The 288358-nt window shown below is 39.8% G+C and overlaps 1 protein-coding gene across 1 annotated transcript; it reads right to left on the bottom strand.

The window, feature by feature from the left end:
* Positions 1–106846: 106846 nt before the first annotated feature.
* PREX1 (phosphatidylinositol-3,4,5-trisphosphate dependent Rac exchange factor 1) lies at positions 106847–258764 on the bottom strand. Its single transcript, XM_034067000.1, has 40 exons — positions 258498–258764; positions 196356–196427; positions 192417–192539; positions 186617–186721; positions 183591–183692; positions 172857–173018; positions 168921–169054; positions 165543–165658; positions 164497–164646; positions 161104–161251; positions 156942–157042; positions 155036–155139; positions 154279–154328; positions 149893–149968; positions 145147–145219; positions 143975–144117; positions 137865–137957; positions 136474–136622; positions 135505–135590; positions 133667–133803; positions 133052–133223; positions 131624–131811; positions 130753–130914; positions 129997–130207; positions 128582–128840; positions 127379–127585; positions 124982–125070; positions 124518–124600; positions 124041–124131; positions 122269–122397; positions 121540–121581; positions 119483–119700; positions 118513–118612; positions 117763–117906; positions 117038–117152; positions 116524–116590; positions 115643–115830; positions 114873–114975; positions 114253–114320; positions 106847–112494 (listed from the first exon to the last, which is right to left on the bottom strand). The coding sequence occupies exons 1-40, from the start codon at positions 258762–258764 to the stop codon at positions 112452–112454; spliced, it is 5070 nt and encodes a 1689-aa protein (XP_033922891.1). The 3' UTR covers positions 106847–112451.
* Positions 258765–288358: the final 29594 nt, after the last annotated feature.

The following is a 288358-nucleotide window of genomic DNA, read 5'->3' as shown; positions in this document are numbered from 1 at the left end:
AACAAACCACCCCAAAATAAACTGGTTTGTGAGAATCCGAAAAAGTACCTTGCCTAAAAATGCACATCAAGTCTTGGTGGGTACTGAGGAGGTTGGGCTCCTTAGAGAATATGCAGAACAACAAATATTACAATTTCATGACTAAGAAAATGGCCTACAAAAGATGCAGTAATTGGGTTGTGAATTAACTGCAGTAGCAGAGCTATGCATTGTTCTCATATTCCTGAAGTGTTTAGTTAATTATGTGACGGATGGGTTTTCATTACACAATAAACTAAATGGATGTAAAATATATTTATGTATGCAACTGAATATCTGAATTAATTATGTATACAAAAGGCAAAAATTGGTTATTTGTTCATAGTAATTGTATGTTGCATTTCATTGCATACACTCTGTGTCATGTTCATCATCAAGACCTAGATTTTATATAAACTAGACGTGTACTGGCCAGATCTACTAATCTAACTCACAGTTCTGATTTACAGTAATGGAACATATGGTTTCATTGCCCTGACTTCTGTTCCAAGCAGTGCAGCCATACCCAACTGATTTATGAGTGAAGCTCAGCACAGGCCTGTTACAGAAAAAAATTGCTTGAACCTTTTCTCCAGAGGTTTGGAGATCCACGTTTTTAAAATTAATGATACTACAGTGACGGCTTTGAATTCCAAGAGAAAACTGTCTCAGAGAAGGAGCTGACGACAATATAGTGCTGACTGCCAGATGGGTACCAAATTGCAAAGTGCTTGCTAGAAAGTCACTTTGGGAAGGTTTCATCCAGACAGCAGCTGGTGCGATGCAGCTGTGCAAGCAACTCTGCAGAAGAGTACACAGAGTGTTCAGCTCTCAGTGCAAAATTAACTTCTATCCCTCATGAATCGGAAATATTTACTACATTTTATTATTAACTGGATGCTGACTTTGTGCAGGACTTATTTGGAAGAAAAGGGAAGTCTTGCTTTTAAAACAAAATATTCACCAACAGTAATTATCAATTGTGTAATTATAACATGTGCTTTTTTGTGGCAGAGGATAGCCTACTTTGGAGAGATGACAGGTCATTTTGAGTATCGCTGGAAGTAACAAGATAAGATACATTTCTATAAACATCACAAGATGACAAAAATTGTCTTAAATAAGGTGTTGTATGTTTTATGAAACTCTGTAATAGATATCCACTTACCATACAGGTAACATTTAGAAAGACTTTGGTATATATATCAGTTGCCATTAATGTCCTTAGGATTTGATGCACACTCTATTGCAATGACAAGATAATTTGAAATAGAAATGCTTTGGCATGGCTCTAACGGAAATCAACTATAGTGGGACACCGTGTTGTGTCTAAAACTTACTGCTTTTCACACTTGAATCTCAGCGATGTCCAGTAAATAACTTTTGTTCTACACTCTCTGGTATGGCTTTTCAACAAGGTTGAGAAGTCCAGTGTGCTGTTGAGCCTCCAGTTCTGAGCATGGAATTTGTGGCTTCCATCTTCAGGGACAGAGGCAGCCATCAGCTGCACTCTCTGTCAGCCCTCAGCCAGACCTCCAGGAGGGGCAGGATGTGTTCAGGGCTCCATTCTTGTCCATGATGGTGTCTCAGAGCATTGTCTCTTTTGCTCTGTGGCTGGGGACAGCCATTGGTAATTCTTGGTTAATTTTATCTCTGTCTCACTATTTTCCTGCATTCTGCTGCCTGTCTTCTGTGGTGGGTCAAGAGAAAACTAACTTCCCAAATATGTGCTCATCCCACATGAAAGAGGGTGATGAAAAATGTGGGGTTAGTCTGTATTTCTGTATGGGAGAATAGCTGTTGTGACAAATGTCTGTTAGAAAATCCTGAATTTCACACTTCACATATTCATGTCATCATTTTTCACTGTGATTAGAAAAGCAATTCAAAATACCAGTCAATTCTTACACAGAAAGACTCCTTAGATTATTACCAATGTCATACCTGATTGCCCACGAAAAGCACTCCTTTAGCAAATGAGATGCCCAGTTGGAATTTTCCATCCTTTGTGTCTGAAATTCATGAGCAGCAGCATCACTTGGGTAATGGATTTGAACTAGAATGCTAAGAATTTTGAATTCTTTTTCTAGACCTACTGTATTGTTTCCAGCTCCTATGTCAATTTTCATACTTATAAATGCAAATATATTAATACTTTGCCTGGGTAGGTAGGAAGGAGAGTGAAGTCTTGTGTTCTGGTATGCTTGTTTGCTGTTTTAAAAATCTCTGAATAGCAAACATATTAGTTCTTTCCATATGAAAACTGGGGAATGAGGTGAGAAAAAGGAAGAAACCACCCTGCCCAAAAGTTTTCTTAGTCCTTTTGCCTCCTTTTTAATTCTATATTTGACTCCAAATTAATATTATTTTGACCTTTTGAAGGAGTGAGATAAAAACACTGGCATGTTGAAATGTTTTGAATATATCAAGAAAACATGCATTTTATATTCTTATTTATTGATAGTTGGAAGCCATTTTTTTTGTGGATATACTTTTGGAAAACCTGTGTAATAAATTCAACAAGAGTTACAATTTATTGTAATTAAATACCACTCCCGCATCAATGAAACTTCCCATGAGAATGCCAGACCTCTGTGAACATGGACTTTCTTCCCAAGGGAAGTACATATTTATACAGTAGATCAGTTCATCCCCAAGATCTGTGCTGGTGCTTTGCCAGCAAAGTTGAGAATGGGACACGAGCTCCAGAGCTGCCTGAGCAGGGCTCCTTCAGACCTGCCTGGGCACTGCTGCTGAGCAGGGGTATGGTCAGTAAACACTGACTTCTGCCCTGCAGTGACAGCCCATGGGCTGCCTCTCGCCCACAGCAAACATGTGGTTTGTTGAAATCCACACCTTTTTTATCTCAGGCAGTTTGGCTTCTGTCTCACCACAAAATCTTCAAATTCACATCACCTCAAAGGATAATTTTGCGGTTTTGTCAAACAAAACCTGAGAAGTTCCTTTAATTATAAATTATGCCATCAAAAATTTTAATTGTAAAATCAAATCCCATTCACGCTTTGAACTCATTACAGTGCCCTTTTCACTTGCATTGCCATATCATGGAATTCCTCAGCTGAGGATACTGGAACACAGAAACCATCACAGCCAGCCCTAACAAGCCACGCAAAGCTTAACGGCTTCGGCTGTGATCAGTTGCCTAGGCCCTTGTGAGACCACGGCTTGGTGTGCATCTTTCCTGTGACACATCTCTGCATGTTTATGAGCCACTGTGCATCTCTAGTGAGCAGTTAAGCAGTTAAAGTTGCAGCATGGAGGCTACCACCTCTTCCAGCCTGGGCCAATGCCTACTGCGAGGGAGCTGACACCTTTCCACAGTAACTGCGGTGAGCTGCGGTGTTTAACGCGCACAAACATGGCGCCTTTCACGTAAGGAGAAAGCCCGTGGCGCTCGGAGCTCCTCGCGGCGGGGCCGAGCACACACCGGGCGTTCCGAGAGCCCCCGCCGAGGCCTGGGCGTTGCCAGGTCAACCTCGACCACGCCCCCCCCCGCCCGCCTATGAAGCTCCGCCCGCCGAGCGCGTGCCGGCAGCTGGTGTGTGGCGGTTTGGTTGACGTCGTTGGCCGTTAGCGCCTGTGGTGAGTCCTGCAGCTGAGGAGAGCTGAGCTGAGCTGAGCTGAGCTGAGCTGAGCTGAGCTGAGCTGAGCTGAGCTGAGCTGAGCTGAGCTGAGCTGAGCTGAGCTGAGCTGAGGTGGCCGCGTCCTCTGCGCTCGCTGAAATGGCCGTGGTAACCCGGACAGAGCTCCCAGGGAAGCGTGCAGCTCCAGCCTGCAGGATGTGCCAGAGCCCGTCACCGGTAAGATGGTGGTAGTGAGAGCAGTCGTGCGAGGTGTGACCAGTTGGTAGAGCTACAGGAGGAAGTAGGGAGGTAAAGGGGTACCAGGGAGTCTGAAAAAGGAATGCACTGGTGGAACCATGATCCCATCTCTCTGAGGCAGCAGCAGGAACAGCTATTAGGAGAAAAGAACTGAGGACAAGGGGATCCTGTAGCCTCCTTCTGTCAGGTGGAAGCTAGTAGCTTAAAGGAAAAGACTGAGCAGAAGCAAGGCTGTGTTTTGGTGGTAGGCAAACTATTTCCCTGCTTTCTTAGGTGCCTCTGTACAGCATATATGAGGGTCTGGATGTGGAAGCCATTTAGTGAATGATGGTCTATGTACACCAGGGTTGTTGCCATGGTCAGAAAGGTTATCCCCTGTATCACCACCACAGAGAAAAAAAGTTGGAGTTTGTAATTTCCCTCTTGAGGTGAACAGAGGATTCACTATGGCAGACACATCCTTCTGTTAGAGAAGCTTGCTACTTCCCTGGGGCCTGGGTTAAGTCCATCACTATTCAAATTCCAGGCCTGGTACAGCCCTTGAACTGTTACCCATTACTGCTCTAATGTGTGTGGTCATGAGGCTGCAACATGTAGTCCAAGTATGAGCAAAAGACTTAATGGGCTTAATGTGATTGGTAAGGGAATCTGGAGCATAGGTTATTGTTTTTGTTGTCCTTCCAGTTGTGGGCAGTGACATTGGAAGAAATACATGGGCCAAGTCTTCTAGCATATGGCTCTGGCTGGTGTCACTGCCACAGTTTTGGTTTTTTTGATGATGTGATGGCTTACACAACACCAGGTCTGCTGGTGTCAGATAGGATTTGGCTTTCTCCAAGGGGGAAGAGGGTCTTTGCCCATTAATTAATGGGGCTCACTGACAGAGCTTTAAAACTAGACTTAAAAGGGGAAGGGGATAATATCAGGCTTGCCTGTGGGAAGACATGCAAAGGTTAGAGGGGTGAGTGGTAGTGGAGGCCCTCAGCCTGTTGTGAGACATGCTGGCACTCAGCAGCACACTGGATGTGTCATTGAGATAAGCCAAGGACTCCTGAGGTAGAAGCTGGATGCTCTTCAGGCTTCTACTCCTTGCAGAAATTGTTTCCAAATCTTTGTAATACAATTTAAAATCCTTCCTTTAAACAAATTGAAAACAAATTGAAGCAATAGTTTATTCTTAGAAACCTGTCTGAATACTAGAAAAGTAGCAAGCAATGAACCTGATATTTTCTTCTGTGAATAGAAGGGGTTCTCCTCATTAGCCTCAGTGCTGTCCAATTCTAGACACTTGATTTTCTAGTTGCCTGCTCCTGGGTTTAAGGTATGTATTCTGCTTCCACATCACTTGCATGCTTGGCTTAGAGTTTGAAGATTCACAAAGTCCACTGATGTCAGACTTTTTTGTGTTAATTGCAGTAGGTTTTGCATAAAGCTGCAATGTAAGGTGCTGTTCATTAAAAACATAAATTGGCATGTGAGTAGTTCTGCCTTGAGAGTAGCATGTGAGTAGTTGTACCTTCAGAGTAGTAAGATGGGGTGGATGTATTCTATCTGTGACTTGTAAAAGATAATAAGGTTTAGGTGAGTCTGATTTATGAGTAGGGCAGAGGTAGAGAGGCATTTATGCTGGAACCAAGAATAGTTACAAGGATGTTTATTTGTCAGTTTCTTTATATTACTGCTTCCTGCCTTGTCTTCATTTGTGACTCTCATCAAAATGGCTCCAAGTCACCTGTTTTAAATCACTTTATTTTATTATTGTCTTAAAGTTTAAGTTTCTTTGATTCTTCCTCATGAGTTTAGTAGCTCTTTTGCCAGGAAGGCATAATCCTCCCCACCAATGCCTGCTTGTCCAGTCTTAGTTGTGTGTGGAGGTCATGCGAATGTTGTGCCCAGGCCCTGATCTTGTGTGAGTTTCTGGACCATTTGAAGTATTGAGATTGAAAGGGAGAAAACCGAAGTTTGAGCTTTTATCTGCAATTACCTCTGCCAGATGAATTTAAATCCTTGAAGGTGACATCTCAGAAGTAAACATGTATTTATTTTTTAGAGAGCTGGCTATAGAGTTTATTGAATGAAGCATGTAACAAGTGTAGTAGGAAATGGAGCTAGATATAAATCAGAATACATCATTTAATAAACACTGTCACTAAGGGTAAAACAAACATTATGAAATGAACACCGCTGAACAGAATTGTGAATAAAAAAGAGTTGCAGTAATCTGTGTGTAGGAGATTATAATCATTAAAACTTAAAATGCAAAACAAGGAGGATCTGATTATTGGGTTTGCCAGTGTTTGTGCTTATGGTTCAAGGTCTGAGTTAGTATCTCTCCAAGGTAATGAATTTTTCATTTTCATTAGTTTTTGGAAATATTTTGCATACCTACAGTTTTTTGAGTTTGTTTTGTTTTTGGTTTTTTTTCCTAAAGAAGATACAAGATAAATTCCAAGAATTAGGTGTATTGTTCCAATTAAGTCAGTAGAGATGTTGTCTGTTTCATGTAGGAGCGGAACAGGTTTGCAGCCTGTTGTCCTGCTCAACTAGAGGATGTTGTTCAAGTATGCTTTCCTACACTCAGGTTCTTTGCAGTTACTTTCCTTGATAAATCATGGTGTGGAACATGTTATTTAAAACTTATGTGAACGTAACAATACATGTGCCCTGAGAACAGCAAGGACTTAAGATGCAGGTGGAAGCCCACTAAGGAAGTGACTTTTGTACTGTAGATAACTAAGCTAAAGTAGCTACTGAGCTCTGTTCTCTAGATTTGTTACTACTTTATCATCCTCTCTGTTCTGTCATATGTGATGTTGTATCGTGCCCATTTGATATGAACAGAAAGAAGTTTAGGGTGGAGAAAAGGGGGATAAGGCTCTGAAGGTTTGAATGATTTATTCCCTTTTGCATGTTGAACTTCGCCACTTGTCTTGCGAAGCAATGATACTTCCATGGTACAGGAATTATTTTTGTCATTTCAGTGCTACACAAGTAATTTTGCATATTTTTATCTTAATTTGTGACTTCAGTAGGGAAGAAAATAACAACCAAACTGTTAAACATTGCAAAACGGTCAGGTAGTGTAATTCATTTAAAGAATTTGACAGTGTAGGTGGTTGTCTGCTCTTATTTTTTTGTGCTTATCTGAGAAGTATTTAGACAAATGAATGTGATTTATGTAAATATACTTCTGCTTTTACTGAAAGGGTCTAGAGCTTTCACATGTGAATGCATGTACTTTTATATGCAGGGGCTGCAGATACATAATTCTTTCAGTCCCAAAAGTCTGGGAAATGGCAGTTAATAGCACAAAGCAAAGGTATCAAAAATCCCGTCTTCAGTTAGTGCTTTGGAAAAGCCCAAGGCAGGCTGTAGCTACCAGAATCCGGAGCTCTGAATACTATATCATGAGTGTTAAAGGATAACTTTATATTGTTTATTGCGTAGTGTTGTCAAGGGCCTTTGAAGTGATAAGCTATTAAATATACAAGTTAGTTACTTTCCATATTCTTAAGACTTTCCCCCTATAAAGCATATGCATTAACTGTTTTTTTAAAAGCAAAGTGCTAGTAGTACTTGTCCATAACAAAAAGGGTTTGGTATTTGCAGTTTCCAATCTGTGTTTAAAACATTTCTGTTTCTTTAATGTTGTGAGGACTTTGTGTGGCAGATTGATTCCTGCTGCTTGAGAAGGGATATTACAGAATGAGCTTCTCATTTTTAGCCTGCGGTCACAGCCAACGACTGGTCAGTGCATCTTGGGACTGTTTCCTATTGAAGCCTAATGATTTCACAAGCATGAATGATTAATAAAATGCTGGAATATTAGCAATGCATATTGAACATTGTGTGGTTGTGGTAGTGGTGTATTTTCTAAAATCAGTGGTTTAATTTTTAAAAACAATAGTTTTGGTAGGATATCTTTATTTCCTATTTGCTTCTTTTGCAGACAGTCATATTTGAGAGTTGCATACTCTGTTAAGTTTGTGTATTAACAAGGAACATGGGGCATTCTTATGACTAGTAAAAACCAGCTTAACATGCTTTGGGCGCTTGAATTAGCATGCAGCTGTTGAAACAATGAATGCTGGTTTAAAGTTTTCGTTTCCTTTGCCAGTTCTGGAGTTGAAATTTGTTCAATGCAATGAAGAAACACCTTTGACACAGTTGTAGTGTAATGGGCTTTCTTCTTTCATTAAGTGACAATGAAAAAATCTTGGGAGAAATGTAAAATGAAGTTGCAAATAATGTATGTATGAAATAGTTTTAACAATGAAGCTTTGTTGTCATGTCCTGGGAATTATCCATTTGTAGTGGATACACAAAGAGACAATAATGTATAACAGCTGTGGCAGCTCTGGAATATCATATTGACATTTCAGTATTCTGGAATGTTGCATTTCACATATGGCCTTGAATATCCTGCATTTATATCTTTTCTCCCCTTGCAAGATTAGCTTAATATCTATTACTTTCCTAAATACTAAGTTCAGATATCAAGAGACACAAGCGCTGAGCTTTAAGCTATGACTTTATGCTCACTGGTCTTTTCTTCTGGTGATGGCGATGCTGATTGTTGATGGAAATGAGCTAAATCAGGTTGGCTTTGGTGACTGTGCTAAAGAGCTCTCCCTCTTTCTGCCCTAAGATAATATTGTCATTCCCTGTGATGATGAATGCTGTGTAGAATGCCTCCATCACAAGCGCAAAAAGAAAACATATGTGTTTACATTGTCTCCATGGAGACACAAAGACACAAGCTAAATTCACACTAGCATCAGGGAGAAGATCCCCCTTCCTTTGTCTTCCAGAGATGCAGAATTTCAGGGAGAATATTTGAAGCAAACCAGACAGAGTTCTCTAGAGACTGTTTTTCTAGTCAGCAAAGGAGTCTTTGTGTGATCTGTCAGTGAAGATTCCACAATGCTGTGATGCATGTTTGTAGTTCCACTAAGAATTCAGTAAGAATTTAAGATATTCCATTTTGCATTAACATTTTAAGTAATGATAAATAGGTAATTCAGTACGACTACTTTTTGCACGGTTTCAAACATACCGGTTACTCCAATTTATTTAGTGAGCATTTGTTTACTAGTTGGGAATATCCAGGAGATGCAATGGAATTATATGACATTCCTTCTGCTCCTTGTTTGGAGGATCACTGACTAGGTTTCCATAGACATTAATTGGAAAACAGCTTTCTATCATATTTTTGTCCCTTTGCACTTGTCTGTTTCATGAATCTTTACAATCCACTGCTGTGTTTCTCAGAGCAACCACAGTTTGGCCATATGATGCATGTGATGAGTTCAGTGTGAATGTTTTGAGGCTCATAGTGACTGGGAAAGAGAGAAGCCTTTTCCCTTTTCTGCTCTTTGTCTGGAGACCATGATTTGTTTACAAGTGACACAGAGCTGGATATAGCCTTATAAAGTGATGCAGTTTTCAAATAAATAATGTGAAACAAAAGAGCAAAGTGTGAGCATGCTCATGCCAAGCCGAGTAAGATTTTTTTCAGTTCATGTGTGCGTTCAGCTGTTATTTAGGAAAATATTCCCTGAACTAGAGCTAGTTTCAAAAGCATTTAGCTAAGGGACAGAGACATGGTTTGTTGGGTTTTTGGTTTGTTTTTATTTATTTTTTTCCCCAGTAGTTTTGGGAATTACAATTTAAAGAAAATTAAACTCCACAGATTGAAAAACTGTTGTGATGTCTTCAAATTGTTTTGGGAAAATTATTTTAAGAAAACATTTATTCTCAGTTTTCAGGTTGAGTGTGCCTTCCAAACATGCATGTCAATGTATTCTATTCAGAAACAGTGCACAGCCATCTTGAAATGTCTTTTCAAAGTTTGTTCTTGTTGTAAAAGCCTGGTCATTCAACCAAACAGCAAAAATAAGTGACTTGGATGACCAGTCCCATAGTGCAAGTGAATAGCAGAGAACAGAGCAGATGGTGGGGGAAGAATCAAGAAGCAGGCGTGAGTTCAACAGATCATGTATTTTCAAGAATTCTTCACAGAACATGTGATTTATTTTTTTTAATGAGAAAAAGCTAGCATGTTTAACTTGTTAAATACATGCTGTTCCTTGAGGTCTCTATTATTCTATTGTAGTTTTAGTTTAGCTTTAGTTACAATATTAGAGTTAAATGAGTAAACTTATGCAAATGATCATCCCATTAAACAAGAAACCACCATTTGTATACATGAAATAGTTCTTGTGTGTAAGTATTTACATAATCAAAGCCATAAGCACCATATATGTGTTCTGGTTTTGGCTGAGATGGAGTTAGTTTTCTTCCTAGTAGTTGATACAATGCTGCGTTTGAGTTTTAAGACGAGAATAATGTGGATAAAGCACTGATGTACTTAGTTGCTGAGCAGTGATTACCCTAAGTCAAGAACTTTTCTGCTTCTCATGGTTTCCTGCCAGTGAGGAGGCTGAGTGGGGGGTGGTAGGTGGGTCCAAGATGCTGGGAGGGGACACAGCAAAATAGCTGACCTTGACTGACCCCATTCAGAACACTCCAGGCCATAGGATGTCAAGCTGAACGGTAAAATGGGGAGAGTTGGCCAGGGTGTGGCAGCTGCTCCTCAGGGGCTGTCTGAGTATTGGTTAATGGATGGTGAGCAATTGCATTGTGCATTTCTTGGTTTGTTGATTCTTTTACTGTTATTATTGTTTTCTCTCCTTTTCTGTCCTATTAAATGATCTCTTTCTCAACCCACAAGTTTTACCTTTTTTTCCGTTATGTCCCGCATCCCACTGGGGGGAGTGGCTGAATGGGTGTGTGGTGTTTAGCTGCCTACTGAGTTCAACAACAATATGTTAAGTCTCTCTTTGAGGAATACTCAGCAGAGAAAATACTTCTTAATTTTGGTTTCAGGCACTTTTATAAGGCTTCTTCCTCAAAATTTGCTGTTGGCAGCCACAGAATTGTTTTTCTGACTGATCAGAGGATCCACCTTCTGCATACACTCTTGGCCTTCATGTCAAAGATCACCAAATATGCCCCTAACCCTAGGTTTGCATTTCACTGTGGTTTCTCCCACAAATCTAAATTAAAATGTTAGACATTCCAGTCATCTCTGTGAGCCAGTGAACTGTAACTGGACTTAGTTTTCCATGATCTGTGATTTCCTGGGTTTCCTGTGGTGCACGTGAAGCTCAGTCAGAGGGATGACACATGCAGTGTAGTAAAGGGTCTGAGCTAAACTCAGATCCACAGAGAATAATGAAGCCATATGGAGGTTGTTTTTCTTTTTTCCTTCCTCAAGTGGAGGAAAAGAAGAAGAGCAGTTTTATAGAACTTTTTTTTTTCCATCTTTCTGTCGGTGATAAGAAATTGTTGTTTATCAGTCCCCTACCACAATATCTTGGATTTAAAATGGTAGGTTTATGTTGAGGATCACACTGAAATTTAATAGTGGAACAGTTATTTTTAATCTTTTGCTAAACTAAATTAAATCTTACTGGAGTTGATATTACAGTCATGAAAGATATCTTGGTACTTTTGCCCCTGTGAAAAAATGGAAATCCTGTGTGGGTGGTATGATTTCTTCTGCCAGTTTCTGGTGTCTCCACAGACAAGAAAAAGGTGAAACTCAGACCTCTAAAATAAAATAAGACCTAACAATGGCTTTGTTACCTACGATGCTTAGAGCTATCTCTGCATTCATTGTCACACCTCTTTTTCCCCATTATTCCCTGTACTTCAAAAGCCTCTTCATGCTATTGCAACCTAACTTTCACAGTTGTACCTCAAGGATTGAAGCCTTGTTTGATTTTTTGCCTAAGCTCAGATGGTTCACAAGCTGGTTTCAACTCATGCTAGCTTCATTTTCAAGGCAGTTCTACATGCTTCAGGGTGGCTGAACACAAGTCTGTACAGGGGTAACATACCTACCTATGCAGTTCTGCAGTGTGGAGCTCCAGGATGGACCACATTTGTCTAGCATGAAAGAAGCAAAGCCTTGTGCTGTGAAATCAATCTCTTTTGTGGTTTTGTGCTATTGTGTAACTTGTATATTTTCAAAATTTTGTTTGTTGCATCACAAGGCATAAACTAAAGCTTTGGATGGTTTTTTATTCATGTGGTCTGCACTAAGCTGCCAGGGAAGCTGGAAAAGAATATATCTCAATCATTTTTCACTCATTTAGATCTACCACTTGAAAGCTTTTTGTATGAAAACCCATGGCAGATGTAATAAATAGCAGATTCAGGATGCCTTACATCCTAGATCTGTCATTGCAGCAACTAGTTACAGACTTCTTCCTGTGTGATACCCCAGTGGTCTTGTTATCATAAGCAGGTTTTGGTCTTTGATTCCTCATACTTCTGCTGTGTATATTAATGAAAATGTGAAATAGCTGGTCCAAAACTGGAGCTTTTGTGAACACAAATCAAGCTTTAGGTTGTTCCTTGCCAGTCTGATCTCCATCTTTGCTATCTTTATTATTATGATATTTCTGATCTGGCTTTTTAACAAATGATTCCTTGAAATTTTGCTAGATTGCTATTTTTTCCTGCTGTTTCCTTAGACCATCAGTAACTTTAGGAAAAAGATACTGGGTTAGTCTGGTGTGATCAACTGTTGCTAAATCTGTGTTGTATCTACCTCTTTATTTCAACCTTCTGTTCTAAAGCTCAGTTTAGTGATTTTTCAGGGCAGCCATTCATGGCCACGTGGGTACCACCTTGTCTTCCCCTGTAGCAATTGTGCAGAGTCATGGTTTTGTTTCTGTACAGTCAGGTCTCTGAAGTGAGAAAATAAATGGTATGAGTTTTTGTCCTCCATTTATTTCACTTTATTCTCTCTGTTCTTTGCCCTGATGATTGGCCAGTTGGCTTTCTTGTTTCTTTCTCCTCTTGAAAGCTGTTGCTGCTTATTTATGGCTGCCAGCTTCAGGCCTTAAGTTGATGCATATTTGATTTACTTTAATTTCTTGCTTAATCTTTAGAGGAAGCTTCCAGCTGGCCAATCTCCTCATTTTACTGTGTTGCAAGAGCTAAGCTGGTGTGTATTCTTTCTTTCCAAGGGCTTCTGTGGAAATGAGGAGGGCAAGGCAGCTCCCTGTAAACAAGAACTTGGGGGTTGAATTGCTGTTACGGAAGTTTCTCAGGCTTGCATAGAGCTAGAAGATAAAGAAAACAGGAGAATCCTGAGACAGCACCATTGTGATGTTCTGCAGTTTAAGTGTTTAGAGTTTCATGTGCTGTGTTGTACTGAAGGGCAGTGACAGTGCCAGAAAAGTGAACAATACAACCTGTGCTGGTTTTCTTTAGAACAGATATCCTGATTTTTATTTATTTTTTTGCTGTGCTAAACTCAGACAGTCTGTCTTTGCATTGAAAAAAGGGCGCATTTCAGACAGAAAAATCCCATTGGCATATTCAGAGCTGTTCTATATTTTACACTGATTCCAGTGAGAATGGTGCTAGAGAGAGAGATGGAAACAAGGGTTCCAAAATCAGACCTAATCCAGAATCCTGCATGATTTAGTCGCTGATCCAAGTTTTATCTTCTGTCATTTACTCATGCTAATGTATTAAGGAGTATTGTTTAGTCCAGTGATTTTTGGGTTGGAGTATAATCCACATATATTCTTATATGAAAGATATATTTCAATGTCTATGATTTCAGCTGCAGTTCTTGGAGTATATGCATGCAGTGTCATTGCAGCTTTAAGAACACGAGTTACACACATGAAGTAGTAAAAAGATCAGTTGCCAAAAACCAGAAGGATAGTGACAGAGTATTAATGGAGCTTCTGAGTATTCTCGGGCAATGCAGAAATACTTGGAATTCACTGTTGCTCCAAGGCAACCATATCATTGCATTGGTTTGATATGTGCTTGCATTTGTAGGTCTCCGCTGGATGAAAGGTATAAGACCTCTGCATGTTTGTCTAAATTCTCTCTGCTGACTGAGATAATTAGGACTTCACTGAGCCAAAAGATCACTTGTGTGTCACATTCTGCCCCATGATGTAGTTTATTGCCAGCTCTGTTGTGTACATCTACACTGTAACTGAGTGCTTCCCTTTGGAGAGGAAGTGGTTGAAGGACATCCAATAGAAAGATAAAAGCCAAAGTTAGAGGCACTGCAGGTCTCTGAAGATGTGTGGTTGCCATGTTCAGACTGTTTTTCCAGATCTCTTGTTTGAACAAGCAGGAGATTGGGGACCTACCGTGAGCAATCAAGTTGGTACATGTGCCCATGTTTTGGAGGAGGCTTTTGCATAGGTAACAGGCAAGTCACCTGAAGAGTTTAATCTATATGTTTGATAAAATAATTTTTAAATAGTGTCGTGATCAAAACGCAATTATACATAGAAAGGTGTTGATGTGAGAATAGGACTTTTTATTATGGGACTCCTGGAACAGGGAACAGAGATAATTCCATCAGAATCTCTTAATTCTGTAGTTATGGTAAATGAAGCTCAGTGGCAATAAGTGCATATGTTCAGCATATTCAGAGAGGACATCTTTCTTAGGCAGCAGTTATCAAACTAGAGATGAACTTTAGGTAGGATTATTTCTTCTTTCCTTGTCTGGTATTGATAATGTGCTTCTGTTGAAGGCTGGTCATCTTGGCTGAATCCATGCCTCAGAAACACTGAGCCTTATTCTGATCCCCTTATTAGAATATAATGCCATTAATTTTGAAGAAATCATGCCTGGTCTGTGTGTTCATACATGAGTCTGCAGAAAGGTATGGGTTTTTCAGTCTGGTGACAGACATGTGATAGTCATCTAGATCTCACATCCCGTTGCTGTCTTTTACAAGCTGTTACACGACTTAGTATTGTGAGCACAAGGAGGTGTTTTTGGCTCTGTTTCTTTGACTCTTCTCCCCTAGTAGCATCCAGGTAGCATCCCTCAAGTGGAATCATTTTCAGCCTCTGACTTTCCCTCAGGTCAGAGTGATGCAGACTCTGGGATGAATCTGAGTCTCCTTCCATAGCCCCTTGGGTCCTAATTATAGTTCCTTAACATGTGGCCTCCAGCCAGGCAGCTATTGGCCCTGAGGTATGCCAGCTAGAGTTTGCCTTCTGCTGTAGACTCTGACTCACAGCTGCCTGCTGTGCCTGGCTTAGAAATTGGGCCTCCTCCTTAGAGTGGGCCATGATCCTAAGGATCTGCTAATCCTTAAATTAGTCATGGATGCTGGAAAATGTGAGTATCCTGAGAGGTAAGTGGGAATCTATTTGGATTTAATTTGGGTGCTCCTGTGGCATGGTAATTCCAGTTTCACAGTGGTGTAGACAAGCAAAGAAAACTAAGTTTGGATTTCAGCAAGTATTTGCAGACCTACTTTTGCAAGCTTAGAAATTAGTTCCACACTTAATAAGTAAATAAAAAGTCTATATTGAAATTAAGCACTTTCCACACAGATGTCAGGGGTCAGAGCTCATCTTGATCTCCCAGAGGAGGGCCATGAAAGCATATGTGGGGAGTGCAAAGAATTGAATGAGGCAGAAAATGTATATATTTTTTTTTTTGTGGTTCTGTTTGCTTTCAGAACCATGCAGATGACTTATGTGGCCAAGTTATAAGTGTTGTTAAAGCAATGAGAAGGCACATGGGGGCTGAAGCAAGAGATTGGAGAGAACAGAAGTTAGGAGTCTGCAGACCTCCCACAAAGGTTAATGCAAATAACCTTAGACCTAGATGTTCAATGCCCCTGACTAACATGGCTCTGATTTCAGCAGGAGCCAGACATGTAAGCAGTTTTGTTTTGTCTGGGCTGAACACAAATCTCTGGGCTATATTTCTCTTCTTGTAAAATGGACATGGAAGCACTGTTTTGCCACACTGAGGCATTGAGGATAATGGTAATGAAGGTAGCTGGGATTCTCTACACTGGCCATGTTCATGTTTTTTAAGACCTGAAGTGTGAGTACCAAAACTTTGGGGAATGGAGAAATGCAAGACAGTCTCTACAGTATGTGGTACTGCAGTCTGACAGTTTTGCACACAGTGTTATGCTCAGGTGTCAAGACTACTTCAGCCATAGTTAAGTTCTCTTTTGCTTCCTCTGCTGTGTGCCAGTATGGGAAAGTGCACAGTGGCAATGCTGCTAGTAGTGGTGCAATGACATCGGGAGAAGCTTCTGGAGCAATCTTGAGCTGAACCAGACCCTTCTGTGTTTGTGAAGTTCTCTTGGCCTTCGTTCTCAAGAGACTGACATCTCTGTAAACTGAGAAGAGGACAGACTGGAACTTTTTTGCACCTCCTTTATTTCCAGAATGGGCTTTTTCCCCTTCTGTAACTTTCTTAAAGGATATAACAATGTAGCCCCAGTAAGGAGTCGGAGTGGGGGGGGGAAACTATTTCAATTGATTTCATCTGTATGTGCTGCACAGCTTTGTGCATGTGCATTGTGTCAAAGCTAGGTGGTAAAAGGCTGGATAGCATGAGGTAAGTGTTTGGAGAGCTAGCTGACATCCTGAAAATTACCAGAGACCCTCTCTTGAAACCACTTACACCCTTGTGCAGGGCTGATCCTCGTGTCGGTTGCCCAGAAGCCCCTCGCAGAGCTAGGGAACATAGCTCTCCCACACCTCACATGAGCACCGTCAGCTCTGCTGTGGGTTACAGAGACAAGACCCTCATTCTTCACCTCTGAGCTGATGCTTGCAGCCATGTGGGACAGGGCAAGTGAAAGTGTGCTAAAGGTGTGGGGTGGATAAATGAGGAAATGGAAGAGGCTTGTTTTTCAGCAGGAATACTATTTGGAACACCTAGATGATGAAAGAACTTAAAATTACAGGAGTTTTAGTGCCCTTTTAGAAAATGCTGTAGAATTGAACATAACAATTTATTTTTTTTTTGAGAATAAGGTGAAGTTTTGTTCTTAAAAAAAACAAACCAAAGCTAATACAGAATAATCTCACTCCCCATCAAACTTCTGTATTTTCTTGGGGTTGCATGTGTATTACTTAACTTTCAGTAAAGCTTGGTTTGCTTAGATTTTTCCTTAAGTCTTGCCTAAAGTTCATAGGGTGGGAAATATGTATGCATCAAAGTTAAATAATTTCTAGATGGAAAAACACAACAGATTAGCAGAGGTAATTTTTATGTTGACATACTTGAATGCCTTATTTCATATATTTCCTTCAAGAAGATAAATTTAGTGTGGCCAATACTTTTCAATAGGTATGTGGCAGCAGGGCTGTAAGGTGCCCCTCTCACTGCTGAGGAACTTTTTGGTGCTTTTGCTGGCCCTTTGCACTGGAATGGTCCTGACCAAAGGTTTCAGGGATGACTTCTCACTGCCATGCTGTACATACAAATAAATGCAGACTTAAGAGGTGGGGTATTACCTTTCCTTAAAGGTCAGGGCTTTCTCAGGGTTGTTGACACTTCTAGTAGATTTTGTAAGGTAACATAATAAAGTCTGCAAAGCCAGTTGGTATAGTTAGCTACAGCTGTGGCTGGAGTCAGTTACAAATCCTCTTTCCAACTTGTAGCAAAAAGTGTTGCAATTAAATCTGCACCACCATAAGTGACAATAGTTTGGGGAAGGAGAAATAAGCTGCTAACATTTGACTGTAATTGGCAGCTTCAGCAGTGAGGCCAAGGGGTAAATGGAGCTACCCAGAGTAAATTCCCTTTTCACCTAGAAAAGCTCTTCTTCCAATGAGTGATTGGGGCCTCCTGTCAGGGGACTTGGTGTGGGTTAAGATCCCATGCTCCTGCCTCTGCTGTGCTTGTTATGTGGGATAAACAGAATTTATGGTCTCCAGGGCTGCCAATCTGGCCTCTTTCAGAAACACATAAATGCCTGATCCCAGTCCCAGGGAACCTGATAGGAATCATTCAATTGACTTGGGGTCAGATTAATTTTCCACAGCCTGCATGTTGTATACCTCACTCAGAAATCTACCATGTTGGTCTGTTGATTTGGAAAGCAAATGATTCTGTTCATAAATGCAATGCAACATGCATTTTATTCTGCAAGATGGTAAAAGCCAGCAAGTGTCCTGTACTTTTCTGAGCTGTGCTTGCTCTTTGTTCTGGAGGGCTGAGCCCTGACAGAATACAAGACATAAATAGAGTTTGTTTTGGAAAGAATTATGCAATTTGAAGATACTTTTACTCTCCACACTCCCCGCCTCTCCTTTGTATTAGCTGGTATGTATTGGAATGTGTCTCTTCCAGTCACTTCATTTTTGCATTGCTTGAATTGTAAGTTGGCTCTGATGCAAGATTTTATTTATTGCCTGTATGTAAACTTTTACGATGGCTATGTAAACTTTTATGATGAGGTTTGCTCTAGTATGGAGCTGCATTCTGTTTTTCTACTCTATTCGCCTTTGCTTAGACTCACTCTGTTTCTGGAAAAGCAAAGCCAATGAAGGTTGTGGTGCTCTCAAAAGGATTCCCTAACTATGGGTTTTGAAACTTTTCTGCACTCCAAACTTTGTCTCTGCCCTTAAAAAAGAAACCGCAAAATCCACTTGAAAGCTTATATCCTTAACTAACATCAGGTTGGGGAAAATTTGCAAGAGGTAAATCCTTAACTGTGTGCATCTTCATATTCTGTCCAGGCCAGCCATTTCATGTTTTAACAGTCAATTGCAACATGTAAAATATTTCCACCTTGTGAAAGCCATTACTTTACCTGGTTTTGGTCAAGAGAACTGGCAGAAATAAACTGTGTCAACAGTTCAGCAAAGGCAGCAGCAGTCTGTGTGGTCAGAGGTCAGCTGTTCCAGGTATTCATTGCTCCTCTAAGTCTCAAATGGCTCCATGGTTAGTGACCTCCCTAATTCTTTTTCCTTCATTTGTTTTCTCAGCTTCTTCATAATGAGCAATTGCTGGAGGTGTCAGTGAACACATTTTGCCTAATTATGAACCATTCCAGACACTGTGGATTGGAAAGTTCTGCTCTTGCCTTCAGTGTTTTTGGGAAAGACTGGGTGGAAAGAAAAGCAGAGCCAAGAGTGGGATATTTTTATGAAGAAAGGCACAGTATTACTTGAAAAGAGGGATGAGAAAAGGGGAGGAATGTAAAGAGAACTCCTGAAATGCTTTGGAAGTTTAAATATATTGAACCTAAAAGCCATGTCTGTAGGAGGTAAATATTCTCATTGTATCTGCACTGATGGGCACACAGGAGATAAGGGAAAATGATGAAGTGATGTTAAGTGCTAGAACTCCAAGCTTTGTAGCAGGACCACCTTTGATGTCTGTCTGCCTGCCCAGTGTAGCTGTGTACATACTTAGCGTATGTCTGTGCACACTTGCAAACAGATGCAAGTTTACTCTAACTGATGTAAGCTGTCCGGCTTAGAGTTAGCTCTATCCATCAGCTCCACAGTCATGGTGCTTTAATGAATGAGCTTGGCCTCTCTTAGCTATGTCTACCTGACTTCTTTTTTCAGAGTCAGTTCATATTTAGTTGGTCTCTACTACAGTAGGATATGTGCTCATGTCTGCAAAAGGTTCTGTAAATGTATCTTTAGGCTCCCATAAGCATCTGCCTAGCAGCCAAATTAATACAAAAATCCAGTTAGTATCAGGTGCCAGAAGGGTTACATGTGCTTCTGGATCAGGCCTTGTGTACTCTTTTGGACCATACGGGAGGCTTCTTTTTGTGAATGAGGGTCACAGTTCTGAAGTCTGTTCTAAGCTGTATGATCTGAAAATGGGAATAGGTCAACTTCTCTAAGTTTCTCCAAAGGAGGTGGTATGATTGGCAATTCTACCTTAGCTCCTGCAACCCATCCTTTGAGTTAGTGTGGTTACTAACTGAAAGTTACAGAAGTTACAAAAGCTATGCTGCCTTATATACCAAACAGGAGCTCATATTAATGCTTCCCTCACACTCAGGCCAGAAAACTATTATAGGTTCCTTTTTAGCTTCCCTTTTACAGAAGTTGGTTACACTGTTAGTGCTGTTTGATCTGTTCCTCTTTGCAAGAAGATGATCATTACTTGCATATGTAACAGGATGTCATGCTGGTAGGCCTAGAACTCCAGTGGTTGTGGCATTGTGTTTTCATGCTGTCATGAAAGACTGGTTGTTCAAGTCAAATCTAGCAGTTGCCTAATATGTCATTTTTTTTTTTGCCAACCATAAGAATTTAACTTATATTGACCCGGTGATTTACTTTGTTACATGTTCATAGCTAAGTTAGGCTGTTGTCTCTCCACTGCTCTTTGCTGACAGATGGGGAAAAAAATACGCTGAATTGATAGAGTAAAAGATGCTGCTGACAGTTCTGTATCAGTTGCTAAGATTAGCAGGTAAGAACATGCTGGTTTATGTTAACCCATAACTCACAGGGAAGCCACATGAGTAGAAACCTTGGCATGAAGTTATTCTTTGTAGGTTAATTCCTAAAATATTTTTGTATAGTTCTTGGTTTGGAACAATCTCCTTCTATATAACCTGTTAGTAAGTGTTGCAAATGCCATTCCAGATGTCTTGCTTCATTTTCCTTTACCATCCGGAATGAATCAATATTTGGAATTTATAAGACTGCTCTAATGGACTCAGATTTTGAAGCATGTCAAGAAGAATTTTTGTAGTAGAAAGCTATTAAAATGGCACAAAACCTTTGGAAAGCAAGACATGATATCCTGTGTCATTAGGGTTTGTGCACTCTTCCTCTCTAGGTGATTTTTTTAGTTCTGTTGTGGCAAGATTGCAGATTCAGTCCTTTAGAATCTGGTCAGTTAATGAGGACAAACTTGATTTACAAGTGCAGCTCTTGCAGTGCTTAGGAACTCCCCACTTGCAGACTGGAGGCAGTTACGTGTTTCAGTGGGGAATCTCAGGTACAAGGTTGTGTGTGAGTACAGTTGTTCTAATTCTAGGGGGAGGAGAAAAAAAAGAATTGTAAGTTAGCTATTTTAATTATTGAAGGAAGAAAAGACCCTACCTTGAGAGAGGAAAATAGGTTAAGATGTATGTTGTGTCAAATGGATCCTTGTGCAGCTCTGTATTCCACTCACCTGACAGTGCTTGGCTGTCTAATAGATCAGTGGAATTATAAATCCACTGAATATATTTTATTTTTGCTGCAATCGCTGGATGGACATGACTGCTGTTAATGACAAGCTTCTTAGTACATTAGCTGCCCCTTTTCATTTTTCTTCTGACCATTAACTAATGAGCTTGCTGCTGCTTGCTGTTAAAGGGTGATTTTGGTTGGGATGGGGTGGTGGGGTTTGGGGCATTTCTGAGGTACAGGGTAATGTGGTTTTAATTAATAGAGAACAAAAAGAAAATAATTCTTTTAACCAATTCACTCACCTTTGAAATTCACCAACCACTGTTAGGTTTATTTTTGCTTCATGTGTTCACACTTCCCAAGAAGCAAATGATATACATGTGTTTTGAACAGCTGACTTACAGAGTGGCCATTACTTTTGCAGACACTGTCAGCTTGTCTTATTTGTGTGGCTATAAAGACCCAGGGAAAACACAGATGACAATTCGTTGGTTCAAACAATCTGTGGCATCTTGGTTCTAAGACAATGGTGGGACCAAGTCTTGAGGTTAAGCAAGAGAAAACAAAAGCCATATGCATTCTCTGCTGGTAAAAGGAGAGTAGCTCTTTGAAAAATTAATAGAACTCCAAACTGACTTATGGTCAAGCTTGGCTTGTCATCATTAACTTCTCTTGCCACCTACTGTTCACTTGAACTTGGCTGTATCTCATGCTAATACAGTATGATGAGATGTTTGTTGTTGCAGTAGTCTGGGATTCTTTTCAAGCTTTAGCCAATTGTTTAACAAAATTAACATTTTTGAAGTCACACTTCGCTTGTCTCAATCAAAACATTTCAATCAAGCATAAATAGATTTTTAAATGCTGAACTGGTTTGCTCATTACACTGAAAGGATGGAGCTGGATGCAGCTGGTACTTTAATTAACAGTTTGTTCTCAGAGTTTATTAAATCTATGCTGATATCTTTTGTTCTGATGTTGTACGGCAAAACCAGAAAAACATTATTCATTAAGTGTACTTCTGAAAGAAAAAACGACAAACACTTCAATCTCTGCGTAATCTAATTAATAATGGGGAAGCATTTAACCAAGAAAGTAACTCATTATGTTTGGAGGAGACCTTGTGTAGGTAGCAAGTTTTCATACTGTTTATAAAGATGAGCAGCTTTATATTCAGAATATTGAAGCACAAGAAGCGATCTGTACTTTTTACTATCAATTCACTGTTAGTTGAAATTTTTCTTTCAACCTGTTCAGTTTAAAATGTACTATTTAAAAGTTACTCTTCCTGAAAGGGATGGAAAAAGAAGATTGCTTTTTTTCTTTTTTTTTTTTTTTGGTGTTAGGTTTCCTGTTTTACTTTTTCTTAACATATTTACTTCATGTCACTTCAGACACACATGTAATTGCCTTTCACTTTTCTTAGTATCTTTATTTTCCATTCTGTCATTTCAAACATTTTGTGAGGACCTTCTCTGTGATTCGTATAGGCTTCATCGTACTGTCCATTTTCTAGATCTGCCCAAATTCAAATTTGAGCTCATATTCTATTGTGATTGCACTAGTTTCTTGCTGCTGTGTAATTCAGAGACACTATCAGGCCACATTTCACTCCACAAATGGTCTAATTCTTTTACTTGAGACTACCTACAGAATAAGGTACTCCTCAGTGTGATTGAAGTCAATAAGTATGCCTGTGCAGTAGCCAAAATGTAATTGCAGCTCTCAAGGGGTTACTTTCAAAGTGGCCACACAATGACTGCTAAGAAGTTATCCAGCATCTCAGCTGACTTTTGCTGATTGTGCAACAATTGGTACAATGCATGTAGCCCCTGAACTACTTGCAGTGCTAAAAGCTAGGTACAGTATGTGTAACAAAATCCTTGTCATGTTAGTGGTGCCTGATCTGCACCAGAAGTTGTTTTAAAGTCTGTCGAATACAAATCTGTGCTGGGATAAAATCTGCCTGAATTTTAAAGGTGCACCATTCCACATTGGTCTTTAATACAGCAGGTCTTTAAAGTTTAACAACTGAATTTCTGAATACACATCACTGCATTTGTCTGAGATACAGTGTAGGGTTACTTGACTGGGAATGTTTTCTATACAATAATTATTCCACTTACTCTACTGTTGGTTCTCCAGAGTATTTCCCCTGCAGTATGAAAAATCAGTCAGAGCTCTTCTAAATAACTGATCTCCAATCTTAGAATCATAGAATAGTTAGGGTTGGAAAGGACCTTAAGATCATCTAGTTCCAACCCCCCTGCCATGGACGGGGACACCTCACACTAAACCATATCACCCAAGGCTTCATCCAACCTGGCCTTGAACACTGCCAGGGATGGAGCATTCACAACCTCCCTGGGCAACCCATTCCAGTACCTCACCACCCTAACAGTAAAGAATTTCTTCCTTATATCCAGTCTAAACCTCTGCTGTTTAAGTTTCAACTCATTACCCATTGTCCTATCACTACAGTCCCTCACCAGCATCCCTGTAGGCCCCCTTCAGATACTGGAAGGCTGCTATGAGGTCTCCACGCAGCCTTCTCTTCTCCAGGCTGAACAGCCCCAACTTTTTCAGCCCGTCTTCATACGGGAGGTGCTCCAGTCCCCTGATGATCCTCGTGGCCTCCTCTGGACTTGTTCTAACAGTTCCATGTCCTTTTTATGTTGAGGACACCAGAACTGCACACAATACTCCAAGTGAGGTCTCACAAGAGTAGAGTAGAGGGGCAGGATGATCGATCCACAAAGAGATATGCATGTGTATATGTACATATACACATATATATGCATAAGATATGGGCCTGCATTGCACAATCACAGCTGTTTGATATCCAAAAGCCAAGTCCATCCACAAAAGCATATTCTGATTTATATCTAAGCCCTGAATGTGACAGTAATGAAATCTTTCTATTTGTTGTAAAATTCACTATTAAAATGGACATCCTATTTTGTTTTTAAACTTCACACATTATTCTCTTCACTCACACATTGTTTTGCTGATAATTAAATGAACTGAAAAGGGACTGTGCATGGAAATGTAACTCACCACAACAGTGGACCCACACGTGGACCTAAAGCTATTTTCAGTCCTTGTTTCAGAGCTTCATGATGCATAAGCATTCTTTAGGCTCTCTGTACTGGGATGATTTCCACTTGGCATCATTGTAAGGAACACAAAGCTTGGGCTTTGGCCTGGTAGTCTCATATCTGAGATGCCACAAACCTGGCTGCTGTCTGTAAGGCAGAGTTTGGACTGGTGCAGCCCCACATTGAAACTCAGCTGCGCATCCTACAGCAGGTTCATTTCAGACTAAGCACCAGTCATTGAGATTATTCTGTTCTTTCAACTTCTGAAGAATGATTTTGGAGGATGTACAAGCTCTAAATATAATTATTCCTGCATTTCATGTAGTCTGCTACTAACTGTATGTATTTTGGGTTACTTGGGAATGTTGTTATAATTTTGTAAAATGATACATACCAAGGAGATTTTGATTTTCATAGAAAATGTTTTAACAATGAAATACAGAAAAAGAAAATTCCTGTGAATTCCATACCCAAAGGCAGGCTTTTTGAAACAAATCCTGGGCAGTTATGTTGTCCTGTAAACATCACTTTCTAAGTTTTGAACTCTAGTGAAGTTACAGAAACAGAAGCAGCCACCAAACAGACCAGTAACTTTTCACACTGTGCCAGGCTCTTCATGCAGCAATGCTGAACTTGTTTCTTCCCCTATTCTGCCTCATACTGTCATGAAACATTTTCCACTCCCATTGCATACTACTCTAGTATCTATCCTGCCATGGAGTGTTACCTGGAGCTGGCTTGTTTCCAGTGGGGTGGCTAGCTGGGCAGTTGGATTGCAGCTACAAGCTGATTCACTGCTCAGTGTAACTTACCAGTCCCTTACTCTACCTCTGCTGTTATTTATCTCTTTCTACTGAGCTCTCATGGTCTTTCACAGTGTCGTGTTGTTCCCCGAGTGTCTCCCATCACATTCATTGGTATTCTTGTTAAACTGGGAGGACATTAGTTGAATGAATACCTTTCTTCCCTCACTAGCTCATTTAAGTTGTTTTATGTGTATTGGCAGGGTTCCAAATGACTCTGTAGGTGCTGAACTCTAGTTATGACATATTTCTTGTGCATGATAGCACACAGGTTATGAATACATAAGAGCATTCTACATAAGCAAGTGTTCTGGACAGGTGAAAATATAGAGAAAAAGCTCTTGTTAATAGAAGTGGTTCTCATAGAGATGGAACTCAGATGGCTGTGGTAATACTTTTAAATGAACTGGATATGTGGATGTTAGTCCATTTCAGTTTAGCTCTTTAGATCTAGCTGTTGCCTAAATCTACTTCTAACAGGTATACCTCTCACAGGTATAGCCAGAGGAATTCTAGTCCATGAGATTAGAAGGGAATTACTGCAATCCCGTTATAGCCATTATTAAACTGTTAGACTGTTATAAAAGCTGTCACAGTGGAGTAGTTGTTAGCTGGTAAGATACTTGTGTTGCCTGATGAAATGCAAGCATGTAAGAATGCAAGGGAAGTTGACCTTAACATTTAGATGTACAGTGTTGTGAATTATTATGACATTGGTAATTTTACAGTATGCTTTTCCTTAAATATGTAGCCTCTGGAGTCAGTCATAAGATCATGTAAGAGCTACAGGTGGCTTTAAATGAAAAAAGATATGGTTTTGAATTCATGGATTAAATCTTGAAAATGAGATGGAGAGCCCTGAAACACATCATAATTTAGTCATAAATCTCACGCATTTAACAATTGCAGAAAGTTTGGATTAGTAGCAATGGTTATTGCTCATAGAGGTCTTCAGAGAGAGCTATAATCCTCATTCAGTTAAGACCCAACAGCCTTCTTACAGTCTGGAAGGCTGAAGCCCTCAAGCCCTTGCAATTTGCTTTATTTTTGCTGAGCCTGATAGGAAATAAATACAGATGGGCTATGGGCCAGCAGCAGGATTGCCAAAACGAGAGGCCAGACAAAAGCTATTGCTGTTAATGGCCTTTGTGCAGGAGTAACCTGGGCTGGAGTTGAGCCCTTAAGAGAAAAGGGAGTTTTCTGATCTCCCATCTTTGCAACATTCCAAGCTTTTATGAGACTCTTCTGCATCTCTGATTAGTGAAGCAAATATGTTAATTTTAAAATTGAAAAGATAATAGATTATACACACGTACATCTTGCTGGGCATTATGAATATGGCTTTATCATAGATACAGACTACTTAAAACATGGGGAAAAAAAACCCAAAGCCCAGGAAAATCCACTAGAAATTGGAGAGGTTAGGAAATTTATTTTAAAGGTAAAAACCAAACTGCAGATGATAAGAGCAATTAAGAACAACATGAAAATAAGCCTGTGGTGTTGCAGACTCCTGAAATGCATGTCCTGTGCTCTCAGCTGTAGTAGTTAGGGTGCCTGGTGTGTGTAGTTCAGCAATGTGACACCTGGAGCATAGGAAGTTCAGTATCTGCAGCTGTACTGCCTTGCTTTGTAACAAATACAGTGGTGTAACTTACTGTTGGGTGTCATATCTTACCCTGAAAGTTCCTTCAATACCTACTTGGAATTATAAAAAGTATGTCTTCCGAAAGCGAGATTTATATTGCCAATTGCCACATAGGGATGCTGGTGCCATCCTTATGTCTGCTTACAAATGAGAGGGTGTTACTGGAGTGTTACTAATGTAATTTTTTGAATGTAAAAAAGAGAGAACTATTCAAAGACAAGCTTTGGGCTGTGTAAATCATAACTAGTATGTGCGTCATTCAACACATCCAATAGGACTTAGACATCTCAAATACAGGATTATAATCTTCTAACAGTCTGTGTAGTATTTTGGAGAGAAAATGAAAGACAATTGTGTGTTTAAATGATCTTGGATGAAGAATTTACTGAGATGAATCTAATTCCCTGAAGTACACTATGTCCAGACTGTTAGTCTCTACAACAGTCTAGTCCCTGATTGTGCCCTGGTGTGCATCCAGTCTTTTGCTGTTGCTATAAAGATCAGCTAAAGCTAAAAGACTGAGTGGGGTTGATTATGAACATTTGCTTTTGGTGTCATTCAAAAGTGTAACTCTAGTACCATGAGTTCATGGTACTAGGAAGGTGACAACAAAGTTGCATCAGCCTTCCAGTTTTCTTGCTGACGTTATCCGTATATTGGTTATATACCATTTTGTTTGAAGATAAGTTGCTGATGAGGGCAACTGAGCAGTTGCGTTAGTATGTAGGGGAAAAAAAGCAGAGAATATAATAGAAATTATCTTAATTTCTTTCAAAATATTATTCATTTAATTAAATATTTAGGGTACAGAATTAATTGCTTCAGACCTTGTTTTTGATTAATTCCTGGGTACACAAGCGAAAGAGGTTCATTGCTCAATTCTTTCCAGAACTTTAATGATGGGACACTTTGGGTACTCATGGAAAGCTGAGTATTGTGTTAAAGCATTGCACGACAGTGCTTGGCACTCATTAGGTGACAACTCTAATACTGTATGCAACCACATATGGCTTTAAAAAGCCTGACTCCAACTTGTTGGTAACTTCCTCACAGACGAGCTCCTACTCAATATGAGAGGAATTGAAGGTCCTGACTCTTGACCTACACTATGTGCTTGACTGCAGAGGCACTTGGACAAGGCTGCAGGATTCTAACCAGAAACCTCAAAGTCAGAATCTTCCCTAAGTGCAGTGATAGTTGCTGCAATAGTAATCTTAAAACCATTAATGGTTCCAACTCATCATATGGGCCCAGACCTCAGGGTCAAGTTGGCATGTGGCCCAGTGTAACTGTTTCCAAAAATGATTGTTCAAAGCCTCTCCAAAGTCAAGTAATACCCTTTTTGATATGGCTGAAGTTAATCACTGCTTTGCTTAAGAGATCTGTAGAGACATGAGCAGGTCAGTAGTGTGGTAAAGAACTGTCACTACTGCCCAAATAAAGGGTAGTTCAGATAATTAAATCTCTGCAGCACATCAGAGCAGGATTAGTAAGGAGCAAGTGAGAAGGGGAGGTGGTTTGTGCAGGCAGGAAGAGGTAATGGGATTCATGCTCATGGCAGTCACTGATCCCCCAGCAAAATGCGTTGCCACTAATTGGCACCTGTGATGACAGTGTCAGTGTACAGGTCAAGGGCTGAGTGGGAATTGAAGGCTGAACTAACCACCTCTAGGTCAGACATGAGGCATGCTGGTAAGGACCAGAGAATGTTTAAACCTCAGGCTACTGATGTGATGCCTCTTTTATGGTAGGATCTGTTTATTTAGCATGTTCATGAGTACCAAATATGATTACTCACACGAGGGGTAACAGGCTAGAGACAATTGTTGGGTTTAATCCTGTGTAATAGCACACTATTGCAGGGTATGCTATATAAGTGCTAGTTGTATTACATGTCAGCAAGTGCAAACTCTAGATTATGCTTGAAAATAAAGTGTAAAACCAACATAGTGTATCAAAATGATTTTGAAACATTTTGAAAAGGAAGGAAACAATGGCATAACCAGTCTTTTTATGTACTCTATTGGTTGCTATATGGTATAAGTTACGTAGCTTGTATTCAGAAACAATTTGAGAAAATCAGATACTGAAAGGTCACAGCAAGTGACCAGTATGTGCAGGGGCATCTAACAAGGTCATTTTAAAGAACCTACAGTGACCATTGAAGTTACATATGCAAACTTAATGTGAATTCTCCCTCTCCCCGTTTTGAGCTAAAAGAAATTAACTTAGTGCCTCCAAGTGAGTCTTGTGTGTGTGCATTGTTTACTTGTGTGTGTTTCAATACAGCCACAGTGGTGCAGCTTGCATCCAAGTTATCTTTCAGTCTACTTCAAATTTCAGACTAATTGAAGCCTTACCTTTCACTCACAATAGCAGTTTTCCTTTGTGGAATGGTGGTAAACATCTCTGGGACTGTCTAGGTTGGCTTCCCAGTGGAGGAGCAATCAGTGATATAGTGTGGATGTATTCTAAACATACCTTTTGTTGCATACATGTGTTGGGAAAGCAGTCACAAAGAGGAGACGGATTCCCTCTTCTTGTGTCACACTGCCCGGAAGTGACATTGCCTTAAAGGATTGATTTCCATCGAAGAGCAAAATATCTTGCCTTTGATACAACCATACTTAAGCTAACAAATGTAATCAGCAATTCTATTACCACCATGTCTTCCAAAGAATGGACGTTTGCTCACACACTGGGAAAAGTGCTTGGCAGACAGTGCAGTAGTGCCACCTGGTGATAACTGCCATGGAGAGTGTTTGTCAGCAGAATGAGAGGTCCAAACAGCACATTAGAGGTAGTGTTTCAAGTGTTACGGAGCCTTGTGCCCACTGAGAAGTCTACAATTATGTGATGGTTGATACATGACAAGAGCAGTGGTCATTACCATGATGGATGTGTGCAAAAATCCCCAGGTCTTCATTGTATCTTTCAAGAATAGGTTGGTACCCATTTGCACCATTTCTTTTACAATTGCCATTAATGAAGGTGGACCTAACTTACTGCTGTTTACACACCCATAAGTGATTTTCCAGACTTTCCCACTAGCACATTTATCATAGCATTGTGAGAATGCTGTGTTACTGCATACAATTGCCCTCATTAGGATCTACCATTAAGTCAAAGCAGCAGTCAAAACTTTCAGCAGTAGGAAATAGAAGCACGATGGCAACCAGATGGAGTCATGATGCTTTTGTGGAGATAAGATTTCAGGTGCTGATTGTAGCCTTACCTTGCCATATGTATGTCACTTGGCTGGCAAGCTATTAACCTCTTCTATGTATTCTGTACTTCTTGTGACGGTAAATTACTCTCTTTCCCGGGAAGGTGCATGTTAAGGTTAGCTGTGCATTTACCTTCCTGACAGAAGGAAGAATGGGCAGAGAAAACAATTGAGCTATTTAAGAGCAAATATTTTGGGGAAGAAATTGCACAAAGGAGGAACCATGTGACAGTCCTCTCATGAAAAGTTAGTGTGGTTCAGTAATGTCTAAACAGATCAGTTTAGACTGGTGAATGGAAAAGATCTTTTTAATGGCACTGGGTTTTCAAATTATTTGAATAATTTGTTTATAGCCCTGTCAGAGTAAGTTAAAGTCAGTGAGGAAATGTCATGGTTGAGGGAGAGGAGGGGAGCTTGTATGAAAAACACCCAAGCAGCTGAGTTCATCTTAAACTGAAGTCAGTGTTGTAGCTATGAAGGGGGGGATGAATTCAATACAGGGTTTGGCAAGGCAGAAGTTCAATCTTTCTGAGGAATGGGAACTTTGTGCCTACCTTTCAGATAAGCAGGCAAAATCAAGCCAGTTGAGAGAATCCAGTAATGAGGCTGTGGAGTGAGAATCAATTAAAATGACCCAAGTATAAAAGGTTATAAAAAGCCTCTTGTTTGTTTTTTGCCATGTTTGGCTCTTGCACAGAATGCTGAACTGAAACGGGGCCTTTATTACTAGCTTGAGAGAGATCTTGAATTCCTTAAGATTTATGTTATGGAGTGCCTTTATTTTATGGGCTTGACAAAGACATGAAAGGCCTTTGTAAGCTGGACTTTGTGCAGAGTCTTTTCTCGCTGAAGTGGAGCTCGCTTGTTTTGACACTGTCTGTGCAGCCGTTCACACTGCTGAGCATATATTTAATCCTTACTTTGACATGTCCCCTAGTTATTAAAAGGTGCCAGTCTTTGCTCAAACTTTTTGTCACTGATGTATGCAGGGGACTCAAGCATTTGTCTGGGCACTTTTCAGAAAGCAAGGAAGGTCCTTGATGGCTTGAACCACTTCAGATAGGCTGTGATTCAGTTATGAAGAATGAGAATTCAACTGTGCAGGAAGAAACAGCAACAGGTTTGCAAAGCAGTCATTCTTCTTCTGGGGCTTGGGAGACATGGGATACATCCCAGAAACAAGATGTAGGGAATGCTGGAAAGCACTTCCACTGCAGAGGTGATTTCAATTTTCCCAAAGCTGAAAGGTGGTAGTGATTAAAGATGGGTTGAGTGGGGCGATAAATGGAAGCAGAATTACTGATGAAATACCCTTGCTTCAGTTAGTTAGTACCTAGATGAACGATTCCCTTAACTGTATATCTTCTTCCTCCTGCTGTTGCTTCTTTTGCAGCTGACCACAGAAGCATCTTGTTGGTGAAGGGATTTAGGGTGGTATCAAAGCCAGGGAATGAACAATGGGATCATTGAGGAAAGAGTTAAAAAAAAACAAGGGGGGAAACCCATAGAGATTAAGAATACATGGAGAAGAGAAATAAAAGATTCAGAAGGGAAGGAAAGAAAAAGATTGAGGTTCTAGTGATAGCTATAGGGTTATGAAAGAGAATGGACAGGAAAACGCAAGAATTGGTATTGGTATGGGAAGGGAGAAAGGCATTCTGTTCCTAAGAGGGGAAAATCTATTCAAGCTGGAAATGTGTGAGTTGATTAGAACTTCCCTGGTAAAGTGTAGGTTTGGACTGATCATAGATTAGTTAGAATAGTTAGGGCTGGAAAGGACCTTAAGATCATCTAGTTCCACCCCTCCTGCCATGGGCAGGGATACCCCACACTAATTACAATCAAATAATTTAATTGCTTCTTGCAGAATTGCTTTGGTTAGAAGAAAGTCGTACAATTATTCTGAAAACAAGGCATTTCAGTGTTTTAAATGAGAAATAATTTAAACTGATGTTTTATTTGAGTGACCAAAAAAAATTTAAGTCTGAAGTCAGTGAAAATACTAGTTCACTGGAGGAAAAAAGGGGAGAAGCTTTGAGAAATGAGTGTGAAACTAATTTCTTGAATAATTGTTTTCCATGTCAGTAGTGAAACAAAGTCAGCTGTTCACATGTATTCAAACCACCTTCATTTAATAATGTTATACATGGTTCTGGGATTTCTGGATGCAGTGTAGCACATGGGATCACTGATCCATCTGGAGCATTTTCTGTCTCAAGCTATGCCCAGTTCCTGACATTTTAATGGAAGCCAAACAATCTAAAAGGATAATCAGTTACTGATCTCCCCTCTGTTTGTGCTGAGCTACTAATTTAGATAAGGGAATCTGTAGGTAAGCTCTGAGCCATGATGCTGATTTTTGTGATCAGAATCTTCCATGACTCTGCAGTTACCTTTTGTTCAGAACATTATCCAGCACTTTTCTCAACCCTGCCTGAAATGTTTGAATGAATGGGATTTTGATGACAGCACCTGTCGTACTATCCATCATGTGGCTAAATAATGAGGTGCCCAGATACTAAGCAAAATAAAGGGTAATATATGACTGCAGGTCTAACTCTGACTAGTGATTCATGAGAGTGACAGAGCACAGCAAGGAGAATTCCTACTCAGATAATTTACTGTGGGTGAACGCAAGCACGTAAGGTGGTTGTTCTCGCACAGCTTAATATTAGACATCTGGTGTAAAAACCTGTTAAGGGACTAATCTGCCTTGGATTCTTACATATTCAGAAGAGAGAGTTCCTCTACTATGATGTACAGGTGCAGTACAGAATAGGAGCCTAATCTAACTCGTTCTTGATTCTAAAGTGGTTGAGAGATTCTTCAGGTAACATGAGTGAGCATAATGCTGTTGTTAGTAAATGAGATCCATGTATTTGCTGTAGCTAACAGAGCATAGTAGTCATTCCTAAGTGGAGTTACAAGGTGTATGAGAATGTTCTTGAGAATTTGTATAAAAGTGGTCTGAAATACAAGATTTATAGAATGGTAGAACAGTCTTGTGCTGTAGCTGATACCCCAAGTGCTAGAGACTACCTTCTTAGAGAAGGTAATGGCTGTGCATGTAAATCACAAAGGAATGTCCTCACACCCAGTATTTCCTATGTGATAGGGTTTTACATGTGTTAATCAGCTGGTAGATGGATGCATTTTCTTATGTCTGTTTTGCTTGGGAGGGACCTGTTTTGGGGACTTCCCATTGTCTTATTTGACAAGTTTTTGAGAACTTCCAGGTCACGCTGGAACCCAACCTGGCTAGCAGAAATGAAATACGTTTTCCAGGCCCACTTTACCAGGATGCATAGGAGCAGAAGTTGGTTTACTGATGGTGCTTTTGGAAGGTGAGGCTTGCATGACAATACCTGTGGATTTCAGACTTCAGTAGCAGCTAACTTCACTCACTAAGCGCTTCCTACAGTCTAGTAATACTTGAATTTAAAAAGGCTTTTGAAGCATGCACTATTAAGAATAAAGTTTTATCTGAATAATATAAATTACTGAAACAACTCTTTTAAAAACAGACTAGGTTTGACTTTTTTTATTTCAGTCTATGTTCCTCCAGAAGAAAATATGTAGAAGCTCAGGAGGTCATAGTAACTTTCAGAAGCATCCACTGGGTTTATATACTGATGTTATTTGTCCATCAAAGCAGATGATTTTAATCAGCAGAGGATAAATGGAACCTGACTTTCAATTAGTACAAATAAATATGGTGCAATTTGCATAACCTGCAAGTAGTGTCCATATGAGGGAGTAGACAGATACATGCAGCTACAGCTGTAAGATTTCTTCAACCAGCAGTAGAGGATGAGTCCTGGAAGAGGCAGCCCCAAGAGAGAGACAAGGTTGGTTCTTACACAGTTGGTATTTAATTTATACTCTCTTCTTATTAAGAATCAGTTATCATATACTGCAAAAACTGATTTGTCAGTGCTGTCTTTGTCAGGAAAGCCACTTATGGTGCCTCTAAAAGTCTAGTCACTTGTAAAAGTAATATTAATGTGACTGGTATGCAGATATGACCTTAGGTATCTAGATTTGAACATTTTGGCTTAAGCCAGCTTGCTTTGTTCTCCTCAGCTTTCCCTACTCTTTCAAAATAAATGTTGTAAGGTTGTATTATATAGGAGTACTTATAAAACCAGACCTGTTGATATACTGTATGAATCTGAAAGCAAATTGCAGTTATGTACTGAAGGGTTGTGGAGTTTTCCCCTGAACATTTTACATAAACAGTTATTTGTTCATTCAATAACTTGGAGCACTTCAAAGCAACTGTTGACATTAAGGATGAAACAGAAAATTTTGGTTGGCAGAATTCCATTGCCAGGGCTAGGGAGTTGTCAAGCAGATAAACAAACATTAGGGAGCTAATATGTTTATACTGAATGGGCAGCTCAAGCCAAAAGACTAATTTTTTTGATGGAACATCCCGATGTGTTAGCGTATACACACCTCTTGGTGGGAACAGAACAGCCAGTGTTGGCTGGCAAGTCTGCTTTTGGAGGCCAAAGTTCAAGTACAGGTTCCACTTGAAATGATTGCAAGCAGAAGCTTTTATGCCTCTTACTCTCATTCTACTTTTAGAGCTATGGTGAGACATTTTGGATCATAGTATCTGAAATGGTTATGAAGGCTAAGTTGGGAGGAGGAGGTAATTTCTGGAAGGGGGCAGGACTGATGTCCCTTGTATTATATTGAAGGAACACATGCCTTTTGTTAGTCCTTGGAAAATAAATAAGCTAAGGGGTGAGGCTAAGTAAATACTGTAAAGCTGTAGCATGGATAGTTATTCAGCTGGATAAAGCCTTGGGTGCTATGGTTTAGTGTGAGGTGTCCCTGTCCATGGCAGGGGGGTTGGAACTAGATGATCTTAAGGTCCTTTCCAACCCTAACTATTCTATGATTCTATGCACTCAATTCAACAACACTCAGTTTTTTTTCCTTTTTAATTGTACTCATTTGCTCTCATGTATATGGGCCTTTGTTTATCCCAGTTCCTGGGAAAGGCTGCATATATACAGGCAGTTAAGAAAAAGATGCTAGTTAGTTGTTTACAACTTGGAGGAAATCATAACTGACCATGTACCTCACAAGTGCTTCACCAAATACCAAACAAAATAAATTAAAAAGCAAAAACTGCCAGGCTGTGATATATATATGATTGAAGATATCAATAACCAGCAGTTTCAGATACCAATTTCTGTTTGTGGAAAATTATGAAGAAATGTTTTTGTCATGCTATACATAGTTTATTCCAGATAAGACCCCCTGCATACCTATCTGCAAGATTTGCTCTGTGCTCGTTTCTTGTGTGTCTAAGAAAGTGAGAGATGTAATTATGGAGCCCTGTGCTTGCCAGCAAAATATTAATCCTCTGAAGAAGAGTGGGCTAATTGTATGAAAGCCCTTTACTAGTAGTAGAACTGTTCCTGTGAAGCTATTTAACAGAGTTGTTTTCACAGAGCCCCTCTTTGAGGGATGGGCTCTACATTGTAGAGAAATATCTACAAGAAAGAAACTACACTGAAATTCTGGATTGTACTCTGTTTATTTCAGAAGTTCTCTAGAGGATGTGCAGACTTGTCATCTGAATTCTAATAAACTGGGTTTTTTTTCAGCGATGATTCTGTGATATCAGAGAGACCAGCTTCCCAAGATGCCCAGATACTACATTGTACCTAATTTCAGCCAGTTGTGAATGCTTTTGAAGGATGGGGAAAAAAAAGAAATACAGAATTCTGGTCTTGTCTTTTTCTTTAAATAAATTTGAAAATCATCAGTTTATTACCAGGTAGTATCTGTAACTTTTGCCCTCTAGAGGATTTGAGGTACAGAAGGTGAATCTTGTTGTACCTGCTCTATCAGGATGAATCATGTCTAATTTTAGGTTTAAGAGAAGCCACTTTTAGACACTGTGGTTGCTTCATGAGGTAGGCTGAAGGAAGAACATAAAGTTGTATTTCTAACCTAGTGACAAATACATCATGATGTTTCAGTTACATTCATTACTGTATAGCTTTTACATAAATGTTTCTTATCTTGGAACCGAAGTACTCAGGTAGTAAAGTGATGGTACAGGGGATGTTACAGCTGAGCTTACAAAAAAGGCTAACAAATGTTGTAAGGGTTACTATTGTGGATGGAAAACATCAATACCAAATAAGAGCATCAGTGCATAGACTAGGCCATGGAAAAGTTGAGTTTCTTGTCAAAAGCTATGTTGAGAACAATTTATTTACATCATCATCCTGTGCTTCCAAGTTCCATTTGTCCAGCTGGAGCAGAGCGAAAACATAAAATGGCAAAAAATGACACCAAACTGAAACAAGCCTGTCAAGACTTTGGTGATGGAGATGTTTCTCAGCTCTTATGAAGTCAGCTAAGTTGAAGTCTCACTTCCTACTTTCTTCCCAACACAAGAGAGATACTACAGGGACATGAAGGGCAGACCAAACCTTCAACTGCCAGAAATTAGAGCAACCAGTAAACTTTATTAGGTTATGGTGATGGCCAGCACATCCCCTATGGACCCAGGGTAGCAGGAGGATGGTGTGGAGCTTGGCTCTGCTTAGAGTCTGGGTTTTGTGCTGTCTGTCTCAGCTCTTGTTCATTTAAGCAATGAAAGAAAACAAATGAGTCCCTGTTCAATACAGGTAATGAGTCCTGGATTGGGGTAGAGTAATGAACTAATAATCTTTTGACACATCTTCTACCTCTGTATTCTTGAGAACAGTCTTCCAGTGACTACATTTTCCAAATGTGGACCAGAACTTTCAAATCAGATATGTTTACCTTTCAGTTCATGATGCTTCCAGGTACTGAAAGGCAGTGGCTCATTCTGAGTTAATGAGGAAATAAACCTCCCCTCGTTTTGATTTCTGATAATTCAGATCACTACAAAACAAGAATTATTTTTGCACACCTTTATTTAAAAAAAGAAAAATAGATAAAAAGAGAATGAGGTGACTTGAAGCTATTTTTTTACTCAAGAGCCCCAAGGGCAGATGTACTGGCTGGTTCCTCACAGGATTGCATCAACCAAAGAGACATCCAAGAGAATGTGAGCATCATTCTTTCCACTTTTCTTATATTCTGTTATGATGCCAAGCTTTTGAGAGGACACTAAGAAAAAGTTAGCAATTTAAGGCAGGAGGGGAAAGAAAAAGATCATAATTCAAGCCTTCAGCCTGGCTCTTTTCCTGTAGCTGTGGTGCAGTGCCAGAACTGCTTGCGTGCAGACTTGAAGTGCAGTTCTGCTCCCTCTCACCCCCGATAAATTTCAAGCCAAGAGATGGAGATGCTGGAACATCTATGCTGTCAGGAATGCTGGCTTCCTCCCTGATTTTGTAAGCATGATCCACCTGCTAGGTGCTGATTGATGGAACCATCTGGCTTTGCATTATAACTGTAAGAATGCAAAACCTCTTTACAAAACAAAATCAGATGGGCAGCATTGGTGCAAGGCACTTGTTGGATTTAAAGTCACTATGTTAACATAGAAAATGGCATGGCAAAAATGACTGGTTTATGTCTCATCATCCAAATAATTGTCTTCAGCAAAACGTACAGCAGGAATGCATGTCTGATTAGAAAATGAACCTTAGTCATTAGTAGATAGAGAAAAGCTCTGCCCCATAAATAATAAACACTATATTGATCTGTAATTGCTGGTGCATATCAATTCTTTCTTTTAAGTGAGAAGATTCTAGAGAAGACATGTAGATTTAAGATGTAGTGGTTCTACAGTGGTGTAACTTACATAAAGATGAAAAGGGTAAAAAAGCCCCAGGACTAAACCAGTTGAATTTTCTCTGTGCCTGTTGAGGCTTGTCACAGGTGGGGCCAGGGATTGCTTTGACACCAACAGTGTTTATTTCCAAATGAGGAACTTAATACACCCTATTCTTTGCCAGGTGACCCCAGTAGCAGTATTATTGTTTTGTCAGATAAAATTAATAATGTTATTTTCACATCCTAAAGCAAAAGATGGGTGAGGTGTGAAATAGGCAGTTCTGACTCATTGTTCCTCTTTCAGCAAAAATTTCTCTGTAAGACTTCTTCCCTTACAACCAGCATATATTTCCTTTGAATCAGCTGACTTGTCCAAGCGTTGAAAGATACCTGTGGCTGATGTAAAGATCTTATTAGTGTTTTCAGGAGTTGAAAGCAAAGCAGAAACTGAGCAGAAATATTTTACAGTGAAAATAGTGGGTTCTTCAGTGATTATTTGTAGTGTTCTACTAGAGGAATATAAGGTGTGATGTAAGGTTTGATTAGGGTTTTTTTACTTAATACATTGTGTATCATATGATTAATAATCCAGACCATGTTACTAAATGTGAGTTAGATTGAAATACTTGTGTTTCTTAAAGATGTGTAGATGTGCACACATCTACACATTAGGACATTAAGGACATGATTTAGTGGTGGGGTTGGCAGTGCTGAGTTAGCAATTAGACTTCATGAGCTTAAAGGTCTTTTTCAACTAAAACAGTTCTGTGAAATCTGGATTGTACTTACCCTGTCCTACACCAATAGCAGGGTTATGTCTGGAAAACCCATATGTATGGAATAGACGTCTTCCATCTGAGATGCAGAAGAACATTGTTTTTGCAGAGCAGAAGGGTCAGTCTTGATTCTCAAGGTGTATTGTGAAAAGTTCAGCCTCATGTTTTTCTCTATTTAGTCTCTGAGGACAGAAGACTCTGCCTGAAGGATGGCAATATAAGCTTCTGGTACCATGTATTGTACCAGTGAATGGAACTGAAAACCTGGTGGGAGAGGCCCAGAGAAAATAAAATTTGGCTGGATGAATGACAGGGAAGACAAAACATAGAGCAGCAGCAGGTCAGGGGGGTGGGATAGCAGTGATCTCCATTTCTCCCCACATCTGGTTTTCCTCTCTTGGTTGTCAAGAGATTTGTTACGCAGATACATGCCATTAGAGTGAGTTCTGAACCTAGTGTATCCTTGCTATATTGATTCTTTAATCTCTGTGGTTATCCCAGCAGGGTCCATATCCACAATGAAATTAATCTAGAAGTAGTTTCTGAAAGCTCAAGAAATTGTTCAGTTTATTTTAATAACAGCATAAGGCCTATTGCTTGCTTTTACTGGACCCATTATATGTGTTATTTGCCCTAGTAAAATTGTCATATACACCTACAAAGTGATTTTGGTACACCAAGTTTACTTCTCTGGATAGAAAATAAGACACTCCCACCAAAAGTCACCACTCAGTTTGCATGTCAGATCTTTAGTATTATTCTCTCTGTCTTATGGGAGAGAATTATAAGCAAGATTCACAAGGAAGTTAATGGCAAGAGTAATTTTATAGTGAAGAAATTTTATTTATTACTTGCTGACCACTGAAGCCTCGCACGGATGCATTTGAGGGAGCTCTGGTCTGCGTCTGGCATTTGAAAGGGGCAGTTGTGGTCCTGTATGTGAGGATATAAATATATGAAAGAGAAAAATATATTGAAAAAGAAAAGGGAGTACGTATCTTTATCCTGTATGCTTCCGTATGGAAGTAATTGAAGAATAGTAGAAACCGTAGCTCCTTTGATTCAGTACTTATCTGTAATACTGAAAATAAGCTTTTGAGTCAGGCATTTGCTGCAGAATTAAATGTTGTCTTTTGCAACTAACGGGTGGTCACTGAACAGGCCTTCTGGTATCTTAGTCGAAATGTCCCTCAAAATGACTCAGTGAAGATGTGGAGAGGCTCTATGCCTTTTGTCTACCCTCTAGCAGAACTGGTTAGGACTCTGTTTCATTTTCAGTACCATTGCCAGCAGCATCTGGTAAATATTACTTCCTCATTTTCCAAATGCAGTCAGATGGGACAACATTTACAGTTACAGGACATGGTTTTCTGTAGCTCTGTCTTTGTTTGCTAGTGGTGCAGTTGAGAAGAACCCTGCCCAAAGCAAGTGAAATCATCTGAAGCGGGGCTCAGAGAATGAGTAGGGGGTAGAAAGTATTTTTGAGACAGAAATTTGATTTTCTTCAGCCTCAATTCTTATTCCAGCACCAGATTACTACAGAGAACATGGGCCTTTTGTTGAACAGCATCATTTGAGAAGGTGAAGCAGGGATCCCTGAGAAGTAACAGACTTATGAAGGTGGTAGTAAACAGAGGTGCTCTCACAGGCCTGTAATACATGTATCTCCTCTTCATGTTACTAGAAAATGAGATTTATATTGCTCAGGATAAATAAGGAGTATAATTAACAAATAGAGACTTGGCTCTCAGGCTGTCAGTAAGAGTAGAGCAATACAAGGAAACAAAGTAAAAGAATCTCTTTTGCTGGTACTTAGTGCTTTTTGAATGCAGGTGTATTTGTGTGTGATTTCCATGAAGTCTGCATGAACACTGTTTAGGGAAAGGAAGAGAGAGTCTTCCTTCAGCTGGTGATCAGTTTGTAGTCACCAGCCTTCCTAATTTGTACTGATTTCTGATTATCCAGAGGCTCTGCTTACTCATTAAAATGTGATTCAAACACACTGAAACCTAACAAAAGGTTTGCAATGATTATCATGAACCTCATGTTTCATAGTCTTTTGAAGCTTTGTTAAAGTTAATTCTGAGTTTTACAGGTCATTTTACACATTCTTGCAAGGAATTTGGATGACCAGGAGGAGTGACCAGAATTCCCTATCACAGTGTTGATAATTAAATAAGGGAATTAATGAGGAGTTGGAACTGTGTTCCAAAGTGCTCTTGGCTCGTTCTCCAGAAAAAAAGATAGTTGCTGGACATTACTAGACCACATACCTGTTTGTCCTTTTCCACTTACATCCACAGAAAGTTTTATACAATTTTGAGAATACAGGGTGCACTTTCAAGTGTGTGTAGGAAAAATTGGCTGTGTCTTTCTGAAGGTGCCTGTTTCAAAAATGACACTGAATGTGCAGAAATTAGTGATGCTTCATATAATGAACTGTCTGAAGTACCTGCACCAAGTCATGGCAACAGCACTCAGAAGCTAATAAAAGTTGTGTTTGCTTGGCTCTGGCTTTCTGACACTCATTATAGTGACAAGTGTCAGTCACACTACTAGTACTGTAGTATGCAATGAGAGCAGCAGGTCAGACAGTGAGAGTGCAGATTTCAGCACCATTCAAAGCACGTTCTCACTGAGCTGGAGCTGTATGAACTCATTGAAGTGCCTTCCTGACAAAGTCAGCCTTTTGCCTCTCTTCTAAACACATAATCTGTTTGTGACTCATTCCTATGTAGTTTACTTCAACAAATTTTGTCTTTCAGTTACACAGTTTGCTTATACAATTTAAACTGGTCCACTAAATGCAAGTTAGTCTTTGAACTCTGAAGTTTAATAAACAGCTTTTGCTGTTTGCTGAATATTTGTGAACATTCAGAACTGTTGTGTTATGTGACTAATAAAATCTTTTCAGAATGTATGTGAGAAGTTAAACTGCTTGCAGCTTTATTCTTGAAAGCAGCAGAGGATGTGTTCACAAATGCATTAGTGTTTCATTTTCTCGAATCCAGACTGAATCATATTTACATGACACAGTCGATCTTTCGTTATTTACCAGAATTTTCTAAAACTTTGTGAGAGGGAAAGCATGTAAATTGGTAGATCAGCCATTAAAAAAATTGGGCAGTTCATACAAAAAGGATTGAACCGCAGTGAGTGTTACCTTTAAATTAATGGTTTCGTATGGCAGCTTCTGCCATATAGAAAAATTCTTCTTTCTCTACTGTAGTTTGCCTATTGATTTTTATACAGTCAGTTCCCTCCTGGGTCCCCATTACAATAGCTAGATAAGGATTTCTTGAAGGCTTTTAAAAATACTTTAAATTTATATTATAAAGTTAGTAAACTAATTTAACTGAAGTATTCATGAAGAAGTCATTAAACCTCTTAATGTCATATTAGACGTTTAATCCCTGAAAGAACATGGTGGGCTCTTAATCATTAGGACAGTTTTTATTAGTGCTTTTATAAGCCATTTAGTTTCATCAGGGCCAGTTTCTAATAATGTCAATTTAATGTGTCATTCTTGAGAAAATTCCAAAGCACTGCCAGCTTGCCTTGAAATGATAACAGCATTAGCTCCCCTTTCTGTATTTAGATTCTCTGCCATAACTTCATTCCTGACTTTTCCTAGGTTCTACAGCATTTAAACTCTTAAGTAGGATCATGGAAACATATTGCATGCACTGTTGGGTTTTAGCTCTACCAGTCAACACACAATCTGATGAACAGGTTTTCAGGATTGCACAGATGAGGTCTAAGCGATGATGTGACAGATTATTCAGATAAAGCAAAGAAAGTTTTCTCTTTGTGGTTTGGTGAACACATCTTTATCTTTTAAAATAAGAATGCCCACTGATTCTACTTCAAAGTCAAAAAAACTCTGTATAAAATATATGTAAATGGGTGTGAAAGAGAAAATTCTTAATATGAATATGCCTTAGTGCTTCACAGCTGCTTGTGTATATCCATGTATCACTGAAAAAGAGATGTTATATTTGAAGGAAGAAAGTGCAGCAACTACTCAGAACTTTTCCTGGTTGAATTTATATATTTCTGGTCCATTTGAGACTATAGTGTCTTTGGTTTAAAAACTCTTTTGTAATTTCTCCTCAGCACTGCTCAATAAGCAGTTATTCTCTCTAAGTATGTGTATTTGTGCATTTTTGTGTGACAGTAGCGTATGATGGAGAAAATCTGCCCCATCATACTATTCTGTAAGATCACAGAGTGCTTTCATTGTAACAAGGTGCTACACAGCATCACTGAAGAGTTGTTCAAAATTGATCATAAGAAAGAGACAAAAATGGGCATCACAAATTCTGCTGAGGAGAGATAACATCCCCTTTTCCCACCATCCTGGTTTTCTGTGAAAAGTAGTGCATGCAGATTAGGGTTTCAGGCCTTATTCCTCCACTGTCATGTCCCATTCCACCCCAATCCCTAGCTGAAGCTCTGGAGACAGAATCAAAGACACATAAAAATACTTCCATGAATTAGCATATCAGAGTCTGAGGTTGGTAATTTTTTCCCTTTGTCTTTTAAAGCAGGTGAGAAGAACAATGTTTATGTAGTGCTGTTCTTAGTTTGTAGGGGATTATTCAAGATGTTTATTGCATCTGGGAAGGCATAATTTTCTTTCTGTTCCACAGAGAACTGTTTGCAAAGAATTCCAACCAGTAGGCTTATTCTATAGGCAGAATATTCCACAAGCAGAAACATTCCAAAATCCGATTTAGCCAATAATTAAGCAAAAGCAATGTGGTTTACTCAAAAAGAGAGGCATATTATGAATAAAGTCAGTACAGAGGAAAATACAGAAGCTTTTTAAGGGCACAGGGCAGCACCTTCATATTTTATCTTCAAAGCTGTGGAGACCACAACAAATACTGAAAAAATGGGTGCAGCTTCTTTCAGCTTCATTAACTCCGGTCACATCTGAATTTATTCTGAAGCTTTTAAAAGCTCTTCAGTATTGATCTCGTTCTGTAGGTTCTTGTGGGTTTTTTGGTTTTGTTTTTTTTTTTTTCACATTATCTTGTACTAAGGAGTAGGTAGAGAAGCTTATGCCCTAAGTTCTAGTCTTGAATTTGCCGTATGCTGCCAGTGGCATTTGACATACTAAGGTGAGTAGACACGTTATATTCTAGTATAAAAATCAGATATTTATCTACCTTATCTCACATGTTTCAAAATAAATTAATTAGTGTTTACTCTCTGCTTTGTTGAGTGCTACAGAAAATACCAATAACTTTAGAGTTTGCAACAGCAACAAATAATAATGCCACATTTTAAAACTTTTTGTGGAAGTTCATGCTTTTTTACACAGAGGGAAATCTCATTTGTGTATGCAATGTAATCTGCCCTCCTTGCTAGAAGACACTTGGAGGCAAAGTAATTGCAGGTTTGAAAATGAGTGAAAAAATTACTGAAAAAAAAAACACTGAGCGCTATTAAATACCAAAATACATTCAAGAAATCTAAATATGGTAAACTGGTACTTTGAGAAGGTATCCCTGTAATAGCCTGTGCTTTTGCCCACACTCTGAGGCAGGGTGCTGGTGTACCTGTGTTCTGAGCCTTGCTGTCATTCTTAGTCATTTAGCTTTTAAATCATAGCTTTGATGTTTTTCTCTTTGTGTCCAAGCACAGATCAGCTTTATTGCCTTGTTTTGTGTATGTGCAGGTATCCAAAGCACTATCTTTTTCTTAGTATCTTAGTGTCATGTTTATAGCATAATATGACCAGACTGACATGTCAAGGCCAAGTCTTCCTGAAAAATGATGCACTTAGACTTCACAAGTATTACTCACTGCTTCTGGTGTGACATGGTTTCATCTTGGAAGACTGAATCACTGGCATTTTGAAAGAAAACCTGTGGAATAATAATGCACCAACCTTGTCAGCTGTTCCTGTGAACAGGGACCTTTACAAAGAATTAAAAATGGAAAAGAATCCGTAGTATGAAAACACTGTCTCTAATGTGCTCTCTCAATCTGTTCTGTTGTAGAAATTTGTGAAGAGTGCTTTACACACTGGTAGAGCTAATAGAGTAGGAGGTGGAACACTAATTACAGCACAAAGCAGTAACTAAAAGCCCTTGGCAATACTTAGCTACAATAATATACCCTATAGACTTTTTCTAAGCTTCAGCATTTCAACCTGGGATTCAGTCTCTCAGTTTTTACTGAGAACAGCTTCAAGCAAAGAACCCATTGACGTCAGTGGGAGTTATGCCTAAATAAGAACAGCAGTTTCTGGCCCCTGAATTGTAACTCTTTGTATAACGTAGTTTTCCTGCTAGTTAGGACACACATTTATACAGCTCTTTGTGGAAGATTTTCATTTCTGAAGCTTGCAGTAGGACAATGAAAACTGGATAATCTTACCCATAAACTTAATGGAGCCCTGGGGGCACCTGGCAGGGGGAGCTGTAAGGGCACTCACTGCTTTCCATTTGAATGTTATGCTATTTCTTGAATTTAACTGAACTCAAGACCCTGTCTCTTCACTTTCATAATAATTGGAGGGACATAAAATCAGCAACATGTGCTTGGTCAGCTGTCCTGCTTTCTCTTAAGCACTGAATTTACAGCACAGACATGCTCTGAGGCTAGTCTTATCTTTTATGTTATCTAAACTTATTCCTGATAAATCTAATTCATATAGATTGACAGTTCAAACAATGTGCTTCCCAAGTCTCAGGAGGAAACGTATGGCTCACTTTTGGTTTAGTAACTTACGGAGATTAGGTTTTGCATAATGTAAATGTGAGGCGGGTGATACTTTGTAATGCTCTGAATGCAATTAGTGAGATAAATACAGAGCTATATTCATTTTCTCTGGAAAGTGGCAATCTTATTGCTATGCAGAAAGCACCTTTATTTGCAGTACTGGTGGTTCATAATGTGGTTAGCAATGCAGAGTGGCATTTTGATTTGCAGTTTTAAAGAATTCTGGGATGAATAAAACATGGCATTAATTGCCAGAGAAGAACCTTTGCCAGACTAGATGAGATCTACTGTGCTGAATGAAAGCTATAACCTATGACAGGCTCTGTTCTGCTCCCAAAGGAAATGATGTCAATACCAGAAAAGGTTAAATAGCACTTCAGATAATTTGTAGCACCAGAAGTCCTTCCTCTTTAGATGCAGGTTGGGGGTAAACACATATTCGTGTGTCCTGTAGCCCTGCAGCATATATGATTAGAGCAGAGCTGTGAAAAATATCAAACACCAGGCTTTGTATTAATAAACTTGGATCCTTGTCACAGTTGATTTTGAAGTAGGAAAAGCCACTAGGTTGGAAGAGAGAGAGAATTGGGATGTTTCGATATTTGGGGGATCCTAATTCTATACATGGAGTTGTGTATGAAATGTTCTAAATGACTGCAGAATCCTGCTGAAATTAGGAAACACTGAACATGGCCAGGAGAAACACTTCAGGGGCATTTTGGGAATTTTGGCTTTTGTGTTTGCAGAGGCTGGAAGACTCCATTGAAGTACCTGTTGTTGAAGTGAGCTTCCTCCATCAATAGATGGATTTATGGCAGAAACGGAATGAATTAGTTCTGTGTCTCAGTGGAAGCTCAGAGGAACAAATAGAAGATGCGAGTATAATTTTAAGAAACATAGAGTAGTGAATATTATTTGGGTTCCATTTTGTTTTACAGAGCTAATAAATTCAGCTGAGGTTTGTCATGGATTTTCCTAGAGCTGGCACATATGGATGGATACAGACTAACAGTTTTGGGGTTGTTTTTAATTGTTAGCAAGTAAAGAATGGTGATTTTAATTCATGCTGGAGTAATTTAAATGTAATTTAATTAATTAATTTAATGTAATTTAATTAATTATACTTGGAGTCCATTTGAACACCCTGTAAACGGGCAGTGTAAGTTCTCGCTTGGTCCAGCCACACTGGAAGCCTACATTGGGTTTCAGAAAGGTAAAAAAGACCCTAAAGCTGCACAGTGTTGTCCTTTGAAAGTTCTATCTTAGTGATCATTTCTTGACAAATGCAACTGTCCTGAGGAGGATTAATGAAGAAAAATAAGAAAATGCCAATCCCCCCCGTTTACTCTTGGTTTTCCAGTGGGATGTTTGTGTTGACTGGTGGTCTGTTGTTCAGGACATTAGAGGAAGGAAAGAAAATAGAAATTTGTGGTGGTTCTCACAGATTTTGTTGGCTGCAACAGGTAGCTGGGGTAGGGAACCTAAGGGAGTATCCAGTATCAGTGCTCAGGGTTGTTGTGTTTGTAAAGAATGGCAGCTGGGCAGGCACTACAGCAGAACCATGATGGATTTAAGGGGCTTAAGGGGCTTTTTTACAGGGGAAATTAACATTTAGTCAAAGGAAGAGGAACAGTAGCTTTCCTCTTTTTACAGGTTTTACACACAAACACACACTTCTACAAATCTAGATTTGTACAATTTAATATCCCAACATGCTTTTTACAATCCCATAAAAGCAACTGTGTGTATGTGTCGAGTAGAGTATGGTATAGAGGAGGAGAAAGAAAAGGTTTTAAACCACGTGCTCTATTGATTCCAGAGAATGTGCTGTAGTGTGATGGAAAGGCTTTTAAAGAAAGGAGGGAATGACCCAAGATATTATTGCAAAATGTGTTTATTTCTTGAATTCCTATGCATTTCTATGTAAATGATGAATTAAAGGTAGAAAGCTTGGGCAGAAAATGAGAACATCTACCAGAAGAAAAGATAAGCAGAGTATTTAGCTAAAAAATCCTGGAATGAATAAAACGTTGATACAAAAGCAGTTTTGATATCAGTATTTGTCACACTTGTATTGGTGTACTTTAGCTGGCTGGTTTTCTGCAGATCTGTGGACACCAGTAAGATGAAGAATCTTTAAAGAGAATTGAGAGAGAAGCTGGAGTTTTCTAATGAGAAATTAATATCCATACTCTGGATATCCAGGGTTGTGTCTGCAGTGTAATTAACTAGAATTTGAGCTCTTTCACATGTAAATGAAGTAATTGAGAGCACTGCCAGCCGTAATCCTTCTCCTCTTTATTTATGGGACTTTTCAGGTCTATAGGCTACCTTTTTAATTGAAAATTCTTGAAATTGATTTTTTGTCTTTTGTGTCATTTCAGGGTTTCACTACTGTCACATTATGTTGTATGATGCAAGTCGTACCATGATCAGTTCAATTTGAGTGTGATGAATATGCTTTCTTAAGCATCTCTAAGGAGAGCAGTTAATAAAAGGACATTTCATATAAGTATCTTATTTTGGAATTTCTAGCCTCTGGAGTATTTCCCCAGTCTCGGGGTATTGATTCTCTGCTTCTGACCTATTACGGTTGTAAAAAAGAAATGAAATCTATTTGTTTATGAAAACCCTCAGCTGCCAACCAGAGCAGTCATGTATTAAAAATCTTACAGAGTTGTGAAACCTAAAAATGAGCCTATTGCTACCTTTTAGCTCAGTGTGGTGGATCACATTTTCAGCAGTGGCTACCACACATGATTATTTGTGGAAGTACTCAGTTTATAGGTCTAAAGACTATTTTATGGCATGTATAGCTATGGTCTGTTTTAATTTTCATTGTTTCTCTTAATTAATTCTCTAGTTTTTCCAAGATTGTTTTGCATTATAATCCTGTCTGTGATGAGTATATGAAGATACTTGCTGATGGTTCATCATAAATGATCCATATACCCACCTTCCTGTATCGGGTGACGGGCAAGGAGGCAGACTAATCTGCATTCCACCTGTGCATTTGTTGGTACTTGTGGGAAGTATGGGCATGTATGTGTGTGTGTTCTGATATTTATGATGGAGGATATGAGAGCTTGTCTCCTGGAAGGTGGGAATTTCAGAGGGCATCATCTGTGTAGTGTAGCCCTGTTGTGTACTGTGCATGTTGGTGTACTCTGTTGTAGAGTCACTGGACTTGTGCTTATCTGAACTCATAAGCTGTGTAACACATTTTCAGCTCATCTTATACCTGCTCTAGCTAGAGGACCTTATGGCCAGGCACCCATTCTCTTCCTTAAGTTTGTTTTGATAGTTTTATTGAAAGGTTAGTTCTGAAAAGCTGAAGAGTGAACATTTTCTAGTCTTCAGGATTTGCAGGATGTATCAATACACAGCTTAATACTATCATCTGAAGAATGCCAGAGTGAATAACAATTGATGTTTCTATAAGCTGAGTATGTGATATTGCTAGTGCTATGTATATTAAACTGTCAGAGGGAATTTTTTCTTTAGGTCTCACAATTGAACAAGACTGTTCAGAGTAAGTCAGAAGCTATTTTGTTTTCAGCCATTCAAACCTGCCCAGTTTAGACACATTCCTTGTTTGCTTTGTGCCTGTTTGAAATTGCTTTGTTCTACATCTGTACGGTCATCTCGATTAAATTTGAATGTGAAAGCCTGCTGGATGTGGCCTGGTAACTGATAGTCAGGGATAAGGTCACCATCTGCTCATAGAGTCAAAGCGTTGAGCTTAGAATTGATTTTTACATGGACAAGGACAGGTTCTGAATGGCTCTTATAAAGTATCAAATGAAAGCAGGAAACCGACAGAAGGCAGCTTTCAATGCTACAGAAACCTGTTGCCTCACTTCTTAGTTCTTGGTTTGGGCAACCCAGTATTTGTATAATGTAGAACATCTTCAGCTATCTGTAAATTGTTTCTAACTCTCTAATTTCTCCTTGTTGTGTCAGTCCATTAACCTGCCTTAAATGACATCAGGGATGCTTTTGACTTTTAGTTGGACTTCAGTGTTTTATCAGCTTATTTGTTACATCTCGCTCTTCTTCTATATTGTTCTTTTGCTCAGCTCAACACTGTTCTCTGGTACTGAAACAGATGGGGTTAACTGATCTTGATGGTAACCCAGACCTTCCTAAGATGGGAGGAGGGACTGTACAAAAATGTAGCACTAATAATCTTGAGTGAAACTTCAGACTTGTTGCACCTTTCTCATGAGGTTTATTCAAGTTAGTTTCTTGAATTAAAATGGTGGGAAAGAACCATAACTCATTTAAAATTCTCATCCAGTGTTTCCAGGTTCTTTTGGAGAAGAAACACGGCTGAATTCCTTAAACATATGTGGCATTGTGGATTGAATAACTGGACACAGAAAGCCAAGATACAACTCATGATCAAAGCCATAGTAAGTTTCAATCTTTATCTTTAGGAGAAAGTTCACCTACAATCTCACAGCTTTTCAGCAGTAAATGTTAGTTAGATCAGTGGTATGTGTGAAGCAGCAGAACACCATCTGGAACCAGAATGGAATGGATCCTGTCCCGTCTCTCTCTCACACAGACACAGAAAATTCCCCTTCCCTCCCCACTTTTTTCATTGAAATCAGTGTTAGGTTTGGGGATTATTCTTCAGTTCCTAATGCTTTTCTAAACACCTTTGATCTTTCTGATGGATTGTCTGCAAGAAACATAAGTTTTTCATTGCACGGTCCACAGTGATGTATGGGACTTAGTCCTGAGTGGTAAAAGCTAATTTAGTGCTCTCAAGTGTGCAACAGTTGTTTACATGTAAACACTTTCTGCAAAGAAACTGATTTGGAATGCAGGAAGAATGTTTTTTTTTTGGTTTTGAGCTTGTTACTCTATGAACTACCCCAAAAAGTTATTTGAATAATTTAAATAATTTGTTGCCATATTATCCATGAGCCCTTTCCAATAATAGACAGTGTCCCAAAATTAACTTTAAATTTGTATAATGTACTTTTCCAGCCAGAGATTCCATTAATCTCTGGAAGAAGTAGAATAGGAGTCTTGTTCCTGTACTTGATGATACAATTAAAAATGTTAGGGTGAGATCTTACCTTGGGAGGTGTTTTCTTTGTCTATATAGGCATGTACGTATGCATATACAAATGTTTTAAACAGAAGACTAAGCTGGAGCCCAGTCTGTAATTGCTGTAGAATGTTGGGTGGTTTCAAACTAGCCAGCCAGTTCTGTCCTTGCCATTGTCCCCTGCCTGGCTTATGAAGAGTGACAGTGTCATACAGTTTTGCCAGTAGAGGTAACCAGTTAGGGCTGTATTCTCTCTTCTGTACCCAGTCTTCACCAGTGAATGCTGCAAGTATCCTTATTAAAGACCAAATGTTTTCCTGTCCTGTATGGACTTAGCATCTTCTGAAAATATTTATGTCAAAAGCATGAAGTTCAGAAATTGAAGCCAAGAGAGCTCAGATTTATAGTTGGGGCACTGAAGCCCACATCGGTTTAAGCAACTGCATTATTATTTTATTAGTATATGCTTTTCCTATTTTTTTCCTCTACTCTTTCATTTGATACACTTTCTCTATTGCAGCCCAGCAATATAATTATATTTCAATTCTAGATTAAGTGCCTTTCACAATATGAGCTTCTTAGTAGTCTTCTGATACATTGCTTAACTTTTGTATCTCTGAATAGCACAAGGACTGCTTTGCAGCTGACATTATGAATCTATTGTACCTAGACACTGAGAGCTTCTTCCAGTAAATTGTCTAGGGAGGCCTGAGTCACTGGTTAGGCTTCATTTTTAAAGATGGAAGTTACTCAGCAGGTCTCCAATGACATTTTTAATTAAATGCCAAGGAGCATGGCTGTGTCCCCTGGTGCCAAGTTGAGATTTTTCTCTCATCAGAGGGTCCTTCCCACTGTTCTACCCCACAGATCATGAGAATGCTAACACTGTTGGTTAATACATCTTCATTTGAATATAATGTATTTAATCTTTTCATACATTAGTTCTTAATTAAAGTAGAATTCAAAGTAGTAAGATGAGGAAAACAGAAGTTGTTTTTCTCCTAATTAAAAACTTCCAAGTGAGATAAGTGCTCAATAAATTCCATCTGGACTCAAAGACAGAGGGAAATATGCCAGGAAAAATATTTTTGAAGGAAGCTCAATTATAAACACTAGAAACATGGAATGCAGAGCACTAAGTTAATGTGGATGAGAGGAAGGAAAGCTAGGAAATATAAACCAGCAAAGGATCCAGAATGACAAATGTCATGGAAATTAAGGCATACACAGCTATTGAGAAAGAAGCCATCTGATACAGTACAAGTAGACCCATTATCTACCCCAGTAAGGGTTTTCCAGCATTACTCTAGTGGAGACTCAAGTGGCTGTATAGTAGAGCATTCGCAGAAAAAGGAGAATCAAGAATCCAACCAAATCTAAGCCCCATCATCTGTGGCTAGTTAATCTCTCTGGAATATTTGTCACAAAGATAGTTTCTTACAAGAAAACCAGTTTAAGAAAGGTAGACTCAAAATGCCAAACATAATCTGCAAATTAAGTGTTGTCACTGTATGTATTAAATAGCTCTCTGTGTTTGCAGTGAAGAAAACTTAGTATTATCAGTTAGTAAAATCACTACTTGGGATTAACCATGACAGAACGTGGCATTTTGCAGGTAGGCACCATTAGATTATGTTTGTGTATGTGTGTGTGCAGGTAGAACTAGTTTCCAAGTAGTCAGTGCTGTGCTACAGCTGCTCAGAAAAAGCACATAGTTAAAAAGAGTGTGCCATAGGCACAGCATGTGTAATATGGCTTTTTCTCCTGCAGTGTTTACACTGGCATTGAGCTTCATTGGGCATTTGATTCTGTTACAGACACAGTATGTAACTCACTTGAGTAGTGGCACAGGCATCTAAAAGGAGCTCTAGGCTTACAGACACACTAATTTTATCTAAATACCATATTAAATAATCATATGGTGGAAGATAGAATCTTTTCAGTGTACTCAATCCTCTAGTAAAATGTCTGCAGATGAAACTGTAAAAGAAGACTCAAGAGCCTTCTGTGTTCTCTGTAGAGCTGTTCAATTTGCTTTAACCAGCCTTGTAAGAGAGAGGAGCAGCCATACTCTTCCATAGAATTGTGACTCTTGGCCTTGCCTGTGAGTGTGGTAGGTGTGTAATACTTGGTATCAAAAACCTGACATGTGAGCCAGGTAGGGATGTGAGTCATCGCATTCTGTGTTCTACTGCACAATGTGTATCTTATCTATACACAAGCCCATAATTGCATTCTTAGTCAAAAAGTCTGTTAACCTGTTGCAGTGCTACAGGATTTCAGTCTTTTCACATTCTTCTTAGTTTCAAAACCACCAAATTACATATTAGCACAGTATTTTGCTATTGTAGATTTCATTATGTATACAGGTTTTTTGTGGTAACAATATAATTGAATACCATGTCAGTATGTCATGTAGTAAATGGAAACAGGAAGGCAGATCTCCTAGATTTTTTATTAGTTGTCTACAAATATATGTGAAATCTGGTGGATAAGGAAATTATTACTTAGTCCAATCACGGAAAGCTCTTTGTTTTGTCTCCTAATAAAAAGCCAGTGCAGCTTTGGAGTACAGTTAAGCTATTGGTACGGTAATGACTTCAAATGTATATATTGCTATGACATGAAGTCATAACTGTCATGAGCTCCCCGGGGCTCCAGATGCACAAATACATTGCCTGCATATTGCCTTTCAAATTTCCTTGGTTAAGTTGGTAAATGACATTAAAAGGACTAAGAAAACATCATAGAACAATTTGCTTTACGCATTAGGTATAGAAGTTTTAAATAATTTAGTTTTTATTTGTGTTTCTTTGGCTATTTGTGTATCAGAGTAGTTTCCTTTTCTCTAGTAAGGAGTTTAAATACAGTCAGTGAAGAATATCTACAAACCAAGATGAAAATTATGCGAGTGTGTCTCACTGATGATAATGTGTTTTGAGGGTTCCTAGTCTAGGAAATGTTTAGTGTTGCCAGAATGTTTCAGTTGGAGACAGGATTATTGACCTGACTATCAATCCTTGTGGCTTTGAGTAACTACTTTATGCCTACAAGACCCTTCTTTCACCTATGTGAAACGTTTCGAAAGACAGGATAATCCTATTCCTTTGTCTCCTGTGAAAGTATTCTGCTTATCCATCTCATCCTGTTGTGTCTTGAAAAATTCCTATTTGTAGAGATTTGGTATTGCTTCCAGCTCCTTCATGCTCAAGCTCCACAGAAAATTATGGTATACATTTTGGAAACACTTGGTACAAGTGTGTAGCACAGTAGGTAAATATATCACAACACATTGAAAAATGGTAAAAGCTCCATAGTTACAAGCCTGTGCTAAATTGTATCACATTAATTTCTTCATTTCTGGATATTTCCTGCATTTGTGCTATGAGCTGTAGAACTGAGAACTGTTTTTAAATGCAACTTTTATTTTTCAGAGGCAGCATTTCGGAAGTTTTTATGTATTATTGCACATAAGGATGTTTTGTGTGCCTGCTTTTGCAATTCTGGCTCTCATTCTTTTCTGAAGAGTTTTTTTTTTTGATGCTGCTTTATTATTTTGTTACTCGCCATATTGTTTTAATGAAACTCTTTGTTTGCAATGAGTCATCATGAAACCAGGGTGAATATTTTGGCAGTTACCCATCAAATGCTAAAAGATATGGAATTCAGTGTTCTTTTGTAAGATTTTAATCAACACCAAAGAAAATCTGGAAATCACACTGCCTTTAGGGTGCTTTTCATTGCATGCTTTAAGAATGCCATATTTCATTACAGCAGTGGTGAATCTGGTTATGAATTTACAGTAACTTATTGAAAAGAGTACATTTTTGGCATCATAAAAATTTGAGATCATGAAAATATTTCTCTTAAATTATATGACTAATGGACACATAGACATGCGCAGTATTAATGTTACTTCAGGCTTAGAATCCTGTTTGTTGTCCTATAAGCATTATAATCAGAAGTTCCTAAATGCAAAAGCATCTGCAGAATAGATTTTCACATCTCTCAACAAAAGAAACGATGGGATTTTCTGCCCCTGCTGGTGAAGTGTACCATTAAACTGCAGTCTTGTCAGTCATATGTCAGGTTTTTGAAAAGCATGACTTCATCTTCTTATTTACAAGAGTTACAATGAAATCACCACAGGTAAGGAAGACTCTTACCTATCTGCTGGTACATCTCTTTTTTCACTATCAATTAAATACAGAAGTAACTTATTTTGCTGAAACTGTACTGGTAGCAACATGAGTATAGAGCAGTGTTTTGAATTATTTACTCTGGCAGCATGTCAGACTGATGGTGTAATTCCTCCAACTGATATATTTTTTAAGCTGAAGAAATACATAAACTCCAGGTCATTTTTTCCAGTAACTCTTTCACTTCTTAAGTGTTTCTTCAGGTCAGTGTTAATTTGACATTTCACTTTCCAGGAAGTTCGGTCATGCCACTGTTCCAGTGAGACCCATTACGATAGTAAAAACAAAACCAAACCAGGCTTTGATCATGCAGACCCTGAGAGTTATTTGTACCATGGGGTTGTGGTGGTGGCTGCGAGGATTACAGCAATAAACCATTAAAGACCTTTTTCTTCAAAAAGCAAGAACGGTCATGTATTCTTTACTCCATAGCAAAGCTGAGATTTTAGTTTCTTCTATTCAGTATGATAGTTTAAAAGCAGATTTTTCCAAAATAATTTTCATTATAAAATGGCAGCTACTGCTGTTGATTATCCTGAGCATGTCTGCTCATGGCAAAAGAAATGTGTTATGGCTTTCCTCCTTTTTTCACTTCAATAAGCATTTGTCTGGGTGAAGATAAAGGGACAAGGTAGCCTTAACAAATTCCATATTTGTTAGCTGTTTGCATTGTTTTGTTGTCTCTGTAGCACTAGACATTCTTTCTGTGAGTAGCATTTGAAACAGCTCATGAATGATTATTAAAATATAACATATGTTTGTCATAGAAACATTATCAAGTGAAATTCCCAATGAAGTAGCACAGATGTTATCCATGTACATCATGTAAGACCTTAGTGTATGCAGAGATTCTTTAGAAGCACTCCAATATGTGCTTCACTCATAACACTGCTTCCATGCATTTTGGAGACCTCTGTTTGGTATTCTGTGTACACAGTGTCAGCATTTCAGTGTGCTCTGCTCTATATGTAGAGAGCTGTATTGTATTTTCCTTAGAGCAAAAGGTCTCTCTCTGGCAATACAAAGCACCCACACAGGAATGTATGTATTGGGAAATGCCCAGTACAGGTCTAATGTAGAACTGGATTTTCAACTCAGGAATAAAATACAAAGGAATGAAAGCTCTGAAGAGTTTGTCCTGAAGTCAGATCAGAGCAGTGTGTCATCTGTACAATGTCAAGTTGCATCATACCAAGTTGCTATGCTATGCTCTGACCTGTGCAAAAACACTGTTGGAGTAATATTACCTTGCAGATTTCTGCTTTCCATCTAGTAATTTCTATCTTACACATTACAGATATGGCTCATTATGTGTATTTCCACCACTGTGCAAAGCATAGCAGAGGAAGGACAGAATTAACACATAATTTACATCTCTAAGTCCACAATCTGCCAGAACACTCCTTAGTCTGTTTTAACAGCAAAGGATGTGATATGATATGAATTGTCAAAGTATTTAAATATTTATCTCTTAGCAGAGTTGTCTGGCGATTTGTTACTATAATTGATTTCCTGTAAATGTGAGTCTGTAAGATGAAACAACCCATGGCTGCCTTACTTTAATACTGGTAGGGACTTGAATTACTTGTGTTGCTCCTGCTATAAGAGTATACACATAGAATCTGTGCATGTGTTTATGTATGTGTTTATCAGTGGATAAACCAGTGGAAGTAGGCTGTTTCTCACAGATTAATCAAATTGTTTCAAACTTCTTTATCTGCTTTGAGGTGGAGTTGTAGGACAAAGGCTGCCTACTTAAAAAACACTTTGCATTCCCTCTTCAGACAGGATAGCTGGCTGCTTAGGAGTAAGATTAATGACATAAAACTTTTGCATTGGTAGTGATACATTTTGAATACTCTATTACTGTCCTGTTCCATATTCATGTGTTTTTTTTGCAGTAATGTCTGTTGTTGGCTGAAAACAACAGCAAAACAATTTTTTCATCAGCATTGGAATTAAGGAAGCCTTGTTTGCAATGACATTGTGTCCCAACTCACCCCAGTGCAGCGGCACACATCTCTCCTCAATGCTTTCAGTTCTGACCCACATTTCTCTGCTCCTCAGCTTGTATGTACCTTGTGGTCCTTTCCATTTTCTTGTCTATATTGTGAGACACACCATGTGCTGTGGCTGGTGCTAAATAACATGTGCTGGTTTTCACATGATGACTGGGAAACCACAGACCGAACTAAGGGGCCTGAAGTGGAGAGGAAGGAGCAGAGGTGGTTTCACCCCTTCAGACAGACTTAGTTTTGGTTTTTCTCCTTTAATGAGATCTTTAAATTTGTGAAAGTTGTAGGAACTTACTCTTAAGGAATCTTTGAGTGTCAGATATAACTGAAAATAGTGAAAAATGTATTAAATTAGATTGAACCAGGTTTAAACACTGTGAGATCCCAGATGTGCTGGATCTGCAGAAAGCATGGCCTTGCATGTCCAGGGTCACAGTGTATTCAGTTTTTCATGGAGTATGTGTTTGTTTTGTTATTAAATCATGTTACAGACACATTGGTCTGATGGCAAGTTTAGTGCTCAGATTTCAACTTTTGTGTCTGGTCTGGTGTTGAAATGGATTCTGAGGAAAACTTTTATTCCTTGTGGTGGGAGAAGAGGGAGAATTAGAATTTGTTGTTTCCTCTGGTCCAGGGTGGGACACTGCCCAGCTTTAGATGCAGATCCACTGTTGCTGTTCAGATACATTTTTCTTCTTTGCAGTTGAAATTAACAGCTTCCAGGCTATTGTAAATTTTCTTTTGTGTATTTTTTTTTCTTTCCTGTGAATATTTAAGTATATAAGCCAAGACACAGTCCCTATTCATGTGCTGTTCTGTTGCCTGAGATATGTTATATGCTTTACATTGTGCCCAGTGGATATGCTCATACACATTTACTGAAAAATATGTAAACTGCTTTTTTTCCTAATTTTGTCATTTACCTTGAAACAGTCTTCCTTATCTAAAGCAAAATCATCCATAGAAAAGTGTGGGTTTTGTGTTCATTTCTATGGGATGATTGAAGGAGACTGATATCCCCAGGAAAACATTTTTCTGTCATGTTTCCATATGAGTGAGAACCTCAGCTTCTGTGTTGTGGATACTCTGAAATCTTTTGATCATTTATCAGACTGCTCGCTTTGTCACTTTCATAAATATTTCTTTTCCGTTGCATTTGTAGGCAATCCTACTTATATGAGAAATCCCTACCTTCTGGGGAGATGGAATTTCTTAGGTGAAAAGTTGATTTCCATTACTTCGCTACATGAATGTGACAGTTTAAATACTCACTAGCTGTAGACATAAAGTAGATTTTAGCAGTTACTTTAAAAGTACGAACTGTGGGGAAAAAATGGAAATAGTGCCTGGTAAGTGAAAATTTTTGCACATGCAATGTAATTGTTTGACTTTTTGCTTTAGTTTTCCTTTTGGGTTTAGGAAGAAGTGGATGGAGGAAAAGATTCTGTACAGCTGCTTTCTACTCCTGCCCTATTCCTTGGTTTTGGGGTGACTGTGTATTTTGATTGCAAAACCAAATCTTAAATCCTCTTATTTCAACCACATGAAGTAAGGAGGGAGTGAGACATCATGAGGGAAATGGACAAAACAGGTTGTAGAATCACAGGGTAGTTTGGATTGGAAGGGACCTGAAAGATGATCTAGTTCCAAACCCCTGCCACAGGTACAGTGTTTTGTCTTTGACATCTTGTCTTTGTTTTGTAATTAAAATGTCCTTTAAATTATCAGCTCTCTGAAAGCTTAGAGACTTGGTGAGTGATCTTGTGATGCCAGTTGTAGTTACTAGCATTTACTTTTTATTTTAGAATTATGATCCTGTTCCTTTTCTAGTAAGTCCTACTTATTTACAAGGAGCTGAATCTGACCTTTCACTGAACAGCAGATTCCAGCACTTTCAGCTCCACTCTAGGTATCTGTGGCATTGTTCAAGCGTATTTCTTCACCTTTTTTCCTTTCAAAATCTTATCTCTGATAATCATGGTCTTTTAATAGTACCAAGCTTACAAATCTGGAAAGTGTTTGTTACTATGGGTCCATTTATTTCCTGTGTTTCATTACTGCTCCTGCTATAACCTTTTCTTTGGGAATCAAACCTGAAAAACCCATTTGTGATAATACATCTTTAAAGTTCCCTACAGCTCCTGCTGTGTGACAGGCTCTCTATCAGCCTTAGGGACTGCAGTTATGTAGAGCAGTGGTCTCCTGTCAGCATTTGGTTGGCCTTAGTGATTCCACTGCCCTTTCCAGCACGGCTCCTGCTCAAGAAGAGCAGTTAAAGCTCTAGACACTTGGTAGAGTATTCCTTTGATAAGTACTTGCTTTACAAGGACTTGTTGCATAAAAGAACATGTAGTCTGTTTGAAGTGGAGATTTTAATCATTTACCAAGATTTTGTTCTCTCATTCTAGATTCTTATTCCTTCACTATTGCTACATTCATGGCTATTTTTCCAACCATGCCGTGCAGTTTTATTTAACTTTCTGTAAAGCATGTTTTATTTACATTAGCAGATTTGTTTAAGTCAACTTTCATCTGTATTTTTGTGTTAACATTTCTTCATAGCATAATCTTACTCCTATGTTGATGCATACAATTCTTTTAACCATCTGAATGTGGGCTCATCATAATTTTCATTACTATAAAAATGTGCTGGGATCTGATGGAAGTCTGCAGATATTACTGCCATTTGTGCAGGCAGAGAAACTAAGCATCGTGCTTTTATAGTCACATCCCAACAGAGCAACAACTGCCATCACTAGATCCTTCTAGATCCCTCCTTTGTAATAGGCCTGTCAGTCAGCACACTGTTGTCATCTATTACAACTTGAAACAGTTTATTTTCTTGTTTAAATAAAATTATTTTGGAATTATTTTGAACAGGGCTCTCTAAAAAGGAAACAGTTTAACTCAATTAGAAGCACACATATGTTCTGGAGCATTGCAAGGATCCTGTTTAGAATTCTTAAACAAAGTTAGGGCAAGTACATTTTTAAAAATAAAATGTAGCATGTTACATATCATCGTGACAGAAGGGGAGTTGGACTGTAATAATGTTATGAACACCATGGATAAGGCTGTCTAAAAACCTAAAATATTGATACGTCACCTAGTTCACTGAGAGACTTGTGCAGCATGTGCCTTGCAGGACAGTTTCTTTGGTGTATCACTATTCAAGAGGCAGTTTGCATGATTCGTATCTCCTGAGGACTGACAGTCAGCACCAGAGCTAAATGTCTGACTGAACAGCACATCAGTTCAGGCTGGTTGGCCAAATAGCCAAGGTGCAAATCCACTCAAGCAGAGCAGCTTGCCCTATGGAGATGAGGAACTCTGAATGAGCCACACAGCCAGTACTAGCTCTTGAGGCGCACTGCGTGTGTTAAAGCATGTGGAGTCACCTAGTATATGACAGGTCTTGCTGCATATTGGGATGCTGAGCAGCAAAATGTAGTTGAAAAGAGGGGGCAGATGGAAAAGGTTGACAGGGAGGTACTGCAAAAGAGGGAGAAGACAGAACAGCTCGGTCTTTGCTATTGCAAAAGGCAGAGGATAGGAATATGAGTGTGTGGTTGGACATTTCAGTATTTGTTGGGAGTGTCTGGGGACAAGAGAAGAGGGGAGACATTGTGGGAGAGGAGGGAGGGAATACGGGGGAGAGTTGGAAGATGGCAGAGGTGGGAAGTTTTCTTGGAACATACCGGAAGTAAGGAATATAAGATGCTTGGCAGCAACTGTGAACTGTGAGTATGGAGCCAGGGTCTGTGATCATAAATCATGGATGGAATATTGCTGCTCTAAACCTTATATTGGATTTCTGAAGAAAAAAGCCTGGGAGGTAAAAATGACTGGGACTAGGAAGCAGGACTTTTTAAGGATGTAAAATAATTAGTGGTTTTAAGAAGAAAAACTGTTGTCAAACACCAGGAGTTGCCATGGGCATCACTCGGAGAGTAGACTCATGGAAGATAGTCTGTGAAGTTTCTATAGGAATTAGTTAGCCCAGTATGTTGGCACTGGTAAGTGTATGAGGTGTGTCAAGCATTTTCACTGTTTGTGAGACAGGTTTGCTTTCTACTAATTAAGGCTTTGTTTCTTGAAAGAAGGGCTATTTTACCATCCGGATCATTGCAGAGGAAAGGGCAGGTGTGTATCAGGAGGACTGATACAACATGTTTCATACACCGGGACCCACAGCTCAACCTAAGATGAGGAAAATGTCAAAGCATAACATGCAGTTAAAGAAACTTGGGGTTAAGTTCCTGAGTAATTATAATGGTCTTTAGCTGAGAGATGAATTGGCTCTTTCAATCATCATGAAAGCACTGTTTTCACCATCTTGTAGTTCTCAGCAGATGGAGATGTATTTCAAACTGTGCATACAGTATAGAGATTTGAAGGCAAACATACAGATAAGTAAAAATAGGCTAGGACCCAAAGCACATTTGCTTTTTCTCTTTAAAACTGAAATACCATGTGACAACTCCCAAACATCTTGTCCTCTTTGATGTGTGTTTTCTCTTCCATAAAGCTAACTTGGTCCGTTTCAAGAATGTTACTTTGTTGTGATTGCAGTAATTGTTTAATGCATAAAGCTTACCCACAGGGTCACTGAGCACAGAAATTAGAGTTATGAACTATAAAGGTGTAGAGATTCTGTGGAAGTGCAACCATTAAAGAGGTTTAATTATTATTTCCATAATGTAGGCAAGAGAGGCTCATGCTGGGGAGAGGAAAGGCAGCCAGAGGGAAGATCATGAGGAGATAGGTGGGACAGTTAAAAGGGGAGATTATGAGGGGATAGGAGACGTGGCCATGAGGGGTGAGAGAAGATTGTGAGGGGAAGGGTGAGATGGCCAGGAAGAGTGAGGGGAGATTGTGAGGGAAGAGCTGGGCTGGCCATGAGAGCAGAATATGAGGGGAGACTTGGGGTGGTTGCAAGTAGAGATTGTGAGGGGACGGGAGGGTTAACCATGAGGGGGGAGCAGGGGGGTGGCCATGAGGGAAGATCATGAGGGAGCATTTGTGCGGGGAGATAATGAGGTGAGATCAGGGGCAGCCATGGGCCATGAAGGGTAGGGATGGCAGCTGTACAGTGTGGGCCACTGTAGGGGGCATGAGGGGTGGCTGTAACTGGAGATCATGAAGGGGGATCTGTTTGCCCTTATAGTGACATGGTTTAGTGGTGGGCTTGACAATTCTGGGGTAATGGTTGGGCTTGATGATCTTAAAGGTCTTTTCCGACCTAGTTGATTCTATGGTTCTGTTTTGTTTTCTTACCTGGTGCCAAGGAATGACCATCTGGGGATGGACATCTCAATGTTAGCTGACTTCCATAAACCTCCTCCAGGAATATCAATGCATCGTGCATTACACTTAACAGTTCTGAAACACAGTTTTCACCATTTTTTCCAGTCCTCAGGAAAACAAATCCTAAGGAGTGTAACAAGCCTATAGTAGGTTTATTTATTTTTAAACTGAGATCTCTCTAATATAATCATATGTGGCTAGTGCACACAAAAATATGGATACACATGTATAGACATTATTTTCACTTGCTGCAACTAAAGATTGCAAGAGACTTCCTTTGTAAAGCACCTTAAGGTCTACTAGTGAAAACACTGTGTATGAGCTAGGTATTATCATCTTTTACTACTTTCTTAAAGGCAGCCAAGGGCATGTAGGGTGTTAAATGGTGTTCTTGTATTAGAGACTAGTGAAAATGCATATAAATAACTAAAACACTTTATATGGGTTTAATTACTTTTAGACATTTGAACAATGTAATTCCTAATGGAAATGTTGATGAACTTCTATTTTAACACGATTTGTTACTCTATAGAGAGCCTTAAATAGTGGGGGATTTAAGTATTTTCAATTAGATTTTGATAATTCACCTTGGGGTTTGTGTATGTTCAGGAAATCTGACACTTGTAAGAGCATCACTAAACAGGTAATGCTCAGCATTCCTCAACTTCAGCTGCATGCTGAGCAGGCAGTTTCATTGATGTTTGATTGTGGTACTTGCTGTTCAACAAGTATTGGTTCAGTTTTTAAGTATGCTCATGTTTGAGGTTATGCTAGATTGCACATTGTTTGCTATGTTTTTTAAAACTTGGTAAATAGACACAGGAAAGTATGATTTGAAGTTGTATGTACATTCCCCATGACTCGGTGCAGCTAAATTTGGTAATGCAAATGTACTTGCTTTAGTTGATTGTTGTTGTTTAGTTAATAAGTTACAACAAGGTATCTGTGCACTGTTATTGAAAGCATTTGTATAACAGACATTCAGTAGTAAAGTTTAGTTACTAAAATGGAAACTCATCAGCTAATAGACCCATACAGGTTAGGAATACAAAGAGAGGACAGTTTTGGAATCGTAGTCTTCTAAACTATGTTTCTTGATTATGCAATTTATCATGTAGAAGGGCCTTCCATCACCAGTTGTTTTGGCACAGAGGTAATTATGTTGTGTATTCTGAAAGCATAGCAATGAATTGTTCTGCAGTTGTTGTGGAAATAGCTCTTTACTTAGCTTGAATGAAGGGACAATACAGGCTAGAATGGTGTAAAATTGTAAGGAAGCCTATCTAGTATCAATCTATCTTCATGACAACAGATGCTATCTTTGCAATACTTGAGATGGCATATAATGAATATGTTTATCTCAGTGCTAACAAGCTTCTTCAGTGTTTCTGTGGATTTCAAAAACACTGGTGAGGGCATGGAAGCTTTTTTTTCCTTTATATCCAAGTGGGAATGAGAATAAAACTAAATATGACTGAAATCCCATGCAATAATAAGTTCGGTTTAGATTTGTATAATGTTAGATTGCTTCTTTGAGAACTATTTTCCATTCTGAAGTAGGTGATAATTAATGACATAACTGGAAACATCAGCCAACATCAAGTTTTTAAATTCATATGAATAGCACAGTATTGACTATTTTAGAATTAACTAGCTATGGACCATGTGTTCTTCACTCCAAATTATGAAGGTTTTAAAATGAGCAGTCCACTTACTGTAACAGGGCCAATTTTATCCCTCATGTAACACCCAACAGAAGCCTGTTGGATTTACATCATACCCTGATTTTAAGTTGTGGGCTTTTTGTTTTGAAAAAGAGTTTTATATTGCATTATCCTTCCTGGAGACGGCTGTATAATTTTGGAGTATTATACAACTTCAGTAAAGCCTTGAAAGCCAATGTCTGATCCCATTCCAGAGATTCAGGCTTGCCAGCCTAGTAAGAACATGGTCAATTATTTTCCTTTTAATCCCACTGGATTTCCCCAAGAGGCAAGGAAAAGAGTTACTTCATTGCCTGGCATGTCAGGATTTTGTAAATCCACTGCTGTTGTTTCAGTCCTGGTGTTCAAATAGAGTGGCAGAGCAAGTCTTGAAAGCCTTGTTTCCAGAGCTGCAGAGTGTATATGTCAGTCCTTAAAAAATAAATTCTAACATTCAACTGCACCTAGTGAATTAGTTCTATTAAAGAATTAAGAGAAGTCTAGCCAAAAATACACTTTTTAATTAAATTTCATAAATTTATGACATGCTTTTCCTGGATTCTAATCTCTAGGTTTCAAATATGTCATCACAAGGGCAAATCTTATATGGTACATATAACATACTTTGTGTATCTATATGAACACAGCTGCTCAAAAAAAAATACATTATTCATTATCTAAGCTTGGCTGCAGTTTAGTTATAGAAGAGAAGTTTTAAAACCTTTTTGAAAAAAAGAGATTCTGTGTCAGTGAAAGGTTGCTCAGTGGCCCTTTTCTTTTGAGCTTTTGAGCAAAACTGTCACCACACTTCCTTTGCACCATTAGAAGTACTTTTCCTGAAATCTGGCTTCTGAAGTGCAGCCTAGAACATCAGCTTTGGTGAAGGCTGGTGAAAATCCTGATACTTTGATACCTAAATAAATCAGACTGCTGTATGCATGAGCCCAGGGCACCCACAGCTCTGTTAAGAGTAGATTCAGATAATGCATTCCCTCTTTGGATATTCTGATAAAATCGTAGCAAGACTAACTCCAGTTTCTTACTGAATTCAAAGCAGAAGAGTATGTTGGTGAAAGTTACAGGTAGGAGTCTGTATGGTATTTTAGTACTTCTGCCTCTAACAACAAAGGAAAGGATGCTCTGAGAAAAAGTCCCTGTAGTTACTGCAGATGGGTGTGCATGCTGTGAAAGTCTTGCTGCTGCAGCCTCAGTTCCTGGAGAGCAGTGACTCACTGAAACTGATGGCTGTAGTTTAGAATTTAGGGAACAGCAGCTCTGTTTTCTTTTTTAAAGTGCTGAAAAAAAAACCCAAAAAACCTTAGATCCCAAATTTTGTCATGACTTGCCCCTATGAATAAATAAATGTACGATGTGAATGTTAGCACATCATCTTCCTTTTTCTGCTGTTAAAGTCCTCTTCAAGCTGTTCAGAATCCAAGCTGTAAATATGCTTATTAGAACTCGAGAAACAAGAATGGTAAAACATGACTTACCTGAGTAGGTAAGATTACATTGACTAGGGAAGATTTCCTGCTGACATGAATTAAACTTCAGGATTTTCAAGGGTCATAGAAACTTCCTTGCTGTTGGGAGATGTGGTTTGATAAGAAGCTTCCAAACCCCTTTGGTCCCTCAGTAGGAATGCTGGTGGACTGTGCCTGGTACTCCAATTTGCTTAGTTGCCTCAGGGAAGAATTTTTTACTTGAGGTTTTTCACACCACTATAGAAAAGAAAGCTGCTGTTTGGCAGATAATAGCTGGAACCCTGGCCTGTGTCTATTGCTATAGCCCCATTACAATGAAATAAGCTATTTAAGTTAACATGATAAGTATGTTGCCCAATAATAATAATGAAGCAGCAAGGTAGTTAAAAAAAATGTAAGAGCCTTAGCCCATTAACTGCAACTGTTAATGACAGACAGCAGGGAGGTTGTACCTCCATTGTATCTACTCTATACCAAATATTACATATAGCTTCACTGTGCATTTGTCAGCCTAGTTTTTCACTATGAAGTTGTAATGCAGCTCTTTGATTGAGTTTCTTCTCAAATGCATTATGGTTGCAGCATGGTCAAATGTCAACTAAGAAATAGCAGTTGTAGGTAGTTATAAACTTGTATTTCATAGATTTTTGCATAGAAAACATTCAGTCAGAAGGCTTTTTTTTTTTCATTTAGATTGATTTCCTAAATCCAAGATTTTCTGTCCAAACCAGTCCATTCTTCCATAAACCCTGTGTTGCTTTATTAAATGGAATCATACCCCTTTGTATGTATGAGACTTTGGCATGTGAGGTAATGCCCAGACCCCAAACAGGCTTTAAACTATTAATGATCTGCCATCTGCTGGCCTGACTTGTTTGAGCTGTTGCATTTCTACTTTACACAGCTGTAATTCTGCTGAAGTAAAAGGCTTTAATATTCTCCTTGTGGTTAATGAGGTTGGTGTGGGTATAGCATCTGGTCCACTTCTGTCCCAGCTGTTATCATGGTGATCCAGGCTAGACCTGTGATCAGTCAGGCCACTTGAAAATCAACAGGGAACTTTCTTTTGCTGAAGGAGCAAAAACTGCACTAACCTTGTTGTGGATGAAATTTCCCTTTAGCCACCCTCATTTTTAATAAATGATGGTCAGAGATTGTGTTGCCTCTTGGGCATTACTGAGATGGCTAGTAATCCACTTCTTCCCAAAGCTGTCATGTATTATTCCTATTTATAGCTAAAAAGCATTGCAGTAAGTGCTGAATAATTGAGATTTGTTTATATTGCTCTCCTGTCCCTTTCAGTTCTTCCTAACAGCCCAAAGGCATGGCAGATTTGCAGACTGATTCAGGTCTTCATTTCTGCAAGATACATTGCACAGCACCTGATCATGTGTTAGTCCAGAGTGACATCTTATCTAAGACTGGGATCATTTAAACCAGAAGGAAGGAGATCTATATGATAGAATGTCTGTACTTTTAATCAAATATTTTGGGAGCATGGGTTGTATACCAGTGGCATAAGTAAAAGTGTAGATTAGGTGTGGGAACTGTGGCAGAACTGATGGACTGTCCTTGAATATACATGCTCACATTTGAAAGATTAAAAGAAAAAATTTCTGCAATGATTTCTTTGTTTTCTAAGACTGAACTGCAGCAGGAGCAACAGAACTCGGCATTCATGCTGGATACTGTGTTCTGTTGTCAGAAGTGCCTTACAAATGTAGACCAGCTAATTCCTATAACACCTTTTGAGGTAAGTAAGTACTGCCATGGATAGACTTGGGTAAAAATGGGTGGAAAATTATGTCAGCATTTCCACCTATGTAACTCAGCTGTGTGACCAACTCACATCAAATGGGAAGACATTTTGTGATACGTATACGATTATTTCATTATACCTGGAATGACATTCAGCCCTGGAAATTTGAGTCACCTGGATGGCTCTGGAACTGGGAATACAACTAGTCTGCTACAGCAGAGATGTATTTTTATTTGTCCACACTGGCACTTTCTCTCCCTCAGAGAAAGAAGATTAATATGTGAACACTTGAAAATCAATACCTCCTGCTCCTGCAACTTCCTTTAGAATTAGGACTTGGATACAGAATTCTAATAATTTAACAAACTGGCAGTTAGTATCTGATGAAGCTGCCTGCACTTTCTTTTCCTGGCCAGTGGTGAATTCCACTGGCATACAGAAATAGCAGATGAGGTAAGAAGGAATGATAAGAAATCAATTGCATTAATTTTATCTGCCAAGGAAGTAGAAAGAGGGAAGAGGTACAAATAGAACATGCTGTACTCTTACATTCTGTTGTCATAATGACTTTTTCACTTCTCCTAGAAGCTGTTACAAATATTGCTGCCCAGAAGCCATGTTATTTTACATGGAGGGGGCTATAATAAGTTTGCAGCAGCAAAGGACAAAGCCCACCTCTGCTTGGCACATGAAGCTTTTTACTGTATGCATTGCAGCGAATGTGAATACTGTGATCTGTCTGTCTTGATAATCTTCTTTATAATTCAGTTTCGTTTCTTTGGGAGAGATATCTATTTGGCAATTTTCAACAAATCATTTTTTGCAAGCATAGATAAAAATTATTATAGATTACATAGATAAAAAAGTAATTATTTTAGCAGAATCATCCTGTACTCTCGATAAATTACTTAGACTGTCTCCTAAGAGTCAGTTTTCTCTTTTACTGACATCTTGTTCTTTATATGCCAGGAAAATATCCTACTCATTTTCTTAACAGTGTGTAATTATCCTTTAATTTCTACCTTAGCCTTTCCTATCATGAGTGTGTCTTCATCTTCCTTTTGTTGTCCTTTCAGGCTTTTCACTGTTGAATGTTTTATTGCTCCCAAAGCCTCTTTCAAAAGCTTGGTTAGTCTTTGCAAATAGCCCTCATAAATGTTGACCCTTTTAATGTTAATGTATTTATTGTTGGTTGTGGAATGTATGAGCCTAGGGCTCTCAATTTTTCCCCTACTTCTCCTGCTTTATTTAATTACTTCCAACATAATTTTGACTTTTTTGGGGGGAAAATTGCTGTGTGACCCTTGCAGTGCTTCTCCTGCAGTCCTCGCTTTTCTCTGAGGGTTGATTTTCAGAATGTAATCTCCAATTAGTGCTCAGATCCATTTCACTGAGATGTGATGCAAGTCATTTTGCTTAGTCCATTGTTCGTTGATTTAAAGCGTGTGACTCTTATTTCCACAAACTCTGTTTTAGAAGGACCGGGCAATATGAGGGAGATTTATGTTACTATTCAAATTGTTCTCATCATAGACTGTTGCTAAATATAGAAAATTGACCCTGGAAGTTTTAGGTTGTGTCCAGACAGTTACAATATTCCTGTTCATAGCAGTTTGTTCAACTTTGAGATTTTCAGTTAATCGTCTCAGCATGGGGGTTCTTCTTCTGCAGTGTGCATGAAATAAATGTTATGGCTCATTTGGACTCTTTGCATCCCTTAAATTTCAAATTATTCATACCAGTTGTATTAGCCTTTAAGGACCTTTAATGTCAGCAGTCCTGAAATCCTGTACTGCTTTTGTTCTCTGATTAGAGTTCAATATTCCTACTGCTCAGTTTAGCTATTGTTTCATCTAAACTTACTTGGTTTCTCTGTGAAATCAATGTTCATTTTTTTTTAACCCCAGAGGTATGAATCTCCTAAGACTGGTCCTTCATTGCATCTGCTTTGTGCATTTATTTCTAGAGGTTAGTTATGCTACAAAAGTGGAAATTCCGGAGGAAAGTCTGGCTTCCATCACCAGGCATTCTGTAGTTTCTCTCTTGTGGTCATGGGTCATCATTTATTTGGCATAACTTCCTCATTTTTTGACATAGAAAGCAATTAGCACTAGTCAATCAAAATTCTGTCAGTGTGGCTGCGTATACATACTTCTGGCTTCTGCTTTTAGTCCATCCTGTCACATATTTCATATTCTCTTGCTCTCATAATCACTTCTCAAAATCTCAGCTAAGAAGTCTCTGTTCAACTGAATAATAGTGACACCTTAGAGTGTCCTTCTCAGATTGTTAAATGAACAGAGATTTTTACCTAGTAGCTTCACTGGCCTCATAGCTAAACATAAAAGCTCACTTGACAAATGAGTTTTTTCCTCTATTTCTTATCTTTAATACTCAGCCTATTCAACAAAAATGATTCGATTATATCTACAGATGTTGCATTCAAGCCTTTGCCAGTCATAATCTAGTTAAATCCAGTGTTCTCTGCTTTCAGATTGCTAATTTAAGATTTCTTTTGAAAATACTTTCCATCTCCCTATTTATCTTTAATTTTTGAGCCTGCTTTAATAAAGTCAAGCACCAAAGATGGGATAAAGCCCCGAGTAATCTGTTCTAACCTCAACTTGCTCAGATAGGAGGTTGAATGAGATGAAGTCTTTTCCAACCTAAATTATCCTATGATTCTATGACTACAAAGTGGGTTTAATAAAAGAGATATCATGTCTTAACTCTTCTACAGCATGAGTGACCTACAATGAGGGAAGTATTCAGAATAAGCAAATACTAGAGGCAGGTTGTTAGGAGAAGGAACGTGCCTTTCCATTGATGAGGCACAGCAGTTCTGGTTGAGCTCAGCATTAATAGGCAGGTTTTTCTGTATACAGAATTGTGTGTTCCTGTTTTAAATTCACAAACAACTGCATAGGGCAGAGAAACCTTTATTGTGAGCATTGTCCTTTTCTTGCCTTTCTGTGTGCCTTGATACATCAAATGGTGAAGTATTTATGGCGCAGCACACAAGCAGCAATCTGGGGAGGTTGAAGTAGCTTTTGTCTCATCACGGTCCTGAATTGACACATAGCAAGAATGTTCAAAAATTACAGCAGTTGACCAGTGACCTTTCCTAAATTATATCTGTACATACAATTTTTCAGTGATACCCACTTTGCCCTCAAGATGTCTGAGCTCATGCATATTTTGGTCTTAGAGATGCATCCTCCAGAGATACAGGTGTGGCATCTTAAGTGTCTGCACTGAGAAGATCCTTCCTTACTTTCATCAAACACTTTTAGAGCTTTTTCTTCACTTCTAAGAAAGCGTATACCTCACTGTGCTTTCAGTCAAACATATGGCTGCCAGTTTTAAGCTCTCTGTGGAAATACGATCTTGTTACTCCTTTGTGCATGTTTGAAAATATTCTTCTAAATAGCTGTTATTTGGTGTGCTACAACATTTTTCCATTTCCCTTGTAATTTATTTATTTTTTAAGCATAACTATAGAGTAAGGGTTTCTTTAAGAAATGTGTTTTAAGCCTGGTTCTGTCGCTCTAAGGCCTGGTAGACTTGCTCTTAGGCTCCACAGCAAACACCCTTCATCTCTGGTTCTATTTGTATTTGCATACTCCCTGCCTGACCTCACTTCCTTTAAACTCCAGCTGAAAGTTCTTCTTTGTATAATGGCCACATTTTGAATTCTGATATGTGTCTATTTATAAAGAATCAATTAAAAATATACACATGACAATAACTATGAACCTATAAAGGATCATTCTTTTATGCACATATTTTGAAGTTCCCAGTATGTTATCTTGAGATGTTTTCCACAGTTAAGTTTGAGGCTGAAGTAAAATCTCCACTGCATTTAAAATACATCTAGAGTAACAGTTGATAAAACTGATGTCCCAGCTGTGCAGCATCTTACATTATTTCCCTAGTGAAGTTAATACTTTCTACTGGTAGTAACACATAGGAATATTTTGTGCCTTGTGTATTTTGTGCCTTTTTTTTTCTTCAGGCTACAGTGAAAATCCTTTTTTAGCACTGAATATCTCTACTGAGATTCAAGAGATATTTCTGGAAGAATTGTATTGCTCTTCTTCAGGATTGAGGAACCTCAAAGTAAAAACCCTACACATATATTTGTGACTGAAACAATAACTTATTGACTTACTAACATCCTGGACATTCGTATGGAACCATGACAAAGTCTTTTGCTTTATTAGGACCCTATTATGGTGTTAAGTACAATGGCCCCTTTTATGAAAGCAAATTTAGTACTGTGTTGTCCCTGATTTAATGAATTGCTGCCTTTGAACTTGTTTTATGTGTGTTAATTTAATGGTTTTTAATTTCTTTTCTACCAGACCCATGAAAGTTAGAAATCCAGTCACAAGAAACTTAGCAGATGTATTTTATTTCTTCCACTTAAAAGAACGCTTGTGACCACATCCTGAGGGATGTACCATTTGATTAAAATCTGTCATCTTCTCAGGAATTCCAGAAAATTTACTCTGCCTTTGAGATGTACACATTCTGTATTTAGTAAAATAGGCTAGGACTAGTCCTTTTAAAATGGGTTTAAAGGCTTGAAAGATAGCTCCTGAATCAAGGGGAGATAGGGCAGAGATCATGATCTAAGTTGGCTTCATTTGCAGAATTGCATAGTGCATAAAACCTGTACCTTTTGTTCAGCTGTTGGGTAACAGTTCAAGAGAATGTATTAAGGTATAAATCTCACAAAGCACGGATTAGTACATCTTTATTTTCTTTGAAATGCCTTTCAGATTGCAAGTGATGAAGTAAATTTGCAGACATAATTGGTCTTACTTAGCAAGATACTTACGTATATGCTTACTTTTAAGTCTCTCAAAAAATTGTATTCAGGGGTGTGTATAAGAATGGGATTTTCAATCCCAGCCAAGCTGACCTAATTTTGGAAACCAGTGGAAGCTTCAGCATCAGTTCTAAAGCAAATGTTAAGGATTCAGTACTAGTTGTATAGTTCCTCAGTTAAAAAGGAATTTGGGCATACAGTTGCATTGTTTGCTGAAGTGGATTTATTTTGTTATGGTTATTGCTACTATTTATAAAGCTTTAGCAGCTCAGCTGGGAACAGGCCCTAGTGCAGACTCCTCCAGTCTATTGATTGGTAACCAGATTCTTTCTCAGAATCATTCTGCTGAAACTACATAATTATGAGAGTCATAAGGGAAGTAACCCTAATTTTTGTGCCAATAATCATAAATGCTAGCATATTTGGATAGCTGAGGGAAAAGTTTGCTAACCCTATTTTTAACCATGCACATTACAGCATCTCCTGATGACAACTGAGTGTTCTTATACTGAGTCAAGCAGCTTGTTTCAATTTTAGTTTTCTTTAAGTTTTGAGTATTGTACGTTGGAATCCTGGAGAGCGCCTGTGTGTGATTCTTGTATTCTTTGTATCCATATGTAGCAACAATATGATAGGCAATCCTTTCAGAATAGTATAAGAAATAATGATGATAAACTATATAATAATTTAAGCCAAGTAGAAAATTCTTTAGCTAAATAATCTGTGCAATAAATTAAGACGTTAAGGCCCATTATATTGTGATCTTTGGGGTGCTTCTGCAATGTAAATAACAAGAGGAAATGGGGAGGAAAAGTTTCTGTGATCTGGGAATCTGAAAATTTTGTGTCATTGACATAAATGTGACTATTTGCATACCTCAGGCTGTGCTGGAAAGAGCATGAGGAAGGTGAATACTAGATATGGTAGGAAACATAGACCATTAAAAGTTTGGGACAGCCTATTCAAAGTAAATCACCTTGTGGAGTTCCTTTACCCAGGCAATTAACAAGAGGGTACTAACTGCTCTTATCTCAAGGAGAAAGGGGGAAATATAAAAAGTTTATAATGGCAGTGTATAGGGGTAACAGCAAGGAAAGTTTCTTTGAAATGGAAACATCAGATGCAGTGTTCCACTGTCAAGTGATTCTGAACCGGAAGCCTATTTAAATTGGCATATTCCCCTGAGACTTGGCTTTGACCAGGTGTGTAATGACACTGACCTCCCCTGTAAAGCAATTTGAAATCTACTGATGAAAAGTTCTGTACAAGTGGTATATGCTGTTAAAGAAATCTGAGAAAAAAAATCATAAGACTGAGATTATACAGAGAATTTATTTACGTGAAAGAAAATTGTATTCCCCTGCTTTTCTAGTTTGCTATATGCATAATGTGTGTTTCATTTTGAGTCTCTGTCACTTTGGATCTCATTTGAGCCTTGGCAAGAAAATGAGGCATTGATGGGTAATAGCGCAGAACGTTAGTAGGTTACTAAATGACTCTGTTGAAGGAGGTGCAGTTCTTGACAGGATGCTGTGCTTGGGCTAGTCTAACAACATAGGAAATGAGAGGTTTACCTGGGAAGAGCTGTCTGGCAACTGTAAACTACTTAAGTATTGTCTGCAAAACTCTCTCAAGTCCCCTGCCGTATGTGGGGAAGGCAGAAAATCAGAAAGGCTTTGTATTCTTGTGCCACATACTTGTACAAAGTAGGGAGTTTGTCTTCACTTGATGAGGACGGTTTGGGATAGGCCTATAGTTTGTATGAATCAGTCTCATTATTGACTTCAGCATTTTCTTCCTGACAGTCAAGTCTGCAAGTATTCTGATTTCCAGTTTTGTTACAATGTAACTGTGCTGCCAACTTCATTGGGGTTTCTCCTGATTAGCTCTGGTGTTCAGTGATTCAGAGGTCTCATGCAGGAAGTAGACCTGAGTTCTGTCAGTTTTGTTTCATAAGTCTATGACAAAATAATGTTCAGTTACTGCTCATCCTTATTATCTCTGTTAAAATTCAACCCAACATAGTAGCACACAATGGGTTTACTGTCCCTTTGCAATTTGCTGCAGTCACTCTTGTAACCATGCCTGGTTTTAATTCCAGATGTCAGGAATATGTACACACATACCCTTTTTTAACCAAAGAAGTTAAATAAAAACTGGGTTGGTTTTTGTTTTTTTTTTGTTTTTTTTTTTTTCTTCTCAAACCAATTTATATAATAGTTTGGAAGGATTGTAGTGTTAGAAAAAAAAAATCATGCTTTCCTTGGTAAACATAAGCATATTTTCTGTCCTAGCAGTAGAAATAAACTGGTGGGAATAAATTCCATAACTCATGGACTATCAATATTCAACATGATCGCCTCCAAACCATCAGATTTATTTGCCGCACATGTATCCCTTTTCCCTTTTTCAGGCATGAAGCTTTCTTACCCATGCATCTCTTCTACGTTAACAGAGAGCCAAAAGTAAGATCATGATAGGTTTTAATAGACTGCATTCTCTCGGACGAATTATTGCTGGACCTGGATATAAAGTTGAAGCAGGTGCTTTAAGGAATTCTTCCCATGCTCCTAAATAATACTAATGTCCAAGCTTTCCAGAATACTCAGATTTTCCACCTGTGTAAATTCATTTGCTGTTTGGCACTTCCACCAATCATGTACGTAAGAGGGTACACTTTTTAGGACTCAATTATTTTGGCTGAAGGCTCAGAACCATCCATGTGTTTCCACTTGTGAAAAGTACATATGCTCCTGTGTATCAGTGTTTCTAGGTAAGTCTATGAATACACATGGAATCTGACATATTGACTTGAATTTTTACAAATGCACAATTGTGAGAATGTAAAATCAGAATATTTTTCCTAATTCTGTGATTGAGTTGGGCCACTTTGTATTCTGTCTCTTTAATTCCTTTTCTAATTGCACCTATTTAATGGGTTTTGTCTATCCATTCGCTTCCAGTATGACTGTCGAGAAGAAGTGGAATCTCATGGCTTTATTTAGATTTTATTTACCTTTCTACCTGTTAGGGGATCTACCTCAACTGCATAATTATCTGGTTTTGCACCTTTCTATACGTCAAAATTGGAAGTATGTTCTTTCCACTTAGTAACTTTACGTGACAGTTCGATTTAGACTTCGTTTATACCACAGTTCATCAAAGCTGTGAGATTCTAAAGGCTTCTGAAGAATTGCTTGGGATGTAGGTAGTTTGATGGTACACACTATGAAACATATCTTCCACTTTGTAGTGATAAGACATGTTGCTAATATGGGGAGAAAATTGTGAGGAAGTTATGCTGGGGAACTGGCTCACTCCTGCTGTCACATACTGAATTATCTATCCCTTCTGAAAGCAATGTCAGTTATTACAGTTGGTTTCTCCACCCTGGAATCTAGGTTAGCCATTATGAGAAGAGATGAAAAGTGACAAATTTATTGGCAACTTAGCTGCTTTCTAGGATCTGGACTGAGACCACCAACTCATTTACAGTATGCCTCCAACGAGCTATAAAATGAAAATGAGTTTTGGTCAGTGTTGACCTGAGGCTAAGTTTTACTGTTGCTCTGTAGCTAAACTGAAAAATTCCCTGTTCTCATCCCAACAGTCAGAACAAACCCTCCTCTAGAAATAATTGTAGATACAGGTAATTTTTTTCCTCACTTCAGAAAGTTGAAAAAGCAGTCATGTATCCAGGTATGTCACAAGAAGGCTATAGCCTACCTTTATTTATTTATTTTTTAAGTCCAATACTCCAAAAGTAATCAGATAAATGAGACTCTTTAATGGCTGATGATTGGATGAAAGCTTCACTGATTAAAGACCAAAACTGACAGAGTATCAATCACTGCTGGTTTTGATTAAGTACCTCACTAATCTCTGTCACTGTATAATGACTATCCTGGCAAACAGAGTCTGATTGCTGCAGGCAAATCATTTACATTAATCAGGTAAAGTAAGAAAGGTACTGATGTACTTTGCTGCTCAAGAAAAAATGCTGGATGTCTCTTGCTGGAAGAGCTTGATGGACAGCACACCTTTAGAGGACAGCTCTAACTGAACTAGATTTAATGCTCTGTATTCTAAAAGCTGATATTAAAAGCAGAAACTTTTGCTCTCAGTGACCCAGGTTTCTACGCTTGCCATAAGCAATTCATCAGCTAGTCAAATTTACTAGGTAAGAAATACCTAATCTTACGCAGCAATTAACCTGAAATAACCACAAACTAACAGGTATTAGACTTAAGGAAAGGACCTTTGTTCTTCTGACCAGACCAAAGAAACACCAGATCTTGTCTCCTAAATAAATGTCTTTGTTGTTTAATATTTGGAGATTGCTTGTTATTTGAGGATGGGAAAGTAAGAGTCTTTGTAGTGAGTTGTTAAAATAAAGCCAAGACTCCAGCCTACAGCTACTGTTGCTCTTCAGGGAAGTCTTCTGGATTTCTTTGAAAGCATCTAGGTATCACTTAGCACTGGTAGCATCCCCAAACACATGCTTCTCTGCAGCAAAAACCTCTTGGAGCTTAGATGCAAGTAAGGAAGCCTGTGTCTTGTAACTGCTGAAATGGTCAACCTTGCTAAAGAAATAATTCACAAATAATTCCCATGGGACTTTCAAAGCAGTGTTTCTTTTAGTCAGTTTCATAGCTTTTTGCAGGGCTTTGTCTTGGAGCTTTGCAGAGGAAGCAGCTGCAGATAATATCTGGGGAATGTACAACCTCATCAAGCCCAGGAGCCTATTGTAATGCATTCACTCTTCTGTGATGTGAAACTCAACCAGATTTGTGGCAGGGTCTTGAACGCAGATCTCCCAGGTGGCAGGAGAGTGCCCTGCTGGCAGGCTTTTGGGTACTCTAGGAGTAAGGGCATCCTTTTGAGGCTGTTTCATCTAATGGAAGTAGCTACAATAGATGCAGAGTATAAGTGGGGCTTTTAGCCTGTTGACTTTGAGGCTGAAGTCTGAAAGGGTTGGCTGAGGAAATTCAGTACCAAGTGAAATGAACTGAGGTCTTCCATTCCTTAAATAAGGCACCCTAAAAATTGGGCTGTCCATCTACAGGTCATGGAAGAGATAAGCTGTCGTGGTTAACTGTGAAAGGGCAGAGAAATAAATGAGATGTGAGCATGTAATTCATTGCTGTTGAAGTGCCATTGAAATCAGTGTTACCTGGGAATGAATTCAGCCCGATGCTAATAAAGCTATCAGCAGAGGTGGGAAAATAACATTTTTCTTCTTGCTTATGATTGACTGAAATCTTTCTGCTGTCATATAATGGGTAATTGTAAGAAGCTGTGTATAGCAGTGGTGCAGTAGAAATAATAAATAACTTCTGCACAAAGGATATATGGTCAAAGACTCGGAGTACACAGCAGCTTATTTGAAAGAGCAATATATTACTAGTCTTTAAATTAACAGCGTAAGAAAAATGAACTCTATTTATCATGTAACTTACCTATCTCAAGTATAATATGTATCAGGCTTTTGTATTACTCAGTGAACGTTATAAACAAAGCAGAGATGGTTTGTCAATGATATTAAAGCAAGGCAAAAAAGATTTTGGAGAAACTGAAATTTACAATGCAAAGCCTTGGTTTCCATCACTGCAGAAGCCTGCCTGAATGGAATTAAGTGCCCAATATTCAGGCACAGTTGCTGTAATTTTATGTGCCTGTTAGACACTTACTCATGTAAATGGATGGGCAGTGTCCAATTAGTCTGTGCAAATCAATAGTCTATTTCTGTGTCCAATTACAGTAATGTAACCTTCTGCTTTCAGAAATATCAAAATCATTTTTAAAGGCAGAGAAAGTTTGGAAGAATGAGAAGCCAGAAATGTGGAACTGATCTCTAAATGTCAGCTTTTCAATTATGTCAGCTATAATAATGTTTGGGTTTATTTGGGGTATGCTGTGGCAGGCATACGCAGATGTGAGCAAAGCACAGATTTGGTCTTTTTGAAGAATAAGAACACGTCTTCATCCTCTCCCCACCCCACCATGTTCTCCTTCCAAAATATATAAATAAATTCAGAACATGCAGATTTCCAGTTAGCATGGGAAAGACCCAGTAACAAAAACGAAACATTCAGGAAATACTCATGAAACACTCAAAACCATTATTTTTGAGTATTTTGGTAAATCTTTTTTACCTTATCTTGCAGTTCCTGAAATATATTGTGACTTTAAAGGAATATGATAGTAAGACTGGGAAATTAATTAAGTGTAGCCTAAAAGCTGTGCAACACACAGGCAGTTTTTCTTCTGCTTTGAAAAGATGTTTATCCAGCTATTCATGGCAGGTAGAGCACAGGGCATGAGGTGAGTCTAGATGGGCACTAAAGGCTGATGAAAACTCAGAGGTATGAGCCAAGCCTTTAGTAGTCCATATTCATTTTGTTCCATTTCCATTCAGTGTTTTTCAGTGTGCCAAGGAAACAGGATGTTGTTGACACTGTTGATCCACTTGTAATAATATGTCACAAGAGCAGGGAAATACCAGTGATTATATAGTCACAAGGTAAAATACTGTTACACAAGTGATTCTAGCAGGAATAGAAAATGCAGCAGACATCCATTGTTCTGACAGTCTCCTTTTTGATAAGAAAGATTCAGTAAAAATAAGAAAATACATTAAAAGAATGTTGATGAGATTTTAATGGTTTTCCCTTACTGGAGATTGCTGAAAGATTTAAGGGAAAATGGTAGGGTATGTTGATATGTGTGAAACTAAATCAGAAGCAACAATCCAATTCTTTAAAGACAAGATGGGCCAGAATTGTTATTTAAGATTGTGCCTTCCTTGGGCAATGAACGGCAAAGATATATTTAAAAAAATACTAGAATATGAATGTGAAATGATGACTCTACAAAGCCCACAGCTGTGTAACTCTGCCTATTCCAGGCATTTCCCTAACATTTTGTGTGTCCCACGTTTCCCTTTGGTGTTTTCTCTTTGAACTGCTGAAGTCCCCCTAATCTCTTAGGCAATAGACACATGGAACATGGGAATTTCGAGGCTGGCTGAAAGTGGAGGTGTATCTAACCAGAAATAGCATCTTGAGCAATACCCAGATCCTGTTGGCCCTTAGCTCTCAGCACTAAGCATAAGAGGAACTGGTTTGCAAAACTTCTCTGGGAAAAGGAATCTAAATTAAAACTGTACGGAAATATTTCATTTTTAAAACCACAGATACAGATGGAATGGGACATACTGAAGTGAATTCTTATTTCTTACTGAAATCCTGCACCTAAATTAGAAAAGCCTTAGAAGCATAAAGGGTTTGTATTTTTTCCTGTGCCCTTAGGTCCACTAGAGATACATAATCTAACCTTTAAACATGTTACACAGAATAGGATTAATTTTAATCTGGAAGTCCTTTAATACTGTGATAGTCTTATTTTACATCCCTGGCATTACTCTCTGAACATGCACTAGCCACATGACAGTAGGTTTTCAACCTGCCAGCTTTGACTTGTTAAGCAAATATCCAGCAGAGTATAAATAGGACCAGTGTTCAGTAGTGGGGGCATCCAAGTTCTTCACACACTCAGGACACATTCTGGCTTTCTGCTTTTGTAAAAAAAAGTCTATAAATCAGTGTCTTACATGCATATTCTTCTACACCAGGGGTGTTTCTCACTTGTTGTTACAGCTCCATTGCCTTGAGCTTTTTGCCACCTCCTGTCTCCAGTTATATCCCTATACTGCTTGATAAATTAAAAGAGTTTTCAGATGATGTCCTGTATTATGGATGAATATTCATGGCCACTTGAAGTTTAATTCTCAGTTCTAAAGAGGAAAGAACTTGTGTGGATTTTGTCCAAACCCTCCAACCATGAGAAATGTTTCAGGGGATCTGCATGTAAAAAAGCAGGACCAATGTAACCCAAGGAAATAATTATCTCTGGCCATAATAGTTAACTCATTTTATCCACCTTCAAGGGTCCCAAAATAACGCTCTGCAGAGAAACTGCACAGTGGTCTGTACACTGACTCCTCTGCTTGGTGCAAGCCAAGACAGTACCTATGTTTGTACAAAACTGTTTGTTGTAGTGGTTTTGGTTTATTTCTTCATGAGAGAGAGGGTTACTGAAAGTAAAAAGGATAAAGACCTTCCTTTCTTGAAGGTGTTCATAGCCAGAGTCCTTACATGCAGTGATGGTACCTACTGTACTTTTAAAATAAAATAATAAGCAAAGTTCATTTTCTGAGCTAGGCAGGTCATTGCTGCAATAAAATGTCATTGATTTTTTTTTTAATACAGGTGAATGTCAATTCTAATATCTGTTTGTTTATTCTTATTATTTAGTCTTGGATTAAGTACTTCAAGGAGACAAAGCCCTTAGATCATGCTATCACTACACATTTTGCAGAGCTTTTGAAGCTGCAGAAGAATTTTAGAGAAAACTTTCCAGAAAACTGATGTTGATTTGGTTTTGCTGATAACCATGAAATTATTTACCCATCTTCTGCATAGTGTTACTCAGTTGGTTTCTCAGTTCTCTGTTTCTGGTTTAATGGTACATAAGCAAAAGGAAGACGAATAAGAAAAACCTGCAGGGCATCAGCAAATCTCCAGTAATTTTCCATATGTGTGTTCTTGTCTATCACCATTCTGTAGTGAATTTAGTGCAGTTTATTCTTCAAAGTACTTTGCAACTAATATAATGAACACTTCCATATGGGCAATTTCTACAGAGAAATTCAGGTCTTGTCAGTTCATGCCATTGGTAATCTCATGATAATGTTAGTGCTCTCTTGTGTCTTGCGTGTTTCTGTCTCCCTGCTCAGCGCTGTCATTTTGTAAAGACTCAGGATTTTGCAATTCTGACTTGGGTAAGAATAACCTGAATTACTTGTCTAAAACCAAGTAGTAGCAAGAGATTTCTTGAATGCATCATTTCAGCTTTGGGGATTTCTGTTGTTGAATCTGAAGTAACTCTTTCTGTCACCTACTGTCATCTATATGGTAGAAAGTAACCCTTTCTGTCACCATTACATTGAGATGTAATTGGAATCAGTAGCCATCCATTAAAGGTGTGTGTATTTGTGACATTAGTACAGTAGGTTTGAAATGTTATGTCAGTTGATTATCTCTGCAGCTTCCCCTTTCCAGGCCAAACAGCATGTTTTGGAAGCCAAACAGCATGTATCTTGGAAGTGCATTTTTTAGCTGGATGGAATGTACATTGTTTGCTTCTTTAACTTTACTTTTCACTTAGTCAAATAACTGGTTTGAAAATCCCCTCAATCTTCTGCTGTACAGAACTCTGACAGCAGTCTTATTCTCTCTTTTACTGGTCACACCTATCCCCTGGCATCTATGAATTATTGGCTCTTTGTGGAATCTTGTTCCTCATGTAACAGGAGAAGGGAAGTAATATTTGTGGTGCCTTTGGTTTGTTGGGTTGTCTTGGGTTTTGGTGATTTTCTGGATTTTACTCAGTGTCACTCCTATTTTTACAGACCTTGAGATTGGTAGTGAATTTTTTTTTGCAATTACAGAAGTAATAAGGAGTTTTTAAATGTGTATTAGCTCTTAGGGAAAAGATGGTTTGGGGATTGGTGAATGGAGACAAAATTTCATTGAAATACAAAACCTCCAGAAAATTGGGGTTGTGGTTCTGGAAATGCATAGAATTCTGTGCTTGTCAGTACAAGTGAGTGTCTAACTTAAGCTCTGAAGTTTCAGTGTGGCAGCCTGCTTTGTGAAGATAGAAAAAATGCATTTAGATGTTAAAGTTCTCAGAATTCAGAGATTTCCATTCGATCACTTGAGCTTTCTGGACCTGGTAATGAATTTCACAGGCAGATCCTGTTGGGGGCCCTGAAATCCCTCTACAGGTGCAAGGCTTATTCAGTTTGGTATGGGACCAGTGATGGTGCCTGGATTGGGATTGAAGGAAGTTCTTGCAATCATTCTCATTGCAGTGCAACATTTCTTGAGTCGCCAGTTCTAGAAATTAATCTCTTAATTTATTTGCATTGGATAACTAAGGTGTCTGTTAAGTGCCTGGGGTGAGTATCTGACTTCTGGTATTTTTGTGAATTTCAAAGATACAAACTTCAATGACTTGGTTATATCTCCACTAATTAGTTGAAGTTCAGTTATTATATGTTTTCCTCTAGCAGTTAGGAGACGCACATCGGTGCCAGTGTCAAAAACTGGATAGAAGCCAGTCCAGGGCTCATTATCTCACCAGAAATCCTTGGTTGTTAATCAGCATTCGATAAAGATTAGACGGTTCCCTGCGGGCAGTTGGCTATTAAATTCCATTTATACTGTTGCCCCATAAATACTATAAATTCTCTTTCATTAGCAGACTGTTCACAAAAACCTTTGAAAACAGAAGTTTCATTTGAGGATGACTGAACAAAATAGAATCTAATTAGGCTAGAAGACCCCAAACCACCATAATTTCTCACAGTGTAATAATGCCAGAGTAATGCTTTTGAAGCTGTTCTGCTACAGTATTTCCAAATAAATGTGTGTCATTAAATTAGGAGGGCTTAGCAGGCTGGGATGCATGATAGTTCTGATCTAAAGGGCAAAGATTTATAGATCTCTATGAAGAGAGCTGGGATTTTGGAAGTTAAGTTAAATTGCATCCATGGTGCACTGCTGCATTTGAAACACCCATTGCACTTTACAGCCGTTTTAGAAGAAAATCAGTTTTCCAGCAATGCAGCTACTTGGAAGCTTTCACACAGAGGAACTGGAGGGACATGGTCCGTTTATGAAGGTTCTGTAGGGTTCATTGGTACTGTATTGTATATAGGCAGTTAAGAACACCTGATACTTCTCTTCTAGTTACACTATAAGCTTGGGAAGGATAAAAAGTTTTTAACTTCTGTTATATATGTATGTAAGAATAAGCTTGGAGAAAAAGGTGGTCATGTTTCTAAACAAGGGGTGTGTATTTCTGAAGTAGTTAGACCGGGGTTACGTCAAATGTCATGCCTCCTCTGTTGGTCTTCAACATTTATCTGTAACCATAGTTTTCTGTAGCGTTTGAAACAATTTTTGGAGATCACAGGTAACTGAGTGCATTTCCGTGGTATTCACAGCAGTGGCAGTGCTGAATCTCTGTGTCAATGATAGTCAGACATGTGGTGTTGGTATCTTAAAATCTTCTGCAAAACAAATAGATTTGTGCTAATGCCATTAATATTTATTTTCTTCTTTTGCTCCTCTCTTCTCTGCTTACTCTCCAGTCCATCCTTGGGTCCCCTTTCTACAGTTTGACCCTCTGGAGCTTTATGGCTTGAAAAAGTCTCTGACTCTTGATCTCAGCTTAGACACTTTTTGAATGCAGATGAACATTTGGTAGCCACATCACTGATACTTGATTTCACTGAGGGAAATATTTGCTTGTTCTTCATAAAGGCATTTGTTAATGTGCTGATAAATCTTTCTGTTTGCAGCCACTGGGTGATGTGTAATGGCAGATCTATCTTGGGAAATTATACACTGCCACAGAGAATGACTAGCCTGGTAGCATAAATGCTGTGAACTCCACCCTGTATCCAGGTGCTGCGTTCCCCCAGTAGTTCCTAACGCTGACCCACAGGATTGATTTTGTTCCTTCTTAATAGCAACCTTGAAACAAACAGTCACTGTGCTCCCATCCATCTTCAGGAAGGCGAAGCAGTACGGCTCTGAAAGTAATTTGAGTACAGAACCACAAGGGTATTTACGGACAGGATTTCTTTACTGAGATGTACAATTCTCATTTAAACTATTTGTATTTGTACAAGAAAAATACAAGAAAACTAAGATACAATCTAGCTTCTTCCATAAATATGCTGTAATTTTATATCACTTGGCTATTGAAAAAGAAAAAGGACTGTTAATTTAAATGTTGGGTGCTTGCAACATACAAAGAGTGATAATTATGCTTTTAAACTTGTTTACATAATTAGATGAGCCACTGAAGATCTGATACACAATTGAATTACTGTGGCTCATTGAGTTACCACATGACAGCTGAATAATAGTAAACCTACATGCTTTCTTGTAGCCTGTTCTAAATATGGACTCAAAAGCATTAACTTAAATCTCTTTCACCAAGATTTACTCCAAGTGATTTATCTCTCATTTGTTGTTGGCTCAAAGTATGCATTTGATAATTATAGTGTAGATGTGCATAGTCTAGTATATATTTGATGCATAGTGAATAACTAAATCGCAGAAAATTGATTCTGTGTCTGAGTTCTGAGCAGTGTTTTATCTCCAACATTTTGGAGAGCAGTGATTCAATCAGAATGACTTTGTATGACAAGGTTTTCAAAATCCATGGGGATGTCATTCGGTTTCAATAACTAAAACTATGTCCCTGAAACTTTCTGAATATATAGCTTTGTTCTGCTGTGTTTGGGTTTTTTTCTTTTTTCCCAGTTGCCACCCACCTGCCTTGCTCCCTTGTGTTTATGCTCATTTCTACACTAGAGACCAATGGAGAGTTTTCAGATTCAGACCACCAGCAGCTATAGGAGCAGGACAGAGAAAATTGTGTGCTTTCATTATTCCGATTTCAGTAAGTCTCATCCTTATAAGGAATCCCATTTGTTGGGATCCCTGCATCAGTTGATGCTGCTGTCTTCATTTGCAAGGAAGGAAGCAAAGAAAAGGTAATGTCATGGTAATTTTTTGGGGGGGTACATAATGACTTCCCACCTGTCTGAAATGAGCTCTGAGCAAGCAGTTCAGCTAGAGGAGCTGTTTTGCTAGTGACATCTCAAATATTTTTTACACCATAAACTCCTAGCAATATCTTTTGGAGGAAGAAACTGATCATTCACAGAAACTCGAATGAATTAAAGCTTTTAAATCTAAACAGTTTCTTAGAATTGAACAATGTCAAATTCCCAGCAATGCAACTGAATTATTTAAGATCAGAGTGTTCTGCAACACTGAAGGATGCTAGTCTGGTATAGTTGATGTAATTCACAGGTTTTCTATAAGGCTTAGAAGTAAAGGATACTGCCATAAGGAATGGTAAAAGCAATTGTAATCAGTTCCTGAGCACTTCAAATGCAGTTTTCCTTTTTGCCTGGGTTACGTGACAAGCTGGCAGCTGTGCTTGTATAAGATCTTATAGGTATCACAAATCCTTGCTGCTAGAGAAGATGAGCTGGCAGAAGCTGCTGAAACTGATGTTACTCTGAGACCGAACTGCAGGTACCCCAAATCCCTTCTGCCATTTCAGTTCTGCCTGTGAACTTCTGTTGAAGGTCCATCTGCTCCCTGGCCCTGGTGTGGACCGTTATATGCAGCTTATTGCATGTAGAAGACTGATCACTCTGTTCTTTTGGGTTGTTCTTTCTTGTTTGCAGAGAGTTCAGGCTTGATCTCAGCAACATATTTCTATGGTAAGGGGTATTCCATAAGCAGGAAACCAGACTGGAATATTTCATTAATACTTTTATAATAAAAATTTTGCTGCCTCCAATAACAGACTTAACTTTAGTGATCAAAGGGGCAAAAATGTTCCATTAGCAATGGAAGATCTCAGATGTCCCCTTGAACAGTTATGAGCACACTTCTTATTTCATTTAATTATGTTAAAGTTCTCATGAGGTGTCCATGAATTCTGCTGTGATAGTAAGAAAACACAGTCCCTGCTTATTTAGTGTGTGGAAACATCTTCAACTACCTACACAGCAGTTCCTGACTGCATTGAAGGAGTTAGTATTGCTTTAGTTCACAGACACACATCAAAAATGTATTTCTTGATCTGCAGTTAGACTGTGGAACTGGTCAGCCTGAGGAAAGAAAGAGCAAAAGCAAAGCTGTGGGTGATCCAGATCTTGGGTACTTTGCAGGGGTGTCTGCACAGTACAAAGCAGCCACCTGATTTACCACCAGGGAGCTGCTGGGCTTGACTTGAGCAGCCCTGCTCAGCAGAGTCCTTCTCAACAAGGCTATTTAGTCCCTGTGGAGAGCTGCACTAATACGATTATGTGACTTCTGCTGTGCAGGATTTCTTGCTCAAAGGTACCTAAAATCTTTACATGGGATTAGATCATACACCATAGAAATACTGTTAAGGAATTGCTTGACTGTATCCAAGGATATGAAAAGCAGGTCAGTGTCCTTGAGTGTTTTGTAGTGCTCAGACAAGAGCAGTCAAGCAGAAGCAAAGGAGTGTATGCAGGATAGGCATTCGGCTTGGGTTTGGACTCGACCAGTGAAAGAAATAAGGATTTTTGATACTGAATTTGCTAGCAGACACCACGAAGGAGAGACTCTTTTGCTCTGTATATTATGGTATATCACATAAAACTGAAGTGTTTTTATTATTGGAACTGGCCATGGTAATACCTTAACTGCTTTCAGAATCTTCAGTGCTGTTTAGTTTTGTAGCCTTGTGCCCACCTGGAAGTGGGATTTTATACCAAAGCACCTTCTGCCTTTCCCTTATCAGCTTGTGTGGTTTTACAAAAACGATTTATCATTCTGCCCTATACAAAACCCTTACTCTGTAATGGTAGTGTCAGACATGACTGGCAGTGTGTGAACAGTAGAACGTGCTGAAGAAATGTCTCTGTTTCTTATTTATGATGAAATATGTGGAGGGAGGTAAAGGTGGATCAGCATGTTCCTGTGCATAGTGATAGATAATTGACATATATAGAACAATCAACTACCAGGCCTAGAAATAAGCCTATGTCTTCTCTGTAATCAGGCAAAGCCTGATATCACTCCCTTCAAATTCTGTTGTGAGACTCTGTCATTCTGTGGGGACAAAGGCCACTCTGTTTCAGTGGAATCCTTGGAAATCCAAAGAGACTTCTCTCATTAGGAACACCACAATTTTGTTGCATAGCTGAATTTCCCTACCTTTCTATGTAGAGATGTTCTCTGTTGAGTAATAACCAGTGTTCTGGTAATGACAAATAAGGATTTGGATTCCATGCAAGAGCATTAATCATATCCCTGCTTGTGATTTCCCCTACATATATGTCCAACTGACAGATTAATACCATATTAATTTTTCTTTTTGATAGAATGAGATCGTTTGTGTTGCTATGTATATAGTTTATACAACATCAGTGTAGCATATCTCATGGTTCTATCCAAATTTAATGTAGAACTGTAACTGTAAAAGTTTATCCAAGAAAAACCTGTGTAAAATCTGGAATAGGTCCATCCACTGACAAACACAGAGTATGTTAAACGGGTGTAACTGTATGGTTATTGGTAAGTATATGGATATAGCATCTAGGCTATTGAGTATATGCAGTATCTGCAAGTGCTCAGGTGCACTAAGGTGTTGTGCTAATGATCAGGACTAAGCACCTGAAGATGACAGGATGACAAGTGAAGGCTTTGTTGGTCTTTTACAGCAGGTGGACTTTCTTTCTGCCTAGGAAAGATATTTTACATATTAATCATAGGATGATCATTAGAAGTACAATCATATGTTAAAGCTGATTGATACTACTGGTTTTCCACAGGTTCTTGTGAATTATTTGAAAAGCAAGATGTAAATACGCTACAGCCCTGTACTATCTCTGAGCTTTTTGTCCTCCCTCATGATAATGTTGTTCTGCTCAGACTCATATGCTGACTTTACTTCCATTCACATCAGCAGGAATGCTGATGGTAATAATGCTAAGAACATATGTAGGTCTTGACAGTATATTAGTCTATGTATGCACAGGATGAAGTGAACATAAGTTCAGGCTTTCAGCATGTTCATTTTACTTGGTGTTTATGCAGGCTAACAAATTCTGACTTCTGTTTCCACTTCTCAGACTTGCAAGTAATTAAAATAGTGGCAGACATCACTTCACTACATGGGTAATGAGACCAAATCAGGTCGTAAGTCATTTGAGATTACACTGATATATATGGTTAGTCACATGTGAACTAATGCTTCACAAACTGATGAAGCAGTTTTGCAATATCTAGAGGGTGGCCACAGCTAGCTCATCAGTTCCAAAACTACAGAATCTCTTTCATCGAGCAGTTAAAATTAGAATCCTCCAGAACTAGATTGGTACAAGGATTTAAAGGCTGTCCTTAACCTACAAATATAAGTGTTGTCCTTTTTGTTGACCACAGAATACTAAATTATTTTCTCTAGTTTAGCAGTTGTATTTTTTACTTTTTGGAGTTATCTGCAAACAGGCAGGGATTTTTCTGCATTTTTTTTCATATGCAAGCTTTGAAGCCTGGGGGATTTTAGCAATTCTATATGAGTAATGCAGTCCCTTCCTCCCTTCCCAAATATTCCTAAAATAGCACTAGTGTAGATACTTTATTGTTTTTTAAGAAAAATGCCCTTGCCTGGTTTAAATCATAATCTGTTCAGACACTGCCTTTCTCGCTGCCTGGGAGATGTTGATCACTTTTGCATTGCACCATTGCGATGTCATCCAAAGAGACAGCAAATATTGCGGATTAATGCTGCCAAAATTGAAGTAATTACTCTCTAAAGTGACAGGCATGTTATTAAGGCCATATGGCATTATGCATAGCTGGTGTAATAACTAATAGGAAACAGCAGTATTTCTAGGACATGAATGTTTGGCAACATATACTTGACTAAGAGTTTAGTATTGTAAATATACGTGTTTCTTGCCAGGAAACCAAGGAAACCACCTATCCTAAGGAAGGAAATCACATCTCCTTTCTAGCAACAGAAAATACTTGTAAGCTTGAAGTAAAAGTGACATTTGCCATTTTTTTTCTGGTCAATTTGGTCTAAGAATGGTCATTATGAGCCGTTAAGGCAGGATTGCTAAATCTTTCCATAAGAATTTTTGGTTTGGATGCAGCCTGGAAGTGAATAGGTACAAAATTTCTTCTTGATAACCTTCAACTGCAGAGACCACCACTGAACCGGGCACCCTGGGGAGCTAAGGGGACAGGACAAGGCTCTCTTGGAGTCAGGGCAGCTTTGGGTGCAGTACTGTTGTCTTTCTGATCTGGTGCTTAGCATCTGTGGCATAAGCAAAAATACAAGTAGCGAGCTTTTCTTGTTCCAGATAGGTCTTGTGCTGCTCTAAGCAGAGTGCTGGTTCAGAGGGAATTTTGTTACACCTGTAATGATATAAATGCAGTGGGACTACAACGTCCCTCGTCTCTGCAGCAAGTCCGATAAACGAAATAGAGAAGAGGAAAGCTGAGTTCAGTTCACTGCTGGTGAGCAGCCCAGCCTCACACGAGGGGCACAGCACAGTGCTCCACAACAGGCTTCTCAAAATAAAATTTTTCATCTCCTCCCCTTCTTCTGTGAATAAGATGGCAGAAAGATGGGTATTTCTGGCCTGGCTATTTTCCATTTCTTGCATCTGACTTTCATCAAGGCAAGGTATTGTCTGCTTCAGTGTAGGTAGCAAAGTGAAAACGAATAGCTAACCTCATGTCAGATTAGGTACCTGAGATGGCAGTTTTCCACTGTAAAATTGGGCTAGTTATTTAGCCTGGGAACTGTGAAGATCATTTACCATTTATAGAGTACAGGAGAGCTAATATGGGTTAGATGTTTTATATGCACTGTAGCCATGACCTTGCTAACTTACGCTCCTCTTCAGCCCTAGAAATTGGTTAGACTTGTGAGAAATAGAGGAAGAAAGTATTTCTAATGATATTCTTTCTTCACTTGTACTTGAATTCAAGTTACTAAGTAGTCACGTACCTGACTGTGCTTTCGCAGGGCTTCAGGATATTTTATTGTTCCCTCAGAGATGACACAATGAAAACCCTCTGCTTTTTTGGGAAGTCTCCCATGCCATTCATATTTCACATGTTTCTGTTGCAGAATGTTTAATCATGCTTCTAACATGGGTTTGGAGGTTTTTTTTGTATCCTTTCAACTTATTTGTAACCACTTAAAAATGTCAAACATTTTATGTTGGTTTTTTTTGTTGTTAATGCAAGGAAATGGACACAAACTGTACTTTTTTATAAAAAAGAAAGAAATTCTTGAAGGACAAATTCATACATGCCATTGTTCTGTAATTTGAATGTGATTAGACCATAAATTTAAACATAACCCATAGTAGGTCAGAAATTAATATCAGTGAGAGCAAGTCTACACAGACAGCTGGACTTGGTTTTATTGAGCTTGCAGACAGCAGATTATAGTTTTACTCCTGTTTGCATATTTTGAGAAACAAAATTGTCCTTTATCTGGGTTGTCGTATCCTGATTCCATCCACTGGAATCCAGCATGGGGATGTGCTGCTCACAGCTGAGTTAGAGGATACCAATTCCTCTGTTCTTTGGTCAGAGTGGGAAAGGAAAGCTTCCATTGGAAGTCTCTGCCTTGGTAGGACTTTCAGCCCAATATCTAATGAGTAACACTGCTGTTCCACTTGAGCAGGTTGTCGAGTTAAATGTGTTTCTGGAATGATGCTTCTGGCACAGCCTGCTTAATGCATATGTGATGCATGTACTCAAGTAAAATAAAAATGAAATCAAATGTGTGGTGAGTGTGTGAGCTGCAAAACCTTATGCCATTTTTATGCCTAACACTGATAAGCTTGGGTGTTAAGCTGTATTTCCCTAGAGCAGGAAGAGCGGCCTCTGGTGTTTATGCTTGTAGCACTAGTACAGTCAGGCTTTCTGGAGATGTAAATTAGAAAATGTAAGACTATATTCTTATCCCCTGGGGAATAAAGGCAGAGTAAGAGATGGACTCTAATTGTTCCAGCCTGAGGGCAATGGAAGACAGTATTATGGTGTTCTTGCAAACACAGGGTTTGCTGTTTATTTCCATACCTATGTTGTAAGCTGTATGGCAAAGACCCTGGCTTGGAGATCCAGAAACACTCAAATGAAGTGAAAATCTCTGCAGACATCTATGAGTTTTGGACCTGTCTTTTCACAGGTGCGCTGATGTTCTAGCTTTTAGCAACTAGTGACCAGGAGCTGATACTGATGCTCTTTTACAACTGATACACAGACCTCCTGCTGGATGGGAAAAGTTAGTGTTGACTCTCTAGGAGCTTACAAGAGCTACAAATAGGGGAAAGGTTTTCCTGTGTAATGCTGTTTTGCCTTGTCTGTGTTAGAGGATTTTACTGAGCACCTGCTATTCCTGAAACTGGGGTTAAACCCTGTCTGATCTAAGATCATGTATTTCCATCTCACAGAGATAATAACTGCAGAACAACCCTCTCGTCCATTTAGACAGGTATGAAAAATGCTTGAATGAGGCAGATCAGCTTCTGTTTACTGCTTAGCAGGTGAATACTTTGTGTGCTGGAGGGCATGATGAGGCGGGGAGGGAAACGGCAAACAAGATTGGAAGAACAAGGACATCTGCTGCTTAAAGACAAATCTGGTGTAATTGGAGTAACTGAAATGTGGCCAGTTCAGGAAATAGGCTGTAATATTACATTACAGATTCAGAGTTTAAGGACAGGCAGTTCTCACTGAGGAAGGAGAAGGAGATATGACAGGGTAAATGCGGAAAGACATTATGCTGAAAATGGAATAACATTCACATGGATAGCAATCCAGAGACACCTTGAACTTAAGGGTAAAGACTGAAATGGTAAAACAATTATAATAGAAAACAATTACTGATCTCCCAGGGCTAGGTGAAAAACAGATCAGGAAATATTTATGCAGATGGAGGACTGTACTTGGGCTAGGATATTGATCATATGAAACTGCAATTACTGTGACACTGACTGGAATGAGAATTACAGAGGGACTTAGGATGCTGAAGCTATGTTTATTGACAGATTTTATTTATCCTGCAGCTTGACAACCTACAAGATTAGAGGCCATTTGGAAAAAGTTAGAATGGTTAGTAAAGGGACACATTTGCTGATGCCAGTGCTCAGGTTGGAATGACATCAGCTGAAAGACAGGATGGAAGGAAATTGATGTTGAGAGTGGGCCTGATTCTGATTTCCAGATGTGGGGAACTACATGTTCTGTTGTACTCTAGGAGCTGTAACTTCTGGGTGAATGACAGTGAATGTCCTTTCATTGAATGACATACCAAGTAGCTTTCAAGGCTGGCTGGCCTGCCCTATGTTTGAAATCACTGACCCTAGTGGGACTTGGGGTTTTTTGTCATAAACTTTTAAGAATATATAGTTGCTGTAAATAGGATTTATGACTAGGATCAAGGAAGGAGATGGCAAGCAGGTATGTGGCCAAAATTGCAAATGCTTAGCTTTTGTAAAAGACAAATGAAAAAGGAGAATTATGCTTGTTAATTGGGCAATAGATTACAAAATATTGTGAAATTTAAATCACTGTTTGTCTTGATTAGACTAAACAAAAAAAAAGATGAGTGTTTTTAAAGGAAAATGTGAAGAGGTAGACTAGATAAGACATTGTGAAGTAGTTCCTTCTCATGATCAAATATTAGATTGAAGTTAAACAGGATTTACTGTCACTGTAACACATTACTCCAGTTATAGTAATCACATCCAAAAAAACACAAGTTCTCAAGCTTATCATCACTAATATATACCATATATATGCAGAGTAGTTGCAGTAAACCTGCAATGGTCAATGACTTGCTGGACCTTCTCATTTTGCCTGTTTGTCATATGATCTCACAGACTTGAGTTGTGCTGTGGCACCTGTATTTGTTGGAACTAACCAATTCTCTCACTAAAACCAGTTAACTTGTAATTTCTTTGTTCTATTCAGGCTAATAGCCTTGTATTTTCTTTGAATTTGTGACTATATGAGAGTAAACCCAGCAAGCTGGCACTGAAGAAATGAATCTTTAAAACTTCATCAGATGGTTACAGTATAAATCTAAACTTGTATACAATCAATGATATCATATTATTATATATATCAATATATAATACTGTCAACAAACCTATAGGAGGGCAGTACACAAAGAATGTAAGAAGTTTCTAAAGAAACTTCCTAAAAGTAAACTGTGTGAGTAAATACTGGCTAATGAGAGAAAAGTCTTCACTTTTTCTCTTGATCAAATAGTGCAGTAATGTTTAACAGTAATACTTTTTGATGTGCATATGATAATACACTATAAAGCAAGTAGATATTAATGCAAAGTCTGTCGTATCTGTCTTTGGGTTGCTATAAGGCAGGATGATAAAAGGCTAATGGAGATAGAATACTAACCTCTTCTGTGGTGTTTTCTTTTATGCCATGGCAGTGTGCTTCCATCCAGGTGACACACTGAGGTACCCAGTGTTGTCGTACATTTTCAATTCATTAAGAGTCTAAAGGCTGCAATTAAGTAGATGTTATCACTGAAATAACAGTTGTCACTCTTTTTAGTCGCAGATTGCAATAGCTTCCCAAATGCTAGTGCAATCTTTTTGAAGCTGATGGAATTGTTCAAAAGTTGTCTCAAAAACCCTTTCAGTACCACTTCTTGTCTAGCTCATTTGAAGGCATTGACAGTCTCTTCAGACAGGCTTGGTCTGTAGCCATCACAATGAACTTCATTGCCCCTTAAGATAAAGAGAAATCCTAAGCGGAGACCCTGTGCATCCACAGCTAGCTAAAACTGGACTGTCTTTTGTGGATGCACAAGAATTGCAATACTTACCCTGTACCCTCTGGGTGATGTGAATTTACTCCACCATGCTCCAGGCTGTGCTAATGTGAATTTTCAGCTTCTTGGCCTGAGATGAAGTTCAGCCAGCTTGCTTGGAGCACACACAAAGTATGCTTGTGCTTACTTGCAAAATACCTTCTTGACATAGTGTGATCCAGCATAAAGCTATTGAACTTAGGATGTCCTGTCTGCAGTGCTTCAGTGTAAGCCTGGAGGATGCCATAACTTTGAAGGAACTGGATATATAGGGTGATAATGGAAGTAGCTAATGCCAGTCTGCAAAAAGACAAGTAATTGTTCTGTTTAGGTAGTAGAAGGAATTTAGACTGACAAGACAGGCATAAATGCTTTTTCTCTGTGATGCAGATGGCAATGGAGTCACATGGCTCAATCAGACCACTGAAGTCATCACACATACCAATAGCGAAATTACAAAGATGCAGAGAAGGTCCTATTCCAATAGTCTGTCCTCACATTGGCTGTCCTGGTATCATCTGTCCTGCAGAAGTTTTTTAAAGCCCACAAGACATGATTTGCAGCAAGTCCCTTACCTTGTCTTACAGTGACAGCCCATTGTTAACTAATTGGTAGTGTGTATTTGTAATGGTGTAATGAATATTTGATGTAAAAAAGTCTCTCTTGGGAGCTTCTGTGAGCTGTTTGCCAGGAACATTCATCGTTACCTTTGAGATATTAACTCTACATAAACAAAGGGGGACTATTAGATTAGTCCATTCATTCTACCAGATTCTTGGTTGGTAAAAATCAGCATCTATCTTCTGGATTGAGATTAATGGGGCAGCATCAATTATACCACACATGGATCTGTCATGGTAATTTAATAAATTTATAGCTCTTTTATTTCCAGAATAAATATGATTCTGAAATGTGGTTATCATTAATACCTTTGTGTAGCCACACCAAATTCACTGTATCTTTCAGCAGTCTTGCCTGGATATTTCCTCTGTAGAATATTTAGAGAACCTGAGCAAAGTCAGGGAAATAAACCATTTCAAAGAATTTTTTGTGCACATACTTTTTGCAGACCATAGAGTAAGAGTTTTACACATAGGCACACAATTCCTACTGCTTCTTTCAGAAGACAAATTAAGGAGCAATGTGAGTAGGGTGGAAAGGTTGGCAGGGGGAGAAGAGGATATGCAGAACGTACCCTGGGTATGCTCTGAGGATAGCTCAATATTTGATGTGCTCTATCTGTAAAGTTGCAAGAGGGGAAGAGGGACACAGCACTAAAGGGCAATAGCATGGAGGAGGTGCGTCTAAGCTGTGTGTTTAGAGTCACAGCCATGGTACAGGAATACTGGGCGTTTTGCTGTGGAGGTGCCTGGGGAAAGGTAGTCTCTTTGCATATTCAAGTTCTTTCTAATGTACAGGCTTTTGAGCATATTTTCACAAATAACATTAACATACAGCTGCTGAATGCCAGCTAGAAATGTGTTGTTCTTTCTGCAATATGCAGATGTGATTAGTGCTAAAAATAGTACCTCAGTGAAAGCTCTAGGAGCTGTGTATCTTTCCAATAATTTGTCTTTCCTTTAGACACCAAAGAAATAGTAAAAATAGTCACAGAAACAAGAAAAAGAGCTTAGCTCTATTCCTTCTCTATCTGCAATGTAATTTTATTCATGTAGCTCTAGCAAGCTGTTTTCTGAATTTCTTCCCCCTCCCCTAGAAGCCTTGTCTGTATTTCAGAGTATGTTCTTCAAGCTTTCCTACTTATGCAAAGGGAATTACCGCCATCTCCTGGTCAAGCTACAGGGAATAAAGAAACACCTCCACCCTCTCGTGAGCTGTACAGTCACCTGGTCCTTAGACACAGGGATTTTCCATGTGGATCTCCATGGACTTGGTGCAGGCTTATTATTATACCAGTTATTTATCTGACCATTCAGGGAACTTAACTCATCATAGGTTGGCAGCCTGGTCCAACGCATCCTGACGTGCTTCGATCACTGGTGTTAACATGGTCTTGTCTCCACTGGTGAGTGGAGACAAGTCAATTATCTGTTCTATAAAAGGAGGACAGTTTACACATTCTTTCATTAGACAATGTCTTAAACTTCTTCAACAACAACTCTTTATGCTATAGATCAACATAAATTCTGTCTGTACTATTATTTTTGTTTCCTGAAGTGACTGATTCAGTGCAGGCCATTCAAGAGTTTAAAAACCAATTGGATTGAATAGCTAAAGGCACAGCTGAATGTCATCAGTTCCTCTCAACTAGTCATATATCGCCAGTAAGTGCCTTGTTTTTTTATTGTTTAAATAATACTCCTACCAACTGCACATGAAAGGGAGCAAAATTATTGCCTTTTGTTTACTGGAAAGAATTATTTCTATAAGGCATTTGTGTTTACCCTAAGAATCTAATCCTTGGTGTGATTGTATCTTCTGTGATCTTTTGTCATCAGAAAATTCTGGCATATATGTAAACCATATTTATTTATCCAAACGTGAGTTTGGAATGATCACTCCTGATTTTTACCTTCAGTAGCTTCCCTTCATTGTGACCTTGAGTTCGGAGGCAGAATTAATGAAAAAAACCTGCTCCAGTATAGCCACCTTTGGAGTGAATCTGCCAGCCAGTAAAATAGAAAGGTTTATCTTATGTATGCTATTATGTGTTGTATATTGTGGTGTCTGGAAAATGCTGTTAAGTAAGGAGGCAAAGCTGAAAGTACTATTACAGCATTTTGAGAGTTTGGCTTGTGTTTGACAAGCAAAAATAATCCTTCAAGCCTGCAACCAGGTGGCTGCAGCCTTGCACAGTGTTGGCTTAACATTGTGCTTGTTCCCATCCTTTCAGTGCTCTAATTCCTCAGTGCTCTCAATAGACTGTATGCCAGAAAAATTTTGTCCAGTTCTTCTCTACAAGAAGACTAGGAGCAATGTTTAATCTTATTTTTCATTATTCATAGTTCCCATTCACATTTACAATGAAGTGCAATAGCTTTTTATTCCTCACCTTGTCTGTGGGGCCTTAAGGGTGTAAGGGATTTTGTGTTTAATGATTTTCATGTTCTTAGTTCTTCAAGAGCAGAGAGTAATTTATGGAATTCTTTCCCATGCTCAGTAGGCCTCTGCTCATCCCATTAACTGTTTCTGTTAAACAAATGATCTCAGAGCATTTTGTTATGCCCTGAAGATGCGCATGTTTGTATCGTATGTATTAGCCAAATGTTCTATAGTACAGGAAAAAAACAAATGCAGCAGAACAGATAATTGTAAAAAGCCTGTCACCAGGAAATACTTTAGGAAAAAGTCAAACCCATCCTGGTAAATTTGTTTTGTTTTTTTTTTTTTTAATTATCCTCTATAGATGTACAAGATTAATGCAGATTAAGATTTTAATCTGTCTTTGATATAGAGCCTGACAACAGCAGACAGCAAAGCAGGAATGCTAGCAGATTTAATCATGGGGTGTGCCCACATTCAGCAGACCAGCAGGGCACTCATTTCAGAGGCTCATAAGATTATTCTTTTCCCCCTGTGTAATCCTCTGCCTGCTTTCTGGTTCACTGACAGCGTTTGAAGATGTGTTCTGATCTGATGTGGTGCCACCAACAAAGGATTTCTCTCTGGACCTTGTCAATGATAGAAGTTGCAAATGATTCCACTTCTAGCCTGGGGATTGATCTTTAATTTCAGAAAAACACTTGCCAACCTTGCTGGGCTGGGAGTCAGTGAAAGATTGCACTTGTTTTCCTGTTCTCTTGTGCAGCACCTGGTTTTTCTGTTAGTCAAAGGATGAACCCAGTGAAGACAGCAGTGATTTTCATCTGAATGTTTTTCATCCTTCAGGTTTACTGTCAAGACTATACTTTCTAAATCTCTAAATACTACAGGGCCATCATTTTCCTTTCTACTGAAAAAGAAGTCATCATTTCAATCTTTTCATGGGGTCCTTCACCTCGCTTAACCTCCTCATCTCCCTCTCCCCTCCCCTGAGGTTTAAAACTGAAGGCTGTGATCACTATGCAAAAGATGATGTGTGTTACCAGACCGATGTTTTCACTATGCCTTTGCTGGAGGTACAGGCAGAGCTGACAGGGCAGGTTAGCCAGCTGCTCATTGAGCACTTTATCACAAACTTTGTGTGTTTACCAAACAGCAGTCAATGGTGGGATAAAGTGAGTGCTCTGACTTCACACTGAAGCAGGGGAGAAGTGCTGGCATGAGCCATTTGTTCAGATGTAGGGCCCAGAGCTGCAGCCAGGGCAGTGATGGTCAGCCCCTGGCAATAGTTGACATCCTTACCTGCCAGCAGTCTTCTTCATAGTCATAGTGCCTGTGGTTGTGCTCCTCAGCTGGCCACCAGGAAAATCTTTTCTTAGGTATGTCTGTGTCCAGAGTTGCAGAAAGCTGAATACCAGATGTAGCTAAAGTACCTCAGAGCAGAGTTACACAGTATGGGGAAGGCAGTGCAACAGCTCATTTCTGCTCAAAGGAGGACAGGCGGCTTCCCCCACTCCTCACTCTGTGCTTTCTTCCATCACCTTGTACTGATGCATTGAACCTTGCTGTGAGCTGATTCAGCTTGCTAACTGAGCAGGAAACACACCAGTGAAAGAATGAATAGATTTCTGCTTAGTTAGCAACTTGATTCAGCTCACAGAAAAATTGGGTGAGAGCCAAACTGCATGGGATGGGACTGGAACCCTGCAGCTGGACCTCTTTGGCTCTAGCAGTGGCTCTCCATGTACACTGTGTACCCTTGCTCTTAGGCAACCAGCCTGTTTGACCTTATGTTTAAGCATACACTGCTTTGCCAAGCAGCACTTACAACCAAAGGAAGGGGTTTTTAGGAAACTTAATTAAATTAATAAAAATCTGCTGTTTTCTGTAGAAGTTTTGTCTAGGGAAGGACTAAATAAGAGCTAAGGATTTCAGTATTGCAGGACATGTCAATCATATGGGTGGATGCCAACCTCTCCCTTCCCGATGTATGTATAAAGTGATGAAATTTTGTGGTTCTGCAAAGACATTTATTAAAAATATCTTCCATATAAGCTACAAGACTGTGAAGAAACTATAAATAGCAAAAAAGAATTTATTCATTTACAATCTGGCATATTTTCATCTTTGTTCTACAGCATCCCATATTAAACCATATTGCAGCACTTACTACAGGACCTAAACCAGCTGTATTCAGGGTGATCTGAATGCAGGGAGCCAAATTTTCCTTCCCCTTATACTGACTGTACTTTGGCTGCTTTCATCAGAGACACGTTTTTAAAAGGTTTAGCAAAAAACTTTTTAGATCTTGTTGATGGGATTCATCTGTAGGATTAGCCACTGATTCTTTAGAAGTGTCTTTAATATCAAATGATCCTTCTTCCTGTGAGGAAGCAAGCTTAAACAGGAAATAATGCATCCTGACATGGTTTTGTGAAGCAGTCATCTCGTATGGTACTTTCAGTCAAGAACTGAGAGAATGCCTCAGTCTCCCCTTTGGCAGTCCCATGCTCTTCACTGTTTTGTGAAAAAAGGGGAAGAAAAACAAAGGTGATTAAAACACAACATCCCCTTTTAACCCTGCTCTGGCTGAGACTTTTACCTTTCTTCATTTTAATTCTTTTGTTGCAAGAATTGATGAGCTGTAAGTGATGGGTAAGAGAGAGCACAGGTTGTGCACTTAGTCTTACCATCTGACTTAGTTAATCTTTCAAAATGCAGTCTATTCTGAGTGCTAACTCTAGTGAGTTTAATGGAACACAGGGTTAAAGTGAGAAACTGGAAACAAATGCTCTCTATCTAAAGGCCAATCAATAACTGAATAGTTTGACAGTCCCAAGCCTCTGCCACTTTAATGTAGTTGGAGGGTATGGAAAAGACATTACGTTTCAGCACCTACTAGTATCAATTTCATTGTTGGTGATACTCCTATGAATACATTCAGGTTGTGCAGAATGTATTTGACAATAATGTGGAAGGAGTGGGTTGTGCTGTCTTTTGGATCTATTTTGAGGGATTTTGCAGTTTACACAGATGGCAGTTTGCTGTGTATGTTGGTTTTGGGACACACATGAAACCTCTTAGTATGTTTGAAGATTTTTACAGGCTGGATTGTCTGAAACTAGTGAGGATGACCATGTTTAAAGCTAGTTATGGGGAGCCTCTATAGCAGTCCATCAGCTCTGGTTTCTCCCGATGAGCAGTGGGGGTGGGCGGAAGTAATATTACTGGAGAGATTTTATGCAACAAATCATGTGAATGATATAATATGGAAAAAGATATGACCAGTGAAATTCATTTTTAATAATTGCCCTTAGTAGTGATCATTGAGTTGTATCGATCAAAAATTGCTTTCCGAAACCTATTTCCTGTGGTTCCTGGATTGTTTGCTTCTTACTCATATTAAAAAGTGGGGAATATTTATTTGGAGAGAGCAAGCCTGAAAGAGATTTCCTTCATTTCTGCTGGCTTTCAAAGGTGAGAAATAATTTCATACCTGTTTGAGTGTCATTCAGCTGCAGCAAAGAGTATTGCCGGGAAGACCAGTTTAAAGCAGTTACAACTATCTGGCCTGCTTTGTCATTATAGGGTCTGTTGAATCTTTCTGCATAGGAAGGCTGAGTTCTCTATGTATCTCTTTCAGAAAGCTCATTATTTTAGGTGTGTGTGTATAGCTACAGGAATTAATCTTTTGAAATGTCCTACCATCAAACCCACCCAATTTGTCCTGGTGGAGCTATCTCAGTATTTTTCTTTTCTCTCTTTAGGGGATCCAACTACTCCAACCAGTGTTGAAAACTTAGCCTAGTATTCTTAATGCATTCTTCTTTCAGCTTTAGGTATGGACAGCATAATTGTAAAGAGATGCTGGCAGTGTCTTTGATTAATAGGGTTGTTTAGTTTTAATTCCGCAGCCCCTGCCATTTTTCAAAATCTGACAGTGCAAATTCACATCTAATAAGGCATTAATTTGGAACAATGCTTGTGTCCTTTTATGAATTCCTTAAACATGAATTCAGAAATATATTTCCAACTGTGCTAAGAACACAGCTTTGGTGCTTAGCTAGTAGTTGGCTGTTCTAGGAGGAGAAGCCGCCTGCACAGTGTGCTGACTACCAGCAACTTACTGGAAGCCATAAGCAAGGTGGCTTGGCCCGGCAAAAGTTGTTTCAGGCTGAGAAGGAGATGAGTCTTATTCTCTCCTTTGCTCTCTTGCCATGTAATTTACCTCCTCTATATTTCTTCCCATACAATGGCTATTTATCAGCCAGTAAATGCACAGGCCCTGTAGTTGCTATGCATTGCTAATGCAGAGGTATGCTGGAATTGTAGCTTTAATTCCATTACAAATTGAAAATCAGGAAGTTTCCTGGAACCTTTATCAAAAAGAGGACATACTAAATGGGACTGTGGTTTTGTAAGTTGTGGCTACTTGTCATAAATTCTTTCCCTCTGACTGCTTTTATGTCTGTAACAGGCTGTTGAAACCAACAGTGTTTTTCCTTACTGCTGCTAAATACAGATATTTCTGTGAGATTTAATGTATTTTAGAACTTACATGTATCCATGAATAAACCTCATCTAGTAATGAGGAAAGAAGCTAAAAATAGGTGGCTTTCTGTGGCTTTTATTCATCTCTTTGAGATCAGATTCTGGTCTTAACTATCAAGTTAATGCAGATTCTGAACAGTATTGCTGATATTTTTTCATGGGGAGAACCCCCCAGACTAAAGGAAACTCACTTGATGGAGGGAGAAGCCCAGAGCTGCTTAACAAGAAGCTTTCTGGGGTATATACAGAAAGGAAGAGCAGGAGGAACAGTCACAGAATTGAAAGTAAGGATGGTTCAATGGTCAGAGAAAGCCTAGGCTCCTGTGAAACACAGTTATTTCCATGCTGCAAGAGAAACTTCTTGTATGACACTGGGCATATTGCTTGCATGCAGGTTCTCAGGGTTCTTCAAAAGTTTGGAGGCCTCAACTATAAGAACAATTCTTGTAGTGTTTAAGTCTCGGGCACCTTGCAATTAATGAGGTTTTCTGCAACAGTTTCTTTTCCTTTTCTAATACTTCTATTGTTCTAGTTTTGCTATGATTGCCATGAAACTCTGAGCTAATGTTTCCAGGCAATGGTCCACAAAACTTTGGAAGGTTTTTCAAAGCTTGGGGACCACATTTAAAACCTGACTTTGTACATCCAGTGCCTCATCATTTCTTTTGTGCAACCAATACTCTGCAGTCATTGTTAGTGAATTTTAATTGCTGTTTAATCACTTCAGCCACTCATTCCTGCAGTGTTCTATTGCAGCCCTGCTCACTTGCCTTTGGATTCTTTTACCCAGAAAAACATTTTCTGATTTGAACTTTTTCACATGTGTATTTATCCATTTTTTCAAATCATTATAGTGAATAAATCCTGGCAGGTTCCAAGACAGATCTGAGAAGTGCAGTGCTGGTCACACCTATCCAGTGTGAAAGCTACTTTTTGCCATTAAACCATTCTAATGCTAACATTTCAGTTAGAATGAAGTCTCTGCGATCTTGTTCTCATTTCCTAGTTGTGCAGTCGAGAAACAGTGTTTCTTACTTTAAGAGAGATGATGTGGGCATCAGTACATTTCAATTATTATTGGAAGCTAGTCAGAAACTGCAGTTACAGGAGAAGCAGATACAGCAAGTGCTGTATCCCAGCGCTGGCAGTCACAGACTGGGAGGTGAGAGGCCCTCCTAGGCCTGGCAATAGAGATAATATCCTTAGTGAGCAAGGGAGAAAATTGTTTATTTCACTGCAGCATCTTTGGGGAGAGCAGTGTGGTCAAAAGTATGTGTAATACAAGATGAAATACGAGAGTACCACTAAATACAGCCCTATGTTGACTACCTGGTGGTAAAAATTCAGCTGAGGTACTCACCACTAAAGCTAGAGGAGGATGTTGATAAATCAGGATTGTTTGGTTTAAGAAGTAGGTGTGAAAACCCCAAAGATTCTAAGGGCTGGCAAATTTCTGTTTGGAACTTTGTAATTATCTCCTCTTTATAAAAATAAGCAAACCATAGCCGTGGTCTAGACTGCATCTCAAAACCCTCCTGTAATTCTCTAATGAGATATGGTAATAAATGTAGTCCATAAAGCACTTCTGGCTAATTGCATTATACTGGCTCCTCCTTTTTATCTGTTAAACTGCTTCTAAAGGCAACTAAAGTGCCTTTTAAAGTTAGATTGCTTTAAAAGGTAAAAATGCTTCCACTATTTTCCTAATCTAGCCTTCCTACTTAAGCACAAAGCCTTTCAGACAGCTCAGCTCAAACCTGTTGGTTGTTGCTGGGTTTGGGTTATATATGCTTTATAGCATTGTGATTCCACCAAATTTAAGGAATCTGCATTTGATTTACACCAGAGTAGGAAAAGAATAGGACCCTAAGCTTGTTATTTCTTACAGCAAGACACACTATGTGTTGCACTAGCTATAAAATTTATTCTATTTCACAAAACTTTATTAAAATCTCCTCTAAAATAAAATAGAGCTGAGTTCACATGGGATCAGAAATAAATGATGCATCCATTCCAAGTGCTGCATCTGTGTGATAGCTTCATTAACTTCTGTGCAATAATTTCCAGATAAATTCCATCAAAAAAACAAGTATTCAAGCACCACTAATAATACGAATTTGACTTTGCACATTAGAACTGGGATAAAGCCATACTAATTATTTTTAATTATCTCAAGATGAAAATACGTCACTGATGTAAGTAATTATGTAAGTCATTTAAAGCTGATTAAATAATAATGAGTCTTTGCTCATTGCCTTCAAAGTGCTTACAACCAAATTTAATTTTAAGCAGGATCAAGAAAATAATCACTGGATTCAAACATTAATTACTAATTTTATTCCTAATTCATTAAAAACAGACCTTTTTATTTTTTTTGCAGACTCTGCAGGGCATTAATTGACATTTTACAAAATGAGTCATTATTTTGGCATGGAGAAGTATTTTTCAAACAGTGAATCATGACTACCAGAAGGGATTGGTAAAGAGCTCCGAGAGAGCTTTGAGTTCTTAGGAAAAACAGCTCAATTTAGAGCAGCTTGGCTGCTCCAGGTTGACTGGAAAAGTAGTTGTAACTCTTTGCTGTTCACACTAACCACGGAGGTGCTAACTACCTTTAATTACTGGCAGTTGGAGACCTCCTTAAAGCAAACCAGCAGCTTGGTTGAGACAAACTGGAGCAGGATAGGCAATGGTTTATGTCAGCTTAGAAGTGCCAGGATCAGGAGGTTTACTGCTTTCTTTCCAGTCAAGCTGGAAATAGAGCCATTTGTTCAGGGTTTGGTCCTGGAATGTGCAGCCTAGCAGCTGTAGGCCCGGGTTTGTCAGTTTTCTTTTTGTCTAGTTTGTCTACACTAGCTGGCCTCCTGTGGTAGGAGCTGGGGCGAATGCCAACACGCTCCAAAAACTGAAGTTTTGGATTGTAAGTTCCTTTGGAAAAGGACTGCCCTTTCCCTATATAAGAGTTTAACCCAATGGTTAAGTGGTTCTATATGATAGATTAAGAAAAAAATACCTTAATATATCAGTAATTTTATTTTTTTTTTAGATTAGTAGATCTTAAGCCCCAGTGGGATTATTATAATTATCCTGTAATGTACTCACTAGTATAACCCATGGGTTTAACTTCTTGTTCTTGTATGTTATTCAACAGCTCAGTTTTGTTCAGTCAGGTTGTGTGCTTTTTAAGTCCTAGGTGATCAGGACTCTACCTGAGGGGCTGTGCTATCATTTTACAGAAATACAGAATGGTTTGGGGTGGAAGGGACCTTAAAGCTCATCCAGTTCCCAACCCCTGCCTGGGCAGGGACACTTCCCATTAGACCAGGTTGATTCAAGCTCTGTCCAGCCTGGCCTTGAACACTGCCAAGGATGGGGCAACATGTTCCAATGTCTCACCACACAAATGAGTAAGAATTACATTCATACTTTTAGGAATTTTTCCTATTTAGCCCACATTATCATACTTAGCTTCACCCTTCTCAACCTTTTATTCCTCAGAGAATCCATCTTAATCGCAGCAGAGCTGGACGCAGCTTCCAGGACTGAAGAATCAACAGAACTACAGTTTCAACAAGGAATCATTTAAATTGTGAAGGGAAAACCAGCAAAAAGGTAATCTTTATTCTTTTTGTTCCATAGAGAACATATTATTTTGTACTCGCTCAGAATGCTGTCAGCCATTCACTAGGCCTTGGGATAAAGGGAACGCAGCTGAAAATAGAAACTGAGATGTTCAACACAGCAAACACATTGTCCAAACATCACCTTTCTCTCAAATGCAGTGACCTGAAACGGTGTGTGTTTTATTGGAGCTGTGTAGATAGCAATGGATAAGCCTGGAGTAACTGTTATTTATTGCTTAGCAGAGGGAAGTCATGTTCATTAAATTGTCAGTGTAAAACAGAACAACCCATACAAGACAGACAGACATTTATTTTAATAGAAAGCTATCTGCAAGATGGAGACAGTTAATCACTGCAGAGCACTCCAGCCTTTTGATGAGCACAGGACAACAATTAAAAAAGAGAAAATTGGGAGTAACACTGATGATTAAGGCCATATGTCAGCTGTAGCAAAAACTGCCTATCATAATGTAGTACACAGGTGGAGACTGGGCAAAGAGCACAAGGTCTGAGTCTTCCTCCCAAATTTCCTGTGTACTTGTGCCTGCAGGAGATGGCAGCCCTTGTCCTGGCAGATTTAAATCCCAGGTTTCCTTACAGGGTGAGTTTGGAAGCCAGTGGTCCCTGGGGTGCCCTGGCCTGGCTGCAGCTGTCTGCCTGCAGCTGATGGCAGCAGCCGGTGAGCTGAGAGCAGACAGCAAGCACAGTGTGCACTTTGTCAGCAGGGCTTCAGCATCAGTCCCTGGCACTCCAAACAGCAGCAGCAGGAGAAGCCACTGCTACTGGTGGCTGTACAAGGAGAAAGAGGTGTCAGAGACCTAAAAATAGTACCTGTTGCTTGAACAGGGACTATTTACTCTTTTGCCCTGTTGTTCTCAGGCAGCAGAATTCTACTTCTCATCACTTCTTTGTAAGCCATGGATGGGATTAGTACTGGGAGTACCAACACATGTTCTTGTTTGAAGATTCCCTGGTGCTGTTTGTTCTTTGCTCAGGACAGCGTATGAGTCCAACCTATTGAACATGCTGTTAAGATTCTAAGGAAAAGAACTGGCACAGTCGCAGTCCATGCCCCTCATCTCGCCTGAACAGTAAATGGAAAAAATGCAGAGATCTCAATTGATTTCCAGTAAGCAGGCAGTTAATTCCTTTTCTAGTGACTAGCTGATTGCCCAGGTGATCAGGATCAAAGGAAAAAAGCAGTCTGTAAAGAAAGCCAGTCAGATTTACCAGGGAAAGGACAGGAACTTTATAAAAAATGATGCTGATTACTGACATGAGAAATGTTGGGCTCTTGGCGTGTTCAGGAACACTGGGCTGGGGATCTTATTGTACTCTGTAAGACTGCTTCAGTATCCCTTTCATGATCTGCCTTACCTCTCAGGACGAAAGCTTAATAGTTGTCTCTGTTTCTTAATTCAAATTCCTTATGCTCATTTACCTTATTTTTGTGATTATCTTCTTCCTCCTATGTAGAGTTGCCTCTGAAATAGAGTACTATCTCCTCAGACTTGAGGCATGACCACACAGTGCTGCATAGCTTGTTAGTGAGAAGGGTGAGACATGCACCAACTGCCTTATTCTCTGATCTCTGTCATTTTCTCCAATATGAAACATTGCTTGGAGAGTAACCCATTATTGCTACTATCTATGGCATGTTGGCTTAGTTTGTTTCTCTTTAGTTTCTGTCCTGGTGTCATGTATTCCACTCTTTCAAGGCTGAAGCAGGTCTTTTGTTCAGGAGGTACTGAGTAGCACCTCTTGAAGTTTCTTGCAAGTGAAGTGGAGATCAAACCACAGTTAAAAACTTAAGAGGCTTGTCCTCACTTTATAACAATGTTCAGGCTACTACACTTTGGGGATTCAGGGAATTTAACAGGGTGATTTTGGCTGAGAACTAAACCTTAACATATCTCTACATGCAATAATGGGATAAACCAGAAGATCAGTTTTCACTGCATACATGGAAGCTACAAACAAAATTGTTCTTGAATCTCTCCTTTGACTTGTTACGCTCTTTTGCTATGAAGAGATGGAAGCCCAAACCATAGTATCTTGATCAGGGGCATAAATGAAGGGATTTAACTCTTATATTATTCTTTTCTTCCATAGAAATCTGTTGAACCCTTTCAGGTACAGATATTTAATCTCTTTGGTTGATTCTTCTAGTGAATGGGAAGTCTACCCCAGTGTAAGCCCCTGGATAGACTGGAAAATTAAGAGTCATCTTTTAAAGACAGCTGATAGCACTGATGAGATGGTTGTATCACCAACGGGTAGAGTAAGGTGATCAGGTATGCCTGGCTGGCTGTCCGGAACTTCCTCACTCTAACTGCTGGATTCAGTGATACAACACATACGTGATGGAAACGACAGCTGTAACCATTTTTGGGATTGTGAACAAGTATAGGAGCATATAAAGCTGAGTTTTAATGCTCTGAGGGGAAACTCAGAACTCATTTCAGGGTCAAGGGATATTTCAGCTGTACAGCTAGGTAGCAGTGCATTTCCTGGCTCCAATTTTTATCTTTCTTTTTGCAGAGGAAGGGAAAGAGATCTAGATCATTAAATCATGCCCTGTAAAGGCAGAATGCAGTTTGTACACAGCAGGAAAGAGCTCTTCTAGTTGTCCCGTATCCCACGAAACCAAAAAGGATTTGAATATCAAGTAGTTTTCTTTTTAGTTTCTCAATCTTCTGGAAGTTCCAAATATTCTAAATAGCCCAATAGAAATGTCTCTCTATATATGATAACTCTCAACCTTCCACACCTAAGAGGAGTGCTCTAAATCCTGTCTGACAGCAGACACATTGCTGTGACCACCTGGGTGGTGTTTTCTGAATGGCTTAATTTCACCTCTGACGAACACAGAACACACAGCACACCAAACACAGCCCAGTAGTGCTAAAAGGACCACATGGATTAGATGATACAACACAAAATTTCCACAAATTATATTAAGACTTTTATCTTAATGCAGGATACACATGCTTAGTTAAAAATACAGAAACATGAAGAAAACATAACACTGTTAGTACACTGGAGTCCCTCAAACATAACTGGAAAAACCCTCTCAAATATTCTGTACATTTTTTCTGTTTACAAAACATCTGAAAATGCCAATCCTATAAACTGATATAAAAATATCATTTCTGAAACATTTCCCTAAAACCATTGGAAGTTCTGTTTCATGCAAAACCAAACTGTACATTTCAGCATTGTCCCCCCTGCCCAGACGAGGTAATTGATCTTAGGTGCAAAATGAGCTGTAAATGCAGTAATGCTGTAGCAGTCCTACTTGAGCTCCTATAGCTGATCATCAGTTACCTGTTAAAAGCCTTTTAAATTTGGCCTAACCAATGGTCAGCCTACTGTGGCCATGCCTCCCCTTTGTAAATGAGCAAAAATGAAGGCCTTTTTGCAGTCCTCTGCAAAGAGTTACTTGTTTGTTCTATAGTGTTGTGCTAGTGCCATGAAATCTCATCTTACGGTCTTAGCTCATCTGGAAACATCTTTGAAAGGTGCACTACAGAAAGCAAACTGACTGTTCAAGGATAATCTGGTCCTTTGTCTTTAATTCTGCTCTGAAGTCAGTGTAGGCTTCAGAATGCAAAGGCAAAACCCATCCAGCTGATCAGGGTCCAGCTACCAACAGATCTTCTGGCACACTCGAATGCAACTGTGCAGCACAGCCTCATTCTCACAGTATATGCTGACAATTAGCAGGACCTTAAATAAGCAGGATTCTCCTCATGCCAAACTGTGTGATAAAAGAATTATCAATTACTTTACAAGCTGAACAAAGCTTCTCTGAAATCCACACTGAGTATCTTCTTGCCAAGGCCATATTTTTTAAAGTGTTCACCTACCATTTACTTATATTCTGACTTCTGATATTCTTTAACTTGGGGAGTTGGAACTGCTGAAGATGAGGGAGCCTGATGAAACTTCACATATGAGTTTATTCTTTTTCCGCTAATGAAAACTAATGGTAAATTAGTTTCCTTCATGGTATTAATGCATTGTCCTTCTAAATCCTGAAATGGGTCCAAGCAAGTACTTCAGTTGTTCTTTATACCAAGTGCTCTCAATTAATGTATTTATGGGAATTAGAAGCAGAGAGTTTTACATGTTATTGTGATGTTTACCCTTTGTTCCATCTAGTTTCCTGTTTTTCAAGTCATTAGAACTGTATGATATATGTAAAGCACTGACAGTTTTCAAAGCCGTATGTAATTTTTCTCCTTTGAATCTTCACAAGTAGTTCCCCAGTTCCCTGCTCAGACTGCAGCCAGGAGGAAAAGGGAATTGAAAATTCCTTTTGCTGTTTGAAGGCTTTTCTTCCCTCTAAGATGATCAGCTACTATGGACTCTGCTGAGTGGCAGATTTGAGCTTCATATTTGAATGCTCTTGTGCTACACAAGTACCCAGTTTAGATAAAAATTGTACTGGGCAATTTGATTAATCAGTGGTATCTTATCAGTATATGTCTATGTGCATTTGTGAATAATCTGTTCTGATAAGCCCTTTGTTGGGTTAGAGGGTGGGGTTTTGGCCCTTTTACCAGTGAACCATAGCCAGGTGCTTAGAAGCCATGTCAGGCAATTACAGTGCCAAGGGTTATGACAGATGAAACACTGCACGTGCTGTAGAAATGGTTCAAATTACCCTTACATTGAAATTCTGCTTGTTCAGCCTTTGTGGTTTATATCTTAAAATCACTTTACACCTAGGGAATATTCCCATATCAACACTATTTGGTGATAAGACAGTGTGACAGGAAAAAGGATTTGCGAGAGTCCAGGTGGATTTTTCTTTCCAATGTTTTTTATTCTAAATGGAAATGAGATGTATCTGTGTCTAAATCTGTGGTTTCTGATCTAAAAATCCCACTATTTCATTCTGAAAATGACTGCTGGAATATGAAAATGACTAATGTTAACAGACAGCCAAGGCCAGGATGTGAATGGCAGTTCATACCTTTGCAAATGCCATGGACAAAATCAGACAAAGCGTGGCCTGTGCACAATTCCTGTTGTAGCCAAATGGGGCTGGATGGGGAAGGGCCACCCAGTGTGCACCACCAGGCACTGCTGCTTCATCTTGTACAAGCTCCTTTGTCTATGTTATTTCTTTTTTCATCAGAGCCTGGTTTGGAAAAAAAGCCTTTCTGGGCCCAGAACAATTTTAAGCCAATATTTTTCCCTGCTTGCTTCTACTCCTTTTTCTCCTTGTGGCTGTATTTATGTTCAGATAGAACTGTCTTTACCTTTCTCATCGTCTTCTTATAAAGATACCAGTTGTTATCGTGTCTCAGGCTAATGAATCAAGCTTTTCTGGTCTCATCTTCCAGAACTGTATCCACTTTATTGATACAATTTTAGTATCTGTCCTCACCATCCAGCAACTGCAATTTCTCTTTGGCCTCTGCACAGTGGCTTGAATCTTCATCATCATCTTCATCCCAACTGGAAATCTGTCTCCTAGTGCAGGCTGAGCTACCAAATTGCGTCTGAGTCATCTATAATCAAGGTTCTTCTGTTATTGATTAACAAGACATGTAAGCAAAATACCTTGCTCAGTTTTCAAGGGCATGAGCTCATATTTGTACTGTCAACTTTTATCCTATTAATTTCATCCCTTCAGTGTGAAAAGTCTTCCAGGCTTTTTTTGTGTACACTTGGATCCAGATGAGTGCCTCCCAGCTTAACACCAGCCCCAGCCTCACAGTACTTGTGCTTCAGGTACTAAGTAAATTCAGTTACAAGCCTGATAGAAAAAAAAAATATCCACTTGCAGCTGTCACCCAACCCCCTCTTTCTTTTCTGTGTTGCCTCCTCTCTTCTAGCCAGCTGCTTACACACCTCATCATCATCATCATGCTGCTAGTTTCCATTTTCTCCATCTGACTGTTTTCCACATTTTCCTTACTTCCAGTGTATCAGATGCTCCAAATCTGCCATCGGACTTGCTCGGTGTGGAGGGCCTTATTCTCACTTTGCTTTTGGCCATGGAAATCCTGCAGTGCTTATTGGCTCTCTTCACTTTCAGGTAGGCTTGTGCATTGCCCTCTCATTTTCCACCTAAACCTGTTTTTTTCCAGCACTGCATTCAAACCCTGCCATGTTACAGCATCAAAACAGTTTTTCTTGTCTATGTTAATAGGAAGTCTGCAGTGAAACCACATCTGTGGCTGACACTGCACAAACAGGAAGAGTTTAGCTCTACACTGCCAGATTGAGCTGACAGCAAAACCCACTTTTCCCTTACAGTTTAAACTGCCAACTCTTCATTGCTCCATGCAAATAGCAGAACTTAACTGTTCTGAAGAACTTAGAGCTAAGGAACTAACGGGTATAACAGAAAAATAAGATCATACCTTATTTCCTTAGAATATAAACCAACTTTTAATAATAAAATCTATCACGTACATTTCAATGGAAAACAGTGCACAGTGTAAATGCCCTTAGCTGTTCTGCTACACATCTTTAATGTTTACAGTGACTGTGTAAGCCTGGGCTGAGATCCTGAACAGGCTGTAAGACTGCTGCAGTTCTGCTGAGCAGAACTGATGCAAACAAAGCAAGGATCTTGGCCTATGTGTTTTTTTTTATTTTGTGGGCTTCCTACAGTTCTTCTAATACTAAGTACATTTTAAGTTGAGGATTCAGTAAAAAAACACCCATTGTTTTTTGGAACAGCAAATAGCAAGAGTAACTCCTCCAAAATTAACAAAAAAGTGCATTGAAATAATGACCTGCTGCTCTGGCTGCAGTACAGATAGATACTTGGTTAACAACCCTTGCATCTGACAGCCAGTGACTGGTGGGTTGTCCTAGCTCCCTGCAACAGGTTGCTCTAGGTCAGAGGAAACAGGTAAAAGTAAGAGCTGAAAACAAACCATGGTCCTTCCCCAGAATTAGCAGTCTGTGAGTGAAGGGATAAAAAATAAAGAAACAGGGTTCCAAACAATCTGCACCTCTAAACTTGTCACAAACTATTTTGTGTTGAAGTGTACATGAAGAAAAATCACGAACTACCAATCCAAATGGGAAAAGTCTAATTTTAGATTTTGACTTGGTTTGGATGTTAATAAAATAAAATGAAGCCAGCTAAGAACCAAACAACATCACAAATAAAAACCCCAAACCTTTATTTTCTATAATGTATATCACTGCAAAGCTCTTCAGGATGTCCTGACTTGGAACTGTTCCAAAGGAGGCTGTGGAGAACCAGAGCCATGGTGAGTCCCCTGCACACCCTGGCCTGCCACTGGCTGCAATTCCAACTCCCTGGGGCTGGGCGGTCGTGTTAAGGCACTCACTCCAAAAGAACCCTTTGTCTGTCCTGAGACTGCTGACATGTTTCAATGTGTTTCAGCCAGTAATTTGGGAAAAATTACCGTGCTTAGGATAATACTGACAGGATGGAGAACAATGCTTCAAACAAGAAAAAAATAAAGTACATTATATACACGATTCCTTTTTTCTTTTAACTTAGAAGCACCCCTAATACATCTCAATAACTGTATTAAAGACTACTTAAATACTGAAAGATTTTAAATAATGTAGATTTCTTTTCAGTAAACTGGGAGTAGCTGTGTAACTGCCAGCATATTGGTCCCATTTTAAACAATATAATTTTTATTTAAATCTTGTATATATAATAACATGATTGAAAACACATATGCCACTCCACATAAATAAGTATAGTTCTTCTGACCTGTTTTAAAAACTACCTCTGTTCAAATAATCAGGTTATAAGACGGTATTTTTTCCTTTGTGAAGTTTCCTTTAAAATCTTTCACTCCCAGTTTCTCCTCTTAAATAGTTCTGTATTTCTGGAGTACATAAGAGGGCATTAGTAAAAAGAGTTAATCAAAAAGCTGAAAGCTACAGTAAGTAAAATGAAGTAATGTTAGGAAGGATTATGGAATGTATACTCTGCAGCATCGGGAGATTGCTTCTCACGGGGCTGAAGTGGAAAATTACTCCAGAAGACATTCTTGATGTTCATGTTTGAATAAACCGTGGATTGTGCTACTCGTCATTCAAAAGTGCAGGTCAGTTCATGAAAAAGTGGTGTTGCTGAGGCTGTTGCTCCAGAACACTGACCAAAATTATGCTGGCAATTAAATGGATGCCAGATGCAGTACGGGGAGCATGAGAGGAGGCATAACCAATCCGTATCTTGAAGTCCACTACATTGAGGTGGCAGCAAATGCAAGTCACCAGTAAACCTGCACTGTCTTGAAAGAGCTGTGACTTTGTCAGGCATCTAGGAAATGGCAGTAACACCCACCTAGCTCTGGGGTATTTGTTTCATGGATTTCTTCAAGAAGTCAAAGAAATACAAGAATCCCTGCGTGCACTGCAGGAGCTCAGAGGCAGGTTCCTGGTGTCTGAGGCCAGCAGGTTCATCACCGACTAACCCACAGCAGAAGCAGCTCCTCTCTGGGTTCAGCACCATTGGTGGTGGTGGTGTGGGGGGACCTCAGGTGGGGCTGCTCCTGGCTGAACACTCCACTGATGCTGCAAGGCAGGTGCCTCCTTCACCTTATAAATCTCCATCTGTAGGTGGCTGGCACAACCTATAGAGTCTTTAAGGCAGATGAAGTCAGTATTAGTTACAGCAGTATAATTAGTACGGTATTAAATATCACAAGGATGGTAAAATTTACTGGCATAGTATATGAGAAACAGCTGGTCCTTTATCATTCTATAGGCTTTAGAGCTAATCCGGTATCAAGAATACCACTATTCTTAATAATTGCAAATTCAGAAGTGCCATCAGTGATTTATTAACTAAAGTATTTACAGTCATTGCTTAAATACTATTCGAGACCTTCCCTCCCTCCCTTTCAATGTGACCCAATTTGGGTGTTCAGTAGTCCCTTTTTTATTTCTTTTGCTTTAAACTCAGATGACCATTTTCCTGGACAAAAAAGCTCACTCCTCACACAGACTGGGCCACCCAACAGATACAAACACATCTGCTTGTTGACATGAACAAACTTTAAAATCAGTAATTGTGCTTAGGTTTTCTCTAAAAGCACATCTTACCTGTCATTCAGATAGTACTGTTTGTGCTGGGGTTTTCTTGGCTTTTTCTACTTTACTTTGAATAAACTCAAGTCTTTCATAACTTCTCTTTCAAGACTGCTACTACAGAGTTTGACTAACCTCAAGACTAGGAAATATAATCCTGAGAATTAACATTAATTCTCCAGCTTTCCTTTTAACTTTTCTCAGTTTTATTTCACACTATGACACCAGTACCCAGTAGGAACACATGTATCTGAGCTTTATTGCCCTGAAATAATCCAAGTACAGAGTCCTGGAATTTGTCATTGTGATTTAGAGTGTATATGAAAGAAATGCCTCATCTTAGGATTTGTTTATAAAGCTGTTTCTTTTTGAACATAGCATGCTGTTATGGTCATAAAAATGGACCAAAGTGATGTACAGCCATTAATGAGGCAAAAGAACTGAGCTGCTAAAATGCTGATTTAGGACACTGGGGACCTGGCAAAGGAGCCAACATTGACTTTTGTTTTATCCCTTTATCCAACAGAAGGATAAAGCTCTAAATGAAAAACGTTGTTCTTTTTAAGGTCTCTGAGAAAAAAAGCAAGGCCAGACTATTTGTTAGAGTAAGCATCGCAGTCTCCAAAGTGTGCAATAATTTCCTATAAACATTTGGAGGAGAGATGGGGAAAAAAAGCAATGAAGTGGGGCTTGCTTAGACCAACTCAAAAGCCTTCACAGGTGAATAAGATATCACTGTTTTAAGGAAATCTTATTGACACTGGAGTGACGTGTCCTTTGAAGGACTGCAGCACTACCAAATACACTCACTCTGAAGTGCTTTTCACAGTTCTCTTTTCAACTACTACTGTGGGGTTGCTCTGTCTCAAAGCACACGCTCTTCAACCTGCTCTGCCATAACTAAACAGTTGAGCTCTGCTAAGCACACAACACTGTTAGCGTATGAATTATGTCTGCTTATCTGCAGTCAGATTTGCCATTCTGGATTTTGGCTTTCTGAGCAGCCCACAGATGGCTGTCAATCACTGGCTTTGCCAACACACAGTAACAGTCCAAAAAAGACTCCTCTCTGTAATCAGCTATGTTCTATTCAGAATATGTAGAAACCTTTGAAGTTAATGATCTGCAAATGGTAAGCAGCAAAGCTGATTAATCTACAGAGCACTCAGGACAGGGAGAAAGAAACTAGGATTTTTTTTCTTTTTTCCTACTGCTACTAAGGAGATCTTTGGTTATAACAGGAACTCCACAATTGTTACAGAAACATAAACCCAGCACTCAGATAAAATGCATGATACATAATAACCTACCGAGGTGCACACTGTGGCATTTGGTCCATCACTTTCAGATTCTTGGCAGAAATTTCAACCCTTGGTCCCTAAGGAAACAGAGGATTTATGGCACTGACAGTATCGATAAAGCATCTGATCCTTAGGGGAAAATATTATAATGGCAGTATGGTTTCTATTTGTGAATCCATTAACTACTTGTAGAAGATTTGAAATCCGTTGGGTGGATACATTAGTCATCTGTGTTTACTTAAAAGATGGAATAAGTCCCAAAGCACTTTACAAGCACGGCTGTCTGACACTAGGGAATTTCTGCTATTTAACACTGTGACTGAGACTTAGTTTTTTTATATACAGAAATTGTCCTGAATATGCTGTATAGCCTCTCTAACCATTGAGACACACACTTTAAATAATGTAGACTGAGGTCTATACTTTAATCGCTCTAATGTCTGTACATGCAAAACTTAATTTGTTCCTATCAAATATACGTGTAGCTCTTCAGACACTTACAGAAGTTTGGCTATATAGGTTTGCACTGTACAAAATACAGTGCCCCACTGAAATAAACAGGTGTTTGTGCAATGATGTTACCGGAACGAAACCAGTGGCATGCAGCAGACACACAGCCAGATACTTACTTGCTTCCTCATGATGTCTGTAGCTTGCATGATACACTTGGGCAGAAGTCCATGACTTCGCGCCAGTATGGCTGCTTGTTCCAGAGACACACTCAATGTACTCCTAAGCAGGGGGACAGGAGATACCCAATCACAGATCATGTTTAAAATTTATAAATAGATACAGTTAAAAGGTATGTATCCTGTACATAATTTCCTTTAGCTGCTCTTCTTATATTTACGTTTTTGGGTTTTTTTACTTAGGAAATTACTGCATGCCCAGTTTTTGTTACACCCGGATATTGCAGTTACTACAAGGCTCTGTTTCACGGCTCTTCTGTATCAATTCATATAAAGTTGTTCACAAATCAGTCTTTCCTTTACTCAATGGTTTTGAGACATTGAAAGAGCAGTGGTGTGTTCAGAACCAATCCTTACACACACCAAGATTCTGAAGCTATTTTTGACCAAAATTCTAGAAGTCTTTTTGAGCAACTTCCTCCATTTTCAGGGTGTGACTGAATGCAGCATGGACTGAAAGCTACATGCAGTGAGATCACTCAGTTGCATTGGCTGATGCACTGAAACATAAAAAGTTTGTGTGTCAATACAATTATTAACTATTAAAAGTCACAGCCTACCCTAATGTAAAGATGGCAGTAGCTTCAGGTCCTTATTATATTAGCTTATGATCTACCTTCCTATTGCTTTGCGCAGAATCAGATATATTGCTCAGATCTCTAGAAAGGACCAAGTTCTCAGCACTACCACAAAGGCTTCTTAAATCAAACCTCTGCATCCCAGTGCCACACATGGTGATCTGACAGGCTCCAAGTCGGTAACACAGCTCAGAAGATATGGGTAGCAGGCCTGCTCCTGATGAGTTACTGCTGGAATATCCTGACTGCGTTGGTTTTGTATTAATGAAGGACTTCATCAGCCTGCAGAGCTCATCCATTGCATTAATGGGACGAATAAGCTAAACAAAACAATAATAAAAAGCATCAGTGGCATACTTACACCTTCAGTTATAAAGGCATATAAAATTCTTTATCCTATGTCTAAGCACAGTCATCTACACCAGAGTAACTGCCACACAGTAACAACTATTTAGAATATATATGAACTTGGAAGTGCGAAAATGCAATTACTTAAGCTTGGGGCTGTTTTTTGCCATTATCACCACTCCCATAGGCTGTTTATACAATGTATATTACAACTGCAAAGCTAGTCTCTGATTTTTTTTTTGTCTTCCCTACAGTAGCATGTAATGCCTTACAAGCGTATATTCACATATGGCACCTGCCCCAGTTAGACTGCCTTTATATGGGATGCTGGGAAGTGCTATTTTCCTGTATGCTTCTCCTATAGAAAAGGACAATTAATTCATTCTGTCTAACATTAGATACCGTCACTAGCAGGGGCAGTCAGGACAATGTGGAGTCTCATTAGTGTCTAAGTGAAGGGGTTTGTGTCTACCCTGCTTCTGCACAGTTTCTTCTAAACAAATGAACTGTAGCCAAGCTTCAAAGAAATTCACATCACTTTTTTTAGGGTATGGAACATTCTTTAAAGGATGTTTGGGTTTGTACAGGTCAGCTGAATGGGTATCCCACCACTGGACTGACTGATGTGAGAGAACATGTTGTAGAAATAAACACAATAACAATACCTGGTCAATTTTCACTGCAGTAGTGTTAGAATCAGTGGGCAAGTTTGATCTTTCTAGGTAGAACGTCCTGCAAAAAGGCCAGCAAGGACACCATTAGTTGGTGAGTCTCATTTGGAGCACACATATATATATTGTCATATACTATTGTGTACCAGACAGCTGAGTAGGCTGTGCCAGAAATCTTGTACTTTAAGATCTGCTTTCTTACTGAAGCATCATTTAATAGCAGTAATTTACCAAGTCTGTACCAAACTATTCCAAATCCCCCTTTTTATGTAATTTCAGCTCTGCACAAAATTCTGAAGTTCAATAAGATGGGAATTTGATCCTGTACAGTGTGCTGCTTCAGAACAGGCTGGGAAAAAAACAAGTTTCCCACACAATGCAGAGCTCCAAAACCCGTGTTTGTACAGAAACCACCAGCCACAGAATCTCCTTTTCATTACATTTTAAGGTCCTTAGCAAGAAGTGTTCTTTTCAATGTCTTTGAAGGCAAAGGCAAAGTGTGAAATACCTGAGTTTACGGTAGTATTGCTGCACTTTGTCAAGTGAAATACTATTAATTTGCTGTGGAAGTTCTTCTAGAGATGAGCCAGCCAGTTGTGATTGCCCCTCTGTACTCTCCAGAGCTGAAAAAGACAGCATTTTACTAAACCTATGTTATTAGTTTTCATTTTAATAATTTATTTATATCATCTCACTGCTCAGCAAATGACTGCTGGACCACATCAAGGCTGATTCTGTTACTGCATAAATTTAATGCTTTTCCCAGTATTGGAATATAGTGGTAGCATCCTACACAAAACACAGTACCACCTCACCACAGTTATTCCACATAGTAACCCCTGAAAGGAAATTTCCAGCACTGTATTTTGGTGTGAACATTTGCTTATCAAGCCAGCTTCTAGCCCAGATGATTCTGCCATAGTATTTACTTTGAAAAACACTTCTCTGTGGCCTAGGAACATCTGATACCATAGTAGATCAGACTGTCCATATCAGTATCTCTATGGCTGTTACAGGAAGGCATAAAGAAGTCCTCAACAGGCAGATCTTGTTCTTATATCTACATCTAATTCTGGTATCTCCCCAGGTCTTCCTAGAATAGAAGCATCTGTTTCTTAAATAGGTCTGCAGTTCTCAGCTGCATTATGTTAACAGCTTATGGCCATTCTTTATTTTGAGTCTGCTAACATTATCAGATAGCTTATTTTTCTCAAGAAAGCTTTTTATAGACACCTTTTGTAAAGAGCACCATGTGCAGTTTCAAGCTTCCCCCATTCTGAAACCGAGAAGGCAGTTTGAAGAAGTAGTAGCTGTCAAGATAAAAGATAACCTTCAAGGCCTGGCGACTTCCTTCGATGTGGTAGAAGACATGAGTATCTGGAGAAATAAAGATAAAACACTTGCTGTTTTACCACAGCAGGAGAAATGCGAAACCACTGCTATCTGAGCTTGCTGAATTATCTAATGACATTTCATATCTTCACCATGAGATGCATAAGGGAGAGCCTTTACTGAGAGAATGCAGGCTCTGAAATATCATACCTTAAAAGATAGCCAGTTTGCATGACCTGGCATGGTGTTCGACACCAATACAATAAACATGGTTAATAATTAAAATTCCACCTCGTTTCATGGCATCTCATAGTCAGAAAACTTGGAGAGAGATGTGGCAGGAGAGGGGAAAGGACACAAAAGGGCTGGGAGGGACAGTCCTTTTACCTTAGGTGATGTGGTGAATTACACACATCCATCAGGAACTGCTCAGAGTCTCTCATCCCTCCCTGTGTGTGTGATCACACAGGTGAGGTAACAGACCATAGTTACAAATCACAGAATATGCAACCAACATCCTGTGATATCAGTCCTGTGGTTTATGCTGCGTGTTTGCTGAGAAAATGCAACAATGCTGCAGAGACTTTATAGTCGTGGAGAATATTAACCCATAACAAACAAGAGAGCTTCAAAGAAACAGAGAATACTCACTTGCTACAAGACTTTCATCCAGCTGCTTGAAATAGAAGGCAACTTTGTCCAATTCAGTCAGAGCAACCTGGATGTCTTCCAGCATAGTGCGTTCCTCCTTCTGTAGAGCAAAGAAACTGATATAAACAGGTTGTGATCTGCCAGAGCGAGACTAATGGCAGGAAGGTAGGGTTTTTCTGGGCATTCTTTGGTTCAGGAGACCTAGAATAGAATGTGTTGCTTTCTATCAACTCAGTCCCAGCCAGGTAATTACTAATGGCTCTAACTTTGTAATACAAATTCAGCTACTCTTTGTTGAGATGTCAGTTGATGCGATTCACAGAGAGTAGAGAGGTTTAAGGAGTAAGTTTGAAAGGATCTCTTTCTCTGTACCTACAAATGTGAAAGGAAAAGCCTACTGGTCACTGTGAAATAAATGTCCACACATTCCTTGCAACGTAAAGAAACAGCAGTTACACATGGATAGAGTTTGTATTGTGTATTAAAAAAAAAAAAGTCTCTTCTCTATCATGTCAGAGCTACTTGCCTTTTTATGCTTCTTTTTTCTAAACATTTATGCAGGTACCAGGTGCAGGAATCAACAAAAGCCTAGCTTTTCATGTTGTCTGAACTCGAAATACAGAGCTCTTCCACCTATTTGTGGCAATGTGTATTTCCACCAGGAGATGGCAGGCCACACATGCATCACCACCAGCTGAGCAGTAAAACCTCCTTAAGTGCAGCAGCATTACTCCAAACAGGAAAGCAGGCAGATTCCTATAGTGTTCTAGTGTGACAGTGGGTCCAGTATTTGCGAGAAGATGAAAATGATGGGATGTGGAATATTGGTACATAGTTTTCAGCAGCAGGACTCTCCAGAGGCTGCTGTAGTGAGAGGCTACACATGCTGCTAGAATGAAGGGCTCTGGCTGTGCTGTGAGTGGCAGGGATGCATACAGCAAGTGTGAGTAGACCCAAGGGGTCATCTTACCACAGCAGGGGAGAGGAGAGACTGGTAGTTCAGTAGAACACCAGTGGCTGCTATCTGTTCCAGCCATTTTCTGCTGGCGTCTCTGCTGCTCTCTTCATACTCTCCATTGTTGTTGTATCGATAGTTGAGAGCAGCCAGTAACTGCTCTGAGAAGGTGCAAATAGCTGCCACGAGAGACTGACAGAAGATGGAATCACGTCTCAGCTGTAGCTCAGTATCTGCCAGAGAAGAGGAGAGAAGCACAAAGAAGTCATGAGAACACTGGCTTTAATGTCACTGCCAAAGCAGCAGTTTGTATATGTGAGACATTTGGCTTCTGCTGTAGCTTTGCACAGACTTAACAGATAACCTCTTCTTGCTGTGCGACCTGGGTGGGTGGATAAAGACAGCACAGCTAGAGTACATGCATGTTTGAACATTTTCTAGTCCACTTGACTGTTTATTACTACCTCTGCCATCTGCAAGCTCATGCTTCTGACTGGGAAGAGCTGTACCTCAGTGCCATGTCTGGACCGATTCCCTTCTTTTTATGTTTACAGAAGCAAGAGAATTCTTGAAAGAAAGTCCCTGCCATTACTTCTCTCCTGGGCTATTAGAGATTCATCTTCCCCCATCCATCTGTATTTTGTGGGCTTCCCATATGCTTAATACATTAACTGGGCCTGTCCATACGGTACCAATTGGTTTATGTTTCCTGGGAGAATTTCCCCCGTGTTAACTTTGCTTCTGGTCCGCCTGCCAGGCGGCCACATGCTGGTCACAGCAACCTCGTTACACTTAAGGGGATTGCAGGCCAAAGAGACACATGGATAACTGACAAGCTCCCTCCCAGGCACCCCAGGCCCCTCCAGCAGGCACAGCAGCACAGCAGTCTCTCATCAAGGCAGTGTTCCCCAGAGAAAGATGCTGAACATCACCCAGGGGCTTTGAAGAGCTGTGTTATTTTTATAAAGCACTGAAGACCATCAGGACACACCAGGCTCTGGGCCATATTCTCAACCTAAGGACAACCAGTCGTTCCAGCAGCACACCTCTGCGCTGCTAGAAGTAGAGCAAAGACAGATTAGGGCTGCCCTCAAGGCAAGAGAATCCCTGGTGCCATAAAGCTGCTATGGCCAGGTCAGTGCCACCTCCTTCTCCATTCTTTCCAGATGTCTATGGAGATGCTATGGGACACAGGTAGAGGCTTAGGGAGTCATTGCAGTTGTCATCAGTCAAACCATCATTGCATCATTAGTAAGACCAGCCTCCGTAGCCATGAGACTGATGCCACAGGCTGATCGGGATGGACTCATGGACCAGCTCTGGCAGTAGCCAAGACGTGACTGAGAGCCACACAGATCTTGCATCATCATTCTGTGCAGACTTGAGAATCATGTCTGGCATAGTGAAGTAACAGCCTACTCCAGCTAGTTGTTACCTCATTTTCAAACAAAACTATATCAAGTAGGTGTTTTGATTACAAGACCACACATTTGCCCCTGGAAAGGCTTTTCCCTTGAGCTAGGAGCACAGTGTTTTGTGCATGGTAACAGATTAATGATGCCCATGGTGCATGTTAGGTGCTGCTGCACACACAGATTTCTTAGTCTGCTCCTGGATGTGCTTTCAGTATACACAGTTCTGATGCCTAATGCGCCTGCTCTTGTTTGGAAAGATGACAGAGTCCAGTCTCACAGAAAGTTGTGCAATAGGTCTCATTTTTGCTGCATGTTCTCACCACAGCAGGAAACAGTAAGGGCCATCTGGGAAGAGGGATTTTACCAAGGAAAAAATTAAGACAGTAAAAGAAAAACAGTGCTTGTGAAAGAAACATCAGTGACCAGGCAGGTAACACAAGCAGCTTGCAGTGACTGAAATCACGTAAACTGAAGCAGAGATGTCACATGCATGGGAAGGTTGCCCTAGGTACAGAGCATGAGAAATGTTAGCATAAAATGCCAGGGACAAACCTAAATGTTACAGAAGAACATAACATTCTGATGTATGCACATGCATGCATGTGTGTTAGGGACTTGTGTATGTATGATGTTTTGTAACAAATCAAAACCCCTTACCTGTGCATTTTAACAAGGCCAGGAGCAGCTGATTCTTCCCATCTAGAACAGTGAAGAAAGAGAATGCTGTGGTTAACATGATCTAAGGGAGATTTGAGTGCATTTGGTTAACAGTCTCCTCATTCCCCACAATGCCTGGCCTCCACGTGCCCATTTCTCCTTACTCTAGTAGTCCTTACACAGATGTTAATGACTGAAAAAGAAACAAAGTGTAAATCAAAGAGTTTTACAGGCTAAATGCTCTGCTAACTGCTGTGAATTATCAGAAGCAAACTGCATGTGGATGTATCCCTAAGGAGGTGATTTCTGGTGAGCTTTGAACTGGACTGTAAACAACAGATGAGCTCCTGTTCCAGTTCACCCAGTCTGCAATGGTTTAAGATGCTGCAGTATCCGATTAGCATTCATTTCATTTTGGACTATCTCTTTCCATTTTCTAAAAAGGGTACAAAAAGCACAGGGAAATAGATCAGTCTGATACCATTCTGTCTGAATGGGCTGGTGAAATAAAGGGAGAGAAAGTTCTTGGAATTGCTGCACAGGTGAGATTTTACCATAGGGTACTGGGACTCTGCAAGCAGTAACCTGCTCTACCTGTTCTCTAGATCCTTGCACAGCCTTATTACCAATGGAGATGATACAAAGATAAACTGAACTGCTAGGCTTGATTAGATCAAGATCTTTTCTCCCTGAAGCCAGTAACAAACTTTTTCTTTCTTATTTACAGACCTTCCACATGCTTCTGTATGATTTCAACAAGGTTCTTGATGCGCAGTGGAAGGTTCCAAGGATCTTCTTGAATGCTGGCTTGAATATTATTCCGGCACCTTACTGTGGTTTCCTCCTTCTGTTTAAATTCTAGGAAAAATGGAGCTCATTAGCCACTGAGAAAATGCTACAGAGCTGAGAGTGGCTTATCAGTTATAGTGTGCATACAGTTGAAAGCAGAGATACCTTATAAATAGCAATGATTTTGAATGAAAAAGGTTCTTAAATAGCTCTAATACGGAAGGAAAGAAGATTGTTCCTATAATCTCACAATCAGCAGTTTCCTAGCACAGTTGTCAGTGGTGTGGACTAAACGTTATGGATGCGGGTGACCACATGCACAGTGAGGGGAGCTCTGTGCCACTCACACAGCACAGAACGCCCTGCCATTTTCTCTGCCTTTAAAAGTGTGCATAAGGCTACTCTGGGTGCATCCAGAGACTCTGGCTGCGCAGAATCAGACCAGCCTTTTGGCTGCAGCTGTCACAGCCCATAATACTGATGGAAAGTTACGAAATATTCTGCTTTCTTTCACCTGATGGAAGCTTATTATTTAATTACAGAGTAGAAGATCGATTCTCCATGACTTAACTATGTAGCTAAGGCAACTATCCCACTGTTAGTGATAAAATGCATAAGCAGTCAGAAACAGACTGTGCCAATAACTGCTCATGAACAGGACAAACAGCATTCAAATCCCCATCCATCACTGAATGGATGGATGTTTATGGCAGCTATTAAACAACCACTTGAGGCCAGGATTCCAGCTGAACGTAAGCAGGGTGCCTCTGTTCCTTAGTGTGATGAAGGTGGGATCATCAGTTAATGAAAAGACTCTTGCAGTGTACTTAATCTAGTTTTAATAAATGAGACTCTGTTTAAGCAAAATAAAATAAAGGAAGGGTCTGTTATTTCTTCACTTCCTTCAAACAGTGAATGGAAAGACTAACAGATATGCTACATAAACATGAATGTGTTTGTAGAGATGAGTTCATATAACAGAACTTAATTTCTGGAGTCAGAAGGAAAAAGCAGCAGCTCTGCTTGTGACTACAGCCCTGAAGTGCAGTAGGAATAGCACGAAAATTTCAGATTTCAAGTGGGAAAGGAAATGCAGCAATGCTCAGAAAACAAAGTCCTGTGTATTTCAGTGAGAGAAGAAACCACATCCTGGGCCCCCAAACCATTAGGACTAAAGTCTCATGGTGCTCCCTGAGGCAAAAGGAAACATGGTATCATTTGTTTGCTCTCTATGGGAATCTGTTTTCAAAATAAGTGTCATGTGAGGATGAGTTTACTCTGGCAGTTATCCAGCTGAAGCAGAGTAAGTCATTAAGCAAACTCAGAACCTTCTGGTGCCTCAGATCTACAGTGGTCAGCCCCTCATCACCTTATCAGAGTGCTCATTTACGTTGTACCTGACCTATCTCACCCTGTACCTTTTGAGATGGTATCTGCTAATACAGATCTGTGATCTGCTGTTTACATCAAAGGATAGATATGGAGACTTGCGAAAGAGCTGTGAGGATTCAGCCCATCTAACAGAAAAGTGTTGGTGTGTTTCAGAAGGAAATCACATGAAAATGACCTTTTAAGGATGCAACATTTCAATGGTCAGACTCATACCTGCTGTTGATGTAACTCTGTGTGGCCACACAACATATGTGTACTCATGTTAAGCTCTTAAGTCATAGCAAATAACATTGTTCAATACAATCAGCCTTTTTCTCTACCTTGCAAACTGTGGTCCATTGGAAAGTGCTTGGTTTCTTCAAAGGCCTTAGTTATTACTGGTCCTTTTAGAAGTGCATTGATTGCGTCAACCTATAATGGAATATTTCCAGTCAGTGTTATCTGGTGCTATACATCTATATAGATGTGTAAACATGTGAGGGCTCTCCTGAGATCAGTAAATGTGATTCATCTAGACCACACAAGGTACTAGAATTTTGTTCGCCTTCTCCCTTTTTCCCCTTAGTCTAATGCCTGAGGTAAGGCAGGTCAACCTTGCTTAAACCACACAAGGGAACTTAAATATCAACAAGGCCAATTTCTTCAACTGCCCTACAGCATACTTGCTTACATTGTACCCCAAAATCTTGATAACTTGCCTTCCCTCAAATTATCATTTAATTAAAAAATGTGATACTTCCAATTTCTTGTATTGATACTGATAAAGTAATTCTTAGTAAGAGTAATGCTTTACATACCTGGTTAAACAGATGTTCCAGACAGCCATGAAGTTTGTCTTGCTTGTCTAAAGGAATCCTCATATCATTGGGAAGCTCATCTCCTAGTAAAGGGGAGATGAAAAGCTTTAAACTTTAGAAACATAATCTGAGATGAGGCCACATGATACAAGCACACCTTCACACTGTGAAGGGTGAAAAATGATGCTGCTTTATCTGTAATTCATAGATAAAATATTAATGATTTTCATATAATGCAAATGCCCAATAACTAAAGAAGCTTATCCCTGCCCAGTACCTCTTTCATACTCCAAATTTACTGTGGTTCATTAAAGAACAAATCTCTTATGTTCTTTTGATTAGCTTAAAGAAAGCACATTTGCAGCTGAAACATGCAAGTAAGTGCTTATAATCAGCAATGGCCTATCAGCTCTGCTGGGGGTCTGGTGTGAGAGAGATGCACATAACCTACACAGTGCACTCACCTGATCCCATCTCATCACTGCCCAGGTAAGAGCTGTTGCTCCGCACACTGGTGTATGACAACACTGAGTCCCGGTTACTGTTACATTCACTAGAAAGAAAGGCAAAAAAGGAGATAGAAAAAAAGCTGTCTCTGATATACCATTATTCTGGTTTTATTAACACTGCAATCCCCCAGACTAATTCAGTTACCCATACAGGAAAGCCCATTACATGCAGAACAGCCATTAACCAAAGCCTCTGGGGCTAGCACTGTAAGAGGATGTCTTGTTCCATTTGTAGTCACCTGGACCCTATAAGTAATGAAAATGGGATTCCAACCATGGACCTCACCTGGGTCATGTCACTGAACATGCTCTATGAGTGTGGAGTAGGGGAGAAATAATTAAAATCTATGAGATTGAACCTCCACTGAACTCCACATTCGTTACCAATCCTTATCACCCAACTCCAGCCTGTACGGAAGCTGCAGTACTACAGCTTCTGGAGAGGGGAGAGGATATTCAAGGAATCAATACTGTCAGAGAACTGGGCACTGCAGATCCTAATCCCACCTCAGGAAGCAAAGGGGTCACTACATTTGGCTTCACACCAGTGCTGGCTCATGCACACCTGGAAAATTCTAGCATGAACCTCCCCTGTTTAAAGTTCACTTTACACCAACTAGAACTTAATAAAGGTAATAAAAAAAGCTGCGGATCTCAGTCCCCTTCCAACTAAGTGAGAATGGTTTTAATGCTGCAAGCCCAAAACAAAGCCTAGAAAATTCTCCAGACTGTTTTTTCCTCCATTTTTATTTTAGACTGAAATGAGATAAAAATACAAGAGCAATTCAAAGAACCCCAATCAAGGTTCTTGCCTGTTCTTTGTTAAACCTAGTATCAAAGAAAAGTATATTTTCTGAAGAAGATCAATACTTAGGGTAACTACTCTGCAGTACGAACCCTTGTGACATTTGATTTACACCTCCAAATCATCCCAAAGAAAGCAGCACAGCTAATGTAAACAAGGTGTTTTTCTTATCTGTAATTTGCTTAGTTCTGTAGCTCCTCAGTAGTTTTTTAGATCAAAACCCATCAAAACCAATTTAACTGCCTCTTGAGTAACCATTATCTGTAATATATGCTTAATTCTCTGCCTCTGTCTAATAAAGATAAGACAGAATAATCTTTCTCATCTTACATTTATGTGTAGAATTTTTGAGCAAGTGACAGCCCCACAGAGACTGTTTGTGGTGTCACTTTGTTACCCAGAACAGATTAGCCTCAATTAGCCATTTCAACTGAACTGTTCAGAAATGGGATTCCAACAACAAAAGAAACACAGCACATTTCAATAAAACCCTTAAGAGCACCTGTGCAGATTTAGTCTGGCACAAGAAACAGAAGCCACAGATCCCAACATTCTAAGTGCTGTTTCTGTTTCTTTACTTAGTATTTGCTGCCCTTCGACATGTTCAGTATTCAACTGGACAACACCCTGAGCATCCCAGTCTTGTTGGATCTGCTCTGAATGACACTGGACCACATGGGCTCCAGAGAACCCTTCAATGTAAACTGCTCTGATCCCATCATTTCCACAGTCCTGCATGAATGTAGCATTTTATTACTTATACCAGAACAAGACCAACAGCGAGGAAAGAACCAAGCCCCATAGCAGGTTACTGTAATCCTGCCAGCTCACTGTGAAGTGTCTTTACTCCTTTGTGTAGGCAAAGTCCTACAGCATTACTATAAGAATGGCCTCTTAAGGATGTAAAACTGCAATGGTCAGACATGACTGCAACTTGCTATTCCATTTCTTCTGAAGCTGAGTTTCCAAATGTTTCCTCCAAGGAAAGACACCTTTGGAGTGTCTGAGATATCCTTTGGTAGCAAATGTACTGGAGAAGCAGCAGTCGATCGTGTCCCAAAGATGAGATTTTGAGGCACCTGAATAAACATTTGCATTTGTGGTTTCAAAGGCCCATTAAAAACAAAAACCTCAGTGCCTACTTCTGGACCTCTGAGCCTTGAGACTTTTGGGAAAATTGTTTGCAGAACTGAATGGAAACATCCCCTTACAACAGTGGCTGTTACAGGACCAGGCAGTCTACAGCCTCTGCTGAGCTGCTGTGCTTCCCAGCTAGGTGACACAGAAAGTCACACCAGACCTACTTATTTCATTTTATTCTATTTTCTAGAAGCATTAACCTTCTGGCATTGCTGTGAGGGAAGGTTTGTGGTTGTGTCTCCATGGCAATAAATGTAATGAAATAACTATAGCTAGCGAGTACTTTACTAAGTGAATATAGAATAACTGACTGACTGGGAAATACCCTGTTTGTTGAATCCATACATGCATTAGAACTTCAGAACATTGTATCAGTAAGGGAGAAGTGGCACAATCTTTACACTAACCTGTAGGAGTCTCTGTAACTCATTGTGTCCTGGCCAGAGTCTTCCTGATCCTCCTCAGAAACCTTGAAACAGACCTTCTTGATTCCACCATGCTCAGCTTTGTCAGGATCACTCTCTTCTGTTCCCAGGGAAGGTGGAGATGTCTCTTCAGTAGATGGTGGCTCACATGCATTATCTTCTGTAGGTTCTGTTATGGTGGACAAAAGTCTGCAGAAGAAGAACATAGAGCTCTCAGGGACTGGTGGGTATAATGAGTAAGGCTGGAATTAAGCTGTGTGAAATCAAAAGCAACCTTGCCAGCATTCTGCACAGACCACAGGTACATGAAATTGCAAGTTCTAAAGGGGGTTCATTGAAATCCATGAGGCTTGGTTCACAAAAGGTCCTGTTTCCATAGGTACCCTGCCTCCACAGGGTGTAGTTTAATAACTGTAACCAGCGTGGCCTGAAAGGGCTCTGGGTTTAATTTGCCAGTCCTCACTTTCTCCATCCAAGGCACTTTTTTCTCCTCTTGGGCAGTGCCTCAGCTCACTGGCTCTACCCAGCAGCTACCACCCTTCTTTAAGTACGATTTAGCCAAGGCATTCAAGTCAGTTGAAGTTCTGGTGCATGATGGGCTGTTCTTTTTGTTACTGAGATTCCTGGGAGTGACTGTGAGTAGCTTAGGGCACATCATGGTCTCCTGTACAGATCACCCCTGCAGCTTCTGCCAGCAAAGCTGCACAATACACAGATAACACCACTCAAATCCTCCATTAGAATTACTGGGAGATCCACAATGAGAAAAAGACCAACAGAGGAAAGGAAAACAGGTGCCACAGAGAAACTGGCCTGAATTCACAAGTTTTGTTTAGCTTGCCTTACAACAGACAAAATCTCAAGGGTAGAGACTACGTCTATATGGAAGTCCAAACCTGTTCTTTGCACCAAATAGATTCTTATATCGGAATATATAGTAAGCAAATGAGTGTCTGTTGGATTCAAGTAGACTTTGAGGAGCAAAAGACAATGATATACACATTAGTGGACTGGATGTAAGTAGGTTTCACACAGCCAGCAAGGAGCTGTAATGCAAGCATCTGTGTGAAGGGGTGAGTGCAAGGGTCTGACAGTCAGGGCCAACAGGCACAGCGGGCTGGCTGAGGTTAGTGCTTCCATTCTGTCAGCACTGCTCCCTGCAGTGCATACAAATACTTTACTCACTTATTTATCTGAATGACATATTGCTTCATTTCCTTCACTGCAATGTCAAGTTTGTTAAAAAGGTGCAAGTAGGAGTCCTGTTTCTCCCGATCTTCCTGTTTCAGCAGAAAACTGAGTCCCCTTTCTTCCTGAATTGCTCCTCCATTCTGCTGGCCAAAGCTGCTGTCAAGATCTCCATCTTCTAGGGTCAGACATCTCCAGGACGGTGCAGCCATGGTGGTGATGCAATGCTGAGTATATGAGACTGGATTTAAGGTACCTACTGAACATTCAAAGGTCTAGTTAGTGCGGCTCTCATTACTTTCCTTGCTCCATCCATCCCACTAATGATTTAAGTTTAGTTAAATTTAGTTTAAGATAGGTGGAATTTTAACAGGAAAAAAATAGTATTTCACAGAATTATTTTACATAATTACATTTTATGACAAAAGCATTCCTTAATAAAAGAGAAGGTTTTTTTTTTTCCTGGTGTACCAACTAGATTTTTTGTATTTACTGCAGTCCAGAAACAGGTTAAATTATGTAAGTAATGACAGCAATTGTCCACAGATAAATAGGCAACATGGATAGTATCTAAAAGCATTTGTTGAAATGTTAATGAATTCAGGTTCTCAGGGGTTGGTCTGTGTTATTATCCCAGCTTTACAAACACACAAAGAAACAGGATTAGGTCCTTACAGAATACAAATAAAGTTCCTTTTCATCTAAAAACGCTGATAGCTTTGGCATGGTACGTTGCTAACCACCACCTTGGCTTGCATTAAAAATACTATGGAATTTTAATAACTTCAAGCAAGCAGGGCTTCTTTATCAACTTCATTTTGAATGGTCAGTGCCATTCTTCGGAAGATTGGTTAGTCTATGCTTCCCTGTGTTTCTTCCAAACATTCCTGCACTCTGACCTTCATAAGACAATGAACCAGAAGCATATTAGATGAGATCATGATGAAGAAATGTTGAAATAATCAGGTTGTAGGACAAATGCTATGTAGCAGCTTTCATCAGAAAATAGAACCTCTTGCAGAGTAAAGTTACCAGCTCCAGTGAATGGAGTTTATTTAGTAATGACAAAACAACCCAGCACTATAATCTGACTGACTCCCATCTTCCCCTCCAAATTCAGCCTGTCTTCCCAGCACTAGCACAATAATCAGCCCCCATTCACTTTTCTTTTAGTGAGTAAGTCACCTCTGCCAAGTGCAAACACTACTCTGGACACTTCATTATCATGAGGTGACCACACTGCTATTAAAAGCATTTCACCTGAAGCCTCTCTATGCTTAAAGGCATTGCTGTTTTACAACAGCAATGGAGGGCAAGACTGTTTCTCTGGAACTTATTTTGACCTTGTTGAGCAGTGGAATGACAACTCTTTATGCACATAAAATCAGCTTGATTTGAAAGTTAATTATCACCTTGCTCTGGATCAAGACCAATAATAGAGGGTTTCCGTCCAATGCGAATGCTGAACGACCTCCCTGCTGAGGTAGTGTTTTTGGGGTATGACACCTCCATGAGGTTAATATGGCAGTTGGTGGGGCAGAAATCCATGCTGTTGAGAGAATGTGGTTCCATGATGGCTTGTTTGAAGGCTGGGCTCACTTTTGTTTTCAAGTCATCTGCAAACTGGGAGAAATAAAGCAAGCATGTGCTAGTTCACTTGCAAAAAAATCTGATGCAATACAGACAATCCTTTTCCTGCCTCCTGTTCCAGAATCACATCATTTCTGCTGCAGCTGGAAAACTGCATTTTTTTAAGAGCTCATAAAACAATAAATGAAAACAAATGGCTATACCCTCTAAGGCTCTGTTTGCAAATATCTGAGGTGACTGCACAGAAAAGGCACACATAGCTTGTTTACACTGTGATGTACTGCACTTATGTTCATGTTAAATCAGATACTGATCATTCTGCTGTCATATTTGTTCACTGATATATTGGAAATGAACCTGCAAATATAACCCACACTGACAAGCTGGAAGCTGTGATTTACAGATAAGGGCTTTTTTCCTCAAAACTTGCAATTTCAACAACTTGCAGAGCTGTTTCCATGCCTCTAGGATACCTACCTCTAGCAGTTGAGATTCATTAACAAAGAACACTAAGACCAAGTTATCACAGTGAAGTAAGTACTATCTTGAGGCTTCACTAATAACCAGTAGTGTTGTACCTCTTGGTAGTTGGTGAGCCTTCTGCTAATGCTTTCCAGCTTAGTGTCACAGATTTGCCGGAATTCATACTGGGGCATGGTGGCCACAGCACTGCTCAGGGATATGAGTCTTTTGCAATTCTTTACGAAGTGATTGTCCTCTGCAGCAAAGGCCTCTAAAATCTGAACAAAAAGACAGGATGTCAGTGATGTGAGACTTGACAGCGAGGGAAAATAGAGCTGAGTAAGTGGCAAAGCCCCCATGCTGTTATAGCTGAATAAAGCTGCCTTCAGAGCAAGTTGCCTTTATGAGTGCCTGAGAACCACTGTCATGGCTAATCCCAGAGTTGTAAAACACTCCTCAAAAGTTTTTAGACTAATTCACGTGGATCAAAATATCCACTGTCAAGGTCACCTGCCCTGGTACTGTCATGGGACAGAACAGTAATGTTACTGGGATGTGACAGAAACAGTTACTATTAGCTCATTACTGTTACAGATAACCAAAATACTAAGTATACTGCTGCTTTCCAATAGCAGCAGTTCTGCTGGATTCCTTCAGCGACCCATCCAGCCTGTCAGATAGGGAAAAAGCTTCTTGATTTTCTTAGGTAAAGCTAATTCTTGCTTGAAAATATTAATCTTGAATATCAGCTGATGGCTCCCCTCCCTCTACCTCAACAGTTTAATGGAAGCAGTTGCTGACTTGCTTGTACAAACAAGCTATTATAACTTGGTGCATTCTAATGATGAAAACTCCAAGCACAGAGTTGAGAAGACCATGTGCTACCTCATCTGAAAAGCCAAGCCAAGACCAGAGTAATGCCTACATTATTGGCTTCCCTGTTCTGTTTAGGAATGAAGCTGGCCATGTATGTTTATTTCCCAGTACCTTTGCAGTGAGATTGAAGCAACCTTTTGGTTCCACAATTTTCTCCAGGACAAAGGATTTGATTCCTGCACTGCTGACATATTCATACACCACCCCATGCTCCAGGTGGGTGTTATCCACAGTCAGGCTGATGAGAGGTGTTTCTTCACCAATCACCAGTGGAGAGCTGATGTTCTGTGGTGACTGGGCTGGAACCAAAATTAAGTCATTAGAGGCATCTGAGAGCACATCTGAGCACAGGCATGAGTAGGGAAGGGAAACCTGTTGGGAGGTATCATTAAATGCAAGACACACAGATACAACCTTTAGATCCAGGAGTCTCTGAACTAAATAATGTTGCTAGAGGCTGGGAGAATATCCTGGAGGAAGGCATTTGCTGTTGGCCACTACTGGAGACAGTGACAGAGAATCCACATGCTACAGTCCACACATTCTGATGTTCTTCCATGTGTGCGTGCACACATCCACACACAGGACACTGCTTATAGTTCTGTTCAGCATTCAGACACACAGAGTCCAGCAGAAGCTTTCAGAGGACAGTGAAGTATGTGAGCTTCAGGGTCTTGTTTGTAATGACCCTCTGGAAAACTGCCACTTTTCTGTCCAGTATGGGGAAATGCTCTGGATAGTTTCATAGCAGCACAGACAATGTGGGATGGCAGGGCAGCGGTGGGATGAGGAGATAACATTTTTTACACACAGCAATGCTGTTGTCATCAGAGAGCAGATGCAAGTTACAGTAGATTGAGATTTGCTCACATGCCTCTACAGGGCACTGATCCAGCAGTTCCGCTGTGGAGCTGCACTGTTTGACCATTGGATTACCAGGCTCACTTGACCTTAGACAGGATCCACACAGATGTGCATCTGTTCCTGGAGGAGTTGCTTATGGTATTCAGAGAATCCAGGCTTGGTCCCTTGTATGAAATCTGCCTTCACTATTCTCCCCTAACATCTGCTTTTCCAAATCAGCTCTCAACATGAAGGTAAAGCAGTGATGTTTTTCATGAGTTACACTTTTCTAAATACACTCGCACCTTTTGCTGATACAGTGGTAACATGCTCTGAAAACTTGCTCCAGATCAAAGTAACTTAAAATCTTTCATCTTAAATCACAGAAAATGTGAATTATATTCCTGGTTTGCAGGGGCTACCAAATGACTCTAAAAATGCTGAGCCTTTTCACACCAGAAACTCTCTCTTGTGAAGATCAGAGACACAGGGGTATTATTTCTATGTATCTCAGTTTTTTCTTCTCTTGAATAAACTGCAGCCCAAGGGTACTTCCTCTGGCAGAACTCATGCTATTGCAAAGCCTTAGACAAAAGACATCCTACAACAATAACTACACTTTGTATTTCTGCTGTGGTTTTCCTTCCTGAAGCTCTGAATCATCCCTAGGTTTCCCTCCCCCAGGAGAATCTTTACCTGATTCCTGTTGGCTGTTTTGAAGGGGATCCAATTCTGCACCTCCTTCCAGTGATGAATCTTCTTTGCTGGAGCCAGGATGACTGCCATTCAGATATGCAGTTGATGCTGCTTGCTGAACTCTGTCCTCTTCAGCATCTTCATGTGTTCTGTACACCCACTGATATAATCCCTTTCAACAGACACAGGCTTCAGCTATGACTTCAGTAAAAAACCCCAATCTCTATATGTTTGGTCTACAAAAGATACCAATTTTATATCTTCTAAGTTGCCTGAAATATCAAACATTTCCCCAGCTTTCCTCTGTACTTCAGAGAATACAAAATCTAGACCAACATCTGGGTGAACTTCTAGATTAGCAATAGTTAATAATATCTAGTACTGTATGCAGTGTATGAATTGGCATACATACTATTTGTAGATGTTTTGCACCTACAGGCAACTGTAATCAGCTCCCTCAGTTACACCAGGACCTTGGCCTGGGAGTAGATAAGTCAAGATAGACACATATACATTGTTTTTCTGCATATTTAGTGAGCATAAAAGCACAGAAGAATGGGAGGACAGAAGAAGGGCATGAATTCATGTACTTCCTTTGAGGTTTTGTACTCATACCAGTGCTTCCTGTTGTCTGGTCCTGTAGGCTGTGAAGTGCTCCAGAACTTCCATATAATTTCCATGTGTTGCATTATTCCCATTAACTTTCAAAATACACTGCCCTGGATGTAGGCCTACAGCTGCAGCCTCAGAGCCTGAAATATCAACAGGACAGGAGTTAGATAGCAAAACCATTTGACTGTAGTAGGGAAAACAAGAAAGCCTGCAAAAGGTTTTTGGTTAAGAGAGTAAGAGCTAGTTGGATGCTGCCATGCTTTTGCTGCTAAGTACTTACTCTGAGAGCTTTCATGTATAAGGAAAATACCATGCATCTGTCCTTTGTATTTTCAGTAGTGCTGAGCAAAACAGAGACCCCCTAGATCTAAATGCTTTCATGATAGAAATTGAAATTCCTGTGGAAAATAATTTGGGATTCTTATAGGGCTCTTCTAGCCCTATGATTAACTGAGGTCTTGCTTAAATGCAGACGGTTGTATTTGTTTCAGCTTTTGCACTTGAAAAACACAGAACACTTGCACATTATGCAATTTACCATGGTCTAGGAAAAAAAACTCTATGATATACATGAAACTAGAGTAAGTCCAGAGTGCAATAACCAACTTCAAATGATTTATTTCAGATTCATGTGTACAAGACTCAGGCCCAAATCCATTTCCTTGAGATCTACAGTTAAGGTGATTAACTTTATTAAGGCACTATCATTTAAAATTCCTACAGGTTTATTCCAAATGCAATTCTTCTTTTGCCAGCAAAATCCTGAAAAAAGAGAATCTTTCCAGCTGGTGCTTCCAGTTTGCACTCTTCAGCTTGTAAAAAGTAGTCAGAGGTGCTGGTATGAAAAAGTGTAATAAATATGTTGCCCTGGGAACATCATTTGTTGCAGCTGGGTTGCCTGCTGCCTGTTTACTAACTGCACGTATCTAAATGTATGTATTTGTTCTGAAGGAAGGAAGTGTCTGAAAGGTCATATATTGTACATCTGCTGAAAATAAAAAGTAAGAGCTGTGCTTTATTTGTAGCTTAGTTCACATTCAGTTACGGAACTACTAAATATCCCAGTCAAACTGTTCTGTCCTTTTCAAAAGACTTGAGGAAAGCAGTTCCCCTCTACCTTACATTGGTAACTTACAGCAGCATAAGCCAATGTAAAGGTAATAGTCTTGAAGTCTTTTATTGTATTATATTTTGATGTCCACTAAGAAACATGACCTATCTACCAACCTGCTGATCCCACAGCATATTCAGAGCTACAGTGATCCAAACTCTCTCTGACCACAGGCAAAACCACTGAGGAAGCAGCATTACATCTCAACTTCTTCTTAGCCACCTCAGTTTTACATTGTCATTCCCTGGGGCTGTAAAGCTGTACCTTAGAAAAAACAAGGTTATGTTCACTCAGCAAGCATGTTTCCAGCCTGCAAGAGCACAAGTGATAATGCTTTCCCAAAAGTCGTTCCACACTACTGTGGACTGCAGAATGACCAAGTTTCTTCTACTGCAGAATTTAGTTATGCTTAGTTTTGTGTTGATGGGATTAGTGACCCAACACTCAGCTCATAATAATGACACCATTCTCTTACACTGTATTTAGATTATAAGAACTTTGAGGCAGGAATTTGTAGTTCTGTGGTTTTATATGAGTGTGATCCTTTTCTGTGACAGAGCTTCCCCTTGTCTTTACAGGCATTAAATTATCAGAACTTCAGAACAAATTTGACAATGAAACCTGGATCTGTCTTGATTGAGATACATACATACACACACACTTTTATATAGATTTGTATATAGATTTAGCTGTACTCCAAGCTTAACTGTATGATGGCCTTTCCACTTACCTCTTCCTACTGCATGAACATACGGTGGTGCTGCTCCCCGTATCTGAAAGCAAAGTGCTTCAGGACAATCTGGGATTTTAATAATCCTGCAGGTAAAGCAAGGAGAAGAGAACGCAGCATTTTCAGTCAGGCTGCCAGAGCTCTGGGCAACTCTAACAGCATCCTTCCCCAGCATTCACAACAGTGTTTGTGGTTAAATAAAGCACCCACATAGTTTACAAATAAGTGACAAGTAAATAGACCTGAAGAAATCATCCAGCTCCAGCATTCTTCCCCAAGGCAGATGGGAGATTCTCTTTGTTAATTAAAATTTGGCACTTCCATATGTATTAATTCTGTGAGTAACACAGGACAGAGACTTTCTGTGCTATTTATATGCACTTCCATTTCTCGGCAGAAATTTCAGGGCAGCTGTGCTGACTTACAGCAGCTGAGCATCTTTTCCATTAAAAAATAAAAATAGACTGGACAAGACCTGCTGGACTAGAATTCAGCATCAGGTGCTCATTGAGACATTCAATTCTATGGCAAATTCTGGGATTACAGAATCTGATAATGCTCAAGTGATTAACAGGTCGAAGCCTTATTATAAGATAATGGAGTGAAAAACTGTAAGGGTTGATATCATTAGAGTCATCCAAAATTAAGGCAGTCTTTAATGGGGTGGAAATTGCTTTTCCTCTGAGAAGCTTCACACCTGAGACGCAATGATAATCCTTGTGCTTCAGTTCTGTTTGAGCACAAGGAAGCCAGAAGTTAATAGCAGATACAATAGAAAATACATCCCAACCTCTTCTAGAAGCACAAAGCTCATCAGTAAAAACAATCTTTCATTCATGTAATTTGTTTTCTTCTTGAACAGCTTCTGCATAGGAAAATGTTTACAGTTTTCACTATCAACTGTAGAAGAGCTATTTAGTAACTGATGTTTCTAGATCATCTTCTCTTTCTGCCCATCTTGGCACTTACTCTTTTGATTTGGTGGCTACCAGAAGCCTAAGTGGCCTTCGGGAGCTGAAGGACTGGTTCAGGATGGTTTCCACTTCTGAAAATGGGCGTAGGAATATTAAGTCCTCGTTGACAGAATAAATTTTTCTTCCCATCTGCAGGCCAGCCATCTGCAATGGAACAAAACCATGGAAAACCTGGGATCACCAGCAGCATCTCTGAACATTCAGGCTCCAAGGTTCAACAGTTCTCTACTTATGGCTGTTCCTAGGATTACTGTCATATGGAATACTGTACATACAATGTTGGTTCATCAAATCATTTGTCAGTCACCCTAAAGTTTTCTGCATTTACAGGAAACAAAGATTTCACCAGTATCTGAATAAATATGCCACTCCACAGATATATTTGACTTTGCACTGGGTGCATCTTTGTACGTCTTTGCTATACTTTAATAGGAGACTATTAAAAGGGGGTGAGGGCATGGACAGGCTAAAGAATAGGGGACTGTAACAGACTGGCTGTGATGACTTGTGAGATACGGAAGTGTGACTTCCCGGAACTTAGAGCTTAGGCACAGGGAGCCAAGGACATATTTTTCACCCATGCAAACCCAATCTATACCTAGTCACATACGTAACCTGTTCTAAAGCAGTGGTAAAAAGCTGCTTTAAGTGCTTACTCTAGCAACAGAGATTTTGTTAAGATAGAATTTGAGAAACTTGGTTTATAATTCAATGGAAATGTTTCTGCTAATTGCATTTACTTACATTTATGAGTTTATGATAAAGTAATAATTACTATATACATTTCTGAAGTCATTATGTTCTAGGCCTGATATTCCCAATGTAGCTCCTGCACTTATAGTATGTGTAATTAGTTAAACTCTTTGCATACCTGCAACCATTCTACCTGGGGGTGACATCTTTATATTTGCAACTTAGTGCTGGTGCATACAGGATACCTATCTGCACACGCAATCATAGCAAATCCATGCATGTATGAGGTACAAAGTCCCACAAACCTGCAGTTTTCAAATAAAAATCTGCTACTCTGCTGGGTTGTAACTAACCAGCCTAAGAAAGATCAGACAGTGCATGTCTAAGATTAAAGGCTGTTACCTGCCTCCTCATATTTAAGTTCCTAATGAACCTGAGGTATGTGATCATCACACACATACTGCTGTCACCCTGTCACTTATGAAAAACACTCAGCAAGTCACCCAGATATGCCAAATCACTTGGCAGTTCACAGAAACAGTTTATTACCACAGAAATTGTGGAAGACACCCAATTTTCTGTTAGCTGTTATTAAAATGAATCAGACTTTCAAAGGATGGTTTTGTACCTTTTTGAAGCACTGAAATATTCTTAAGTACCAAACCCAAAACACTAATAAATGTCAGGTCTTACCTCTGCAGAAGACCCACGTCGAACAGACTTCACCACAATTGCTTTGTTCTTTTCTTCTATGTCAAAACCATAGTCATCCTCTTCTGGTAAAATCTTTAAGAAAAAGCACAAGGTAATGCTTCGTAACTGCTGAGTTAGCTGAACAGATGAGATGGAGAGGAGAAACTGGACTTTTCATTGCAAGCTGTCATTGACACAGACTTGTACATCTAAAGGCTGAAAGGGATTACTGAGTCTTCTGGTCTATCTCCTACATAATATGAACCATAAAATCTAATTGAGTTATTTCTGCATTGAGCCCTTTCTATACTAAGGCAGAATTTCCAGACTTACCCAGTTATGACCTGCAGTCTTTAAGAAGTGAAGAATCTAATCCTGCCCTTGAGAGTTTGTTTCAATGGTTAACTCTTCTCTTAGAAACTGAATGTGGGTTTAACTTCTAGCCCTTCATTTGTCATTAGATCTTTGACTTTTAGATTACAGAACCCATTAATATTCAGTATTTTCCATTGGTGAATGTAGTTACAGATCAGAATGTAATCATTTATTTAGTTTTTAAAATACATCCCACATACCCAATAAGGAATGATCTGTGATTCCTTCTCAGCTATCAGCTTCAGAGAAATTGGGGATCTCAGGCCTATTATAGATAATACTAAATACTGCATAAATGTACATCACTGTAGTCAGGCTAAAATTGTGGGTGACCAGTGAGAGAACAACTTCTGACATCTGTAGGTCCCTCCCCAGAAGAGCAGTCACGAGATTTGTGTTAGGGGAAAAACAAGACTCATGGCCTGTGCTCAGTTTGCACCTTTTACGGTTGACAGGAGACCTGGTAGCTCTTGCTGCTGAGTATCTACTTCCTCTTATGTGCACTGAGGTCACACAAACCTGCCTTATAAATAGTTTTAAAAACCCTATCAATCATAGCAAATGCAGGTTTCCCTTGTCATTTTCTTCGTGGTTTGTTAGCAAGGGAAAAAAAGCTGAATGACTCACTTCTCATTGCAAAAAAACAAAGCAAAGCAAAGCCTGGCCCTGGGTAAATGGACAAGTGAAACCATTTGAGAACCATCTGATAAATTAGAAGTGAGTTAAAAGGTAAAATAAAGCTATCTATGATCTAGCATGCCACTGGGGAAAAAATTACTGTGAATTATTCCCTTGATTCTGATGATTCCTACGCTAATTTAAAATGCTGTCCCTTTTCTATGGAAGTCTATGCCAGCAGTTCATAAGCTTTGTCCTTTTGCCAGAGTTCACCTTAGAAAAAAAGAGAAATAGAACCATCCTTTCCAGCAGGAGCCATACAGCTGTGTTAAAACAACGCATGACAGCATACGTGCAGGGAAAAAATCCTCATCAGATGATGCTGAGATTAAGTGATGGACAGGAAAGTAAAAAGACTGAAAGAGAAGTTTGCCATTCTTAGATAGTTCTACCTGAATATTTTCAGAAACAATGCTATTTATGCATGTTTAATAAAACAACAGCTTAGAAAATCTGGTTCTCACTGGCTAGATTATTGAGCTTCAGCTCAAATGTATTAGTATCACTTCCCATTAGGGATTAAGTAGAGAATTTCTAGGCTAGCTCTGCCCCCCAGTTCTCATTTTACATGTGAAGGGACTGTTCGGTTTCTTTTGCTGGATTTTGAAAGCATATGTGAAAAAGATACTGAAAAAATCAGTCTTTGATTTGCCAAACTTCAGAAGCAGCAGCTACACAAAGTGACGCGGTCTCTTGGGTGCAGCTACCATTGCTATGCATGAAGATCTTTAATATGCTATCATTTTTAATAACCTACCTTTCTCTGTTCATTAGTACTGCAAAAATGTGTTGTTTGAAAGCAAAGAACCAAAATACTTTTAAGAAACCCCAAATGCATCAACATCAGGAACTTTATCACCATGTAAAGAAATAAATCTCATGTTTTGTATACCAGCAGCACTTGTGTGCTGGGGACACTTGCTTATGTAAAGGTAGACTGTGGATAATATTCAATATGCAATACCTGGAGGAGGCTATGATTCATTCTTTATTATGAAGTAGTCATACCTTGCAATTCCACAGCTGAACTCCATTCATCCCTAAGGAATCCAAAGCAATTAACTAACTTGCCATCTACAAGAATTATTTCTGTGCCCCTGAAATCCAATCATTGTTTTCAGTGTAAGGCAGCTACTGTTTCATCTTGAAACATAACCATGTTAAAAAAATGAGACCATATGAAAAATAAGCATGGTTAATCAAATCCAGAGGGTACACGTAGTCAGGGCATACTCAAAGAGAACTGGGGGTGAGGAGGACACAACAACAAGCTATGCAGAGAGCTATGGTCTATTATACCTGTATCATACAGAGGCAGGAACCCTCAGCCTACACTCTTGGGGGCAACAGCAGCAGCAAGAGGCAGCATGGGCAGAACCACCATTTCCTAAACTAGGGTCCAGGACACACATCTTCCTCTCACAGCCTTCCCCTACAGCTCTCCAGTATAAACTCTTCTCTGTTGAACACACCTGAAGAGTCTGAGTAGGTTCAGTATTTCCTAAGGCACAGTGACTTCTCAAGTAACAGATAACATCAAGTCTGGATGCTTCCCTAAACTGACGAGGTTTCTGTGGCCCTCAATAGCATTCATTTGAAGAGAGCTGTTTTCCTGCCCAGGTTGTCCCAGTCTCCCCAGTCTTCCAAAACCTCCACAGCTCTGGGGCACTTAAACAAAATCTGAAAAGGCAGTATTTCTTTGCAGTGAGAAGCTGCAGAATCCAGAGCCACTCCTACCACTCTTAGCTTTAAACGTAAAGCTCTTAGCTTTAAACGTATGCTTGGCACATCTGCAAAACAGGCTTAATATATACAAAATGACTCCAAGTTTCTTCTGGTTTATAAACTTTGAAATTGGGCACTGAAATTGAACCATTCATTCTGAACAGTGGAAGAGTTAGAGCCTAAAGACTGTTTTTCACTTCAGAGTTCACTGTAATTTTTAGTGTCTGAATCCACTCAAAGCCCTTATCTGGCCATATGCACCTGGATGATGGATGCTTCTCATTACTGCCTGGCCAGCCTGTCTCCCTGGGAGACCAGGAATCCCTAGAGGATGGGCTCTTATTAGTGGTTCTTTTCCCAGGGGTGTTTTAAAAATCAATGATTTGAATTCCCAAGCTACAACAGACTGGGATCCTAGTACAATGAAGAACAAAGGGAAAGCTCATTTTTGCTCTCTGCTGAGATTTTGCAGAGTTGGGTAATTTTATATTGGCACAACGCAAAAATAATTGTCCTGGAATTATTAAAGACAGAAGATATTTTTATTAAGTATGGCTTTATTTGAGTAATACAGATTACTGTATTTATGATTAGGAGAAATAAATTCTACATTTTCATAAGAATTTTAAGGTGAATGCCATGTTTATTGAATTAGCTGGTTTAAACTGGAAAGGACATAAATTTAAATGATAATACTACCTACTATCTAAAGATCATGATCTCTAGAAATTGCTGGAAATGCTTTTCCTTTGAGATTCGGTAAGTGATAAACTGGAGTTTGCTGGGAACTCCAGCACTGTGTGTGTATTAAACCTCTTGGGCAACTGTGCGAGAGGCCCATCTCCATGGGCAGCTCTCCATGTGTGACACTGAGCTCCAAGCTACCAGCCTTACTTTGTGCTGTGGTTGGTTTGGGCTGACAAGGAGAGGTGCTGAGCACAAGTTAACAGAACACTGCAGTAACCAAGTCCCAATGCTTGGAGCCAATCCAAAATCCAAATTCTCTTCAGCTATGCGAAGAATGCTGTATATTTTTTCAGTTTGTCAAGACTTATTCCCTTCAATGAGAAACAATTGCACAAATAAATAATTACAAGATTTTGTTTAAAGTGCATTTTTTCTGTGTGAAAGCATTTTTTCCCCTTGGCATTTCTGTTGCCATATTTGCCAAGGTTTCTGTTCTTCCCTGTTTTCAAGAGCAGCCTCTCCTGTAATAAACTTAGATGAAGGGGTGGGGGAAGCTATCCATTAAACAGCTAGGATTTTATGGCAGTAGAAAAGCATGTTTCAAAAGCCAGTACTGAAGAAATTCCATTAAACTTCCTATGGTGGGACCAGGGGATGGGAAGGATCAATGCCCTATCATGAGCATAAAGAGGCAAATAGTGATGTTCCACAGACTGCAAAGCCTCAGGATTCCTGCTGCTCATAATTGCTAAACACACAATAAACCAGAAGTCAGGCACATTTATTTTGTGGGTGAGCGTAATGCCCTGATTGCACTGCTATTTGTGGGGTCTTCACAGACATTCAGGGGATGGCTGATTTCTTTGTGAACATGAGGGCAACTCAACTTCAGTGGGACTACTGCTCATTGGACAAAAATCTATGCCCTCTAAGGAGGAGATTCCTTTCTCAGCATGTGCTGTTGATTTCAGATCATTTACTTTTCAAGATGGGACTGTACTGTGACAGGGGTTGACTGATGCACTTCAGAACTACAGTAACCATAACACTAAAATTATTCCTGTTGTAAATATTTCAGTTACCAAAGCATGGAAGGACCAATTAGCGATTACGATTAATCACTAGTATGTAGTCCATGTGCAAGGTTTGCTCGTTTGTTCTCTCTCTTTAGTGAGTACTAATAAATGAGTATTACACTAATAGAAAAGAAAAACTTTAAATCCATTGTTTCACAACTAATATATTGTCACTGAGTTTTGGCATTTCAACAGGAGTGCCTTGAACTGACAGAAAAAAAGACATATGAGTCAACCTGTTTCCTCAAGTTCTTGTCTTGATAAGGTGGAAAATGAAAAATACCTGAAAAATGGCAGTTTCACCAATTTACACAAAACTGATTTTGGAGTGCTTTGCAAATCACAATTAAAAAGCCCCACATATTGTAACTGCTTCCCTTTATCTTCGGGGAGAGTTGTTGGATAATTGTATTAACCTGACACTCCAGTCTCTGGCACTGGATGCAGAGAGGGATAATTTGGAGGGACCATGGTGTGTTAAATATTACTTCTGCCCATTGAGAGACAAGACAACATAAGGCAGTGAAGTCTGTGTGAACCACAGGAAAATTTACCCATATAGTGGACCTCTGGATCTACTCCAACAATTCTGCTTTTCTAGTTTCTGACCCAAGATTTTATCCTGCTCCTAAATTCTGCCAGTGTTTGAAGGGAGGAAAATGTGGGCCTGGAGCCACTGGCAGTAAACGGGGATCTCAGAACAGAGTTTGTACCAATCTGACTACCAAATCCAATTAGCATTAGAATAATCCCAGTGCAGTAAGGAATTTGATGACATTCAGTGAGGTAAGAATCTGGAGATAACAGCAATGTTGCAGAAGTGTGAACATAAAGAACAGTACTATTGGAAAATGGTTTTCATTAACAAAGTAAAGCTGATACCTGATCTAAGTATCTATCCATATTATCCATACCACTGAGACAATGATGCCCTGACATATCTGTGTGATTACCAGTTTTGTAACTTGCATCTGAATCTACTTCACATGTAATGGTGCTTAAATGTGATGGCAGACCTCTTCCAAAACAGCAGTGCCCATTTCTTTCTCCTCTACTATCCCAATGCTGTGATGCTTGCTAGGACAACATCTCCAGCTCCCAGCTCACTTCCAGGCTCTCTCAAGGGATTCATGATAAGAGAGGGGGTTGGGCTGTGAACTGGATGAAGTGGTCATATGTCTGAGTCTCCTCCTTTCTTGAGACCTAGCAGAAATAGGCAGGAACTTACACGCATTTTTATGTTTGTGTATGAGCCTTAAATCCAAAGCTCCCAGGCAGTGCTGTAGGATGGTTACATGCTACAGAAGAGAACCTGCAACCTACACATTTTCCTTGCTACTAGAATAACCTATGTAGTCTGCCCAGCAGGGAGAGTCAAAACTAAAGAAGTCAGAGCTCTACAGTAAGGTAGCTCAAGAATTACTATTCATGCAGTGAAGAAAAATCTACCTACAGGTGCAATTCCCCATTTTAATTTGATTCTATCATCATTTTCCTTCTCATTCTCCTCTAATATAAAACACCACCAGTTTCACAAAAACATCGAGGTTTACTTAACATATTTCTTACCAGAAGACTCTTTCCCAGGATGTTTTCCACGAGCTTGAAGTCATTACGTAATTGTTTGCTTTTGGAACTCGTGCCTTCCATCTCCTCATCAGCATAAAAGCGGAAATATAAGGATTCATCCTTAAATTCACTTTTCTCCAGGACTAGAAACAATATATATGAAATACATACATGCATTTACACAGAGAAAGAGAGAAACAAAAAAACAGTTAAAGGAAGTCATAAATATTTCCACAGTCTTTACAGAGCAAAGACCAGATGCATCCCTACCCATCTATCCAGCTCTGTATTTCGAAGTTACTACTGTGTTTCAGGGGTATACTTTTCTTCACAGTGCACAGTAGCTCAGGATACAATGTTTGACCTCCATGGCACATAGAATGCATATAAAATGCAGAAGATCCTCTTGGATGAAAGATGCTACTCAAAACCTTATGCTCCTTTTCCATGTCAAAATGAATATGGTAAAAGTATAAAAGGAGCAAAGAAGGGTAAAATGGCTGTTTAAAGGTGAGATGGCTAAATAGACTGAGGCTTTTCAACCTAAAAAGGAATCGAGAAGGAAATGAGAACTATAAAATTCTGAAAGTGTGACAAAGTTCTTTACCAATGAATGCTTTATTGGACAAACTACGTTTTACTGTTAGGACTTTGTATGTGTTATTTGATACTGATACAGATGTGGTTTGTTTACTTCCCCCATTTAGTAGCAACATCACTGAGGATGTATGATGTCTACTGTGGCAATTTGGCACTTCAGATTTGGAAGCTTCAGAGATTCAGCACTGAGGATTGTACTTGTTGTCCAAGTGGCAAGAAATTGGTGGTTTTACTTTGTACCTGATGTTTCTTGGTGATATTTCAGGACAATACTTGGCTTGTGCATTGGTCTGATGACTCTGAAATAGATGCAGTGAAAAAGCATACCTCTTCTTGCTTGTCTAATCAAGGCTCGTCATGAAGATTAGCAAAGGCATTCACTCAGGAAGGTAGGTTTAGATTTTGTGTAAGCTCTAAGACTGTTTTTAGAAGGACCTGCTGGGATGCCTGCAGTCGTGGCATATCAGCATGTATGGCACAGCTGATAGAAAAGGGATTTTCAGACAGTCAGCTAATCTGACTGAAGTAAAAGCTCCTTTAATTGGCTGTGGGAAGTAATATTGATGCATTACCATGATGCATGAAGCCATTATTGCAGAGTCCAACACCCAGTGCGACAGCTTCCTCCCGAGTCTGACAGTCTCCCTAGAAACAAGAGGATAAATATTACACCTCAGAATGACTTCCTAAGCAAAATTATTCCACTTCCCCACCACATAGTTTGTGGCTCTGAAATTAGCAGGATGCTCCTTGTAGGGAACAACAGCAAGAAATTGAAAGAGCTACCCCGTTGCCCAAATCTCATTCATTCCTATATATAGCATCTCTTGCCTCCTACAGGAATTAGGAGGACAAAGACCAGGATTCTGGAAAGTAGTTGTTTAACCCACAATGGGACATAAAGTTATCTCAATTTAAAGACCTTTTATTTGCAGTCATAGTGTTGCACTTTAGGAACCATTTGATACAGACAATAAAACTCATTCTTAGAGTGAGAAGTTGGGAGATCTTATCTGTACCCAACCAAAGGGAGAAAAACCTGAGTAAACCCAGCTATGTGAACTCCAAAGGTCAGGCTGGTTAAACCTGCCGTGGCATTCTTTTCTTACACAGCAGATCTAAGAACAAAGGCTTCAGTTTCCCACTATCTGAAGCCTTGACTGCAGTATTGCAAAACAGGTACCAAAGGTGACTTCCAAATTTACCTGAAATTGCAGCATGAAGGTTTTCATCTACAGCTCAGGTAAACAGAATAAACACCTAGTTTTATCTATGTGTCTGCCAATTTGCAACCAGTGATGACTTTACAAACATGCTGGTTGCACTTTATAGGCAGAGATACAAGTTCTAAATAGTGCTGGTAAAAACCAGCAGGTACTATGGGTGTTACCCAGATGAAAACCACTGTTAATACTGGTCATTTGATGCAGGTTTACCTGCTTCCCAGTCTGCAGACGGGCACAGGAGAACCTGGAATCTGCTATCTCACTAAGAGCAGTAGGTCAGCTCATTCCAGCAGGCAGGGGACATACTGCTTTGGCAGAGAAGCAAGTTCAGTGTAATACTGTCAGTCCTACTAAATCAGAAGCTCTATCCTACATACGTATCACACCCTGTCACCTTCCTTTTCCCCCTCCACCTGAAGAACTAGATACCTGAAGCTCTAGCAGAACTGCAGTGCACTGACATTGTTTTACGCAAACCAGCTTGCAGACCAAGAGCCGTCTGTTCTTGTCAGTACCACTTAGGGACCCCTCCCACTTAGGTCCTACTAAGGAGATCAGTAGCTGTTTGACAGGCAAATACTGGCAAAGAACATTGCTATGGTGTAAAGACACTATTTAAATACAGGATAAAATAGGGTCAGCTCTTGCCAATCTGCAGCACTACTGGCTCTTCTTGAAGTGAGTTTCTGAGAAGGATGACATTTACAAATTAAGAACTAAATAATGTTGACTTGGTAGGACAAAAAACCCAAGGCAGTTCTGGAGGAAGTGCATGATTAGATGATCACACAAGGACAGCCAAGGAAAGGGCTTTAATAAACCTTAAGTTTAAACTTTTAGTATAAACTAATTTCAAGTCTTTGTAAGTCCTCCTTTTCAACACTCACTTTCTGTTACTTTATGGGATAAAAGGGTAGTTTATTTTATAGAGGCTAGGACTTAAAAATTTCATTTATTCTTTCAACTGTAAATAAACTGGAAGAGAAAAGCCTCCTAATGTTACTCTCTTAGGTTTTAGGAATTTACTTTTTTATTGGCAAAAAAATCTTTGTGTAGGAAGGCTCTAAACCAGACTTTATTTGGCTGCTCCTGATGATAACTTGGCCTTAAAACATTCCCCTAGCAAAACAACGTTCTCTAATTATAAAATACAACTTAAAATAGATCATTTCAGCTCACCCATATGTCCTTCTAAATGTTATGTAGCAATTTGTCCAAATACAATGAAACTAGTAAAAAAGTCTTAAGAAAAAAGAACCACTTACAATCAATAATCTTGACAGAATGCGTCTCATAACTTTTCCATACAGAAATGGAATGTGAAACTATATATACTTGTTTTGACAAGGTAATTCGGGTTTATTCAAATACAATCCCTGAATTTGAGTCAGTAGAAGTATATAGTTTAGAGTCAGTACCATAGTCCAGAGCACACTATTACTATTACTACAGCAACCATTACTATTGTTATTATTGTTGTCTAGTTCTGGTAATTATACAATATCTAAAGCCCTAATCATGGTCCATGGTTGATTGTTTTGAGATGTATAAGCCCAGCAATTAAGATGATCTCTGACCTAGATTGTTTACAACCCATGTGTAGGAGAAAAGAAAACAGATGCACACAGATAAGAATAGCAACCAAAACACACTGTAATGTTTTGCTGACATCATGGAAAAGGAGTTTTAAGATTATAAAGTACTCCTTCCCACTTGGAAGGAAGCCTAAGGTAATGCAATGCACAGAGGTGCAATAGAAAAAACACATGGATAGAAGGATGGGTGAATGGGAAGAGATAAGACACCCACTAGAGCAAAAGTCCTAAAGAATATTACCAACTGGTTTCTAACAGTGCATTTGTCCCTTTACTCCCATTCTACCTTTCATAACATTGCCATTTTAAGTTTCTTAGACTGAGGACTGGGGATTCAAGTGGTAGTGTTTTATTACAGTTCACTTCTGGAGGCCTGGGTATAAATCCTCAACCAGATAACAAAAGTGTTGGGATTGTGGCAGTGCAGTCTTTTAGTGCACTCTTAGTAGCACCTAAGATTCTGTGAAGTACCAGAGCTCTGACATTTGTGAGATCTCTGTTCCTCTTTGTTCTCAGCCTACTGGCAGTGAGAGAAAGATTAGGTTGTAAAATGAGTTTGAGAGGGTCCAGAATCAATGACAGAATGAAGCCCTTCCCCTTAAGGATTGCATCTAAATGAATATAGCAACTATAATATAATTCACAGCACTTTCAGTCTAAATTCATGGATACATGGTATCAGATATTTCTCCTTTTATCCTTGCTATGTTCAAAGGGTCACTAAAGTATTGCCTGTGGAGAACTCAAGCACTGTTCCAAGATTTGACTTTGTGCCATCTCCAGTCAGCACTTACGCTCATATGTGCTTCCTTCCATCATCATATTTAATGCTTATTTCAGTGTCTCATACATAATCGGTCTAAGACATATTATAGAGGTAACTACAGCAGGATTCAGCTATTGTTAAGAGCTATAAACAATAAAAAGACATCAATCAAATTCGGTATTAAATCTCAAAGTCATTAGGAAATCACTTGACCTTCCTCTCTCACATGCAAAAACTCCCTTGTAGTGAATAATCCATGCTAGCATATCACAGGGTACTTACTAATAAACCCAACAGTCAGAGATGCTCAGCTCCTACAGACCCCCTGATATCCAAAGAGCCACAAATGCACTGCATGTTTCATTACAGAGCTCCTAATGCCTATCCAGCCCCAGACTTTGAGTGCATACAGTACACAGGGGATAATAACATATCACATTTGAATACAGCTGTTCAAACATACACATGATTAAGCTTCACTGAGGACCCAACTCATCTCTTGTCAGAAGTACAATAACCAACAATTTCCAGGCAGGAGGATCACGGTACAAAATACAACTGACACCATTTCTTTGACTATAAAATGGTTCTTAGTCTTTTGCTTTGTTCAGTTTATGGCTATTTGTAAAGGTTTAAGGAAATGAAAAAAGTTTTTCATATTAGGGAGGGCTCTCAGTGACATTTATAGTTTAAATTGCAAACAGAAATGAAGAGGAAGGAAAATAGGGAGGGAAATGAGCTACCTTTTTTCCTGACCAAGAGCTGATGTTTTACTCTGCTATCCGAGTCCTTCTACAGCCTGCAGCTCTATGATTAAGTATTATATTGGCCAAATTAGCCTGATTACATCTCTCTTCTTTGGCCAAAGCAAACTTCCCCCCTTCCCCCTCAGCTTTCCATGAAGAAGACCCAGCTAAATTACATGTAACTGATGTGACAACCTTAATACTGTCTTTGCTCTCCTTTAGGCTCTTAACAGGAAAACAATTGACTACTCCATTCTCATTCAGTTATGTGGCACAGAACAACCTTAAATCATATCAATCTTCTTAATGTAGGGGGATGTCAAACGCAATTGCAGGAAACAGTTCTGAAGGACAACATCCCTTGTTGTGAGAGGCCTGATTCTCATTCAGTCCACCCTCCCTTTATGTCATTTTGGCAGTACAGAACTTGGTGTGACTGTGAATCAGATCATCTACATGTAAGATAAAACCAGAACCTGCACTTGACTGATGGTGATCAACACTGCACACTCTCCTTTCAGACTGCTTTAGACTATCAAAGCTGATTTTTTAATTTCCCAAGCTAGAGACTCGTCTCTGTAATGACAAGGTAAATGTGGAGCAACTACATCTAAAGACAAGGGTGCAGTCGGTGGTGTAAAACTCTAGATTCATTTTTCATTTAAAAATTGTACCACACCTATACTGCATTAAATGAGATCAACATTGCTTTAAATGTCTTCCAAAAATCACAAGAAGTAGGAAAGATCCCCAAGAACAGCCAGTTCACCACTCCTAAGGCTTACAAAGAACTTTCTTCCTTTTTATGCTGGCAAACACCAAGTTTTCACCAAACGAACAATAACAGAAAGCCCAAGTTCAAAGAATCAGAGTATGTTTACTTTTGTTGTAATATTTTCTAGATAAATGTGTTTTATTTACTTTGAAATGGAACTGATGAATTAAGCTCCTTGTCAAAGAAAGCAGAATCTTAACATTTTCTTACCTGTGCAATAAGCCAATCCACTAGTTTACTTGCAGGGATTACTGATTTGTAGGTCTTTAGGTGGTAGTCACGGTCTCTAAGAAAGAGAATTCAGGGAAAATCAGGACAAAAATTTCATTTATACTCTAAACCTCCACATTCTGTTGTAACCTACTACCATTAAGTTGAGGAAAAAAGAATTATAGATGGGGAAAAGAGAGACTCACAGCCACATATCAATGAATAAGAAGCAGATATCCTTTATCTCTAGAAAAAAAGCTCAGCTTTTAAACTTTTCTAACAACTTGAATGAGGAATATATTTCACATCAATACAGAGCAGTGTTATTTCAAATTTCTCTAGATGTTGTTTCAAGCCATCTTCAGTGAGCTCATACTCCTGCCAGAGGCAACCAGGATGTGCTTTTCACAGGTGTACTGAACTGCTGCTTTAACTCAGGTCAGAATATTGCCACCACTGGCTCTACTGAAAGTCATGTTCTTCTACCTGAAAGTCATCTTCTAGTTTCTACCCTAAATCCGTTTGTGTCCTGCTTACACTTATTCGCTCAATGCCAGCCTCATCTGTAAGCTTAAACAGTTCTTCTCTAGTGTTTACCCATTGATATATTCATAGATGGTGACCCTATATATTCTCGCTGGTCCCATTTTTGTTGGGCTCACTGAATTAAGCACCCTTCAGCTTACTGTGTCAGACAGAGATTCTCCTGAGTCTCACCTGTTCAAGTTTTACTTCCTTTAGCAAAATATCAGAGAGGCCAGACACAGAATACAGTGTGCTTTTATGGCATTACATAATTTCAGCCATTGTAAATGAAACGTGTTGTATTCATGCCTTGTAACACAACTTGCACCATCTCATACATTGCCCTTGATGAGAGAGCAGCACTGTTCCTGAAATAAGGAAAAGAAACCCTATTGTAACTTGCTGCTGTTTGCTGTTCTCTTCCATTCCTCTTCTCAGAGCCATAGAGATAATTGATGGGTTTAGCCTTTCATAAAATAGTTGTAAAGAATTTTCTGATACAAATATAAGAGGACTGTGTGGCTCCGGACATTGGGCTCTAGCACCTTTCACCTCCAGGTCACTGGATTTAATCCAGGCTCATGAGAGAATGAAAAGCTCTTTCCACTTTAAGGCTGTTTACTGGCTCGTGTGAAACAAGTTTAGTGGTCTTGATCCAGTTCCTAGTTCTATATCACAAAAGCCATTACCACAATTAATTTGCATTAATTGGTTCCCTCTTGTTGAGAGTCTCAGTAGCGAGGCCAAATGCTGAATGCACCATGAAGAATTAATTCCTCTCTCACCCTTGGAGGTGGTCCTTCTATTTCAAGCTTGAAGTCCACTGGCATGGCTGTGGAAAGAAGCTTTCACAGCCACTGTGACTGTTTTATAGTCCGGATGTATCTCTACAGCAGCTCAAGGGAAGACCTCATTCTTCAGTTCTGTCAGATCAGCTTCTTTCATTAGCACCACACTACTTGATATTTCCTTTTTTCTAAATTTCTAACATCAAAACACCATCTAAAATTCATCCTACTCATGTCCTTTACTAATCACCTACAGATACAAATATGTTGTGACTGGCTTTTGTAAATAACAGCACCAGAGCTGCCTGTATGTTTGCAGAATGCAGGGTGTGAGAAATTAGAAAGGGAAGCTGGAGTTTCAGAACCTGGAAAAAAACAAAACAAAACAGAAAACCCATGACAGCATTTCCAGAAATCTGTGTCCTCAGAACAAAAGCTTTCCTCATAGTGCTTACACACATTTTTTGACTTCTCTTCCAGTAATGTGCTAAACCCAGCACAACGCTGTGGGAGTTTTCTGTGCGATTTTTCCCTCTCACACTCTTATCTTGAGAAAATGTGCTTTGAAATGTCAGAACAATAAAGGAAAAGCATTAAAATACTGAGTACTAATGAGAAGGGGGTTCCAGATTGTGAGAAGCAATTCTCAACATTTTCATAGAGATGCTGACATAGGCCTAAAGTTCTGAATAAGCTGGCATCAGGATCTTGGTCCAAGGCCTGGTCTTTCACTGCTTGTACTTAAATGCTTTGCAGGATAAATATTTCAACACTAGTTCACTGACCTTTCCCTCCCATTTCAATCTAGCTTGAGCAAGGGCAGAGCATGGATCCCAGAAGGTCATCCAGAACCACAAGCTACAGGTGAATAGCCAAATATAGATGTGGGAACCACCAAAACTTTGGCAGAACCTTGTTCCCTCACAGGAGCTAGAGAAATACAATATTCTTCACAGGGTCCGGCCCATCTATGCTGTGAAGTATTGTGCATCACATGTGTAAGTGGGAGCAAGTTCTTCCATCCTCACACCTTCCCTGAAGTAGACCAGAGACATTCAGAACCTTCTTTGCATCCAAGATCTTTCAAAATGTTTTACTTTTTCTGTACTGATCCCCAAAGTAGCTTTGTTTCCTATGAAATCTGTTCTCTCATCCTCAAAGTACATCAGTGTCAGAGTTTACTTAAAATTATAAAGACAAAGGCTATGTGGAAACTCTTACATTTCCAGTGAAGACAACTAAGCAAAAGTACACCCCAAGGTTGCCCACAAAATAACTGAATTTTGAACCTCATGATTCCTCCAGATCCTCTTGGCCCATGCACCTGCTGCTCCAAGGAGGTCTGCTGATTTACTAGAAGGAAGGTTGCACCAGAAAAATCAGCCTCATCAACCTTGCTTAGCAAGATTGCAGGGATCAGCAGTCCAAAAATGACAGATAAAGTAGTGGTCCAAAGGCACAGCAGAAAGTGTAAGCTTGGCACAAGTAACTTGGCTAAAAGTTAACTCTTCAGGTTAACATTAGGCTTGTCAGAGGCAAAAAAGACATGTCAGGAAGATATGAAAGGATGACAGCCTAGGAGATTCAGTTTCCTCACAGGGAAATAAAAGGAAGAGTGAGTAGGAAAGAGAACAGTGGGAAGAAGAGCCTAAACACACCGAGTACGTTAAGTCTATCCAGAAGGATCCTCAAACTTCTGGAAGTCTGCTGTTTTTCACTGGTCATACATAGTTTAGATTCATGCTGACACTAACAAAGATTAATCCTGATATGAGAAGCTTCTCCAGCTGGGATTCTATTACAAAAATAGCACACTGATAAAACACCACAGGACAGGCCTATGGCAGTTATTTTGTCCTTGCTGATTCCCTAAAGCATAAGACTACAACCCTTTCAGTTTGTGGATAACCTGAGGGCAGGAAAATGTATTTGCACTTCACTTACCATTATTCCTACTCTGCATGTGAATTGCCATCTCAAGGGGCGAGATGTGTATGTGCAAATACACACATGCATACACATAACCATTTTGCCTACCGAGGCTGCATCATGCTTTCCTGCTCTCTCCATATCCTTCAGGCTAACTGAAATCTCTATTATAGGACAGCTATTCTGGGGAATAAAAGAAAGATCTAATTAGGCAAATTTATAACTGATGAACTGTAACTATCTTTGCAGCTCCTTTTAGCATGACAATGCTCAGTGAAACAATTGTACAAATCAGGGACAAGAGGTCAGCTTTGTTGAATCTGGGACTCCAGCCATGCCCACAAGAGGTTGGTTTTTTTTTTCCTCATCAGTTTTTTGTATGTAAAAATTAAGTTCTTCTAAGTGAAAATGCCTAATTTTCAGCCATAAACAGCTGAACAGAACACATAGATGGTTTAGGGCAGTTTCCATTATAGGTCAGAAATGTTCATCTGATGTCACAATAAGGCAACAACATGTGAAATCACCTCCCGGGATCTGGGAGGACAGTTAATTTGTGCTTGCAGATTATATCAGTCTTTAGCATTTTTTTGGTAGCCAAATTCTGAAGATTACACCCAGAATTTTTCAGGGGATTTCCAAATTACAGGTTCAGGTTTTATTTTACTTAAGAATGGTTTTTGTTTGTTTAGGGTGCCTTGAATCACACTGGAAGCTGTTCACATCACTTTAGCTTCTGTTTACATTTTCTATAACCCAAATAATACAGCAGCTACAATCACACCACACAATCTGCCCTGAATCAGTAGTCACTTACTAATCTCACCCACTTTAACTCACAGAAAATACCAGAGGAAACAAATAACCTAGTGCCATGCTAACAGCTCTCATAAACTGACAGAGGAAGCAAGTGTCAGGAAGACTATTAACACTGGCCTTTCACTCTCTCAACCCAGTTCCAACATCTTCTAGCAGAAGTACAACTACAGATCTAAACTGTGTAGATAGAAGGGTAGTAAAAGAGACAAGAAAATCCAGAAACTTACTGTTTATAGTAAGACAGAAGAAAGATTTTAATAGTAACATGGTGTCCTTTTAGCAAAGCCTGGTAACATATACAAAAGGATCACAAAGATGAACTTACTTTACCACTGGAGTATATAAGCAGTGTAGTCGGCAGTAGAGCCTCACACCCTGAAGAAAGAAAGATGCATGGTATGATCAGTTTTTTTCCTTTTCAAAGAAACACAGAGTAACTAAAGCTAGCAAAACCTGGACACTGACGTCTCTACTCAGCTGGAATTATCTATTGGTTAACTGTTTTTCAAAACAGCTCCCTTATCTTCTGTCAAACATTCTTTCTTCTTTCCTGCCTCCAGAAGCCACAAGAAAAATAAAAATCTGGTTTTATCTCTAATCACTTCCATCCCAACATTTTTCCATTAATCCCTCCTCACAATTAACCCATGAACTAATGTCCAGAAGAAAAAATCCAATTTATTAAAAGGTATGTGAATAGATAAAGGACCAACAGAACACATCTGATAGACAATTATCAGGAACAGCAGTTACATATTGATCTTCTCTATCTGCCTGAACCATAATGCCCAGATTTTCAGCAGACATGCTCTATTATAGCCTACTGCTTTCTTTTAAGACCTTTTCTTACTATATTAGGATTGTAATCAGCAGTCTCGTGTGCAGTCATGACTATATTATTGCTAAGCTCTGCTTCCTCTCCCTAGAGTGAATGACTCCTATGGCATTAGGATGGGTAGATTAATACAGCAAAGATTAACAGCATTAGGGATCTCCTATACGACAGGACATTAACATTCAGAGGTGGAACAAACTCTTCTGATACAAATCACAAGGTTCCAAATAAGAATGATAATACAAACCTTGGACATGATGTCTTCCAATTCACTTCTTGGCTTGTATGTTCCATCATCATAGCGAAATCTGTACATCACCTGCTCATTCTTAAACTGGTGCTTATCTGAAACTAACACACCAGCAGCATAATTAAAATTAGTCTTTTCTCCCCTGCCATGTTCTGCATAGGCCAGTTGGTACATCTACACCCAAGGATTTGCTGGTATCTATAATTTTCTGAAGATACAACACAGTCCTCTTCTAGTTAAACAGCAAATGCCTCAATTTCAACATTCAGGTGAGTTTAGCTGAAAAAGCATATTGAAGGAATACATTATATAGGTCTTAAGTCACCAGTGGTCTACATCTCTGTACAATCTCTTGGCAATCAATTTAAATAGGGAAGCTATTTAAGTAGGTTACTCTTGCTCCAATACCCTGAGCAAGATGCATCAGGTTTGTTTTTAAAGTCACCTTTAGTTAAAAGTTCCTGATGTTAATGTCTCCTATGACAGTTATTGCTAGACATTGAAAGATATTTGCAGTGCTGCATTTTCTTAAGGAAATACCTCTTGAGATTTTGGTAAATCATTAAACATTAAAGTATCCCATTAGGTGTCTTCCAGTGTAGAAAGAACTTAGAACTTAAGCACCATCTTGAAACCCTTACCCCTATTCTACATTAAGCAATCTTTTATCTTTTGTTTTCACTTGGCATAACATTACCGTCAGGTGGAAACTGCTGATCTCTGGGCCTGCCTGAGAAACAGGCCATAGAAGATTGCTAAACACTGAGCACTGTGCTAAGTGCTGAACTCTATGTGTTTTATCACTCAATTTCCTCAGTATCTCCTTTAATTCTGGCTATTTTATCTTTTTAGCTAGAACTGCTGATGTGCAAGTTCTGGTACCTGTCAGAGAGCAGGAGTGATCAGAACCTGAGCTGCTGTGTGTCAGACATGAAAGATACTTTCTGCAGATTCAATTCTCTATTGGATTTAGAAATACAAAATCCAGAGCATGCAGACACTCCAAGAAGTCGACAGCTTTCGCAGCTTAGAGATTCCACTGTACCCAAATGGATATACACCAGATCCTGCAAATTGTACTTTATTCTGTGAATATATCACCAAAAGCAGAAAACTTCATTAAAGACCAGGATAACTTATCTAATGAAGGGATAGTCTTAAGAATTTCTGGTCTCTGCCTTCTCAACAATTATCCTACCCACTCTGCAAAGGGCAGATTAAATCTCAAACTGCATCCTGGTCCTTTCAAGTTTTTGAACAAACATCTCATGCTACTTTGGTCATGCAGCACTCCCATATGCGCTGTACTACTCTTCTAAAATGCCCTTCAACACAACACTTCGAGGTCATCTGCTGGGTGTGATGAAAAAATATGGTGCATCAGTGTTTGCTAGCTGATTGCCTAATCAACTGGAAAGATCAAATCCCACAACAAACCCTCCATCATCTCTTTTCTTTATGACAAGCAATCTCATTAGACTAATGACCCATCATCTGGAGCCCCTCCCTTTGTTTATACCTGTGCCCCATTCTAAAAGAGCACAGCTCAACTATCTTCTGTATTGCTTATGTCTCACATTGAAAGCTGTATTTATGGATCACTGCAAATTTTCAAACACATAGTACAAAGGAATACACACCTGATATAGTCCTCAACAAAGATGTTGCAGAGAAATCAAGCAACTGCAGGCATACACACTTTCATGTTAGCCAGCAAGTCCTGTTTTCATGGCATAAATCTGCCCACTCATGAATGGCAAAAGCCACTAAACGTTTTGAGGATCTGATGGGTACCGTACAAGAAAGTATTTGAACATCATGGGAACAGCGGCAGTCAGTTTTCTGCCCTCATTTCCAGGGCACTACCGAAATCTGACTTCTGTTTATGCCATGGAGCACTCACCATGATGAATGATTCCATTTTCCAATAGTGCCTGTCCCAGGTTGACCCCTTCCTCTGGTTTGCTTATCTCTCCAATCTCTGTGAGCCACGATACAAACTCACTGCAAAGGGAAGCAGAACAGAAACAATTAGCTTTTTCACTCTGAATATAAGCAGACACACGCCTCTGCAAGCCATCAGGAGACCTTCTCCTTGAAACAAGTGTGAAAACTGTTTCAAGTCATGATACCTCTAGTAGGTGGATTGATTTCATACATTTCTGGAGGAAATGTTCTGCTCAAGATCTAGATCTATCCATGACTCTTCCCACTATTTTCCCCCTCGTTCACCATAATTAGCATGCACACAAAAGGAAAAATTACCTGGTTGGATCTGTCAAGATGCTACAAAACCTTATTCTATTGAGCAATCTAGACATCCAAGGGGGAAAAGAAAGGCAAAATTAACCTTAAAAATTGACCTTGAAACAACAAGCTGAACAGTAGAGAAAACAGCTAGTTCTACCCAAGCTATTCCTCCAAGCAGTGTTTGTGGTCTTAGTTATGTATGCTCACTGTTCTTCACTGGGTCTGCATTGCATTGGTTTTAATGGAAGCACAGGAGGACTTAGGATAGAAGATTCAACCTACTTAATTCAAGCATAGAGCAGTAAGAGGGAGCACAAGTCTCACTGACAGGTTAATTTAAGGTCATTTACTGGAGCTGGTGCCTGGCAGATATATACACGATGCTTCTAATTTATGGACAAAAAGTGCCAAGTCTGTCTGCTCATGCAACACAGAACAAAACCTCTCTATGGAGAGGGGCAAAGCTGCACATATGGGCAGAATGAAAGCCAAAAATGGATAGATATGTAGGATGTTACTCAATTAGAAACAGTAAGTACAGAAAAACAGACATTGCAAGCCTGATGAATCCAGCAATGCCAAAGCCCTAAGGGGCTGAGCTGTTTGCCAGGTTAATTAGTGATTATACTAGAAATGTGTTAAATTCATGGAGAAGAATAAAAGGAATAAATGAAAGTAGAGTGACATATGGGAAATCTAAGTTCAAGAAAACCCTTGAATATTTGCCAATGTGCAGTGGGTTGCTGCTTATCAAAACCAGTATCCATGCCTCCACCTTTGGGCTCTAAATGAAGTATTTTTAGTATCTTCATGTTTATCAGACCTGACTCATCTAAGCTGTAGGTAGCATTCGCATTTTGCCTTTAGAACAACAACTTCAGTACTGAAAACTCTGGTTTGCTGAGGGGCTACTCTGTAACTGTCATAGTGCTGAAAAAGCAGAAGAATCTATTCAACTATGCCAGGGGAATCCCATGGAAACCAGCAGAGTTTTGTAAAACTCCTGAAACCAGAGTACTGGAGTGGTGAATTAGACTTTCTATCTCCTAAGGAAAGCCCATTCTCAATTTCCCAGTGATTCTGAACTGTTTCTAGAAGTATTTAAAAGCTGAAACAGAGTATCAACTGCAGAGGAAGGAGAAGTATGAATGATCCTCTTCACTCATTACTGAGAGGACAAATTCTCTCTGGAGTGCCCCATCAGGCTCATACTGGCCAATGACTGTACTGTAATCCTGTTAAGTACCCAGGGTAGGTGCCCAGTTGCTACATATTTTTCCACCACGGGTCAATGTCAGTTTACAGCACTTAAACAGTGTACAATACTTCAGCAGAACAGTGCTACCCTGTGAGCTTTCCTGCTTCTTTTATCTAGAACTCTGTCCCTGGAACCTATTTGGATTGTAAATGTAAAGCAATTTTCAGTTTCCTAAGAAAGGAAAATAACTGAAAGCTACTCTCAAAGCCCTGAAAATCAGAACCATAGGATGGTTTTCTGAAGAGTTACTTTAAGACTTCTATGGTATTTGATTTATATGCAAAATCAGTGATCATTTACTCTGAAGCCTTTACAAGCACTGAAGAGTGCATGATCCAGAAATATTCCAAGAAGGCTTTTAAGTATATGCTGGACTGTTGCTAAAGAACCATCAACTCAAAAAATGGATGGCAGAGCTTGACTTTTTCCTCATCTTGTTCTAAGCAGTTCTCCAGTATAACTGAGAGTCTCCTCACTGCCCAGTGCTGCCAAGCTCAGTTCTCACCTGGAATGCAAGTCAGGACACCATCTGCCAACTATAGCTCTGAAAATAAGGGACTTAGAACAGCTGGGATTCTAGTCAAGAAATACACAGGAAAATCCAGCCCATCAGGTTTGTGCAATCTGATCAGATACGTTTGGAATCTTCTGAGGTTAACAGATCCTCGCTATTACAAGCTCAATACAGTTTCAAGATTTTGCAATCAGTTTAGGGCAGTGCTGACAAGAAGCATGGCAAGCATACCATTTGCAGATATTGGCACCAACACACATCTTTCCCAATGTATAACTAGTCACATGCCTAAATGCCAGGATACCCAAGTGGTTAGGAAAATGGATTTGCACTCAGCCAGTAATTTGCTGAAGCTCAATAAACAGCCACATAAATAAATGCATGTGATGTTTGCGAAGATATTAGGATTAGTTCCTACTTTTTCTTCTGCAACCACATTTTCTCTCTTGAATTACTAGATGCTATCTGATATCCAAAGGCCAAGAGAAAAACTAGTCTTCTGCAGCCTTCTACAGCAGCATGTAGTAGAAAACCACTAAGTACATCTCAGCACAGTTATTAGTGACTGCCTTACCCGGAATATCTGAAGAAATGACCAGGTCACAGCCAATACACACTGTTCAGGAGAAGCCCAGTAATGATACAGAAAGTCTGCAAGTCACAACTAGATTGTCCTGATGGAGTTGCACTCAATTGACTTGCCCAGAATTGTACCAACAAGTGACTGATGAAAAGATATCAGCAGAGTTATTTTCTATGGGAAGGGCTGCAACATTAGCACAAATAGGTATCCCAGTCTGGGCTCAGTTACCCATTGGCAAAGTCAGGTCAAGTCCTCACTACAGGAATGTCAAGTGGCTGTCAGGTAAACTGAGGGCAATGAGCAGGACAGACTGTGGAGCATGTAAGACTATGGGCATTTTAAAAGAGAAAGTAGCAGCAGGAAATCACAGGTAAGACTTGAGATCAAGGAAAAACTCCAGGACTCCACACCAGACTCATATATATAAGCACTAGAAGAATGTAAGTTTCTGATCTGGTACTTCTTGTGTGGGAAACAGGGAATGCTGTATCGTGCCTCCAAATTCAGAGCTTAAAGGTTTCAAAATGAATCCAGTAAAATCGGGGGGGGGGGGGGGGGGGGAGGGGGCTGAGGGTGAAAAAAAAAACAACCAAATTTCAAAAAATCAGAGTTTTAATATTTGAAATATGGCCAGTCTGTGCTACTAAACTGCTTTCTGTCAGCCAGAAAGACAATGCATCATTTCCACACCCTGTACACAAGGAATGCTGCCTGCAAACTGACATTACAGAGAGAGGGAGAGAAGGGAAATGAATGGATAATCTGCCTCTCCCACAGCTGATCATTTCAATCATAAACAGCTGAGGCAGAAAAGTTTTCTCAGGTCAACTAATGCGTCTCCCTCTGTGCCATGCAGGATATTTCCCTACAACAGCCCCACTGCTACCGTATCTAATCAGAGGTCTGATTCATCCATAGGGTCTCTTGTCTACTGCCCCATGTGTCATACTTCAGAACTATTTTGTTCTGAATAGTACCGATCCTGGGAACGTTATTTTCCAGGCACTAAAGCCCTGTACTTCTAACAAATGCCTCAGGATGCACAAAATTTCATTTGTATATGTTACACTGACAAACAGGAAACTTCTAACTTTAATCTTGAGACTTGGACAGTTCTGCTGGGTTTAAACATCACCTGGTAAGCATTTGCTTGAGGATATAGGTTCGGCCACCAACAGGCCTGAGCTTGTGGGAGTTAAGGTATTTTTTCTTATTCCTTTTGGTGAGTTGAAACAGCTGTTAAGAGTTATTGTAGAGTGGAATGAGCTGTCACTGCAGAGCATAAATAGGCATCTATGATTAATTTTAATAAATCACAACTGTAATGGGGGTTATTGGCCTTTTCAATTAAGCTGCATCAATGCATATCTGATCTGACCTCATAATGCCACCCCCAGAAAATCCAGAGTCCATTCTTTTGATTGGAATGAAAGGGCCTTTTCAATTCAAATGCCACTTACTTGCCAAGAAAGCACTTGGGAACAGTGCTTAATTTTCTCCTCCTGTCTTTGATAAGGTTCACTTTCTTGCTCATCATCATTTGGTAGAGCTTCTCTCCTTTCTCTGCAATCATGACGTATGCATCCCTTTCCATTCCCAGTTTCAAACCTGGAATACAAAACAGGAATTCCTTCAGATCCTTAATATCACACAAAGTAGAATGGGTTGCAGAACATGGAGAACTTCCAAAGAAAGATGCATCTGCATCAGGGCAATCCCAAGCAAAACTACAGGTTGGACGAAGAATGGATTGAGAGAAGCCCTGAGGAGGACGGACTTGGGGATGCTGGTTGATGAGAAGCTGAATGTGAGCCAGCAGTGTGTGCTCACAGCCCAGAAAGCCAACTGTGTCCCAGGCTGCATCACCAGCAGCATGACCAGCAGGTTGAGGAATTTTCCCCCTCTACTTCTCACTGGATAGAAGCCCCTGCAGTCCAGCTCTGGGGACCCCAACACAAGGAGGACATGGAGCTGTTGGCGAGTCCAGAAGAGGCCATGAAGATGCTCCAAGGGCTGGAGCAGCTTTGCTCTGGAGACAGGCTGAGAGAGCTGGGCTTGTTCAGCCTGGAGAAGAGAAGGCTCAGGGGAGACCTTAGGGCAGCTCCCAATTCCTAAAGGAGCCAACAAGAAATCTGGAGAGAGACTTGATCATGGGCCTTTAGGGACAGGACAAGAGGAAATGGCTTTAAACTGACAGAGGAAGATTTAAATTAGGTATTAGGAAGAAATCCTTTACTGTGAGGGTGGTGAGGCGCTGGCACAGGTTGCCCAGAGAAGCTGTGGCTGCCCCATCTCTCAAGAGGCCGGGTTGGATGGGGCTTGGAGCAACCTGGTCTAGTGGCAGGTGTGCCTGCCAATGGCAGGGGCTTGGAAACAGATGATCTTTAAGGTCTCTTCCAGCCCAAACCACTCTGTAATTCTATACCTTCTCAAAATTATTTCCTGTTGCAATTCCGTTTTTGGCCCCAGCACAACTGCCAGCATAAGATTTGTTCAAGGCATCAAAATGCTTGACAGAGCATATGACTTTTTGAGTGTTACATTACTTGATGCCAAAATACAAAACTGACGAAATCAAATTCACATCCTTAAATAAGTCAAAACTAGAAAGGAACATTATTTTCTCCTCCTTTCTTAATTATTGTATTTACTAATACCTTAAGCAAAAAATACATTTTGACAATTATAATATTCAATGAAATAAATCTGAATGATTTAAGGAATGATAGATAATAGGAGAGAGACAATTTCATGACCACGTTGTCTGAGTTTCCACATAGTTCATGCTAACTTGAAAACTCCTGAAGTCAGTAGAACAAGCTCTAAAAACAAGAGGTGGCTATGTTACAGCTATCGTTGTAACTGGCATTTGATGGCACTCCTTCCTTTAGATTTGCAAATTGCTTCAGGACAGCTGGTTTGCCTTTGTGTAAGTTTTGTCTCTTCTAGCCTGCACATGTACTTCTATTTTCTTGAAACTCAAACCTGCGAATCTAGGCAACTCTGGAGTCCAAAACAGAGACACGTAGTTTAGACACCTAACATCTTTGAAAACGGGCAGCCTGAATTGCTCCTGTACTTGGCACATTGGCACTTGGGCACATCCCAATTTTTACACAGATTTACACTGGGCAGAATTTCAGTGATCAGTGTAAGGCTAGACATGAAAACTGTACACTCTTTGGGAAAAGCAGTTCACCCTAACTGGACATAAATCCTGTTGCTTTATGGTAAGATATTGAAATGAATTAATAGTCTTCTGTGTCATCAGAGCTGCTTTCTAGCTTTCTGAAAATGCTTAATACATTTGGTTTAGAGGCTTGAAAGGCACGTTCCAGAAATTAGACTTGCACAACATTTTGTCTTTCAAATACAGTATTTCTTTCATGTGTCCAAGAGTTTTGGCTCCACATCCCCCATGGCTTACTGCTGTTAACTCTTCCACCCTCTTCTTCCCCCAGTACTGTGATCCAATTCATTGCAAATGCTGACACGTGTAGCTGAGGCTAATTTGCAACGTGAACTTGTGATAGAAAACAGCCTGGGTAATAGTATACATGTTTCCTGCTGGTCTTACATCACTGAATTCCCCAGGCTCTGATGTAAATGGCAGACTGGAATGCACATTTTACCCAACTCATCCTGCAGGATTGGGAATCTCACCAAGCTTTTTCCTTTCTAATCCAAACACTGATATATCTGTGACTTTGTAAGTACTCTGATCCAAAGGAGATTTTCCAGTAAGGCCTGGAATGTCTGCCAGAATATCTATGCTTATCCTGAGTGCCTGTCATCAGCTGCCACATCATAAAACTGTATGACAAAAAAGCATCAGAAAATCTAACTAGCCAACGCTGCATGGAAAGCTTTGAGAAACTTTCTATTATGGAATAGTTCTTCTCCCTTCCTGAATCACCTCCCCATATTCTCAGGCTCCCTGATTATACATGGTCTGTTTTAATAATCCTGTTTTACTTCTTATTGAACTTTCTCTCTCCTCACACATTTTACCTGATGCACAGGAAATTCCGCAGAGCAGTTAAGTGACCTCAGAAAGCGAAAACTCACTACGAAATGGAGACTCATGGGACCTTTTAGAGACATGATTTAGCACTCTGAGGTTAAAAGTAAGAGCCAAGAAATGTATTTTATTAAAGAAATACAGCATGTGGAAGTTCAGGATCCTTAGAGTGGGATTCAGAACTGACCAATGAGCAAAAATCGAACCAGAGTCTCTCTGTTGCCTTCAGGTAGTTCTGAATTTACACTGTGCTCATCTACATTTTGATGGTAGTATCCCTGCTATTACCAAAATGTGCATTGGGCTTCAAACATGATAAAGTATGTTAGTAATGGTTCATATTTTATGATAACAAATAACACTGCAATGTGCATTGTGTTTAGCAGATTAGATGCAAAGTGCTGTAATATAAAAACTAAGTTTAGACTTCAAAGGACATTAAAGGATTCTCTGCTTTCATGAATCTTCAGTTTCAGATCTGTAACTTTCTTAAACATCTAAAGCATTATTCCTTAGCAAGTACAAGACCAAAACCCCAAACTGATTAAATGTTATTTTTTTCAAACAGTAATTCAAGGTCTCAAAGAAACTGCCTCTGGTAAACAAAAATGTTTGATAAATACAGTGACATAAGTCCCTAAAACCCTCAAGGTACACATTCAGAAATATTGTTCTCAATCAATGGATTTTCTTTTTCGTTAAGGATAGATTTTAATTCTGCCCGTGGAGGTAAAACTACCACCTTTTTCTCTCAGATACTTCTACATGCATATACATTACACCTCTGTACACAAGTTCATTCAGTGTATTACAAAATACATTATCCACTTACTCTCTCTCTGCTCCCTTTCCTTGATTATAGCATCCAACCATTTCTGTTTGTCCTCTGCAGTCTTGGCCATACAGACAAACCACTTGTTCTTGGCTGTGTTGTGTATCTTCCATCCATTTGTCACAGTGTAGCCATTGCTGTGGTAATCTGCTGTAAAAACCCAAAGCACAATGTACACAGTGAACAGAAGGCCTGCTACTTCAATCAAATCAGCATGGGACACCTTGACTAAAAAAGCCTGACTTCTGGAGGTGTTCCTCATGCACCATTCTTACTGACTGTCCACGTGACTGGTCATTACTTACCTGTAAGTACACATATTAACAGAAGTATCCATAAGCTGTTAAACTGACTGTTTCAGCCCTAAGAGTGACACTGTAATTTCACCTCAGAAGAACTAAAACATTTAAAACATAATAACATCAGTGCAACAGTTGATGAAGTTTGTTCAGGTTATCTGAACTTTCTAGGGACACACTAACTTCTTGCGCTCTTTGTCCATTGGACATGGGAACTCTTTAAGTGTCAACTGTTTAAAGGCTATATTCATTCCTGACTTATTACTATAGGAGGAAGAGTTGCTTTGGCCTTTGTAGATGAAATCAGAACACAAGAACCATTCCCATATTTTGTTCAGGGACACATTCCATACTACTGATTTGAGGCTAAGACTAATATTTGCTAGTGTTCTAAATGAGATGATTCAGAAGTTCTGTTGTTATAGCTGTAATGGCTTAAGATGTAAGAAAAGAAAGGATGGAAAGAAGATAAAGTATATTTTACTAAATTAACTTGGATTAGGAGAAAAAACAGACAAGCTTCTGGGTACACAAACTCTTCATAAGGTTATTTCAGAACGAAGGACTAGTGCCTGAAAGCATGTCCAGTCTTTCAACAAACATAAGTTGGTCTAATAATGAAGGTACCAGAAGCTGCATAGCTTGCTTGAGATTTCATTAAAGGAGACAGAAAAGTACATTTGTACCATCTTGGAAAATAAGATCTGGACTTGCTGTGTTGTTAAAAGACGGTATTTGGTCTCATACCTGTTCCATCTTCCACATTTTCCACCTCCATGACTTCTGTATTTATTCGGCCTCTGAAGATATAAAGGGAGCCATTGATTGACTTTGTCCTTTTAGATGTTTTTTTTCCAGTAACCCTGCAATTAGGATTTAGACTGTTAACAACACATAAACAAATAGAGCAACATACATATACATATATATATATAATTCTGAGATATGACTATTAAAAAAGGATTCTGATATAGTGTTTTGTGGTATTTGACCACACCTCTGATTTTGAAAAACTGGACTACTCCATCCGCTCAGAACAGTAAGTGTACAACAGCATCAGTACAATGATAAAGAGCTTATTTTACAAGATTATGTGAAGACTGGGATGCCTTCAAGCTTTACATTCTTGATGACTGACTGAAATGCCAGTACAACCCAACTGCACATGGCTCTGAGATGAAAACTGCAATATCCCCTGACAAAATGTTACATTTGCCACTTTTGTTTGCCTGAAGCTTTGATAAATTTGTGGGATATATGCCAAGTTTCAAATATGAAATAAAACATGTAAAGAGGCTGGTGTCAAATGGCCTGTCATATTTGTGTTAAATGTCACTGTAGGGGCATTTGTGAAAGTGCTGCTGCGGCGACTTTGCACCAAAGTTTACGTCGTTATCCATAAGCTTTATAGTGTCTTTGTTGAAATGTCTTATAAAATAAATAATCAGGAAAGCACTTTCATTGCTAGTTATGGTCTGATTTTTATGTTTATAACAGTTTTAAAACCATCCAACTGACACCTGCTGAGCTTTAATATCTAAGAACAACTCTGCTATATGAACCAAAACACAATCGGTCAAATGATCATCATTTGGGATGGCAAGTGTCCAAGCTCTGTGCAGTGAAGAGATTGCTGTGGCAAGCTGCCAGAAGCTCATAAGATTCAAGAAATATTGCAATAAAAAACAGCTGGAGAGAAAAAAAAATCTGTCAGAGTGAAATATCTGTGATAAACTGAGGTGAGAGGAGAATCACCAAGTTCTTCTGAACAATTTTTCCTTTTACAACTAGTTTTAGTGACAAATACACATTTAGTGATGACCATATATTTACATCTAATCAGACTGACAAGGATGGAGATCTTGGAGCCATTAGATCATTTCCTAAAGATGACTGTTGGAATCTAAAGAAAAGCTATCTTGGCAGCCTTAGCAAAACCCTTTAAATACTCAGCCCATTTTTCCACATGAAACGTATTGTTCCTGACATCAGGATTCAATTTAAACAGCTGTCCATGATCCTGCTAAAAACACAAAACAATACTCAGCTCTGAAAATCTATGTCATCAGTTTGTCAGACTTCCCAAAGCTTCTGCAAAAGATGAGATTGCAGTCTTAGACTGAAAATCACAGATTGCATTCTAAGACACATTTTAATCTGGTCTCAACAATGCTACTCCTACTTTATGCTATTGTGAAAAGATATGATGCCTAAAGTCTAAATGGCTGCGTTGTTGACTACTTATCAAAGACAGGTCTGAATTCTGATTGCATTTTTGAGTCAAGAAAAGCTCCAGTGATTTCTACAAGATAAGCGCAGTGTGAGCTGAGAACCAAGTAATTCAGTTTCAAATTAGGAACAGACACAGGCAGGTTTTTGGTGGTACTGGCTTTTCCGAAAGCTGTGTCCCACTAACATGTCATGCAGCTGCCCAAATAATCACAACAGCACAACTGGATAGACACTAATTTCCATCCTGGACTAATTATAGATAGCAGCTAAATAGGAGAAATATCTAAAATTAAAGTCACTCAGCAATTCCTAAATATAACTTTTACACTAGGCAATTCCAGCAGACTTAATAATGGAAATCAGATTCTGAACATTTCATCAGTTCAAGCTACATTATTAGACAAAGATAAACATTATCAATCCTCTGGGGAAATGAGTGTTAAGGCAGCCTCCTCCAAAATCAAGCCAAACTACAGAGTAGCTCAGTAATGTCTCCTGTACAAAAAAAAGAGTTGCTTAAAGTAGAACATTTTGTTTTCTAAACCTTAGTATTCCGGGAAACATGCCTGGACATCACGGGAGGGGCTCTGCTAACCTGAACTACAAACAGGCTGAGAAAACCAGTTTCTCAAAGCTTTAAAGAAGTAAAAGATTAGATATCAAATTGATTTCTTTTTTTTTTTTAATTCCCTAAGGAACAGTTTTCTGTCAGAAGACACAAATTTATGAACTGCTTCTTGTGGAAGTTTGGATTTTGACAAATCTGGCAGAGTCAAAATGATGTGTTTCATCTTTCTTACTTCATTTCAGCAGAGTCAAAAGGCTTCACTTAGATACTCTTAAAAGCCACATTAAGTTTGAACTGTGTAATTTTCTTTTCAATTTAAATGTTAATATTACATTCTAATAATTTCTAATGTAGATTTCACCTAATTCTTATGTATGTTGTATAGTTTCAGCATTGTCCACACAAATTCTAAACATTACTGAAATTATATTTACCAGCTTAATGTTTCCAAAATTTCCACTGAACTGGGAAATAAACCCAAATTTTGAGATATGAGAATCTAGAGAGAAGACTGTGGTATTCCTAATTGGGTTGGCCATTCTACTTGGCCACCACCATTAAAGAAGTATAACTTGAAGGAGGAGGAGAAGAATCTGAAGTGTAGAGCATGTATGGAAAACACAGGAAAGACCAAGCGAATGAGATTGGAGTTTGTGCAGGTGAAAAACATAAGGACTGAAATACAGTGTAATTGGCTGCAGCAGCAAATTGCCCTCCACTCTGACAATGTATTTTAATAATAAGGAGTAGGTGTTAATAATGCTTGAGTTTTATAAGGTGGAATGATGCAAAAAACTGTAAACACGCAGAGCACATGGCTTCAACAGCTGAATAGCAACTTGCTAATCTTCATCTCTTCCTCACTCCCCTGTGTCCTGCTTCTATTTAATGCTTTCTTAGTCTTCCACTTTCCCCTTTCTTGGCTTTATATTGGTTTTCACATCACCCTTGTCTGCTTGGAATAACCTCACAATGGAAGTTGGCACAGCCTCCTTCTACACATCACTCCTGGAGACCCATCTGCTCTGGGAAGTTTTCCAGCTGTAAGAAACTCACCCTGTGTTTTTTCTGCACTGTATCAACTTCTGTTTTTGGATTATGCATTTCTCAGGGTGGGGACCCCATTACTGTGTGGCATATTTAGCCTACCACAGAGTGACTTCTTTCTCCTGCTGTCTAAATAATAGCAATGTTTGAGAACAGAGGGAAATTACACCTGTGACTCAGCCTTGCACAGCAACAGCTAATACACTGAGTGGTCAGTAACTGATCATACTTTCTGCTTGCAAAACTTCTGAATGGTCCATAAGAATGGAGGGACTCACCTGGATTTCCTCTTACAATAGACCAGAAGATTATCAAATAGAAAGAACATTCTCTCCTGGATGTTTCCTGCTGAGATTTTTAACAAAGTCCCTTGGAGCAAGAGCTGTGTGCAGATATCAGTCAGATTTGATCCCTGAAAAGAGAAAAAGATATTGTTTATTTTTAAGTTTTTTTGCACATGCACCATGAAGGATTTTTACTAAAACACTGTTATTTTATCTGCATGTCATCGAACTGTGATGTAACTGATGCACTCAGAAGAAGGAAGTCCTCAATTTCTTAATGGGGCTAAACACATCATATTTTCTCTGGATTACAAATCTTTCTTGGAGTCCTCATACACCACAATAAATCTTCCCTTTTGAACTCCAGACACAACCACTTGTTCTTTTGACTTGTTACTATCTCTAGAAGAAATCACTGTGTCTCCAAATCATGACCCCAAATGCCTACTAGTACATACACAAATAGGAACAGAAACCAACTGACTATACAACATGCTCCTCATGTAGTTTGCCCATGAAGAAATCAAACTTTCATAGCACCTCAACATCAAATACTCAATTTTCCAAAAGATACCCAAAACCAGAAGAAATGAGCACAACAACGTTGGAGCAAATGTGTCACTGACACTGTAAAATTATCTGCCCTAGTTTGTGCAGGAAGTAAAGCAAGTAATTGCAACAATTGCTTCTCACCTTCAAATCTAAGAATCTTTATTTTTCCATCAGCCCCATCACTATGGTATCTAAACACTTGATGCACTTCCTGTTTGCTGTTGACCTCACTACTTCTCATTCATACCAATATGAGAGGTTTATCAAAAGGAAGAAACGGAGTAAGATTTATTTGATGTTTCCAGTGACAAAACAGAGTTTCTCACCAGTAAGGTGAGAAACTGGTCCTAACTGGGACCAAGTTGCTGGGGTGGGGCAGACTAAAGAATGAAAATAACATAGCTGGTAAAAATGCAGACTACAGCCCAAGTGATTGATCTGCCTAAGCACTATCACATCTCTTAAAACTCCTGTGCATTTCATACCTGGAGAATATGGGGATACATAGCAATTGTGTAAAAATCACTCACAACGACTTAGAAGAAGAACTCCCCAAATTAAAAACAATATATAATTAACAGAAACAGCATACTAACTTGTTCTTCACTAAGCAAGCAAAAACACTGTACACAAAAGTATATAAACTGTCTACATGCATCCTCTACTTGTCTTCCCCCCCTTTTTTTAGCTAATCTTTGTTTCCCAGAAATTTAACCAGAATCAAATTGATCTGTCTGAGGTTAATCCATAATATATATCTACAAGGATTCTGTGCATTCCAAAAGAATGAATATGAGTAGAGTTCATTTTGCTGAACAGACCTCTGCATAAGCTGCAGGTCTTCAGTAGTTTCCCAGATCTGGCCTTTCACATGTCCCCTCATTATAACCTCAGAAAGAGACTGAAAGAATGATGCTAGGATATGCTCCGTGTATGACAGTGATAGTGACGGTTGTATTAGAGAAGGAGATGCAGATTGGTGGGTGGAAATGTTGAAGAAAATATGCTGAACTGAGAAAACTGCTCTAAAAAACAACTCCTGCTCTTAGTATAGCTACAGATGACTCTCAAGAAGAGACTCTGCAGAAGCAAAAAGATGTCACATTGTTCTTTATGCTGGAAACATTGAGGGTGGCACTGATGGCAATAGGATGAAGATCAGACCAGGCATGTCCATTGGGACAGCTGGAAGGAAGTGCAAAGTCATAGACACCAGTGAAACTGCTGGTCTGGTTAAACAGAAAAATTAGACATGGTGAAGCCTGTTCCAAATTATGTGAACAAATTAACACCAAACTTCATGCTGGGCTCCTTGAACACTTCCTCAGAGTCAGGCTACATCCCTTACAAACATAAAATACTTGTTCATGAGTAAGCTGAGCTTTACTTCATTTTGACAATTTAGATGCCTTGGATTAAAACTGCTGGAAGCTGTAGGGCTTGTCAAATTAGTATGTAAAATTTATTGTCAAATTATATATATATGGTTATACGTATATATAAACATAGACATATACATATATATCTATATAACCATATGTACAGGGTACCAGTGTTTCAAAATCCATATCCATGCTAACAGAAAAGGGAAATTTTTTATTTCATAGGAGGAATTGCTATTAGATAAACTAAAAATAGGCATACATTTATCTTACAGACTTCATCCCACAGCCAGCTCTGTGCTTACAGCACTGCATTCTTGAGCTAATAATTCAATTCAGCAATTGCAGCTTTCCATAGATAGAAGTTAAGGAGCCCTTCTCATTGGGAATGAACTGGAAAATACATTTGAAAGAACTAAAACCAATTTTTTACAAACACAGCATTTTGCTATACTGTCATCATTTATAACACCCCTAGTACTGTGAAGATAGGAAACTGTCAATGAGTTTCAAACCTCTCTATATTTACAGAATTAAGAGACACCATAGTGTTGAGTATTGGTCTGTCTCTATAATGCATAAAGCTCCTTTTCTTCCTTGCAATATGTCATTAAAGTAGTTTAGAAATGTTAGGAGGGAAAACACTTCTTCCTTTTTGAAGTTTTGAGCTGAGTAACCTAGGTGACTTTGTTACAAAACTGTATATAAACAAATCTGAAAGGGTTTTCAGCCCCAAAATGTTGCTGCAGGTAAGTTAAACCCTAAAAAACCCACCCCAAAGTACCAGTAAATTTGGCTACCACTTCATTTATGACATCGCAGACACTTTAACAGCCATGCTTCAGGCTCCAGTGCTAAAACCATGCCTCTTTCCCAGATGACCCCTGAGCGCATTGAACCTGAAATGTTTTAATTACTTCTAGAAGTCTTGCTATAGCGAACATTACATGACTTTGTTTGCTGAGCTTGCTATCCAAAAATTACACAGCTGGATATCTGGGTTGTTCTCATGTCTTTAGCTGAATGCCAAGAACATCCTTCAGGGAAAAAAATGAGCAAGGTTTAAAACATACACGAAAGATAAAAAACAACCCAAAAGAGAGTCATGGAGAGCACCCAAGCGTTCGAACATGAGGAAGTTTACATGACCTCTAACAAAATGTCCTCAGTTAAGAAATCCTCAGCTGGCGGTGATCAGCCTTGACATTCTAAGTATCAGTCTCACTAAATGACACCATCAGTCTTTCCAGGAGATCATTTAACACCCTGACTCCCTACGGGGCATGTCCCAGAGGTTTCTAACTCCACTGTTCAAGGGCCTCAACTCCAGTCATCACAAGATAAGCTGCCAACACTTTCCACACCATCCTGACTTCTTTTTCCAGATTTCTTCTTCCCCCCAGCTTCATTCAAGTTTTCTCACTCTTCTATTTCTCCCTTCCATAGTAAATGCTTCCACCTACACAGATCCACCTACTGATAAACACATTGACAGAAACACATCCATGAGCAAGTTAAGCGGACAAAACACAAATATACCAGTTGCTTTCTATTCTAATACTTGCTAATCTAACCTTTGTTTTTTATACAGGAAATCTGTATGAAGCTAAATGAGATACCTTTCAAAGCACCTGAAAAATATAAAGTCTTGTAGGAATGAAAAGAGAAACTTCTGTTATTTAGACCAGTCCTGACTTCATCTTCTAGACTTATTTGACTTTCAGATGAGATCTCCCCATTTGAAATTTCAGTCCATTCTAGCTCTAACAACTTCCTTTCTTTCATAATCCATTTGTTCTGCTACAATTTAGCAGCAGCCTGCACACTCAAACATATATTCTAAACTCATCAGTGTGATGCCACCCACACCCCCAAGAGCATTTGCATGTCACGCAGAAAACAAAAATCTCTGCACACAGTATGAGTCACTAAACTTGAGCCCGTTAAAACTGTGTAGCAAACTGCCTCTGGGGAGCTTTGCAGTCCTACATCATACCTCCCATCCTTCAATGTGGGACTGCAACTGTTCAAGGGCTTCCAGTTTCTCCATTTGTCTCTTGGTCTCGTTGATATTTGTGCAGACCGTCTTCATGGCCTGCAATGCATTTTGGACAGCTGGATGATCAGGATGCTTGGAGGGAGTCCTCTTAGCTAATTCCTTTAAAAAAGTAGAAAGAAAAGAAAACATGCTCTGTAAACTTAGAAGCAGGTCACAGAAAGCCACAAGCCTGCAATACCATAGGAAAATGCCAGAATCACTGCAAATTAAAAAGGAGTTGTGAGCATGTTATCCCAGGTGCTGTTCTGTTCTTCACCTGTGCAGGTCTGGGGGAGAAGTAGACGGGTTGGAAATGCAGGTGTGAAGTTGAGACTGAGGAAAAGAGTAGGGACTGGGGGGAAGGTGGGGTTGCTTATCCAAATGTCTTATCATTGGCAACAAATTGCGTTGAGTGTGTTTTGGCTGTGATTTGGTAATTACTAAGTGATCTTCCTGTCTTCATCTCAATCCACAAACAGTTTTCATCTTATTTTTTTCTCCCCCCTCTCCCTGTTGAACAGTGACAGCAAGAATGTGGCTGGGTGGGCAGACAACAACCAGCCAAGGTCAACCATCACATGTGGAGAAGCACCTACAGCTCTGTGCATGATGACTATCCAGAAATTGCAGGGAAATTCACTAGTGACAGCTGTCCATATTTTTATGTAGAACAGTAATTTTATGAAGAAGGAAATTAATTTACAGAGAGTAAGTAACTTTCCCAATGGCATGTGACTTGCAGAACCCAAGACTTTCTGGCATTCAGTTCAGTGTTTGAACTGTGGAGAAAGAGACCAAGAAAACAGCAGGAATTTAACAGGGACTCTTCCCCAGATTATGTTGGGGAGATTGGGGTACGTGTTTTGACTGGAGAGATTAACATTGAAATGAATAACACCTCTGCTCTGGAAGAGCTCCTGAGAGACTCTGCTTCACCTGATTCAATGAACAATAGCCCAGTTAAACACTGCCCACAGAAAAACAGCAGTGGGAAAACTTGGCACCTGACAATATTAACCAGTTTAGCAATAGGGGTAACCACTGTCAACTCACAATTAATCATCTTTCAGACCAACAGTATTTTATAGTCAGCCACAATTGAATAAAAATACATTAAAGAAACTTTACTAAGGCTGGTAATTTCATCTTGATACCTAATATGGTGTTTAAGACCCACATTTTTAGATTGCCTGGAATATTTAACTTTCTCACTATGTTCCATTTTGCTTCAACATGTTATTTAAAGACCTACATTTAAATGGCAAACTGCTGCTGAACTGCATCATTTTGCATGAGACACCATAATGAGTCTGAGTACCACCAGACAGCCTGCACAGCACTGTGGTCTGAACACAGCTAAATTGCTTCAATCCATAGTTCCCACAGCTAAGGGCAAAGACAGCCTGTTACAGTTGTTGTTCATCCAAGATTAAGTGATTACAATCCCCAAATGCCTGTCATGGGCTCCAACTAGGCTTACTCTGTGGTCTGATTTGTCTTTTGCTTCGCCACATCAGCACATTAACCTCAGCAAGTGTCCCTTCACAACACAAAATATTGACATTAAAGATCTTTGTGCCATGCTGTCTTGCTGGGCACTGGCATACTCCAGTTTCAAGTATGATCCCAAGTAGTGCTGGGGCTCACCTTGCCCAAGTTGGTCACACAACCTGTAATACAAGCACTGCTCCTCAACTGACTTATGTCCACACACAGCCTTTAGATCAAATTAACTGGTGGTTTTTAGGCTCAAGTTACGTGGCCTGTCACAGAGTGGAGAGATGTGGGCTGAAGTTCAAGTCCTGCTGAAGCTTGCATTAACTTACAGTGACTATAATAGCTGCTAATCCAGACACTCTGAGCTACTAAATCAAGGAACTTTCTCTGTCCTAGTGTTGATTCACAGATCTGCTTTACAGAGTTCTTTAGACAGACAGCTCTTCAGCATGCGACAGGTTTGCACATATTTAGCTGTACTTTTCTACTAGTAGGAGTAACTGTAGCATAAATATACTGTGGGATGCTTGGATAAGAGCAAAAGTGGAAGGCACATTTGAAAGGAGGAGTTAGAAGTAGTACAGATTTATTTCAACCTTTACATAGACTCAGTGCTTCCTCTGCTCCCTCACACTGCCAAGACTTTATTCACTAGCACTAGTAAACTATCTTGAGACCCACTGCTACAGAAACTCAGGGTAATTATTTATTTATTAACAACTCCATTTTGCAGAAGCTTTTAAACTGACATCTGCATCTTGAGATTAAACCACTTCGTGACCGAGGCTCCTTTAAGTAATGCAAGAGACAGGTCTTCTGAGAATTGAAATACAGCAATGGGAGGTACTCTCATTCCCACACAGACAGACCCTGGAGATAGAAAGGCCCAAATGAATGGACGGGAATGTCGAAATTGTCCTATGAAATATAACTGCTCAGTTCTTGGCATAGATTTGGTATTTTGAGAATTTACTCATAGCTACAATTTCTCTTTTTAGAAAATTATAAATGGAAGTTGACAATGGCTCTTGTCAGATGGATGACAAAGGAGATGGGTAATGTGCTGACAGCCAGGAATCCCAGTAAGAGAGAGGAGTTAATGATCTTGGTTGATTTAGAGAGTAACACACACACAGGAAAAAGGGGCTGGCTGCTACAAATGTCAGTTGATATCACATGTGAAATTCCCTATGGAATTTTTTACTTTTCCTGAAGATAAGGCCAAGGAAAGTGTTCAAGAAGAAGAGGCAGCAGAGGGATGTTGCACTTTGGTGACACTAGCCTCTGCTCTATGCTTCTGAAACAGAGTGCAGGATTTTTGCTACATGAGTCTCATTAAAAATCAATGAAGTTCTGCAGCTCAAGTGTCTCCTACACTGCTCTGGAAACAGACACGCATACACACTAGCCCTGTCTAAACACCCCTTTCTGAAATATCACCAAGACACAGAGAAAGAACTCTTCATTCACAGCAGGCTTCTACTTCAATAAGCACAGCATCTTCATCACTCCTGGTGCCTGCAGTTCTGCCCAAGGACTTGGAGAGATGGCTGGAAAAGGCAGGAAGGGTGCCGGATGGGGCAGTCAGTTGTTTAAGTGGCACAGACAGTCGGAGAACTTGTCTCACCACCGCCTAGTCTTAAGCCCTCTGAGGAAGAGCGATGCTGCTCTGACACTGCCATTCCCCAAAAGAGCAGAGCCTAGCACTTCTGAAGCACAGTCAGGGAGCCCTGGGCACTTATTTATTTTAGTGACAGATTTATGATGTGTAAACTCTGAGAGCATTTGACAACATTTTGAAAAGCAGCTGAGAAACAGACCAGATGGCAAACCTTGGGTATGAGTGACTCGTCCTCCACAAAGCTCATGTATGTTGTCTGGAATTACTATCTCATGTATTGCAATTCACACACTAATAGGTCCAGGAAATGAGGTTGATGCCATTTGCAGAAAACTATTCCTTGTAGAGAGTTTCTTAAACTAATTCATAATAATCCTCCCATGGTGAACAGAAAATCTGGTATTTTTCACTGCCTCTAACTTCTTCACCATTATCCTCTGACTTTTCTCTTTTTCAGAAGGTGGGGGAGTTGCAAAGGTATTCCATATCATAAGCTGGAGGGAAAAAAAAATTATTCTTTAAAGAACTTACAAGAAATGGGAACTGTGTCCTCTGGGCACAGAATTACCCTTTTATTTCACTCCTCTTTTATAGGTGCAAAGATTGGAGGTTATGCCACTCGTAACACCTACACACAGAACACAACTCATTTTACAACAGGAGTTACAGAGCACTCCAAGCTGTACAGTCCTCCTGAACAGCATACAGAAAGGAAGGACAGGACATCTACATCTAACCTACTAAGAAATGTCAGGTTTTGCTTATGCAATGGAGTAAAAGGATTTCCACCTTAAGTATTTCAATCTCAGATGTAGCTTTAAATAGCTGAAGGTTAAAAGCTCTAAACATGATAGAATCTAAATATAAGAACTAACTTGCAGAAGATGACAGACATATGCTCATTTGTTGATTCATTATTTGTGCTTCTCTCCCCCCAAAACAGCCACCAAACAAAAAACTCTGAAGAGAGAACTCAGCAAAAAGCACATGACACAGGAAGATGCAAAGAGGTGGCAGGAGGGATGAGCAGCGAGCAATGCAGGCAGGCAGAGGAAACTGGTGGGGAGGTTAAATGTAAAAACAACTTTAATATTTCCTAGAAAAAAGGATGCTCTTCTGCTTAACTGAGCTCTTTTAGAACAAGACACCTCTGTCATCCTTCCCCATGCCCTCCCCCACCCCATAAAAATGGTTGGTTGTGTACTTAAACCTGACAACTCAACACATGCTTTGCAGCTGAAATTTCCAAGTCACTATATTTCAAATTCCTTCCTCCTATCCTTATACTCCTGAAGACATGCAGACACAGCTTAACATGGATGTTTTGCAATGAACATTAATGTTGTGCATTGACTGGTGCAAATCATGGCTTGCCAGGCTGCTCGACTCTGCACCACAAACCAGGGTCCACATAAAGGATGGTTTCAGAGGTACACCCGTTGGTTACCTACCGAATATGTCAAGATTACAGAGATAACAAAGACAATGTATTTCTTTGATTATCAGTTCAAAAAGTTGTGTAAATAAACAGTTCAACTCCAAAATATGCTCTAAAAAAAAGCCAGAACCCAGAATCCGAACATCATCTTTCTGTGAATATAACAGTTTCCAGGAGGTTTATTGTCCTATTTTAGAGTCTTGAATATTTGCTTGTATTAAAATTTATTTTCCACTTAACCTAACCAGAAAGTAAATGTTACACGAGGCTCTATCTGTGTACCTGCCAATCGTAGCAGGGGTTTTTATTCTGTATATAATTAAAATTTGTAATTTATGTCAATGTTTCTGCAGGGTAAAGACTAGACAAGCAACAATAAATCAGTAAAACAGATTACATTCAATGTGCCATCAAATCTACGACATATGCTAAATTAAAATGCAACTAAAACATGTTTCCAGTTTTATAAATATTACCAGTTATCTGTGATTATATATAGAATGTGTGTAAGACAGAAGTATGATTTACAAATTGGCAGAGTTCCTGACAGCTCTGTAGGGTATATATCGTTTTTAATGCTGTGCTAGATAGAGTTGGGTTTCAACCAGGCAATGTCATGAATCTAAGAGCAGCACCATTTTCCTTGGATGGGGGAAAGAAGGAAAGGGGAAGAGGCGGAAGCAACAAAAAACCCCACAAAGAAAAAATTCACACCCCCAAAGATTAAATCTGTCCAACTGTGGCGTGTTGGCAGGTTCTGTTCCTTGAACAGCTGAGATGAATGGAGAGGAAGAAGAGGGAGACAGTGAATTAACCTTTCCCCAGCCTAGCTTCTCATCTTTCCCTTTCAATGTCCCAGCACTGCTTTTGTTAAGACTTGTGTGTGTTCCAGTGTTGGGCTTTCCTTCTCTAAAGGATTCTGAATCTGGACACGCAGCTTTTTGCATCCAGATTTTTTTTCCCTTCCTAGGGTCAATGACTTTTCCACCACATGAAGCAATACACAGTTGCTGCCTGAAATCATGCATGAGGTTGTGTACATTATGAGGTATTTTTAAAGGACCAGAAGTGGAACGTGCATTTCTGGCTGGAGCTTGAGCAATTCCTTAAGAGAACAGACATCAAACAAGAAACCACCTCGGTGACATGTGCTGGGAGCCATCGGGGTGCAGCTATCATGTGCTGCACATTCCTGGTGCACTGGGAGGAAGGAGGCAGAAATGACTGCTCCTAATCCGCACCCCAGCGGTGTGATTAACTCATGATCAGCACTCCCCTAGGGTTTTCTTCTCACTGACATAAATGCTCTTTATTAAGGGAAAAAGGCTATTTTTGTTCAGAGACTGGTTTACACAAACAGCTGCTTCTCCTCTCAAGTAGTGTGGTTCACACTAATTAATACAGAGTCATACAGCTATCACTGGTGAGACAGAGCTGCCTTAGTCCAAAATGTTCTGCTAGAACATACTTAGGCAGCAAGCTACATGCACTGGAATTTTAAGTTTCTCGCACAGGATATGCTCTCAAGGTACATGCATCTGTTTGCTGCTTTCCTTCTCACTGAATCTGAATGCCCATCAGAATAAGCAGTTTTGATTTGTTCAAACCTAGTTCAAGCCCCTTTCTCACTTTTAAGGAAGTCTTACGATGAAGCTTGTACTAACAAATATTCATTAACTCCTACATCCTCAAATAGAATTCAGATCATTGCTGAAGCTTCACAGCAAGAAAAAGAGAAGTGGAGGTCACATTAGAGAGGTTTTGGAGTAGGGATAAAACTTACTGATCAATAATTTCCTTGCACAAAGCAGACAAAAATTGTATTAGGGACAAAACCACTAATCTCATCACTTCTGTTTGCATGGTGTTTTGAAACACCATGGCTAGGTTTGAGTCCCACTCTTCAAACCACATACAAGTTTTGAAAAACAGACAGAAAGCAAAAATAAAAAATTAAACAAAACCCACCACCAAACCCCCTGTTTACAGTCAATGAGTATAACATAAGATGCCCAACTGCAGGATGCCATACTTGATATTGGAAGTAATTGCAATATATTCTTAAAGTGTATCTGCACCTGAAGATGCTCCAGTATATTTTTCCTAATTAAGTAACCCAAATTAACTCCATGTTACATGCTATTATTCTGAAGAACACTCACATCTGGTATTAATAAAACATAGTTATAGTATTTTAACACATCTTTCCCTACTACTTAGGTTGACTTTCAAACACAGACAAGTCTGATTTACTTTGTTCACACGATCTTGCAGCCATAGTAAAATACTTACACTATAACAAGGTCATATCAAAGTTACTACACAATCTGGATGTTCACAAACTCTTGTTAATAACAGCATAAAAGAGGAAAGTAGGATAGCTCTGGCCTATGACTTTTCTCATCAGATGGAATAGAGTAGTATCTGTTTGCCCTGGGAATTAGATAAAATAAGATCCAATCCCCATGAATACAAACCAGCTATTTCAGGAGCAATAACTGCAGTTCAGTAGCAAAGGGAGAGCAAATACTTAATTTGAGGGTTGTGTTATTTTTATATCTACTTTTTTCTGGCTTGGAGAGTTGCATTTTCCTGATCAGCAATAACAGAATCAGCCTGGATCTTCCCTTGGCTGTTCTCATGATCGAGACATTTCTGTCCACTCAGAATTTTGTGCTAGCAAGTGTCAAACAAGTCTTGAATGGTATACAGTTTATTCACTATGAATTCACTACCTTTGAGAATCAGCATTAACTACACTTTCTAATCATCACAGAGAGTTTCAGAGCTGAACAACCCCTTGTAATGGCAGAATCTCACTGACTGAGGCAGATTTGTTGCCTAACCAAAATGAAATTCCCCTCAGCTTTTTCTTTAAGCTTTTATTTCCTGTCCAGGAAATTCTCAAGTAGAGAACAGTGTGTGATTTATATCAGCATGTATACAAGAAGAAATCCATAGAAAGATGGAATGCAAGATCACCAGATGCCTCATCACAGCTCCTCCTATTGGCTCCCTTCATGCTATTTGTTCGACAAGTACATGAGGGTCTGGGTCAACTGCGCCAGAGCCAAACACCCAAGCACCCACCCCAGAAGGCACAGAGCTGGTGTCAGAGGCCAAAGTTATCTGTATTCAACCCCACTGTGGCTTGAAAGCAAGAAACACTGACTCAGTCTTAGCCTTACTGGTCTTGGCTTTAACTTTCAAAGAAGAGAGTTCTGTGCAACCTGGTTGCTTGACAGGCTAATTTTTGCATTTAGCATTTCCACAGGCTAATATTTGATCCTCAGAGCCCAATGACTTTAGCTGCCACTGAGCCTGGAAAGATCAGTGTTATGGTTTAGAAGTATTTACTTTGTTCTAGTATTTTGTTTACTGCCCCCTTGCAAAGCAAATGCCTGAAGAAAAGCAAGAAACTGGTCCATCTGTAGCTCTTCCAATCCCTTATACAGAACCCCAGACTTGCCAAAACACCTCCCTAGAATGGTACAGAGGAATGGGAAAACTTAAGCTGAAGCCTACCAAAACATAATTGTATTGATGACGCTACTATCTTGTAATCAAAGGTGTATTTCTTCTAAGCATGCTTCTGCAGCCAGCATCCTCATGGCATTTGAGCAAAAGCCCTGATATTTCAAACAATTTATAATAGTGGCAGGTTTTGCCATTTTAGTATTTTTAGGAGCTTTTACAACAGAATAGAGATTTTAATTTGCAAATCAAGTTTCTGTCAGTTGATAAAAGTCTACAGATGATCCAGACTGATAGACATCTGCAACTCACAATCACGCTTTCTGAAAAGCTTAGAAATAAAGCAAGTCTGATTAGCAATGGGCGATTCAGCAACAACATCATACTGAAAACAAAAAAAGAAGAGGCACTGAGGTGCAGAAAAAATGTAGGGAGTTCTCCAAGAGATCCATGTGCATGGCTTAGAGCTGAGATCCCCAAACTATGCATAAGAGATGACTGGTGGGTCACATACCAAGTGGTCAGATCTGTTCAAAGAAACCACACTGATCCCAGAGCTGCTTCAAGCTTAATAGGGACACAGAGCAAAATATAAGAAAAATGGAGTACTAACAGTGACCTTTTGGTCCAAAAGGTTTGGAAAATACTGGGATAAAATTGGTTAAAGATCACTTTTAGATAAGCACGGCAAAGGCACCCCAGATACTGACCACTCTAACTGGATTAAGATATCTCCAGCATGGAATAAATCAATGAATAAATGTGGTCTCCAGACTCTGTACTCATTAATGACTCTCTTCATACAAAGGGTAAACCATGACAGGAAACCTGAAGGAGATTAACTCTTCATCTTTTAGTAACAGCACAAATGTAGAGAACAATTCAAAATTAAGAACCCAGCCACTACTTCCTCTGGTTGAACTTTCTTGGAAAACAGGAAGGGGAATCCTGTAAGGAATCAAAATCTCTGATTTTCAGTCTTGAACATACAGTTAGATAATAGCCACAGAAAACACTACAGAGTGAAAACAAGCAAACAATCAGTATCAAAACACTTGGGCAGGAATGCACATTCTAAGTTCCCCACATCCCCTGGTCTGTTTACAGTATCAAATGCCATAGGAACTCCTTTTCTGTGCACATGGATGTTGCTCACAGTCATCACACAAAGCCACACACTGAACAGCCACCAAATCCTTTCCACACTAACCCCAAATAAACACAATGGACTTAAACAGAGGCATAATTAGGTTTTAAATTATCCCTACAGAACCAGTTCTCTCTGAAGATAAATCCATGCTGAAGCCACTTACGTGCTTTCCTGATCTAGGCATCCTTTACCCTATCTTGACTATGTTTAGTACTGTGGAAGAAATGTTTGTAGCTGTCTCACACATTAGCTCCTCCTGCCATGTGCCTAAACTGTGTGTGCTTTTGTTTGTTCCAACTGTTAAGTGAAGTTGTGGACAGATTGACTGGACTGATAAACTGGCTGTATACACATAAATCCCAGTAGCTACATCCATAAGGAATGGTGCATGAATGCCTGCTCTAAGATAGGCTTGTGCACAGCTGCATAGACAACAATTCCACCTGTAGGAAAGAATTTTAAAATTTGGCTCTGAAAGTCACAGCTGAATAGAAAGAAGTGATTTCAATATTTATCAGATGAAACAAACAACTGTAAATGGAACAACTCATCAGTTTTGCGTTTACCAGCTTGTACCTATGAAAACCTTTAATCATGCTGAATGTAGGGACACAGAACTGCAACAGCTTTAAACTGTTTAATTGTTACTTTCTTTCACAACTCAGAAAGGGACATGTCATTCGCAATTTCTTCTTACATTTTTTATTCATTAGTTTTCATTTAATAATGTTACTGACTGAGAAAGAGACTGCCATCACTGAAGACTGATGGCTGTTAGTCACAGAGCAGCTACACAGCCACGGGTGATGCAAGCTCTCCCAGAAACTGCTTTCCCCTTTTCCCTCTCCTCATCCCCATCAGATGTGTGACCCAGCCTTGACCTGGAGGGATGAGAGGGAAGTTGGCTTTTTTAAAGTCTTTTATTCTTTAGCTCCTACAGTAAGAACACTAGTATGGCAGCCAATTACTGCCAATTGCAGCACTCATTTCTGCAATGACACCTATCCACTGGGAACTCCTTTGAGACAACCAACCACTTTTCAAACAAGCCTCCAAACAGCTGTCAGATGATACAGGATTTTGATCATTACTGACCTGAACACACTCAAACTAAAGATTTCATGATGAAAGATGTATCCCATTTAGAGTCCCCAGAGCCATCCAGTCCTTCAGAACACTGATACTATTTTTTCTGAACAAAGCTTTTCAGGAAGTGGCTAAAATAGCACTCAAGCCTTAGTAAACATCTGAACAGAACTGAAGTCAAAAGGCATTAGTTATTCAGTAGTTGCCATGTCTGGTCTAGCCACACCATTATGAGATTTAGCAGCCTGTCAGCTTCAGGCAGCATTTTGACAGTATCCATAAAAAGCCATTTTCTTTAGAGAGGATCCAGCTTTTTCCAAGTGTAAGCCAGTAAGGTAGTAGTGACAACAAGAGCCAGGGCTACAAAAACACAGAATTACTCCAAGAATAAAACACCCATCTGGAGAAATACTTTCTTTGGTTTACCTTAAGCAGAAGTGGATATTTGCAAATTCTCTGAATTGGAGTCAGCAGATAACCCTCTAGTGGAATGTCTGTCGTCTTTCTGCCTCCCAAAAGCATGCAACCCTGTAATCAAAAAAGGAAACAAACGTTACCTCAGACACAAAGCTTCCAGATGCTTTTGGACATGGTTTTGTATTCCTATAACACATATTATGGTCAGAAAACACTTTGCCACACCTAAGACACAGGAAATACAAAAGAATCCAACCTACCCCAACAATTAATAGTGTTTATTCACGATGCAAAGTTTGCACTATTGGTACAGAAAACTCTTGAAGGCCAAAATAAAGCTTACTACCTAGTAAACACATCATTAACTCCAGTCCAATCCTTAGTCTGAAGGAAATCGAAGTTGAATTGAAATAAATGAGTCATCTGCATCACAGCCACCAATTCTCTGGCAAAACATTATGTCTCATCTCAGCTGGACAAACAGCATGGGTGCACTGTCTGGGTAACCAGCACACATGGAGTGTCAACCAGTCACAGAACATGGTGCTGCTTGCCCAGCTACCCTCCAAGTGTTGGTTAAACACAGTAAAGGAGACAAGTATCAGACCAATACACCAAGGAAATACAAATTCAAATAGATTTTAGGTTGAGGAATAGAAGCAGCAACTGGTCAACCCCTGTGATACTCGCACGAGTTCACACAATTTTGGAGGGTCCCTGCATTCCAGAAGAATAATTTCACAGATAAATTTGTTCACATTACCTCAAACAAGTGGTGCTCAACTTGCTATGGAAACTTTTTTATCAGGATTGACATGGAAAGGGAGTGTAAGAATTTGGTATGGCATAGAAAAAAAAATAACCTACAGTCCTTGACCTGTCCTTATTTTGTTAAAATGATCTGTATTCTCCATGCTATGAACAAATACTGACCTGTAAACTTTTGTACGTGTCCCTGAAGATTCTGGTTTGGCTGCTGACAGAGACAGGTAGTGGACTCAAATGGACTGCAAACCTCTTTCAGATAGACTAGTCCACATTCCTATGTTTGACTGTGAATCTGGACAATTTGCTCCAAAAATCACCCCGGTTGCAAACCTGTCCTGTCAACAGCAGCCAAAGTTTAAATTCAGTTCAGCCAAGATCTGCTTGCTTTGGGGCATCACCGATAACATTTTCCCTTGTGAAATGTGTGCTGTGGCTCAGACACACTCTGAAATTTAGTAGGTTTTTGGCTGTAGTTCAACAATCCTGCTCTTCAAGGAATGTTCACAGACATCATACATAAATCTCATTAGTTCTAACTGGTATTTTTACAGACGATCATCTGTAAAATAACCCTTCCCCAGGCTGTTCTAGATCCGTGGCGTTGGCTACCAGCTCACAATGCTCCCTGTCCAATTTTCCAAGTCTCGAGTGATTCAGTCCTTCCCATCTCTTCTTTCAACCCTCTCTCTAGCTCTGGGCTCAAAATTTCCCTTTAACACTTACTGATTTTTCAGACACATTCCCACATTCTATATTTCAGCAGCTGTGAAGGGGCGATCAGGCCCAATCTATCCTCACAAGCAAAGCTTTGTATTTCGATGCAGCTTTCTCTGCATGGTGGCATTATAGCATTGGCTTTAGGAGGCAGTGGAGAAGGGAGTCCTGGAAGATATTACAGCAGCCACAGCAAAGTAGGCACTTCAGTGTAGCCTCTCCTCCCATACTTAGGGCTATTTTAAGAGTTTCTTGGATTCAGGTACTGCAGCAAGCCACAGCAGACAGTGTGACATCTTTTATGTGCCTTGTAATCAGTTTGCCAGCTGCTGCCGGTAAGACAGGAGGCTTTTGCCAATCCAGTGGCAGTGGAGAACACTGAATACTGGGAAGGATGGTGTTTACATGCACTTCTGTCTCTCCTCTTTCTCACTAGATTCCCTCAACAGAAGCACCCAGAGGAACGCACAAATAAAGGTCATTTGGTGACTCAAACTAATAGATTAGCAAGGTTCATTAAAACTCGGAGATGACAAAGAGATTCTGACTACCCAACAGCATAAATGCTTGTCCCTGCTGCTCCCTCCAAGGCCTGTATTTTGTGGCTAAAAGAATGCTCTGGCTCTACTTGTGACAAACATTTTATGCAGTAGTTTTCTTTTGCTGTACTATATTGGGAAAGAGAAGAACTTCGGCTGAAAGGAAAAAAAGAGAGAAAAGCAGGGAGAAGAACAGAGAAGCAGGTCCTTTGCAGAAAGACAGCCTTCCTTTTAGTTCCTAGCATTTTCTAAGAAAAAAAAGCTAGTGTGCTGAATTAGTCCCTCACCTACATGCCAACCCCATTACAAATGCTACGTGTCCACATGTAGGAAAGCAAGAAACCCCCCAAAAATTAAGCAGAGTTGGGGTGAAGGACAGGAAAAGAAAGAAAATTAAGGAATGTTGGGCAGAAGGCACTATCTACTGGTTGTTTATTCTCCCACCCAGCCTCTTTAGGAGGCATTTGAAGACTGTATGCCACATTCCCTCCCAACATTGATTCTAATACATCAAAGGTTACACAGAGAGTCAGGTCATTTCTGATACACGCAGCAATGACACAGTGAAAGCAATTCATCCAGACTACATTTCTTGCCCACAACTGGACTCCTGGGGAAAAGGGTGGCAGAAGCAGGCCGCATTTTCCTGGTGGTTCTGCAGATGGTGAATTAGTCAGAGAACTGAGCAGGGAATCACATCCACTGGGAACTAGTCACAGCCCTGCTGCTGCCTTATTGCATTACTCCTTTCACAATCTTTGCTCAAATTTTCTGTTGCTTCTTACAAAATAAATAAATAAAAATTCATTTCCACTGAAAACCCTCATACCAGAACTGTGCTTAGCTCTGTGCTTCAACTCATCAATGGTTTCAATACCCATCCATCCTGAGTGCTACATACCTGGAATGGGTAATGTCTGCAGAATGCCCAGCATTCCTGGGATACCAAATGGTTATTACGAGTACAGCGCAAAGTCACATCAGTAAGTCAAGAGTGCTAGAGAAGGTGCTTACCAAGAGGAATGTTCTCACTGTTGGGATCTTGTTCAACTCCATCAGCAGTCTGAGTGCTTTCTCGTGGTTGCTACAGTACTCCTCGTACACAAAGAATTTGTCTTTCTGCAAGGAAAAACAGAGTAACTTACTGACTCAGACAAAACTGGAGTGACTGTTTTGTCACTGTCCAATACCAAATTCTTTACAAAAAGGTATGCACATAAAGTGGCATTAGGGTTGTAGTTTACATGAAGCTCATGATACCTCTCTAACGTGAATAATGTATAGAGGTGTTAAAGTAATTCCTAACTAAATTATCATCAGCTTTCTGAGCACAGAGACTTTCAGGACTTTTCCTCTTAATGCATCACTGAAATAGTATAGTCTTTACTGAAAGAAGGAATTCTGCTATCTCAGGGATACTTGCATGTGTGTCAGGATGTTCCAGAGGATTAGGTAGTAGCAGAGTAAAGCCAGGAGCAAAGAGGCTGACATTTCTGAGCTGTGCTGACTACTCCTGCAGGAGGAAGAAACAGAGGTGGCTGGGAAGAACCATGATGGAAGGGAACTTTATCACAAAGCAAGCAGCTGGAAATCCCCTGCCTTTCAGGGCTGAGGAGGAACCCCCAGTGAGTTGGCTGATTCGCTCTGTGTCCTGAAACAAGCAGCAGGCTTCATTATTTCAGTGCAACAATAAACAGTGACTTGGCTGTCTGTAACAGTTTCTCTAAATTGAAGAATTTCAACAAATACACACAAAATAACCAACATTATTATAGAAGTTAAAGGAAGGGAAGGGTAGCTTCATAACTAGGCTGAGGTACTTGCACTGGAACATGTCACAAGGACCAGCACATACAGCAGAATGAAATCCCCTGTTAAGAAACAAGGGTCAGCTCGCAGCAGCAAGTTCTGCTTTACTGCTCTCCAGAATCAAAGATGGTGCAACAACTTCTACCTAAAACGATCCGAGATGCTCAACTCATTGCAAACATCAGATATCTGGAAACACTGAAATGATTCACAAAAGCAGCACTAACAACCATCTCCATAACCTGAGTGGATCAGGCAAGGAGTGATTTGATCCTTTTGAAGCTGTTGAAGCAGCAGCTGTGTTACAAGATTTGAGTAACACATTCACTGGAATAAAAGGGGGGACAAGACACAGAAACAAAAAAGACGCATCTTTTATTGGGTACTTCTCACAACAATAGCTTCTTTCCTGGTTCAGGTCAGCTCCTATGCCATAATACAGAGGTACCATGCAGAGCTACTCAGACATCCTACTTCACATATCAGAAGTAATTTAGATGCATTAGCGTGGCCCTCTGCCAGGGGTAATATGTGAGGCATCTCAAGGCACTATGCCATGTAGACAATGCCCTCGAGTTTGCTGTGGCATTCACATCAGTAATTTTCTCTTTAGGATCCTGGCCTAAAAACATTCTATCTGAATCTTTCCATCTTCCCTGAACTAGGAAGTTAGTTTTTCTTAATATTGATTGGACTCGTATCACTCACCCGAGCCTCCTCTGTTAGATGAGGGTATCTACAGCATCTAGGTACTTTTAAGACAACTCACAGGGATCCAAACAAAGAACTACTGTTAAATGAAGAAGCTGAGTAACATAAATCGAAGGGAACACCGCTACATTCATTTGGCATTCCCCCTTTACTACTGTCATGTGGAAGAGAAATTGTGTTTAATAAGAATTTGACATTCTGGTCAGACACACAATGATGGACATGCTCACAGACTGTAAAATACTCTTGGATTTGGTGTATCATTAATCTGATGATTATTATTTTCCCCCTTGTACTTCCAAAGGAAGAATTGAGAATAAATAGATGAATGTCCAAACACAACAACAATGGTACAAAGCAAATAAAACAACAGCCACAAAGAGTATGGTGCAAAGAGCTGGAATGCAGATGTTCAAGACTTTTATCCTTCATCTACAGCTGTTCATATTACTACTAGAGTTTAATACTGGGAAGCTGAAAAGAAACAAAGGCTTCTGATCACCAGATGCAGGGAAAGGCAGGGCTGGGTCCATAGCACAATAGAAAAGAGGCAACTGGAAGGCATAGGATTGGTTTTCAAGCATAAAAACTGAAGAATTACAGAATTAATAGACAGATACACAAATTTCTCCTACATTTCTTCTCTCATCTCCCCTTAACTCCCTGGATGCACACAAGCAGCATGCTTGTAACTAAAAATAGTAACCATTAACATTACAGCATTCGTTACATCAATGCACACAAAATGTCATTGCTCAGGTTTCTGACTGCAGCTTTGAGTGCCTGGAGTTTTGGGAGGTTATATTTAGATCACAACAAAATCCCTTCGCTAAAGCTCAAGTCAGTACAATAATTATACACACACCAGAGTGCTTTCATCAAGTCTTTTCCAGCTGTCCTTCATGCATGAGACCCACAAATATGAGAACTATGCTTTAAATTACTCAGTGTCTGAAGTGTTTAATTTCCTCTCTGGGTGACATTCAGTCCTGGACTCTCCCATGCCCTGGTAAGGAAATGATCAGTTACATAATTACAGATGTTAGCCCAGGAATTCTGAACCTGCAGTTATTCTATATTAAAGTGCAATTATGGTCAGAAATGTGACCACATAAAAATGCACCTTCTTACTCAGCAAATCTACTGGATACACAGTTAGTCCTTCTGATTTTGGTGACAGAAATAAGTCTATAATATTCTTAGTTTGGTTAAAATAAATCTTCAACCAATAGTTTATTCTCCAAATATGTTATTCTAGTTCTATTAGGACTGCCCACAAATTAGTGCAAATTGGAAAATAGTTTTGACTAGAAAAAGCAAGTAAGACTTTGGGAAAATTGTAACAATTTTATTTGGACATATTTTTAACAAAGCATTTTCATGTTTCAAAGCAGGTTGGAAACAATTTTGTCAGCATGAAAAACCTAAACAAAACAGAGCTATAATTCTCAACAAAACAAGATCTCTGACAACTTGGACAGTAAAACTGATCACTCATACAACACTGCTCCTAAAAATGAGAAGAAAACATGTGTCCCTTGAACAGGTTTCTAGCTATTACTCCACCAAAGCTCTAGCAATATAGCAATATCAGAAATGAAGCATCTGCCTATTCCCTGTCCTTCTGCTCTGCAGACAGTCATATGTTCTCATGACCTGCACAGAAGAGCCTGTGCTGATGAGGTGTGATTATTCCAAGTTCAGTGTATATACTCTCTTTGATGTTACAGACTTTTCTCCATGCCATTTTGTTTAAGACTGCAGATGAAATTTTGAATGAAGTATGTTCTTTACTGTCTGTTATAGTCATACTCAACTACAACACCAAAAGAAATCCTAGCATCCCACATCAGACAATGAACTCATGATCATCTGATCAAATGGCATTAAGGCAATGTCTGAAGTAAAACAATTTTTCACAACTAAATATGAGAGCAAGTGCATTATGTCATCTGTTAAAATACTTCATGGGGCCAATGTGCAGTGATTATTCTTTCAGAACCCTTACAAAATCTGTCTGCTTGCTTCAGGTGTTACTTACCCAAAATGAAAGACCAAAGAAATAGCTTACACATGTCTTCCCTGGGTAAGCTGGCTAAACAACATGCAGCTCTTCAGCCATGGTATAGGAGGGCTTCACTATAGAAGCCTTTATTGTGACAAAGGAGAAATCTCGCCTCCCTTCTCAAATAACCACAGTGAAGCTTGTCTTGTAAAACCTAGGCACAATCTGCATGCAAGGACAGATTATTTCCTCCTCTCCTGATAATCTTCTGTTGACTGTTCATTGCTCAGATTTAAGTACCACAATGCTCCTAATGGTTTTCTTTTATTTCCTTAAGGTAATTATGGATGAAAACAGCTTTTTCTATACATTCTGAATTAAACGTGTGGTTTACTTCCTTCAGTATAAGATGCTTCTTCCCTGGGGGATCATGAAATAGTTGATGTACACATTATTTCCAATGCAGTCCAGAAACAGCTACGTAAGATGTACTCAGACAAACTGCCTCTATCAGAAGAGAAATTCTCACCAGCATTATAGTTTCAGAATTCCTGTATTGTTGCATGTTTGATAAATAAAACCTTACATAATTATTAAATTTAACAACACTAAAGTTACAAAATACACTCATATACAAGAAAACACTACCAATAACTACATATACCAGGCTTGAATTCAGTCCAGTGACAGGATATTAACATTTCTGGTTATTCAGTGCCACTCAAACACAGTAGACAATTTGACAGCATCACTCAAAGCCCTCTAATTTTGATACCTTCACTAATGAATACTAATGTATCAGAACAGTACATCTTGTGGCATTCAATGATTCTAGTGAGTATTCAAGGTTCTACCTAAGATCATGTTTTTCAACAGCCGACAGTCCTCACACCTGATACAATTTTGGGGCATGATCTCCACATAACACTTTCTGACACTATTTTAGTAATTGTCACAGCATAAATAAAACTTAAATGGGGGGAGCAGGTTACATGGTAACGCTGTATCAGTAACGAATGGATGTATAATTGCTGTCCACTCAAACCTGATGAACTGTGAAGGCATGAATTTTGATTATGAAAGCATAATAGAACATATTTTGACAGGAATTTGGCCTGTGGCTTAATGCAGTTAATAAGAATTTGAAGAAATGGCCATTATGTATGTGCTTTCTCATTTTCAAACATCTCAGGAGGGCTGCTCCGAGTGAAAAAATGTGCAACTTCAAAGTATTATACATGTAAATGAGGTAACTTTGCATTTAAATGAGTCCAGCTTTTGACTAGGTGTATATATAATAGCTGATCCTGCATACACAGTATACCCTATATACACATTAGCCAGAGGATGGCACACAAAAATGATTGAGAACTGAGCCAAGTTAAAAACAAAGCAAAAATCTACATGAAGAATTTCACAGTATAAGAAACAAATTATGATAAGAGAAGCAGAAACTTCAATTGCATGACCCTTAGTATAACTCTGTGCTTTCCCAGCTTACCTAGCAGAACAAGTGTGACTGGATTGGGCTAGCACATATGATCATATTATGGATGTAGTAGAACAAATAATTCAGCTCTTGGGCACAAAGTCAGATGATACAAAAGCAATTTGTCAAAAAAACAACCTAAAACTGGCAGAGTTTCATATCATATGACTACTTCACATTCTGTATCTCTGGCATTCTTGAGCCAGCATTATGAGTCCAAAAGCCAAATTTTATTTCCTTTTGAGCTACAGAATGCAGGTACTCATCTCTTGCACAGTATAAGGCTGTGTTGTAACTTGTGCTGCATTTCAGCAAGATCAGCTATCTCACACTACCTTTCATTTACTGAAATATGTATGACCAGACACTAGCTACTGTAAATGATGTATTGGCCTTTGGTTTTAACTTTGATCTTTGACCTTTGTAGGCTTCAATTTTAAAATACACAGAAGAATTATTCATTTACTTGAAATTGTGCTGGTTTGACACATTTGGAACCAAAGCAGACAAATTCTTCACAGTCAAATATGATCAGCTGGGTGAGAAAATAAAGGGACAAAAAATAGTCAATGGGAAAAGGAAGAGTTTCTAAAAATACTTTGTTGTTTAAGCAAGTTTGATGTGGTTTCCATTGTTCTAACCTCATTCACAAGTTTTTTCCCACCCTACCTACAACTTAAATACAAGACACACATTGTCATAGTACTGCCGCAAACCTTAAAGATTAGGGCTAGCTAAGGGGCATGGGAGCTTATGACAGGAAACTGCATTTTCAGATAGCGTTAAGTCATTGTACTTACAAATTTTAAGAAAACATTTCCCAGTTCATGCTGAGACTGAGGTTCTGGTTGTAAACAAAATTCCAGGGCAGCCAGGAACTCCTTGTGGACACCAAGAATATCTTCGATGTTAGAAAATAAGATCTGAAATATAAAGTGAAAAACATTGCTAGCTGTTAATACACCCGAGAGTGTTCTGTTAAAGTAGTAGCACCAAAGTATTGTGGCTCTAGACTTGTGGTGATAGGATCTAAAGCACAGACAGGGACTCTTACAGAATTAATTACACTGTATTTCCCCATTTCCTGCCCCTCTACGGAAATCTTTACTGCTGCTGAAGTACCTGCTGTAAATGAAGGTTATCTTTCCAGATACCTCAGCTTGATGAATGAGAGCAACCTCTTTCAAGTCTGGAGAAGATTTCCTATGAGACCAGCCAAGTGAATGGAACCACAATGACCAAAACCGTTTCTCAGGAGACAGAAGCAGGAAGTCATTTGCCTTTCCTGCCCTTGCATTAAAATCACTTTCTGGAAGAAAGAGACTTAGAAGCTATTGCACACAAATACATACCTGTAAATAAGAGACTAAACCTCTGTCCTGTGGGATCTAGCAATTCACTGACAGGAGTGCAGAATACTATGTTTGCAAGCCACACAGGCAGCATTTCTGAGCTCCCTTTCACTGACCTCAGCAGTTCTAAGAGGCCTATGTAATGGGATAGCGGCCCTTAGTTTAGACAGGTACTAAGAGGTAATTATGCAATATCACAGCTAAATGATCCCTAGTGATTTGAACATACATGTGCTAAGGGGAATAAACTGCCAGAGTGAAAGCTACTATAAAGCCGTAAGTCTACTCATTAAAGACAGGAATTAAACCTAAATTCCTGATTTAAAACCAGTTTCTCTCTGGTTTTGCAAGTGTAGAACCCACGAAGCCTTCCCCTCCGCATGTACCCAGATTCAATGCTACGCCTTCTGTTATTCAAGGATGGGCAGAGTATCTCTCAAACTCCTCCCACAAGCTGCCTGCATGTGCAGAGCAGAGCCTGTTGCACCTGCCTTGTCTTTGCTCCCCTCTCATTTCAAGAGTACTGGGATATGGTAGCATGCACCACTGTTAATGCATACTTGTGGCTCATGGCCCCTTTCTAGCTCTGAATAATCTGAAAGATTCCAACACACTGAATTTGCACTGATGGGCTCTGATCCAAAATAAAGGACAGGGAGCTAGGACCATTTGACTGCTTCCAGAAAACTTCCCATGCTAATTCAAGCAGAGCATCCAATGGATCTGTCATGTGGCTGAAACGGATGTGATGACATGGTAGCCTCTGTCTGCATGGCTTTGCCAGAAGCTGTGCCAAAAGGGGATTAAGAAGTAAGAGGAAAACATCTGACAGGAATGATTTTATCCTTCAGGAGCAGTCTTTGGGGGGATATTCTTTTATCCAAGGAATATCTGTTTAATCCAATAAATTCTGTGGTGGTCAGTGGAGCTCTGCTTGAAGTAGAATTCACAGATAGGAAGAGTCACTTGAAGATCAAGGCAGCGAAGAGACCTTGACTGCATATGCCTCTACATGTAATACACAGTTACCGTTTATAATCCTCATGCGATGATCCATGTCTGGCAGCTTGTGCACACCCTCAAATTGCACTGCCTTCAATCTACTGTATCAGTAAGATGACATCAGTGCCTGCTGTGAATGCAGTACAAAACTAACATATCAATGGAGTTATTCCCACAGGAGGCAGCGAATGAACTAAAACCATTTAATGATGTTGCTGCAGCTGTAAGTCACTGGAGTACTTGTGAAATCTGGGCCTGGCACAGAACTCAGTGTGGTCTTCCTGGAAGGGGATACAGTGGCCAAAGATTACCAAAATCTCCAGTGCTTAGCACCAGCTAGAGGAGGAACCTGCAAAAAATAATACTGGGAGCAATAACCCAAATTATCGTAAAAAACACGTTCTCTTTCAGCTCAGAGGTGGGCAACTGCCAGAATACCCTGTATTTTCCTCCAGATGGTTCTGCTGCATGAAGAAAGAGAGGAAAATACAGGCTTCTCCTTACACAAGCTGCCAAACCATTTATACAGCCTCTGCTACCAGCCACCTCACAGCTCTGTCGTCACTCAAGATACATAAAATTAAGAGCCAGAATTACCTCAAGTCCCAAAATCACCTTGCTTGTTCTGCCTCTGCCAACAAGGAGGGAGAAAGGAGATGGAAATAAAGAACAAGTATCTTTCAACTATAGGAAGGAATTAAATTGTTTGGGGTAGGTAAGAAGGGGAATTGGAGGGGGAGGTAATATTCACTCTGATCAAGGAAACTGTGCCTTTATGACTCTGTTTCACCAGAACAGACATAGGCCTTTTATTACCAAAGAGAAGCTCTTTTATTTAAAGTTGGGTATTGTAATATTAAGAGTAAATGAGGTCTCACAGTGGCCTCAAAAAGACCTCCCAGGCACTTCAAGCATGACACAGAAATGAAGTAGTACTTCCCCAGAGGAGTGTGATGAAACTTCAAATACAAATACATTTAAATCAGCAGAGAAAATACATGTTCTTCTGCACAGGCTTTGTGGGCACTGCATCTGATTATGTGGCAGTCATAATTAATATTCATTTTGATCAGTATGAATAATCATAGAATCATAACTTTCATCAACATCTGCTGCTGTTCAAATTGGGTAGCATTATTTCTCATGCAGAGCTGAATTTTCACACACTTCTCTGCACAAGAGATCTATTCACAGAATTGCAGAACGGTTTGGGTTGGAAGGGACCTTAAAGATCATATAGTTCCAACCCTGCTGTCACAGGCAGGGACACCACTGTCACTAATCACTTATCTACTTCTTCAGCCACCCCTAAACTTACTTTAGACTATAGAAGGTGAGTCTGGGGGAAGCAGGGACTTCCATATTTGAAGACAGCAAGAGGCTTAGCTCCACAAAGCTGCCAAGCCACCTTGCTACGAGCCCCTTCTGATGCCAGTCAGTCAATACTACAGCATTGTCAGCCTATGGAATCAGTAGCAAAAACAAGGCCTAGAGCTCTGCTAGGATCTCTAGAATTTCAGATAACACTAACACATGAAATGGAGGAACCAGCCTTGGGGAAACTGCAATAGCTATTATTGCTGTGCCCTGCTCCCACCAGTGTAAAGGGCAAAGATTCCGATGATTTAGAAGCTACAGGAGCAAATGCAAGCTCAGTAAGCCTCTAATGGCAAACAAACTGCACTCTGTCCCACTGATCATCAGGTTTCACTTGCATGTGTTTACAAAGAGGGTTTTGGTTTCACATGCATACGTATACAAGGAGAGTTTTAAAGGCAAATTAGTACAAGAAAGCTTTGCTTGTATTTATGAAAATAATGAACAAGGTTTCCTATGACCATAGGCACTAGAGAAACTAGTGCCTCACAGCTCGGTCTTCTGCTTCCTAAGTCCTTCCACAAGAACACAAAGTCCATCCCACCAGGCCACAAGGAGTATTCCTGCCTCCTTCTCATGAGCCTTACCAATTTTAGATTTTTAAAAGACAGCAGATGCCAACTGATTAACTGAATACTGTCAAATAAAACAGACAAGGGCTGTGCATTCCCTGCCTTTCCTCTCTAAGACATTGAAAAGGCTCCTCTGTCCTCTATCCACCAATTCACAAATCTTGCCAAAAGTCAGTATCTCTGACAACACTTTGCTGTTGTCAAATTTTACTGAAATTAACTGGTGGGATGAAAAATTGCAGGAAGATGACAGCTATACGAATGGGCAAACAGATTGACAGATAAACTGTCAACATGAGCCTCTTCTCCTTAGGGAACCAGTTTAATAATAAGCATCAATATGAGATGAGGATAGTTGATATTCATATCGCTGAAACTAGCCTTTCATTAAGTATCATTTTCCCTGCCAAGAAAATGAGGAAGATAGAAGAAATACCTTAACATTCTCCTCTGTTATGTACTTCTCAGCTTTGTCCACAGCATTCTGACGGATCCGGTGAAGAAATGCCTGCAAAGGTAAAGCAGATTGTGTTCAAACAGCTTGATACAAAAGAGTGAAATCAAGCTTGTATCTCCTAGGTTCACAACAACAGAGTGCGACTGATTATCTTTAGGACTAAAAGAATGTAAACACCAAATCACCACCACAGTTTCTAGACTCAGGGCTGCATTCAGAGCAGCACAAAAGACATTTCCTACAATGTCATTGGGCTTTGTCTGGCAATAAATGTCTTCCCTCTGTTGAAATTTTTAGACTTAATTATCTGTTACTACCAACAGATTACAGCAAGTGTCTGAGTTTTCTCTGAAGGTTTCCCCTCTCTGAGATGCAGCTGTTTTGACTTCAGAAGGCAGCGGGCCTGACACACAGCAAGATGTATATCAGCAAAAAGGACTGCAAAGAATGACAAAAGGATATTCATGCTGCTGGAGCTGAGGCATGACAGAGTTATGAGCCAGGGTTATGGACACGTTCAATGGACTAGATACATGGGGAAGGGAAATGGAAATCACCAGACAGGGGCTGGGATACATTCTGTTGTTTGCTGTGCTTCACTTGGTTGAAAACAGACAAAACAATTCAGGAACTTTTCACCTAGGGCAGGTTTCCCCTTCCTTCAGCTCTGCACAACTCTGCCTTTAACAGGCAAATCAATAAAAAGCTCCAGGCCAGATACAAATGGACAGTGATCTAAATATCAGCCTACAAAGCATAACTCTGGCTACTGGAAGCTAGGACCTACTTACATTTGCACTGAATGTACCCATGACCCATTTGATTCAGTGGGAAGAGTTTAGCAAGCACACTGCATAGGATATCTGCTTCAGGTTTCCACTGTTCTAACAGCTATCAGCTAAAGGGCACTTCAGACCTGAGAGCATGGAATTTTATCTTCCACAGACATCAACAGAGAGATGCAAATACCCGCAGGTGAGACTGAAGGGAAGTCAGTGCTGACAGAACCTGCTGTGATAAACTGTGTGACCCATGCACAGCAGGGCAGAGGGCTTTCCTCTCTCCTCTTGTTCGTGGTTTCCAACTTACCTCCCACACAAAAGAGTGAACCCTGGGGAGTGCTGTAAGCAAGGAAGAAAGGAACTTTTCTTACCCACCTGAGACAGAGGGGAAGCAGGTCATTTCTTTGTATTTATGGTACAAAGCAGCTTTGTTACAGCTTGATAATAAAAGGCTTTTAAAAGTTGAACTATTCCTGTGCAATGCCCATATCAGCTGATGCACACTCAGCTTTTTCTTTTTTCCCCTTGCCTGTTGGGATTGGAAGCAGTTTACAACCTGATAAGAAGCAATGGCACTGAACCAAACTCAGAACTTCTGGAATGCCTTCTCCTCTGGTATTTTGGGTGGAAGACAGGGAACATGTCTCTCTGTCTGACCTCCAGCACTAACACAAGCACATCTCTGTTTCTGTTTAGCCATGGTGCTCTGTCACTTGTCAGCCATTCACATTTTACAGGACAGGCATCCATAAAAGATTAATTAATGAGGCACACAGACCCTACATTTATTTTCAGTCCTGCTTTTGAACAAATTTCAAGGACTATAACCACATTGCTTCTCTTGCATCGCTAAACAGGAAGGAGATCCTGGCTAGATTCCAGCTAGATATGGAGAGCTTGGAGCAGGTTGTGTGGACCAAGAAGTCTGAAAAACAGATTCCTGTATTAAAGGCACAGGACACGTGTGCCAGTGGTGGAAGAGGCCTTTTATAAGAACAAGCCAGTCCACTTTGCCAGTAACTTGGCCACAAACTGTTGCAATGTTAATGTACTGCCCAGCACCTTGGCAACAGTCAGGGAACTGAGATGAAGTGTTCAGCATGATGACTAATGGCAGGAGGACTGACAGGAATAGCTGTTGCTCTCCCACTTCAGTGCTGGGTGTGATATCTGACTATTAATAATCAAGCATCTGATTTATACGAGGTAGCACATCAAATTAAAGTCACTATCCAAAGATAAGCCAGGCAGAGACTTTTCCTTGCTTTAATCGCATATCTGTTTGGAGACAACAAATCCAACTGGAATGATTCATTAATCTACACAATTAGCAGCTCCACTGGTGACTAATAGTTACCTGCATATTAGTCCCAGTATGATGAGTCTAATTATAGAAAGCTGGTAAACAAGTGCAAATCACATTAGCTGTTGCAGGCTAGTCAGTAAGAGTAGAGTCTGTGTTAATCTAAAAAACAGCTTTTCTGTGATGCTTGTCGGAAAAGATCATTTAATGTGGGCGTGAGAAAAGGAGAAGGAAAACCAAGCAAAAAAAAAGAGAGAGGCACAGAAGCAGAGAGAGAGTAGAAAGGATGAAAGACATAAGAGGGAAAGAGGCAGTCAACTTTGTAGATCATCTGTCAAATCTCCTACAGCTTCTGATTTGTCCTGATGTGCATGAACAGCAGTCTTTCCAGCAATAATAAAACAAGACAGTTACGGGAGTTTTTGGTCCTAGAACTTTAGTAGAATGCTTTCTAAAATGCAATCTTCCCCAAAATACCAGAACTTCGTGGATGAAGAACTATTTGTTCCCCAGTTTTCAATACCTTCGCACGTGCAAACAGAATCTTTTGTAACACAGTCATTCAAATTAAAAAGCATGATAAATACAAGCTATTAAACAGGAGCTCATAGAGCTAATCTTGCATGCCCTGTTCACATGACAACACCACTTTCCTTCCAAACCACTTCTAGCTTGGAAAAAAAAAGCCCTTTTCCCAGAGATGTTGTTTAGACATTCAGGTCAGTGTTTTCCAAACTTCTCAAGTGACTTTTTGTGCTACTAGTTTGACTAGGCTCTAAGCTCATCTGTACCAACACCATCCCTCTACTCACGTGGTGACACAGACTTGAAGATCCATTATGCAAGCAGTATGCAGCTCTCTGTGGGAAACAGCTCAGGGACTGGTATGATCTTTTATTAGACCTATTGATTTATCTGAAAAATCTGACAGGTATTTGGGGGAAGACATGACAAAGGTGATGGCAAATGACAGAGGAGGGTGGTGGTAAATATCAGAAAACTTGCCATGTCCATCTTATTTATATTCCAAAACATATTGTTATTAAAGACAAAGTTGTTGAAGGGGGTAAAGGCTTTTCTGGCCACCTAAAAAGTTACTGAGGCAAATGCTCTCTGTGGCTGCTCCAATCTCTTCACACTCTACACAACTCACAAATTCAAGGGTTTCAGTCTTTGGTATTTCCCACAAGGAACTTTCAAACACCCCTCAATATAACCCTCTTCATCTGCAACACCTTCCATCTCTGTAAAAATGAACTCACTATCCTGCAGGGATATGTGAAAGCATAGGGTCAGCTTTCTTGAGAGCTCTTGAAAAACATTCCTAAGACTTGGGGACTCTGAAAAATCATTCAAAGGACACAGCAGGTTGATCATGATCACCGCTTTGCTGCAGCCAAAAGCAGAACTCTACTGTGGTGTGCTGTTGGTTTACTACACTTACAAACTATCAGGGATTCTAGGAAGGATGGCAGTTTGTGATACATGGGGAGAAGGTCTGGTAGAGCTCATGAGTCCAGAAAAAAAAACCAGATCGCAGTACAGTGTAGGGAAAAAAATGTTAAATCAAGCTGAGAAACTTTCATTCTCCTGATAAAGGTCTGTAAAGGTCTCATCTTCCACGAGTATGTGCTAATCATTAGGAAAACAACCCAGAGCAGATTTGTTTTTGTTTAAAATTCTGCTGCTGCATCAACATAACATGTATTTGTGTGCTGTGACTTGTTGCCCTCAAGGTCTGCTGCTTCCAAGCTCAGCAGGCCATGTCTGATGCTCCTCATGTCATGCATAAACACAGCTTATAGTTTGTCTTACAGTACAAATGCCTTGCAGGATTCAAGCAGATCTATGACAAATCAGAATGAGCAGAGTAAAATGCTCCCCTTCTGCACCATGTCATGTTGGGTAAGTAACATCCAACAAATACTAACACATTACAAATCTAGAATGCAATGTACGTATAAAAGTTAATTTCAGTAAAGAAGTACTTTTTAATGGCCCCTTTTTCATGAAGGTGTTTGTTCTTCAGATTACTATCCTTACAATCTACTGCCGTAATGAAACCTTGTTGCTTTGGGTGTCTTACCTCTGAACCACAAAAGCACAAAGCATACCTTAAGGAAAGAATCTCCTAATTGCAAGTTGTTCTCACATAAACAGACTGAAGCAAGTGGGATTTCTCCCAAATGCTTTTCAAATGGCCCTTGTTGAACTTTTGACTTGCAGCCTTGACTTTATTAGGAAAAATCAGTGTTTGCCACCTTTTATGTAGCAAAAGTAACACATGGCAAATACTAGGGCCAAGGCAGTGATAGTTTGTTCATGCCTTTCTCAAAATTCATGTCTGAGGCAGATACTTCCTCAAATGTTCAAAAATAGCAGAAGATTTTTGATTAAACAGCAAAGCAGGCAAACTGTACATAACCCTGAAGGAAATGAAAGGGAGAACAGAAACAGACCAACAACGATGAGGCAACTGGTGACCATATTGAGAAGGAGCAGTATCTGAAAGCACAATCCTGTGAAACCCATTTTATCAACGAGTGACTGGAATTTCATATTCCTCTTAAGAGACAAGTGAGGTAATTCTGTTCCATGTGTCAGTGACCAGGCCAGATTCAGAACAACACAGAGATCTAGGTGAGCCTCATACTTCGTGAAATCAATTGTTTAAAGTTTCTTACAAGTGCAGACATTTTGATTCCAGAAAAATTTGTTCACAGTGAAAAAGGAAGAGGTGACATGGACAATGAATTTCATCATTTAACCACCACTGGTATCTTCACCTTGCAACTACAGCTTAAGGGCTGTGCCTTAACCTGTGTCTGATGATACAGAGAAAACTTCTCACAAAGACTGGAATAAATACTTGTAAGTGTAACTTTAATTTTAATTTCTTCCATCACCTGAATTAATGTTGCCACTAAATGTGGCTTAAATAAGCCTTTGCCTCCACTGAAGTACAAGCGAGATACCAAAATACTCCATTGTCTTTAGCAAAGCAGCTTGAAAGTCCTGTGGGAGCATGGCTCTACTGAAATAGTCTGATAATTTAAAATGAATGTTTGCTGAAGTTTGTGTTAAAAGCAGGTGCATCCTTGCTCATGTTACTCAATTGTTAGCTTTGAGTATTGTCATCCTGATCATGTTCTTTTGCTTTCTATCAGATATGATGGTTTTAAGCTAAAACTCTAACAAATGACAGGAAACATCAATATCCTGCATCCCGCATATGAACTGCAATCCTCACCTGCACTGAAGACGGAAAGACAGTGTAATAAATAATCTCAAAATAACATAACAATGACTGCACAAGGCAATTTATACAAAATAAATCCCATAAGAAGTTCCTCTCCTCTTCTTCCCCCACTTAATAATAGCTAAATGTGCATTCCTATGGACAACTAAGTCTTCCAGCATTCCCCTTTCAGCATGTTGTAAACACCCAAATGCAGATCCTTCACTGAATGCGAACATATAGGTTACAACTGATTGGGAATCAAGTCACTTCAACTGGAGGTGAACCTGCTTCAGTTCTATTCCTTCTAGAGTGGTCTGCAGTACTGTGCACTATTAACTGAGATCTACTGACTTCCATCCTAGAGACAGCTGGATTTTAAAGACAGATGGCTTTATTATTCTCTAAATTCAAACTACTTTTCAACCATTTCTTACCTCCCTGGACAGAAGCCAGCACACACATGTAGAATACTAAGCGTGATACAGGTTTTTCAATTGTGAAATTCAAGGTAGAACACAGGAAACCAGAAGCAATTCCTCTGACATCACTAACATTACACATGTAAAATGGAGCAAGACTGAAGCAATCCTACTACTTTTAAAAAGTACATTACTGTACATCTTACACTGTAAACTGGCAATCCTGTACTCACTTATTGCTCAATTACTAGATGCTATATTAAGATCTCTATAAAAACACATTTTAAATTATCAATGTCTGGCAAAGGAATAAAGAACTTAAGCATCAGATGAGTGCATTATACTGAATTTCCTGCATAGAGTATTCCACCTATGAAGAATATATTTCTCTAGATCCATTTAGAACAATAAAGAGCCACAGCTGTGAGAGCAACACTGCAAAAAGTAGCTCAGCTCTACAGCCAAATAAATTCATCAGCAAACAGCTGAAGAGGGACTTGCCTGGTAGGCAGAGGTGTTTAGTAAGAGGAAGTAGCATCAGAAATATCTTTTATTGCCCTAATTTCAGGCTTCCTGTGTATCAAATAGGCTTTAAAGCATCTGAGCTTATTGGTACATATTTAATTTATCTATCCCCTGAAGAGGAACTAAACTATTAGCTAACCAAAATGATTTAAAAAAGAAAGTCACGTACATTACAGAATAACAAACATTCTCTGCAATCAGCTCAAGCAGTCTGAGCTGCAAACTCTCACCACTGCCTGCTGCTAAGCAGAAGGTCAAAGACTCTACTGTACAGGTTCTAAAATGACACTTCCAGCCCTTGCATCATCTTGGGCTACGTTAGACATGAAATGAGTACAACCACTTCTACTGATCACCTCTGCTCTGTGACACTCACTGCACTATTTTTGAAAGCAAATACAAAGGTATTTGTTCTCACACCTATTACTCCCATATCCCAGGAGAAAATGTCTTTCTTGCTCATATGCCCCAGCTTCACCCTCACCTCCCCTCTTCCTTCTTTTAAGATGACTTTTTTCATTCCAGTGTTGTCATTTCAAATACCAATCATTTCACACACACAGAATCATGGATATCACAGCATGAATCATCTCTTCTCACAGAAGTCTGCATGACCCTTTGCAAAAAAAACAGTAGACTCCATCTCAGGTGAAATTAGGAAGATCATCAGAACACAACTGCAGCTTCAGCTGCAAAATCCAGGTGCATCACAGAGCAGATATTTTTATTTGAAGTGTACTTTCAACAGATATTTTTTTAGTAATTGTACAGATATATAAGCAATAAATAGATCTACACCTATTACAAAACTGCCACTGCCAATGAACATTAACAATGATCAATGAACATTGATCATGGCAACCTGAAGCCTCTTCCCCACTTCTTAATCTGACATAAATTAAGTCTGATGAATACCAAATGAAATACAGGGAACTGTTCAGAAACTCAGCTGTTGAAAAATTTGTAAGTGCAGGTATGAATAAAATGCTTGGATAAATAAAATGGATCCATTCTTTATCTACTACATAAGAGAAATAGCCACTTCTTAATGTAAGGTACAGTTTCTGTCAACAAATCACTGTGGCTAGGATTCCCCTCATCTAATTGCACCCACCTGAAAACTGGAACCTAACCTGAAGTTAGTGATATAGGTTCCTTCTACAACACAAAGCACTGGGCAGGCTTCACTGCACTCTAGGAGTGACGTTTAAGAAGAAAGGCTGAACTGCTCCCTAGAAACGCCTTTTTCTTCCCATCAAGAGTGTCTGGGTGACAGGTTTAGATTAGACCACCCTCCTTTCCTGTACCAGCTTCACAGCATCTGCAAATACAAAGTTCCAGGGCAATGAGCATTACTGAATTGTTTCTGTAAGTGAACCAATGACTGACTGTCAGCAAGGGTGCTACAACCATGGGGCACTGCAAGTTGACACATGCAAAATTAATGGTAGTATTCTGGGACTCAGCACAAGTGAATTGATCTAGCAGCACTTCTCAGAAAAAGTAATTGACAAAGCAGGCTCCAAAAAGATCCTGGACTGAAATATCTGTAATTCCAGCGTGCTGATACTTACACTGGAATTTTGCCACAACTAAAAAAGGTCAGACCAAATTCATTCATGCATTGACTGATGAAGGAAGGTGAAACCAAAGGGAAGCAAGAGTAAAATATGTTGCAGTGCTTCTCACTCAAAGAGCTGTCCCTTTCCTAAGGGGGCTTTGTTTTCATTTGAATTACAAAAATCTTGTGAAGTGAAAGAGCAACTGGTGCCGCAGAGCATCCATTGTCTCTTCCCTATCATTGCCTTGACATCTGCTATCCCCTCCTCCCCTTGGTCACTAATATTTGCATCGCTGGTCACTAACATTTGCATCCCCAGGCAGGTCAGAAGATCCTGGTTCATTTCAGGGCTCAACAAAAGCTACATTTTTCATCTCTTAAATCCTTTAGGACTCATTTCTACCAATATCTTCATACGTTCTGTACCCTGTCTCTCTGGACTCCTCTTCATGCCCTCCCGCCTCTAGAACTCTACCCCTAAATCACTAAATATGCTCACTAATGAAGATTCAAAAAACAAAAAAAACCCCAACCCACACCACAAGAAAACTCAGCCTCCCTGCTTTGCAGACCCCCAGCTCCAGCATGTCCTTCTGTCCATTTCTATCCCTCTATGACTCCAGCCCATTTTTTAATATCAACAGAAAAAGTGTTTGTTTGCATTTTCAAAGGAGCTTAAGAAAGTTATGTGCCTAATTCTCTCAAGCCTTTGGAATATTCTCCCTTTTATTGGCCTCTTCTTGTCTTTCTCCCTTTTCTTCAATCATGAGATAATTTTGATCATCTCAGTGCACCATGGAACTCTTCAAAAGGTTTTCAGGACATAGTTTGTTTGAAAATCATGTTTTACTTTATTCCCCTTATGTAGAAGAACAAATCTGTGTCTGCGTAACCTTTATGTTACTTGAACAAATGTTTGCTTCAGGAGTAAGGGCCAAGTAAACGACATAAATATTTCAGGATTTGACCCATATTACTTACATTAAGTATGTCCATAATAGAGAGAAGCCTGCAGAATGCAACCAGTTCTAAGTTAGTGATGTCTCCAACTACAAAGATCCTATCAGTACCAAGGAATGTTTAATCAGGGTTCAGGCTCTACACAGCTACTCCTATTTCAAGAGGGAGGTAGAGACATCAGTGACTAGAAACATGAAGTAGTCCCCAAAAATAGTGAAGTCCAGACATTGAACGTACTTGTAGCAAAGATTTCTTCAATTAGTATTTCAAGATTCCATCCAAGCTAAAGCACTTTAATATCAGAAAGATTATCTCCCTTTTCTACTCTTTTTCTTTCCAGTGACAGCATCTTAATACATGAAACACTAAACAGACAAGACAGAAAAACTTTAAAATGAAATCTAGTGAAGTCCATGGAATTTCTTTACATCAGTTGCAACACAGGCAAAGACTTCCCCAGTATTATCCCCTCTGCAGGTAAGGATCACAGAGCATAGGTAAAAGCTCAAAAAAATAAAGTAGAATCTTGTCTTATGTACTCAGTTTCTGAATATGTGTAATGAGCTGATCTTTTCAGTTAACAATTGAAGTTCTTGGTCAGGCAAACAGACCTGCCAAAACATGCAGGGGTATAACCCACATAACTTCACCAATTTGCATGTGAGTGGATCCACCTGAGGACCAGGCCCTTAGTCTTCCAACTGAGTTTCTGTGATGATACTGAGTAATATCAATTTTCAAGCTTAAATTGAATCTCTGGGCTAACTGAAGCAGACCAGTTCAGCTTACTGCCATCAGGTTCACTGACACTTGTGCTAAATTACGTTGTGAATCTACACTGGGCCCAAGTACCATGATCTCGGGTGACCTGCAAACTTGATCTACATTGCAAGCACGTAACAAAATCCCAGGATCCTATTTCACTAGGAACATTTATGCCCAGCTGATAAGTCCCCAGAGTCTTACAAGCCAGTTTAGCATCAGACTTCAGATCTAAATATTGAGATTGCACCTATAGGTATCTTCTCAAGCAGATGTCTATCTGATCGCAATTCACGTGTATATATGTAGCTAACACACTGAATGAACAGTATTCCATTCACTGACTTAGACATGCTGGGTTTCAACTAGGTTGTGTACCAAAACAAACTCTCAAATGCACCTATACTGCATGAATATTGGTGCTTGATTAAGTTTAAAAGGACCCAAAAGTGCAAAGGTGACTGAACAGAGGTATACCTTCTCAACTGATAAAATTCAGAGCTACAGAAGAACCGATCACAATGTCAAAACTAGACATTTCACCTTAGAGAGGTTCCCAGAAGTATTTGCATCAGCTCTGTTTATGCACTCACAGGTTTCATAATAATTGGTCCTCATAGCAGAGGTAAAATGGGAACCACTGAAATCTGTAGGTGCCTCATCCAGAAAACTAGTACTGGAATTAGCAGCAACTACTAGACATTCCAGTGAAACTCTCCTGATTTCAGGCATATTGGCCACCAGATTTTAGGCAGCAAGTAGTAATAACTGCATTTGAGAAAATCCATGCAGGTATACTAGCCACAGGTGCAGTCAAGGGATTTAAATCACAATGTTATTCCTGGCTTAGGAGATTATCCTGGTATCTGCCTGTGCAGCAACTGCAGTCAGGTTTCCTCAGGCTCCTTACAAGCAGCAGCACCTGTAAGGACTGTAAATTCTTATGGCACTTTTCCTCCTCCATAACCAGCAACTGGGGCTCTGGTGCAGCATACAAACATTAGCATTCCTGGCCTTTGGAGCTTGACATTTCCTACTGGGAGAAATCTGCTTAAGTGCCTGGGGTGTGACAATGGGGAACACAGCTTTCCAGGGAGGCACTACAAGCCCTACAAAAGGCTGTGACATTCTGGGATCCTCAGCACTAGAGCCTAAGCAGAGCGGCTGTTTCTCTGTAGCCTGTGAAAGGTTTCCAAGAACTTCAAATGGATGGAAAAATACGCGATTTGGTGAAAAGGAGTGGAATCCCATAAGGGGAGGGGAAGGAAGGGAGGAAAAAAGAAGGGAACTCCGACTGCCCCAAGGCTTTTCTATTAAAGGCAGGATGGGCTGATGTCCATGGACTTGGCTCTCCCCCCTCTCACTGGAGCACATCAGATAATGTGTGGTTCATGCAGCTTGGGCAGCTTTCAAGAAGCAAACAGTATATCAAGTTCTGTCTGCTATGGATTCTCCCACCTCATAAAACCAGCAGTTAAGGGATGTTTATTTGTGAGCTAAAAGATTAATCTTTTACAGGTAAATGGAAAGGAAAACGAATCTCAAGAAGGACACTGACCTGAATTTTTGCCGCCTCCCCACACAGAGACGATGTGACACATCACCCCCCATGAAATCAATGGCAGAAAAGTTTAGTCGTCCATTTGTTGTCTTTATACAAACTGTTGATCAGGCCTGTCTTCTGAGAAAGTATCTGTTTACAGAGATAATCCATTCCTATATTGCAACTACATAGTAAATATTTGTTTGTATGACAATTTCATACTTCACTACAGAATAATGCTGTAAACAAGAATAGAGACCCCTGGTCCCTGACCAGACCACCAGCCTCTCTCTAAGTAAGTACATGGAACAAGTTTGCAAAAACCATCCAGCACTTAATGAACCTTTTCAAGCCAAGCACTTGGGCTTTTTCACTCCACTTTGATTAAAAAGAAAAGATAAAAACCAGGGAGATTTGGTTTCAGCTCCACCATGAATTCACCTCAGGAGAGGTATTTCCAGGCAACATGGCGGGAGGTACTTCAACCTTTGACTATAGCCAAAGAAAACTTTGCTAATTTAGAGCTGGGTTTGGGGGGATTGATTTTGGGTTGGGTTTCTTGGTTTTTTTTTAAGAAACACAATGCATTTATACTTCCTCCCACAGAAAAGAAAGGAACAGCTTCAGAGCTGCCACTTTGCATGTGCTTTCCTTGTGGGTGCTCACACACAACCGCTGACTGGGCTTGCAGGCAGAGAAAGATGGGGTGCACACACAGCTGCACCTTGCAAAAGTCAGCCTTGATGTATTTGCAATTATTTACACACAAAAAAAGAGGAAAAAAAAAGAGAGTCTCTTTCACATGTTGGTTTCAAAGAGGAATTAGAAAAAATTACCTCACAAACACTTATTTTGACCCTAGCTCTGAGCAGGAACACACAGTTCAGCTGATGAAAAGCTGCTTGCCCAAGTGCAGCAGCAGATCTGAGCCCAGTGTAAAGCATCTGCCCCGCTTTAAAGTGTGCACCACCTGATTGCAGCTGCTCGTGGTGGTGGCACACAGCATTTTCCAACCATCTTTCCTACACTGGATTAAAGCAGTAAGCAAGGACTGAACTACAAAAAGAGGCAGGAGAAAATCCTGAATTAATTATGAAATATGCTGCCAAAATTTTAACCAAACCAGAAACCTCCCTGAAGGCACACAAGGGCCATGGCTTTTTAGTTCTCTTTCCCAAAGAGGTTTACACTCCTAAGCGTTACAGAGAAGCATAAGGCCAATGCAAAGGGGTCTGGAGCCAACCTCTGTCCACAAAGCACCTCAAACATCCTCAGAGGGCTTATTCTTGTCAGTGTTCCTGCCCAGTTTTACAGACTAAAAATATTTGGGCTATTTAAAAAAAGCACCAGTTTGGGGTGTGCAGCCAGACCGAAATTCTTCACTGCATCCAATACCCAACAGTAACCTGTTCCACTCCTCAGACAAGTGGAAAATGATGCCATTTTGCCAGGTCAAAGTGCTAGACAAGAGCACGGTCTAAAAATACTGCCTGTCCTACTGCCCCAAGCCAGCCAAAGAGCTGGTTTCATAGTTCCCCTTCACGTACATTTATTTTGTTGTGACAGCCTAAAGAAAAGCCCCCTCTCATTGTGGCATTTCTGCTCTGCACACATGGTCCTGCAGAACACAATCATATCACACACAGTCTTAAACCCCGGCTTCCTCTGAATCAGAGCAAAGAATTAGACCATTATATTTTAAACATAAAGGGGAAGTTGAGAGACAGAGAAGCTTGCTAGCAGGCCCTGAACTGGATGGCTCCAGCAAGCAAGCTGCCCTCCCCAGCATTCCCATGGCCTCTGACTTGTTTGCAATGTTTGAGAGGACATACTAGTACTGCCTGGGTATGTACAAGGATGGACAGGGCTCTCTTAGCTGTAGGCTACATTAAAAGGTCATCTTCACTTGGAGCTATTTAGAAGTGCTGGGTCAAATGCTTTGTGCTGTGTTAGGAGGGTGCTGTTGAAAGTGAGCTAGCAGTTCTAATTTATGTATGTTCTTGAGCAAAGCTAAGAATGTAGCGTTGGTATCCATTTGCTATTTCTTTAGAGGTGCAAATAGATGGAAAAACTTAGAAGGAACTACTAAAATTTTAATTTTACCAGAAGTGGCTTTGTAGTCAAAACTGTTCTAAGTATTCTGATGGTTTTAAATATAAAACAGCTAAAATTTGAGTTCCCTTCATCTGAAGTCAATGGAGTTACATTGCTGTGAGATATGAAGCACATCTATCCAACTTAATATTTCTGCAAGCTTAATATTTCTGCAGACTCAAAAATACCTTTTCTCAAAATCATCACAGGTCTCTCCCCTGCATTGCAAGAAGAATGATTAAAGCAGCTTAAGCCCTTATCACTATGACAGTCCCTTGAAAACTATTTTTAAGGCAGGTACTTCATAACCACAGACCTGGAGTTAGGATTAGATACAGCTTTGTCCACCAGCCCCATCCAGGAGTAGGAACTGTCCCTGGTAAGAAAAGGACACTGACCACACTGCCTATGTGCCAGTGCACTGACCAGGGCATACAGTAGCCCCTTCATTCCAGCTGCCATTTTTTCTTCTCAAATATTTTCCCCTCAGCTGCCTTTTCATTAGACACTGAATAGTAGCACCTACTGTCTAGCCAAGAAATTCACACAAGGAGTTCCCTTTGGAGCTGATACTCCCACCATTCATCCTGTGTGTCAATGCAGCAGCTCCCCATCCAAGCCCATCGTCAGTCACCTCAGACACTGCTGGCACTGCTTCCCCCAGTGACCCATCCTTACCAGCAGTCCACAGAACAAACCTCTAAATATGCTGCCAAAGCCCAGGTCCATAACGGGCCAAAGCAAATAGGTTATTTAACACTTCATCCACCACGTTTACACACTGGATTGAATTTAGCCTTTGCAAGAGTCCTAACCGCATCTGTGAACTCAGCTGATTGCCAGTTACTGAGTGCTCACACATAGCAGGGCTTTTATTTGTAATAAAATATTTAGAGTAGAAAAACACCCCAGAATTTAATAAAAGCAACAGTCTCAGATTGCCAGTGACTTGCGGTGCATCTATTCAGATGCTCGGAATTCCCTACATAAATAAAGCTGGAATTTCAAGTTCTGCCAATTAAATAAATGTCTGATTTAACTCAGTTATGTATTAAAACAGTAACCAATTTTACTTACACAAAATAAAGTGTGAGGTCCTGGATTGTAAATATGGTCCATTTGTGGATGTATTTTCACAGTTACTTTGCCTAAATAGCTGACTGTTCCAAGAAAAAACACATCCAATTTGCATACCTAAGCACAACGGCATAAGCCAAGTTAAAGGCAAAACACATGCAACATTGCCTTCAGACAACTGCATTTTAAAGTGTTGGTTGTTTCCATAGAAAATACTATAGGCATAAAAGCTTTTTAGGAATAAGTGTTTATAAAAATTCCCCCAAAAGTTATAGAGGCAACGTCTTTTCTAGAGAGTTTGTTTCAGCCTTCTTGTACAGTGAAGATCCCAAGAAAAGAATTCTGAATGCTCAATCTAACATCACCTTAATATAGCATCCTTTACTAAAGCCTTTTTATTCTTATTTGAGCTTTGTACTAAGTTAAGGAGCTGTGTTTAAATGCACTACAGATGGTGGACAAAACAGAGATAGGAGTAAAGTGGGACTGCAGCATTTCTTTCTCTGCTAACAGCCCAAGCAGAGCTGCCTGCTTGATGTAGTCTGGGGAATTACTCTGACCTGGAAAGAGCCCATCTTCCTCAATCACTGACACTGAAAGCTGTCCTGTGGTTTTCTCCAGCCTAAGCGTTAAAGAAGCAATACAAGATGGAAATAAGGGAGTGATTCCACAGGCAATTACACCAACCAAAACTGCCTCTCCACGCAGTCCCTGGCTGCAAATTTCTCTCCTCTGCCTTGTACCAACAACATTACTGCTTATGCAATTAGGCAATTGCAGCCTGATTGCAGCCAGCTGAGGTAACTCAAACAGCCAAACACTAACCACACAGAAAGTAATACCCTTACAGCTTCCTGAACTGCCTCATCGCCCACTCACCTGAGCATTACTGCTAACATGCATAAGCAAGTTACACACAAATTAGAGCTGCTAAAGCTACTGTACCCACAGCTCTCTGTGCTTTCTAGATCTTACCCTGGAGAGCACTCATCTTCCACTAGAACGCAGTAAACTACTAAATTTAAACTGGGGAGACAGTAAGGATGGGACTGCAATGCTTGGTCTAAGCTGGAATTTAGATTTACATCCTTGTCTTTGAAGCCCAGTAGAGCAGTGCAGTTGATCATTCTGCATGTATCAAGCTCAAGCAACAGGAGAACTTGCTACACTAATCTAATACTGTGTACACTTTTGCATTAAAAAGTAAATAACAGAAGCTTAAGGGTTTCACTGTAACATCCTGTGGCTAACACCCTGCTGCTGTGTGCATGAGCAGAAGTGCTAATTGGGTAGCAAGTACATATAACAAACAAGCATGGCTTCATAATCAGGGAGGGGCAGGGCACAGGGGTTTTCTTGAAAATTTTCAATAACAGAGAAATGTGACTCCATTGTCAAGCCTTCTCCATCCACCCATCCATCCATCCATCCATCCATCCATCCATCCATCCATCCATCCACTCCCTTTTGTTAGGAAAGCCAGCGCAGATCGGAACTTTTGCCACTCTGCACAAGGCTTGCACTAGTGCAGCTCAGTGTGTACTCAGCAATGGCTGTGAGCCGGGCAGAGTCATGGCCTTCGTGTGACCACAGGTATAACTTCTGATGGATGTCTTGGGAGGAAAGCTCAGCCACAGGGAAAACATTCCCTGCTGGTCTCCTAAACAGGAAGCAGAGGGAAGCAAAACAAGAATTAACAGCAACAAACCATCTTCAGAATACTTATATGGGCCTTGAAAAACCAACACAGAGCTCTGCCACCATCACTCTTGACAACATAAAAATAGCCATGCCAAAGAAGAGTGGCTTGCTCTTGCTGTCAGCCACCTCCTAAACACAGAAAGTAGGCAATACAAAACACCAAGAAACCACAGCAGGAAGCAGTACGCACAGGATGTTACAAGAAGTCTTTTTATTTGTTTTACTTCTTCTTTAATTCCCTTCCAAAAACGCTAAAAGCTTCTTCAGGGCAATGCACATGCCTTCATGCTCTACTGAAAAGGCCTCACAGCTGGAAACACATCAGCACTATAGCTAGGTGCCTGTGTACAGTTTGGTTCTGATGCTTGCTATCTTTTTAGTTTTAATAGAAAATATGGTCTGTCATGCTCCCCATCTTGTAGCACAGCCCTTGAGGACATGCAAGACACCTCAATGGGAAAGGCTGCTGCCTGCTCTAATACTTTTCAGTGACTCCTGGCTCTCTCCAGCTAGGAATCCAAACATTTGCTGGCTTCACTTACTGCTCTGGAAAGCAACAGAAGATGTGATTACCCACAAAAGCATACATGTATTTCTTGTCTTATGACTTCTAGCAACTGGAGCAGAAAACAGCAAAAGCAAAGCGTTTTATTACTGCTTGCTACAGAAACTGCACAGAGCCTCTATATTTAAGACTACTGCAAAGCTATGCATGACCATGTTGTTTCAAAGGTCAGCGCAGAGGGACTGGTTGCACAGGGGGATCTTTAGCGAGCATCTATTCTACAAGTTTGAATGAGCTATAAACAAGAAAACTGGGCTTATGTTGCTACTTCTGCATAACTCCATCAGAATGGGAGAATTCCCTGAAAGACAAAGAAATATCATCTATCATATTCATCCTAAGTGAACACTCTTTTCAGAGAAATTCCTCAGCATGCTGGCACAGTACCTCAGCCATGCTGTTTGAGCCCTTCAGCACTACAAACACAGTAAGAGCAGCATACCACTTCCTACATGGGGATTTCTCTCCAATACATAAAAACAAGGCTCAGCCTGTGATGTACACATTAAATAGATCCTAAGGCCTTCTTAAGCATCTTCCAGCTTCTCTAATCTGTCATTTCCTTTCCAGTTTACTTTTCTTTCCCTGCTCTGACAAAGGACTTGGTGCTCTCCTAATCCTGCTATGTCTCTACTGCCAGCAGCATAAAACCACAGGTTTGAAATGTGGTTTTGGCAGGCAAAAGTTTCACCAAATTACATACCATTTGTTAGCTTGAAAAGCTGTGCTGGTCAGATGGAAGAATGTATTAAGGGTAATTATCAGTAAAGAGGCATGAACTGAGCAGAAAGTGAAATATTCAGTACTCACTGCACTGACTTTCACTTAACCGGTTGCTGTTCCTTCATCGGCACCATGTAATAAAGGATCAATCTGTGTTTTACATTCTGTGACATAATTCTACAGAATTAAGAAGTTTTGACCTCAGCCTTAAAGGTGACAGGTCCTTTTTTTATTGATGGGGTTTCTGGCTCGTTATCATAGTGCTGATTTACATGGCTTTCATCACGTCACTCCTCATGCCTTGTCAATTACTGAACATAGAGGCAATGCTGGTACCTCATCTTAATCTTACCCCTTGCCCCGGAGCTGCCAGCAATGCTTCTAATTACAGAAGAACTGTCACAAACCAAACTTCATCTTTAGGGCAGAACTCTTAAAGGACTGAACCAGGCATACAGGGATGCCAGAAATCTTCTGAGATGTAACCCATGGCCCTGGATCCAAGGTTCTCCTCTGCACGGAGTGCTGCTGGCACTTTTTATGGGAGCGAGGAAACTAATGGCAATGACTGCACAGAATATAGATGATTAATTACCATCCCATGCTTACAAAACCTTCCCATTATGACAGCATTCCCTTCAAAATCCATTGCTTTTAACTAAGTAACATCTAACTCCACTACTATAACAAATAATAAGAAGCCTTATTCCCCAGAGCATTTTCTAGGAGATGCCTTTCTTCACCATAGAAGATGCTGACATTTTCTTATTCTCAAAGTATTTTATTTAATAATAGTTTCCATTTAATTCAAAGAATTAATTTTTGAGATCTGAATGCTGAAGCCACAGAATAACCACAGGGTTATTACAGGAAGATCTCTTTTAAGTGCTTCTTTGTTTCACCATTAATTTGCCAGGGAAGGATGGTGTGGTTCAAGAAAACTCCATGCAAAATATTGGAATAATTCAAACCTCTCTGTAAAACAGAGCATTGATCGTATTAAAATAGGTAGGAACTAAGTCTTTTCAGGTAATTATGAGAGCAACTTTGATCAGAAACCAGATAAAGTGAATACAAATCATAGTACAGCTAGGCACAAAGACATGGTATAGATACTGAAGCCCACTGTTCTCACCAAAATAGCTTCATGACACCTATATACATGTTTCACATTGAAGTCACAATTATCCAAAAGGGCCTTTAAAAGGAGGTACAGCAGAAGTAACAACTTCCTTCCCAGAATTCAAACTTCTTTCCTTCAGCCTTTTCCAACACCAGCAGAAGGAACAATAGAGAACATGAGTGAAGGAGAAAGGCAGACCTGTAAAGAAGTGAGGTGTGTGAACAGACAGCCAACCTTTTCCTCGCAAAGTTTCACACACTGCCATGGCATAAGACAGCACTGGAGTGCAAACTAGTCTGTGTCTCAGTGGAGTGACTTTCAGAGAGCTCTTGCTTGAAATTTAGAACTTGCATAGCATTGTCCCAGAAATTAATTTTTACCTAAGTCAGAATTAAATACTGTTTAAAAAGGATTTTGATTTTATAGAAACCAGAACACCTGTGGTTTATGCCAAGGCTTATGTTTTTTGTAGTGACAAGTACACAAACATATACAACTTCAGCTTCTCTATCCCTCTTTACACTTTCCCTCTCTTCAGTTGCTCAAGACTTTTGTTTGTGTAAAGAATTTCACAGGAAGCATCAAGAGACTTTTTTTCTCATTTGTTTCTCTCCTGAGAGTCCAGCTTATTCTTACCCTTTGTGTTTTTTGTGCATTGTTTCTACAGACTTCAGCTTCTTAAATCAATATGACAGAAGGGAATTACTTCACCCCCTGCCAGAATACACCGGATGGTTTAGAGAAAAAAACTTTTGCATTGATGAAAATGTCATTGTCTTGCAGTGTCAAGGGTTAATTTTTATTGTTCTCTAGTCACAATCTATTCAGTGTTGTTAAATCTAAACACAGAATGACTAGCAATGCCTGCCTTTAAATCCCACTAATAAAATGTTGTCACTTATAACCTGGAATAACCCACCTAAAACCTGCAGTAAATCACTTCAACTTCTCCAATTCTAATTCATCATTTGGAAAATCAAAACAGTAGGACTTGTCTGCATCCTCACTGTGACAACATAAATGTTGTACAGACAAAGCCTATCCATCCTGCATCTTACAGTGGCAAAGAGTAGTTGCTTCAGGAGGTCTGAGAGGAAGTTTGGTGGGTAGATTAGTTGCTTTCACATGTGAAATATAGGTGAAATCCTATCAAGTCAGTGGGGTACTAGGTATATCATTGAAGTGAAAGGTTCACCCCTAAGAAAGCATCAACTCTAGATCTCTATTATTCTGTTTCCTTTAGCCCTTGCATCTATGACCTGGTCCGCACTGGGGAATTTACATGTTTTCTTTTCTAACAAATACTAGATTTCAATGAAGAGTTTTCAATTTACTACATTACTTTCTTGGTTTTCCACATTTTATCCCATTTATATATACAAATATTAAAAGAACACATACTCAAGGCCAGGTTGGGACTTTGAGCAATCTGGGCTAGTGGAAGGTGTCCCTGCCCACAGCAGGGGAATGGAACTGGATGATCTTTAAGCTCCCTTCCAACCCAAACCATTCTGTGATTCCATGATGATTCTATGAACCTTCTTTGCCAACTCTCACCTGGCATTCAAAAACTAAGAGCACAGTTTACAAAAATACCCTTTCCTATATTCCACTTCCTTTTGAGTCATCACAACTGTCACTGACACCCTTCAAATTCAGAAAAAAAACCCCAAAACAGTAATGGAAGAACAATATTTTCCAACTGTTTTCCTTCAAAAAAGGCCTCTAATACATAAGCCACAGAACACATGGTTAAAAAGACATTCCCTGTTATCCAAAGACCCATTATGGTGACTATTAACTATGGGAATATTTATACTAGGTAACACTAGTGAGTCATGGAAGGATGTAAATGCTCAGACTCACCAGATAAAACTGCAATTATTATAGATTTTTTTTGTCCTAACTGAGCATGTTCCAGAGTCAATTCTGTGACTGGCTGAGTATCTCATAAGTTATTCTGTGTCCTGTATTCTACCATCTTACGGTTTTGATAGTTTTTTCAGTACATGCACTTACAATCGACTCTTGCAAATCATCTTTCAGGACTGACAGATTGCTTCTGAACTGGCGCCATGAACAGAGAAGTAGTAATTTTTCCCTGCAAAACTCCCAAACCTTCTACACAATACATGCCAGAAACTACAAGCCTCCTACAGATGTTTACAGCTTCTTTGTATAAAGCAGGTGTTCTTAAAATCACTAGTTGTACAATATCCCTGGGCTCTTGCTGATAATATCAATATGCTGGCTGCTAAAACCATGAGCCAACTGTATTCTTTCCTCCATGAAGTACACCAGTTGTAGGATAATGCAGTATCAAACTCTATTTACATCTTGTTCCACTGTAATAAAGACGGAAATATCTTATCTGTGATCTAGGTGGAGAACAGAAAAGATAAAAGCAGGTATTATTACTCTCAGAGGTAACACCAGCTGGTGGAATGACTCTGTGCTGTGTATTGACACTTGGGGAATTACTTAAATTCCATGACAATGAAAAAAAACCAAACAAAAAACCCCAACCCCCCCCAAAAAACCTCTGTTTCTTTTGAGCCATCACGTTTTTACAGCCCCTAGCCCTCTGGAAAAGGATTTCAAAGCACAAATACAATAATAACAAAATAATAGCAATAGATTCATTTTCTCTTCAAATAAGACACAGAAAATTCAAACCATTTACCAAAAATAATAACTTGATTGCAGAGATCAGCATAGATCCTATCACACAATCACAGAATCCCAAGAGTTGGAAGGGACCTCGAAATATCATCTAGTCCAACCCCCCTGCAAGAGCAGGGTAACATAGAGTACATCACACAGGAACTTGTCCAGGTGGGCCTTGAATATCTCCAATGTAGGAGACTCCACGACCCCCCTGGGCAACCTGTTCCAGTGCTCTGTCACTCTTACAGTAAAGAAGTTCTTCCTGATGTTAACATGGAACCTCCTATGCTCCAGTTTACACCCATTGCCCCTTGTCCTATCAACTGGATATCACTGAAAAAAGCCTAGCTCCATCATCCTGACACCCACCCTTTACACATTTGTAAACACCTGACCATTACAGAATACGAAAAAGGAATAAAAGAGAGATCCTTCTAGCATATTGCTTCCATATTTGGCACTATGCAGAAAACCAGAGAAATTACTTTCTTTACCACAAACTCAGCCCCTCCTGTCTGAGTGGTTCCAAGACATTTTATTCATTGGCACAACACCAAGTTATCAGCTGTTCTGAGCTGCTACTTCTGTTATTCCACCTTCACAGGTCTACTACAGGAGTTGGGGTTTTCTGCTGCAAGTGGTTTCACACTAAGTTTATAAGGCGAGAACACAGGGCCTGCTCTGCAATGGTGAAATCCATCCTTGCTACCTTCATGCAACACATGAGATCACATCTTCATGTTAGGGGAAGTGATCCTTCTATGAGAGAGGTCTTTTGCTCCTCAGTAAATTGGCAGAATCCTGATTTAGCATTTGCTATAATTATTCATTATGCTAACAAATATAGTATTTATTACAAAGATTATGTGGTTGTCTGTATGAATTCTGGCTGTCACCCTCAGCCTTACAACTCACAACTTACAATCCCCCTTAAATCAATTACAGCAAAATGCTTAGTTATTTGACAAAACCAGAAACCTCAAGTATCAAACACAGAGCCATGTCCCCTCCAACAGAAAGGAATAGAAAGGAGTAAGAACTTCAGCATTGCCAGAATGAAGCAAAAGTAGCTAAAATCATTTCTGAAAATTCTGTTCAGAGAAATGCATCTACTGCAGGAAAATCTGATGGCAAAATTTCCAATAAATCTTCTGACTAGATATAACTTTTTAAAAAAGAAAGAAGACCCAAAGACAAAACACACTTTTGCAACTTACACAGTTTCTTTTTCCCCAGCAGTGAATTTTGGTAACATCTTTGCACATAAGGTTTTAAATAATACAGATCCAGCAAAATTTTACACTAAAATGCCAGAACGGAACACACATCCCAGTGAAGCCGGTTTTGTAAACAACTGCACCTTCAACAAGCAGGTACAGCACAGCTTTCTCAGAAACCAAAAGCAGTTAGTGAATGGAATTAAGGCCTAATGACCAAAAAAGCCACCACATCTCATCTTTGAGATAGAGCCTAAGGTCAGCACTATTTTTGACTGCATGAAGTTCAGTTACTTTTCTCACTCTCTTTTAGTTCACACATCTCTGAGCTTCAGTGGTGAAAATGTAACTACAGAAATATGGTAACATCAGAAAAAGCAAATAATTAATGAAATTGCTCATAAAATTTTGCAACTGAGGAAAGTCCAACGAGGCTTTAGCTAGAAGCCACTGAACTCAGTGCTGAGCAAAATCTTATATCTCCTCAACTTATCCAGTGAATGTAAAGAGTTGTTTGTACTCAAGCCTGCACCAGCTTAATTTAATTAGTAAATACCCTCCACCAAGCCAAAACTAGTGTCTCACTGCTGGGTTGCTGAGGAAACTAAGGCAAATGGTTGGCAAAGATTAAGCTTTGTTGATGCACTAATGCGACTTTGACAAATACTGGACAATTGGTAGGAAAGAAAACACAGTTATCACTTAGGCCAGAAATCAGGCAGCTACAAAAACAGAGCTGAAGCAACCACTCATACCTAGACTTCAAGTGACAATAAGGAAGTATCAGATTTCCTAAATGTGGGGAAAGGACAGTATTTTGACCTTGTTGATTTAAAGGGATTTAGTTAAGCAGGTGCAAACCTCTATGTAGACGCTTTGATTTCTAGGGAAGTATCCTACATCAGGCTAGTTTTAAACTGTTCCCAGCTGATCTAAGCTAAATTGCAAACAACCACTGCTAAAACTGCTTTGCTCAAGAGTAGTGATTTGGCTTAAAATTGCTTCTCAGGTTACATGAGCACATCTGTTTGTGTACAGGCTGTTTGGGTAAAGGCTAAAGTGCCAGCCTGTATGTAAGAAGAGTGGCAGTGAGGTCAGGAGGAAACAATTCAGCGAAGAAATGAATACTTTTCCACACAGGCTACATGCAAATAATAAAAGAAGTCACATTCCAGCTCTAACCATCCTTTCAATGCCTGCTTCAAGTCAGAATGAGAGCACCGAAAAGTCAGAGCCTTTGTCAGGCTGACATTTGCATAACATTACCAACAGTTCCTTTGATTCAGGATTCTCCTCAAGGCTCAGTTTCAGAGCTTGAAGTAACCTATTGGTGTCTACTGATTGCAAGGATCCTGGGCTCCTGAGGAGCTCCAAGGCTAAAATTCCCCATAAAGGTTCTATTTATGGGATGAAATCTGGAAATGCATTTTAAGTAGAATATATGATTTTACTGCTCAGGTATTGTGTGACACTGATGTCACATAGCAACACAGGGATGGATTCCAGCCCTCACTCTCACATAGCAACCATTATAACTGATGCTACCTACAAACCGGCTCATAAAAAATAAGGCCGTTTCCTCTTTGTTCCTAAGCTCTTTTGTTATTCATTAACATGGTAAAAAAGGTTGTTGTTCCATTTCTAAAATCTGATAACTCATGAAGTTCATGAAGCTCTCACTCCTGAATCTCCAGCATTCCCAGTATTTGGGCCATTTAACTTACAAAATGAAAGCTTCAGACATGCCTGATAGGCTTTGGACATTTATTTGGCAGCAGAATGTATCAAAGTTAAGGTCTTGTCAGTGTGCTTGGCAGTTCAGCAACTGTCCCTTCTGCAAACTAGCGGAAGGATGACACAATCCAACTATAACTCCAGGATTCCCGAGAACTCCAAAGTTGTTGCCACATTAAACAGGGCTCTCTTCAGTATTCACCCACTACGAGGAAATCCGAGGAGCTGAAAGCCTCCCTCACAAAGGAAGATAGGCTCTGTTACCGAAGTGTCACATGGCAGCATAAGCTGTCACTGACCCAGAAGCATCAGTTTGACATTGCAGTAACTACAATGAGGCAGCTACTGAGACTGAGGCAAGTATCCCGTTGCAAGTGATATCCCTAGTAGTATTCCTGCACACAGCAGACTTGCACTGATGGTTTGCATTTCTTTCTGTTTCTGAAGTCCTATCAACAAAAATGCACTTCTAACTTCAGTACCCACAAAAGAAGCTACAGGAAATATGACTATAAAATGCAAGCAAAGTTACCAGCACTCAGAGGACTTAAAAGGAGAAGTGTGCGTGCTATTTGAATTGTTATAAATAAGAAGAGCAACTGATCTGGCACAGATGTCCCCAGGAAAAAACCTAAATCAATTCTACTTTCAAGAAGCAGCATTATAAATTGTTCTGATAATAAACTGAGACATGCAAAACAATCCAGGGATTTTTAACTGTAATGTGCAGAAATGACAATGTTAGTCAAATGCTCACAAATCTCTTAATTATTGCAGTGCAGTGAATATAAAGGAATCCTGCAATCAATATTAAATGTTACAGGCAACCGACACAAGAATGCAGAACTGGAATGATTAAGGTCTTTCTGTTCCTAAGGAAACCAGCCGCCTCTCACCCTCTTCCTTTCATTAACATCTCCCAGAGAAATGTCAGCTCCGAGTTCTTCCCAAAGCATTCAGTAACACTTGAATCTTGGAAATATGCCTAGAAAGTTGAATCCAGTTCTGATGTGAGGGGTTTCCTTCCCCAATTTTACATTTGCTTGGACATAAGGAATTCCAGTATGTGGTACCAGAAGGAGAAGACTGGTGAAATTATTATCACTTCTTTCTGCAGTGGGCAAGAAGAAAAGTTCCTCTTTCCTTCTTGGGATCCACTTTAGGCTTTCCCCTTAACACAACAATTCACTGTCCTGGACTGAGACCAAGGGCTTACACTACATCACATGCTTCTCACATTCTGTTGTCCTAGTTACTACATAAGCGTTATAATGTATTAGCTCTGTGCATCAATTATCTGTAGTAATAACTCTGATTTTGCCAAACAGAATTACTATGATAAAAAATAAACTATGACCTTAACAGATATGGAATCAAGTTGCAAAAGCCTTAAGAGCTGTAGCTCCTGGACAGCCCAGACTTGTAACCCACCTCCAAAATGAGCAAAAGAAACCTCAATTCATCCTTCACATTAGCACCCACTCCACTCCTAATTAGAGCTGGCCAATTAGTCCTGATTTGGGATAAGAGGACTTTCTGAACTAGAAGTTAAAAGATCTATCTAAATTGCAGGATCTGAATTTCAACCAGCTCTGTGTGTAGGATTCTCAGTCTGCTTCACGGCAATGCACTAGAAATGTTGAGACACACAGTTGTAGGATTCTCAGTTTTATCCATTCATCTTGAAAGTAATTAAGACCTGACTTGTCAAGGCACAAAACTGTTTCTCTTCTTCCACCTATTACAGAAAACAGTTGTGTTGTTGTTTGGTTTTGGTTTTCTTTTTTTTTTGGGGGGGGGAAGAAATTAACAATATATATAAGTAGCAGCCCTTAGGGTGAATGCATCCAAAGCTATGTGTTGTTACTACACTTAAAAAGAAATTTGTATTGATTTATAATTGTAATCTGGGGTTCTATTAAGAGCTTTGCTTTGTATTGATGCTACTAATGACCAAGGTTCTTGTAATAAGCAAATGCAGCTGCCCTTGACAATGGGAGAGTCTCTGGGGAGATGAGGATTGCCTAATGAAGTTAATGAGGTTAGCATAGAACGAAGCAAACGCTGTAAAACAAGCAGTGGAAGACAACGTTCTGTTGAGGATCTGCATGAAAGCACAGTCTCTCATCTGTCAGTAAATGCTATAGAACAATTTCATAATTAAAAACATCAGGCCACATGAAGATACATTTTCTTAATAAATATTAAATTAGTGCAAACTTCTCTATTTTACTCTAAAAGGATCTTCACTGGTCAACAAGAACCCATTCTTATATGTATTCACTGTGCATTTCAGAAGTAAAGACTATTTTCAAGATGCAAACCTTGTTTCCATGAGAATAAAAATATCAAAAGCCACTATTAATGATAATCTGTAAATTTTATTCTTTAATACTTGAAGCTGTCCTAGTAGAGAAACAAACACTAACATAGAAACAAGAGTTTGGGCCAGCAGTTTCCAAAACAGAAAAATGTGACTTGCTCTAATCTTCAGAAATCTAATTTCCCACATCCTGAGTGTGCATTTGCTCAGTAACATCAGAGATAGCTGCTGGACTCCAAAATGTTCTGAAACTCAGGGAGCTACTCAGATCTCAGATGGTTTTCTGTTCTAATATGGAATAGTGTGTACGACTCTGCTTTCACTGAGTTGGGTTACACAGTTTGTCTCCATTACCGTTACCTACCAGCCTCCTGGACAGCTGAGCTGGGGACACTTTGGCTGGGGGGTGAGAAAACCAGTGCAAAACATTAGCTGCCTTTACATGATGCCTGGGGATGCCTTTGCATGTTTCTGTCTCTTAAAGGGCTACACTGGAATACACCATCCAAATAACTAGATAATGCTTTGTTTACAAATAAATGGTGAGATCTCCACATGTGATATGCTCATGATACCAAGGAGCTGCTGCTCATAGTTAACAATGCAGACAGACCTCGCCTTCTATCACATCTCAGGAAACATGTTAACACAGTTGCTGTTATCAAGTGTTCTCACAGTTAATGCAGCACTTGGATGTGCAACATAGCCCCTGTTCTCAGATGTATGCTTTCAGGCTCCCTGTAGACTCAGAAGTATGTCTATGCTGCATTCAGCAACATATGGGTAACCAAACCTGCACAAACTGTACTAAGTGCAATCATCAGTCTAGTCACCAACCTCAAGCTATTTTTTCTGCTCTTCAGTGAAGTTGATCATACTGTAGGCAGACTCTCATACAGACATGCCTAAATGTGCTGTTCTTTTTAGTCACACAAAAGCCTAGTTGCGGCTCATTTTTAAACAACATGGAAGCAGCTGACATCTAGGACAGGACAGGATGGCCAGCGCTGTGGCGAGATTGAGGCTTCCACAATCAGTGCAGATTCATACAGCTTTATCCATAGTTCATAGAATCACAGAATCATAGTGACATTAGTCCTCAAAAGGGGTCTGACTGAACAAAACTTCCTCCTTACTTTGCTTGTCCTGCCTGTTCAGGTGGCCCCTTTGGCTCACAATTCTAGGATCCATGTATTTCTCCATCTACTTCAGCTTCCTTAGCTCACTGATTTAAACATACACATGCTGAACATCTTTTTATATTTCTGTTGTTCGTAGCTGCTAATTAAATTTTGGTTTATAGAAGTGGCTTTTGAACAACAGACCCATTGTTTCTAGCAAAGAATTGACCTCAGAATCTGTTGGTAAATATGACACCAAGTCATCCTTTGAGGAAGACAGACAAGACATGCTTACGTCAATTTATCATTCTGCTTTGTTCATGTTGTGCCTGTACAAAAGCTCCCATTCAAGTGGCTCCCTGCTGTGAGCATTCTCTCTGCTTTACTAAAATCCATCTCAGCTCCTGGGAAATCATTTCGAGAGGAAATTGGAGAGGCCCAAAGATCCACAAAATTGATTCATCCTTATCCTATTATGTACATAATCACACATCTGCAAGGGCTGCACATGCAAAACCGCTCAGCCCAACTCCATGCTCCCAAAAATACAAGGCCTCACTTTAGGCAGGAGAAAAAAAATCTAAGTTACCTAGAAAAAGGCAAGATGATGCCATGAGTTGCCTCAGTGAGGATTAGAATTCAATTAACATCATGGCTAAACAATTTTCATTGTTTTGAATGTAAAACTAATGTAAAACTGATTGCTTTCATACATGAAAAGTGCCATCTTTTCTCAATGACTCTGCACATTCTGGTAGACATGACAAGAAGCTTTATATCAAACAATCAGTTGATCACCTTGGCATTATCCCAGTGCAGCAAACCTTCATATATTTTATAGCATTATTTATCTAACAGTTTACTTCGGTCTCCCTACTCCTTTTGGAACAGGAACTCCAGGACACCTCAGCAGCAAGACAGTTGTAATTCTCACCTGTGGCAAGACACACGTGACTAGAAGACACAATCTGACACATGGTGCTGCTGTTAAACCATTAGAATAGAGAGAAGACTGGGTACTTCAGAGACTTAAAGCTGGTAAAAAAATGTTTAAAATATGTTCATCTAAATGTTTTTATATGATTATACAAAAATTTGGTCAAGTTGAATTCAGCTCACTCTAGTAACATTCTAGTATTTTTCTTATGTGGCAACTGTGTGAAAAAAGTTCTGTGTGCCACAATAATTCTTCCAAACCCACCACTGCTGTGGACACTCATCTGCAGTCCTGGTGGTGGTCTAAGAAGAGGGAAACCCAGCTTTCATTTCAAACACAGATCAGGTGTATGGCACTCAAGGTTGAAGCATGCTGCTACTGCCTGTCTTTGCCTTACTACAACAGACAGCCTCAGTCTCAAAGTTTCAAGCCCATTAGCCTCACCAAACTCTGTGGAAATCAAAGAAGAAAGATACCAACAACATCTTGATGGGGGGGTATACTTTTTTCAGACATATCTAAAACATTACTATGGAAGTGAGGGAGAGTTACTATCTACCCAACTTATTAAATCCTGTATAATCCCTAATGGCACCACAATTAATGTTGTTTGCTTCCAAGCCTTAGGCAAGCAGCCATGTGAAGCTCAAGCTTCATGATGCTGTAGAGGTTAACTTAGCTTGGCTAGAATTACAGTGTTTTGTGGAATTTAACACTTCAGGAGAAGATGACACTCCAGTGATGCCTGTAAAAACCAAGCCAGATGTTCAGCCTATAATGCATCACAGCCTTAAATGCATTAGCAGGGAAAAGTGAGCCTAAAGGCCTCCTAAAATGAGTAACATCCACACACTCACTGTAACACGCCTCAACTTTCTTCACTGCAGCCACAACCATTCCTCTGAACCAAGCAAGGCAGGGAGCGTTTCAATTCTCATAGAATATTCAGGAAATCAGTAAGGCTGATTGTTCCCTATGTCACTTCATTCTGCCCATGGGGTCTCCAAGAATCCCAGGGGAGTTACACAGGAAAAAAGTGTGTTTATGTCTTGCTCACTGTGTGTGCCTCTGCCAGCATAGCCACAAATGGCAGCTGTGTGAGCTTCTTTTTTGCCCACGTACAGAACAGATTTACCCCAAGAGACAAAAGACCAAATCTCTCCAGGAAAAACATTCTGAGCTAACTTCTGCTCTTGACTTCCCTGAAGATAATTTCTACCCAGTCTAATTGGGTAGAGTAGTCTAACTACTCTCTATAGCTCCATAACACACTAGATTAATTTATCTAGGCTCTTCCACATTTATCTTTTTTTATTTTTATCATTTCAAAACCAGAACAAAAACAATGCTGTAGCATTCTTTGAGTCCAGCTCCTTCCAAAGATGCCCAAGCCATGCAGTCAGTTGTGTACCCCAGAATTTAGCAGTCCTGTTCCTTTTATGCTTATAACAGACGATAGATATCTGTGATCTATAGTCAAGCCATGATGATGATGATGATGACGATAGTCCACTGATCAATATCATCTAAATCTTCCTCTTATCCTCCTCCCTCAAACTGCAAAGTTACTTTACTCTGCACTCCATTTCCTTCTGTGCAACACATTAACCAGTACTGTTGGGACTGGAAAGTGCATGTTATGGAAGACTCTCCTTTCCCTATTTTTCCACCCATGGGAATGGCTTCAGAACCACACCTCTAATTTAGGGTTAGCTTCTCAGGATACTCCAGCATCACATCTATTTATATCACAGTCTATGATGTGGCATTAAATACATACATGTAGATCTAAAAGCACACTAAAGGCACTCTGAGGCTGGTTCCACCCAGTCATCTGCTTCAGCAACTAGGCAGTGTGGTATCTCCTACAGAATAACTGGCGGAACAGGAGGAAAATGAGGCAAAGACACTGAGCTGTCAGATGGGCAGTCCCTGTGCACTCCCCTCCTCCACGCACACACCCCCCAACTTACTCCACCCCCTGCTGAAGTGATACAGAAGCCTCAGCAGCAAATCTGCAATGCCAATGAAGTGATGAGTATCTACAAAGCCATTTGGATCTATCAGCAGAGGTGACATAGAGAGAGCCAGACTGCTAGACACTGCCTAGACACCAAGTCAGAGATAGCGTTGGTCCCTGTATGCAGGGTCTGGCCAAGCTGTGAACAATTTCAAACACAGCGCTCCATGGGGGAGATCATAGCACTCATCTGATAGGTGTGGGGCCCTGTGTTTCAGGCCTGTTCTCATTTTAACCAAGTTACTAGTTGTAAGAAATCACAAAGAAAGACTCTCCCCTAAGCAGAGATTCAATAAAAAACAGTTCTTGAGAAATAGTTTTTAACCCTTCAGGGTGAGTGAACTTATATTTAACACAGTGATCAATCACACAAAACAGAAGGGAAGGGTGCAGTAAACCAATTCCTAAACTCTTGTGGCAACAGAAAACCTCCAGCTGGTCAGTAGCTGGGGCTGAAGCTCCTCAGCAGATTGTCTGGATAAGCCTTGTGGTTTTCTGCACGAAAAGTGACCCAAACTACGGCACAATTCTCTTGCTGAACTACTGCGCACATGAAGTTTCTTCTTTTGTTTCCAGTCACAATTAGTGCTCTACTAAAGATCACCACATGAGAAGGACCTGTCTTTGTCTCCCTCTCTCTTGGCTACTAGGCTGCAAAAAACATTTCTTACTCATCTTTAGCAGAAACATACAGCAGTCCAATCAAGTGCTGAACATCAACACATGAAATCAAAGCTATCAATCTATCAACAAAAGCAGCCTGTGGGCCATGATATGATTTAGAATTCGAAGCACCTCTTTTAATTCTGCCCCTGGAAACACATGATTGATCCAGGAATTATTCTGGTAAGATACATGAATGTACATGACTGTGGTGCCTCACAAAAGGAAAATATGAATTAGCAAAGAAAAAACAACTGCTAAAAAAACATCCCACCTGTGATGTTTTTAGACCATCTCACCTTGAGACCTCCTATAGCTGCTCTTAGAATCAGTACCAGAACTTGCTGGTGATTTCAGGCTGTAATTAGTGTTAACACTGGAGTTTTCCTTTTCCTCTCTAGACTTAGACACTTCTTTAGACTGTAGATAGATAAATCCTGTGAGCAGCACTGAATCAGTTCCAAACTCTGGGGCTAAGTATTTTTATTATTTATCATTATGTTTGCAGACACAGCTTTAAAATTTGTAAATACTGCATTAAACAAGTATGAAAGGTCTTTTACATGGAAGGAATATATGAGGATTTCAAAACTCTTCTGCATTATTCCTGAGCTCACTTTGATTTGGTGCTCGTAACAAGTAACTTAAGAGAAGGAAAAGCAATCATTGTGAGCAGCTCCTCTCTGCAGCAGTCTCATCTGGGAGAAGGTACCATCAGCCAGAACCATCTCATGGAGATATGCCCTCATTTTCTTCCTGTGAACTTGTATAAAACTGTCTCCACTCGACTGCTTCTGAATAATGTACAACAACAGATGAGCAACAGTGAGTGCCAAGGGAGCTCCAGCCAACAGCAAAGTGAGCCCATTGCTGTGCTTCAGCCTTCAAAAGCATTATGAGGGTATCAGAACACAGATTTAGTCAAGAAGTATTCAGATTGTTAAAAATATACGCACTGCAAGAACAAAGGACACCTGATAGTTTACTGAGGACTGAAACACACTTACGAAATCACAATCTGCTCGGTTTTCCCCCCTAAAACCCAAGTGATTCCAGAACCTGTACCAGATATTATAACATGAAAGAAATTGTTTTCTTGAGCCTTTATACTTCCCTCTATTGCCCTCAGTTCACCCTTAGAGAAAACTCTGTCTGGTGACAGATTCCATAAGATTTTTTTAAAATCCCCCTCCCTTTTTGAGGTGTGGGAAGATTCAAGTGTTGATAAAAAACCTGGATTCACACTTTAGGAAATTAAATCCATCAAATGGAGAACACAAGATTAATTCCTCTTACACTTGAGACCTTACAATTGCACAGCCAACAAGCAGCAGCCCTGCATTCTTCATGCAGAGAGAAAGATGGATGACTGTTTCTCACAATAGCCTAAACTTTGTGTACTAATCCCAACAGGACTGCTAGTTAGGACCATTTGGAGGAATCACTGAAGAGGATCACCTTTCTAGAGATAATTCCAGGTTAAGGTGTTTCACTTTAAGATTTTATTTGCACATCCTGTATCAGTGAGGCTGGCAAGGTTCACATATGCAAAAGGATGTAAACTCCCAGGAGAAAATAAGAGTTGCAACAGTTATGAAACAAAGAGCACAGAAAAAGACACAATGCACACCATGGTGCGATATTACTAAGCTTCAATGAGCAGTTGAGCTACACATGAAGTCCATCATGTAACTTATTCCACCTCAGATACGCTGACTTAGGATGCAGATGTGTCCCTTGCTCAGTGTTCCATAAAGAGACAGCATTTCCTCTTTAACACTGCCCATCCTGGCTGCAGGATACTCAGCCACACTAACTTGCAGCTCTGGGTCTCTCTCCTTGTATGCCATGACTGTGCTTTGGCCTCTGACAGAAATAGCTCTTTTCTGAAAACTGTGGTCCAGAATCACCCGTCTGCACTGGATCCAACAGAGAATTCAGCCAGGTTACAGCAGAGAACAATCAACCTCTGTTGCATCACTTCACCCAACCCAACTGGAAAACCTGCTCTAGCCTCTATCAAGATGTTGGCTGATACTGGGCAGCTTTCCTTGCCATCTTTTCTTACTTACCCATTTAAACATGCAGATGTGTATACATTAAAAATGCTGGTGTTGTTAACAATAAGCATTATAGCTGCTGCATCTGCTCATATTCTATACTATACACTCAGAGCCCTGCTAATATACAATGCTCCTTGTTACTGGGATCCTATTTCTTTACACTGAGCTTTTACCAGCTTTATGGTCTACATAGGAAAAGAAATACTACCCAAACCAAGAAAACAATTCCCATCTCCTTATTTTGACATCCCAGTGAAACATGAATAAGAGCGTAAAGGGGCATCTGTTTACATGGGGGCAAACAGTATGAGAGCTCAGCTGAAGGTAAGGACAGTTGGAGTTTGTCTGATGCATAACTCCTTCACAGTGCTACCATATGGCTGTTGGTGTGGGACTGCAACAAGAGAGATCTTTGACACATGTCAATTCCAGCTGCTAACGTGTAATCAATCTTACTAGGAACATTTATTTCCTCTACCTGCCTTGGATTCCCAACTGATTCTAAAGTCTTATCCTTTGTTTGTCCTGTCCTTCCATGATCCTGCTGTCCATTTGCATCAGTCTCTTTCTGCTCAAGCAAAGAATCCAAGGCTACATGCTGGCCAGCTGGTCAGAGTAACGTAACCAGAACTAGCCACTGGAATTGAGTGTTTCAAGAAAAACTCAAATGGCTGCCTGCCATGGGGCAATAACCCTTTCCAGGGATTTGGTTTAGGCAGCAAAGATAACTCATGCAGCAGCCTGAAAGGCCTCATGGGATAAAACATTCATGCCGGCAAAGCACAATGCAACCCCAGTAGTTTGTGATTAAATCATGTAGATGACAGTGCAGAGTAAATTTATTCAACATTGTTTATTCCACATCTTTTCCATATGCTTGAAAATAGAGAGGAAAGAAATCACAATTATAAACAGACACTTCTTCCCTTAGACAGGAATCTTTGCACAAGGTCCAAATCACCAATTTAGCCAGGAATACTCAAAGCTGGAAATGATGGGAGAGATGGAACTACTCCGAGTAAAACTCCAGCAATGCTTTCCCTAACCACAAACAAAAGCTTGGGATACACAAGCAGTCTTCCCTTGGGGAGCTGTTTTATTTCACATTCCATCCAAGTCTGACAGCGTTGACTACAAGCAGCAGGCACGTATCGATAACATGTATTTCAGACAATTCCCATCCTATGATTGCCAACCCAGTTCTTCTGCAGACCTGAAATGTGGCACAAAGCTTTGGGAAGCTCCTCCAATCTAAAACAAAAAATGCTTAAAACTGGATGTCATTCCCAGACTTACAGTCATTTCATGGTTTGTGATCAAAGCAGTTGCATTTATTGATACAAGAGGTGATGTTTTCAATAGGTTTTTCCAGTCATTACTGGGTGCACCTTGTTGGTGTGAGCATGTTATGTAGACAGCAAGGTGCATCACACAGAATGGGAAATTCACACAAAGCTGGTCCCACCATATATCTGTAATCATTAGGAATCTACATTTCATAGCAGGTAGTGCAGGATGTTATCCAGTGGCAGAAGTTACAAATGCAACAGAGTTAGTTAACAGCTACATTTGCATTGTAGAAACCATTTGCAGACATCCAGTATCAGGCAACTAAATACCTCCTTTACAACAATGCCTAATCCACACAGCATTGTAGTAACAAAAAGAACCACTAGCTCTGCATCAACTTTCTGGATCTCTTCCCTGCCAAATGACAGCAGGAAAACCTGCTTGATGTCCCTTCTACAGCGGCACCAACACAGGTCAGCCTCTCAAACCCGGCCCTGTACATGTGAAAGAAATAAAATAACCTTCTAAACAATTCCAAACAGGCAGACACAACCCTGGGAAGAGAATCAAGCTAAAAGGAACTGGCATAATACTATGACAGTACCAGTCAGAGAGACTATCAGAATAACCACCCCATTCAAGGGCTTTCCTCGGCCTCATTTCATATGCTGAGGCGAACTGGTGTTGGAGTTGTCATGCTACAGAGGAATCAGAATGACCTATTTTCACTCTCTACAAGCTGGGACACATGCTAGACCCTACTAATAACATACACACTACAGTTTAAATCATCTGTTATAATCTGAATACTGCTGTAGTCCTCAGAGTAATAAAAACCAAACAAACCAAAAACCTAGTTTACAGAAACATCTTTAATACATGAGCATTTCAGATGCTTGCCACAGACTCGTGAGATAAAGTTTGATCCCAAAGAATGAGTTCACTTCTCAATGAAGTTAAATCTCCTTAACTTCAGGGAGTTTGGCAGATCATGGTATGAGAATTCCCATTCTGGTCTCACAGGTTTTCCCTAATTTTGTAGATCAGATGTTGTTAAAGTCAACAAAGCATCCATTGTGCTCCCAGGTCTTCATAAACCTTAAGAAAACCTTTTACCATTACAACACTCAAAAGGTATATGACAGTGGAATGAACATGATGGCTTTACCCTATCCTGTCAAATCAGTCTCATCCTGGTTCCCAGGAACCTCACACACAAACAGCATCCTCCAGCTTAAAGAGCTCCAAAATACTTTCAAAGCTTTAACTGATGTTTCAATTTAAAGAGTTTTCCTTCTGTCCCTAGGAGCAAGAGGTAAAATAGACTTATAGAAATAAGTGGGGATTATGTCTCCCCAGACAGCAGAGATTACTAGAGACACAAAATTACAACCAAGCTGTCAATAGAAGACTAGGTAAACTCTTAACCTGTAATCCATAAGAAAACAAAACCACTTTTGAATCTTCTGGCCAGCCCACAAAGTAACAGCACTGACTCCTTTTGGGTGTCTCCATAACATAAAGTAATCCATTAAAAAAATCATCAGCCACATTTTCCAAAGCAAAATAGGAAATAGTTGAGGTTATCTAGGCAAAAGATCAAGAAAAATTCAAGCAGCAAACAATGTACTTCCAAGCCAAACAACAACTGAGGTTCACAGAGCCTCTCTGCAAAGCTGAGAGCCTGGCCTGGGGAAGAAACCCTTTGCTTAGTAGAAAGAGGCCTGTCGACTCAGCACCATGAAATTGAATAAAACCTCTCTTTGTGGCAGCATCCAGGGGACAAGGACAAAAGGCCTCAGCCACCGCAGCGTTTCTGAATGACAGAGGCCTCCAGCACCTCCAGCACTCCTCCCACCAGCAGCAGAATCCCAGGAAACTGAGTGCTTATTCATTACTTGGGCCCTGTCCATTTTCTGAGTCTCTCTCTGCATCCTCCAATGCCGAGTATTTAACAATATCTTCTTTTAGCTTGCCTCGTCTGCCACTTCCGCATTTAATTGCAAGTTCATGGGTATAAAGTGGCCTGCACAGCTGAACTAAGTCATCTTGATTTGAAGGCTCCCCTTCCTCATAAAAGGGGAAACAGTCCTTTCTCTGTCTTTGTGTCTCCATTTCCCTTTCCTTAGCCACTTCTCCTCTTGCCCCTCCCTCCTCTCCAATTTTTCTCTTTCCTGTTCCTTTTCCAATCCTACATGTCTTTTTCCTTCTCCCTAAAATTCAAATTCATGCTTCCCAGAGATGTTGAGAAGGAAAAGCTCTCAAATGCTGGCACCTCTCAAAATGGTTCTCAGGCTTCTGCAGGAATTTCTAGTCTGCATCAAAGTCTGTGGCAGAACATCACAAAACAACCCAGTGCCACTCCTCATGCTAAATGCATGGGCAGACTGCTCTGAGTTAACACACCTGAACAGCAGTTCACTGATAACTAACCTGTGCAAAGGTGGGATATGCTTTGTGTTGTACAGCAAGTTTCAAGGGAAAATATGCAAACAGAGATTGTAACTTCTGTAACAGTTAACTATGGAGAAGCAGCAGCACGGATACACAGCACGCTCCGATTTCCTCATTGCAACATGAATTCCAACTGCAGTGATGTCAACTTCTGCTCTCACTTATTGGGCAAAACTAGCTTATTAACACTGTCTGTAAATGTGTCAAAAAAAAGCAAACCCAAAACAGGTGTCAGTTTGAAAGGATCTAGAGTCCACCCCAGATTCTTTTTGAACAGCTGCTATGTCAAAAGGGAAGAATCTAGTGCCAAAACCAAGAACAACAGTAAAACCACCATTGCCCAAGACATAAACCCCTAATTAGTTAATTGTGTCATATGATAACCAGAATTTCACCTCTTTCTTTCATCTCCCGTTTCCGAGCTCTCCAGACATCAACAATACCATCGTTTTATGCAAAAAATAGAAGCCCTTACTACAAAATACACCCAAAAACATCACAAAAGGCAAATTCATGGTGTGCATTTAACTTTGTACTGCTCTCTTTGACTATCATTCTGCTCATGATGATCCTTGCTCACTGCATGTCTGGCTCCCAAAACTCACAACACTAATGTTAAAACTTTCCCTCCTGCAAGATTTGCAAAGATATAAACGTATATTCATATCTAAGAAGTCTTTGTAACCAGTGTCTCTGATAGTCCTGTTTTACAGAAGCAGGCACAGAAGAGCTGGCTGCCTAATTCATCTGGTGAACCACTATGAGGGTAGGAAAAGAATCTGATAATGAAAGCTTGTTAAATCACTGACAAAACTTCTTTTAACCTTTGCAAGATCAGGATAGGCAGCTCCCCCTGCACCCCAGGTCCCAGCATCTGAAACTCCAGGCTCCTGCATCAGCCATTGTCAACAGGGCATTCAGCTGTAGAGCCAGCTCTTAGAAAGGGCTCCTAAACCATCAGCTGCCAGTGTTAGGAATAGCCACATGACACCAGTTATCAATTTGGGATTAAATAATTTCCCCATTGAAAACACTGGATTTCCTGCAGTTTCAAAATTCAGCAGGAAAATGCTGTCTTCTATTTAACATTCTTTCAACACAAAAGTGTAAAAAAAAAAATTTGAACCATGAATCTGAAATTAATCTCACTGTGTTGTAGGAAATTCTTATGGTTTGGTTGGAAATTTTCATATAGAGAAAGGAATGTTATGGTCTGCAGAAAAAAAAATTAAAAAATCGGAAAACATCTTCCTTTTCAACTAAGCTACACATGTGATGATAGGATGTTTCACTGCAAATGACTTGGAAGAAACAATCAAATCATCTACTTCATGGGCATAGGGATGAATATTTGCCCAAAGAAAATCTAAAGGGGGGTGGGAGAGAGCAAAGAAAATCCACCCATTTTTTCACCCAGACCTACAGAAAAGTTTCCACCAATATTAATGAAATCAAGACAATTTATTCTTTCACATTGGTCAAAACAGGGCAAACCAGGCACCTCTCTCTGACCCCTTCCTTCTTTCACATCCTCCAGACCATGACAACTGAGCCCTTGCCCCAGCAGCTTGGTAAGAAAAGACACAGCATGTGGAAACTAGTTATGAATTCCCTGGTATTAAAAACAAAAATTAGAAAAGCTATGAGCAAATCTGGTTTGAAGACAGACACCCCTCAAAAAACCCCAACAAACCAACCCATTTTACTCCTGTTAAAAACAGTGCAGAAGGGAGAAGGCTCTCTCAGCAAGGGGTAGTACAATACTGTGTGTTCTGCTGTGAAAAAAATAAAACATAGCTGTCTATTTTTAATGCGGCTGTTTGAGCCAATATTGACATAGAATTAGAGAACTCTCTCCAATTTTGGAGATCCATGTGTTTTAGAACAAACATTTACAAAGTCTGCTCAGCAGTACTCTGCACAAGATACACAGAAAGGACAAGTCCATGTTGCACATAAGTACCTCAGCAGTTTGTTAACAGGAAGGTGACTTGGAGCAGTAGAGACACCTCTTTGCAGAGCTGTAAGAACAATGGGATAACACCAGAAGGCAGCCAAACCAGTTTGCTTGTTTGTTCATAGAATCATAGAATGGTTTGGGTTGGAAAGGACTACAAGATCATCTAGTTCCAATCCCCTGTCAGGGGCAGGGATGCCTCACCCTAGACCATGTTGCCCAAGGCTCTGTCCAACCTGGCTTTGAACACTACCAGGGATGGAGCATTTAACCACTTCATTTACCAATTTCATATGTCCTCCTTGCGCTCTACTTTCATCACTTCTGACCAGGAGTCTTCACAACACCTCCAAAGGTGCACACAGAGGGGCAGTGACAACAGCAAAGTCAAACCTCTCTAAGGAAAAAATTTCCACACTGTCCTTCAGTTAACATTATTTTGTTGTCAATAGAGGGATTTTTTTAAAGTTTGTCACAGATGACAGTGAGACTCTTGGTAAGATATATGAGGCAGTAGTAACTCTTCTCTCAGCCCTACACACCAATTTTGCCAAATAATCAAGTAATGGTCCACAAGTATCAGTGTTTCTGGTGTCACAACTTTCTCCAGAAGCAAGTATTGTTAACATGTCATCTGAACATATATAAACAGGTTTTGTATTTGGAGGTTATGGAAACAGAATTATCCAAAAGCTGCAATGCTAATGCAAGGTAACAGAACAACTGCCTTTCTGCTCCAGCTTCTCTTTTACCAAGCACTTAACACACTGTTGAGGTTCTACATCCATTAAAACAGAGAAGTCAAATTGCCCCAACAATTCTACACATCAAAGCATGTATCTGTTCAGTAGTTGTCAACAGCAGGTGGTCACCTGAAAGAGGCTTTGGGTCACTGTCCTACATGTTTTTTACACACAGAAGCAGGTTTGTCAAGTTCACCTGAGGCTGAATTTGTGAAAGGTGATAGTAAAACATTTTCATTTTGCAAGGTTTTTCTCACAATGCAACCAGTGTGATTTGAAAGCTTTGAACAATAGCTATTCCCAGTATTCCCCCCCTCACTTCCCCCCCCCCAATCAGTCATTAGTGATTCAGTCTCCTCTAAGCCAGCTACTAATGGACTTAAATGTATGGACAAAACAGAGCTCTGTCCCATGAAGAAGCACAGTTCAGGCTCACTATGGGAGAAGATAAGCCCACCCACGCTCCTCCTGCTTAACTGCCAGCATGATTTCTACTCAGAATAAGCAGCTGAATGTGTAAACTGATGATTATGGACAAACAAATGAACTACATGAGAAATTATATAGAGCAGAGGCCTACCAACCATAATAGTCTAACTTAAGATCAAAAGGGGTTTGGGGAAGGTTTTCTGGGGGAAGTGGAAGGGTGGAGTGTAATATTTTAATTCTTTGCCTTTTGAGATTTGAGCCAAGCTGGTCTCAATTTGACTGAAGCACAGACCTCACCATACTTCATCACACACCTCTGCTGTACAACTGGGGGGGGGGGGTTTATTCTGCTCTCCAGAGATACAACTTCATAAACTCGACTTGTCACAGACCTTCTGTGATAACTTGCATGCTTAAGAAAAAATGCTAAAGCACACTACACCCCAAAGATGACTGGGTTGGTTTTTTTTTCCTTTGGTTTTTAGAACAAATGAATGTAAGCACCTGAAGAGATAACAGAGAGAAAAGAAAAAGAGGCAATCCAAATTGCATGAGATTAAGTCCTCAACAGAAACCCAAGGATAGTATCCAAGCTGCACTGGTCTTGGGTAGCTTGAACACACCCAGTCAGTATGTGTACCATTAAATGTGGCTGGCACTCTGCTACACATTCTGAGAAACCACATCCCCTATTATAGCAAGAGCTACTGTCAAATGTCTCCTGATACAAAGCTACTAATTATTGCTAATGGCATCATTAATTGTCATTTTACAGCATATCCAAATAATAGTTGTTCTCATTAAGCTCTAAGAGCACAAAGTCTCTTGGAAACAATGACAAAATAAGTCTATGCAGTTCTCAGACACTGCCTGTGCTGTGGTGGCAAGCAAAAAGATCCAATCACACTGATTCAAGGCATTGAAGGAAGCAGAACTTTAATACAGCAAAAAAAACAGGAGTCCTGAAAGGAGATCTGAAGCCAGGCGATCAGGCATATGCTCCGGCAGATCCTATCTTGCAAACAGATTTCAGAAGCAGACTTTAGAAAACAGCACCATCTGGATCAAATTTGCAACTCTATCCATAAATAAGAAAGGACAGCTTATGGCACCACTGCCAGCATATTTATAAAGTGTGGGAATATCAGGCTGAGAGGCAGGAGTGCTAAGGGGAAAATGCTGTCTACAACAGTAAAAAAAATACAGCTGTACCACACTAAGGAAGTGGTGCAAGGAACCACTTCACAGTAGAACAAAACAAGGCAGGACAAAGATGACTGGAAATGAGGCAGCTAAATGCCAAGGACATTCAAAAAAGGTGAAACCAGCCAGGTTCTGGAGCTAAACTGCAACTTGTGAACAGGCAACATTCTTCCAATTCCACAGCAAACCTTCATTCTACTATGATGCTCCTTCGTGCAGAGCTAGCAGAGCAAGACACGTAGGAAAAGATGACAGACAGTGCCTAGTTCCCTCAGGAGTACATGGAAAGAGAATTCCAATGTACATCTGAAAATGGTCCAGTGATTTATACCTTTGAAAACCCAGGCAGACATATGCTGCTCTTCTTTTGATCCAAGCGACTAGCCAGAAGCACAAGGGTCTTGTACACTGTCCCAACTACAAAGAGAAAATTCTTAATCAAGTTAAGTGGTTTTTGCATAGCTACAAGGAGGTTTAAACCAACTGTGCTCCTCATATGATGAAGGATATCGGTATTCTGACATTCATGTCATCAATTTATATTGTCTTTTGCTTGCTGAGTTTATATCCAGTGGGTTTTATTTCAGGTAAAATCAAACAGAAAAAGGGACAGAGTTTTCTGAAGTATTCTGCATTTTAAATGTATCGACCAGGTCATGTAAAGAGACTCTGGCTGATTTTATAGCAGGTGAGAGCTTCCAAACACAATATACAGATTGCCACAAAATCATCAGGTCACCATATCTGCAGGATATATTTGAAACCAGGAAGAAAATAAATTATCTGGCAAAAAGGGAAGATCTAGGCAATAAATTTACATGATTAATCTCTCCCAAATGTGAAACATCTACCCACAGTATCACAGGATATCCCCTGCCATGGTGTCCCTTCTTACTGTAGGTAACAGCATCATAAAACTGGATTTCACACTCTGACTTTGGGAAAATTTGTAGTTCCAAGCTTACTTCTGTTTCACTTAGTTTACTATTACGTCTCAAAAAAGAACCCACACTCTTTATGTGTCTTTAGGGATTTGTTCTGGTTTTAAGTATGCTTGGCATTTGGAGAAGTTAGGGTAACTTGTTCAGAGTGGCTTATAAAGCTAAGTTCCACTTACTCTGCTAAGGACTGCAGTGATTTAGGACTTTACCACCTCTTCTACTTGGTTACCACTTCACTGTGGAAGTTACTGTGCCTGTTCTCAGCCAACTTGTGAACTACTTCAGCATAGTGTCAGCCAGCTTAGTTCAAGGCAGCAAGGGACCACTTGAAGCTAAACTCCCTAGCCTTTCCCTCAGATGTATTAAAGAGCCCTCACAAATTCTAATGAGACTGAAACAATAAGGGTTATGAAAGCATAAAGTAAGGTAAGAAGAAATCAGACGGGAAAGGTGCCAAAAAGCAATTTTAAAAGCCTTTGACTAATTCCTCTTCACTGCTTAAAATCAAAGAATGAAATCAGGACTATAAGAGATCAGAATACCACCTTGCACACCAAGGCAGGAGCACAGTATGTCGTATACTCCCGTCAGCAGCCTATCTTGCTCATTCTCAGCAAGAACTAGTTTCAGACACTTCACAACATTTCCTTTATCTATTCCACTGCCTCATTATCCTGACTTTTTGAAAGTGTTTCCTAATTTTCCCAGTTGCTGCAATTTAAACCCATTACTTCCTGTCAACTACAAATACAGAAAAGTTTATTCTCTTCATCTCAGCAACTTTTTCAGCCTCAGCAATCCAAACGCATTCAAGTTGTCCTTTACAATATTCTTGTTGCTCTTTTCTGGATACTGACAACTTGAGAAGCTCATGCACAAAGCCAGACACTGTCCTCTTAAGAACTTCAATAACAAAATGGGTAATTCAAGAAATCTTTCTATTTTAGCTGTACAGGTGTAAGAATTATTACTTGCCTGATTTACTACTTTGCCTGATTTTCAACAGTATCAGACTAATTCAAAAGAGCTCTCCAGAAATGAGTCATTCATGCTGTATAGCCCATTAATCTTTTGTCATGTCCACACTGTCTCCCACATAGCCTTCTTTGTCCTCATGTATGTTGATTGTATCCGTCACAAACACAGATGAAAAAAATGACTATGGTATTGACCTGTTTATTCAGTAAACACTATGATCACCACACTCATTATCTGAGGAGCAGAAACAAGGCTGCATGCACCAAAAAGCACAGCATCGAGGCAGTACATTCAAGGTGGCAAATCCAGACAGGGAAAAACGGGCTCCCTGCTCTTGTATAGAAACACATGGGGTTTGCACACAGGAAAGGGCATGAAGTAGTATGTCAGACAAATGGCATTTCAGTTTTTCTCATGCTAAGAGCTCTTCAGTTGCTTTATAAGGGAAAAGGAGGTTTCAGTTCCCAAGTCTTCCAATTGGATTTTTTTAGCCTTTTTCTTCTCTTTTCAAAGATCCTTTCTTTCCGTTCCCTTCCAGGGGTGTGCCTATGCCTGACTGTGCCTACTCTTGGCTCTGCTGTGAGCTCATTTGTTCTCCAACAAAGTAAGCTATCACCCAGAAATGAAGAGAAATGCTTTCTTGTGGCTCCCTCATACCCACCCTTTGGAGCAATCATGTTATTCTGTTGAAGTTATTTCTGCCTCTGAAGTACTCTGGCCTCAGTTTCCTTCATTCATTTGTAGATTCCTTTTTTTCCCCCTCTTAAAACTCAGAGCAGCAAGGATTAAAGTTCCTAATGTTTTCCCATCACTGAAATTAACCTATATCTATATGAATATATTAAATATTTACATAGTAGCATATGAAAAACTAGCAAATTTTTTGTTGTTGTTTCATTGAAGAAACAGCCACTGCAACTGGAGAATTCAAGACCTGCAAAGCAGATAAGAGCTGCTGAGGAGCAGCATCATCTAATATTTAGCACCACACTTTTTATGCATGAATACCTTCCATAACTCACTCCATACTCTGCCAAGATTTCCAGCTCATGCATGCTTTAGCAGTTGGAACCACACATCAATAGGTTATGAATTTGGAGTTGTGACTGCTATGTAAACTCATCAAGATGCCACTTGAATCAGTAATAGTCAAGAATTCACTACCAACAAACAAGAATCCCATAATTCCACTGCAGTCTAGAAGGTACCATCCCATTAATAAATGGGTAAAGTATATAGGTGGTATTTTGTAATACTGCCTGTAAAATTAAGTTCGTACACATAGACACAGACTATAAATCCAGCTGAATCAGAAATATGTAAAAGACATTATTTTTCTAATCTGTTCTCTTACCATCTTCTTTGCATCTTCAGGTCTGTATTTCCTTTATAAGCAAAATGACTAAGAACCTTTACATGAAAGGGGAAAAAAAGAAGATACTTTCTTTCTCAGCAGTTCACAGCCTTCTGTTTATCACCTTCAAGGTCAAAATAAGTTCTAGAATCTCTTTGAGTACAGTTATTGTATACTATAATAACTACAGGGCAGCTCCGATCCAAGCTGGCAAATGAACAGTAATGGCAGATGAATCCAGGAAAAAATAGGGGTTGGTGCAAGTAGCATGAAAAATAAGGGAAAAAAACCCAACACCCTGCCCCATAGCTCCCAAGATTATATTAGCACCTTTCCAGCATTGTTTCATAACCCTGAATCAGGAGACCTTTGCACGATTACTTTTGTCAAGTTCTGAACCCCATAAAAGCTTTCCCAATTAAGGAAAAGCCAAATTTCACTTAAATGCCGTTAGAACAGACAGCTAGTACATCTCTAAATAGGAAGCTTTGCAACAGAAAGATCATGAGGCTTCTGCCATCAGTGCCACAGTTGGTGTATCATTAGTCAGAAAAAAAGCATACTAAAGTCCAAATTACCCCCATATACCAAAAAAAAACGAACCTCAAAACAAAAGGCAACAAACCCCCCAAGGGAATTTGTTCTCACTTTATCTGGAAGTCTCAACTCTCTTGACCAATTCTATCAGCTTAGTTGAAACTTGCTTACACAGCAAATACATGAAAATAATGTAAGCCTAGAAAACAGAAGCAGACCAAGACAGCACATTTCCCTTCCTCCTTTGAAACTGTCACTCAAATATCAGCTGTAGTTAACATGGCTAAATAAATATATAAATAAATAAAGCAGCTGACTTAGGTGACCAGCAAAGGGTTGGAAGAGCCATCAGAGCTCAGTCTAGACACAAGCAGTCTTACAGCGAGGCCATGCCTGACCTATTCTACCCACCCTCACAGCTACTGCCTTCACACAGTCCATAACAAACCAATATCCATAGCAGACTGTCAGCCACCTGGGTATACAGCCCTCCAACACAGAAGCTCTGGCAAACACTGTTTGAAAGCCCCAAGGTGTCTTCCTCACCACTTTTAGTGTTTACTGTCTCTGGCATAAATGTAGTAAAATGGGCAAGTGCCTAATCCTCAGCCACTCCTGCTGCCACCCTACAGGTAACTTATGAACTGTTACTTAGGCATCTGGGCTAAGGACTGTGACTCTCATTCGCAAAGCAATTTAAAGGAGATGGCTGAAGCAATGATTGTCCTCTACTCTCTGTTCCTTCCTCTCCTGAAGGTTACACCTCTATTTCAGACAAAGCTGCACAGATGTGCATCTGCTGCTTTATACAACTGAACATCTAAGCATTTAATCAAACCACTGCAGTCTTTAGTCTGCATCTACACATAAAACTGTAAACTCTAACAGATGAGGATACAAACCCCAGACATCCATTCATACCATGGGACTTCAGCTTCTAGGAATGTGGCAGGGCTAATAGTCATGGTGGTAAGTGTCATGGTCACCCCACTTAAAAATGCTTACAAACATAAATCAAAACCTTAAGCAGTGAATTGAAGTGAAATTGGTGGGAATATCTCCCAGTTTGGTCTACCATACTCCAAGATAATGATGTGAAGTAGGAATTCCAGGATAACGGCATCTCTCATACACTGGCATTTCAAACTGTTTGTAACAGCCAGAAAATACTGAAAATATAATCCCATGGTATCCACTATATTAATGTTGTGTTCTGCTCTGCACCAACTAGTCCCAGTGGGGACAACCCGGGATTTGTGATGTGGGAAACAAGACACAACAGAAGGTTGTATTGGTGCAGGGATGCTGAACTAAGAAGGGAAAAACAGTCCAACACCATCCTGGGCTACAGTACCCTCTGTATCAAGTATCTCAAGCATTAAGATTTGGCTTTACAGAAAGATCACGTCAGCAGAGGTGACAGAAAAGGAAAGTAATATTCCTGCAAGGGCTTTGCTTCATCTCTCCCCACACCACTCTCCCTCAAAAAAAACTTGACAATCTCAAAAGGTTCAAACAGTATCCTGATTTGTAGAGATAAATTATGACACTTTTCTTTTTGGTATGGGTTAGTTTGAACAAGGCAGTAGTGGCTTCTGAGAGAATCAGCTGGTGAATGAAAGCCTGTTTATGTGAAAATAAAGAAAACTAGGACAACACCCAACAAGGGAGTTTACTGAGGATATATCTTCAAAATTAATGACAAGGAGGTAGCTGAAGCCTTGAAAGATCAGAAGTGAACAGAGAAGTGCAAAACATACCAAAAATAAAACCTCTTGTCCCAGAGGACAGGTTTGTGCAGTGAATTTCGGGATTTGATTACTTCTTTGTCTTCAAACTTTAAGGCTGAACATTGGAGCTAAAAAATTACAGAGAAGAAACTTCCATTGTGTGGCAGCTCTGAAGTTGTACCTCCTCACCAAAAATCAAGAAGTGCAGAGAAGCCACAGAAATTCAATGTTTCATATACTGCCTTCCATAAAAAACTTTTTTGAAATCTCTCCTTGGATTCAGTTTGGCCTCAGACAGTTTTACTTTGCTTCAACAGACTGGCTTTTCCTAGTGAACACAGGGGCAGCACCAACACTACATTCAAACCACCAACATTTTTCACTTCATTTTTGTCTTTCACACCCTTTGTGCTCACTGTGTGCTTGAATGAGGAACTCAGTCTTGCGCTTACTGCTTTAAAAAGTACTTCTGCTTAGTGTTGAGTTAGTTTCAGCAGCTAACACATACACAAGCAGACCAGGCAAGTGTGAAACAACCAGACATCATCTGCGTTTGCACTTGCACTTGCTCAGATTCTAGCATAAGCACAACTGTTCAGACAACTGCCACTGAGTAAATCTGAGACAAAACATAGCTTCTTTATTTACATTTTTACTACTCACTGAGAGCAATGGGAAGCTGCTGACTGGCAATTCCTGATGAGCCAAGACTTACATTCTACACTGTATGTTCACATAGGACTACAACAGGAAAAACTCTCCTCCAGCAGTCTGGCATCCAGCAGAGGCACTCCCAGAACAGAAAACTGTTAATGCCTCCCATCCCTGTTGATTCTTGGTCTGTGCACAAAGACTGTCAATACTGCTTCTGGTTATGCCTAACAGTCCCCCTGGAATTGAGCTAAGAACACCAATTCACGAAGCACTAACTACCAAGGACATGTCATCTGGTTGCCAGAAGACTAAATTAAAGTATGAAAAAGTTTGTTGCACTTTTTCCACTGATAAGATGTATAGCTTGTGCGGCAGCTTCTGCTCAGCTTTGTCTCCTGAAAAAGGTAAGGGATGAAGACAAGATACTTAGCTTCAGTTGCTGGCTCTTTTAGTTATTTCCCCTGCAACCTTTGGACAAGTCATTTTGTCTTTCTGTGCCTCAGTTTCTCCATTTGCTAAATACTGTTTTTCTATTCTGAGATAATACTGCTAAAAAAGTGCTGCACATACACAGAGAAGTAACTTTATTCTTCATATGCTTTAAAGCAAAATTTTCATTTTGTTTATGTAAAATAACCTGCAACTTTCCTTTCCTCTGGGTTAAGCTGTTTTTGAGACCCTGCTGCCCCAGCAGCTCATCCACAGTAAAAGAGAACTAATGTCATGCAGCCTGGCCTCCAAACACACGCCACCTGGACACAGCAACTGCTGCTGCAGCAGTTTAATTCTTGCTGATTGGAAATTTCAGTTCCTCTGGTTGGGTCCTGTAAAAAAATTTGATTCATACTTTACTTTCCAAATATTGTGGCTTTTCTTGTGCAACTGCTTAACAAAGATGCACTGGTCTTTATTTTGCGAAAGAATCTCTTATGACACATGGATATACATTGTGTATACAGTGTAACAGACAAAACCAGTCAAGAGGCTGGCTGTTCTTTCTGGCTTTATGACAAGATGCATATTAAGTTGCTTTTAAATGGGAAAGGGAACAGATCAGAGCGAAATTTCCAGATGTACCTTGCTGTTCATGATGTTCATATTCTATATGTAGAAAATGCTTATACTACAAGGCAACAGGCACCTGCTAGAACAGTCTCAGCATTGCCAGCTCCTCCTGGCTTCAGCACCCCACAGGATGAACTCAGAGACAAGAGTCCTGAAAAGGAGCTCTATCAGATACAATACAAAATGGAATAGCATCCTAAGTAATCTTTGTTTTTATTTTTTCCTCTGCTACTCAGTATAACTGCATAAAACTTCACCAATAAATCCATCCATAAAGGAAAGTTTTATCAGCCTGATCTGTTCACCATGTCAGAATCAAGATGCAGCCCAGTACATTGAATATTCAAAGAGAGAACTAACAGTCAAAAAGAGGAAAACATACATTTCTTCAGGGTATGTTTTGCTTACTGTCAAGAGGAAAGAGTAAGAAGCTCTGCCCTATTTGTCAAACATACAAAAGCTCCAAACCCAACAAACAACAGAAAATAGTCATTAAAAATGTGCACAAAATTTGTAATTTAGAACAACAAGAACTACTCACAGATGATTTTTTTTAGAGGATCATCATAGTTGTTGAATAAAGACTATGTAAGGATATAGTATGTCCACAATAATCTGTTCTAATTTCAGAAATACTGCTCTGTCCTTTTTGACTTCTTCCATTCTTCCAGAACCAATACTCTTTCCAATTGCATTTAGTTCAAAAGCTTTAGTCCACTTACTCCACATTAACCCACTTGTGCTTCTTAATGCTTTTTGTTCTTCCTCACTAACTTCTACGTGCAGTTACTCTGGCATACATTACTTTTAAGTGCTGAACAGAGAAGGAGGAATGCACAGAAGTGAAAAAAAAAAAGTATGCAGCATTATCTGTCCTTGTGTAATGGCTTTGCAATCCACTGCAAGAGAAGGCAATGGTAAACCAAGAATGCAAGTGCAATGTAAAGGCCAGAGGACTGAATGCAGCAGAACTCCATAAATTCAGTGGTGGCAAAGCTGAGGGTGTGACTTAGTAAAAAGCCCAGCAACACAGACACTGCAACAGTAGATACACTGAATTCTGTGTGCCCTGAACTGTTTAATGACTAAGCTGCAAAATCCAGAGGAACTTTTGTCTTGAATAAATAACTTAATTGGCAAATCCCACTTTTTTAACTATATCCCCCACGCCCAGGCCCCCCCCCCAAAAAAAAATCACCTTTTTCCCATACAGCCTGAAAATTATTATTTATTTAATGATAAGTTTTCAAAATATGTCCTCCTTGTATGTGAACAAAACACTCCTGCCAATGCAAAGAGAGAGATACATATTTGCAACAGGAATAGTTTTACACATAACATTTTATGAGCCAATGAAGGAGACAAACTCTGGGAAAAGTGTCTTCCCAATACCCATCTCTCCTTTTCCTGTTGAGGGATTATGCTTCTGACAACGGAATGCTCACAGCAAACACTTCTACAGCCCTCTTCGGAAGTCTTTCCCCTCTGTTCTTCCTTCATTCTGTGTCTTGTCAACACCCTCTCCTCACAAACAGCTGCTTCCCATCTGAGCTGATTCCTGAGCACAGTGTCAGTAACACAACAGAGACAGAACCACCAGCACCCAGAGGAATATGAGCTAAAAATTATATGCAAGTGTCCAGAGACTATCATTTGAAGCCTTTGATTTTGCACAATAAAAAGGGAAGTAAATAAAACAGAAATAAACAAGCAGGACTTCATGTGAAGGACCAAAGCACTTTCAGTCTGCAATTACCTCAGCTCACAACTGTTAGTAATGACACTCAATTACGTAATTAACATCCAGTTCCTTTTCACACTGTCCTAAAGTAGTCCCCACCCATTCAAACTGTATTCTCTTTCTGTCTCTTCCTCCACAGATCAAGAAAACAGAAGACCTCAAGGAACAAGGACAATAAGGTCAGTAATGACAAAAACCTAAGGAAGGCTGACAAAAGGTATTTCCAGCATTTCCCTGGCACCTGGAACTTTTACATAATAACAAAGCATAGACTATGAATCGATCCACACCAGCAACCAACACAAACAAGCACTGGGTCTGGGAACCCACTCTGCTGCAGGCATCACTGTTCTACGAGTCCTATTTTAGCAAGATGTGCAGCAGCCTGCGGGGGACCTCGGCCTCTGCCTATACTCATAAACTAAGAGTGACAGGACACAGGCCTGAGCATCGTAATTCTGTTAGAAAACAGTCAGAATACTTCCCAGGACCCTTCAGCCCAGCCCTGCTCATATTCTCCTAAACAATTCTCAGGCATAATGCCAGAGCTAAGATGGGCCAAGGACCATTCCCAATAGACAGTCTGAAAGCACCCATCCTACTTTGAGACTCAGACAGTTCAGTGGTACAAGACAAGACCAGATCATGCCAGTTGGCCTCAGGGCCAGAGAATAAAGCCTAGCACTGTTTTGTTTACCACATTTGTAGCCTAAGTCTCTTGCTTAACAATACAGGGCATCAAACACTGATCAGATCTAACAAGACAGATAAACTTTTGCCTCCATGCCTTCTGCTTTGTGACCTACTTATTAAATAGCACACAGCCTGCTCATATAAACCTACATTAAGTTTATCCATTATTCCCACAACAATCTGAATTTTGCGTAAGAATCAAGCTTCAGAGTCCAAAACGTTTTACCAGGTCAAAAGTTTTACAGCCTTCAGCTATTGCCCCTTCAAACAAAATGAAAGGGGCTTCTTCAGCCACCTAGTGATGAGGTTAACACAAACGGCTCCCTCTGAGGTGATGAATTTAAAGCCGTTGTCAGATTAGACAGAAAGGCCCATGGGACCAGAGACTTCACTGTGTAGCTAAAACCCACCTACCTCTCCAAGATAAGAACTCACTGAAATGCAAATTCTTATCAGGAGTCTGTCCCCAGAGCAAAGCCCTCCACCACAAACAGGACACTTTGAGTATCAGTGAACTCCTCTCATTGTCAGCTTCCTCAGCCTCCAATATAATCCCCAAATGCAACCTTTCAAGTTTTCCACTTTTTCCTGACATGCATTTCCTTCATGTGTCCCATGGCAGGTTGTTCCAAGTTACTCAAACCACACTATGATGCCAGAAGCATGAGCAGGCAAAACTTTAAAGACAAAAAGAGTTATCGCTGAAATGAACTACTGTAGCTAAGAAAACCTCTAATATTATGTGGATGATGTTGCTAGGCTTTTCTTTAAATCCAAGCCCATTTTTTTATGAAAGCTCATTCTATCAAGGTACTTATCTGACAGCCATCCAGAACTCACAGGCTCAAAACTTCTTAATTAAATTGCACAGATCACAAAGACAAGCATCACTCTGTGGCAACCTCAGCAGTCAGGGTGAGCAGCTGCAAGGGACTTTGTAAGCCTCTCTAAAAGCAGTCCACTCAAGAAGAGGTTGATTGCTGAAAGGTCAGACTGTTCACATTTGCTCGTTCTGACACATTAGGGCAAGACATGTTATCAGAAAGCACATGGATTTGGTATCACCAGTAGTGACACCTTTTCATAACTAAGCCAGCAACTTAATTTGTGCAAGCCAAACTCTTAGCCCAACCACATCAAGTTTTACATCCAAAACATGCAGGCAAGCAGTTACCAATACATGCTTGATGAAGCCCTGAAAATATTGGCCCTAATACTTAGACAGTGGCAACTACACAATTGACAAATCCTCAGGGAATATATGTTCAGCACCCTGCATATGACATTGTTTACTCCTTTTTTCTATTTTTCTTTTTAAAGTGTATTACTAAGCCAACTAAACAATGACTAGCCTACAAAGCTTTGTAATGCCTAAAAGACAGTGCTTGTTAAAAAAACAAAAGTGGTTTAGGAACCTGTTGGCACAATAACTGACCACAAGCAAAACCAGAAGTACAAATGACAGTCAGGTTAAGAATGGTCACAAAATTTATTTCATGAGTCACGAGACATCAGGTAAGTTGCAGCAAAGTATTATCTGAGTGGCTGATATGCTTCCATTAAAATAACAATGACAGAGCAGTGAGTTTGACCCAATATCCGTACATTAACATAAATGTTCCTTTTAACTCAGTTCCATAGCTGTATCATCTCAGTAACAGCCCTAATCTTGAAATAGTCAAACTGTAGAAATCTATTGCCCTCTCCACAACTCAAAGCTGCATGACATGAAATTGCAGCTGCTTCCAGCACTGTATAGTCACTATAAAGTCACATGCAACTCCTGACAAGTTCTTGTGCTAATCGCACTGGGTGAAAAAGCAGGTGGGCTTTTGTACCTAAGCACCATGATGCCCATAACGGTCTGTATCAGAGGTCCTGATCAGCTTTGGGCAATCACTATCTCATGGCTTGACATATGGCTATCAGCTGTGTAAGCAGTGAGTTATTCTTCTAAAGAGGAAGGTTCATTAGGAAGAGCTGTTTTGTCTTATTCTGGTCTTGAGATCTGCAGTTCAAAGGGAGACAAGGCCTCTTTGGATGAGTGGCTTCTACAGAAGGGTGAAGGAGAGTATATATGCAGGAGTCAGGCATTTTAGTCCAGATAACCGTCCTGAGGTTCTCTCCTAATACCTATCTACTGCAGTTCTCGATGCCTGCTACAGCTCTGCTCAACCTCATGTGCAGAAGGCAATGTTAAAGCTTTGATTGGACTGGGGTAGGCAATCAAGCAGGAGTCTTCATCTACAGTAGTACTTAAATCCAAGACTTTGCTCAGGTCTTTAGGCACAATGGATGCAACCCCCAGTCTGTGATCCAGCAGGCAAAAATAGTAAAAGGTAACATTCAGTGCCTGTATGAGATGGCTTTGCATTAACTGCACTGTTCCACAATGAAGCCCCTATAGCTGATTGAGAAATTACATTGCTGTGTATTTCAAATCTTTTTCCTGCCTCTAACTGTTAAAGGCTGAGAATGCTACAGTCATTCCCACTGCTAAATGGAAACTCTTAAAAATAGATAAGAAACGTGATAACATAGTGATACTTCCAGTCCATCCTTCCAAGAGATAGGACGGGTTGCTTCAACAAAGATTGAAAACAGAGCACAAAAAGACAGTACTGAGACAGAAACAGAGACAAAAAGAGAGGCAGGGGAGGAATGGACTGAAGTCACCCTAACAGAGGAGGAAGTAGCAGCCACCCAATGACACAAGCCCAATCCTGTTTTTTACACCCTTAATTCAAACAGCCTTCACACACTCTGGAACAGCATCACCTGCGACTGCACTAATCAAGGGATCATCTCTCAATTCAGAGCATTTAATATATACTGATCTGCAAATACGGATTAAGTATCCCACCACAATACAAAGATAATGGTAATAACCAGCAGCATTAGTGAACTACACACGATTTCATGTCATCTAAAGCATGACACAAAGCTGCTTATCTGAAAAAGGACTGCAAAGAAATCTTGCCATACAGTCAGATAACCATTCAGGACAATTTCACAGATTTGATCCACAAAACAGGATTTCTGCATTTGTGGCAACTGCTATTTGCAAATGAAAGAAAAATCTTCACAAACAATGTATTTTCATTTCCCAGTTTCAAGAATATTTCAGAAAAAGGAGACAAACTGCAGGAGATTTGAAAGTCTTTGCTACAGGAAAGACTTGGTTCAACAAGATCTAAGAGGTCAACTAACATTTCTGCAAAGCTTTGTCACTAAATCTTCATTCTGTGCAAGAAAACTGATGGTAGTCTTTGCAGATAATGAAGACCTAGGGGATAAGCAGATATACATAGGGCAGCAGTACTCTCTTGATGTGACCAGTATAGACTACCATTGCACAGATTTTAATCATCACCAAAGTCAAAACATACATCATCATTTATATCCTAAAACATACTACAAATGTGCAAGGCCTTTACCAAGAAAACTTTTTGCAGGCTATGAAGCCATATAAGGCTAGAAACAATAACAATAGAAAAGGGATTCTACAGCTGGAAAGAAGAGGTAAATTCACACACAGTCCCTTAAATCTTCTTGCAACTGCCTGAAGGAAACAGTGGGCAGGCACAGAAATAAGTAATTTCAAAAAGCTTCATCTGTCACAACCCATCTGGATGCCACAGGCAGACACTGCACTTGGGAGATGCTGCTTTTTCAAACCTCAGATACCCTCTCAGTGTGGGATGCCTTTGGGGCTGCCAGGATCCAAACACAGGAAAGCTGACTGGAAAACACATCACTCTCTTCGCCTGGAGGAGGGCTCAGTGTTGCCCTTCCAGGGTACATCCCAGAAGTCTAAATACTAGATTGCTCCCATAAATCCTCTATGCAGACACCTAGTCACAGTCACTGGGAAAAGCACCGAGTTGTCCTCAAATACAGGCACAAACTCAGATAAACCTTTCTCAAGGCTCCTATGTTACACTAATATTCCCATATAAAATATATGAAGTAATCCATTCATTCACTCAACACCGCCTTGGGAGCGTCTTGTTGCCTATATTTTGGACACTAGGGTTCAAAAACCAAAGATTAGAGAATCCAGATAATAGCACAAGAATTATCAGAGGCAAAATTAATTTTGTTTTATAAAAACAGTAAATGTTTTGACAATTTAGTCCAACAAAACCATCTAAATACCAGGGATAACCATCAGAAATGATCCTCCTATCAGATCAGAACATGATGGGATGGTTTTCAAGATTCTCTGCACGACAGTTTTTCATGATTCCAATATAAAATTGCAGAACCACATTTCCCACCTGTGAAAAGCAGTACTCCTGCCCATGGGACAAACACCGTGTGATCTGGGAAGTGGAAAACTAGCAAAGGTTTCAAGCTTTTTCTCTTCCTATATTAAGGGACAAACAGGCTCCCATAATGCTTACCAGTCCGCTTCCTGCAAAAATCAGCCAAAAAATTGTGTAAAATTAAACATGCATTCAGCTGTGTGCAGCAACTCAATTTCTGCTATCTGTGATAGCAGACAGTTTCACTTTTTGATTCACATGCCCTTTCTTACCAAAGCCCAGAGTCTCCATCCCTCCCTTACCCTCACTGAGCTCCATGACTTGTACTGCAAGTAAGATTTGCTGCAGAGGCACCAGCATGGCGCTGGGAAAAGCACAGGGCAGCCAAATTCTCCCTCCCTTCAGAGATCCCAACACATGTTCAGACAACAACTGGCATCCCCGAAGTGAGAGGGAGGGACAAATGGCAGCAGGGCTGATTGATGATATTGCTGCAATTGAGAGGAGGGAGAGATGCAGAGCCAGAGGCAGGTCAAATACCTCCTTCTGAAGGATGTAATGAGACCAAAGTAGGTCTGAGACAAAGGCTAACAAGGGTCAGATGTACACCGAGCTAGAACGAGCTAAAGGAAGCAAAGACAAAGGAGTTTTAGCTTTCATTTGTGTGGCAATAAACTGGCAAAACTATATAAGGGGTTTCTTCATCTTTTCTCATTGTGGAGATTCTGAGAGCCTGCAAAAACAACTAAACAGCTTTGTTCATATGAAAGATCTGCTGTACTCCTATATACCTTTGATTTGTAAAGCCTCACTGCAAAAGGCATGGGCTGGTCACACAATTTTCCGAGTGAAAAATGAAGCTCAGACATACATCTCAGAGTGGAAAAGAACCTGGGAATTCTGCATCCTCCATCCCTGCTCTTAGACCCGTGGCTCATAAACTGGGTTCTACAGACTACAGGTTCAGATGAATGAGTATTTTCAGAGCTTTCTCTTTGCTTTATTTTGCTTTTCTGTTTTTCACTTCTGCTTCACATTATACATCCAGACTGTTTTCTCTCTTTGTATCCAAAGCAAAAGAACCTTTTAATCTGTTTGCATTTCAGCCTGTAGCAGCTGATTTTGCACTACACTTAGTCTGAATAGAAAACCCTACTAGCAGAATTCCAACCCTAAATATGCAAGTCATAACACAAACCCCTAAAAACTCATTAGCATTTATGTTTTGCTAATGTTACAGTTTCAAACTTTGCTTTAGCACCAGAAGGGCTAAAAACATACCATGTAAAATGAAAGCTGTGATCTCCCTCAGTTTACATATGTCAGGAATAAGGCTTTTAAGATGCTGAGTGTTAAGACTCAACAGGAGAAAATCTTGATCATTTGCAATCTAACAACTGCCTACAGTTGACTGCATGTGACCAACTGACCCAAAACACAGAACAGCGAAGCTAATTTAGATCATTTACAAACAATTTTCCTTTTCCATCTCTTTCCTCTCCCCAATTGCTCTTTTTGCTGTCTTATAATAGAGCAACATTCACCCACCATATGGTTCACCTTCTAGAATCAGAGTTTATCTGCATCTACTGAGGGTGAAACAGGCAGAAAACAGGGTAAGACAGGAAACCACACCTTGCAGCTGAGACAAATGGTCTGTTTGCTGCTCTGAGTACCAGAGCCCTAATCTTGGATGCAAACAAGATTGTGAAATATGGCCAAAAAAAAAAAAAAAACCTGTGATGCTTATGTTTCAATATGGGTGGAGCGTGAACTCCAGAGATACTACATATATTACAACTACAAAGCAAGCAAGAAAAGGGAGCATAACATAAATATTTTGAGCCTGTAGGATGTGGGTTTATTTATCTGATGGCACGTGTCCTAACATAACATATTGATTAGATGGAAAATAACTCCTAGTCTTCATATAAAAATAAAGGATGGCATAATATTAAAACCTAAACATAGTCCTGGTGCAATTACTTCTCTAACTTGATATAACAGTCTGATAAGGACAGTTCAACTTTCATACTGTTTTCATATCTTCACAGACCACACAAATTGCTCAAGCTAAAAGTACACCCTAGCATTCTGACATTAAAATTTACAATTTGGTGGTTTGTCTCTGGAAAGATGAAAGACCCATATTTATATACAATGTGGAGAACAATTTGGCTTTACATATTTGTAATTACCCAAGTTGTGGGAGCTGTGTATGCAGGTTAGAGCTAAGTGTTCAGTGAAATTAGAGGACAGAAAAAAACATGCATGCAACAAAATACCTACCTTTGCAACCTGGTGTATTGAGTAATTACTGTTACTACACCTTCTCGTGTAAGTCATATGATTATATCTCCAGACTGGTAAACCAACCCTTTAACTACTGACATCCACTGCTGTGTACCCACTATCCAATCTATTTTTAGAATGAGAGTCAATGAGTATGTCTGAAATTGCTAGGGGTTCCTGTGTCTTCTTACCTCAAAGCTGGTCTTTAAGTACTGCAGCATTAGTATCACAGATTTGACTGAGATTCTATGGAATGACCATGCAGCATTCAAACAAACCACAACCTTTCTGTTTTACAATGAATTGTCTGTGACTCTTCCATATGGGTTGACAACACAGTCAAGAACAGACACCTAGAGAATGGGTAAACTTAAGGGCTAAAATACACAGATATTGCACCCCAGTACCCAAAAGCTACTGTTAGCCATGTATTCATGTGCCAACCTGCATGCCACCACACAGATGCTTTGACATCTGCCTAGCTGGTCACTCAAACTAGATTACCACCTGGTTTAATTTGGCACGTAGAAAAGAAATCTTTATAAGATCACATATAAAACATTTCTGCATAGCTGCAGAGAGTTGAAAGAGGCTAACGGGAGGCAAAGGATTAACTGAATCATGAAGTCTGGAAACTGAAAATCCTTATGGTTTATGATCTCATCAGAGTCTTATAACAGAATTATCTGCCTTTATCTCTTTGCCGTTTATCTTGCTGCATCAGTAACATTTAGTAAAGTTCCATTAGCTTCTAACAACTTTCCACTTTGTTTCTTATTTGACCAGTAGTTCTTTAATAACATTGGCAGCAGTACATTTCATCCATTCCCTGTAGTTCTCCCTGCTACTTGAAAGGTTTGGCTGTGTAATGAGCCTTTACTAAAGTTAGTAACATATCTGCACAACTGCAGTATTACCTATTAACACTCCTGATCTACATAGCATTTTTTCAAGGAGGATTTCTTATTTGAAACATCATACCTGCCTAACAAAATGGCAGACAAGACAGGACACAAAACAGCATGTGCATATTCATCGTTAAACCAGGAAATTCAGATCATTAGCTGTGAGGTGGTAGAAAAGGGTTTGCCCTCTCAGCATTAGGTAACTCCTCATTTTTTTGGCTCAGTGTAGGAAAAGTAGAGATATCAAAATCATGATATGCATACGAGTATCATATCTGTATTGTATTAACATTTAATATAAAATCCAGAGTCTGTTTTACAAAAATAGCTATATCCCTTCAAATCTATTATCTCATTTGATCTGGAACAACCCACAAAGAAAAGCTACTCAGTTTCATTCTCTCACAGTTCTGATACATGATACTGTAACATAACCTATCAACAGGACTACCAGAAACTAAAGGGGAGCAAAACTGACTAGGAATGCCTTCTTGTGTCCAAAATTTAATGGAATAAAAGTGTTACAACCAACATACACACTGAAAGATTAACTGTACTAAACCTAACAGACTGAACAGCCTAATTTAGCTGTAGTGGCATGGGACATCCAAGTTAAATTTGCAGATAAAACTCCATATATACCAGAACTACTTAAGGTACGAAATATAACAGATTCTAAAGATTAATTTTAATTAAATAAATATCTGGACCATTTTTATTAAATGAGTACAAAATTCACAGCAAAGTGTTCTTTGTGGTGACTAACACAATTTTTATTGTGGGAAAACAGAACTCTACCTTTTATAACTTTAATGATACCAACTTCACTAATCTGTGGAAGCAAAGTAAGGACCACAAACTTTTCAGCTAGAGCAAATAAGGATAGAGTCCTTATGTTTACAGCAAACCTACTTTCACTGTGGCTTCGGGGGAAAATGTTTCTAAGCATACAAAAGCAAAAGGAAAACTTTCCTTTGACATGGTCATGTGTTAGTCTTATAAAAAGGACCAAAATATTCTGAATAAAGCAAAGTTACTTTGATTTATTTGCAAACCTATAGTATTAAATACTTAAGAGATTCTTTTACATTACCAGGGAACACGGGAAGCTGCTGCTAGCAAGCAACCTCAGTGCTGTGAAGAAATCCATAGAATTTAGTTGTTTGCTTTTTAAGGCACTGTTTATTGAGAATTCTTAATGAGGACTATTGCTTCAATAGCAAATATTTAACAAAGAACACAAATTCCCTCACCCAACCTTTTTCTAAACCACAAGTGTCCCATCCCACTTAGAGAAAACTCATTCTCATGATAGAAAGATATGAGATTTAGCTTTGCTTCATTTATCAAAGCTATTTAAGTTTCTTAAGCAAAGGAACCTGTACCCTGCAAATCTCTCTTAGGTTTGACAGGAACAAGTTCCATAAAATCTGGGACAACAATTTCAGTACACTACTAAAAAAAAAAAACCCTTAACATCACCCAGCCACACTTGAGTGTTAACTAGGTGCATTATCCCAGAAAGTGTAATAGTTCACATTTATTTTGCACTGGGTAAGTGCTACTCACTGAGAACATGAGATGGTAAGAAAGAGACCCATGGGGCAGGAGCAGCAGTTCCTATGCAGTAACATCAGAGCACTCAGGAAAACAAACTAATGGGTATAAAGTGGACTTTATCTGTGAGGCCCAAGTAAATTTGAGACTACAGTGTTCCAGTGCTACAGCATTACTTTCATGAGTGTCATAAGGCAATTTTTTTGTCCTGTAACTGCCTGTAATTCAAGTGACTATATAATGATATTACCATTGCATGTCATGTCAGCTGTTCAATGTGGGAGGCAGGGCAGAATTCTTTCTTTTGTGCTGTCTTCTTAGAAAGTATTAAGTTATGGCCATCCACCAAATTTATGCAGAAAGTGTTTCTTACAACAAACTTCATTTTTAAAAATTTCATCCCACCACTGCTCTTTTTACCCTTACATACTGCAGTAGATCCTCATTCACCTTTCCCTGATGCTAACACCATTCAGCTATCTGAACACAGTAGAGATTCAGCCCATAAGAACTAGGTCAATGACTGAAGAAACCGACATTTAGGACAGCACATGAACATTCAACACATGCTTGAAGTTAAGCCTATGTGCAAATGCTGTTCCAAACCAAGGCCTAGAGATAGGTAAGATCCTATCCCTCAGTGCTTGTTTCAAACATAATTACCAAAACACAAACTCCATGAGGGGGTAAAGCTGCACTATTAGAATCAACCTCCACCAAGACAATACTACAGGCAATCTACATCTAGCAGCTACTAACAAAGTGACTGTGAAGGGCTCTGGCTGTCTGCAGTGCCATCCTGAGACCACAACCAAGTGGTACTTTGTCAGCATCTCCTGTCATTACCTAAGGCATATTACTCACTACTGCTCTCATGAAAACTGCCAAGTTAATAACTATAAAGACTTGTTTTGTTGTTTAATATATGGAAATCCCATTAGTTAACACTGTAAATGCATTTTGCTGCAAAGAATTGAAGCTAAAAAATACCCACAGCTTGAATCCACAGCCCAGTCTGCAGCTAAGAAAAATCTCAAATTCAGTACTTAGGACAGAGGAGTTTTCTGAGGGTTTTTTGGTTTGTTTTGTCTGTAGGGTGGGGCACTTCTGCAACTTGCAGCTTTTTTTAACTATCTCCTCACACAAAGACAGAATCCCAGTTCTAAAGAAAGCCAACTGGCACTTCAGCTGGAAGCTTTCTGAAAGACCAAGTCCAACTATTTGAGAGAGAAAAGGAGGATTCAAGCAGAGACTAGGTCATAAAGCAACTACATCCTTTCCATTTATCTTTTATGCTCGACAGTTTGCCACTTGGGTGAATCTGAAAAACACTTTAGACAAACTAATTTCCAAAAACAAACAAAAAGCTTGCCAGAAACACTGGTCAAAAAGGGTCCAGGGTCTAAACCCATTTAGATGAAATCAGGGTTTAGTACTTATCTAGCAAAACACCAGAAAGAATTTCTGCCCTGTCCAATCTTTTAGAAATCTCTGCAGAGACTTCCCTTGCTTTGATTCTTGATCTCTATGTGAACAGATAGTTTCTTCTTCTTCTTTTTTATGGCATATCTGTTATCTAGTAACTTTTACTGCAGGCTCTTCTAGTTATTTGCAGGAGTGTGGTGGTATGCTGATGAATTCCACATCTAGAGCCCATATAGGAAAAAGGAAATATCCAGATGGAGTTTTACTTCTGAACTAGTCCGTGGCTAATTTCAGAGGCGGGTATAATTGTCTCCACATGCACAGACACACCCGGCCCATTCACATACTTATCTTTACCGTTAGAGAAAAACAAACAAAAAAAAGGAATATAAGATTTATTTATAAATAACAGGCAGCAAGGGTAGAGTTTCCAGGTGGGTGCACCAGCAACTTCTAAACAACAACAACAAAAGGGAAGAGGCGTTCTGAAAAGCAGCTTCATGTTGGGATCGGTCCCTGTCACCCCCCAGCGCGGCGGAGCCACCCGCGCAGCGCTCCCCCGCCCAGCGGCCAGGACACCGCCGGGATGCTGCGGGATCCGGCGCCACCATCGCCCCGGCCGCGGAGCTTTCTCTCACCGGAGGGGAAAACGCTGCTGCCGGCGGCCCCGCGCCGGCCCCTCGCCCCCTCCCTCAGCACTCCCCCTCGCCGGAGTGGGCCCGGCCTCAGGCACTTCCCTCAAGTTACTCCAAGCGCTGCCGCGCCGCCGGGACGCACTCACAGCCCCCGGCCCGCCCGGGGAGGAGCCGCTCCTCTCCGGGCAGCCCGCCCAGCCCCGCTCCGGTGCCCCTGAGGGGGCTTCCCCCGCCCGCGCCCCGCCGCTCACCGACTGCAAGAAGTGGAGGGTCCCCACGTAGTCCCGCTCGGTGCTGAGGATCTCGTTGAGGACGCAGAGGCGGAGGCGCAGCTGGCGGTCGGTGTCCTTGGGGCAGCCCGCGGGGTCCGCCGCGCTGGGGGCGCCGGGTGGCGGCGGCGGCGGCGCCTCCATAGTGGCTGCCACGGAGCGAGGCGTTCCGCTTCCCCGCCGCTCTCCTCAGGAGCCCCCCATGGCCGCGCGGTGTCCGGCGCAGCTGGGCAACAGCCCCCCCCTGCCGCCCCCTCGGCCCTGCCTCGAGCACGGGTAGCGGCGCTACAGGGGCCGGTGGCTGAGGGGAACCCGGCTCCGGGACATGCCGGGGCAGCGGCGAGACGAGCGCTCAGCAACGAGGCAGCGCTGAATGAAGAGAGAAGGGAAGCCCCGGCGGCGGGGAGGGGGGAGCGAGGGGCGGGCGGGGAAGGCGGGGCTGGGAGGGCCAAGGCGGCGGAGCCCGGCCCCTCGGGGCCTGGCCTGGCCGGGGCAGCGGCGGGCAGCAGGGCCGGGAGGCGAGAGCGTGCGGGAGGAGGGGGTCAGAGAGTGTGGGCGGGGCGGCGGGAACGCGGGCTCAGCTCCCCTCAGGGCCGCTCTCCTGCCCGCATCCCCTCACGTTCTCCTCCCGCCCCAGTGCCTCGCAGAGCATCCCTGGCACAGCCGCGGCTCTCACACCCACCTCACACCTGCCTCACTCATCCCGCACAGCCACCGTTCTCTTGCACTGCACACACACACTCACGCGGTCGCACCCCGATCGCACAGCACACCCGGACACTGGACTCCGACACCCCCACACCACATGAGCACAGCACAGGTTATGAACATACCACAGCTGCTTGCACACACACAGAATTGCACCCGTGTCTGTGGAGCCCTCTCATCTGCACAGCACTGAGGGGTGGGTGCACAAACAAAGCTCGTACGTAAATAAGCAGATATAAACCATCGCAGGCTGCTATGCCAACAGAGAATATACAGAACAAATGTAAGTGTTTTCATTGCTATGAATCAAAAAACATGTTTGGGGGTTCAAAGTTGGTTGTAACTGCTTGTATAAAGTGAGTGTGAGGAGGGTAAACCACGCAAAATGAGACAGTGCTGCTCGCCCAACTTCCACAAAGGTGACTTGATTCATACCAGTGGAATTTCTCCCAAACGCCTTCATTATACCCTAAGAAAGCTGCCAGACTTTTGTCAAACTACAACTATGTATTTATTTATTTTGAATTAAGAAAAACGTTTCAAGAGGGAATTTTTAAAATGTTAATAATGTGAACTTCTAGGTGGCATAAGGATAAAGACACTTATTGACTATTAGCTTAAACACTAACACAAATAATATAATAAATCATCTTTCTCAGGCTAAACCAAAACACTTCTTTGGGTATTTTACCTAAACTGTGACTTTTTTTCTGTCTTGACTGATCTTCTTTATTCTAAACATTAAGTTTTCTATTCAGAGAAAATGATGTCAGTCTAACATGCACAATTGTCATCTTAAAGGCTTCATGGATATCATACGACACAAAATGAAAAAGCAGCTCTTTAGTCAAGTTATAGTTGCTGCAGGTCTGCAGTATAAAGAAAATATCTAAGATGCTTTCAGTCCTAAGTGTGGAAATTGCCTTTACTTTGCCACGTTTCCTTATGATGTAGCCCTGGGTCAAGGTGCGCAACCTGCACCTTCACAAACACAACTCGTGATATGTTGTGACACCACTTTCTGCAACCTCATCAATGAGAAATGTTCCCTTCTCTTCAAGTCAGTCGGAAACACGATTGCTCACAGTGTGAAGAAAATGTGGCAAAGCTCTTGTCTGTAAATGGAGGTGTTCTGAGGGAAAAGCACAGAGGGGAAGGGAATAGCAAGGAGTAATTCTGGGCTTTATGCAGATCTTGGCTGTACTGAGGTGCACTGTGGGAGATGGAAGAGCATCACAGTGCGGGCCCGAGACAAGGAAGCAAAGTCTTCAGAAAGTCAGAGTAGTTTCTAAATTCACTGGGTTTCTTTCAAGTTGTTTATGTTTACCCTTTTGTTGGTGGTTTTGGGGGTTTTGGTTTGGTTTGTTTTTTTTTTTTCCTGAAAGCCTTTTCATGTATTTACTCAGTGTGTCTCTGGCTGATGTCTTTTTTAAAAATCATCAAATGCTTTTTTTTTCCTGTCTGGTGCAAGTGGCAAGACTCTTTTAAAAGATCCCAACTGTTGAAATAACAATACACTGTTAGGAAATACCAGCATCCCTAAAGCTGCGCCCCCACCCTGTGGCTGAATGAGAAAGCTGTTAGTTTTAAAGCTGCTAATTTGTTAACCCTGTCTCCTGTATTTGCCTCAAAAGTCTTAGAGTAATTTCATTTCCGTAGCAAATGTTGAGACAGGAGCCTATCGCAGAATCAGTAGGATGTTATCTGAGCAACGCCCGAACCACCGTGGTTTGTATGCCCTTTTGGTGACATTGTGTATGAGCTACATTGCTTCAAAATACTTTTCTAGCTTTACTGTCAGCATTAGACACTGTAAGGATTTTTAAAGGGGTGTTACTGGTAACTGCAAAGAGTAAAATGTGAAGAAAAAAGTTTACTTTAAAATTAAAGTGAGCTTTTCAATCTTTTTAGAACTGGCTTTTAGCTGTAGGAAAGTTAATTTTATAAAGTCCAAATTGATTCAGACATACACATAATCATTATTTTATTAGTTGTTAGCATGTCTTTTCATTTTAAAGACAAAAATCTGTAATTACCCAGTAAGCCCTTTTATTTTTAAAAGGATATTGTATGTGAACTGAACGAAACTTGAACTGAATATATGCTCCTTCTAGCTTGTTTTCTTTTTGCTTCTGTTTCTTTTTGTTTTTCCCCCCATACTTCTAAAAAGGAAGTACTTTACAAACTCTGCTCAATTTTGAGGAGAATTTTTACTGCCAATATTTTTTTCAAGTGAGCACTTCAAAAGCAAACAAAAAATACTGCCACTGTGTAAACCAGGGAGTCAATTATCAGTAGGCTGACATATCAATTACCATGAGATTCGCCATCTTCTGTGAAGGTGTAATTAATTTACATGTGCTTGTAAGTTGTTTAGAGCTGTTGTATTTGTACATTGTCTACCACAGTGGCACCAAGGTAGTAAGGTCTCTACACGGTATTGTAATTCCAAAGAAAATAATCATCAATTAAGTGTTTATCTGCATACTGGCTGTATTCGCTCTTGTAGGACAAAACATTATTCACCGTTTGCCAGCTGAAGGCTCTAGGAAAGCTCCCAGAAATTTGTGTGGGATGTGATTGGGACCCTACTTACTGTAGAATAAGATTTAGAAATCTGAAGTGATTGTAGAATTTGTCAGTTTATACTGATATACACTTGAGCCTCAGCAAGGAAGATCTGATAAACTACCCACCTGCCTCTTGGTTCTTGTAGATTTATTCTCCTTTAACCGTTGCTATTCTTTTCTAAAAGGAATATCTGTTCATCAGGCTTCCCAAAAGGATTCTGTTCTGAAGTTTGCTGAAGGTAACAGATGTTCATTCTGCTAACTTTAGGATATTTTTAATCAAAACCCTATTTCTGGCTTATCAAAAAGTTGCCCCTTATGCTTAGTTTTCCAAGTGACTTGATGACAAAGGCAGATGTGCAAGTGCATTACACATTCAGCATGACCCTTTTTCTGTGCACACATTGTATGTATGATTTATATGAACCAATCCCATGCATTTATTTATTTTTTGTGGTGCTAACTAAACTCCAGCCTCACATGCTTTGATTTATGAAAATGTTTATACAGCTTTTCAGTGGAATTTTGTACTCCACAATACCAGAGTTTATTGAACCTCTCTGTGGTGAAAAGCATGTGGGCAACTTAGGAGTGTCAGGTACAGTGTGCACCTAAGAGGCAAGGTGTCTGGACATCACTCTGCTGTATTGATCTCCACTGGCTCTTTGTGTGTGTGTTCTTATTGTTGTGTAAAAAGAGCCACTGAATCATAGGTTCCTGTATGTTAGTGTACAAAGTGGGTTGTCTGTATCCCTTTGGTGCATATGGGTCTCAAACAGTCCATGTATAGCAAGTTAACTTCATGAGAAACTGAAAGCTGGGAATAAGCTTTGTGTGGAGCTGCACAGGAGGTAATAAGTGCTGCAGAAAGGCAGGCCATCACAGAGGTACTGCTCAAATTACCACTTTTATGCTGTTTCCAAATCTGGTACATGTTGTCCATGAGGAATCTCAGTTCAGCATTTACTAATCCACAGCCCATTTCACTGAGCAGTACAGAAATGCCCAAGGACTCATGTGAAATCAATAGATTGGTTGAAATGTGGTTCCCAGAAGCAATTTTTGCATTTGGCATCCAAACCCTGTATATGATGTACCTGGCCCAAGGTAGTTTAAGGAGCTAGAGGTTATATCTGGACCATTGTTTTTAATGGTCACAAATGGGCCTGTTGCCCAGTAAATAGTCCAAAAAGTTTCTGCATGCATTTAAACTTTTGGCTTTTCCAGGATCCTTTAGCAAGTGATTCCATATTTAATGATGTACTATGTGGAAAAAAAAAATCCTTTTGCTTCAGACCTGTTAATTTCCATGGTTGCACCTTAACTTTAGTATTGCAAGAAATAGAGCCTAATCGCTGTCCGTGCTTTTCTCACCATTTGAGATTTTTCAGATCTTTGGTGTACTTCCCCTCAGTGGTCTCTACATCAAATTAAAACGCCTTATTCTGTTAGTCTCCTCATACTGAAGCCATTTTACATGGCATCCTTAATGCATTTCCCTGTAACTGTAGCAGTTCTACTATATCCTTTTAGAGATGGAAGTAATGGATTTCTTCAATGCATTAAAGATGTATGTGTGTGTTCAGTGGGATTTGTTCAGTGGTACCGTGATGTTCTGTGTGCTCTTTCCATATAGGTTCTAAAATGTTGCTTGCTTTTATGGCTGCTTTTGAGCAGAGAATAAGCCCTGACTCCAGGATTGAATGGCAGTAGCTAATTTAAAACCTGTCATGTATCTGTAGATATGCAGAGTAATTCTAGAAACTTCAGTCAAAATAATGTAGTTAATAGAGATTTCCATCAGTGTAATTGAAATCAGATTCTGGCCTGTGTGTAGTGGGCATGAATCACCTTTCACCTATCCCTTTATAATTCATTGCAGCTTACTGATTTCACAAAAGCCACTGCTGATTTATTCTAGCTAAGAATTAATCCCTTTGATTTCTACAAATGATTTATTTTCAAACAAGATATATGGAGGTAGTTTGCAGTGAGCTTTGCAGAAATAATTTCTTGGGTCCTGACTCTCCAGGAACCCAAACTGCCAGTGGAGCATTTGCATTTCCTTTTTAATATCAGCATAAAAATAATTTTAGAATAAAAATACTTGGGTAACTTGACTGCAGAGTGACTTGGAACAAATAGAGAGGCTTAGAGTGAATATGGAGAACAAAAAAAGAGAATTGCTATGCAGGGTTGGGTGGAATTCTCTTTGATTAGAAGATAATATTGTACACACATTCAGTTAAACTCTGAAAGCACTTAATTAGACTCATAGTGTGTGGCAGAAGGAGATAAGTATTATTATGTCCATTTGAAAACAGGGAAACTGAGATATAGATATGTGAAGTGGCTGCCCAGGAACACAGAGTCAATATGTGCAAAACTGGAATTCAAGAATTCCTGGTTCCTGGGTTTGACTTACAGAGACCACTTGAAGACTCACAAGTCACCAGTCAGCAACTCAGATTTTAACCATAGTGTTTGTTTTTCAGGCCATCTTGGAGCATGATCAGACAGCCATGCCTGAATCCTGTGCTTCTCCCTGGCAACTCTGTGTAGCTACTTATTTGATACCTCTAATATGCAAGAGAAAACTGAAGGTTAACACAACTTCATGACAAAAATGGTTTAGCATTTGAGAAAAAAAGGAGATACTATAAAGTATCTCTGCAGACAACATTTTGTGAAATGTTGTATCACAGTTTCACTTAGCAGAGGGACAGCACAATGAACAGGTGTTTCTATCACAAGGTCAGGTGAGATGGGCAAAACTTTTTTAACATCTTTCTGGTATTGAACTCTCTAATTATTTGGAAATGCTGCTTATTTCCTTTTCATAGGCTTTAGAGAGCATTGTGTCAAATTGTAAATGCATATAATTAAGGAAGAAACATGTCTTATTTCATACATTCTGTAATCAAGTCAAGACATCCAGTTTTTGAAGACACTGGGAGGAGGTTGTATTTATTATTACTCAATTCTATGATACCTCTTTTCTTTCCACTGCCAAATACCTCTTTTATCATATTTCCCCTCTTCTGCTCTTCCTCAATCATACCCACCTACTTAAAACTAATCACGTACTAGAAAGTGCATAATTAGATTTTCATGATGCTCTTTCCTGACATAATTTTTGATTATGTAATTAAAGGTTCTCATTGGGCTCTTGAACTGAGGGAAGATTTTTGGTTTAATTAATCAAAAGGTCTTGCTCAATTCAGAATATTTTTAAGCAGGTTTTTTTTTTAAGTAATGTGCAGAAAGAATTTCTATTATTCCTCACATATAACGTTATGTGATATACTCTTTACCCTCTAAAGTCAACAACAGAGACGCATTGGCTTGACAGCAGGCTTAGGTACTTTTATCTAAAGCACCAGAACAAGGGCTGGGGAGAAAAAGATGCATTAAACTTATATATGCTTGAAATAGAATAATCTTTATTTTTTTTTTTTACAACTTGGAAGTTTTTCAGATTTTGAGGAAATAGGTAAACTCGGGTTGTTCCAAGTGATTCTTTTCCCCATGTGTGACTATTTACAAGTTTACAATTCCTTACATTTTTTAGAATCATAGAATATTTAGGATTGGAAAGGACCTTAAGATCATCTAGTTCCAACCCCACTGCCATGGGCAGGGACACCTTACATTATTTGATGACAAATTAACGTTCTTATGAAATGTATGGTTTTGGGGGAGTACTAAGAGAGGTTGCTGGAGGGTTTGAAGTTTGTATTGCAAATATTTGCCTGAGCTAGCACAACCAAACCAAGAAAAAGTCACTTTTTGTATTTTTTTTTCCTCTGTTAGTATATTAATGAAAAACAACATGAATGAGGGTGCTTGTTTTTGTTTATGAATTGCCTCTTCCTAACTGTGAGGGGATTGTTTTCAAGCATTAGTACATCTTAACAGGAAAAGCCACGTACCTTTGTGTCAGTACAACCAATGTGTATAAATGAAGTAATGAAGAGGTGGAGACTAGAATTATGCAGCCACTTCTAAACTTGTATGGCTTTCATAACTAGAGCTGGAAAAAAAGTCTCCCTCATGGAACAGAGATTTGAGGATGTGAGAAACAATTTTTTATGAAACACATGTTATCCAGCAGGCATCCATCTCTGCTCTTCTTGTCTCCAGTTCTATTCACTGCTTTCTCCCATCTCCTCAGTAGTTTTGAAGATGTAGAACTTAATTTTGGGGGCTAGACGCTGGCATTAGCTTAGCAACCTGTCATCTGCTGGCTTTCAACTGCAACATATGTTAACAGGCTTGATGGATCATTCACATATGTAAGTTCAGATCATGCTTAAGTGATTGACTCGGTTGAGGTCTACTCCCTGTGCTGGTGTAAGAAAAAGGAGCAAGACATCATATAACACAATAAAGCATCAGCTGCTTGTTTGACAGTCAGTGTTCCAAATGGATTTGAACAGAGATGTAATTTCTGATTTTTATTGTCTGCACCTGCAATTTTAGTCAGATAAAGAAACCTAATATGCATTTGTGAGATGATAGGTGAATCTGAATACTGAGAGTAAGGGAGGTCTGCATTTGATAAATCAAAGATCTTTTACTAGGAATGGGCTGAGTCAGATATCACATTAGCACAAAATAGATAGCTTTGTCGTATTACATAATTTTTCCATTTACAGTCTCCCTGGGCATCTTTTATTCAGGGTAAAACTCTCTCCATGGTTATTGTAGTGAAGATATTTTATATCCGTAGGACTGAATTCATTTATTTGGGAAAAAATTAGTCCGGTGTGTAGCTTAGCTTGTGTTATTATGGTGGTACTTGAGTCAATCTAAGTGTCAGCTACTCTTTTTCTCCTTTCAACACTGATGCATGTTTTCACTACCTCCTTTGTGACACTGTGGTGAACAGGATCAGAAACTGATCAGCTGATCCAGCTGAAAATTAACCGGAAGGCAAACAAACAAAAGGCCCTCTTTTAGTCAGATTTGCTCCCTGACTGGCTCAGCATGCAACCCTCTGAGAGCTACTGCTGGCATGAGAGGAGGCGCAAGGTCTTGTGGTAGGGGCAGGGCTGGGGAAAGGATGGGGCTGCCTCCTTTGGCAGTAACTCACATGCAAATCATTTTAAAGCCATTTGTGAAAGTATAGCCATACACTGCTGCATGCACCAATGCTGAGTGCAGTCCATGGGATTATAACCACTTATATAAGGTCAGTGCATGCTGTGTGAGGTCACAGTGTAGGAGTAGAAAGATATTCTGGAAAATCATCACCCAGCTCTAATAGAATTGTACTAATTCACTACAGCAGCCCCACTACACAATAGAAATCAGAATTTTTTTTTTGCCTTACAGATATTTTAAAAGGAGGCTTTTTCTTTTTTCTCTTGCTGATTTTGTGCAGAAACATTAAAAGCAGGTATAGCAATAAAAATGCTGTTAACCTCACAGTATCACTTGTGAAATCACAGAACACTTTCATTTGAATTAGTGTAAATGCTGTACAAGTCATAACAGGAAGCCAGTGATAGCAGGTTACAGTTAGAAGGAGGCCTATATGCTTTGCCACAGAAGATGAAACTTGATGTAAACACTAATGGCTCAGAACACAGCATGCAGAAGGTTTTAGACTGAAGATGGCAGATCTATGTTTCTTGCAGCTTTTCGTAACAACCAAGGTACATAAAGGGTAGCAAGCATGTCAGTTATGGCCCTTTTGCTTTCAGAAGCTCAGTACTTTTGAGAAATCCTCATCTTGGCCAAAACTTTCTAGTCTAAACCCAGAGGTAAAAAAATTGAAGTTTTGTTCAGAATGCTTGACTGGAGTAGAAGTGAAAAAAATACTCTTTCCTTTTCAAAACTGAGGAAAAATATCACCATGTAGACTCAATGCTATGCTGGAATTGCTTTTTGGAGGAGGGGGGAGAGGGGGAAAAGCTGATTTGAACTAAATGTAGATTACATGCTGCAGAATACTTTGTTTAAACAAAAGTACTTAACTAAAGTTTAAGGTGTTTGTCTTCAGCATGCAGAAGGTCTGGATTTTACAGCTCATAGGTGCACCCTAGTGTTAAGTAACTACAGACTGTAAAATACGAACGATTTTGTTTCCCTTTCTGAGGATGTTGACTTGAACTAGATTGTGCAGCTGATTTTACAGCTTTTTACACATTGCTGATCTCCATGATGATTTATTACATGAACAGTCCCAAGCCCTGAAATGGACCTCCACAATTCAGACTTGCAGACTTCAGACAGCAGCCTCAAGTTCCCCTGAGTCCCTGGGGAAGAAGGCAAAATACCTTTTATGTTTGCTTTCTCCCAAGCATAAGGAGATGAAACACCTCCTTAGAAGCAGAATGCAGACAAAGCCTTCTCTTTGAATGGCTTATGCTTTGGGTTTGCACTAGAGCTGTATTTCCATTGTTCAAACATCAAAATCCCTGGAAAGCACCATCTTTCCTGTGGCCCTCTAGAAGGGCAGAAGTCTGGTTTGTATGTGAAGTTTGGGCTTTGGCTAGATTTCTGTTCAGTATGCATCAAGTCACAGCAGCAAAGCTTGCGCAAGGTAATGGTACAAATAAGCCAATTGAAGTCATTAACAATACCCGTAAGGGTGGAGGTGGGTGGGTTCAGTAATTCTGAGTCTCCACATTTCATTTGAATGACCTCTGATATGGAAATTATTTTTCCACTCTAGTGGCTGAACAAATTGCAGAACCATTTCAGTTTCAAACTGAGCACACTTCCTAACACCACCACACCAGGACAGTTAATAGCTTCTTTCCTCTATGTCCGTACATATACATACACAATTACTTTATAGGCAGTTTCCTTAAAATGGTAGCTGGGATTTCAATAATGAACTACAGATATACTGGGGAAAACTGGAGCACTAAGATTCTGGTTTCAAAAAGAAGGCCAAAAGAGCCAACATAATGATAAGACAGAGACATTCAAGAAGGTTATGTCCAGCGATAACAGTGATAAAAAATAATTTTGCACTTTATAAACTGAACCAGTCTGGAAGAAAGATGGAGAAAGAATCAGACCCATACCCCAATTTCTCTACATAAACACACTTCAGTTTTGTCAATATGTTTCTTTTGTTCCAGTAATATTTAGTCTTATAAAATATTTGGAAAAACTGAAAGGGTAAAGGAAACGAATCTTAAATAAAATCAGGGTGACTGGAGAGCTCATGAGACCTGTTGGGTTGCACATGTTAATTCCGGCCCAGTAGTCAGAAGATACAAGAGGCAAAACCAGAACAAAGCCCCTTTTGTCTAAAAGAAGATTCCTCAAAAGAATACCTAACAGCAAATTGAGAATAAATGAATACAGTAATGAGCAGAGAGAGGAAGCCTTTCCTGCTGAGAGGAAAGGAAGCTAGTCTTCTTAAATCTGAACCAAGGAGCCAAGGAACTGTCTTAAACTGCCTTTGTGAAAAACATGAAGAGTTCTGCACATGAATAAAATCTGTACTGTATGGTAAAAGCCAGGGACATTTCTTAATGACTTTCTGACTTTCTTACAAGAAATGATGAGATATAAAGATCAGATGAAAGGTCAGAGAAAAGGTCATTTATCAATTTAATTCCTGGTGCTGCTAATAGCTCTACTTGTAACTGAAGTCATCCCACTAGTAAGCAAAACCAGGGCTGATGCACAGGCATGTGTGTCAGAGGTGAAGAGCAGTTGCTAAACCCCTATAAATCCACAAACTACTTTTGGTTTAAGAAATTCTTACAGGATTTTGTTATCTTTGGTAGCTTAGTATTTAATTTCCTTAATTTGGACGGAATATAAAGTTTCTGTCAACAAAATCTGAGTAGTTACACTCTTAGCTATGTGAAAAGCATATTTAATGCAAAATACAATGCAAACCAGGTTTTTCTGTGCACAAGATAGAATGTGTAACAAATCAGTCCTGCGGTATTCACACACATGCAACTCTAGCACTTGCTTGCATAGTGAATAAAGTCTAATTATCACCTCACAGACAGGAAAAATTGGAAGTGAGTGATTATTCAGCCCTGAGTCTTCCACCTCTCAGGCACTTCAGGGTGTGGGAGCTACTCAATTTCATTTGCATCTTTCCACTCAATTAGACTTCTCACTCTGCAGTCAAAAGCAGTGATTGGCAAAACTATTTTTCCCATCTGCTCTCTCTCTGGCTGCTATTTTTAAAAAATAAGTACACTTCTTTTTTTAAAGACAAGTTATTTCTCATGTTTCTATATATTTCGGTAATTGTAGGCTTTTCTGCCTAGGTATGGGTCAAAAGACTATGAAAAGAAAATAGTCTCAAAATTTCAAGCCTGAGTATGTTAAGCTTCTTAAAATGACTGGTTTTAGGGCTACTAACCACCAGAAACACACTGATATCAGTCACTCAGTGGGAATAGTGGGTGTTCAGTAAAATAGGCCATGAAGGTAATCATATTTGGGTATATATACCCTTGGACTTAAAATCTGATCTTCAGATTCTATTGCATCCTGTTTGTCTAAACACTGTTACATTCCTAGCTGATCCTATTATTATTTGTTATTGTGACAATGACCAGACCCTGCAGTTCAGGATAAAAGTGTCTTAATGTGCTTCTGTATGGCACATCTGAAGATGTGGTTTACAGTACTAAGTCATGTGAGCCTTGTATTCTATTACCAGATTACTGCTGATTTCAGTCAGGATCTCCTCCCGGGACTACTGCAAAAAACTGTACTTCTAATTTGTTTTTGATTGAAATGTGGGATTGTAACAGAATTATTCTGTGGGAGACATGTCTGCTTTCTTTGGACATGATGCTGAGCCTCTGAAATGAGAAAAATATGAAAACTACAGATTTGGGTTTTAGACAATGTATTAGTTTGGGGGATTTTTTTTTTAATAAGAAACTGCAAGTTCTCTTGTGAGAAAGAGCCAAGAACCTGATCAGTTCTGTTGGCTTTAGAAAGAGTAAATAATCTAATTTTTATTGACTTAGAATTGTGTAAATCTCACATATTCCATATATGGCTGTTACCTGTTGTAAAATATTTGAAAGCAAAATATGAAGAAGGTACAACATAAAACATCAACACTGAGCAGAAATAGTGACATTAGTTTCAGAGGCCTGACTGTGGAGAATCATTGCATTAATGGAGTGCTGTATGTGGACTCATTACAGAAGCAGCTGGTCTGATTTGTCTGGCAGAGCCCTGTGTAAATGCAGCTACATTGCCTCTCCTGGCAAATGGTATTTTTTTCATCTCATGACATTGCCTGGTGCTGTTTAGATATATTGTCAGTGTCCTTTTCTCAAATTACAGAGCTTCCCTGGGTAGGAATGCAAGTTCAGCAGGAGGCTGCTGGCAGTTAAGTTGGTCAGAAAGATACAGAAGGTCTGAGATCTGCATCTGAAGAAAACAGTGGGAATGAGAGGCAGAAAATTGTATATAAACTTCATGATGAAATATCTTGCTAATACCATCTGGATACCCATATAAATACCCACTTAATAGTTTGTTTTAGTAATCCTTCAGTTACCTCAATTATACTGTTAGCAATGAGAACACTTTACCATTTACATTTATTGATTTTAGGGCATGCAGGGTTGAACTGGGAAAAATTTAGAGAGCTGAGACAGTGAATCAGATGCGGCATCCCCTGGGAAATCCACTAGTAAGTACATTACTGGACAGCAGAGGAAACAGCTAGAAGCCAAGCAGAATAAATAGAATCAGTCCCTATGGAAATTATTTAAAATGGGCAGAACAAGGGAAAAGAAGTTCCATGAGGAATTTCTACTAATGCTGGACTGGGAACTGAGCTACAGTGCTGTTTTCCCAAGACTTTTCCTGTGTATTCTGCATCTTGTTTTAGGGTGAGGTTTCCTTCCTAATGCAAAATACATAGCAATATGCCAGTGGGGGAAGTGCTGTGATGTTAGCCCTGTCAGTTAGTGAGGAGCACCTGGCCCCTGGGCAGAAATCCAGAGAAGCTTCTTGCCAAGGAAGTAGCTTACACAAACTGTGAACTGTGTCCACCTGTTAGGCATTGTATGCTCTTGATTTATGTCTCACACTACAGACATATTTGCTACAACTAGCTCTTTACATCAGTTTAATAGTAAGCCTTGTAATTGGCACTGAATTTACTTGCAAACACACACATGCAGCTACATGTATTCTTTCCTTATTCATCTGCCTTCTGTTCTATTTGAAAGGCTTTTTTTTCTTGTATGCCTCCAACCATGAATACACATCATGCAATTAAACTCTATGCACCACAGTGCTATATTCAGTAGTGACATTGAACTAGTCTGTGTTGCTTTTGAATTAGCCAAATAGCTCATGTTCTCCCCTCAGAAAATCAGCTAATGGGATCTTGAAATATTTTGAGGAAAATAATTTCCAAACTTTAAAATAGTTCTGAGAATGATACCAAACCCATTATTCTTTCCCTGCAGTTAGCTGCAAAATCTCATTTCAGTGTGATGACAGCACTGTTTGCTGAGCGTGCCTAATTTGACACTAGAACTGTGTGCCTTGGGAGATTAAGACATTACGTGGGCTGGAAGACATTAAGACATTATGCCATGTGCTGGAAAGCCCAGGTGTATTTGGTACGCAGGTGAAAGAAGCCCTCAGTGAAGCACTGTTCAAATGTAATGTAGATTAAAACCTGTTTTCAATGATACATCAAGCAGGTGGAGTCTTATCAGGACAGCAAAGAAGCTCCACTTGTACCATGTCAACCCCAACCAGAAGCACCCCTAAACATGTAACGGGCTGAGCTCTTAGTCTCTCCCACCGTTACCATGTTGATGGCTCTTCTTTCCTTGACAGCCCAACTTCACAGCCCTATTTTGGCATTTTTGCTTTTACTGTAGAAGACTGTGAAACAGACATACTGCATTCATGTGCAAATATATGTTTATCTGTCATATTCACAGTGCTATCCCTAGAAATTTAATTACCTGATTAGTAGCTGCTAAGTTTGAAGGCTATTATTTGTTCCCTTTTTTGAGACCATAAATGGCTATTTGCAAAGATTCATGTATTGATTCCCTGTCCTGCTTGTTCTGAAGTTCCCTAGAGGTTAACTATGGGAATTATAGTATTGTCCTATCTGTCCTGGTCTTTTAAAAAGAAATGTGTTTCCTATTTTCTCATCAAAGTATAGAGATGTTAGAAGAGTAGAGGAAAAGGAGTATGTGATCACTTTTTTATGAGATCTCTGGATGAAATCATTCTAATTCAGTCTCCCTAGCCAGGGCTATTTTGAGTGACAGGGTGGACAGAAACAAGCAGTTTCTAGGCTTGGCTTCACATATCCTGTCATTGAGGATATATATGCCACTACTGCTTTAGGAAAGTAGCCATGATTTGTCAGAACATTTCTTACATTTTAAGTGGATGCATAGCTTTCGAGATTGGAGAGAAAATTATAAAACCAGGAATACTTACAATCAGAAGGCTAATAGAAAACATACCAGTTGTGAATTCTGTAAAATCTTGTGCCTTTTAAGGCAGTCTGATAGTTTGGGAGGCTGTATTCCTGCTTCACAAATGCTTGGATTTAGCACTGCAGAAAAAGCTAACCAGACAACAAGGCTGCCAGGTTCTCACCATGGAAAAGTACCTTCTTCAGCTACTACAGTAATCTTACCAGGACGTTTTGACTCAATCTCACATTGGCACAGAAAGCAAACGCCTGGGACATATTTAATGTCTTTGTATATGGTGCTAAACTTTCATATGTGCTGCAGTGTGAGAACAGGAATGAGATTCTGATCATATTTTCTGGGTTTTGTATCTTTTAATGAACCAACTTGCTGTCTGCTGACAGAAGCTGCAGGTTGTTCAACACATAAATTGCAGGTATGTTTTAGAGGAAAGGTCATGTAAGAAACCTGTATGTGTTGTCTGCTTCCTTCCTTAATCTTGAGTAAAATAATTTGCAGTCTGACATATCAGGTTGTGGCATATGGAAAACACACCCAAGCCACTAAGGGCTGAAACAGATAATCATATAGGATGGGCATTGACATATGCGGATAAGCCATAATCAAAGTCATCCAAGCCATGTTATCAACAAATTTTGAGGTTTTGGACAAAATATGAGATCTAAACCAGCCCTGGCCAACAAATTCTTTGGCACAAACTATCCTCCCATTCTGCCTCACTCCAAGCCCTCTCCATTGTTCAGCAGCACTGCAGTACGTGCTATATTCCAGCTGAGCCTGGAAGCGGTTGTATTGGGCTGAGGCAAATTCACATTACATGGCAATGGGTCCTTACTCATGATCATCTGTACTGATCAGTGTAGTTCTCTCTGGCTAGCTGGATTGCCTACAAAGTGATCAGCCTGGCAACTGGTGTAGGAGACGAAGCAGATTTGTGGGAATGCTGGTGCAAATATCCCCAGAGTTCCTCTTTCTCAGCTACTGAATGCATGCAACAAAATGACAGGGGATTTCACTGCTGATGAAATCAGTGTGCTCATTCCTTTCTTAAAACTGTGGATCTCTTTCTGTTCAGACCTCACCACTCTCAGAGCAGTGGTTTATGCTGTGACCTGGCTTGTGGCCTATTCACAGGAGCATGGCATTGCACCCGTGCTTCCTGAGCACATGAAAATCAGGTTACTCAAGGTCTTTTGCATCTCATTGACCATACTAAAAGGCATAATGTAATTAAATTGTTTGTCTCCAAATGTCTTGATTGTGCTCTGGCTTTGTTTGAGTTAGCTGGTGCAGAAAGGAAGTAATGCTTCTATTTTTTTTAGATCTATTACTCCTTATGCTTTTTTATTATTTATAGTAAAATATTACTTAACCATATGCCTGTAGTAAATGGATTTCTAAATTCCCAGTGCTGCATTTTGAATGACAAGCTTATGAAGCCACTGCTGCAAACATTTGACATTTTCTATATAGATAACAAATACAAAAAATATCATAGATATGTAGTGATCTGAAAGAGGCAGAGACAAAACACCACCGAAAGTTAAGTGTATGTTATTATGAGAACAAAGGTCTGCTTATCTGGGAATTGTTAAAATTTTAGAAACATATGAAAGTCAGTGGTTTATCATGCAGGAGTTTATGCAATTTACTGTAAGAAAGCAACCATGTTACACTGGGAAGGGATCACAGTTTTTATTACACACAAGTGTAATCAGAGGCAGAATCTGGTTTTTGTTGTATATTTCTATAGTGCCTGGCATGAAGCACAGTGCAATTTGGGTACATAGTTGCAGTATTTTTTTTGTCTCCAAGTCTTTTTTCTCTCCCCCAAACAAGGTATCTGACAGCATTTGGTTCAGGTTTGGCACTCAATGCTGTTTGGTTAGCAGATGTGTCACAAGCAACCAGTGATGGTCAATTTTGATGATTTACTTATGCTGCCTCCATAAAACTGTGTGCAAATCAGAGCTATGCTCTTCTGAAAATCTTTTTTCATACATGCTGACACAAGTGTCAATGAAAACAGCTCAGCTGGTTTAAAATTACTGGGTGATCCAAGTCAGTGATCAACACTGGAGTTAAAAGGAATGTTGATTAGATGAACCCACAGGAGACAGGGTCCAGTATGCTGCAGGTTTAAGGGGGTGTAGCTGTCCCTCAGGCCTCATTTACTGCAGTGTGGTTTCCTTGTCATGTAACAGAGACAAGGTCATGCTTCTGCTTATGTTCTCCACTGTGATAAGTACCATAGGCACTGCCACTGCTGACAGTGCTGTCCTAATTCTCTGTGCGCAGTCTAGAAGGATGTGTTCATTATCTCACTTTTCTCTTCCCAGGATACCCAAGACAGATGATTTAGTTCATTCCCTTTCTTAGCACTTGCCCTTACAATTTTTTTCATCATCATCCATAATCACACATTCTGGAAATGCCTTGCCTAGTAAAAAATACAGACAACCCTCCTGCCTGTCAAAGGCCATAAAAGCACATTTAGAAGGGCCCTTTCTGATTCTCAGTTTTGACAGGTTTTGTGGTCATAATCTCCCACCAGCTTTCCATGTCCACTTCAGCAAGACCTGGGAATTCAGGTGATCTCACAGAGCAACTTGTTTCCTATGTAGTGGCTGGGAAACTAACCTAAGACAAATTGCTTTACTACAGATGGTAGGACAGGGAGCTGAGTAAGCCCCTCAGTGAAGAAGGGAGACTTACTCTCCTACAAGCTCACTTCGGGGCTTGTGCTGGACTTCATGGGGGCTTCAGCCATCTAGTCATGCTATATTAAACATGCTATGTTTAATAGCATAAATCAGTAGAGAGAAGGTCACCAAGGACATATGCCAGGAAGAGGGGCTAAAGTGCTGTGATCAGTACCAAAAGGATGTTAGCAATGAGATCAGCATTGAAAGTACCACAGTTTACAGCAACCCTTCATTCAGGTTCTGAGTTTGTATGTGTAAACTTTAACAGATCCTGTCTTGTGTTCTCATTTATGTAGCAAGCAAAATCAAGCTAGAGATGAAAAATTCCAAAATGACAGAGCAGTTTAAAATAACTGAAACCATGGTGGGAAGTAGTCTTCTAGCTTAAACAGACCGTAAATGTTTCAAATGAACTGCCAGGTTATTGCGAAGCAGTAGTCATATAAATAGTTAGAGAACATCATTAGAAACATTTAAACCACAACACAGCACATCAGTATGACCAATATATTACTCACATGTGATTTAGCTATGAAAAGTGGCTTTGCTTATGACATTACTTCCTGAATTTAGCTAGTACTTTACAGCTTGAATGACAATTCAATTGCGAAGAACTGACAGATGCTCTGCTTATAGATCTTTAATGTAAAATGACTATTGTGTGGATTAGTGCTGCAGAAAGTTCCTTGAAAAGGAGAAGCCAGAGGGAAGAGAAAGATAATCTAAATGAAGTGAACTCTAAGTCTGTGAGAGGACCAGATCTGTTACTGAATTAAGTAGTAACTCCTGGAACTAAAATGAGCTGTGTATTTGGACATGTATGGACTGGGGGAGACTAGGGTCATATCCAGTAGAGACAAATACAAACAAAACTTTCAGGTCCCTGTTTAGCTTAATGGGCTGACTCTGGCATGTGTCTGTCTGCTCGCTGGTGTGGAAGAGGTATGGATCACAGGAAAGCAGATATGACACTTTTGTCCTGGATGAGCTCCTGGTCAGCTGCTGATCCAAGGCAGTCAGCAGCAGCATGTGGCCATCTGTTAATGATCTATAAGACAGCAGTCTCTTTCCATCTCTAGCACCCAAAACTTCATCGTGTTAATATTTGTAACTAAAAAATAATTATTTACACTGTAGTGATCCTTTTAGGGTTTGTTTATTTGGTTGGGGTTTTTTTGTCTTGTGATACTCTTGCGAGCCGCCCTGCTTGAGAATTCGGGTAGCGCTTTCCCTTTTCGGAGCTGGGCCTTTAGCGCCCTCAAGTGAAGAAAATCGGTTTAAACAAGTGCTGAGATTGGAAAAAGCGTGATCCAACCTCAGAACACAATTCCAAAGGAGAACAATGGTATAATCGGAAACAATGCATCTTGCTCAGCATGGGCGTCTAGCTCTCTCGGCTTTTTCAGATTAGTAAGTCCAATGCAGATGTGCTCCCAGCTACTAACAATGCTTCAAATGCAACAATACTTCAAATGTTATGACATCTAACTATAGGATAAACTCAAATAGAATTTATGACCACCTAAATAACAGGCTCGATTTTCAAAGAGCCAGTTACTTGTAACTGGAGCTCCGAGCAGGGTTAGCAAGTAGGTCAGAGGGAATGCTTTGCTCATGGGTGGTGTCTGTTTTTATTTTCCGTAGAATGCTCCCAAGTAGATGTGATTTTAGGCAGTCTTTCAAATTCTTCTATTTGTTTTCTGCAGGTTTGAGGGCTTGGTTTTCACTCCATGTATTGATTCGCTAATGTACTGGGGGGTTTTATCTCTATGGTGCCTGAAGAATTGTGATTTATAAATGACGCATCTTTTTCATGATGATACACTTCTGAGAGGAAAAAAGTATGTATATGCTGTCTATAGATATTTTTCTGTCTATCTTTTTTGTCATTGTCTCCATCTGACAATTGATGTTTGAAATTCAGGCTGCTGATGTGAGCTGGTTATGTAAATCACATGAAAATGTTTCTATTCCCTAGCTGGATGAATAGATTGCACTCAGCAGAAGTGGTTTGAAACCCCATAAGGGCAGTTCAGGCACAAGTAACAAATAAAAAGGATGTAAAGTGTTTTAGAAAATGTGAAGGCTTTTCCTTTTGGCACTGTGCAATCCCTGTGGGCCCTAGAGAATCAGGCCATGCTGTGGATTGCTGGCTTGTCACAATGTGGAATGGAATTTATTCTCATTTCATACCCTTTGTTTCATTGCAGTTTTGTAGCATCACTTGCAAAGTTGCAAGCAAATCCCCTCTGTACCACCAAGTTGCCTCTGTTGAAGCATTCTAGTAAAAAGGCTGGAGGGAAACTTCCTATTAGCCATGTCCAGCAAAGCTTTTTCCAATAAAATGCATACTGCTCCCATTGTGACTATTGAAAAGGGGTTTGGAGCGTTTTGCGCAAATAAAACTAAATGGTTTAATCTGTGTGGCCTCTGAATAGCAGTCACAAGACTGGCTGTGGCCTTCCATTTCCATGGCTGCCTCACCAACATCATAGATTGTTTAAGGACATATTAAACCGCTTAGTCTGCCTGGGAACTGTGTAATCTGCAATATTCCCTCCAGGTGACATTTGGAGTAGTTCTGCTGACTTGGCGCAGCATGAACTGTTTTGAAAGAAGACATGAAGTGGCCCATAAAATGTGAACTAGAGACACCCATGGTTTACAGTTAGGCAAAGTAAAACTATCTAAACATGTGAGCAAGCATTAGTTTCTTTAGCAGTAAGTGATGCTTCAAATGGGGATGAGAAGAAAGATCTGACCCTTTTGAAAGACCAACATTGCATGCAAACACCATTTTTTATTCAATAGCAGCCTGGTTGTTTGAGCTCATAGTCTTCAATTCCTGACATTGGGATAAGGTCCCACTCAGATCTGACACTTCTTTCTACAGCTGTTGTCCTTATACTGAGTATGGAAAATGCTTTGTGGGAATTGTGTCCAGTTATGTGTGCCCAGAATATTACCCAGTGAGAGACTGCCTCAGGGAACACCTCAGAATGATACCCAGCCTAACCTTTTTTTTGGATGCGGGTACTGGAAAAAGGTCATAATCTCTCATAAAGGCTGCATCCATGAGGTTGCACTTCCTTTTGAATTACAGATTTGTAAAAGATCTGTTCTCCACCTCTTCCACATATCCTTTCTTGAATCCTCAAGCAGTCTTTTATCTACTGAACTCATTATTTTGGAACAAATTATTCAGGTATGCTTGGCCTGTGTATCCAATTGCATGCCAGCGCCTCTTGAGCTGACTTAGCAAGGAATGTGCTTGTATTTTTAAAATACTCACATTTCTATGGAAGTGAAAAAAGAGAAAGAAACAAAGAGGAAGAGCGCTCTATTTGAAGAAAACAGAAATGAGAGTGGGTCTGGGTTGTGGATAGAAGTTCCTAGCATGTGATTCCTGTCACGTGTGAGCACAGTGGCAGACATGTAATAGCCCAAACAAGTGAGAGACAGGTTGATACTAAAATAGGGAAGCATAGAAATAACAGACCTGTTATTCTTTGTCATGGACCCCAGCCTAGGCAGAATATCATAGGTGAGTGCCTTGCTATGGAATAATACCAGTATTTCTGAGTTACTTTGATTGTGGCTGAGGAAAGTCAGAAAGTGTCTCTGCTGGACAGCTGTCTTGACCCCCAGGTTTTTAAGCTACTGGTATTGCAGAAAGGGTTTAATCTACCTTTGAGTACTGCTTCTGATCACATTCCTGCTTCTCAAATTTCCTATTTCACTTCATTTGAGAGAATGAGCTATAGATTCTTACCAAGTGTGCTGGTTTGGTGAGTAAACAGCACAGTAAGTTTTCTTAGGCCATTACAGGTAATACAAAAGCAGACTGGTGAGGAAATGGAACAGAATGAAGAGAAGCGAAGCAGAAAGAACAGGTCCTATAAACAAACTACATGCAACATACAGGATCAGTTGTACTCTCCTGGGGCAATTCCAAAGAATTTGCTAGAGACAAAAGAACATCTAATATTTCTTATGCCTATTTCTAGAAAAGAAATTTGCAAATCCATTTCAGATGTCTGAGTTTTCTGTGTAGTGGCATTTCCAGCACATGGCACCTGGTAAGGAGTGGTATATAGCATTTTATTCAGATTATTCTGCGTGTGTAAAACTCTTTCCTGCAAGATGTTCCATTTGGCACGGACTTTCTCTTTTGGTTTAAAATAATGATGATGTTGGTGCCATGCATAATAGAAATAGCTAAAAGGATATGAGTCACTGAACTACTTGTGTTTTGCTGACTCGTAACACTCAACAACCTAAACTTAGGACTAAACTCAGCTGTCCCTTGTAAGCTCTGACTATACAGAAAAATTTCAGTTGCTTTTCATTTTCCAGCTCCAGCACTAAATGCATTTTTATGGACATTTAAGAGATCACCTTATTGATATTTAAACTAAGCTCCCTCCTCCTTGTTGATAACTAAGCAAGCAGTCTTCCTCCACAAAATTAATACGGCTTCTCCAAACATCTTTTATTTTATACCAGTAAATGAAGGCATGTTCTTAGCTCGTCTTTCCTAGCAAATGTATTATCTAACCCTAGTCCTAGCCCTAAGTCTAACCAACCTCTTTGCTCTCAGCTAGTGATCTATAGCAATCTGAAAAACAATTGTTAATCAACACCTGATATCAACTGTAAACTTGTCTGCTTTTTAATACCTCTCAACAGAATCAGAATCCTACTTCAGTCATTAACCCTACTCCTAACTGTGACTATTATGTCAAACCTAAGGAGGAAACCTGTGTCCAGCCCCCTCTAAAACTGAACACAATCTGCATTGTTCCAGTAGACCCTGCTGTAAATTTCATGTAGCCATCTCTTTCAGATACAGACCTAACCTTAACTCACTTTCCTTGGTAAATCCAAACTCTAATCCTAATTCTACCTTGACTCTAATTCTAATGCTAAGAAAGTATCTTTATTACCTCCAAAGATTAATGTAATTGGCAAGGCTTGGTGGTATGAATGCTACTCTGAACCCAGAGACCTATTATAAACTCTAGCCTAACCCACCTTAAGGAATCAGAATGCAAAGCTTAACCTGCATCGTAATCCTAAACCTATTCTCAATTTTCTTATTAACCCTAAGAAAGCAACTGCTTTCAGCCTAACAAGTATATGTGTGTAGCCACTGATGATACTAGCCTTCATTTTATACAAATTTGTTCTTTATAAAATAGGCCTAGAAAAAAAGTGCCAGTGAGTTTCAGTCCTAACAAGAATCGTAGACAAAACTCAACCCTTTAAAAAGTTTAAAACTAGATATACTTCAGTACGTATTGACACTTCCTGCCTTCAATTTAGCCAAATGGATGCTTGGAGACCAGGTGTAAAACTAGCTTTTCTCTCTTACAACCCCTTCCCTAATTCTGAACCCCAATTTATTATTAATACAAAGCACTGTACTCAAGATTGCCTTCTCCTCCAGATCTAATTTAAGGTCCACAACCCTAATCCTAATCACAGTAACGATTCTGCTGCAAATCGCAACTAAATAGACTCCATTTCCCAGTATGAGCACTTGTTACATAGCTAAAGTCCATAAATAACCATTCTTTAACCTCAGTAAATCTCAAACTCAAGTCTACCTATAACCAAACTTGAAATAAAGCCTGCCATTCACCAACTTCATGTTCTTCATATGCCACTAACCATCAAAGGGCTTATTGCAACTGAAGCCTAGTGTTGACTCTTGTTTGAGACCATAACCTCAGTTGTAACCCTACATGTGGGAACTCAGATACTGTTGTGATTTGAAAGACAAGTTTTTTGATTGATATACAAGTTTAAAAAATCCACTTCCTAAACCCCAGCCTGTGTCCATTTTGCTTCTCCCATGAAAATTAATCCTATTTGACAATAAAAATCCTAAAATCAGAAGTGGTAATTTGGCTGACAATATATGAAGAGCTTCTTCTGCTTAATTAGGTTTGCAATGCTGTTGACAGTAATTACAGCTTTTTTCTGTCTCAACAACGAAGTCAGCATCCCTCAAAAAAGATTCAAGGGCCTTCTAGTTATGACACTTCTGCAGCACTGTAATTTCACTGATAATAGTAGAATTACCCATGATTTACACTAATGTAAGTAAAATAAGATTTGAATGTATAGACAGCAACAGCAAATGTGAGTAGGTCTTGGGGAATGGATTTGGCAGTCACATTTCTGATTAAGCTTGTGTTTGAAAAACATGCATCTAAAAATACTATCATGTGGAGGTGTAATATATCAGTACAATAAAACAAACACTGCAGATTCCTATATAGGATTAAGCATAATCCTGTATAAATTGTACAGCTGTCTTCAGAACTTGTCTTTCTAACAGGCAGTGACTAAACTCAGGAGAAATACGCCTGCTCTTTTCTGCAGATATCAGAGGTGAACAAATACATACAAGGAACACCAAACTACATATGTATGTTTACCTCAAGTGATGATCTGTCCCAGTTCCTTTAAAATGAAATAATCCAAAGCAAAGTAAAATAAAACTTAAAAGAATATACAGATGAATGAATTATTCTAGAAAACAGTTAGAGAACCAGAGGGAAAGCAATTACTTGAATCTTTTAACACATACACCAGTTATAAGAAAGCTCAAAATTGATTTCCTTGGGCTAAATTTGACTGTGACTCATATTGCTGAAACCCATAGTCCACTGAATCAAATGTAATTTACAGTGTGTAAGTCACTGAAGATGCTATACAGCAGTCTGCTTGTTAAATGGTTCAGGTCTATGCACAACAGGAATTGTGGTGAGATACGATCTGGGATTAGTATAATTCTGCTGGCAGAATTTCTCATTGTGGTTAATATTATAAAGACAAAAGTATATTTTGCTGGTAGTTTGAATAAATCGCCATCAGAGCAGTTCTAGTGGTTCATCTTAAAAATGCTTTGCTGGTACCACATGGGTGTGAATTTATCAGGGAGGATAATAGATACCTCATGTCATGAAGCTGTATCTCTAAGCTGTTTGGCCAGACTGCAGATTCATAGCTTCAGACCTTCACCATTAATATCTCTTCTAGACTCACCCCAGAGTATCTTAATACGTTTATACTGCCAAAGCACTTCTTGTGTAGACTTGGTCCTGAGCTCAGCTAAGTACCATCAGAATCCCAACACCTTGGGTGTAGGTTTGTTAAACTGCACTCACTTAAAAAGTCTGTTTATTAAATTTGTCTTAGATTTGCTATTTCAGTTAAATAATTCCAGCAGAGATTAAAAGTTTGTGGACAAAAGTATCGAAATATTTTAAAGAATTATAACAAATTGCTATATATTTCTAATGCTTTAAATGATCTTTCCAATCTACTGATCTTCTTTCCCTTGTGATGTTGGTTATTACTATTTGCATTCATTTTAGTCCATTTCATTGTTTTGCAGTGTAATACTATGCTGTTTGATTTTCAAGTACTGCATGAGAAAATTTAGACCACTCCATTCTTTCTTCATCATTAGATTTTTTAAATTAATTTAAAATGTATTAATTCATTAAATTTAAAAAAAATTGAAATGTTATAAGATATTTTGAGCAAGGATTTGTATTTAGGAGCTTCAGTAACTGAGCTCCTGCATTTAGGTATGAGAAACCTGAACTCTGATAACAAAGGCTCCAAACATGAGCACTTTAAAGGAGATGGAATCCAAAATTAATGTCTTACTCCTATTTAGCCACTGCCTGCACATAGAGAGATTCTTCTGTAACAGAACTAGATTGGTTTTATTGAGACAGAAGTAGCATCTGAGTAAAACAGTGTATGAGTGGGAGAACTTAAACAGTTTACATCCCAGAGCACTAACTAGGAAATGAAAAGAGAGATGGAAAAGTTTCTTTGAGGAGGTATCCTGAGAACAAGCTGGCCATTTGCACTGGTACATTTCAGAGATGTCTCTTTTCTGTGAATTCTCATAAAATCTAGTCTTGGGCTACAGAGCATCCATCTATTGTCAATGGGTTAACTGTTTTGCTGCAAAAATATATTTGCAGTACTGCTATCACATATTGCTAACACCAGAGAACAGACAGTTTCAACAGGATTAGGACTTTACATTTGATAAAAATGGTGGATTACTTCAGCCAAGAGAAAGAGATCACTGTGTTATATTGTCCCACTGCAGATATTGAACTTCAGGCTATCAATTTCATGCTGCTGACCTGGAAATAAACTGTCCTGACATTCACTGCTCCTCATATTAACCTTTCCCTCCTTACATGAAGTCATGCCTGTCAGTGCCATTTACTGCCAACTGATAGGGAAGAACTGATATCATTGCACTTGGAGTGAGCTGAATATGCTACAGCACCTCAGGTTATTGTCACCAAAGTATATTTTGATCATCTGGTAAAAGGCCTTGACTAGAGGCATCAAACGCAGATGCACTGAGCTGCTGGCAATTCCTCAAGCCACTGTTCTAGTTTTCTGTGAGAAAAATAGGTTTTGTCTTCTTTTGTTTTGCTTTCTCCTGGATATAACACCTGTGTCATCTTCCAGGACCTTTGGTTTGATGTCAGGCTGAGTATGTTTGCACCTACAAGAAAGAAGAAAGATCACCATTTGTTTCCAACTCCTGCCATGTAACAAGACAGATGCCACAGGCAAGGTATTCCTCTCTCTTTTTCTTTGTAGACTTTGTACATTTACTGGTGTTCTTTCTGCCTACTCACCCAAATGGAGCAGAGTATTGCTGTGTCCTTCCCCTCAAACTGCCCAAAACCTGCAGTGCATCATGAGATTTCAAGAATGTGCAAAGGTTTCTCATCAGCATTTACAGAAGGAAAATAAAGATCCTGTCTGTACTCCAGACCCCCTGGGCAGTGTGAGATCATTCATGTTGGCAAGGAGACAGGTTAGCATAGATGACAAGCTATCTCTTTACTGCATATGGATTACACATGACCATACAAAAATCAAAGGTGGGCATTAAGACCAATTAAGGGGAAAATAACATTTCTGCAAAAAAGGATTAGCAATTAGAACAGTCTGCCACTGTGCCTAGGACCAGGTGTTAGTAAAGAAAGGGAGGAGATTGTTGAACACCTTCAGAACCTGAAGAATCTACTACTAGCAGATCAAGGAGCACTCCCTACACAGTTAGCTCTGAAAGTGTGCCTTGCATATATACATTTCTCAGGCTGTCTTGGATAATCTTGTACATTTGAAACAACAGTGTAGTCAACCATGGCAGCTCTGTACAGCTTCGTATGTGCACAATCAGTCTATGTCATTAATCCTCTTCCTTTTGCCCCACATCCTGCAATAATAAAAGGCAGTCAAGACAAGGCCATCCCAGATGCTAACAAAAGCCTGCAGAGACTTACTTGAACATTGTCTGTAACAATAAAGGATGAGGCTTTTTGGAAGCTTCAGATTATAAAAAGGACCAGTGGGTAGGAATGTAAATATCCATAATAGCCCTTAGTGCAAATGAGAATGAGAGCCCCCCTTTTTGAATAACCATACTTAATTTTCAGGCTCTCTGCTCCTTTTCTTATTCAAATAACCACACATTTCATCTTGTTATGGCTGAACTCGAGGCTTTTCAAGAGACAGGTCTTACTTCATTACTATTACTACTTAGAATAAAAACTTCATGAAAGCATTAACGTTGTCACCTTCCCAAAACAATTATTTTTCACTCAAGTTGGACTACCAGTTAACCTGTATCAGCCAAATCTTCCCTTCTAACTTGGCCATCATGTTCTCCAAGGCGTTATCTTACCTATGTCAGAGACTGTAGATTTCAGCACTGAAATAAAATGACTCTTGAGTCCAAGCACAATGAGTTTGTCTTTTGACTTCTGAGCTACCAGTGCCAGTACTTGAGTCTGTGACAGGTGATCCTGTTCTCTCTTTTTCATGTACTATTTCTCCATCTCTCCATTACTAATAGATAGGGATTATTAGGGAGACATACTAAACCTTTTCTTACTTTGGATGTGCTAAATTAAACAAGCCTGAAGAAATTTGATATTGTTCCTTTTTGACACTTTTTTTGGTCACTAATGAGGCCATTAAGGTTTACACTGAACTTCTTGCCCTTCAGAACAGAACAAATTAAATTAGATGTTGCCTGGTCAGTCAGACAGTCAATGAGATACTCTGTGGAGAGGATTCGAGAGCCTGCGGTATAGCAGAGCCACAGTAGAGCTAAGAGTAAGAATTAAAGGAGGCAGCTGAGTCACAATACACAGCAAACCACCTTCCCGATTCCTGACCAGAGATACACTGAATCAGCATCAACCTGAAAAGCCTATTTTTCAGACTTTGCTTTTTGGTAACAAGGTTTTGAAAACTACAATTACACCCCGTACTACTACGTATAGCTTAGTCTTTGATGCAAATGAAATCAACCACCTGGCACTGAAACTGTCTCCCAACTCTAATACTCAAAGTGATTTATTCAGAAATGGCACACATAAGTGATCACAGGCATATGATGATATACAAATAGAGTCCAAAGGATATTATGAAATATCTCATGGAACTGTTTACCCCATACAAAATACTAGACCATGTAATGACTTAATATCCAACACTTTCAGATGTATAGCATACTTTAAGAATAAATAGCAAATATACAAAATTATTACACAGCTGATACTATTTGAAAGTAGTAGCATACTGAATCCTGCCAGGAAAACACCAGGAAAATGTATGGGCTACTTCAGCATTCTGAAATCAGCTGCATTTTTCTAAATATTTAACAGAGTTTCTTGCTACTAAAGCAGTATGCATTACATTATTTCACTATATGGTGCAATGAAATTAATATGCAAAGTATCAGCACAAAGCTTGAGGATGAAATCTACTCTTAGTGTAAAAATACTCATGTTACTGAAGCTACAAGAAGAGTGAAACCAGACATCTGTAAGTTGAAAGGAATACATGTCTTTTGTATAGGAGATCAGAAATGCAAACAAAATACAGGAGGAACCAGACTGTGTAACACTTTCAGCAGAAAACAAAAATGAAACTGTAGTCATGATCTAGAAATGTCTTCATTAAAAAAATGAAGCCCCCCAAAATCCCAACCAAACAAACATTTCCTACCTGGATTTCTACATTATTTCTCTTTATTTTTCTGGTATTCTCATCACCATGATAATAGTTCTTCCATCTGTTAATGGACAGCAGTTAACAACCAGACCCGATATTAGGAAGAATTTCCTAATTGGATAGTTAGTGAAAGGCTGGAGGCAGCTGACTGAAAAGCTGCTGAATCTCCCCTGTTAAGAGCGTTTCATGAAGAGGCAATGTTCTGCCTTTGTGCTTAGATGGACTAATGATCTATTGAAGTGCTTTCCAGCCTCCCCTTTCTGTGATTCTGACTTGGAATAGCAATTCATTCTGAACGTGCATTATTCACTTAGTGCAGAGGAAAGTTCAAGTCAGTTGCCTTATGACAGTTTCAGCTGATAAACCCTCAGATTTTACCCTTCCAACAGAGTCTCACCTTTACCATGTGGTATATTTTCTGATGGCTGAAGAGGCAGACTGTCCTGTTGCTGTCAAGAGCACAGATACAGCTAGCAGATTTCTGAGGCAGTTACACCCTGATAAATTGTGATTTAGTGACGAGCCTTGCAATCACGCTCATATCCCACCCCATACTTGAACTGCTCATCTCCAGGGAAAGCCCAAGTCTTCAGATACTAACCAACCTTAAAAATCGTTTCAGATAGAGACCCTTCCCTGCTTCTTATGTCATAATTTCTGATTTCCCATCCTCTAACTCATTTCTTTCCATACAACTGGAGTTCTCAGCTCTGTGCAAACCACTTCACAGAAACCCCTGGACACAGGGGGATGTGCTCACAAAGGACCTGCCCACTTCCCCTGTGAAATTATACTGAACTAATGCTTTGCACGGGTTTGGAGCCTTTGTTGGTGGTTTCTAGGACAAAAATTGCAGCTCTTGACAATTTGACACTTACAGTCCTTTAATTTTAAAGAATTTGAGTCCTGCTGCTTGGAAAGTAGGGAAATAAAATTCCAATTTAGACAACCTGATGTGCCCCTGCATTCTCAGTTAGATGTGGTTGTCTTCATTTGATTATGAAACGACATAGAAGAGATGACTGCATCTCCATGGTGGCTGCCAGATTATGGCAGAGGCTGTCAATGAAGTGAATTAACTCTGCAGATTATTTCCAAAGGTTGTACTGTCTTTCAAAGAGTCCAGAATCTGGTCTGGGTTGTGAGGCCCAAACCAAATTCTACCTGTCACGTAGGCCTGAGGGTGAAGGGAGAAGGTGCAATTGGGCATTAAGTTATTAAAGGAGACTCCATTTCAGGGA

Source organism: Melopsittacus undulatus, chromosome 10 (genome assembly GCF_012275295.1).
Source record: "Melopsittacus undulatus isolate bMelUnd1 chromosome 10, bMelUnd1.mat.Z, whole genome shotgun sequence".
Classification (NCBI taxonomy): domain Eukaryota; kingdom Metazoa; phylum Chordata; class Aves; order Psittaciformes; family Psittaculidae; genus Melopsittacus; species Melopsittacus undulatus.
This window is presented reverse-complemented; position numbering and strand designations above follow the sequence as displayed.

Coding starts and splice junctions, on each gene's coding strand:
- PREX1 (XM_034067000.1), bottom strand. CDS start 258,764: ATGGAGGCGCCGCCGCCGCCGCCACCCGGCGCCCCCAGCGCGGCGGAC. Junction 155,140..156,941: donor AAATGGAATCATTCATCATG/GTGAGTGCTCCA, acceptor CTGGTGTGTTAG/TTTCAGATAAGCACCAGTTT. Junction 135,591..136,473: donor GTAGCCACCAAATCAAAAGA/GTAAGTGCCAAG, acceptor CTTTACCTGCAG/GATTATTAAAATCCCAGATT.